The sequence below is a fragment of the Symphalangus syndactylus genome, chromosome 15, assembly GCF_028878055.3.
Source record: "Symphalangus syndactylus isolate Jambi chromosome 15, NHGRI_mSymSyn1-v2.1_pri, whole genome shotgun sequence".
NCBI classification, from domain to species: domain Eukaryota; kingdom Metazoa; phylum Chordata; class Mammalia; order Primates; family Hylobatidae; genus Symphalangus; species Symphalangus syndactylus.
Window position 1 is genome coordinate 102122489 of NC_072437.2, and position 288358 is coordinate 102410846.

Here is a 288358-nt window from a genome sequence, read left to right on the forward strand (position 1 = left end):
AGAGGAGGAGGACTACTACTGGTGTTGGGCAGGGGTGAGAGGTCTGGCTTACTACAAGGTCTTCACTGTCACTGTGATGGGTGGGGCCTCATCACCACTGGGCGACGAGAGAAACAAAACCTACTCTGACACATGACTAACTCTCTGCTTGGCCTCCTCTGACATCACCCCAATAAACTGCAGGGCAGGGGTGAAGACCAGACCTCCCTGATAGTCTCCACTGATATCATAGGAATGGAGGACTCATTACAGGCTAGCAGGGATAAAAGTCCTGCACCATACTTGTCTTCTCTGACATCACCCCAGTAGGGTGTTCAGTGACTAATTACAGCCTCATTAGGGTTTGAGTTGTCTCCCCACTCAGTCTTTGCTGGTATCAGTTGGGGGAGTGGCCACAACTTTTCTGTAGTATTTTGTTGGAGTAGAATAGTTCTTATCTAAATTTTTTTTTTTTTTTTTTTTTGTCTTGTAAGCCTGCCCCTTTCTTGGTCTTTTGGCAAGAGAGGCATTTATATGAGACAAAAAAAACAACAAGGAACTCACCTTTATGTCATTCTTTGGGTCTCAAGATCCCTAGCCAGTCTGCCTTCTTCTTTTCACCTTTCAGAGTATAATTATGTTTGTTGTATATATAATGTCCAGTGTTTTTAGTTGTACTTAGTAGGAGGAATAGGGGAAAGTACATCTACTACTCTGTCTTCCCAAAAGTGGAATTCCTTACTTTTTTTTCCTCATTGTATAATTATCCTGATTCAACTGACCCTTTCACTAAAATTCCTAAGAAAATATTTCTATAGATCTCAAAAAATACAATGTAAAATATAAATGAGTAGGATTGCTATCCTGTTTCAGAAGACTGACCAAGATCAAGCTGGGCATGGTGGCTCACGCCTGTAATCCTAGCACTTTGGGAGGCCAAGGTGAGCGGATCATCTGAGGTCAGGAGTTTGAGACCAGCCTGGCCAACAGGGTAAACCCCATCTCTAGTAAAAATACAAAAATTAGCCGGGCATGGTGGCACGTGCCTGTAGTCCCAGCTACTCAGCTACTCGGGAGGCTGAGGCAGGAGAACCGCTTGAACCCAGGAGGTTACAGTGAGCTGAGATCGCACCACTGCACTCTAGCAGGGGAGACAGAGCAAGACTCCGTCTCAAAAAAAAAAAAAAAAGGGCAAAAAACAAAAAAGAATGACAAAGATCAAAAGGAACTGACAGTATAAAAACTATCTTCCCAGATGGAGGTGATTTTACTTACATCATAGTTGTGCATTGTGCATGCGGAGTTCCATAGAGATGCAAAAATTTAGGGGAAATTTTCTTAATTTTAGACTGCAAAGATTCATCCTTCCTCAGAACATATCTGGCTTCTTGATCTCATATTGTTTGCATTGCAATTTAAATGTTTAACATATTCCTTTCTTTCTAAGTAGATCCCTTGAGAATAGACATTTTTTTAAATGTAGAACTGCTAGGCATTCAATGTGTACTCATTGAGTGGATGATGGAAGGACTTATACTTCATAGTGTATATAGTGCTATGTTAAGGACTTATATTTTCCTTACAGTTTTATTTTGAAAGACTTAAATAAATTCACACCACTGGAGAGTTGGGACATGTTTTGCAATTACTATGGCTTTGGGGCCCTAAGTTTTACTATTTCTGCGATGACAGTAGAAAAAGCTGCAGTGACATTCATCTACCCTGCACAGAGGTACATGTTGTTACTGTAATATTAATGGGTCAGAGATATAGACCTTATGACTTCGTTTTCCCCAGCAGTATTTTTTGCTCTTTTTTTTTTTTTTTTTTTTTTTAAGATGGAGTTTTGCTCTTTCACCCAGGTTGAAGTGGCGTGATCTTGGCTCACTGCAACCTTCATCCCCCGGGTTCAAGTGATTCTCCTGCATCAGCATCCCGAGTAGCTGAGATTACAGGTGCCCGCCACCAGGCCCGGCTAATTTTTGTATTTTTAGTAGAGACAGGGTTTTGCCATGTTGACCAGGCTAGTCTCAAACTCTTGACCTCAAGTGATTTACCTGCCTCTGCCTCCCAAAATGCTGGGATTACAGGCGTGAGCCACCGTGCCTGGCCCCAGCAGTATTTTTGAGGTGCATTGTGATACTGCTCAGGTAAGGACCTCTGCTGTTCCCCTTTGTCCTTTCTCAGTACTATCAGAATTTAGACAGGATCAAATCTAGGTAAAGTATTATGTTTTGTGACCATCAAAATACTAACTGAAGTTTTACTTCAAAATCAATGAATTACAAAGATATCACTTCTTAGAGTCTCTTATTGGATTAACAAAATAAATTTATCAATTTGTGGATTTGGCACTTTTGAGACTGCACAAACAAAAAACTGCACAAAAACACAAAGCATTTTTGAGACTGCACAAAAACAAAAACAAAGCAGTCCTCTAGACTTCTTCTTCAGGGGATTTAACTGTCAATAAAATGGATAACCTCATTCATAGAATTATTTTTTCGATGAGTGAATTGAAATGGTAGCATTATCTAACCATTTCCTTTATTGAACAATCACAATTTAGGATGCTGTGGAGACAAACAAATAAAATAAAGGCAAAGTTTCTGCTCTTAAGGAAATTATAACTGATATGGTTTAGTTTTGTGTCCCCACCCAAATCTCATATCAAATTGTAATCCCTAGTGTTGGAGGAGGGACCTGGTGGGAGGTAACTGGATCTTAGTGGTAGATTTTCCCTTTGCTGTTCTCATGATAGTGAGTGAATTCTCAAGAGACATGGATGTTCAAAAGTGTATGGCGCCTCTCTGTTTGCTCTTTTCCTCCTTCTGCAGACATGGTTGTAAGTTTCCTGAGGTCCTTCACCTTCTGCCATGATTGTAAGTTTCCTGAGGCCTCCCCAGTTATGCTTCCTGTACACCTGTGGAACTATGAGTCAATTAAACCTCTTTTTTCTTTTAATAAATTACTCAGTCTCAGGTTGTTTTTTATAGCAATGCGAGAAAGGACTAATAAAATAACTGAATAAAGAAGGTGGAACATAGAACTGGAGAATCAACTACGAGTAGAAGTACAGTGGACCCCTGAACAATGCAGGGGTTTGGAGTGCTAACCCCTGTGTAGTTGATAATCCATTAACTTTTGACTTCCTCAAAACTTAACTACTAATAGCTTGCTATTGACTGGAAATTTTACCGATAACATGGCTTATTAACACATATTTCGTAAATTATATGCATTATATATTGTGTTCTTACAATAAAGTATGCTAGAGAAGAAAATGTTATTAAGAAAACCATAAGTAAGAGAAAATATATTTAACATTCATTAAGTGGAAGTGAGTCATCATAAAGGCCTTCATTCTTGTCTTCACATTGAGTAGGCTGAGGAGGAGTAAGAGGAGGGGTTGGTCTTGCTGTCTCCCAGGTGACAGAGGCAGAAGAGGTGGAGGAGGTGGAAGGGGAGGCAGGAGAGGCAGGCACCCTTGGTGTAACTTCACGGAAATATTAATATATCATAATTCTGGTCTGATTTCTTTTTCATTTCTCTAAAAATGTTTCTCTACAGTACCAATCCTTCTTCTACCATTTGCTTTAGTTTCAGTGCCCATATTGTAGAAGGGTCCAAGTTGTAAAAGAAGTCACAAGCAGTCTTGAATAATTGGAGTCCTGCTTCTTGTGTCTTCTTCTGCATCATCTGGCACTGGTTCAGAAGCACTCATCTCCATCAAGTCATCTTCTGTTAACTCCACTGGTGTTGTCTCTATTACCTGTTGAATTTCTCCAACATCCATATCTCAAAACTGTTCACCTGCCTTTTTTTTTTTTTTTGCCATATCCACAATCTCTTTCATGATTTCTTAGATTGGCTCTGTCATATATCCTGTGAAGTCATGCACAACATCTGGACACAGTTTTCTGCAGGAATTATTGTTTCATGCTTGGTGACTTTCACAGCTTTTATTTTTCTATAACGATGGCTTGCATCTTCAATGGTATAATTCTTTCAGACTTTTTTTTTTTTTTTGAGAGACAGGGTCTTGCTCTGTTGCCCAGGCTGGAGTGCAGTGGTGTGATGACAGCTCACCACAGCCCCAGACTCCTGGCCTCAGGGAGTCCTCCAGCCTCAGCCTCCCACGTAGCGAGGACTACTGGCATGCACCAACCACCACGCCCAGCTAATTTTTAACTTTTTTTGTAGAGATGGGATCTTGTTATGTTGCCCAGGCTGGTATTGAACTCCTGACCTCAAGTGATCATCCCATCTTGGCCTCCCAAAGTGCTGGGATTACAGACGTGAGCCAACAGACCCCAACCCCTTCCAGACTTTCATGTTCTGTTGGACTTTTGTTCTAGCATTGACAATCCTTTCAATAGAGAACTGTGTGTAAGGAGACTTAAAGGTCCTATGACTCCCTGATGTAAAGGCTGAATTAGACACGTCGTGTTTGGGGGCAAGTAGACAACTGCTAAGCCTTCCGTGTCGAACTCATGACGTTCTGGGTGATCAGGGGCATTGTCCAATGTCGAAAGAAACTTAAAAGGCCATTTCTCACTGGCAGGGTACTTTTTGACTTCAGGGACAGAGCATCAATGGAGCCAATCCAGAAAAAGGGTTATCATTGTCCAGGCCTTCTTGTACAACCAGAAGACTGGCAGCTGATGTTTATCATTTCCTTTCAGGATTTAGCAGCTTTATAGATAAGGGCAATCCTGATCATAAACCCGACTGCATTTGTACAAAACAACAGTTAGCCTGTTTCTTCCTGCCTTAAATCCTGGTGCTTGCTTCTCTTCTTTACTAATAAATGTCCTTTGTGGCATTCCACCCCCACCCCGCCCCAGATTAGGGCACTTTCGTCTGCATTAAAAACCCGTTTAGGCAGATATCCTTTCTCCTCAATGATTTTCTTAATGGTGTTTGGGAACTCGTCTGTTGCCTCCTGGATCAGCAGAAGCTGCTTCTCCCTTGAGTTTTTTTTTTAAAAAGCCACACCTCTAAAATGAACCATTCATTTCTGGCATTAAATTCCCCAGACTTAGATCCTTCACCTTCCTTTAACTTGTCATATGATGACTCTGCCTTTCTGTGAATCATATTAGAGTCTATAGATGTCTTATAGCAATCCTGTACCCACTTAAAAGCTGCATTTTCAATATGAGAGAAAAGGTATTTTGCAAAAATTCCAAGATTTTTGTACCTGCAGATGTAGTAGTGGCAATGGATTCACAAATTTTTTTTTTTTTCCCAATAGTCCTTACACTGGATTTTTTTTTTTTTTTGAGACAGTCTCGCTCTGTCACCTAGGTTGGAGTGCAGTGGTGCAATCTCGGTTTGCTGCAACCTCCGTCTTCCGGGTTCAAGTGATTCTCGTGCCTCAGTCTCCCAAGTAGCTGGAATTACAGGCGCCTGCCACCACGCCCGGCGAATTTTTATATTTTTAGTAGAGATGGGGTTTCACAATGATGGCCAAGCTGGTCTTGAACTATCTCAGGTGATCCGCCTGCCTCGGCCTCCCAAAGTGCTGGGATTATAGGCATGAGCTGCCATGCCTGGCTTGGATTCATTTATCTTGAAATGGTGAGCAACCTCAGCTGCAGCCCTCGTCTATGATACATATCAAGCAATTCAACTTTTTCTTGTAATGTCATGACTTTTCTCTGCTTCTTGGGAGTATTTCCAGCATCACTAATGGTACTTCATATCTGTCCCATGGTGTTATTCAAGGTTTACAGTATTGCACTAAACATGAAAAATACATGAGAACTGCAAGAGCTCAATTTCTACTGTTATATGCAATTTACTGGAGAGATTAACTGCTCATATGGAGATGGTTAGCGTCACACAGCATTTAACTGGATACTCACACCTGAGCTCACTGCAATAGCAATGGGAGGTGGCTACAAAATTATTAATTTTATGCAGTTATGATTTAATACTGCCTTTTTTTTTGAGATGGAGTCTCACTCATGTCACCCAGGCTGGAGTGCGGTGGTGTGATCTTGGCTCACTGCAACCTCCACCTCCCCAAGTGATTTTCCTGCCTCAGCCTCCCAAGTAGCTGGGATTACAGGCACCTGCCACCATGCCCGGCTAATTTTTGTATTTTTAGTAGAGATGGGGGTTTCACCATGTTGGCCAGGCTGGTCTCGAACTCCTGGCCTCAGGTGATCTGCCCACCTTGGCCTCTCAAAGTGATGGGATTACAGGTGTGAGCCACCACACGCAGCCTAATACTGCATCTTTGTTTAAATTTCTCTCAACTGAATATGTATGGTCTATGTTTGTATGCATAAATTTTGATAGATCTGAATATTTGTGTGTATTTTATATAGTAAATGATAGACTAATATTGCAGTCTTTGATAGTATGAAAGGTATTAAGAAAAAGGTTATGTCATTAATGCATAAAATACATGTAGATATTAGTCTATCATTTACTACTATAATTTTATAGCAACCTCCTGTTGCTATTTCAAATTTTCACAGATCCCCAAAAACTTTTTCAATACACTTTTTGAAAACAAATCCATGAATAAGTGGATCTGTGCAGTTCAAACCTGTGTTATTCAAGGGTCAACTGTACGTACCTATATGGAGATAGAGGATTACAGATGTCAAGAGACATTATTGTCCATATGTGGCCCTCAAGTCAAATAAGTTTCTCATATATATATATGTATTTTATAAGAACAAGTGAGAAGACTTGACATAGACATGGCCAAGTTGTCTGAGGATCCTCAGGTTATACTGTTTTAATCATGCTCCATGTTCCTTTGTTTCCTATTTTTTATTTCAGTAGAAGCATGAATAATGGCTACTTGTGTAACCCAGGGCAAATTATTTGGCTACTTCGTTCTGCGAAATGTGGGTAATTATACCTGCATGATAGAGTTGTTTGATCAGATTAAACTACATAATGCATGCAAAATGTTCATTACTCTTCCTTGTACATACTATAAGGATAGTAGCTGGTGGCCGGGTGCAGTGTTTCACACCTGTAATCCCAACACTTTGGGAGGCCGAAGTGGGGGGATCATCTGAGGTCAGGAGTTTCAGACCAGCCTGGCCAACATGGTGAAACCCCATCTCTACTAAAAATACAAAAAATTAGCCGGGCGTGGTGGCAGGCACCTGTAATCCCAGCTACTCGGGAGGCTGAGGCAGGAGAATCGCTTGAACCCAGGAGGCAGAGGTTGCAGTGAGCTGAGATTATGCCATTGCACTCCAGCCTGGGGGACAAGAGCAAGACTTCATCTCAAAAAAAAAAAAAAAAAAAAAAAGATAGTCGCTGTTATTTTGCTATTTCACTCTGCTATTGCTGCATGTAGTTTTTCTTAGCAGATTCTGTAAGAACAGGTTAAACTACCTTTTCTCTCTGATTGCCTCAGAATCTGTCCCATATTCCTCTCTTAGGTAAATCTGTGCTTAGAAAGGTAAGCTGGCATCAATGATATCAGAATTTTCCCTATAGTGTTCACAAAGTACATAAAAAGTATTGTGACTTTCCTTCAATATTCCTATTGTGCTTCAAATATGCATTTCTATCTCATTTATAAAGAGCAATAACAAATTATTTCATTGCCTTTTTATAATTTCATTAAAGATCTTATTTTTGGCTCAAGGCTTATTCTTAAAAATTCTTATGAGCATGGTCTTCTCTTTGCTATTATTCTTGATTTATCCATTTAAGTGACTTTAATGCTCACAAAATCTGGTAGTAAATAAAGTTTATTCATCTCATCATTATTAAGTGTTTACTATATGCTAAGCCCTGTGCTGGAGATACTAATTGTAGTAAGACATGTCTTCTGTTTTTTGAGAGAGTTTCGCTCTTATTGCCCAGGCCAGAGTGCAATGGCGCAATCTTGGCTCACCGCAACTGCTGCCTCCCGGGTTCAGGCGATTCTCCTGCTTTGGCCTCCCAAGTAGCTGGGATTACAGGCATGCACCACCACCTCAGCTAATTTTGTATTTTTAGTAGAGACGGGGTTTCTCCATGTTGGTCAGGCTGGTCTTGAACTCCCGACCTCAGGTGATCTGCCTGCCTTGGCCTCCCAAAGTGCTGGGATTACAGGTGTGAGCCACCGTGCCCCCGGCAAGCCTTCTATTTTCAAGAAGCTTATTGTCTACTGCAGATGTGATATTATCACTGTTGTTCAAACTACTGGAGAGGGAGGAGTCATTTTTAGCTTACTTTTCTACTCAAAAATGTTTTATTCAATGTACTGCTGAAACTTTCTACTTATATGATCCCCAGTTTTCATGCCTTCAGAAACTGAAGACTATAGCAGTCATTAAAGGGTGTGGGCTTGGGATCCAGGCTATGCAGATTACAATCATGACTCCACTCTTTCCTAAATATGTGACTTTGGGCAGGTCACCCTTTTGTGCTTCAGTTTCCTCTTCTGTTCTGAGTCATTATATATAAAGTGCTTAGAACAGTGGTTGGCATACAGTAAACACTTATTAAATGTCAAACATTATTAGTTTGTTTCTCTAAGATGGCAGAAACAATCTAATTCTGATTTTGGGGGTTCATTATTTTATAATTGCTATTCTTGCAGTATCTCAAAGAGGCTTCTGATGTTACTATGTAAATATATTAATATTACAAAATTGACAGGAACTCCCTCCATCACCCAGGCTAGAGTGCAGTGGCATGATCATAGCTCACTGTAACCTTGAACTTCTGGGCTCAAGTTGGCCTCCAGTGCTAGAGATGAATAAGACTATAAGGAAATGAACACCTTTGTGACTAAGTCTGTATTCTTGCCTTTAACATATAATTTCCTAAAGTTTCATAGGCTGAAATATAGGTTTCTTTGATTTGGATAAATTTATATATATTTAAACCTATACCCTAGCTTTATTTTTAAATCTCTGAAAACTGTTACATGATTGTAGTTTATGGTTAAGTTCATGAGAGTTATGCAGGCACTTTAGGGTAAGAATCACTTCTGTCTACAAAAATTCTGTTTCTCAGAATTATAATGGTAATGAAGCTAAACAAACAAAAGAAAATCTGACTTTTTAAATAAACATCTTTTAAAAATCATTTATATCTAAAGAGATATATAATTTTTTACTTATGGAAAGTTAATTCTTTAAAATTATCAAAAGGCAGACAATGACAAGTTTATTCCAGTTTTACTTAAAATTTTAGTTTCAAATGAAATGAAATGTGACTCTGACGCATAAGAACACAACTGAAGACTGCAAGCAACCTAATTCATTTTCCGAGTTTGCTCAAGCCTCCAGGCACCAGTCAAATATCGAAGTCGTATAAAAAGTAGGTCTTTGCCCATCTGTAGCCAGCTCCAAAATGGAACTAATTTAGAACCTGTGATTTAAAAATAATTAAAAACAAATTAGCTTAAATAAACTCAACAGAAAACGTATCAGTTTAAAGTCAGTCTACATGATCGTTGTGAGCCTTTAGCACCTTAATTTTTTAAATCATGGACCAAAAAGTTAAACAATTCCAAAGCTGAAGTGAGTGGAGTGGTTTTCTCTAAAAACAAAAACAGAACATCTTGAAGTGAAATAAAACTTGAGAGGATCTAAATAGTGAAAATTTCATACAGCCCTACTATAGAAAGGAAGGACTACATATGGTGAGGGCTCTAGAAAAGTCTAATAAAAAAACTACTCACTGAGTGCTCATTACTGAAAATAATTACATACGAAACAACTAAAGATACAGCACAACAGATAAATATGATTATTTCTACATAAATCCAATCTTAATGATAAAAAATAAAGCCTATGATCAGACTTAAGATAATTTTGTCCAGACTTGTCTCGGGCTACACAAGAACACCAGCCTAATTAAATATCTGATCCACATATCACAGCAGACTCTTTTTTTGTTTTTTTGAGACAAGATCTTACTCTGTCACCCAGGCTGTAGTACAGTGACACGATTATGGCTCACTGTAACCTTGACCTCCCGGGCTCAAACGATCCAGTCCTCCTACCTCAGCCTCCCCAGTAGCTGGGAGTACAGAGGCATGCACCACACCTGCCTAATTTTACAATTTTTTTTATAGAGATGAGGTCTCACTATGTTGCCAGGCTGGTCTCAAACTCCTAGGCTCAAGAGATCCTCCCAACTTAGGCTCCCAAAGTGCTGGGATTACAGGCATGAGTGACTGTGCCCAGCCACAGCAGATTCTTATAACCATTACTTATAGTATATACCTGCAGATAAAGAAGTATCAGGAGGAAGGTTTAACATTTCATTATCATTTTAATTATACTTTCTATTTAAAGAAGACCTTTTTCACTGCTCTGAATTTATATGACAGCTTTCTTCTGAAAACATTACCACCAAAGCACTGTAGTGACATTATCGTTTATCAGAGCCAAATATTATCTTCATCCCACAAATGAGGAAGTTGAGGGACCTACAATTCATATTACAATACAACTATCTCTGTAATGCAAATAAGCAAATGACTAAACATAAAATGGACTTACTTTTCCCCACCTCATCTTTCCAAAGAGTCTGCGTTGGCCAAAGATCAACACAAATCAACAGAGTTGATCATGATACCCCTGAGTGATCCTTTGACCTGCTTCCCAATCCCCTTTGATTCTAGGCAGCTACTGTGGAGATGAGCTAAGATTTTGTAAACTCAGTTTGATTCAGCAAGACATAAAGAGGTTTGAATTCATCCTAGACTATATAGTTTGTATAATCTTGAGACTGGTTCTTAACCTTTTTCTGTCCCTAAACATCTGAGGTTACAGAGCAATAATGGTTTACTGCAACAAGGACTCTCACCAGAAGAGCTGGACTTTGAAAAAGTCTCCAGTTGATTATGTTAACTGCTCCCACACTGTGAATTAATTTAGGTTCATTCTAAGGTAAGGAGAAAACTAGAATATGTTTAAAATTCTATATAGCTAGCTGTCTAAGCCTTTTTAAATAGGAATTATTAAGATTTATGATAGATTTCAAGTTATTATAGAGTTGGGATCTTTATGTTTTTGGATATATGTACAGATACAGTTTTAAAATGGCTCTGGATTGACTGTGGACATTTGGAGTAAAAACACTTTTATTTATTTTTTCAGATGGAGTTTCACTCGTTGCCCAGGCGGGAGTGCAATGGTGCGATCTTGGCTCACTGCAACCTTTGCCTCCCAGGTTCAAGCAATTCTTCTGCCTCAGACTCCTGAGTAACTGGGATTACAGGCGCCTGCCACCATGCCCAGCCATCTTTTTGTCTTTTTTAGTAAAGACGGGGTTTCACCATGTTGGCCAGACTGGTCTCGAACTCCTGACCTTAGGTGATCCACCTGCCTTGGTCTCCCAAAGTGCTGGGATTACAGGCATGAGGCATGGTGCTTGGCCATAAAAAAAATTTTTATTTCTTATTTAGCTTTGCATAGTGGTTTGCAGGTACCTAATATCCACCTAGTGATAAAAAAATATATAGGAAATGGTGATGCAAAAAATAAATTTATCTATCTCAAAAGACTATCAACCTTCTAATTTCAGATCACCATGACTTTGTCTATTGTAGGACGTTTTATTGAAGTTTCTTCAACAAGGTAGTAGGCCTACTGAAGGCCCCATGAACAGACAAAAAATATTAAAGGCAGCAAGCCAGATGGAAGGTATTAGCAGGTACTATTCTCCTTGGAACTGGATCTTTGAGTCAAGACAGCTGAGAAGGGCTTGATGAGGGGAGCAAGGAGAACATTAAAGCCAGCTGACTTTACTAGACAACTATATTATCTGATATCTCTCCCTTTGTCTGACTCAAGACAATCATACAATAAACAATATACTCACCTTCAATTTCTGTCCAGTTGACAGCAATTTCTGCTATTGGAATTTTAAAGAACTGTGCTATGTACAGTAGTTCTACATCAAATGCCCTAAAATAGAAAATATATTGATATTTATTTTTAAAGACAAATAGAACACAACTATATCTCTACCTGGGCATGTTTTAAAGAAGCTTACATGGCAGATATAAAGCTTATACCATAAACCTGAAGATCAGATTCACAGAAGTCAAATAATTCAAAGCTGAGTAGTTCAGAAGTTTCAAGTCAAATAATAATTTAGAATATCATTGCATAACATTGTATCTCTATTACAGCTCAGAAACTCACAGTGGTAAAACTAGCCTCATGGGTTCCAAGAAAAAATTTAATCCTGGAAAATTTCAGGATTGATGGTTTTCAATCCTAACCTTAACTGGACTAGCTCAAGGTAAAGAACTGACATTTTCAACTGATTCAGAGAGCTGATAAAACAAAACTCTGAGATGCTCCAGTTGAGACTGTTTTACATTACTTTAGAGTTGGCTGCCTATTCTCCTCTACCATCAGAGGATCAAGATTACTTTTCTAAGACAGCGTCCCCAGGGCCTTCCTTGTCTTTTCTGTTCCCCTTCCCTGTGGTGTCCTGCACAGTATAATACTGGCAACTATTGAAAGTAAAAAGCTACTTTGGACTAGTCTGAAATACTCTTTGGATATAACTAATACATACATAGGAATCTGATATATTGTCTTACTTGTCCTAATATATACTGTTAAACCATTTCCAGTCTAAATCTCCAGTGTATCCTTCCTTCCACTTACGAAAGGTCTTTCTTAAAGCCTCTTTTCAGTCAGTGCCTTGGCTTAGGTCAAACCTGCTTTCCTTAAAGGTTCTGAATCCTGACTCATAAATTTTCCTGGATTCTGCTTACAAAATTTCTCTGAACTAGTTGCTTCTCTCACTGATATTAAACTCAGGAAGAAAAGCACCACTACCTGTTAAATCTTCTTCATCATCATTTAAACTGTCTAAAGTCCTTGACTGTTTTGCCTTCATCCATGAGTCAGTTCCCACTTTCTAGGCTGCACAGAGCACAGTTCAAACTTCTAGGGCTTGGTTGTAAAACATTATTCATACAGACAAGAAAATGCCTAAAGTCCACTTATATTTGATTTCTCCAATCCCAGACAACTTGAATTTGGGAGATTTTTGTTTTTTTGCCACAATACCATAATCATCCATTAGGTAAATAGTTTAAATTCCAAGTATTTGGATAATTCAATATGAAAACTATTTTTTAAAACAATGCTTTTTCTTATCCAAATAAAATACTTAGTTAAGATGATAAAACCATTTACAAAAGTGGGTTGTATTTTAAAACTTTCATCCCCTAGAATTGTGATACTCATGAAAAAAGAAATAATTTCAATATTAAGCCTGGTGCTTAACCCTTAACTTTCCTTTTAACACAAAAACAAAATATTAGCTAATGGGCTGAGTTAGTTCTAATGATACTTGATAACCTGAACAAGATTATTATATATTATTTCTAAGGATATCAGTATATAGCTAGTGACTTACCAAATACACAAAACAATTGAGTAAAAAAGAGTGGAGAGGTTAATTGAAATCACTTTATATTAAAAAAAAAATACCCTAGACCAAAAGAGTCTTTTGGTTTTGTTTTAAACAGGGTCTTACTCTGTCACCCAGGCTGGAATGCAGTGGCACAATCAGGGCTCACTGCACCCTCGACCTCCCCGGACTCAGATGATCCTCCCACCTTTGCCTCCCGAACATCTGGGAGCATAGGCCCAGATATTCCTTACTAGTCCTATAATTTTATCTTCTTTTCTAGTTTTGTTCTTTTGAGATTTCCTCAATTTTATTATCTAGCCCTCTTTTTGAATTTTCATCTCTGTGCCACCATGCCCGGTTAATTTTTGTATTTTTTGTAGCAAAGAGGTTTCATTATGTATCCCAGGTCTTGAACTCCTGGGCTCAAATGATCCTCCTGGCTTGACCTCCCAAAGTCCTGATATTACAGGCTTGAGCCACTGTGCCTGACCCAAAATTAAATTACATCTTTCTCCTCTTAAACATTTTAGAAGACATGAAGATATTACACATACAAAAAAATGCAGCTCATATCATATTATAAGTGCCCAGTCTGTTACCTAAGCAAACATTTTAACTAAAATACCAAGTACTTCTATAAAGAGCCTTATGTTATTAAAGGGAAACAGTATAAGGGTTATTCTCCAACTAAGATGCCTTCCTTTGTTTATGCAAATATGGGTTGGGATGAGCCACTGTGTTTTCTTTTCTTACTCAGTTCCTGGTACAGCTGTTAGCTCACTAACAGATTCCTAAAGGACAAAAAATATGCTGAGACCCTGTTAAACCCAGCAGATGGACATGAACCCCACTGCTGCCTCCTGCAGCCCTACCACAATTAACACAACAATATGGAATGAACAAAGATGGGAGGAGATGATAATAATAATAATAAAAAAAACCCTGTAAGTTGTAGGGAACATGGACAGGAGCAGTGGGAGAAGGGTGCCACAGAGCACCCCAGAGGCTCAGGCATTGAAGGCCTCAAATGATGTCTTCAGGTGAAGACACAGGTGGGGCTGCAAGTAGGACTCACTGAACATCTAAGATTTTCCTTCCCTTCATGCCTTTTCTCTGTTGGTTCTGTGAATGCTAACAGCCAGGCTCACAGCTCCTAGGCAGGAGATTGAAGGACTCTACTTTCATGAAAATGACCTGTCCAAAAGACAGTGCCAGTTGAGACTTTCTCACACGTAGCTCTGCTGGTTTAACCTGTAGCGAAATGTACCAATGAGAGCCTCTGCACATGGACACAGCTTCTACTGAGTGTTTTAGTGCCATACTATAGACATGTGAAGAATGAGTGTTAAAAAGAAACATACAAAATCAGAGGCAACAGAAGCAATGCAGGTAAAGGAAATGACAAAGTTTTAAAAAAGATATTCAGAGGCAGTGGAAGATACTGTAGTGATGAAACAAGAATAGGTTTTTTAAAAAGTTAATACTGAAAAACAAAAAAAGAGTTCTAGGAAATTACAATTTTGATAGCAGAGATAAAAATTCAAAAAGAAGATTGGATAATAAAATTGAGGAAATCTCAAAAGATCAAAACTAGAAAAGAAGAGAGAAGATAAAATTACAGGACTAGTAAGGAGGTTCCACATCTGTTTGTAAGAGAGCAGAGAAAATAAAGAGAGACTGTTAAAAAAAAAAAGATTAAGAAACATTTATCAGAACTAAAGGACATGACTTTTCAATAGATGGTGTTGGGAAAACTGGATATCCATATGCAGAAGGACGAAACTGGACCCTTATATCAAAAGACTAAAACAAAAACAAACCTCAACATGGATTAAAGACTTACACACTTACACATAAGACCTGAAACTGTAAAATTACTAGAAGAAAACATATGGAAAAAACTAAATGACACTGGTCTGGGCCATGTGTTTTTTATTAGATTGGATCCCAAAAGCATAGGCAATAAAAGCAAACAGACAAATGGGATTACATCAAACTAAAAAGCTTCTGCACAACAAAAGAAATACTGACAGACTGTACAGACAACCTATGGATTGGGAGAAAATATCTGTAGGCCATATATCTGATAAGCGGCTAACATCACAAATATACAAGGAACTCAACTCCATAGAAAGAAAACAATTAATTTGATTTAAAAATGGGCAAGGGACCTGAATAGACATTTCTCAAAAGATGACATACAGATGGCCAAGAGATATATGAAAAAATGCTCAGCATCACTAATCATTAAGGAAATGCAAATTAAAGCCCCTGTCAGAATGGCCATTATAAAAAAGATGACAAGCACTGGTGAGGAGGTGAAGTGGGAACCCTTGTACACTGTTGGTGAGAATGTAAATTAGTATAGTGATTATGGGAGAGTGTATGGAGGTCCCTCAAAAAACTAAAAACGGAATTACCACATGGTCCAGAAATCTCACTTTTGAGTATTTATCCAAAAGATTTGAAATCAGTATGTTGAGGAGATAACTGCACTCTCATGTTCACTGCAGCGCTGTTCACAACAGCCAAGTTATTGAATCACCCTAAGGGTCTGTCAACAGAAAAACTGGGAAGGAAAATGTGGTATATGTACACAATGAAATATTATTCAGCCTTGGGCAACCTCCTTTGGGTCCCCTCCCATTGTATGGGAGCTCTGTTTTCACTCCATTACATCTTGCAACTGCACACTCCTCTGGTCCGTGTTTGTTACGGCTCGAGCTGAGCTTTAAGAGGTGGCAGTCTTACACTGCCGGGGTCATCAGAAAGGAAAGAAAAGAGAAATAGAAGGGAACCGCCAAGCAGATATTGAAGCCAAAAAAGCCAAAAGAGCTGCAAGGCGGGACCCTCCATTAGAAATGCTTATAGAAGGACCCCTAGTATGGGGTAATCTCCTCCAGGAATCCAAGCCCCAGTACTAAGCAGAAGAAGTAGAATGAGGCACCTCATGAGGACATAGTTTCCTCCCCTCAGGATGGCTAGCCACTGAAGAAGGAAAAATACTTTTGCCTGCAGCTAACCAATGGAAATTACTTAAAACCCTTCACCAGATCTTTCACTTAGGCATTGATAGCACCCATCAGATGGCCAAATCATTATTTACTGGACCAGGCCTTTTCAAAACTATCAAGCAGATAGTCAGGGCCTGTGAAATGTGCCAAAGAAATAATCCCCTGCCTTATCACCAAGCTCCTTCAGGGGAACAAAGAACAGGCCATTACCCAGGAGAAGACTAGCAACTAGATTTTACCCACATGCCCAAATCTCAGGGATTTCAGTATCTACTAGTCTGGGTAGATACTCTCACTGGTTGGGCGGAGGCCTTCCCTTGTAGGACAGAAAAGGCCCAAGAGGTAATAAAGGCACTAATTCATGAAATAATTCCCAGATTTGAACTTCCCCAAGGCTTACAGAGTGACAATGGCCCCGCTTTCAAGGCTGCAGTAACCCAGGGAGTATCCCAGGCATTAGGCATACAGTATCACTTACACTGTGCCTGGAGGCCACAATCCTCAGGAAAAGTTGAGAAAATGAAGGAAACACTCAAACAACATCTAAAAAAGCTAACCCAGGAAACCCACCTCGCACGGCCTGCTCTGTTACCTACAGCCTTACTAAGAATCCGAAACTCCCCCCAAAAAGCGGGACTTAGCCCATAGGAAATGCTGTATGGACAGCCCTTCCTAACCAATGACCTTGTGCTTGACTGAGAGACGGCCAACTTAGTTGCAGACATCACCTCCTTAGCCAAATATCAACAAGTTCTTAAAACATTACAGGGAGCCTGTTCCCAAGGAGGGAAAGGAACTCTTCCACCCTGGAGACATGGTATTAGTCAAGTCCCTTCCCTCTAATTCTGCATCCCTAGACACATCCTGGGAAGGACTCTACCCAGTCCTTTTATCTACCCCAACCGCGTTTAAAGTGGCTGGTATGGAGTCTTGGATACATCACACTCGAGTCAAACCCTGGATACTGCCAAAGGAACCCAAAAATCCAGGAGACAACGCTAGCTATTCCTGTGAACCTCCAGAGGATCTGTGCCTGCTCTTTAAGTGACAACCGTGAGGAAAGTAACTAGAATCGTAGATCCCCAATCTCCACGGCCTTCCCTTGTCATATTTTTCTCTTTACTGTTCTCTTACCCCCTTTCACTCTCACTGCACTCCCTCCATGCCGCTGTACCACCAGCAGCTCCCCTTGCCAAGAGCTTCTATAGAGAATGTGGCTTCCCGGAAATACTGATGCCCCAATGTATAGGATTTTTTCTAAAGGAAACCCCACTTTCACTGCCCACACCCATAGGTCCCTGCACTTCAGGCCATACATTTCAATCCCTGTATCTTTAACCTCCTTGTTAAGTTTGTCTCTTCCAGAATCGAAGCTGTACAACTACAAATTGTTCTTTAAATGGAGCCCCAGATGCAGTGCATGACTAAGATCTACCGTGGACCCCTGGACTGGCCTGCTAGCCCATGCTCCGATGTTGATGGCATCGAAGGCACCCCTCCAAAGGAAATCTCAACTGCACGACCCCTACTACGCCCCAATTCAGCAGGAAGCAGTTAGAGCAGTCGTCTCCCCAGCAGCACTTGGGTTTTCCTGTTGAAAGTAGGAACTGAGACAGGACTAGCTGGATTTCCTAGGCCGACTAAGAATTCCTTAGCCTGGCTGGGAAAGGTGACCGTGCCTACCTTTAAACATGGGGCTTGTAACTCAGCTCACACCCAACCAATCAGGTCATAAAGACGGCTCACTAAAATACAAATTAGGCTAAAGCAGGAGGTAAAGAAATAGTCAAATCATATATCGCCTGAGAGCACAGGGGGAGGGACAATGATCGGGATATAAACCCACGCATTTGAGCAGGGAGCGGCAACCCCCTTTGGGTCCCCTCCCATTGTATGGGATGGGAGCTCTGTTTTCACTCTATTAAATCTTGCAACTGCAAACAAACAAACAAACAAAAACCAAAGAAATATTATTCAGCCTTAAAAAAGAAATTCTGTCATTTGTGACATGGATGGAATTGGAGAATATTATGCTAAGTTATGCTAAGTGAAATAAACGTCAGACCCAGAAAGACAAATGTTGCATATCCTCTCACTTTTATGTGGAATCTAAAACCATCAAACTCGCAGAGAGTAGAATGGTGGTTTCCTGAGGCTGGGTGGGGAGATAGGGAGATGATGGTCAAAGGGTACAAAGCCTCAGACAGGGGGAATAAGGTTTTTTTTGGAGATCTATTATACAATGTAGTGATTACAGTTAATAATAATGTGTTGCACATTTCAAAATTTCTAAGATAGTAAATTTCAAATGTTCCCACTACAAAAAAAGGATGTCCATTAATTAGCTTGATTTAATTATGCCACCTTGTATTCATAAATCATAACATCACTTTGTATCCTAAACATATCCAACTATAATTTGTCAATTTATAAAAAATTAGAAGGACCTACTGAATACTCAACAAAATGCATGAAGAAGAACTACATTAAGGCCTAGGATTATATTTCGAAACACTGTGGAAAAAAAGCTTCCAAAAGGGGGTGGAAACAACATGCGAAGAGTCAAGATTCAGAATTGGACTTCTTCACAGAAGCATGGAGTGCCAAAGACAATACAGGAATGTTTCCAGAATTCTGAGGAAGAATTTCCATTTTGAATGATTATAATCCTTTCTCTACCTAACTATAAAACAAATGTGAGGGTAGAATCAATGTTTTTTTCACATGCAAGGAATCAAAAAGTTTCTTTCTCATATTTTTAGGAAGTTAATAGAGGAATGTGCTCTACTAACATAGGGGTATAAATAAGGAAATGGAGATAGAGGATGGAGCAAGCTGTATCACAGGCCAGAGAGCAAGCAGAAAGACATGAGCTGACTGAGATTCTCCAGCAAAAATGAAGAAATGCAGAATCTGTGTTTAAACACAGTGAGGGATAATTATACTCTTGAGATCCTGAACATGAGTAAGTAACAGATCCATAGTAAAGTCAAGCAAACAAAAACCCCAAACATTTATTACCTTCAGGAAAACAAAAAGTAGTACAAGAAAGGTAATATAATCATGCTGCACTCAAAGGTGAATTATCTTCACACAGCTCTGACTATCAATACTGACAAAAAATAATTATTTTAAAACTGTATTTGGAGTTTACGTGTGGAGGGTATACAGAACTTTAAGAGAACTTTAGTTCTTAGCATCGATTTCCTATTTTGGAAATTAATATCTAAACCTGGACAACTGAGAAATAGCTATGCAGACCCATTATTTTGAACACAAATGCAAATACCACAAAGAAATAGCAAAAAACACTTGAAAGTGGCCACAGCTATGGAGTGGAAATTGGGGCAAGGAATTACTATTCTAAGCCTATCAAACTAACTATTTAATATATAAAAGTATAACACTGATTAAAAATAAAAAGTATTCATTGAAGCAAAGTTCATTTCAAAGAAAAAACATATATATATATTATTATTGAGACAGGGTCTCGTTCTATCTCCCAGGCCGGAGTGCAGTGGTGCAATCAAGTGCTCACTGCAGCCTTGACCGCAGGGCTCAAGCTATCCTCCTGCCTCAGCCTCCTGGGTAGCTGGGACTATGGGCATGTGCCACCACGCCTAGCTAATAATTTGTTTTTTTTTTTTTAGACGGAGTCTTGCCTGCAATCTCCACCTCCTGGGTTCAAGCGATTCTTCTGCCTCAGTGCCCCGAGTAGCTAGGATTACAGGTGCCCGCCACTATGCCCAGTTAATTTTTCTATTTTTTTTGTAGTGATGGGGTTCTGCCATGTTGCCCAGGCTTGTCTTGAACTCCCGGGCCCAAATGATCTGCCCAACTCAGCCTCCCAAAGTGCTAGGATTACAGGTGTGAACGACTACACCTGGCCCAAGTATTTTAACTTCCATAAGTGGAAATAATTTAGGTGAAGTACAGCTCTGAAGATGAAGCTATATACATAGTTGGTTCTCCATATCCATGGGTTCCACATTCGCAAATTCAATCAATCATGAAGATATTAAAAAATAAACAGTTAAAAACCACAATAAAAAATAATACAAATAAAATATATAAGCTGAGTGTGGTGGCTCATGCCTGTAATCTCAGCACTTTGGGAGGCTGAGGTTGGAGGATCACGTGAGCTCAGGATTTTGGGACCAGCCTGGCAATATGGCAAACTCTGTCTCTACAAAAAAATACACAAATTAGCTGGGCGTGATGGCATGCACCTGTAGTCCCAGCTACTCAGGAGGCTGAGGTGGGAGGATCGCCTAAGGCCAGAAGGCAGAGGCTGCAGTGAGCCATGTTCACTCCAGCCTGAGTGACATGAGACCCTGTCTCCAAAACATTAACAACAAAAAACAAACACACAGTACAACTATTTACATAGCACTTACCTTGTATGAGGTTTAAGTAACCTAGAGATGATTTAAAGTATATGAGAGGATGTGCGTAGGTTATACGCAAAGACTACACCATTTTATAGCAAAGACTTGAGCATCTGGACAGATTTTGGTATCTGTGGGTGATGGTCCTAGAATTCATTTACTGTGGATACCAAGGGACAACTGTATATCTATGTATCTGAATTTGAAGGCCAAATTTACATTACTTAAAACTTTTTAATCTTTCTATTTTTATTTTTAACATACCCATTTAACTCATATTAATATTTGAATATATATACTTAACATACCTATACTCAACTCTGCAGTTCTGAATCTAAAGAGATACTGAGAGTTTTTTTTGAGACAGAGTCTCACTCTGTCACCCAGACTGGAGTGCAGTGGTGTGATCTCGGCTCACTGCAACCTCTGCCTCCTGGGTTCAAGCAATTCTCCTGCCTCAGCCTCCCAAGTAGCTGGGATTACAGGCGCCTGCCACCATGCTTGGCTAATTTTTAAAAATTTATTTTTAGTAGAGTCGAGGTTTCACCATTTTGGCCAGGCTGGTCTTGAACTCCTGACCTCAAGTGATCCAACCGCCTTGGCCTCCCAAAGTGCTGGGATTACAGGCGTGAGCCACTGCGCCCAGCCGATACCAAGAGTCTTAATTTTAGGTATATTCCTTTACAGATTTCTAATACCTAGAAACTCTATTTGATTTTGATTTCTTGAAAGTTCTGAGAAAAATTTCAATGAATCCTTAAGAAAAAATAGTCAAATGTCAAAGGTGACATTTGGAAACAAGGCACAGATGTACAACTTGGTTTCTGTAACTTATATTGTTCTTTAGTCTTGATTTAAAGTGCAGGAACAGAGATGTTTAAATAAAAACCACTGATGACATATTATTGTGGTGAAGGGCATACTGCTCATTAAGCTGATACATGTATACTTGGTGGTTCTCCTTTAGAGGCACCAAATAAACATAATGTACCCTAAAGAAAAATGTGAGCAGTTAAAATTTTAAGTGAGGTGAATCTTTTTTTTCCCTAATAAAATTAAAAAAAAAAAAAAACAAACCAAAAAACAAAAAATAAACCGAGACAGGTTTCACCATTGTTGCCCATGCTGGTTTCAAATTCCTGGACTCAAGCAATCTACCTGCCTCAGCCTCCCAAAGTGCTAGGATTACCGGTGTGAGCCACCATCCCCAGCCATTAAGTGAGGTCAATCTTATGTCAATTAACAACAAAATAAATAAAAGGCTTGCATGTAACATTAACATTAAAAAAAGAAAAAAAACCCCAATAATGTTCTCTAACTTAACCTCACAAGAACTGCTGTCTAATACAACAGCCCCTCAGCACATGAGGATACTGAGCACTTGAAATGTGGCTAGTCTGAATTGAGATGTGCTGTAAATTTGAATATATAGTACAAAGAAAATAATGTAAAATATTTCAACTTTTTTCATACTGATTGCATGGTGATATGACAATATCTTGGAAATGTATTCAATAACAAGTAAATCTTATCAGCTTCTTTTTACTTTTTTTAAGAGACAGGACTTCACCCTGTTGCCCAGGCTAAAGTACAGTGGTGCAATCACACCTCACTGCAGCCTAAACTTCTGGGCTTATGAGATCCTCCTGCCTCAGTCTCCCGAGTGGCTGGGACTACAGGCGTGCACACCACCACACCCAGCTAATTAAAAACATTTTTTTTTCTAGAGACAGGGTCTTGCTATGTTTTCCAGGGTGGTCTCAAGTGATCCTCCCCACCTTGGCCTCCCAAAGAATTGGGACTACAGGCATGAGCCATCTTTTTACTTTTTAAATGTGGCTAATAGAAAATTTGAAATTACATATATGCCTTGCCTCTGTCTCATATTTCTATTAAACAATGCTGCCCTAGAACAATCCTGACAGGGAAGCTTCATGATTTTTAAGTTATCAATCCTAACCTTTCATATTTCAACAAAAATGAAAGATCTTTAACAACGAAAAATAATATTCTCAATTTCTAAATTCTTCCTTTCAAACTACAAAGAACCTGCATCTCTGACCCTAGTTCTGGAGCCAATAGCTGACTGAAAAATAGCTAATGCAGACAGAGGGCTTTACTTCTGGAGTCGTTTCTTGAATTAGATTTTCTGATTTTGGAGTCTATTAACTATCAGTTTATCTTATTTTTCAACATAATAAAAACACATATCTAAATTTGACAACTAATGTAGACTACTTAAAATGTTTTAATCTAGGAAAAAGATTTTAAAAAGTCTGAATGATAATTCTGAAAATACATTTTTTAAAGTAATATTTTTGGGGTTATATGGCATATATTTCTAGGAAGACAACAGGTCTTTGAAAACAGAAAAATTGTAGAGTATAAAAATGGACACATACTGGCGTAATCATACAGATACCCAACATGAACAGGATTCACACAGAACCCATGACTAAGTATTAGTTCTTTCAACAGTATCTACTCGGTACCTACTATGTGCCGGGCATGATATTAGATAGTGGGATATACTAATAAGTAAAATTAAATGTGACTCTTGCTCTCATGGAGAAAGATTATGCTTTAATCGAGAAAAAGAAACATTAAGTAATTACACAAATATAAGAAAAAACTACAAATGTCATAGGTGCTATGAATACAGCACATGGTACTGCAACAGGATATAATTAGGGGCACCTGAGCTAATTATATTATCTTTAGAGAGTGAAGGCAGGCTACCCTAAGGAAGATCTGAAGGAGAAGGTGAGAAGGGGCGTAGTTAGAAAAGAAAAGAGTCCACATGTGGAGACACAGGTGGGGCCAGACTAAAGACCATGGGAAGCCCATGAAGGAATATAAGCAGAAGAGGTGCATATGATTGATCACACTTAAGTTTGCAAAGACCTTGTGGGCTACAGCATGGTAGTCTGGAGAAGGATGGTGTCCTGGATGGTGGTGGTGGAGATGGAGAGAAATGGAGGAACATAAAAGCTAAAATCAACAGTTCCTGTCATGGATTGGATATACGCATGTGGAGAATGTCAGGGCTGATGTCAGGGTTTCAGCTTCCGTACGACAGTGCTAGCCACCTGTATCTCCAGTATATTTCAAAGGAGAGCTCAGGAGTATCAAATGCTGCTGATGGGTTAAGTGTGACAAGTGGTCATTTAACATGACCACTGGCTTCAATGACACAGAGGTGGCTAGATGTTAAGATGAAGTAGACTGGGTGTGGTGGCTCACGTCTGTAATCCCAGCACTTTGGGTGGATCACCTGAGGTCAGGAGTTCAAGACCAGCCTGGCCAACATGGTGAAACCCCATCTCTACTAAAAATACAAAAACTAGCTGGGTGTGGTGGTGCCCACCTGTGATCCCAGCTACTTGAGAGGCTGAGGCAGGAGAATCACTTGAACCCGGGAGGTGGAGGTTGCAGTGAGCGGAGATCATGCCATTGCACTCCAGCCTGGGCGACAAGAGCGAAACTCAAAAAAAAAAAAAAAAAAGATGAGGAATGGAAGAAAATCCACATGAAGAAGGTGGGGTGAGGAGTGAGTGGGAAGCAAGAAAACAAAGCCAGTGAATATAAAACACTTTTTCAAGAGAAGGTTGCTTGTGAAGGAGAAAGGGCTAGAGCTGGAAGGGCACAGCAGGTCAATGGAGAGGGTTCTGGGAAAGATGTGATGGAGGAGAAAAGGCTGAATACACAAGAGATGAAATACATGGACAGGATTAGGTTTTGACAAGGTGGAAGGAGATGTAGAGGTCAAAAGATCGGTCTTAGGAAAGACACCTTATCTCCCGTAGAAGGAAGAAAAGAGAAAATGGGTGCCCTATTCTGTTTTGATATTTCTGAGCTTTTTCTTTTTTCTTCAAAGGAAAAAAAAGGAAGTCTAAGGAAAAAAAATGTTTTCAGGCCACTCAATTTCTACTGTCCACAATTAAGGTGAATATACATAACTTTATACCATATTGTTGGGTTTGTGTATTTTCAAAATAAGATCCAAGTATAAAGTATAAAGGCAAGATGAAGCTTACATACATTATTGTCAATTTTGTTTAAATCTACATGTTCATTATAAATATACAGGGCTGTTTCTCATTACCTAGAATGATGGCTGGGTCACAAGACAGACTGGATAATTCCAGTCAGAAACCTACCATCGTTCAACGTGTAGAGATGAAAACGTCCGTGAAGCTGCTTCTCGAGTAAATAATTTGAACCCACACTGTGTGTCCCTGATTCCTTTGACACAAAGGAACCACACCAGAAAGTGGAACCCATACATGAGAAGAGTACGGAAGTAAGAACGCTGAAAACAAAGACAAAATATAAATGACTTTTCCATTCATCTGTAAAGGAGACACTGAAAACACCTGCCTGTAGACAACTGTATTTTAATATTTAATTGACTGGTAGATCTTACATAAGAACACCACTGTTCCATGAGCTTCACCAACAAAGTATATTAAAGAAACAGCAAGAATGCCTACTGCTTGGAGCAGAGTAGAGGCACTAGGAAGCAGTTACTCATTTCCTGGAGGTTGAGTCAGACAAGTGGCCAGGGCTTTAACCTACCAGGAGAAACAGGTTTGGGGCTGCTGCTGTGAGCAAGGAAACATCTCGTTTACTTACATATTTTATGCTGCTTTGCCCCACATACATTTCAGTTTCAAAAAAGATGTCAGTTTCCAGGATGTATTGACAAAACAAAACACAGATGTAAGCCTACAGTTGATACTTAACTAATGAGAATATTGACAGAAGACATATAGCAGAGTATCATGAAGGTTATGGACTAGAAAGGAGTTTGAAACAAACACCTGGTCTTTCTAAGTATGCCAGAGATCTAATTAAATACATTTAAAATACTGAGTTCTTTAATACTTTGGATATTAAGATTAAGTAGGTTTTAATCCCATCTGAAGTTTCACTACTGTTATTGATGATTAATTTTATTAGTAGTAACAGAATATTCCATTAGTCATGAAACATAAGAACATAAGATTATTATCACTGGATTCCAGACTTTCACATTTAAGATTTAGTAAAAGATAGGATCTTTGTAAAAAATAAAATAACAAAATTTTTTTTTTTAGAGACAGAGATGCCTTCTGCTGTCCAGGCTAGAGTCCAGTGGTGTGGTCATGGCTCACTGCAGCCTCAAATTCCTGGGCTCAAGTGATCCTTCTGCCTCAACCTACAGAGCAGCTGGGATCACAGGCGTGTGCCACTACACCCAGCTTCTTTAAGACAGATCTTTTAAAATGTTCCTTAGTTAAGGCAATAGACTCAAGTAATGATGCGTTACTTACGTACATAAGCAACCTATTAAGAGTCCATTAGAACATTTAATATCTCATACTATAGGATAAAGGTCCCTTCCTCCTTTTGGCTTTTGCTTTTCAAAATTATAATTTTTAGTATCATTCTTCCTTAGTATGGCTTTTTCCATCATCACCAAACAGAACCACAGTGGAACAGAGTAACACAGAAAAAGCACCAAATCAGGCGAGGTGCGGTGGCTCACGCCTGTAATTCCAGCACTCTGGGAGGCCGAGGCAGGTGGACTGCTTGAGGTCAAGAGTTCGAGACCAGCCTGGCCAACATGGCAAAACCCCGTCTCTACTAAAAATACAAAAATTAGCCAGGTATGGTGGCACACGCCTGTAGTCCCAGCTACTTAGGAGGCTGAGGCAGGAGAATGGCTTGAACTTGGGAGGCACAGGTTGCAATGAGCCGAGATGGTGCCACTGTACCCCAGCCTGGGTGACAGAGTGAGACTCCGACTCAAAAAAAAAAAAAAAAAAAAAGAAAAAGAAAAAGCACCAAACTAGCAGGCCTGTATTTGAATCCTGGCTCCATTACTAATCAGCAGGGTGACCTTGAACAAGTTACTTCAACCCTCTAAGTCCATTTCCTCACCGATAAAATGAGAATAATGCTTACTTCACAAAGTTATTATAAGGATTAAATGAGATTATTTTAAAGAATATAGTGTTTGGCACAGAAAATAACAGGAACTCAATAATGTTCTTCATAAAGGAAGAAAGCTTGAAAGCTTACTCTCCTGACCACAATTTTACTTATGTATTAAATAGGGCAGGAAGGAAAGGAAGAATAAAATACTTATCTATATGGTATGTAAAACAAACTTTTAAAAATGATCTAGCACTTCTCATTTATCATCTAGAATCATTAGTTATGGGTTGATGTAAATATGTCTTACCTCTCTAAGTAGATAGGGCAGAAACCTCATCTTAAAATACTTTAGGAATCTCACAACAGCTTGCTCAGTGCCTTCCATATAAAATACTTCCAATAAATACTGGTTGACTGATTAAACCTCCAAAAGAGCACTTATGCTTAGGAAAGGAACAAATAGAAATTGAAAGATAGAAAAATAAAAATTAAAGGTAGAATAACAATACCTATATTCTCCTTGAGTGATTTTTAATGTGATTTGAGTGAGCTTATTTGTTAGCAAATAAAACTACTCATGAGTGCTCTGGCTTGGATGTTAATACAGGATTTGTGTTTGTTTTAGGATAATGGCTATTTTTTAAAAAGCCATTATCCTAAAACAATGTAGAGTTCACATGAAGATCTTAAGTGATTTCTAACATATTTAAAAGCTTAACAAGGTTAGTCACAAACAAGAGAATCTTGTTTTTGTTTTTAGAACTTTGCAAAATATCTTAAAATTTAGAAGATACCTAAAATATAGGATAGACTTATTTAGTTAAGTGAAGCTACTAAAAGAGAGTAGGCTTATATGATCTTCTGAAATGGCCATTTAAAACATTAAGGAAAACAATTTTCACTGTTTCAGTGTTAATGCTAATATCTTCAATGTTTATAAAATGTAAAAAAGAAATTAATTCAGGTGAAATTTAAAGGTGACTGCTAATTTCATTATCTTAAAATAAGAAGTTCAAAGAAGTCTCCGGATTTAAGCAAAGACTCTTTAAACAAAAACTAAAAACATTAAATAACCACTAATGGATTCTATTTTTGAATCCTTTTAAAATGATAAATTCAAGAATAGCCAGACCGTATATAAACATTACCGTTATACAGACCACATGGGAATATAAGCGCTTTTAAGGATGATACAAGACTCCATCAGGGCAGTGTCATGTTTGTCTTCCAAGGGAGCAGTAAAAGAGGTGGTAGAATAATTGAGAAATGTAGAAACATATCAAGGAAAGATGTTTCTGAACATTAGGCAATAAGCTACTGAAGTTGTCATTTGCTATCTTGATTAATTCTTTTATAATTTTCTCATTTTCCATAGATTGATCACCATGCAGGGGTTTATTACTGACAGCACATGAAGGGAAATGGAAAGCCATGCTGTAGTTTTCTGGACATGAGGCGGATGCGTGTCTTGTGCCTCTTGGAGACAACCTTTTGTGAGACAGGTATGGTTCTATAAGAATAAGCTGGACTTGAACAAGCCTACTGAGCAGTAGTTGTCATAGCATCTGCAGCAGACAACCAATGATCTCTAGTGAGTATCAAAGGTTATCCTTTCTTTCTATAGAATGGCAGCCAATTCTGTGGGAGTCAAGAGCACTAAATCAAACACCAGGTTTTAGAGACGAAAGAATGGATGGATGGAGACAAGATGAATTATAAATATGTGGTTCCTGCGATTGATCCCTTGATACCTGGCTAAGAGCAGTACTAGGTAAAAGATTAGACCATAGCATAGTCTCATTTAAATACTAGTGTATTTCTAGGAAAAATTCAGAGTTTTCAACCAATGCAAGTTCTAAGTGAAAAGAATTTACACCATGAAAACCAAAACCAAAACACATGGCTCCTTTCTACAGCCACCACCAACAAATACAAGAACTATCTCTTGCCTATATTACTCACTGGCTCCTAAGTCTGTCTTTGGCTATTTTTCCAAACTATCTTTTTTCCTTCACCAAGTAATTATCCTTTTTCATCTCATTAATATATTTTTTTTAAAAAAAAAGAAAGAAAAAAAGTACTTAAAAAACCATTAAATTAGTATTGATCTATTTCCATTAGCGGTTTTAGTGTGCAAAAACAAATTTTTATTTATTTACTTTATTTATTTTTTTTTGAGGAGGAGGAGTCTTACCCTGTCACCCAGGCTGGAGTACAGTGGCCTGATCTCAGCTCACCTGCAACCTCTGCCTCCCAGGTTCAAGTGATTCTCCTGCCTCAGCCTCCCAAGTAGCTGGGATTACAGGTGTCTGCCACCACGCTTGGCTAAGTTTTACATTATTAGTTCCACCATGTTGGCTAGGCTGGTCTCAAACTCCTGACCTCATGTGATCTGCCTGCCTCAGCCTCCCAAAGTGCTGGGATTACAGGTGTGAGCCACTGTGTCCAGCCTATTTGTTATTTCAACACAGATAACTGTATTTATAATATCATACTATTTTTTACAAACAACCTAATATTTCAGGTTTTATCCCATGTTATTAAATAGTCTCCATTATCATCAGCTTTACTGGCTGCACATTTCATCTAGGGCTATAGCTGTATTTCCTATTGTGGGAATTTAGTATTTAATAGTTTCTACTACAATTTTATATATATATACACATATATATATACGATTTTATTATACATACACTATTTTATAATTATACACATATATATAAAATGTGCTGAACATCTTAGACACATACTTTTCCTTTTCTTATCCCCTGTGCGTTGTTAAACTGATGAAGTTGGATTAATTCCAAGCTCTCTTCCCATTTTAAGTATCTAGGAGTGTGCTATTCTCTATGGTTAATAGATTAACCTTTTTCAAACATCAGTGAGAATCTCTAGGATACATAGAATACTAGACTAGGTGCTAGTAAAATAATTACTTCTAAAAAAAAGGAGAAGAGGCCAGGCATGGTGGCTCACACCTGTAATCCCAGCACTTCGGGAGGCCAAGGAGGGCAGATGACGAGGTCAGGAGTTCGAGACCAAATGGCGACCGCCTCTACTAAAAATACAAAAATTAGCTGGGTGTGGTGGCACACACCTGTAATCTCAGCTACTCGGGAGGCTGAGGCAGGAGAATCGCTTGAATCCGGGAGGCAGAGGTTGCAGTAAGCTGAGATTGTGCCACTGCTCTCCAGCTTGGGTGACATTTAGACTCTGTCTCATAAAAACAAAACAAAACAAAAAAAAAAGGAAGGCCGGGCATGTTGGCTCATGCCTGTAATCCCAGCACTTTGGCAGGCCAAAGCAGGTGGATCACCTAAGGTCAGGAGTTTGAGACCAGCTTGGCCAACATGGTGAAACCCCTTCTACTAAAAATACAAAAATTAGCCAGGCATGATGGGGTGTGCCTGTAATCTCAGCTTCTTGGGAGACTGAGGCAGAAGAATTGCTTGAACCTGGGAGGCAGAGGTTGCAGTGAGCCACGATTGTGCCACTGCACTGCATCCTGGGTGACAGAGCGAGACTCTGTCTCAAAAATAAATAAACAAAAAATAAAAGAGAGTCTGGGTTTCTATACTTCAATATAATCCTTAAAAGGTTTTTGTCACTCTGTCATCAATATACCTTTTTTAAAAATTAAAATTTCTACATATCTCTTTTCCAAATCACTGGGGGAAAGGTTCAACCTTTTATTCTACTGGTTCTTAAAGCCTCGTGTGCATAAGAGTGACCTGGGAAACTGTTACTCTAGTTTTTCTAGCATAATCTACAAAATGAAGAATTGAACATCTTTAGTGACATTTTTACACCCTAAAAGGGCAGTTGCAAACTTGTGAAATTTTAAAGTATAGTGTTTTTCTAAGAGAAATGAGGTTAAAAAAAAATTTAAACTGAATAAAATTCAAAATAAAGCACTTAACTGTGCCAATGTTAGAAAAAAATAAAGGCAAGTTGATTGGTTAAAAAATGCATCATTTAGGCCGGGCACAGTGGCTCACACCTGTAATCCTAGTACTTTGGGAGGCTGAGGCAGGCAGATTACCTGAGCTCAGGAGTTCAAGACCAGGCTGGGCAACACAGTGAAACTCTGTCTCTACCAAAATACAAAATCACAGCCAGGTGTGGTGGTGTGCGCCTGTAGTCCCAGCTACTTGCGAGGCTGAGGCAGGAGAAATGCTTGAATCCAGGAAGTGGAGGTTGCACAGTGAGCCGAGATCGCACCACTGCACTCCAGCCTGGGCAACAGGGGGAGACTCCGTCTCCAAAAAAAAAAAAAGCGTAATTTAGAAGTTTGTTTTATTACTGAACAGATTCTCTTTATCTTAAAAATATATTAAAAAGACCTGCTTGCATCCTAAGGCAAAGCGAAGTCCACATCTTCTTGTATATGCTTAAAAAAAAATCAATTCTAAAATGTGCCAATCCTTCATAATCTTTCCACAATTACACATTAATTTCTTTTGAAAGGAACCTCACGTTTAAGAGATTAGACATAAAAGCCAATTTCTTGCCAAATATATATGTAAAAAAGGAAATAAAAGCCAATTAATTGGCTGTCCCATGCCAATTAATGAAGTCTCACCTGAGCAATTGATTCTTTTTCTAAATGAGCTCGAGATCCACATGCTATAGCCATTTGATTCTGAGGAAAAAAGCAGAGATAGTTTTTCAATATTTAAATATCACTAATAAAAATATTTATTTTCAATGGGAATATCTCATTTTTAGAAACTGATTTTTAAAAAAGTTGACATTAAAAATCTTTTAAAGGTTTATTGAAAAGTTCAGAATATGTACAACTTTGAGAAGCCTAATCATACTAAGAGGATGCTAAATTTTGCTTAAATAGGGCTAAATATAAGGGGAATGCATTATGTTAAAATTCATAACTTTAAATGATATTTTCTGTGTGAAAATACTATATTTGAAAGAAAAATTAGTGGTATGAGAAAGAAAAGGGTTATCTGAAGATGACATAATTATATACCTTGAAAATCAAAGAATAGCAACTGAAAAACCACATTAGAAACAAAGAATTTTAAAAGATGAGTAGTCACAAAATGAATATATATACAAAACTTTAGAAGTCACATGTACAAACAATAATCACAAGATATAATCGAAGACAGCATTTATAACACCAACAAAAATGAAAAATCTAGAAATAGAGTTTATAAGAAAGGTAGAAAGTTTAGACAAGATCTAAATAAAGGAAACACATAAATGCTAACAAGGTAAACAAAAGAATTAAACACACAGAAGATCTTGTCATGATGGATGAGAGGATATAGTAACAGCATTAAGAAGTCAATGCTTCTGGCTGGGCACAGTGGCTCATGCCTGTAATCCCAGCACTTTGGGAGGCTGAGGAGGGCAGATCACGAGGTCAGGAGATCGAGACCATCCCGGCTAACACAGCGAAACCCCGTCTCTACTAAAAATTCACAAAATTAGCCGGGCGTGGTGGCGGGCGCCTGTAGTCCCAGCTACTCGGGAGGCTGAGGCAGGAGAATGGCGTGAACCCGGGAGGCAGAGCTGGCAGTGAGCCGAGATCACGCCACTGCACTCCAGCCTGGGCGACAGAGCAAGACTCCGTCTCAAAAAAAAAAAAAAACAATACTTCCTAACTTAATACCAGTAAAAATACCAAAATGATTTTTCACTGAACGAGACAAGCTGATTTTAGAGTTTCCATTAAAAAAAAAAAGTCCTTGTTAATATAGTGGTGAGAAAATAAACAAAATTTTAAAAGAGAAGCAAGAATAATCAAGAAAAGAGCCAGGAAAATTCAAGAGTAAAGGATGACTCATCACAAAAATTTAAAAAATATATGATAAAGCTACAATAATTCAAACTAAGGTGCTGGAATGTGAACAGACAAATCCATGGACAATTCCATGGACAGAATGAAAAGGCCAGGAAACACATACACAAAGCCATATGAGTACTTAGAATATGATAAAGATGACCTTTTAAATCAGTGGGAAAAAGAAGAACTGACAAATGGTGTGGGACATCGTGGTAGCCACTTGGAAACCAAATTAAGTTGGACTTGAGCTTCTTAACTGAATAATGGGACATAGTCCAGATACATCAAATATTTAAATGTAAAATATCAGAAATCATTTTGTAAATAATCTGAAGGAAGGCACAAGTACAAAAAACCAGAAGACTGATCCATTTGTTAATAACATTTTAAAGAATTGTGTGACAAAATAACAAAAAATCCAACTACATTCAAAACTAAAAGACAAAAAAACTGGGGGAAAATATTGGCAATTTATACTAAAAGGTTAATTTCCAAAAATCATAAAGTGCATTTACTAATTATTTTTAAAAGTACCCAAAAATACAGTTGGAAAAGAAGCAGACTAGAAAGAGTACACAAAAGAGGAAGTGAAAATAGCTCTTGAACAACTGAAAAGATCCTCAATTACACTTATTCCAAGAGTAATGCAAATAAAACCTACAATTTTTTACCATAGTGTGCCTGCACACTCTCTAGCAACAGCAATTTGAAACGTTATCAAAATTGCAAATATACATATAACCTGACCCAGCAATTCCAACAATTCTTCCGATAAATACACTTGCATATGTGTAAAATGACTTTCATAGAGTTTAATCATTTCACTATTTGAAATAGCAAACCTGCATGTCCATCCGAAGGGACTGGCTATGAAGATGTGAAAGAATAAGGAAGGTCTTTATGCATAAATATAGTGCAATCTCCAAGATACATTGTTAAGTAGAAACAAGAGAACAGTGTATAGTATCACATTTTACAATTTTAAAAAGAATACATAAACAGGTATGCATCTTCCCAATAAAAGAAATGAGTAACACTAGTTATATCTGAGGGTAACTGAGAGATGAAAAGTAGCTAGTTTCACTGTATATCTTTCTTATACCATTTGAATTTTGAATGACTAACAACAATAAATTTAAAAGTGCTCATTATAAAAAATTTGCAAGTATATAAACTTACATATATAAATGATAATTAAAGAGAAAACTCATGTATTATCTTACTACCTAAAAGCAGCCACTGTTTTAAACTGTGTATATTTCTTTGTATTCTTTTTCTCTACATTACAAAAAACCATAGCTCAAATTTATTCATGTACGTCATGTTCTTTTTCAACAAAAATTTATTCATGTTAAAGTTTATTGTTTTTATACTTTTTATGATGGGTATTTTCAAACATATGCAAAACTAGAAAGAACAGGAAAATGAAGCACCATATACCTACTACTTAGCTTCAATAATTAGCAACACATTGCCAATCTTGTTCTATGTAAAGCCCCCCCACCACCATCCCACCCAACCTGGGATTATTTTGAAATAAATTCTAGACATCATATGTTACAAATTCATATAATGTCAATCATAATACCACTATGATACCTAAAACATAAATAATTCCTTAATACCATCAGATATACATATTTCAAATTTGCCCAATTATCTCTTAAATGTTTTCAGTTTGTTTGAATGAATGGCCAAATAAAATCCATAAAGGGCCAGGCGCAGTGGCTCACGCTTGTAATCCCAGCATTTTGGGTGGCTGAGGCAGGCGGATCACAAGATCAAGAGACCGAGACCATCCTGGCCAACACGGTGAAACCCTGTCTCTACTAAAAATACAAAAATTAGCTGGGCATGGTGGCATGCGCCTATAGTCCCAGCCACTTGGGAGGTTGCGGCAGGAGAATTGCTTGAACTCAGGAGACGGAGGGTGCAGTGAGCCAAGATTGCACCATTGCACCCTAACCTGGGCAACAAGAGTAAAACTCTGTCTAAAAAAACAAACAACCACCACCAAAAAAATCCACACAAATCAGTTGGTATTTCTTTTATCTGTGGGTTCTCCCTACCCCTTTAAATTTTTTTCTTGTAACTTGCTGAAGAAACCACGTTGTTTGCTCTACAGTTTCCTAGGTTTTAGATGTTGCTGACTGAACCCCCATGGTGACATTTAACATGTCCTCCTGTCCCCTGTACTTCCTCTAAACTGGTAGTTAGATTCAGAGGCTTGATAAGATTCAAGTTTGATTACCTTTCAAGAATTTGTCATAATAGTGCTGCATGGTAGTTTTTCTTTTTCGTGTCAATTGTTAAGGGCTATACAATATTTTAATGTACAGATTTACCATTACTTTGACTATTTGCCTATTTGTTGTCCTTTCTAATTTTATGTTATAGAAAGGCAACTGAAAGAACATCTTTGAATATAAAACTCAATCTGTATTTTAGATTTCCTTCTTTGGAGTCGTAGATGTAGAATACTAAGTTAAAAGTCTGAATGTTTTTGAATGCATATGGGCCAAATTTTCCTTTAAAAGGTTCTTTACCTGTAATCCAAGTATTCTGGGAGGCCGAAGTGGGCACATCACTTGAGACCAGGCGTTTGAGACCAGCCTTGGCAACATAGCAAAACCCCATCTCTATTAAAAATACAAAAATTGGCCATGCATGGTGGCGTGCCCCTGTAGTCCCAGCTACTCGAGATGCCAAGGCAGGAACCACTGCACTCCAGCCGGGGCAACAGAGCAATAACTTGTCTCAAAAAAAACAAAACAAAACAAAAAATGTTACTTACATTCCCATTAACTGGTATGATATTGACTATTAAATCAAATTCTTGTCAGTTCTAGTTATTCTAACTTTATTATTAAAAAAATAAACTTTTGGGGGATGTTTTAGCTATCCACATTTTCTTTAAAGCATTTTCTAGGCCGGGCACAGTGGCTGATGCCTGTAATCCTAGCACTTTGGGAGGCTGAGGTGGGCAGATCACCTGATGTCAGGAGTTCAAGACCCATCTGACCAACATGGTGAAACCATTTCTACTAAAAATACAAAAACTAACCAGGAGTGGTGGTGCATGCCTGTAATCCCAGCTACTCAGGAGGCTGAGGCAGGAGAACTGCTTGAATGTGGGAGGTGGAGGTTGCAGTGAGACAAGATTGCGCCATCACACTCCAGCTTCAGTGACAGAGCGAGACTCTGTCTCAAAAAAAAAAAAAAAAAAAAAAAAAAAGAATTTTCTTAGCTGGGCACTGCTGTGGTTCATGGCTATAATACCAGCACTTTGGGAGGCCAAGGCAGGCAGATCTCCTGAGGTCACGAGTTCAAGACTAGCCTGGCCAACATGGTGAAACCTCATTTCTACTAAAAATACATAAATCAGCCGGCAGTGGTGGCATGCACCTGTAGTCCCAGCTACTTGGGAGGCTGAGGCAGGAGAATTGCTTGAACCTGGGAGGCAGAGGTTGCGGTGAGCCGAGATCGCACCACTGCACTCCAGCCTGGGCAACAGAGTGAGACTCCGTCTCAGGAAAGAAAAAAAAAATTGTGTTATATGCTTTGCCTACTATTTAGTAGTAAAATAATTTCTTCTCTTGTTTTTCTGGTAGAGGTACTTTGTGCAGAAAGGGAGAGAATGATTTTCTTAGAGAGGAAGCACGTTAAAAGTTCAAATAGCATATGGCAAATCAGTTTTAACTTTAAACTTGAAAAGAGCAACAACACTGTTGAGTAATACATAAAAAAGAACATACTTCTACATTTCAAAGATTCATGAGTAGAGTTAAAATACCATGTAATTTAACTAAAAACAAATCAAAATCCAAAAAACTTTCTTTTACAAATCTCGTTTTTATCTCAGCATAAGTCCCCAAGAGCTTTTAAGAGTTTTGTGTATCTGAAGAATTCTGATGTAAGAGCTGAATCCCTGATACCAATCTCACTATCAGGTAGAATTAATCTAAACATTTTTTCAAAAAGTTAGCTGTTCTTCAGAAATGAAAGATATCTTTGTTTTAAAAACTGCCCATATTAGGGCCGGGCGCGGTGGCTCACGCTTGTAATCCCAGCACTTTGGGAGGCCGAGGCGGGCGGATCACGAGGTCAGGAGATCGAGACCACGGTGAAACCCCATCTCTACTAAAAATACAAAAAATTAGCCGGGCATGGTGGCGGGCGCCTGTAGTCCCAGCTACTCAGAGAGGCTGAGGCAGGAGAATGGCATGAACCCGGGAGGCGGAGTTTGCAGTGAGCCGAGATTGTGCCACTGCACTCCAGCCTGGGTGACAGAGCAAGACTCCGTCTCAAAAAAAAAAAAAAAAAAAAAAACTGCCCATATTAGAAAATGTCTGTAGACATGGAGTCTCTTTCTTTTAAACCTCTTTTGGAGTATAACTGAATTTCCCATGGTTTTTAAAAATGAATATTTAAGTTACTATGACAGCTGGCTTTTAATAAGTGAGGCAGGTGTGGTGGCATGTGCCTGTAGTCCTAGCTACTGGGGAGGCTGAGGTAAGAGGATTGCGGCTGAGTCATGATGGCACCACTGCACCCCAGCCTGGGCAACAGAACGAGATCCCAACTCATTTAAAAAAATTAAAAAAAAAAGGTGCAGTGGCCCATGCCTATACTTCCAGCACTTTGGGAGGCTGAGGCAGGTGGGATCGCTTGAGGCCAGGAGTTCAAGACCAGCCTGGCCAACATGGTGAAACCCCGTCTCTACTAAAAATACAAAAATCAGCCAGGCATAGTGGCACACACCTGTATTCCCAGCTATTTGGGAGGCTAAGGCCTGAGAATTGCTTGAACTTGGGAAGTGGAGGTTGCAGTGAGCCGAGATCATGCTACTGTACTCTAGCCTGGGCGACAAGAGTGAGACTGTCTCAAAAAAAAAAAAAGGGGGGGGGTAAGAAGTATATTATCTTCTAGCAAGAAATACTAAATCAATCAAAATCTTTCTCAGTACTTTTTTCTTTTTTTTAAATGGAGTCTCACTCTGTTGCCAAGGCTGGAGTACAGTGGCGAGATCTCGGCTCACTGCAACGACTACTTCCTGGGTTCAAGCGATTCTCTTGCCTCAGCCTTCCGAGTAGCTGCGATTACAGGCACGTGGCACCACGCCCAGCTAATGTTTTGTATTTTTAGTAGAGACGGGGTTTCACCATGTCAGCCAGGATGGTCTCTATCTCCTGATCTCATGATCCATCCGCCTCGGCCTCCCAAAGTGCTGGGATTATAGGCATGAGCCACTGCGCCCCGCTTTTTTTTTTTTTTTTTGAGACGGAATCTCGCTCTGTCACCCAGGCTGGAGTGCAGTGGCGCAATCTTGGCTCACTGCAACCTCCGCCTTCTGGCTTCAAGAGATTCTCCTGTCTCAGCTCCCAAGTAGCTGGGATTATGGGCACGTGCCACCACACCCAGCTAATTTTTATATTTTCAGTAGAGATGGGCTTCTGCCATGTTGGCCAGGCTGGTCTCAAACTCCTGACCTCGGGTGATCCACGTGCCTCAGTCTCCTGAAGTGCTGGGATTACAGGCGTGAGCCACTGTGCCCGGTCCTCTGTGCTTTTTAAGTTAAATATTTTCACACAATTTACTGGAGAGAAGGAATAGATAGAAATATAGCTAATTTATATTAACAATCATAAACAGTAACAGAATTGGATCTGATGAAAAAATATCAAGCACAAAGATGAATGCTGCCCAGGCGTGGTGGCTCATGCCTGTAATCCCAGCATTTTGGGAGGCCCAGGTGGGAGGATCATTTGAGGTCAGGAGTTAAAGACCAGCCTGGCCACCATGGTGAGACCTCGCCTATACTAAAAATGCAAAAAAAGTTAGCTGGGCCTGGTGGTGGATGCCTGTAATCCCAGCTCTTTGGGAGGCTGAGGCAGGAGAATCACTTGAACCCAGGAGGCAGAGGCTGCAGTGAGCTGAGATTGTGCCACTGCACTCCAGCCTGGGTGACAGTGTGAGATTTGGTCTCAATTAAAAAAAAAAAAAAAGAAAAAAAAAGAAAAAAGATGAATGTTAATAATTACAGGTACTGGTTGAGTGCTGAACACATGCTAAACACCTGACATACATTTCCTTATTTATTTATTTATTTATTTATTTATTTATTTATTTATTTATTTATTTATTATGGAGTCTTGCTCTGTAGCTTAGGCTGGAGTGCAGTGGCACGATCTTGGCTCACTGCAACCTCCACCTCTTGGGCTCAAGTTATTCTCCTGCTTCGGCCTCCTGAGTAGCTGGGACTACAGGTGTGTGCCACCATGCCCGGCTAAGTTTTTGTATTTTTAGCAGAGATGGGGTTTCACCATGTTGGCCAGGCTGGTCTCAAACGCCTGTCCTCAGGTTCCCAAAGTGCTGGTATTACAGGGATGAGTCACTGTGCCCGGCCACATTTCCTCATTTTAATCTCTACCTCAGAGTTATGGTGTCTAAAACAAATGACTTTGGAGGTTTAGTTCTCTTTTGGAAGCCTGTTTTTCTACCCATATATTGAGAGGGTGAAACAAACATACCACCTTCTTAGACTTGCTCAAATGGTCCACAAAAAAAGAAGGACTAACTGTCACGTTAAGGAACCAAACCATGCACGCCTATATGAATTATTGGTATACAAAACTAGAACTGGCCAAGGATTACTATATTAGAGATAAAAGAGCATTCAGGGTCATTAATAAGCAATCCAGCACTCCAGATTGAGTTGTGCGTGTGGTTAAGATCTGCTTCCTATGGTTCTTCTTAATGTAATTTTTCTCCGTATCTTTTTCATATCCATTAATTCTAGTCATCTGTGGGCTTAAAAAACTAAAAACTCAGCTTGTTAGAGCTATGTCTAAATCAGAATTTAAGGGCCAGGCATGGTGACTCAGCCTGTAATCCCAGCACTTTGGGGGGCCAAGGAGGGCTGACTTCTTGAGGTCAGGAGTTCAAGAGCAGCCTCGGCAACATGCAGCCTCGGCAACATGGTGAAACCTCGTCTGCTAAAAATACCAAACAATTAACCAGGCATGGTGGTTTGCACATGCAGTCTCAGCTACTCGGGAGGCTGACACATGAGATTTGCTTGAACCCTGGAAGCAGAGGTTGCAGTGAGCCAAGATCGCACCACTGCACTTCAGCCTGGGTGACAGAATGAAACCTTGTCTCAAAAAATAATAATAAAAAATAAATAAAATAATTTAAAACCTAAGTCACAGTCTGAGAAATTCCTCTATAATCATGAAATACACACTTTTTAGTATTTATTTTGCCTGTCAGGGATTTTTGATTCTATTTAGAAAAGTTAAGCAACTGAACAAGTGATCATCATGTATTTTGGGATTATTTTTTGAAAAAATTTTATTTTTATTATTTTTTGAGACAGAGTCTGTCTCTGTTGACCAAGGTGGAGTGCAGTGGCGCAATCCTGACTCACTGCAACCTCTGCCTCCCAGGTTCCAGCGATTCTCATGCCCCAGCTTCCCGAGTAGCTGGGATTACAGGTGTGTGCTACCACACCTGGCTAATTTTTTAGTAGAGACGGGATTTTACTATGTTGGTCAGGCTGGTCTCATACTCCTGGCTTCAAGGATCCTCCCACCATGGCCTCTCAAAGTGCTGGGATTACAGATGTGAGCCACTGTGCCTGGCCAGCATGCACTTTGCTTAGAAAAATTACTAAAAAAGAAGCGTATTTTTAAAAAGAGGTAGGCTAACTACCAGTTAGGAAACTGAAAATCTGAGAGGAAAGCTTTGCATATTAAAAAACAAAGATGTGGGGAAAGAAAATACAAGTAAAATACAAATGAAAGTTTTGGCTGAGCATGGTGACTCATGCCCCTAATCCCCACAATTTGGGAGGCCGAGGCAGGCAGATCACTTGAGGCCAGGGATTTGAGACCAGCCTGGCCAACACAGTGAAACCCCATCTCTACCAAAAAACACAAAAAATAGCCTGGCGTGGTGGTGCATGCCTGTAATTCCAGCTACTCGGGAGGCTGTGGCATGAGAATCGCTTAAGCCCAAGAGGCAGAGGTTGCAGTGAGCTGAGATTGAGTCACTGCACTCCAATCCGGGTGACAGAGGGAGACCCTGTCTCAAAAATAAAATAAAATAAAATTTTTAGTACGAAAATGTAAATGCCCTATTTTATTTGTATGTATTATACAAAGCTCTACTTAAATTATATACATGTAGTTTAAAACCTTACAAGAGCACTTATTATCAGAAAAGAAATTGTAGGCAACTTTTGTAAGATGACTTTGTATAAGAATCATCAGACCAGAACATGTAACCTGGTTACTCTAAGAGGAAATACAAGCAAGTAGTAACAAATTTCTTTTTGTAGTCATTAAAAAAAAAATCATTTAAGAAAGAAGACATTAGAAACCACTGTAAAACGTACTAAAGAAATGACTTAAATGGTTAAAACAATATTGTAAAAGACATTTAAGCTAATGACTGCCATCTAGTGAGACAGTCATGTAATTATAGGACTTGACTACAAAACCCATGTTCCTGTTTCATTATTTTCTGAACTATTTCAGTCACTATTTTTATTAGGGCTTAGGGAAATACATGCAAGGCATGCTTATCAAATTTGTGGCTTAAATGAATTGAGAAAACAGCTATTGCCCTAAAGATAGAACAAGAACCTACACTTTTAGACACAGAAATCTAACAAGTTGAAGTTATTAAGAAATAACTAGCCACAACTCCATTCCTGAAAACAAAGCAAAAGAACACAGAAAGAAATCCACACCAGTATAGAGATGGAGAGACAAAGTTCAAAGGCAATGAACAGGAAAAAGAGTTGGCAATACCTGTACGAAGTAACAATGTAATGTGGAAACCAAATCCACACAAACAGACACATCTTCAGTGGAAAATTATAAGAAAAAATATGCTATGTTTAAAAACTGTAAGAACTGGGCCAGGTGCAGTGGTTCATGCCTGTAATCCCAGCACTTTTGGGAGGCTGTGGCGGGCGGATCACGAAGTCAGGAGATAGAGACCAGCCTGGCTAACACGGTGAAACCCTGTCTCTCCTAAATATACAAAAAAAAATTAGCCGGGCGTGGTGGCGGGCGCCTGTAGTCCCAGCTACTCGGGAGGCTGAGGCAGGAGAATGGTGTGAACCCGGGAGGCAGAGCTTGCAGTGAGCTGAGATTGCGCCACTGCACTCCGGCGTGGGCGACAGAGCGAGACTCTGTCTCAAAAACAAACAAACAAACAAACAACAACAACAAAAAAACCGTAAGAACTGACAGCCTAAAATAGAGAACACACATGGAAAACAGCTTTGACTCTCCGAAGGGCTGTCACAAAGAAGTGGAGTAGATAATTTTGTGTAGCTATAGAAGACAGAAACAATGGAAGGGGGTGATTAAAAGGAGATGTATTTGCATTTGGTGTCTAGAGGAACTTAGCTGAGCTGAGACAGAATGAGCTGCTTAGGCATCACTAGAGCTATGCAGTAGAGGCTGAAAGATCACTAGGTAGTTGTAAAAACTTTCCAATATTGGATAAATGACTGAATTAGATTTAAAAGTCAGCAAACTATAGGCTGTAGCCCAAATCTGATCTGCTGCTTATTTGTGTAAATAAAGGATGTATTTTATCTATGTCTACTTTCATGCTACAATAGAGTTGATCAGCTGCCACAGAGGCTGACTGGCTTTAAAGCTGAAATATTTACTATATGGTCCTTTATAGAAAAAGTTCTCCAACACCTGAATTACATAAGTAAGAAGATTTCTTCTAATTTCTCTACGCATGTCAACTTCAGAATGTAAGTTTTCTGAGAGCAATGACTGGCTGTTTATAAGCTTTGTTAGAACCATATTTTTCACTGGGTGGATCCAAAAACTATGAATTTTGTAACTTTAACCACCTATCATTTATTTGTCTCCTTTCCACCTCCTCCAAAGCGTATTACATGATGCATATTAATAAAACTTACTGAATTTAATTCAAATTAATTCAACTGAGTTGGGACACTTAAATAATTAGGGATACTTTAAGGTGCTATAAAACCAAGGCTATGAATTAATAGCTTAATGATAATCACATGCTTTAATTCTTTAAAACTTAACATTTCTAGTAACAATGTAGTAAATAGGATTATGATAAGGAAAAAATATGGCATCAGAACTCCTTTTCTTTACAGAGTAGTATAAAGGAACTAGATTTATAAGAATAAAGTTCAGATTTTTTTTGTTTTATTGTTTGGTTCACTCCCTAACATCAGCAAAATCATTTAAATTCTCTTTGCCCTACTGCTGAATGACAAAATCAGCTGCTAAAAATCTGACGCCTTACGCCCTCCCTCCCACTCATGGCTCCCTCTAGAAAGATAATGCAAAGGAAATATTTATCAAGTTTCTCTTGGGGTCCTCTGGGGAAAACCAGGAAATCACACCAAGTAACTTTATGAATCAGATTTTCCTTTTAGCCTATCATGATTTACTAAGATGTTGGACATGAAATACTTTTTTAGTAAGAGTGAACTACAACATATCCAACAATAAATTCATATCATGTTATAAGCCAGAGAACTTTTTGTGATGATGGAAATGCTATACAACAAGCTGGGCATGGTGGCTCACTTCTGTAGTCCCAGCTACTCAGGAAGCTGAGGCAGGAGGATGGAGTTTGAGTCCAGCCTGGGCAACATAGTAAGACCTTATCTCCTTAAAAAAAAAGGGTAGCTTTTAGCCACAAGTAATTTAAATGTGGCCAGTGAAACTGAGGAACTAAATTTTCATTTTATTTAAATTTAAATAGACACATGCAGCTGGTGCTACTCTTCTGAAGAGCAATGGTATGAATATCTTTACAGCTAATTCTCTTAAGAATTATATTAGTTGATTCACTTAGAATCTTAAAAAAACAAAAAACAGCTAGAAATGCAAGTGATGGGGATGGATGATGGTGGGGGAGAAATATCACAAAGTGTGGAATTAAATAAATATTTATTTCTAGAAAGATATGCAGTGAGTTTTTCTGTAATTATTATTAAATTTTTTGGGGGGGCTTATACGTTTACATTTTGTGTTGTTTGGTTTGGTTTTTGCTATAATAGGAGCTTAATAAATATGTAATAATATTCAGTTCTAAACTAGGTCTATTTCATTCACAGATAGTTCCACATATTCATTTTATTTTGGTCTCAATTTGTTTCCTTAGTTCTGTAATTTTTTTTTTTTTTTTTTGAGACAGGCTCTTGCTTTGTCACTGAGGCTGGAGTGCAGTGGGGCAATCACAGCTCACTATAACCTCAAACTGCTGGGCTCAAATGACCTCCTGCCTCAGCCTCCTGAGTAGCTGGGACTAGAGGCATGCACCACCACACCCTGTTAACTTTTCTCTTATTTTTACAGAGATGGGGTCTCATTATGTTGCCCAGGCTGGGCTCAAACTCCTGGCCTCAAGTGATCTTCCTGCCCTGGCCTCCCAAAGTGCTGGAATTACAGGCATGTAAACCTGGCCTGTAATTTTTCTTTTAATACCATTTTGTTGTTTTGTCATCTTACCTTTGAAGACCTGTGTTGCTAAATTCTTATTTTCATTGTTTTATTTCTTTAGCCAGAATACTTGCATGTAATTTTCCTTGGATTACATTGTCTTAATCTTTTGTATGCAACTTTAATTCTTTTTGTGTAATTATATGTTGGTGTGATTGCCATTTCTTTATTTTGTCATGATTAACATGGGCAGCTCTCCTACAGTAAATGAACATTCTCCTTGATGTACTTATATCTCTTCCCCCTCTAAACTAGAATTTCAAGGCCTGAGTGTCATATCTGGACTTGAGGGTAGGTGGTGGGAAGGCAGGGAGGAAGGACCCTCCCCTGGAGCTCTACGTGGCTTTGTTGGTTACTTGGGTTCCCTGGTCTTATGAGATTTTGTCAAGTGTCTTGAACAAGCTACACTCCATCCAGGAAAGGATCTAGTCACATGGATCTGTGTCCCCAACTCAGCTTACAGTCCTGAAAAATGGCAGACCTCAGCAAGTTTTCTTGCTTCTGCTGAAATTCTGACATATTGTGTGATGGTAGGTATATTGTTTGATGTTGTCCAAGGGTGCTTTTTCATTCTCTTATTCATTTTTTTCCAGATTGGGAAGTATTTGGCAAACGCTCAGGATTTATCAAATCCTGAGCGTTTGTCAAATTCATCTTATTTCTCTAAATGGCTTTTAAAAGGTAGGAATGGCACTAGGATTTTATTTCTTTCCTCAACCTCCACTTTTTGAAGTTACGGCGTGAAGTTTCAAATAATCCTTTTTGAGTGATTGCTGCTTGTGATTTTGTTTGTTTCATCAAAAACTGGATTCTGTGATCCAGCTTCATTTCACATCTCTACCTGGAACTCTGGCTATACTTTTAAATAAAAGTCTTAATTGAATATGCACAATAAATATTAAAACTTGGGTAGAGGCAATCAGAAGCCGAGAGAGAAATGGTCACAATATTAAATAAGTAATTGCCAAGTGAATCTCATAAAATCAGACAATATTTGTAACAAAATGATCAGTTCCTCTATGGGGCTGTACCATTTGTATAAGGACTTCATACCAAAAACACTCAGTTTTTAAACAGATAGGTAAATTCTCGTTTACTTTAGCTCCCCTGCATTCTTGACTGAATGTTATTTAAACTACATTCTTATACTCACAGGCCAAGGCTGTAGGTCATTTAGTCCCTTTTCTAATTTCTCAACATCTGGAAACTTTGTGGCTCCATCAGCATCTGCCATAAGGATCTTTTCTCCTCGAGAACTGAATATACCCTGTATTTTAAAATTTCAAGTCAAAGAAAATTGGTTAAAATTCAGGTTAAATTCAATGACATTTCAGTCTGTTCTACTTAAAATACCTAAGAGTGAAAGATGAGTTATGAGATGGCTGAAGGAGGCCAGAGTTCACTGAAAACAAATTACCTGTATATTGAGAAGATCTTCTCAAATGTACCTATTGCCTATCTTCATTATTTTAAAAACTTTGTGAAGTCATACTGCAAATATCTTGGAAAACACCAAGACAATAAAATAGGTTTGGACAAATTAAAGATACTCTGCATCACAAAGAATAAAAAGGGACAGTACGTATCATACGTATTATATGTTTATCGTGTCATGATGCTTAAAATGAACTAGGGGTTACTTATAACCACATATAAAGAACATGTTTATAGACAGATTAAACATTCTAATATATAGATATGCTGTGAAATGTATAGGTCTTTAGTGTTATTTATTATAGGATCTAAAGTTTACTAAATTAATTAAATAAATAAAAAGTGTCAATAAAATTTAAGAATTATGCATAAATCCAAATGTTATTTTATGCCATTTGCGGTATTTGAAACAGCAAAATTTATGCCATTCAATTCTGAATTGGATGGTCTTTTGTGCAAATTATGGCCCCATGAGTGCATATTTCATACAGAAATAAACTGCACATCAACTTTTAATTTCTCTGGTGTATTTGACTGAATTCCTTATTTCTTTTTTTTTTTTTTTTGAGAAGGAGTCTCGCTCTTTCACCCAGGCTGGAGTGCAGTGGCGTGATCTCGGCTCACTGCAGGCTCCGTCCCCCGGGGTTCATGCCATTCTCCTGCCTCAGCCTCCCGCGTAGCTGGGACTACAGGTGCCCACCACCTCGCCCGGCTAATTTTTTTGTATTTTTAGTAGAGACGGGGTTTCACCGTGTTAGCCAGGATGGTCTCGATCTCCTGACCTCGTGATCCTCCCGCCTCGGCCTCCCAAAGTGCTGGGATTACAGGCGTGAGCCACTGCGCCCGGCCCATTCTGTTCTTACCATTTGTTCAGTAAAGGGAGGGAGTGTCTCCAAAATATTTTAACTTGAATACTTTTTTTTTTTTTTTGAGATGGAGTCTCGCTCTGTCACCCAGGCTGGAGTGCAGTGGCGCAATCTCAGCTCACTGCAAGCTCCGCCTCCCGGGTTCACGCCACTCTTCTGCCTCAGCCTCTCCGAGTAGCTGGGACTACAGGCGCCCGCCACCATGCCTGGCTAATTTTTTGTATTTTTTAGTAGAGACGGGGTTTCACCGTGGTCTCGATCTCCTGACCTCGTGATCCGCCCGCCTCGGCCTCCCAAAGTGCTGGGATTACAGGCGTGAGCCACCGCGCCCAGCCTGAATTCCTTATTTCTTACGTGCAAATATATTTATGGTTTGATATAGTAACATTGCTTTGATAACACAACATAGTGTGACTATAGATAAGACATATACAAATGTAGAGAGAAATCAGATCATTTATTCTATGGTAAAATAAGCTAACTAGTTAGTATCTATGATGTCTTTTTAATCACACCCATTAGAACAAATGCAAAAGGCTAGGTGAGATGACTCACACCTATAATCCTACCACTTTGGGAAGCTGAGGTGGAAGGATTGCTTGAGCTCAGGAGTTTGAGACCAGTCTGGGCAATACAGTGAGACTCCATCTCTACAAAAAAATTAAAAAATTAGCCTGATATGGTGGCACATGCCTGTAGTCCCAGCTACTTGGGAAGCTGAGGTGGTAAAAAAACTGCAGCTATTAGTTTGAAATGGGGCAAAAAACCAGTAAGTGACTAATTTCAATGATGCATGATCAAACTTGTTTAAGCCTACTTTCCTGTTCTACTGTCTATGGCCTTCACTTCACTGCAGCTCCTTGAAAAGGCAGTCCACCATAGCAACTCCCATTTGTGTTTCCTCAGTAATATTTTATGCCCATTATTTCTCATGTGCCTCACTGCCTTAAGATTTCCTGGTTCTCCTTTTCTCTGTAACCTCCTCTTTGCCAGTTTAATGGCTTCAGGTTCAACTATCATCTGACCTATGTGGATGACTCACTCACATCCTCTCTCCTAGGCTATTCTGGATACCACTGCATGTTGTCTCAAACTTAATATGGCTCAGACTCAACATAACTGCCTCTTATACCAGCTCCTCCTCCAGTGTTTCATTCCTTCTATTAATGGCATCATCATCCTCCCTGTTACCCAAGGCCAGTGGTACTCATTTGACATAGTTTAGATCTGTGTCCCCTCCAAATTTCATATTGAAATGTGATCCCCAATGTTGCGGGTGGGGCCCAGTGGGAGGTGTTTGAGTCATGGGGGTGGATCCCTCATAAACAGCTTGGTGCTGTCCTTGCAATAGTGAGCAAGTTCTCATGAGATCTGGTTGTCTAAAAGTGTGTGGCACCACTGTGCCCGCTAACTTGCTCCTGTTCTCGTCATACGATGCGCCTGCTCCCACTTCGCCTTCTATCATGAGTGGAAGCTTCCTCAGGCCCTCACTAGAGGCAAATGCTGGCACCACACTTCGTATACAGCATGCAGAACCGTGAATCAATCACATCTCTTTTCTTTAAACATTATCCAGTCTCAGGTATTTCTTTACAGCAATGTAGAATGGCTTAGCATGTCATTCTTCTCTCTGGTCCCAGACCTAATTCTACACCATTTTAATAGCTCTCACATTTATCCCCTCATTTTCTTCTCTTCTGTCACTATCATAATCCAAATAAATATTCATCACACCTTGCCCAATATTGCTACACTTGCTGCTGGCTGGTTAAAGTGTCACTCTGTCAATGGTAAAAAATGTAAAAGCCCCTTGTCTACAGTTTGTGACCTTAACCCACCCACCCCTCCAGCCTTATCTCCAGTGAAAACGTGGGTACCATGAGTGGGTCCTTTATTGTGGCATGTTCTTTCGCATTGCTGTGCCTTTGTTCGTGTTCCCAACTTGTAGGTGGTGAAGTCCTAACCCTCCCTAAAGACCCCCCTCTGGGACATCTCTGCCGCTCCCCGCAAAAGATGGTGGCACCAACATTTTGCATGGACTTCTGTTACAGCATTTACAACACTGTATGGCAATGGTCTCTCTCCTACTAAACTGTGATATTCTTAAGGACAGAATAAATGTCTTTCATCTCAGTGTCTCTAATGAAAGTACAACGTTGGCTGAATAAAGAAACAAACGGATAGATTTAAAGCCCATCATGACATTGCGTCAATCCTACTTTGTTTCATATATCCTGTGACCCAGCCAAAGCGAATCACTGTTTCTAGTACATATCCAAAGAGTTCCTACTTCTGTCTTTTCTGGCTTTACTAAATGGTGTGCTGTTTTCTCAAGTCTTTTCTCTATAGAGTTATGAGAGAGCTTAAAAGCATGGCTTTCAGAGTGAAACTAACTGCATCCAAATCTTGACTCTACCTCTTATCATCTGCTAACGTTGGGTAATTTACTTTACCTTCTTTCCTCACTTTCCTCTCTATATAATAATCAAACTAATAGCACCCAATTCATAAGACACTGTGAGGAGGGCAACATGTGATTATTTGTATCCTGACCATTTCCCTTCTCCTTCCTGTTGAATGCGGACGTGATGGCTAGTGCTCCAGGAGTCACCCTGTGTGTGCATGAGGAAGGAGGAGTGAAACGGCAGAAGCCTGGACTTCTGATCACTGTGGAGTTGAACAAGCCCTGGACTGCCCACCTCTAGACTTCTTTTTATGAGGGAAAAATAAATAAATGAACCTCAAAGTCAATTATTTAGGTTTTCTTTCACATATCTTGATTTTTAAACTTTCAGCTTGATTCATACCTGATATGCCTCAGCTGACAGTAACCTCTTTTTTTGAAATTTCTTAGCACTTTATCTGCACGTCTCTCATAATTATAATCTTCTTTTTTACTTATGCAAATGCTTACCTTTCCTGTTAGACTGCACATTTCATCAGGATAGACCCAAGTCAAATTCATCTTATTTCATGCTACCATGCATAACAGCATACCTTCATCAAGGTAAAACTTAATACAAAAAGCATTTTTTAAACTGTAAAAAACCATATAAGCTTACTATCTGCTAACTCTATCAAAGATACAGAGGTAGATGGTAACATTTTAAATTTTAAGATAAACATAAATACATAAATATATTTTTAAATCACCCACTATATTATAGATATGACACGTTAAAATTTGACTAAAAACATGAAGTTATTATTAAAAATATGTTATCACTAACTTGAAATGCTAGTATTCAGTGAGCAAACGTACAAGTCTGCAAAAGACATTAGTCAAGATACCTTCATATTTTAGATAAAAATGTTGAAAATATGTATTACCATTCTAATTGCTCCACCTTTTCCACGATTCTTCACCAGGGTTATCACACGTACTTTGTCACTTCCATATTTCTGGCAATATTTAAAAGCTATCTGTGAAATTATATAAAAATCAGAATAAAATTAATTTGGATTATAAGAGAATTATATAAGCTGTGTTTCTTGCTTTGGCTCAAACACTGCTATTGCAGTTTATCCCTTCTTGTGACTAGATTATACACACTGTACATTTTGATGACCTGGAGAAGCTGTAGAATTCTTGGTGCCATTGACCTACTAGGTTGAAATCATATTTCAATTTCCTGCAGAGGAACCACCACAGTGGGCAATGACCTTTTTTTCTTGACTCCTCTACCTAAGCTACTGAGATGCTAAAAAACAAAACAAAACAAAACAAAAACAAAAAAACCCCCCACAAAAGCCATGTGCTATCTGACTGGTACAAACTTGTGATTGGGCCCTTAACACTGGTTAATGACTTTTGTATTTGTTCTGGTCTGCAATCGATCTTATTCCCCAGAGAGGCTGTTTGTATCCTGACCATTTCTCCCGAATCTTTTCACTCAAATTCCTCTCTCTCAGCAGTAAATTCTCTTCTAAATCTTCAATCTCTTCCTCTCTGCTGGCTCCACAGCCTCAGACTTGCTCAAGCTGCCAGCATCCTAAACTTTCCTTTGACTTCACTATTTTCTCAAGCTACGGCCATTATTCTGCTTTATAATCAAAGTTGTGAGATAGTGTTCTATATTTGCCACCTGCATTTCATCACCCATTTATTTTCAGTCCACTGTAGTATGGCTCATGTCCTTTGCTCTTCCACATCCCCTTTCCTTGTAACCTTAGCCCATCAGGTACCCTCTCCTTTGACAACCATCTCTACAGGCAGCTGTAGAGTTGCTCTCATCTGGCTTTTGCCCTCTTCTACTGTTCCTGTTTTCACCACTAACTCCTTTTGCTTGGCTTGCTCCTTAAATGCTGATAATCCGCACAAGGACCGACTCTACACTGTACACACAGCTAATGGGAAACCCTGGCCATCTTCTCTTCTCAACATACAAGCTCACTGGGAGTCATTGCACGGGCATAATTACAGCTTATATTTATGAATCTCACATGTCTGTTTAGAGCCCAGACTCTTCTCTCCTGTGTCACCTAGTTATATATTGGATAAATAAAAACTCCAGAATTTCATTCATCTCCTCCTTCCAACTCTTGCTCAGTCTATATTCCTTGCTGCAGCAGATGGCATCACTATCTACTAAGTTGCTCAAATTGAAAGCCTGAGAATCATCTTCCATTTCTATCACCCATCACAATTCATTGGCTACTATAACTCACTGACTGATTTGTAAAATCCCTCTCAAATCCATGCTATCCTCACATCTTCCTGACCTAGTTCAGGGCCTTATCCCCTAAAGTCTCCACATCTCTACCCTGACTCCCCAATTAATTCCTAAAGTTATACGAGTAGCCTTTCTAATATGGAAATCAGTTCACATAAGCCCTGTTCAAACACCCTCAATGATGACCTACGGCTTCTAAGCATCACATATGAGTTCCTTATCATAGCATAGGAGATCGTTTGTGATTCAGCCTTCACCTTTTTAGCCAGCTTCTGAGGCTGCCCCATTAGTACCGTGAACATTAGCAGTATTTGAGGTTTCCAGACCATATCATGGTCTTACACTTGTATGCCTTTTCTCAGAACACTGTCTTCAGCTTCCTCACCTGTCAGGCCAGCTTAAGACTCAGCCAAACACCATTTCTCTTTTCTAGCCTCCATGCCCATCCCCACCTTCCCCCGGGAAAAAGAAAAGTATAATTCTAATAGCAATATGTACTACTAAAGCATTTTCTCATTCAACTATTACTTTACTCATCACATAATGCAACTGTAAATGTCAGCTACTTAAAGGCAAAGATTTTTATTTCTGGTATCTGACACATAGCTGAAATCTATCAGTTTCAATGAGCAAATGCAGCCACGGACCTGTGTACACACTCCTGTTGCAGCACTGTTAACTAGCTGCCAAACCAGCAAACAGTGCCTCCTTCTTTGCTGTTATGGCCCCAATAATGCATAGTGATAACTGTGAAGCCCTAGGGGATGAACCATGATTGGTCTAACTCCTCTTTGCTGAGTACTTTTGCAGCCTCCCTGCAGGCTTTGGTGGTCATGTCACTAAGTTCTAGCTTGTGAACTTTGGGTGTGGGCTTTACTAGAGGGAGGGGTGAGGACTTCTGATAAAGATTTTCATTCCTAGTTAAAAAGGAGAGATGCACGCACGCAGAGATGATTCTTTTTTTTTTTTTTTTGACACAGGGTCTTGCTCTGTTACCCAGGCTGGAGTGCAGTGGTGCAATCATAGCTCACTGCAACCTTGAACTCTTGGGCTCAAGCAATCCTCCTACCCTCCCACCTTGGCCTCCCAAAGTGTTGGGATTACAGGCATGAGCCACCATGCCCAGCCCAGAGATGATTCTTAAAGTCCTGGCTGTCCCTTACTACTCCAGGACACGTAATATTTGCAGCTGTGGCCATTTTGTGATGAAAGAATGCGTGAGACTGAAAATGATATGGATCCAGCAACCTGATCCTGTTTAAATGCTAAGCCAACTCTGGCATCAACTATTTCTAGACTTCCTGGCAGATGAGATAATTAAACGTCTTTATTATCTAAGCCACTCTATGATATAGTTCCTAATTGATAAAAATGTCTAACACATAGTGCTCTAATTATTTGATGCATATTTCCAGTATTATTAATAGATGTGAACTCCTTCAAGGCAGAAAGTGGTCTTTACATCTTTGTATTTTAGTACCAGTCAGAATTCTCGACTCCTGCTTAACAGCTGAAGAAACGTCTGTCCAAAGAACAGTTATTTGTGCTGTAGATGTTTACTCTGGAATGGCACAATACTTGAGACTCCAAAACCAAGAGGATAAAGTCATTGTATAAGTAGCTAAGTGAACTAATAAGACTTTACTATGTTAGGATGAAAAGCTCCCTCTAAAGAGTATGGTGTCTAGCTTCAAGGAATATAACATTGTTGAAGCCACACCTGTTTGGAATGGATGCACACTGAAGCTTTACAGCATGGCCTTTAGTAGACAGGGCAGCAGCTGTCACTCGGCCACCATTTGTGAACTGAGTTCCTACTGAGTGCCTACTTTTTGATATGTTGTTTGAGGACATAATAAACATCACTGTACAACTGCAGTATTCTCTTGTACTACACTTTGTGCCCCCTTAGTCTGAAACGCCTCAAGAACAAGAGCCGTATCTAAAATTTTCCTTACAGCCCTCAGACTGTAAGACATTAACAGGGAATCTACAAATACTTAACTTAGCGAAAACTGGTTTGTTTTAAATAAAAACCTCTACTAAATATAATTTCAACTTTCTACTTCCTCCCAACCTTGGGAGCAGTAGGGCCAATTGCTAACCCCTCCCTTGCTTGTCCTCCCTGGGAGGGCATCCCTGATCCTTCCAGCAGAGCAGCTGGCCACGCACAGGTCAAGGGCCACCAAAAAAGTGCTCCTCAGGAGAAGATGCACAGCCTCAGCTGGGTCTAGGCTACCTCTCTAATCTCAACAGCAAGTGTCCAATGTTGCTTTCCATGCCATTCCCTTCATGTATCACCAAACCACTGAGATGGCTTGTGTTCATAAGTTTCACATCATACTATTCAAAGTGCAGCACTTACCCTTCTCAAGCTAGATCCTGCCAATGCTCTCTGTGCATGTGAAAGGACACACCTGATTCCCAGGGGCTGGTATGAAGGCAGCTTTCTATCAGCGTGACTGCTTTAGAAATTATAAGGCAAGATGGAGCATAAAGAAACTGTGCTTAGGGAAAAAGGAAGCACTAATTGGTAGGCAACGAAGGTTCCTACCCTAAAGGCCAGGAGGAACTGTGCGTGGGCATGTTTCTTCCCTATCTGGCGATCTTCAAAGCTTCCCTGGTCTTATGGAGAAGTTCCATAAATGAAATCTGTTTTTTCTGCTATCTACACTATAACAATGGAGAGTGTTAGGCACAGCTTTAGGGTCCCCTGGTGAATGAAGTGAGATTTCACATGTGCAAAATTATTCTCTATTTTCTATCTATTGTCAATTCTAAAAGCAAGTGTATTTACCTTTGAGGTCTGATCTTTACTGCCATCATCAACTACTATCACTTCATAAGTGAACGCAGGATCTCGTTTCTGCAAGAAACAAAAATAAAATAATACAATATGGCATAACTGCCATAAAGTATTCTAATAAAATCACCAATAATTTAAAAAACAACTGCTTTAGTGTTGATACATATAAATTTGAATATAAATATTAGTGCACAAACCGCACAGAATAAAAAGGCTAAATAAAAAAAGAGAGAGAGATCCTGGGTAGAGGTGGAGAGTGAATATTGACTCAATCTCTCCATGTCACCTTGCTGTTCCCTGGTCTGCCCTGTAACTTGGTGGTGGAAGAAGCCAGGTACTTGTGGTGCTACAGCACATTTGAGAGGGTACAGGTGTGTAAGAAAAAAGCTCCTGTGGTTTGAAGTCAGAGAGGGCAGATTCCAGCTTGGCGGCAGCATTTCTTAGCCTAATGACCTTGGGCAACTTAACTTTTTGGGCCTATTTTCTGATTAAAAAAAGAGAACAGAAAAACCTACTCTATGTGGTTGGTGTGAAGATTACATGTAATTGAAGAGGTAGAAGCCTCATACATATTAAGGGCTCAATTCCTTTCTTCTTTTCTCTAAATTGAATGTTTGGAGTTGGTAATAAGGTAATACAGCCCTTTCTCTTTCAGGGAATCTTCTATTTCCCCTTTATACAAAAAATCTAAAAGCAAAGTAAATCAAAACAATTTTTTTTTTTTTTAAAAAGAACTCACTTAATTCTTAATCCCTCCAAGGGGATTCCAATGGTACCTAATGTTACAAAAGAAGGTTGTGTATTATTTCTCTTCTCCTTATGTAGGGAAAACAGGAAGAAAATGTGAGGGGAGACTCTTGACAATATTGAAGAAACACAAAAGAATTTCAATGTAAGTGTGTCTTTTAAAAATATCTTTTTTCTGTTCATTCAGACTTAGTTTTTCTGTTGATTCAAACTCAGTTAACCAAAAAATAAAAAAAGAGAGAAGAGAATAAAAGTTAACAGCAAAAACAACGATACACCTTTTCTTACAAGTCACAAAAGTAAAAACAGCATTGTGGCATCATACAAAGTCTGCAGACATACACTGTCACTCAATTTTAAATATATGATCAAGCAAGACAGGATAAAAATGGGTAGGAGGGTACAGAAACAGAAATTTTTGCTTCCTGGTTTGTCCTGGGTCACCCACCTGCCTCTGGAGGTAGCATGCTACGTGCCGGGCTTACGGGTAGCAACAAGCAAGCAGCAGGTGGCCCAGCGATCGGGGTGCTGCCAGGACTGCCTCTCACAGTGCATCTAGCTTGGGGTCCACAATTGGTGACCTGGTCTAATTTTAATTGGAGATATCATATTAAAAGAGAAAACATGATACCTGTCTCTTCTCTAGATAGCTCAGAGCTTCATCCATCATCACAGGCACTTAAAGAAAAAAATATATTAAAAATCGCTTTTGAAAATGATTTTCCAAGCCCGGCACATTCAGCTTACACACAGAAAAAAGTCCCAATAATCTAACAAGCCCCTCTGGTACTCTCCCAATGGTCATTCCCATCTGGAATCCTGCCTTCCGTCCACAATGTGTTTATTACCTCTCTAGAACATTCCAGTCCCGCTGCTTCACGACGCTGCTCCTATTCATGAGAGCAAATATTCACTTCTCTCTCTGCCGAACTACAACAATTATCAACTGTGTGCTCAACACAGCCCACATCTATTAATGTTTTGGCAAAGACAGGGAAGTCAAATACTTTAAATTTTCTTTTCTTTTCCAAACTACCCTTTACCAAAAAAATCAAAACAGGGCTTACACCGTTTTTCTTCATTGTATGAAGGCACAATGACAGAAAGTTGTTTGGTAGGTGAGTCCCATATGCTGGGTAAAGTTTCTTTCTGGCCTTTGGCATTTAAGAAGAACTTCTCTTCTTCATGTTGATGGAGTGCTGGCATTTTGGTAGCAGTTATAAATGCAACGATGGAAATCTAAAAGCAGACATACATGTCTTTTACAAAACAGAAATTATGTTTTGCTGACTTTTCTGTATTTATGTTAGAATACATCATCTACTTTTCTTTTAGCTGAACATTCACTCTCAGGTTTTAGTTCATTAACAATGGTCTAGAGGTGACTCCAAAATTAGACAATAGTGAGTCCCCTACTTATGGACGAATTACTGTCCTTTTTTCCATCAGTAAGGTGCGGCTGCCTTAGCAGGCTCTGTCTCTTCCCAGTCATCATTCCCCAGGCCTCCACCATTCCAGCTACAATAAAGGTCAGTCACTACAGGAAGACCAGTCTACTCTTAGGTGACCTAAACCCCCAATCCTTAGCGTGTCTACATGCATAGAGACAAACACACACACATAGAGAGACACACACATACAGTAAGGTCCTGTCTCTACTTGGAATCTATATGTGACAGGACAAGTCCATTTTGCAGTTGGAACATGCGGGGTGAGGGCACACTTTCCATCCAGGACCAGACAGACCCAAGATATAAAAGGAAGATTCCCCAGACTACCAAGTAGGGACCAACAATGTTTAAGAATATGTTTTTGGCCGGGCGCGGTGGCTCACGCTTGTAATCCCAGCACTTTGGGAGGCCGAGGCGGGCGGATCATGAGGTCAGGAGATCGAGACCACGGTGACACCCTGTCTCTACTAAAAATACAAAAAATGAGCCGGGCGTGGTGGCGGGCGCCTGTAGTCCCAGCTACTCGGAGAGGCTGAGGCAGGAGAATGGCGTGAACCCAGGAGGGGGAGCTTGCAGTGAGCCGAGATCGCGCCACTGCACTCCAGCCTGGGCGACAGAGTGAGACTCCATCTCAAAAAAAAAAAAAAAAAAAAGAATATGTTTTTGACACTTAACTCGAATTTGAATTCAGAATACAGCATTTACTGAAGTATCTAACTTACAGGCTCCCTTCCATATGCACTTGGGAGCTAAGCTTTGGAAATAACCATTGTTTTTACATTGTTTCCATTGGTACACTTTCTGCTTTCAAAACAGTCTATAAATTTTTGGAATGCTACTCATTTGTAATTTAATGATCAATTTGAAGACATTATCAAATTGTTATTGTCATCAGCTCCTGAGGTTTGATCTTTGAGGTCTGATCTTTACTGCCATCATCAACTACTATCACTTCATAGATTATAAGATTATAATCAAAGATTATCAAAGATTATAAGGGCTGTGCTGAAAGGACAAAGTAGTCAACCTGAAGGGGCTCTCAGTGGCCTATGATGCAAGAATCTGATCATTCTTCCACCTCCTCCCTGCCAAAAAAAAATTATTGCAATGGATCAAACCATGAAAAATACTGTAAATCATAAATTCACAATGACACTAAAAACAAAAACTGGGTAGGATGCAAGAACCATCTCATTTCAAAAATTTGCCTTTTGCATTTTATATGTATGAAAGGTATTTTAGGGTAAATGAATAGCTGAGGATGAGATTTCTTTCATTACAAAACTCTAGGTAATGAATGAAGGATACAATAAGAATATTTCACTTTGCAACCCACGATGAAATAAAGCATTTAGGTAATGATCCTCAATGACTACTAAAACCATTAGGCTGATGACAAACTTTATAAACTGGTGGGTCTGGCTGGCAACATTTGAAATCACAGATCCATCTTAACACCAGAGACAAATGGCCATTACATGACTCCTGATGAGACACGAGAGAAAGGAAGAAGCATCACTCACAATTTTTTCTTGATTAAAAAACACATCAAGTATGTATCTGATCAGGTCTCTCGATCCTAACTACCAGTTTATAGAAAATTTGAGATAGAAGATGTTAAAAGGCATTAAGGGGATGCAATCAAAGAAATCCAAATTGTGAGAAGTTCTACAGGACAAATGATCATATTAAAGACAAGGAAAAAGGCGGGGCGCAGTGGCTCATGTCTGTAATCCCAGAAGTTTGGGAGGCCGAGGAGGGCAGATCACCTGAGGTCAGGAGTTCGAGACCAGCCTGGCCAACATCGTGAAACCCCATTTCTACTAAAAGTACAAAAATTAACTGGGAGTGGTGGTAAGCGCCATAGTCCCAGCTACTCAGGAAGCTGAGGCAGGAGGAGAATTGCTTGAGATTGCTTGAGGGCGGAGGTTGCAGTGAGCCAAGATCATGCCACTGCACTCCAGCCTGGGCGACAAGAGCCAGACTCCATCTCAAAAAAAAAAAAAAGACAAGGAAAAGAAAAAAAGGGGGAGGAGAAACTGTCAACCGATTAAGAGACTCAAGATATCAACGGAGTACAATGTGTGGCACTTGTTTGGATCCTGATTGGAACAGACAGACATATATACTGAGACATATATGAGATAAATGAGGGCAAGTGAACTGAGGGGGCATTTGAAATCACAGAATAAACTTAAATCTGTGACCACTTTATTGTGGTATTTTAAAAAGAAGGACCTTATCTGTTAGAAATAAATGCTGAGGATTTAAAGATAAAATGTCTTCGAGTTGTTTTAAAATAATTCAGAAAGGAGGTGAGATTGTGAGAAAGTAAGAATGGAGAGTGGATACATATGAAGACAGGATGAGGTTTTGAAAAATTATTTTTTTAATGATTTCTTGCTCTGGCATTTAAAAAACCTAAGTTTCACTAGTTGTGTAACATTTGAGTACACGAGCTCATTTCTCCAACATGTTTCCTCACCAGTAAAATAATGCTAATGATAACATATATGTCACAGTGTTATTTTAAAGATTTAATTACTCCTATTAAACCGAGTGCAACACAACATATAGTAAGTACTACAATCAATAAATGGTAGCTCTTATCACTTCAAGCTAGCGGGAACAAATACCGTCAGTACAAGCCCATAAAATCTGTGCAAAAGACCCAAAGTAAGGCAGCTTCAATCTAAGAATGTGTGAATCCACTCCCCGCCCGCACCCCGCCAAAAATAAATAAATAAATAAATAAATCCTGGTTTACTCAAAAACTTGAAAAAACAAAAAAGCCCTAAACCCTGAAATCTCCACTAGTTAGGGCAAGAGAGGACTCTTCTCTCACCCAGATACTATCAACAAAGAAGTAAGGAAGCATTACATTTTATCTAAACTGTAAATTTATACATCCTCTGGAAAGATGGCAGAGTGGCCTTCCTGGCAGTGCTGTCTAGGTGGCTAATCTGAATGTCAAGGAAGCTGAAATCCTCTCCACTTACTAACTAGAGGGCAGGCTCATTCCAAGGTGTGCGGGAGACAGTTCGTCAATTTTCTACCACTTAACAATCAGCAAATGTTTACAATGTTTTTGTGTTTCGAAAGCAAGGGCAAAGACAATCGAGTTTGAATTCTATTGTCCTGCCTTGTTGAGGGGCAGTATATTTAGGGTGCTTAATTCTGGGACACAATGCGCCCCCGACAAGAGGCCTGAGGCCTGTCTCTCTCGCTCACCCTGCGTCCCTAGTGGGTCTCATCAATCCACGGATTTATTCCCATTTGTAACAGATGGCTGCCGTCAGGGCTCCGTCACCCCTATTTGCTTAACCCCATCAGCGAAGGGGGCAGGCTAGGGAGCACACCCCTTCTAGGGGCTCGAGATCTCCCTGGGCGGAGCAGAACTGCAGCGGCTGCAGGTCCCGGAGAGTCTGGGAGAGGTCGAGGCTGACAGAGCAGGTGGGTAGGGGGCGCGGGCGCCAGGGGCGATGGAAGCGGCGACGATGCCAGGCCGGGTGGGTGCGCTCCAGTGTGAAAAAACTTACAAGTCTCTGAGCACACAAAGAGATAAGATTCCAAGGGAAAATCAACCGAAGAAAAGGAGAGTGAAACTCCAGGAAAGGAAGCTCCGAGGTCAGGAATTTGGGGGAAGCCGGGTGAAAAAGGGACTTGTCCGAGAACGGGTAGCGCGGAGGAGGGGACGCCTAAGGAGACGCACTCTCCAGAAGAGCGGTAAGCCCCGGCCTGCGCGGGTTCCCATCCCTGTTCTTACCAGTACGAAGGCTGCGGCCGCCAGCGCCGCGCCGAGCACCGCCAGCTGCAGCAGAAGCGGAGCCATCCTCCATGCCGGGGCCGTCCGCCCAATCCCGCACCTACACACAAGCGGAAGCGCGCCCGCGCGACCCGGCCCCGCCGTCAGAGAGGTCGCACCCGATGGCCGCAGCGCCCCCGCGTGGCGAGGCGGAGAAAACGCCGCTCTCGTGCTCTCGTGCCGTCGGCGCCCAGTCGATGGAGAGGAGCGCTAGGTTCCATAGCAGGGCGCCAGGTTTGGCAAGTATGCAAGACGTCTACTTCATTTGAATTTCAGATAAAATAAACTAATCGTGTTTTTAACAGCCTTATTAAGATAGCCACATACCATACAACTCATCCAGTTAAAGGTTTCTGGTTTATTACATTAGTTTTTATAAACTGTGGTAAAATAAAAAGTTGTCATTTTAATCATTTTAAGTTTACAATAGTGAGTGGCATTAATTACATACACAATACTGTGCAACCATCACCACTATCTATCTGTAAAGCCTTCCCAGCTCCCTCCAGGTTCTGGCAACAACTAATTGCATGCTCTATTTGGGGTATACTCATGCTAAAAAAAAAACAAAACAAAAAAACCAAAAAAGAAACCACGCTGTGTTTATCAGACATTCAAATTTAACGTGGTATCCTGTATTTTATCTGGTAACCCCACCTAGGAGGGAGATGGCAGCCCTGAGTACGACACAGTCTCCAACACAAGGTGATGCTTAGGAGCCCTCAGCTCCGGGACCTGCAGAGCACAACGTGGTGAGGACAATGAGCGCATAGAAAGTTCAGGTTTCTCGGCCGAGCGCGGTGGCTCACGCCTGTAATCCCAGCACTTTGGGAGGCCGAGGCGGGCGGATCACAAGGTCAGGAGATCGAGACCATCCTGGCTAACACGGTGAAACCCCGTCTCTACCAAAAATACAACAAAATTAGCGGGGCGCGGTGGCGGGCGTCTGTAGCCCCAGCTACTCGGGAGGCTGAGGCAGGAGAATGGCGTGAACTCGGGAGGCGGAGCTTACAGTGAGCCGAGATCGCGCCACTGCACTCCAGCCTGGACGACAGAGCGAGACTCTGTCTCAAAAAAAAAAAAAAAAAAAAAAAAAAAGGTCTGGTTTCTCATGTGTTGGAGCACGGAGCCCTTGACCAGTGAAGAGGCAAGGCCAGGGCTCAGCCTAAGTCACAGGCGGAAAAAAGACGCAGAAACATTGGAATAACGCTCCACACGCACTGCTTGATTCTTCGCTAGAAACCTTGTTATCTCCGAACTGTTGGCGTTATTCTGAGTTACAGCACCAGCTCTTTTATAAAGAGGGAGACCTTCTCCTTCTTTAACAGCAGATTCGTCAAAATACGTCCAAGGCAAGGAAACCTAGAAGGGCGTCTGGGCAGGGGAAAGTCGATGCGAAGGCGGGCCAGGGACCTTTCGTCGCATCCCCACCTTGGCATTTCCTGTGGCGTGAGCGGCCAGGGCATCCGTGTCGAAAGTGCGGCGACGGAACAGGCGGAGAGGAGCGGCGCAGGCGCAGACGCGCGGGCGGGAAGATGGCGGCTGGGTTCAAGTGAGTGTTGGCGGGTGGCGGGTCGAGTTCTGTACCCTGGCGGACGGTAGCTTCCTTTAACTCTTAGCTGGGATTCTCTCACCTGGAGGCCGACCCCGTTGGGGTGCCATTTCCTTCCTTGTCGAAGCAGGCGACGGGCGGGAGGACCTGGAGGTCGTCACAGTGAAAAGAAAGGGCTTCTTCCCCCCAGTGAGACGGGAGATGAAAGGACTCTGTAGAGTTCCATACTCGTTGCGAGCGCTCGTGAGCGTGATGTGTAGTGAACGTGCAGTCCCACGTAATCTTTTAAAGATTGTGGCCAGGCGCGGTGGTTCATGCCTGTAATCCCAGCACTTTGGGAGGCCGAGGCGGGCGTATCACCTGAGGTCAGGAGTTCGAGACCAGCCTGGTCTACATGGTGAAACACTGTCCCTAATAAAAATATAAAAATTAGCCGGGCGTGGTGGCGGGCGCCTGTAGTCCCAGCTACTCAGGAGGCTGAGGCAGGAGAATCGCTTGAACCCGGGAGGCAGAGGTTGTAGTGAGCCGAGATAGCGCCACTGCACTCCAGCCTGGGCGACAGAGTGAGACTCTGAATCAATTAATCAAGATTGTTGCATCAGAGCCACATACCGCCTGCTTCTCCCTCTCCCGTAGTTTATTTCTAAAAGGATCATGCCTCGTTCGGAAGGTTTTTGTATGTGTGAAGCCAATGGACTTTCTTAAAGTTTTTAAAAAATGGATAAAATAAATAAGATTCCAAAGGAAATCCATTATGTTGAAATAGTTATCTATGAGTATAAACTCTGAAGACATGATATAGTAGTATATATACTTGCTTTAAAATTAACCTTCGTAAACAAGATCTAGTGGCAAGACTAGTAGTAACTCCTGGGATTTCAAAGTAACAGTGAGCCTGAACATACCTTACACAGCTAAAGGGTACAAACGAAAACATTTGTGGTCTCCGTGGTTGTTAAAGTTGCAGGTACTGCTAATGTTACTATGGTTTATTGCCTACAGTCAGAAGTGAAGAATATGCTAAATTTCATTTACAGTGAAAATAAAGATGTACCTTTTGTTTCCTGAGTTATCCAGTAAGAGGTAACTATTCATGATCACTAGATTATGAAAATAATCGTTTTTCATGATCACTAGATCACTTTGAATCCTTGTTTCAGAGCAAGAACGACATGATTCTTTTGACACAGATTGAGCTTTTAAAGAGCTCACTCAAAGGGCTTTTAGACGCCAATCTTCTAATCGTTTATGGCAGAGTTAAGGACAGCAATTGAATGTGATTGCTACTGCAAGAATTTTTACTTTCTAGAATTACTTTTAGTTAAAAGTTGTGGAGATTAATGCTGCATCACCACACTCTTAAGATCTTTGCCAATTTCTGGATTTATGTTACGATTCATCAGTTTATCTCAGATATATTTTTAACACGTGTTTCAGAACCGTGGAACCTCTGGAGTATTACAGGAGATTTCTGGTGAGTAAAGGTTATGTACATGTTATGCGTTTTGATAACAATGAGCCGCTTTTAAAGATAAATTTCAAGTAATTTAATCCATTTGAAGTAACATTTAATGTTTCCCCGGTGTGTGTAAAACTTGTGATAGATGTGTAAAATATGTAATAGGTATAATCTGTTTTTATATAAACATTTATTTAGAAAGAGAACTGCCGTCCTGATGGAAGAGAACTTGGTGAATTCAGAACCACAACTGTCAACATAGGTAAGGATGTATTTTCCACTTTCAACTGTATGATATTCCCAAGTTTTAGTCTCTGAACCAGCTAAACAGTTTTTCAGCCAAATTCTTTGTCTAAAGGATTTGATGATTTTTTTGTCAAGAGATTTTTATCTGTACAAAAGCCCTGTAACTGAATGAAAAATGATTAACACAAATCAAGGACAGGTGAATAATTATTTAAACACTAATTTAAAATAGTTATGTAAAAATCAATTATTCTAACTTGAAATATTCATAAGCAACTGAGGGGGTAGCAAGATAATCATACACAGCAAACTAAAACAATTATTATGTGGATAATTTTGTAGCTGTTTTCCTTTTACGAACTTTTCATTTTGCTTATCTTCTCAGGTTCAATTAGTACCGCAGATGGTTCTGCTTTAGTGAAGCTGGGAAATACTACAGTAATCTGTGGAGTTAAAGCAGTAAGTCTAAATATGTCCTATTGAGATTTGAGTTACAAAGTTAGCTTTATTTATTAGATTGTAATATACACCTGTAATTCTACTCTTAATTTGGCAGTTGGGTGTCAATTTTTAATATTTAATTTCCCAAGAGCTTTCACTATGAGTGTTAGAAAATATGACCCAAGTTTAATGACTAAGTGAACAATTGTCAAATGTAGCAAAATGAAACAACTTTTAAAATCTTAGTCACCATTTTAAAAAAGTTTGGTTATATCATTTGAGAAATTAACAGATTTTTGGTGACATCCTTTTAGCCAGTGATGACATGTAATCTGTGTAAATGTGTAGAAAATTGAAATTGTTGAAAAGAAAAATTTGAGGGAATATTGGCTACCATTGACTGAGTACCTGCTATGTTCCAGACACCTTTTTAGGCGCTTTACAGAATTATCCACTTTAATCCCTACAACAATCATTTGTTACTTCTCTCTACCTCCTGTTTTACAGATGAGGTTCAGTAACCTGTCCAGGTACATAAGACTCATAAGTAAAACTTAGACATAAATCTGACTTCAAAGCCTGTGCTTCTTTGACTACACTATACCTTGTGTTATTTAACCTCAGTTGAGACTCTTCTTTGGTAAACCTGGAGTGATACATAACAATAAGATTTGAGAACTTGCTCCTTGTCAGGTTTTATGCCTGGGATTTAACAGGTCTATCTCATTTGGCCCTTACTAACAGTCCCTAGGAGTAGACACTATTTTCTTCCCATTTGACAAGATGAGGAGTTTAAGGTAAGAGGTTAAATAACTTGCCTAAAGTCTCTCAGCCAGTAAGTGTGGCTCTGACATTTGAACTGGCTTAGTAATTGCAGAGCATTTGGTTTTTTTTTTTTTTTTTGACGGAGTCTTGCTCTGTCGCCCAGGCTGGAGTGCAGTGGCACGATCTTGGCTCACTGCAACTTCCGCCTCCTGGGTTCAAGTGATTCTCCTGCCTCAGCCTCCCAAGTAGCTGGGATTGCAGGCGCCCACCACCAAGCCTGGTTAATTTTTGTGTTTTTAGTAGAGACAGGGTTTCTCCATCTTGGCCAGCTGGTCTCAAACTCCTGACCTCAGGTGATCCGCCTGCCTCTGCGTCCCAAAGTGCTGGGATTACCGGTGTGAGCCACCATGCCCAGCCGAGCTTTTGCTCTTTACCACTAAAGCAGCAGTTCCTAAATCTGGCTCTATCATCTGGAGAATAAATTAAGATTCTTGGCTACTAGGTGGGGGCACAAACCCAGTTACTATTTTTTAAAAGATCTCCAGGTAATCTTGACGAGCAGCACTGTAGTGTAGTCCACTGTACTGTAGTGCTTTCTTATCTTGTAGAGCTATTGTGAGGGTCAGCACCAATGTCCGTCGAGGCCCTGACACAGTTCCCTAAGGTGATATTTGATAGAGCCTTCCTTAACTGATTGCTAAATTGTCTTCATAATTTTTCAGTAGCTTCTTTCAATAGGAAACATTTCTTTGCTACTATAGGAATTTGCAGCACCACCAACAGATGCCCCTGATAAAGGATACGTTGGTAAGTTAAATGGTTTTGTAATTTTAATACAAATACTTTTAACACCAACAGATGCCCCTGATAAAGGATACGTTGGTAAGTTAAATGGTTTTGTAATTTTAATACAAATACTTTTAACACATTTAATAATTTTTAGTTAAGTCCTAGTTGAGTTGATGTAAATAAAGTTATTCCTAATATTCAGAAATATTTAGGAATAAAACAAATTCCTCAAAAGTTTTCTGTTAGTAAAAGATAGCATAATAGCAGGACATAGAATTTCATAAATTTAACCTTTATCAAACTTGCTTGCTCAATTTTTGTTCATACATTCATATGTTACTAACCAAGAAAATAGAATTTTGGCTGGGTGTGGTTACTCACCCCTGTAATACCAGGATTTTGGGAGGCCAAGACAGCAGGATCGCTTCAGCCCAGGAATTCAAGACCAGCCTGGGAAACAAAGGAGACCCCGTCTCTACAAAAAAAATCAAGTTAGCTGGGTGTGCCTGTGCACACCTGTGTCCCAACTACTTGGGAGGCTGAAGCAGGAGGATTGCTTGAGCCTGGGAGGTTGAGGCTACAATGAACTATAATTGTTTCACTGCATTCAAGCCTGAGTGAAAGAGTGAAACCCTGTTTCAAAAGAAAAAAAAAATAGAATGGAATTTTTTTTAGTCAAAGAACTGTCATTGCACACCTTTTGTTTCCATAAAGATTCTTTGCTTTATACAACTGCTATTTTTTTCTTGTCTTGGAACCATCTGTTCTTTATGGTAGGAACCAACATTTTTTTAAATGAGAAAAACAGTTGGATGTTAGCAGAGGGGCTATATCTTCAGTTACAGATTGAGGTATTTTGAAAGATATCAGGAAAACTTGTAAAGGATTTAGGAGAATTGAGGTCTAAAATAGATTTTTTGAAAAAGGCATATGGGGGAAAAAAGTCAGAAAAATAGAAATTTTATGGCTGGGAGTCTTAGAGAGACCAAACATAATATAGCTATAATATTACAATGTATTCTACTCAGAAGAGTCTGTCCATGGCCACAGTTGCCTTTACTGTGGATTGATAATACCTTTAACACTTCAATAATCCATAAATTAAAAAGTTTAGGCCAGGCATGGTGGCTCACGCCTGTAATCTCAGCACTTTGGGAGGCTGAGGCGAGCAGATCACGAGGTCAGGCGATCGAGACCATCTTGGCCAATATGGTAAAACCCTGTCTACTAAAATACAAAAAATTATCCGGGCGTGGTGGCGTGTGCCTGTAATCCCAGCTACTTGAGAGGTGAAGGCAAGGAAATCTCTTGAACCTGGGAGGCGGAGGTTGCAGTAAGCTGAGATCGTACCATTGCACTCCAGCCTGGCAACAGAGCAAGACTCCATCTCAAAAAAAAAAAAAAAAAAAGGTTTAGTTCATAGCTTCAGAGTGTTTCTTTCAGTTCCTAATGTGGATCTACCACCCTTGTGTTCATCGAGATTCCGGTCTGGACCTCCTGGAGAAGAGGCCCAAGTGGCTAGCCAGTTCATTGCAGATGTCATTGAAAAGTAAGAGCACCATGATAAAATTTTATTATAATTCATTTTCAGATAGTTTTTGACTTTTCATTTACTTTGCTGTTTGTCATTAAATCAAGTTCACAGATAATTCAGAAAGAGGACTTATGCATTTCTCCAGGAAAGGTAAGAGGAATAGAGAAGCTGTAAGTTCTTATTAATTCTGAAGGGATTTTTTTGTGGGGGAAAGTGAACAAGGAAATTAAAACCACCAATCAAAGTAGCTTTAAATATGGCTGTCTTACAGATTTTAGAGATTCAGTAATTTCTTACTCTGTAATTCTCTAAATGAACCATATTCTTTATAAAAAACAAGTTTGACTAACTTACTGCCTGTCTGGGAGCTACCTTTTAAACTGAAGTAATTTTCCCCCCCCTTTAAGTTCCATCATTTTTTATTCCTTATAGCAGATTATAACATTAATCATGTTAACATATGTTTATGGTGAATCCACACAGTAGATTCCAAAGTCTATTTGAAAATGTAAAACTAGGTTGATTAGAACCTAGAGAGGCTTTCCTACTAGATCATATAAACTGATACGTTAGCACTGTAAAACTTAAACATTTCATGTATTATGGGAAAGTGCATTTTGAATTTTAGCTAGGGCTTTCAAAACCATCTCCCTTATCTGCAACCTCCCAATGAGAATGGAATCCTTTTACATCTGTAGCTCCATTAAGGGAAATGGACATGTTTGTCATTTGTCAGCTTGGCAATCAAAAGCCAGCTTTCACCAAACCTGTCCACTTTCTTCTGGTTTTCTATAGAACTTTAAAAAGGTAAAGCATTTTCTTAAGGTTTTTGAGCCTTGAAGGTTATCTTGCTTGTTTAACCAAAGGTTCTGTGGTTCTTAAGTCTAAGCGAAGAGCATGTTCTACCCATTAGAAGACTTTAATTTCCTTTTGTGTTAATTCTATTTTAGCTTGCCTGGGTTCTATACTGTGATCTCATTTGCCTCGACTACGATGGAAACATTTTGGATGCCTGCACATTTGCTTTGTTAGCAGCCTTAAAAAATGGTAAGCAGCCTTACAAAAAAGGCAATATTCCCACTAATGAGTTAGAATGTTCTGTTTTGTGAAACTTTTAATGTACATTTGCTTTCATATGCTTCCAAATTAATGAATGTAATACTGACATGACTTTCCAAATATAGTTGATAGTTGTATATTCTGTAACTGAATGCTCTTTAGAGTGCTGCTTTGACTGTACCCATCTACTTAAGTTAGGACTTCAGTCCTTTCCAAAATAGTGTTAATATTGGTGGGAGAGGGAGACAAGAGTTGTAACTTCTGGCTAGGTGATTGATGAAGATCTGCCAGTATCCTCCTACTTCTTTATGTGATATTGCCAAAAGATGTAGAATGGATTCTGTTGTTTTTACTGTGAGGCCGTAGTAATAGGGGTTTCTTAGCAAGGAGTTAGGTTGACTGATTAGTTACAGATTTCAATAACTTGTGCATATTCCCTATCATTGATGAATTGGTAGGAACAAATAATTGGAAGTGGAAAATAAAGTTAGCACAGCAATATTATAGTAGAGTGGTTAAGTGAATTGGAGGTAGAAGATGAAGTTAGCACAATATTATAATAGAGTGATTAAAGTGGAGATTCCTGGCTCTATCACTCTGTGCTGAAGTTTCCGTATCTATAGTAAAATAGGGATAATAGTACTTACTTTGTAAGAGTATTGATTAGGTGAATACAATGAAAATATGAAAATGCTTAAAACAGTACCTGGCAGATATAAATTAAAAGAAATCATTGACTTCTTAAACTTAAAAAAAATTATGCAATAAGCACTAGGTAGGAATGTCAGATGTTGTGAAAAGCAATGTATATCGTCTGTATTTACCTTAGTGGCTGTAAGGTGCTTTTTAAAAAGAAATGTTCTGGGCAAGTTAAATAGAGGGAAAGGTGAATTAAAAAAAAAAAGCTTGGAAACCATTTGTTTCTTAGAGACTTACTTTACAGATTTGCCTTTTCTTAGTACAGTTGCCTGAAGTTATAATAAATGAAGAAACTGCTTTAGCAGAAGTTAATTTAAAGAAGAAAAGTTATTTGAATATTAGAAGTCATCCAGTTGCAACTTCCTTTGCTGTGTTTGATGAGTAAGTTAATCAAACTTACTTTAAAATTTTCTATATTTAAGATTAGGGTAATTGATGTTCAGCATTCTAACTCTTTAGGAAGTGCTATGGTGACCCTACATCCTAGTTTTCCCTGGACACTTGAATTTATACTTGTCCCTGCACAATTATTTCTAGTCAACCTGTCTGCTTTCATAAGCATCCTGATTTGGATGATCAATTGTGTTCACTTTACCTGTTCCTTGGTTTACTTATACCTGTGTAATGTTAATTTCCAATTCTTTCACTAAAGATTTATCTGAAGCTATCTTCAGTATTTTCCAAGGATTTTAGCACGTTCAGAAATAGAAGAGCAGGGCTGGGCGTGGTGGCTCACGTGAGCCTGTAATCCCAGCACTTTGGGAGGCTGAGGCAGGGGATCACCTGAGGTCAGGAGTTCAAGACCAGCCTGGCCAACAGGTTGAAACCCTGTCTCTACTAAAAATACAAAAATTAGGTGGGTGTGATGGCATGTGCCTGTAATTGCAGCTACTTGGGAGGCTGATAGTATGTTTAGTATTTTAAAGTAAAATTTGTTCCATGGATTGATAACGTATATTTTTTCTTTTTATAGCACTTTGCTTATAGTTGACCCTACTGGAGAGGAGGAACATCTGGCAACGGGAACCTTAACAGTAGTAATGGATGAGGAAGGCAAGCTCTGTTCTCTTCACAAACCAGGCATGTCCCTGCCACTTCAGTCCTAAACATATGTAGATGAAAACTCAGTGTGAGCCTTAAATTAGGGAGGGACAAATGGAATATGGGATATTTTATTTACCTAATTTTAGTATAGTTTCTTAGCTACCTCAAATGTTCTTCCATCTTGATGGTATATGTCAGTGGTTCTTAAACTTAAGACATACATTAGAATCACTTGGAGGTCTTGTGAAACTAGTAGATCTTGAGACTGTACCCTGATTTACATTATCCAATTTTTTTGTTTTATAATTTGACATGACATTAGTGTTTTTAGAAAAGGAATGATAACTGAGATTAAAAATATTGGCAAAATAATTTTTCAGGTGGAAGCGGGCTAACTGGAGCTAAACTTCAGGACTGTTTGAGCCGAGCAGTTACGAGACACAAAGAAGTTAAAAAATTGATGGATGAAGTAATTAAGAGTATGAAACCCAAATAAATAGCCACATTTTCAAAACAGATTTGTAAAAATTGTATTTGTTAACACTGTGCACAAACGTTTTATACTAAATAAATATCAAACTACATTCTTCTGAAAGATGTTTCTATTATTTCTTAGGTCACTTACTTCCATATATATTATGTATAGTGAAACCATTTTTAAAAAGCAATGACTTAGGCAAACCAACCCTAGTTTGTTAAACCATTTCCCTGTTTTTATTTAAAAATGATAAGGTTGTGCTTCTGTATAAAGTTTGTACATCTAGCAATGTAAAATACTGACACATTAAAAAAAACAAAAAGTAGAAACTCAATCCTTTTGATTCAATGCTCTTGTGTTTTTTAAAAAGGAACAAAAAGTAATGCAAGACTCAGAATTTTGGAGTGGGTGGCGTGCCTCTCTTCATTTTACTTTTTGACTGGCTGCCTGTATGCCGATGACGATGTAGCTGAGCTGTTTGTGCTGCTGCTGCTGCTGCCATAGCCATTTGATGCTGCAAGAATCGCAACTGCTGCAAAAGGGAGGGAAAAAAATCAAGTTATGTTAAATGCAGGCAGGTGTGGAAAGGTGCTTTTCCTGAGAGTGACGAAACAACACAACTGAAAAAGGGAGAAAGCACCAAGATAACAAAAAGGGACTATACCACATTGAGACAATGCACAGTCAAACAGCACCAGTGGCACAGAAGCCTGCTGAGGGCTTTAAAAATGATTCTTGGCAAACTTCAAAATTATTTGTTACTTTGCCCTGCCAGTCTATATTGTAGTAACTCAGCAACTTCAGTTACCATTTTGTTGTATAATGATAGTTTATAGCAATATAAAACAACCCTGAATATCAAGATAGTCAACTATAATATGCTGACTTTCCTTCCTAAAATTATGGTATAACATTTTTCTAAATAAACAGGTATGACATTTACTAATAGGAACACTTTTCTGCAGTAAAATATTAGAAAGTTAACAATTGGCACTTAAAACTGTCTTTCAAAATATACTGCATACTAGAAAAATGTATGTTAATGTGCCACCAGCACTTCATGAAAAATTTTAAATTAGAGTATGGCTTAAATGTACAAAATATATTCAGTGCTCCAAGTTGACTGGCTAAAATGTCAGACTTTTAAATAAAATTTGCTAAATTATTTACCAATTAGTCTTAAAAGACAGTAAAATAAAACTAAAGCAAGTTATTTTGAGGTACTTTTGGAGCTGAGTATCTTTAAAAATGTAATCAGAGTGAAGTTGCTGGATTACTTGTATCTGTTGCTGCTGCTGTTGAAAGGCAGAGGAGAGCTGGAATCTCTGCTGAGGAAGGCTTTGCTCAGGTCTGTTCTCGGCAGAGCCAAGCTGAGACAACACTACAGAGAGGAGAAGGGGAAAGCAGGCCAGTCAAAAAGTTTGAAGGCTACCAGGGTTAGAAAAGGACAACATAGAAAATGAAATAATAGAAAAGTTAGCAGTATGATTATCTTAAGTATCAAATCATAGACATTTCAGAATAAATTTAGTAATATGGTCTCCTGTTAGTTGGGGGAACCACTGATTATGGAACTTTCTGGACACAAAAAGAGATGCACTCCCTTAGTGCATTATGTATCAAAGCACTGAACCTCTCTTCTCTTGCATCTGTATAAAATTTGATACCGATGCTATTTTGTTTAGAAGAGTATATTATTTTTGAAATATAACCAACAAAGTAGGAAAAGGGAGATGGAAGAAATCCAAACTATTGTAACAACAAAGCTGGTAGACAGACAATTGCTTTAAACAAAAGATGCCGCAATGAGTATCAGACTACTAACAACAAAGGTGGTGAACTGAGACTAAGCATTGTTTGTTTTTTTTTTAGCTGAATGGGACCACAGTAATCAGTTCAACACTCATTTTACATATGAGGAAGTTTGAAGGCCAACATGATTTAAGTGACTCACTCAAAGTTAAGAAGTCTGTAGCTAGGAACATTCTCATGATTTTTTCAGACTAGAGTTGTTTCCACTAAATTATACTACAGCTATTTTTGGAAATTCACAACTGGTCTGATAAAGGTATATAATTATATAAACTTCTATTTGGAAATTCACTACCTCTAAATTGGAACTTTATATGTAAGGATTACTTACTTCCAAAATAAAGATTATTACTCTAAAAGACTTCTAAAGGCATCATAGTAAGCCCACAGTGATAAGATGCTGACAACATAGTCACTCATTCAATCCTCAAACTCTTATCATAGTTTTCTTATCCATGTGGCTTACTCTTTCAATTAAGTGTGAAGTTAGAATTATCGTCTTCAACTGACAGGATAATCATTAAGAGTAATCTTTAGTTCACCATTTACTGCTGGAAGTGTTCAGAAGTAATTTAATCTTTTTTTTAAATGATAAAAGTGGCTTACAGAAGTTATGCTATTGACCATTAAGACTTAAGTCATTTATGCAACTACAAGTTACCAGAATGAGACAAAAGAGTATGCAATCTAGAAAAATTCTGTCTTAATCCAGGAAAACAAAAAAGTTATTAATTAAGATAACTATTGGCAAACACTGAAAACAGCTCTGGTAACCTAGTAAAGTGGATAATTATTTTGCCAGTAAACTGTAACATAAGGAAACACAACTGTGGTAATTATGTTAAGTCAAAGCTCTTTTAATTAATTCACTATCAAATTAATGAAAAAATCTCAGCCATTAATCAATTTAATAGTTCACACATCATAGCTTTACTTTTTCCTGTTTACTGGTTGCAAGGGAAGGAAAAGAAAATAATTTAAGTGGTGAGATGCCAAATAGATTAGATATGTTTAGTAAATTCATATAAAGTTATGAAGATACCTACCAGCTGCCTGTGACTGCATAAAACTTCCTACTCCAGTAAGGTTAATAACAGCAGCTTGCTGAGCAGATAAGGCCTGTTCTTGACTGGTTGAACCTTGTTCAGAACCCTGAATAAAAAAATAATAAATGACTTGTACAAAAAAGAAAAATTTGAGCTGGTGAAAAGAAATCAGTATTTTTTCCTATATGAAAGAAAGCAGTATTAGACTAGTCTTGTAAAAAGAATAACAAGGAAAATACTTCAAAGGTATTTAGAATAAGCAAGAATACATTTATGGTATTTGAACAAAGAAAACTTCATTTTTCGGTGCATCTGTATTTATTGTTTGATGCTACCTAGATAATGCCTAAGGCTTTTATAAAGCTTCACTGTAACAATTTTTTAAAGCTTAAAACACCCTTTGTAACATAAACACAGTAGTGGAACTTTTAGTCAGCAGACTAAGTCAAGAAAAGGAAATAAAAGGTATATACATTTTATAGGAAAAAATAAAATTGTCCTTATTTGCAAATGGCACAACTGTCTATACGGTAGAAAACCCTAAGCAATCTCCAAAACAGCTCCTAGAAGTAGTAAGTTCAGTAAGAGGGCACAAAACAAGACCAATATACAAAAATCAACACTATATATACTAGTAATGAACATGTGAAAACTGAAATAAAAAAATACCATTCACAATTACTCAAAAAAAAAAGAGAAAAGCTTAGGTATTAATCTTAAGTCTAAGAAAACATATACAGGGCTTGTATACCAAAAACTACAAAACACTGACTTTGGTCTAGATAAGGACATACTATGTTCATGTACTGGAAGACTCACATCATAAAGATGGCAGTTCTTGCCCCAAACTGATCAACAAGTTTAACTCAATTCTTTTAGAAATGCCGGCAAGGTTTTTGTAGATATAGACAAGATGACTTTAAAATGTATACGGAAAGGTAGAGAACCTACATTAGCTACAACAATTTTGAAAAATGGTATGGGAGAAAACACTGCCCAATTTTTTTTTTTTTTTTTGAGACGGAGTCTCGCTCTGTCGCCCAGGCTGGAGGGCAGTGGCGCGATCTCGGCTCACTGCAAGCTCCGCCTCCCGGGTTCACGCCATTCTCCTGCCTCAGCCTCTCCGAGTAGCTGGGACTACAGGCGCCCGCCACCATGCCCGGCTAATTTTTTTTTTTTGTATTTTTAGTAGAGACGGGGTTTCACCGTGGTCTCGATCTCCTGACCTCGTGATCCGCCCGCCTCGGCCTCCCAAAGTGCTGGGATTACAAGCGTGAGCCACCGCGCCCGGCCAACACTGCCCAATTTTAAGACACTACAATGAACAAGACAGTGTGGTACTGGCTGAAGGACAGACACATAGATTAATGAAACAGAACAGGGAACCTAGAAATAGACACACCCAAATAGACCCAACTGACTTTTTTTTTTTTTTTTTTTTTTTTTTTTTGAGATGGAGTCTTGCTCTGTCGCCTAGGCTGGAGTGCAGTGGTGCAATCTTGGCTCACTGCAAGCTCCGCCTCCCGGGTTCATGCCATTCTCCTGCCTCAGCCTCTCCGAGTAGCTGGGACTACAGGTGCCCACCACCATGCCCGGCTAATTTTTTGTATTTTTAGTAGAGACGGGGTTTCACTGTGGTCTCGATCTCCTGACCTTGTGATCCGCCCACCTCGGCCTCCCAAAGTGCTGGGATTACAAGCGTGAGCCACCGCGCCCGGCCTCCAACTGACTTTCAACAAATGTGCAGAAGTAATTCAATTCAGAAAGGATAGCTGTTTTTTTCTTTGTTGCTGTTGTTTTGTTTTTTTTTTCAACAAATGGTATTGAAACAATTGGATACTGACAGGAAAACAAAAACAAACAAAAACAAAACACGGACCTAAGTTGCACATCTTGTACAAAAATTAACTGAAAATGGATCATGGATTCAAAATAAGAAACTATGAAACTGTTAGAAAAAAAACACAGGAGAAAATCTTTGGGACCTAGAGCTAGTCTGACACATGACAACTACAGGATATTCCATAGAGAAAAGATACTGTTAACTCGGACTTCAGCAAAATTAAAAACTTTTGCTCTGCAAAAGACATCCTTTGGTACCACCTAAAATAGTGTCTGAAGTAATATTTCAGTATATAATGGCAAGCCAAACATTTCAAAAGTTACATTTATCTTGAGGGGATCTCCCTGGATATAAAAAGAGATTGGACAAAAGAGCACAGAGCTGAAAGGAGGATACATTACTGAATTTCGAACCCAGTTCATGAAATGAACAACAGAATAAGGCAGACCACATCACCACCATAACGGAGCGATGATAAAACAAACAAACAAACACTCAAAATGCAAAAAAACTACAGGTGATATCAATTTCCCCCCAAAGCACTCCACAAACCTAAAGTAGCCTATAAGCCACCACCACAAATGGAATATTCAAACAAGGAGGAATAATGATTAAACAAACGTCTTGAAAAAGAAAACAAATACTAAGAAATAAAAGGACTCAGGCTAAAACTAAAAGGATAAAAAAAGATGTACTAAGCTAACATTAATCAAAAGAAAGAAACAAGAAATATTACCAGAGATAAAGAAGGTCATTTATTAATGATAAGGGGTAAATTAATCAAGGATATAACAATCCTAAATGTATATGCACCTAACAACATGGGCTCAAAAAACAACCTTTAGCAAAAGGAAAAATAGAAATTTCCAGTTTTGGTTGAAGACTTCAACACTTCTCTCAGTAACTGATATACAGAAAGAAAAGGATATAGAAGACCTGAATGATGCCATCAAATACCTTGATCTAATATGGAACACTCCTAACAGCAGAATATACATTTTTTCAGCCATATATGGAATATTCATCAAGACAGATCACGTTCTCAAGCATTAAACAAACCTCAACAAACTTAAAAGAACCAAAAATATGTTTTCAGACCACAGTGGATTTAAACTAGAAATCAACTGCAGAAAGATATTTGGAAAATTCCCAAGTATTTGGAAATCAAACATATCTAAACTCATTTGAGAGGAATCCATAAGACAGAAAATTCTATGGAACAAAATGAAGGCACAGCATATCAAAATTTGTGGAAAGTGGCTTAAGCAGTACTGAGAAGGAAATGTATAACATTAATTGTTTATTTTAGAAAAGAATGACCTCAACACAATAATCTAAGCTTCCACTTATGAAACTACAAACTATCATCCAAGAAAACATTCCAGAAATAAAGAAGTGACCCTATACATTAAAAGGATCCACAGGAAAAACATGGAAAAATCAATCTGACACATACACCAGTGAGAATATTAGACAAACATTCAGGGCCTCTAGGCAAACTGCTTAAATAAACTTACAAGAGCAAGATAATTAGACTGGCATCAGATTTCTCAAAAACATACAAAGCAAGTCAACAGTAGGAAGCGTTTTTAATAAATTTAAAGGAGAACTAAAACTAGAGAACATTTATAAGAAAACAAGTGAAAACGCTTCAAGACATTGGATTTGGCAATGATCTTCAATATGATACCAAAAGCACAGGCAAGAAAAGTAAAAAGAGAAAATGAACTACATTAAAATAAAAAAAAAAAAACTTCTGTGCAATGGATGCAATCAAGAGTGAAAAGACAACAAATGGGAGAAAATATCTGGAAATCAAACATCTGATATATGTGTATATGAAGAATGAAGAACTCCTACAATTCAACAAAAAAAATTAATCTGATTAAAAAAAATGGGCAAGGGACCCAAACAGACTTTTCTTTTTTTTTTTTTTTTTTTGAGACAGAGTCTTGCTCTGTCGCCCAGGCTGGAGCGCAGTGGCGCGATCTCGGCTCACTGCAAGCTCCGCCTCCCAGGTTCACGCCATTCTCCTGCCTCAGCCTCCTGAGTAGCTGGGACTACAGGCGCCCGCCACTGCGCCCGGCTAATTTTTTGTATTTTTAGTAGAGACGGGGTTTCACCGTGGTCTCTATCTCCTGACCTCGTGATCCGCCCGCCTCGGCCTCCCAAAGTGCTGGGATTACAGGCTTGAGCCACCACGCCCGGCCCCAAACAGACTTTTCTCCAAAGATGATACCCAAATGGCCAACATGCATATGAAAAGATGCTCCACACCACTAATCATTAAGGAAATGCCAATCAAAACCACAATGGGATTATCGCCTAATACCCATTAGGAAGGCTGCTTAAAAAAAAAAAAACCCCAAAATCCCCAAAGACCCAACCACCACCAGAAAATAACAAGAGTTGGCGAGGATTTAGACAAATTGAGATCTCTGTATGTTGTTGATGGCAATTAGGTAAAATGGTATAGCCACTATGGAAAACAGTATGATGCTTCTTAAAAAATTAAAAATTACCACACGAACCAGCAATCCAAATTCTGGGTATATATCCAAAAGAGTTGAAGACAGGGTCTCAAAGAGATAACTGTACATTCACATTCACACTAGCATTATTTACAATAGCCAAAAGGTAGAAGGTACCCAAGCATCCATCAGTGGATGAATGGATAAACAAAATATGGTATATACAAGTATTATTCACCATGAAAAAGGAAGGTGATTCTGACACATGCTATAAAATGAATGAACCTTGAAGACTTTATGCTAAGTGACATAAGTCAAACACAAAAGGACAAGTAACTATATGACTGCACTTATATGAGGTATCTTGAATAGTCAAACTCATACTAACATAAAGTAGAATAGTGGCCAAGGCGAGGAGTTGTTATTTACCAGATATAGTTTCAGTTTTGCAAGATGAAAAAGTTCTATAATAGAAATCTGTTGCACAACAATGTGAATACACTTAACACTGCTGAATTGCACACTTAAGAAGTTAAAATGGTAAGTTTTGGCCAGGTGCAGTGGCTCATGCCTGTAATCCCAGCACTTTGGGAGGCCGAGGTGTGCAGATCACGAGGTCAGGAGATTAAGACCATCCTAACACGGTGAAACTCCGTCTCTACTAAAAATACAAAAAAAATTTAGTCGGGCGTTGTGACACACGTCTGTAGCGACAGCTACTCGGGAGGCTGAGGCAGGAGAATTGCTTCAACCCAGGAGGTGGAGGTTGCAGTGAGCCAAGATCGCACCACTGCATTCCAGCCTGGGCAACAGCACAAGACTCTGTCTCAAAAAAAAAAAAAAAAAAAAAAAAAAAAAAAAAAAGTTAAAATGGTAAATTTTATGTGTATCTTAAAATTAATGTTTTTAAAAGAAAATCAAAGATTTTATATCTAGCCAATCTTTAAAGTGTTTAGAATGAAAAAACAGTAAGTTTTTAATGTGCCATTCCTGAGGACTCTATTAGAGGATGAGCTTTATCCAACCAAGACCTGACTGGGGGAAATTGGGCAAAAGGACTAATGGTGAATATTTCATATAATTTGTGAGATAGAGAAACTGGATTTGGGACCCAGGAGTCAATATTTTTTTAATTTCCCAGATGACTCCAGTGTACCCAAAGTTTAGAAACACTTGTACTTCCTTCTTCTACTGTCATTTATTGCAATTCTTATTCAATTTCTTTCTCCTTGGCAGTGTACACGTTTGTTTTTGTCTGTGTTCCCACTGCCCTACATTTTATGATAATAGGGATATCTTTATTCCAATAGCAACAAAATCCTAAAAACAGAAAGATAATGTTGGGGTAGAAAATACATGAGCGATAGGGGCACAAAGACCTAGGTTTGAATCTCTGGCTCTGCCACTCACTGTATGGCTAAGAGCAAGCCATTTATCTGAATCTCAATCACCTATGCAAGATGCAGGTGACACCATCTGTTCAGTATGGTATGACTGTTTTATTAGGAATACACACCCAATAGCTGATTGCTACTACCGTTAATAAAAACAGTACAGGAAATGTTTACACTAACAAAGCAAATGAAGTGTGCTTGGAATATACCAAAAAATGTTATAAATTCGATGTAAAAGCATATGGAAGGCTAGAAAATCCATACCTGCTCCCCTGGCTGTTGAGGACTAGAAGTTGTGGGCTGCTGAGGTTGTTGTGGTGTAAACTGGGAGAGCTGCTGTTGCTGCTGCTGCAGAGTGTTAAAAATAAGTGAACCACCTGGAAGCTATTAAGAATTTAAACAAAAATTAACCAATTTCACATGATTTTATATGAAATATTTAAATTTATTCTACAAATATTTTTGGATCATTTGCTATGTGTCACTCTTCTAGTTATTGAAGAAACTGGTGAACAAAAAACAAGTTGGCTGCCCTTAAAAAAAAGACCTATTTAGAAACCGTTTTTAAGTCCTATTACTTTGGGCTCGCAAGTATGCTAACACTCTTAAACATAAATTTTTCTGCTTCAAGCTAGTAGTTAGCTATCCCAATTCACATGCTATTTTTTATTTCACTCTTTTTATACATCAATACAAAAGAGCATTAAATACATTAGAATGTACAAACAAGCAGCTTATGAATCAGAAATGTATACTACGAAAAGCCACCCCTCATAAATTTGTTCTAGTTTTGCCAAAAACAAAAATATTATACAAGATCTTTTATATAACACAGTGAGGAATTTCAAAGCTGAAAAGAAAGTGCATTTAGATGTCCATATTTATTTTGGAGACCACTACTTTCTCTTTCATTAAAATCTAATTTGAATTTAATTAATCCAAATTAAAAAACAATTTTTAAAGAAGCACTCAGAAAACCCCAGGTTAAAAGGGAAAACAATGCTTTTCAAATGCACCAAAAAACAGTTTTTCCATTTTAAGCTATAGGGGTTTATATACAGACCACTTTGAGGTCCTTAGGAGAATGTCCAAGAAAATACCAAATACAGAACTCTTAGGTCTGTATAGTCAAAAAATATATATATATAATAAAAAAAAAAAATCCTTGGGTCAAAATATCTATCTATATCCATCACAGCTCATCATTAGGTAAATCTGGACACAACACAGATCAAATTTTCCTTCCTCCATCAGTATATAGTAAATGTAGAAAAATATAACAAACTAAAGGATTTCCATTCCTGTTAACACTGAGACTGATCCCTAAGAAAATTTCAACAGAATATGCCAGAAGGTAGGCTAAATAAACAAATGCAATTTGTGGGCTTGTCCATATTATAAGTATATTGTTCTGCAATTAGTCTGTAAACAGACTGCATCGTATATAGGAAATAAGTTTTAAATTTTAGCTCTAATGAGAATTTCCCGATTTGTTAATCCTGAATACCAGGGTGGCTGATCTGTTATTGTTATTTCCCATCAATCCATAGCTCTACTATGTTACATATCCAGATCTTTATAGTCATGTCTATCCATTTTCCAAACTACTAGCTTAAAGCTTACTCCTTTAAATTAGAGGACCTAGCATAACACCAGGAAATGTTGTAAATTCACCCCCCTTTTTTTTCTTTTGAGACAGGATCTTACTCTGTTGCCTAGGCTGGAATGCAGTGGCGCAATGTCAGCTCACTGCAGCCTTGACTTCCTGGGCTCAAGTGATCCTCCGACCTCAGCCTCTCGAGTAGCAGGGATTACAGGTGCATGCTACCATGCTTGGCTAACTTTTTGTAGTGATGGGGTTTTACCATATTGCCCAGGCTGCTCTCCAACTCCTGAGCTCAAGCAATCCACCCACCTGGGTCTCCCAAAGTGGTGGGATTCTAGGTGTGAGCCACTGCATACGGCCCACATACCTATTTTTTAAATCTCCTTCAAGCACAAAAAAACAGTATTACATATATGTATACATAAAACATCTGTTGGGAAAGCAATTATTTTCTAAATATATCCACTATTATTATTGTAGGGAAGTATCCTCCTTGGTAGGTGCAAATTCTCCCCACTAGCACAGCTAGTTCTTAATTAGGCAGGGCTACTGGAGCCAAAGTGTGGTATATAGGATACTGATTCTTTCTCTTTATCCACTTGATCATACAAAGGTAGCAATAATAACCACACCCTTAGAAGAATCTAAACAGACCTCAGAATTTCAAGTGCTGATACATGTAGATATACATTGTTTAGAAAAAAAGTCAATGTACAAAAAATTTAATCAAAAGCAGTATTTCAGGTTTACCTGGAGTAGATTTAAGGGCCTGAGACTTGAAGTATTTTTTAAACCAAATGGAACACCTGTTAAATAAAACTCATGGTTATAACAGAATTGAAAGTTTATCACACATGAAAATAATTTATACTTTGGTATATATAAGCACAATAATTTTATGTATTCTCTGCATAGACGTGCTTATTTTCCATACTTCAAAAATATCTTAAAAACAAAAGATTGTCTTCAATATTTATCAATACTGAGATTTTATTCAAAGTTGTGAAGCACCAGATGCGCATTATATTCTATATTTCAGAAACTGGGACTTCTTTTTCATTCTTCTGACTGTTGGCTGAACAAAGAGTAATCAAGAATTATGTGAACACCATGAATATAACAAAACTATCACTGCTGTGCAAATACATTCCAGGTACTGGCATCTATTTACATTTCTCAGTGCTACACAGTATACTATAATAATCATATCTCTAAGAACTGGTGTGCTTTATGCTATTTAACTACAAATGTTAATCAGAATGCTAAAGAATGTTGCAATTTGTGTATAAAGATCAAAACTGAGAGTCAGGAAACAGTGCTCTGTTAATTTAAACTTATTCCTAAAAAATCTGTTACATAACACAGAGCATATCTTAAAGCTGGGGGTGACAAATGTTTTCAGTAAAGGGGGCTTTTTTACACGTTTTCATCATGTGGGCTTTGTGAGCACAAATGGCCTCTGCTGCATTTTCTTTTCATAATCCTTTAAAAATGTAGTAACCATTCCTAGCTTAGGCTGTGGGCTGTAGTTTGCTGATCCTGGTCTCAAGGTATGTATATATTTTGCTAACAAAATATACCAATTTGAACACTATTTAAAAATGTATCTAGTTCTCTATCATATAATTTTAAAAAAAAAGATTTAAGGGAAGAAATGCACATGTAATACTAGCGAAGCCTTGTATAAGAAACTGAAATTTGGCAAAAATATCCCTTTCTGGAAAAATTCTCATTTAAGAAAATGGCTTAACCCCTTTTAAAAGTGGATGACATCTGTATAATGCTTTCTAGCTTACCAAAGGCACTTTCATACTTCATTTATTTCTCTTGAGTAACAACTGAAGATATTTTTACTCCCACTTTAGAGCAAATTGAACTGAGGCTAAGGGGGAAAAATTTAGTGACTTCTGTAGAGTCCCAGTTTAGCAACTGAAGCCACATGTAACTGGTACAACTAGTAGTTACATGTAAATATCCTAAATTCAAGATGTGAAGTGCATTTCCAGGACTTCTCGCACTAAGGCACACTTACGCTTATTAAAATAAGAACACTAGCTAGAATTAGGAAATTACAGCGACACGTTAGCATGTTTAATTATATTCTCCGGGTTCTCTTTCTCATAACTAAGAAAGTTTTTAATAAATTTTTCTAGATTGTTTTTCCTATTAAATTTTTCCTCAAGTGAAACTGAATTATTTCAAGATATTATAATACATTCTTTTAAAGAGCATCAAAAAAATAAGCACAAGTTATTATAACTGTTTTCCTGTATAGGTAATAACTACTCCTAAATAAAAGAATGCTTATCATGTCTCGGGCACAGTTTAAGCACATAATCTGTATTATATTTCATTTAATCCTCACGACTATGAGGTAAGTTTTTATTGCTATTCTCATTTTATTTATGAGGAAAATTAGACACAAAGGTAACTTTCTCAAGATTACACAAATGGTAAGTTGTACAACTGGGATTCAAGCTGAGGTAGTCTGGCTCCAGAATCCAGGCTCTTAACTGCGATGCAGTTGCCTCTTCTGCACAATGTATATTTTCAAAATACCTTTATTTTCCCTGGAATATAACTACAATGACAATAAGGCTACCAAAATTAATTTTGTTATTTGGAAAGCAAAAGAAAGATTTGCACAGACTCACAGGCTTACCAAGTTTTCCACAGAAGTTGACTGCTAGACGACTTTTAATTCAAATGCCAGAACTTTTAAAGGCTTTTGAAGTGAAATACATGTGACACAACACTTCATGAAATAATGACATTAAATGCCTTTAGCATTACTCTTAAAATTACATTTTTACTTTAGCATATACTTTAATTTTTTTTTTTAGAGGTTATTATTTCCAACATTCTGACCTGCTTGAGAAGCTGCCTGCATTGCACTGGGCAATGCATTTGGTAGCAGACCTCCTGAGGGTAGAAGGCCGCTCAGGTTTATTCCTGCAGGAGTTATGGCACCAGTGTTACAGCCCAGCATGGGGTTTGAACCACTCATCAAAGCCTGGGCCCCACTGCAGGAGAATAAGACAAGGCATTAAACTTCACTGTAAAAGGAAAAAAATCAGCCACACAATTCCTCAGATTAAAAAACAAAACTACTAAGCAAACACAACTAGTTCTTTATCTGTCTTAAATATCAAAGAAAGTAATGCAGAAGATAAACAGGAAATTCTAAGCTGCTGTCAAGATGAAGTATCAAAAAACAAAAACAATAAGATGAGATATCATCTTAGTGCAGTTAACAGATGTATTATTTAAAATTAAAACATACATGGTCAGGCAGCTTCTGTCCATATCTAAACTATTCCCTTCCAGTCTGAGTAATATGTGGTTTGTTCTTGATTTCACAAATTAAGAATTTATTTAGATTGGTGAAACTATCTTTAAAAAAAAAATCCGAACATCAATGCAAACTTACCAAACAGAGCCCACTACATTGATGAAGTTAAGTCCAGCAGAGTTTGCCATGACCTGGGTGGCCGTGGTTCCTGGAGTTATAGATGTTACCATGGTGGAAAGAGGAATGGTTGTTACAGGCATTGCCTGGCTCAGAGACCTTTGCTGCTGAGCAAACTGAGTTAACAAAGTGGGCTGAGGGGTGAAGCCTGAATCTTGGGGAGTAGGGGTGGCTGAAGGGGTACTAGGAGTTGAGCTCTGAGCATCAGGAGGGTGTGGGGTCGATGAAGGGGTTGGTGTAGGAGTAGATGGCTTAGGAGTTCCAGATCCTGCTCATTGAGAAAAATAAAAATTGCTAGTTTGTTATAAATGGCCAGTCCTTTTAAAATAAGGTTAATGGAATCTTACTTAGCACTGACAATTTGTTCTAGTTTTTTTTTCAAGCAGTTAACTGCAAGTGTTAATTTCTACACATGATACATGAGTGTTGCTACACTCAATTACAATTAAGGATGCAGTATATCACCTAAAAATCCCATTAAAGATGCTATTGCAGTAACAGTAAAAATATACAGTTATATTCTACCACAATACCCATTTAAAAGTTAGTTTCCTACATGCTGCCTTTGGCCTAAAAAGTTCAAAATGAATTCAAATTAATTTGTTATTTACGATTTCACTAATTCAAGACTTCATTTAAAAATATCGCTTATTTAGTGTAAAAGTCTGAGATAAACTGTGAACATATTTAATAAGTTACATATGGTTAACAATCATATTTGGCACCTAAATATACATGTTTAACTCCTAACACATCAAGTTTATCCTGACAAACAAATTTACAAAAAACAGTAATAAAGCAAATATCTGATAGATAATACTGCATCTTTAACAGTAACTGTGTACTTCTGTTTAAATGTAGAATGTATAGAAAATCTGTTGTGAATGAAGTATGCACAGTTTATCAATTTTTTAAAAAACAAAAACAAAAAACAAAAACCAAAAAAGTAAAACCAAAAGCTCTTGAGGTGTTTTCTTTTTTAGCTTTCATGTCCTGCAGAAAGAAAGGAAAGAAATGTGAATGTCCAGAAGCTGTCACTCAACCCTTACTTAAAGTAACAACTGTGTGCAGTAGATTACCATAATCCATACCCACAACATAAGAAGTGTGAATAAGACTTTCAGAAAATTTATATATTTTTCTTTGTGCAAAACAAGAAGGCAGAAAAATTACACCTTTTGAGCTATCGAGATGAAGATGTTTATATCTAATGCGAAGACCACCCTATCACTGTGCAGGGTACTAAAACTTTCAGCATATATTAGCCATCTACAAAAAATCTAAAAAACTGGAATGACTTTTTTCCCCAAATTGGTACTTTCAGATATTTACTAATTTGAAGAAATTCTCCCAAACTAATGCTAGCATTCTTGTATAACTCTTCTTGATGTTAAAAAAAAGTATTCAGTAGTAAAAATTACATTTCGGTATCTTCAGAATAATGCTTTATGATAATCATCACATTTTAGTAACTAACAACAATTTATAAAAGAGTGTAGGAGTGTTTTTAAATTATTGTTTTTCAGTTTATTGTATCACCACCTTGGAACTAGTTGACTTCTTACATATACACAAAGATAGGACCTGCAGCAACAACTCTTATGACATTTTTTTCATATCAGCCACACAATTTACATAAATATGTAAAATGATCCTAGGGTACACTGGAATAAAAAATATTTTGAAATCTTATTGCCACATGTAACTACCAGGTTATTTTTTTAAGGAGATGTGTAGGTTGTAAGTCTATAAGAAAGGTATACGCAGAATGCATACATAGATACAGAAAAACAAGTACAATTACAATAGAGACATAATACATACAATCAACAAGAGCTCTGCCTGAAGCTTCTAGCAACTTATACATTTTGGGTACACAGTACATTCAGATATCACTACTTCACAAGTTGAAAAAAGCTGTCTTAAGAAACACTAATGCAAAAGCTTATGAAGATTTAATGAAGAATTTAAGTTATGACTCACTTTGTGATGAGCTGGCAGGTGATAGGGCAGCTGGAGAAAGCATGCCAACTTGATTGAGATCCACAGATGATTTCCGAGGAATACCTGATGGCTTAGAAGAAGGAGGAGGAGTTGGAGATTTGAGAAAGCTGCTTGTCTGTTGTGGTGTAAAATAGTTACCTAGAAGAACATAAAAGTTATTTCCTAAATTTATAATTCAAACTTCTGTGAACTCTAGAAATCAAAATGGGGCAAAGTTTTAAAAAGAGATTATGATTATATAATGTTTGTTATTCTAGACTGCAAAAAATTAAAAAATGTAATACCTGAGGAACTATTTCCTGAGCTTGAGGGAAGTTTGATTGGTGGGGGTCGATGTTTTACACCCTTCCCCAATACTGAAGACTGAACTGACACGGTTTCAGTTTGCTAAAAGACAATGACATTAAGCATACTTGTTAAAATTAATACTGCTATAAACCCCAGATGATATTTATATTTAACTTCATAGTTTATTAAATAAAATTAATACTGCTATAAATCCCAGATTTTTAACTCTGCAAAGTGCTCTTAGTGGTTACAGATTGAATACTATATGTATTACAGGGAAAATTTCACATGAGACTCATGAAATATATTACAGTACACATAAAGAATGAGGAAAAGATTTCTGAGTAATAGGGTGAGAAGAGAGAGTTTTAGGGAGAAAGGCAGAGGAGTAAGATGAAAGCAAAGCTTCCACCCTTCCATACCTATCTATTAAAGGAAATAACAGCTGTTGAAGCCAAATGACTAGAACACAGGAGTTCATTATAATTTTCCTTTTATCTTTGTGTACATTTAAAAATTATGTAATAAAGAGTTAAATAATAATTTTTAAAAAAAGGTAAAAGTAGAAACAAAACTAAATTGTACCCCCGCTCCTCAAAAAATGATTCTTTTTTTTTTTTTTTGAGATGGAGTCTTGCTCTGTTGCCCAGGCTGGAGTGCAGTGGCGCTACCTCGGCTCACTGCAACCTCTGCCTCCGGGGTTCAAGAGATTCTCCTGTCTCAGCCTCCCGAGTGGCTGGGATTACAGGTGTGCGCCACCATGCCCAGCTAATTTTTGTATTTTTAGTAGAGACGGGGTTTCACCATATTGGTCAGGCTGGTCTCGAACTCCTGACCTCAGGTGATCCACCCGCCTCGGCCTCCCAAAGTGTTGGGATTACAGGCGTGAGCCACTGTGCCCAGCCTCAAAAAACGATTCTTAACATTTCTCAGATTACTTGTCAAACAACTGGGCACAAAGAAGTAACATTAATGAAACACACTTCTGTTTCTTTCCCTGGAGAAACCTGACTCAGACTGGCTGAGCCACTGGAGCTGTGTGACATCTTGACCGGACATTTGGCTTCATTCTGGACTAATTCTTGGTACTGATTGACTACCCTAAAATATCAGGAGAAAACAGGTAAAGATTAGAAAACTTGTTTTAAACATAAATTTATTTTATAGGAAAGAATAATGACTATTAATGGCAAAAAGAAAGTTCTATCAAAATCAACATATTAAAAATTAGGCAATTTATCTTTGTGTTAAAAGTACATATTTTTAAACTGTTCAATGACAAATTGTCCAAAACATTGTGCTAAATAACAATCTAAAGATATACTTTCAATATCTTATTTCTAATACAGAAATTACAGGGATTACTTAAGTAGTAAGCAGCCAAAGAAAATACTCAATTCCTTTCTTAGATTCTGATTAAAGTACTATCTAGAAATCACCTTCCTTAGCTACAGTAGATATGTCTAAGTTTTCTTATTTAAAACAAAACTATATTTTAAACATTTCTTTTGTTTTCTTAATTCTATGAAAAAAAAACCTAGGTATCATAAACTTTGGAAAAATGCATTTAAGTCCCCCAAAAATCTCATCCCATGAAAAGAACCATTCTTAATAGTTTGGTGTATCACAAGCTTTCAAATATTTTTCTACAATCGATAAGATTTTAAAGTTGGAAAGGACCTTAGAGGTTTTACTGTCCAATGCCCTAATTTTAGAACAGAGGCCCATAAATATTAAACAGTGTAAATATGGTTAATAGCATAACCAAAATCGGTTTTTAACTCCTAGTATTCTCTATCCTATAAGGGTGAAAAATTTTTCATATCCATCCTGACCAAAATAGAGATGCAAATATTTTTACCTCTCAGCATCGGTCTTTGATCCAATAATGAACCTAAAATGTTTAAGGAAAAAAAAGGAGAGAAAAGTATTAGGTAAGAGTTGTCTTAAGAAGCCTTGGGATTACTTTTGAAATCTTCCATGTTTTAGTCACAGTAATATAAACTGGTGTTAAATCTACCAAGATATGAAAAAAAACCTTTTTAATGCATTTAAACGGATGAAACAATGACTAAGTTTTGCATGCATTATGAAACAATGTGAATAATTTGGTTGATTTAATTAAGTGATATTTCTTTTGGCACAAAATTTATTTATTAAAACATAATCTGGGCTGAAAGTTACCAAGTGCTATATACCCTTACAACTATTGATCCTAAAGCAAAATCACTGAACTACCATGTGCAAAGGTCTTTGGCCTTCCTCTCACTTTAATCTGCGATTTTAGAAGTTACTATTAATGTCTACATAACAGATCCTTAGAATATATTTCAAACAAGGTATACATATTTATCACCGATTCAAATAAAATATCTTTGGCAAGTCTTTTTAAAGAGTTTGATATTTATGTAATTTCTTAACAGATTAAAATAGTTTATTTTTTAATTACCAATTTGAATGATCATCTGTGGATGAGCTGAAATATAAAATGTAAAAAAAAGCTTAGTTAATGCAGCTCAATCTTTAACTTCACAGTTTATTAAATAAAGTATTTTATGAATACAGAAGAATGACTGGAAGATAATAAATCATGCAGCTACTCTGATGCAAAGGTAAAAAATTCAATTCTCTTCCTGTCAAACAAATTAGTCATTTGGCTCTACAGACCAATTTTTTCACAAAAGAACATGTATCACCCTTGTGTTCTACAAAAATAAGTTAATAAATTAAAAATGGCCAATGTATGTTGTCTTTAAGTGAAAAGATTTTTTTAAATATAAGTAATCAATATTGAGTACTATATTCACTACCTGGGTGATGGGATCAGCAGACACCCACACCTTAGCATCATAAATATACCCCTGTAACAAACCTGCACACATACCCCTATATCTAAAATAAAAATAAAGAAAAAAAAATGGCTCCCTTAGAAATGCATGCTGAGGATTCAGAAATAAACTGTTGTGATGTCTATAACTTAAACAAAAAAAAAGAAGAAAATGTATGTAATCAAAATATCTGATCCTTTTACAATAATAAAAACAGGTCACGTGAAAAAACAAGCTGAGGATTCCCTGTTATTTCCTTTCATTGACTTTTACCTAAATATTGGTGGGGTTGCTCTTTAAAATCCACCTTTCTACTGTTTCAATTAGTATTTCGTGTAAGTAAAGGCTTTACAATTAACATAGACCTGGCCCCCATCCTTTTCTGCTGAGCTTCTTTTTTCTGTTTTTCAAAACAGCACCAATTTGATTAAAAAAACCAAACAAATAGTAAAACAAAATAAAACTAAATACTGACAGTACCAAATATATGTAGTTCATACATTTTGGAAGATCATCTATATTTTTATGTATTAATATGTAGGGCCAATAACTACAATAAGCATTGAGTCTGTGTCCTTACATGCAGTGCCAAAATACCAAGCATCTTTTTACATTTATAGTAAACTTGCTTCCTATTTAAACACACTATTGCCCAAACACTTCATGTTCACAGGTTAAAGTCCGAAGTGTCATAAACATATAAAGAAGGATATCACAGGAATAGCCTTCAAAACAAGCATAAAAATAATTATACCATAGGTTTTTTTATTTTTAATAACTCTTGAGCAACATGGTAACTACGACTTAAGTTTACTTAGGTCTACTGCCAAATCTAATTGTTATATTTAACTAATAAGTGAGTTCCCAAAGAGAAATTTTTATTCATTAATGGTTCATCAGTAGTTACTAGATAAATTCTTGGTGCCTTTTTTTTTTTTTTTTTCAGTTACTTGTATTTAACAGAACTCACTGTGATGGAGACATCTGGCTGTCACTTTCTTCATCTGCTTTACATGGCTGTATTTTACCATAGTAAAGTGGATCTCCAAGCGACTGCAAGATGGTCAGCTTTGTTTTCTGATACTGAGTACCAGCTTCACATTCAAATACATAATCATCTTTTACATCCTGAAAAATGCATAGCACCTCAAGTAAATACCTTCACAAGTAGGCAGGCAATAAGAATTAGTAAAAATCAGGAATAAATGATACAGTAACATGTATCTGACGATAGGAAGACACACAGCACTTAGGCTACAAAGATATTTAAGTCTGCCTATGAGAATAAAGCACAGCATGATTCTTTTCCTAAAAACTATATGGGCACTCAGCATGCATTTGGTAAAGCATTAACACATACTATGAAGTATGAACACATATGTAACAATATTAATACATCATTAAATACATTATTAGACATATTAATATACATATTGGAAATAATAACAATGAACATTAATCAAACACTGTTCTCAGCACTCTACAGGGACTGAAAGCTCCACCGTATTTTCATGGTTGGCACTGTTATTATCTCCATATTAGAAGTCAGGGAATTAAGCACAGAGAGGTTAAATGAATTGCCTAGGGTCACACAGGGAGTTAGCAGTGTGTCCCTAAGCTTGCACCCCTGATCCTCATGCTGCCGTGCCTGTTTATGCTCAGGAGGGCAGTACAGGATTCTTTTTCACATGGTACTCTGGGAATGAGAGTTCAGATGGCATGTTTAATCAAGCTTAATATTGCAGAATTTCATACTAGATATATGAATTGCAAATATTAAATAATATTAAAAGGATAAAACTTTCAAAAGCAGATCTATCATTTGTCTGCTTTTGCTATCACACACACAAAACATCTCTCATCATTTCACTCCCAGAGTTCACCTAATTTAAATATTACACCTATTTCTCTCTTTTTAAGACGTTATTATTGCAATTAGGAAAACGTATAAAGAACACTTCTGTTAAAAGGCATCCTTAGAAGAATTTATTAATTTGAAACAAAACAAATCAGAACTACCAATACGCAAACCAAAAGTAAAAATGAAGTTCTTCATTAAAATTGCTCTTTAAGGCTGGGTGCAGTGGCTCATGCCTGTAATCCCAGCACTTTGGGAGGCCAAGGTGGGTAGATCACTTGAGATCGGGAGTTCGAGACCAGCCTGGCCAACATGGCGAAACCCTGTCTCTACTAAAAATATAAAAATTAGTCAGGTGTGGTGGCAGGTGCCTGTAATCCTAGCTACTCAGAAGGCTGAGGCAGGAGAATTGCTTTAACCTGGGAAATGGAGGAGGTTGCAGTAAGCCAAGATTGCACCTCCAGCGTAGGTGATAAGAGCCAAACTCCATCTCAAAAATTAAAATAAAATAAAAATAAAAAAATAAAAAATTGCTGTTTAAAATGCAAAGCATACTCTGATAAACAAAATAGTTGTTTCTTCTTGTAATAAACCGAACTCCCAGAAAGTAATTTAAAAAAGAAAAAAGGTCCCAAACTAACGGCAATTGCACTTTATATTTAGTAAATTCAGAGGCCAGATTAGAAACGGCATAATTAGAAACAGAGACAGGCAATGATTACTTACATGGGCTGGCCAGACTGTTGGCTGTGAGTCATCAGATTTGATAGACTTTTCCACTTTAGCATATTTCTCCACCTAAACAATCAAATCAAGAAATACCACATAAAATAGAATCCATATCAGATAAAATGGAATCAGTATTCTGATCAAAGAGAAGAAACTAAATAACTCGACAATACAATATACTGGTTAGCGCAAGAATTCTTAAATTACCGGTATCAACTACTTATGCTTAAGTAGTTTAAAAGTCTTCTGATGTGTATAAAACAACTTTAATAAAACCAAACTAAATAAATGTTAATAAACACAGCTGCTTTTCTAGACAGTGCCTCTTCATTTTTTTTGTTCATAAGCTGATATGTTTTTCCTTTAGAGCTTTTCCTTCAGGAAAATTGGAATGTCAGAGAGATAAGGATAAGGATCTTTTCCTTTTGGCAGGGCTTTTCTTGAAATAAAAGCGGTCATGTAACAGTGGGGACAAAACTAAGGGAGACTAGAGAAGGTAAAATATTAAAGCTGATCAAATTTTTTGAACCTTTTCCACTTTGTAGTCAGACTTGACCATATATTCTGTACATGTCCTAGGCATCTGTGTGAGTCAAATGTTATTATCTTACTGGCAACCACGATCTTAAGAGTAATTTAGACTTACCTGGGGCACCTATTAAAAATACAGATTTTCATGTCTGTCCCTTAGAAATCCTAAGTAAGTAGATTTTGAGTAGGGCTTGAAATCTCTATGTTTAACTGATATCCTAGGTGATTTTTCTGATTGAGCTAGACTGAGAAGCTTTGAGGGCAACTGCTACTCAATGTGTGGTCCACGGACTCCAGCATCACATAACCTAGGAGCTTGTGAGAACTGCATCTTAGCGCCTCAGACTTGCTGAGTAGCAATCTACAATTTAAAAAGCTCTCCAGTTGATTAGTAAGGACATTAAAGTTTGGGAAGTACTCCAGCCTGTCCTCCAAAGCTAAATTCCACCCTTCAGTATTTACACTGAAATTCTATTATCAGGCCACGTTCCTTGAAGAACTGCACATCAGCTACCAAAAGATAATACGGCTTACTTCCTTGAGTTGTATATACAGTCTACTGCTGCTTCTGGCTTTGTGCTTTGCATAATTTCTTTTTTTTAAATCAGAAACAGTAAGAATAATGCATGTGCTAGCATGGAAAGGGTACAACAGAAGAACAAATCTGAAAATAAAGAGTTGAGTCAATATAAAAAAGAACAGAGGAGAAAGAAAAACATAGGATCACTCATCAAAATATCCCTTTTCTGTCTTCAACCATTTATAGTTCATGTATATTATGGATCAATAAAGAATACAACCCAATGTTCCTAATCTTGGTTACTTCTCTAGTATTATTAATCTTTATTTTATTTTATTTCAAATAGTATTATTAATCTTCAAATTTAACCACTTTGAGCAAACAAGCACTATTAGGAAATTTTGATGAAATATTATGAAAAAAAGAGATTTCACGTGATTATGTAATATACACTGTATTTTTCCACATTTTCAAATTGTTTTGTTTACTATTCCTGCTCCAAACAACTATATTAAGGGGTTATGTTCTTTCAACTTAATGTGAAAAAAGAACAACACATCGCTTCTAAAAATCATTTTTCAATGTTTTTTGAAATAAATCATATTGTTTTTAAAAAATGTGTTTAGAGTATGATCTAAATCACTTTGTTTTTAAAATACGGTGTTTTTTTTTGTTTTCTCAAGGTATAAGCAACCAATGGTAAAACTCAGAAACTTTATATGAAAAAAAAGTAATTCATGAACTTACATCTACTTCAGAAGGTATGGCCAAATTACAGGGACTCCGTTTCCACATATCTACACACTGAAAAATTAAAAACAATATAAATATACTGAAAATGCTAAATAAGACAGGCTTTTGGGCATAATAAGCTTCATTTAAAATATATATACTTACATTTCCTGCCTTAGAAATTTTGAGGTCAAAATGCTGACCTGCTTTTCTTTCCTTTCTTTTTTGTAAGAAATCAAGTAACCTCAGCTGAGGAGGAGGTGGACAATGAGATAGATCTTGCTGCCGATTCAGAGAGGATCTGGAATACCTCTTGAAACACCTGAAATATTAAGAAATTTGAACTAAACGGCACTAATAAAAGAAACTCATAATATATGTGAGTTGAAACTAGTCAGTGCTGAATATGTACAAATCATGTTTATAGAACACTGCCACATGCCAAGCACAGTCCTAGGAACTAGGACTAGGTGAAATAAAAATAAGTAAGACAAACAAAATTCCCATCACCACACAGCTATCAAGTCCAGAGGGGGAGGAGACATTCACAAGTAAACAGATAAAATAATTTCAGATTTCAGATACCAAGAAGCAGTAAGAGAAACAAGTGTACTGTGGAGAGTACGGGATAAGGAGGGCAACATTACGGAAGGGAAGGGGGAGAGGGAGGGGAGGAAAAGAGTCTGAGAAAATGACATGTGAGCTGACACAGGAATGATGAGAAAGAACTAGCTATGGAAAGATGGGAGTGAAGGGGATAACTTCCAGTTTTGGGTACAGGCATCTAAGACTCTGGAAGTTGCCACCTCACCCTAACAAGTAAAAAGCTGAATAAACAGAAAAATTAACGATTCTTCTTGGATCCATCAAAGAGATGTGGTCACAAGACAAACCACTGCCCCAAACTTGGAGAAACCAATAGGCAAATGCAGACCATCATAGCTTGCTGAAGCAGAAACCCATTAGCACAAACCTCCTCAGGAACCAGTGCCAGGGTAGGGTACCTCAAGTATAACTGATGAATTGCTGGAGGCCTAGTGTGGACATGTCTGAGATTCAAAACTCCAGAGGGATCTAGTCACTGGGAGCCCCCAGACTTTTGGGGATTTTATCTCCAGCTCAAAGAGGTTCTCACAGTGACTACTGGGGAAAAATCCCCTCATGTTTCCCATGGAGGGTGGGGAAAAGAAAATATTCTGAAAGATCAGGGAATGACTATTTGAAGAGACATTTTTAAAAGATGCCGAGGGAGGAATAAGCTTGATTTGTTTCAAAAACAAAAGGTAGGTGTGCCTAGATTCAGTTTATAACTGACTTCTAAAAACTATGATCATATTTTCTCAAATCTCGAAATTACAAATTCTTTCCTTAAAAGTAGGATTAACAACAATTAAATCAGTCATTCGTTTTTAGGAAAATAATGAAAAAATTATTCTTTCTGTTTATATTTGATCTCAGCCTCTTTACCTTTTTGACAAACAGACTATAAACTTAGAAAAAGTTTATTCTTTAAAAGACTGCAGAAAATGCATCAGTTCAATCTAAAGCATAGAGCATTTAAAAAAATAATAATACTATACAAGAAAATATGAGACCATTAAGAATCCTATTTTCAAAAAGAAAAAAAAAAAAAATCAGAGGCTGGTGCAGTTGGTCATGCTTATATTCCCAGCTGTTTGGAAAGCCAAAGTGGGAGGATCACTTGAGGCCAAGAGTTCGAGACAAGCCTGGGCAACAAAAAGAGACCCCATCTCTACCCTTCCCCACCAAAATCAGAGCAACCATACCCCAGAGGGAAAAGATACTATAAATAGCAAAATTTACAGCTACTTGTGTCTTTTGGTTCACCCTTCCACAAAGGCAATTACCGTTTCATTGGGCGAGTATTCATCTTTTGCTTGTTATAGAGCAGCCTGTTTGCAGTGCAGGTGACTGCTATAGAAGGATCAAGACAGAGTGGTTCAGCTGTAGCTAGGATGAGCTGGCTCTCAAGCAAAAGTTTGTCTTCCTGAAATGTGTTAAGAGCACATGTCAATACCAGATTTAAGATTTTCAAATATGTAATCATACATTGCACTTAATCTAGAAATATTCCCTGGAATTCTGCTAAGGACTACAGTAAAATATGGTATTTCAAGTTCCAATGCTAGTGTGCATGTAAACTTTTAGAAACCAGACAGCATAAAGAAACTTCTAATGGAAATTCAATGCAGGTATACCTCGTTTTATTGTGGTTCGCAAATATTGCACTTTTTACATATTGAAGACCTGTGGCAAATTTGCACTGAGCAAGGCTATCAGCGTCATTTTCCCAACAGCACACACTTATTTTGTGTCTGTGTCACGTTTTGGTAATTCTTTCTGTATCTCAAACTTTTCCATTATTATTAAATCTATTGTGGTGATCTGTGATATTCAATGTGTACTTAATCAAGAAATGATGTATGTTCTCTGACAGCTTCACCGATCCACCACGTCCCAGTGTGGGATCTCCCCTGTCTTTCTCCTTCTTTTCAGGACTTCTTACTTCTAGAAACACTATAATATTTAAATTAGGCAAAAAATGGCCTCTTAGTGTTCAAGTGAAAGGAAGAGTCACACATCTCTCATTTTAAATCCAAAGCTAGAAATGATTAAGCTTAGTGAGAAAGGCCTATAAACAGCTACAACAGGCCGAAAGCTAGGCCTCTGGTACCAGTTAGCTAAGTTGTGAATCCTAAAGGAAAAGTGCTACTCCAGTGAACATCCATAACAGATAAAAAAGCAAAACAGCCTTATTGCTGATACAGAGGAAGTGTTAATGGTCTGGATAGAAGATCAAACTAGTTGCAACATTTCCTTAAGCCAAAGCCTAATCCAGAGCAAATCCCAACTCTCTTCAAGTCTATGATGTGAGAGACGTGAGGAAGCTGCAGAAGAAAAGTCTGAAGCAGAAAACTGGTTCATGAGGGTTAACAGTAGAAGCTGTCTCCATAACACAAAAGTGCAAGGTGAGGCAGCAAGTACTGACATACAAACTGCAACAAGTTATGCAGAAGATCTAAGATAACTGATGAAGGTGGTTACCTTAAACAACAGATTTTCAAATTAAACAAGACAGCCTTATATTAGAAGAATATGCCATCCAGAACTTTCATAGCTAGAGAGAAGTCAATGTCTGGCTTCAAAGCTTCAAAGAACAGGCTGACTCTCTTGTTGGGAGTTAATGCAGCTGATGACTTGATGCTGAAGCCAATGCTTATTTGACCATTCTGAAAATCCCATAATCCTTAAGAATTACTACTCTATCAGTGCTCTATAAATGGAACAACAAAGCCTGGATGACAGCACATCTGTTTACCGCATGTTTTACTGAATATTTTAAGGCCACTGTAGAGACCTACTGCTCAGAAAAAAAAGATTCTTTCAAAAATATTACTGCTCATTAACAATGGCCTTGTCACCCAAGAGCTCTGATGGAGATGTACAAGGGGATTAATGTTTTCATAGCTGCCAACACAATATCCACTCTGCAGCCTATGGATCAAGGAGTAATTTTGACTTTTAAGTCTTAATATTTAAAAAATATATTTTGTAAGGCTTTAGCTGCCATAGATAGTGATTCCTCTGATGGATCTGGGCAAAGTAAATTAAAAACTTTCTGGAAAGGATTTGCCATTCTAAGTAGATGTCACTAAGAACATGCATGATTCATGGGAGGAGGTCAAAATAGAAACATTAATAGGGCCGGGCGCGGTGGCTCACGCCTGTAATCCCAGCACTTTGGGAGGCCGAGGCGGGCGGATCACGAGGTCAGGAGATCGAGACCATCCTGGCTAACATGGTGAAACCCCGTCTCTACTAAAAATACAAAAAATTAGCCGGGCGAGGTGGCAGGCGCCTGTAGTCCCAGCTACAAGGGAGGCTGAGGCAGGAGAATGGCGTGAACCCCGGGGGGCGGAGCCTGCAGTGAGCTGAGATCGCGCCACTGCACTCCAGCCTGGGTGAAAGAGCGAGACTCCGTCTCAAAAAAAAATAAATAAATAAAAAAAAAATAAAAAAAAATAAAAAAAAAAGAAACATTAATATGAGTTTGGGAGAAGTTGATTCCAGCCTTCATGGATGACTCTGAGGGGTTCAAGACTTCAGGACAAGAAATCACTGCAGATGTGGTGATAGCAAGAGAACTACAATTAGAAGTAGAGAACCTGAAGATGTGACTGAATTGCTACAATATCATGATCAAACTTGAATAGATGAGTTGCTTCTTATGGATGACCATATAAAGTGTTTTTTTTTTTTTTTTTTTGAGTCAGAGTCTCCCTCTGTCACCCAGGCTAGAGTGCAATGGCGTGATCTTGGCTCACTGCAACCTCCGCCTCCTGGGTTCAAGCAATTCTTGATTTGCTACTCGGCCTAAGCCTCCCGAGTAGCTGGGATTACAGGCATCTGCCACCATGCCTAGCTAATTTTTGTATTTTTAGTATAGACAGGGTTTCACCATATTGGCCAGGCTGGTCTCGAACTCCTGACCTCGTGATCCACCTGCTTTGGCCTCCCAAAAGTGCTGGGATTACAGGCATGAGCCACGGCAGCTGGCAAAAGTGGTTTCTTGAGATAGACTCTATTCCTGGTTGTGAACATTGTTGAAATGACAACATAATATTTAGACTATTACATAAACTTAGTTGATAACGCAGCAACAGGGTTTCAGAGGACTGACTCCAATTCTGAAAGAAGTTCTACTGTAGGGTAAAACTGTATCACATGCTATAGAGAACTCTTTCATGAAAGAATCGATGGGTCAAACTTCGCTGCTGTCTTTTAAAAAACTGCCACTGCCATTTCAATCTGTCAGATCCTGATCTGTCAGGAGTCATTAATATCCAGGCAATACCTTCCAGAAGCAAAAAGATTATGACTCCCTAAAGGTTCAGATGATCATTAGCATTTTTTAGCAATAAAGTATTTTTGAATTAACGTATATAGATTTTTTTTAAACATAATGCTATGGCACCCTTAATAGACTACAGTACAGTTGACTCCTGAACAACATGGATTTGAACTATGCAGGTCCACTTACACTGGAGTTTTTTTTTTTTTTTTTTTTCTTTTTTTTTTGAGACGGAGTCTTGCTCTGTCACCAGGCTGGAGTGCAGTGATGCGATCTCAGCTCACCACAACCTCCACCTCCTAGGTTCAAGCAATTCTCCTGCCTCAGCTTCCTGAGTAGCTGGGACTACAAACGCATGCCACCATGTCCAGCTAATTTTTGTATTTTTAGAGACGGGGTTTCACCATGTTGGCCGGGATGGTCTCGATCTCCTGACCTCATGATCTGCCCTCCTCAGCCTCCCAAAGTGCTGGAATTACAGGTGTGAGCCACTGCGCCCAGCCAGGAGTTTTTTTTCAATACAAGTTACACTGAGTGTGCATGCCTCTTCTGCCTCCCCTTCCATCTTCTCTATCTCTTTGTACCCCTGAGACAGCAAGATGAACTTTTCCTCTTCCTCCTCCTTGGCCTACTCAATGTGAAGATGAGGATGAAGACCTTTAATATGATATACTTATTGAATAGTAAACATATTTTCTCTTAGGATTTTCTTAATGTTTTCTTTTCTCTAACAATTAATTGTAAGAATACAGAGCACAATACATATAACATACAAAATACATGTTAATCGCCAGGCATGGTGGCTCACATCTGTAATCCCAGTACTTTGGGAGTCCGAGGCAGGCAGATCGCTTGAGCTCAGGAGTTCGAGATCAGCCTGGGCAACACAGTGAAATCCTGTCTCTACCAAAAATAAAAAAAATTACTGGGCATGGTGGCATGCACCTATAGTCCCAGCTACTCAGGAGGCTGAGGTGGGAGGATCACTTGAGCCTAGGAGGCAGAGGTTGCAGTGAGCTGAGATTGTGCCAATGCACTGCAACCTGGGTTGCAACCTGACTCCGTCTCAAAAAAAAAAAAAAAAAAAAAAAAATCCAGTAAGGCTTCCCAGCCAACAGTAGGTATTAGTAGTTAAGTATTAGAGGAGTCAGAAGTTATACATGGTTTTTTGACTGCACAAGGGCCACTGTCCCTAACCTCTGTATTGTTCAAAGTCAACTATATAGTGTAAATGTAACCTTTTTATACACTAGGAAACCAAAAAGTTCATGTGACTTGCTTTATTGCAGTATTTGCTTTACGGCAGTGCTCTGGAATCAAACCCACAGTAACTCCGAGGTATGCCTATAATTTGTAGAGTACGGAATGGTTAGGTTATAAGAGTGGCTACTCATTAATTCAAGAAACTGAGCACCTATGATGTGTTAGGCACCTTTCCAGGAATTGGGGATAAGGTAGTGAGCAAAACAAAATCCTTTGCTCTCACAAAACCTATAGAGTCATAAAGGGTTATGGCATTTTTCAGTAACTGTGAAGTAACAGTCCCATCCTATACTCAACTACATTACAAGAATAAAAATGACTCTGCTAATATTGTGTGAACTCTATATACCCAATTCCAAAGCACATACAGGCTCTTTACTATTATCACATAACATACTTTACTGAATCCCATTATTTTGCTTAACCTCTGAAATATCTTGATAGCTAAGGCTATTTTTTTAAAAAAGTGAATCAATTAATAATATTGCTAAATAAGAATTTGTTAGAATTAACCAGTTGCTTTCTCATGTCCATTAACTAGATCTGGCTGGTTTCTTCCTCATTGTGTCACTTAAGAGTTTATTTTATTCACTGAATTCCTATAAACTGCTATTTACAACTAGTGGCTTGATGTAATATGGGCTCTTTTTTTTTTTTTTTGGACAAGAGTTCTTTATTGGTGCTATTACTACTGTTGTGTACTGTCTCTTGCATCAAACCAGGAGGTACACAATAAGTGACTGTCCCATCTTCAATCAGTGGGTTTAATCAGATTTCTACATTATAAAATTTCCCATTAACCTATCATCTAATGGTTTTCACATCCAAGAATTACTGCTGTCTAGATTCATTACTTCTTTAAGACTTTCAAACTTTTATTTTTTAAAAGTCTATCATTTCTTTTGCACCTATTAGCTGGAAATTCTCCTAAGAATTTTCCCTCAGTTACTTGGCCGCCTAAAATACAGTTCATAACAAGAAGGGCAGAATAAATATTATATTCTCTCCTTTATCAATCTTCAGAGTAAGAAACTGATGCCCTAGGAAACTCTGATGGTAACCAATGAGTTTTTCTGTTTTCTAATATTCTTTTTATAGCTTTTAATCTTTTTGTAGATGATAACATAGCCCAAACCAAAACCCAATACTTGGTAGTTACTGATGAACTGAAGCTTACTTTATAATCACATGTCACAGAAAGGATAACTACCATTACTGATATTTTCTTTTGACTTAGTAATTATTCCTCACTATAGTCACAGACAACTGAACACTTTTGTGAGTGGACATCTCATATACAAGGGGTCTTTAAAAAGTTTATGAAAAATGAGTATTAAGAAAAAACTATACATAGGTTTCAAAACTTTTTCCACCAAAATAAATATGTACTAAGCTGTTATAACATGTCTGAACAGAACCTAGTTTGAAACACTAAGAAGGATAAGACATCAGTTTGAAAACAGCCTCTACCAGAGCAACATGAATTCTGCTAAAACTGAAGCAAGAACAAACATCAAATTGATGGTGAAGCTTGAGTGGAAGAATTGTGAAATCACTGATGCTTTTTGAAAAGTTTATGAGAAGAATGCCTCAAAGAAAGCAGCAGTTTACAAATGGGTAACTTGTTTTAAGAAGGGACAAGACTATGTTGAAGACGAAGCCTGCAGCAGCAGATCATCCACATCAATTTATGAGAAAAAAAATTCATTTTGTTTGTAACCTAATTGAAGAGGACCAATGATTAACAGCAGAAACAATCGCCAACACTACAGACATCTCAACTGGTTCAGCTTGAACAATTTTGACTGAAAAATTAAAGTTGAGTAAAGTTTCCACTTGATGGGTGCCAAAACCACTGCATCCAGATCAGCTGCAAAAGCAGAGCTTTCAATGGAAATTTTCAACAAGTAGGACCAAGATACTAAAGCATTCTTTCCAGTATAATCCTGAAGATAGTAAAGCACAATTAAGGCAATGGCCACCAAGAGGCAGAAGTGATTCAGTCAAAGCAAAAGCAGACAGGTGAAGAGCAAAGATCATGGAAACAGTTTTCTGGGATGCTCAAGACATTTTGCTTGTTGACTTTCTGAAGGAACAAAGAATGATAACGTGCTTATTATGAGTGTTTTGAGAAAGTTAGCCAAAGCTTCAGGAGAAAAATGCCTGGGAAAGCTTCACTAGAGTCGTTCTGCACCACAATGCCTCTGCTCATTCCTCTCATCAAAAAAGAGAAATTTGGTAAGAGTTTTGATGGGAAACCATTAGGTATGCACCTTACAGTCCAGATTTGGCTCCTTCTGACTTTTTTGTTTCCTAATCTTAAAAAAAAATGTTTAAAAAGTACCCATTTTTCTTCAGTTAATAATGTAAAAAAGATTGCATTGATATGGTTCAGTTCCCAGGACCCTCAGTTCTTTAGGGGTGGACTAAATAAATGGTTGATATCATTTACAAGCATCTTGAACTTGATGGAGCTTATATTGAGAAGAAAAGTTTATATTTTTTATTATTATCTTTTAATTCCAGTTTTCCACAAATTTTCTGAAGTCCCCTCATGTATCACTGAGCCAGAACTGGAGGGTTAACTGGTTATTCTCAGGGGTAAGAGAGTTCCCCTCATTTCAAGGCAACCAGTATAAATGGCAAAGAAAGATAGGCTAGGCTAGGTTTAGAAACTTGAATTATTAAAAAAAAAAATCAGTATCTATTTGTAACCATGGTAAAAACAAAACATTTTTCTTCTGTTTGAGAGGAGATAAAGAACTAAGTTTTATCTCATTGAATATATTAGGTCAGCTTGACCCTAAAATGATCTTAGGCAACTTGAGGGATTACTACACATATAAAGAGACCCTTAACTTCTAGATCTCATAAAGGAATACCAGCTTTTCACATAAAGCGTCAAACTTAATTATTGAATAAAAATAAGCAGAAAATCACTTTTGCTTAATGACAAGTTTTTTTCATCCTATATTTTGCCTGTTTGAGATTAAAAAACAAAACGACTAACCTGGGTCCATTTGTGGTTATCACTTGTTATTGAATGTACATCACAAATTAAAGTCTAGAAGAAATAAAAATTTAAAAAACTCAATCTATGCACAAACATATGAAGAATTCGATAAATAAAACTCCCAACTAAAATCTAAAATAGTATTTCTTAATTAAACATCCTTACCTGCATTGTTGGACGTAAGAGAATGTGCCGACTTTGGTAACCAGGAGATTTCATGTTACTGGACTGCCTGTAGTCACGTATTTCTGCTATGACACATCCGCAATGAAAAATATTAACCTGTTTCGGTAAAAATACGTAAATGTCATTTTTTTTCCAAAAGCCTAAATAAGTGGGTTTATATCAAACATTTCGCATTCTTTACATTCATGCAACATTTCTGGCCACGCATGTATGTACTCTTCAGTAGATTTGCTTGGTAGATTTAACACTATGTAAACCTTTTCAGAGGAAGTATTTTATGTTCATCACTATGACACAAGAAGCAATTTAAAACTATTTAATAGTTTCTAATTATAGATTGACTTTGGCATCTATCAAGTCAACAGTTTGACTTTTGGCATTTACATACTATTATGTTACAGATCCTTGGAACTGCTGTTCTTCTGCAGCTCACTGGCTTACTGTTACATTTTGCTAACTTTGTCATTACTATAAAGTTTATCATTGTTATAAATTGCCAACCAACCTTGCCAGTGTTTCAGCTTCTAGATATAACTTCTGTATTTGCTCTGCTAAAATTTTCAGAAATAAAATCTTTGCCCTTAGCCTTTATTAATAAGAGGGAAGCTAAATATAAAATTCAAATGAAAAATAGTTTTTCAGGCCGGGTGCAGTAGCTCACGCCTGTAATCCCAGCTTTGGGAGGCCGAGGCGGGTGGATCACAAGGTCAGGAGATCGAGACCATCCTGGCTAACGTGGTGAAACCCCGTCTCTACTAAAAATACAAAAAAATTAGCTGGGTGTGGTGGCGAGTGCCTGTAGTCCCAGCTACTGGCATGAACCCGGGAGGTGGAGCTTGCAGTGAGCCGAGATTGGGCTACTGCATTCCAGCCTGGGCGACAGAGCAAGACTCCGTCTCAAAAAAAAAAAAAAGGAAAGAAAAATAGTTTTTCAGTCCTTTCTATGCTCAAATGTAACAACTATTATCATTGAAGTCTTGCTAGTTATGACTTGCCAGTCACTCATAGTGTGTTTTTCACCCATTCAGAACTCTTAGTGGGTACTGTGGTCTCCATGTTTTGTCATTCTTTTTAATAAATATTTACTGAGCAACTACAATGCATACTATGTGCTAGGCACTATCCAGGTACAGCTTCACACATACAGTAGTCAGACAACATTTGCTCTCAGTTGTGGGAAGACAGGCAATAAACATGTAAACAGAACAAAGTAATTTTAGATAGTGATGAATTCTATAAAGGAAATCAAATAGGGAAGGGCTAATCTGGATTGTATGTGCAGATAAAAACCTTAGGTTTTATCTAAGATCTGAAGCACAAGAAAGGGCCAGACACTTCAGGGACAGATCATTCTAGACAGAGGGAATAACACATGAGAAGTTCTTACTGTAGGAACAAGCTTGGAGTGTTTTATTGTGGAAACAAGACAAGGATGGATGGAATGTAGTGAGTGAGGATGAGATTTAGAAGATGAAGACAAACAGGAAAGCAAGGGTTTTGTTCAGAGCACTGGGCATGACCGTGTATCTTAAAGAGAGACTGGAATTTGCTGATGGACTGAATGTGGAAGGTGAGGACAGGGTCATCTGTTAGACTGAAGAGACTGGTAATAAAACTGGTTTGGGAGGTAAAATAAAGTTCTGTTTTTGTCATGTTAAATTTTTTTTTTTTTTTTTTTTTCTTGAGACAGAGTCTCGCTCTGTCGCCCAGGCTGGAGTGCAGTGGCGCAATCTCGGCTCACTGCAAGCTCCGCCTCCCGGGTTCACGCCATTCTCCTGCCTCAGCCTCTCCCCGAGTAGCTGGGACTACAGGCGCCCGCCACCACGCCCGGCTAATTTTTTGTATTTTTAGTAGAGACGGGGTTTCACCGTGGTCTCGATCTCCTGACCTCGTGATCCGCCCGCCTCGGCCTCCCAAAGTGCTGGGATTACAAGCGTGAGCCACCGCGCCCGGCCTTGTCATGTTAAATTTGAGGAACCTATTGTATATCCAAGTAAATATGTAAGTTAGGAGCTTGGTGGAATGGCCATGGTGAGGCATATAAGCAATAGACTAAGTAACATTTTAAAAACCCATGAAACTGGCTGAAATCATTCAGGGAGAATATTACTAAAGAAAAACAGAGGGCCAAGGACTGAATCTGAAAACACACACGTTTATGGATGGAACAGGGATTATAGTAAATAAGACCGAAGGATTAGAGAAGGCAGAGGAAAACCAGGAAAATGATGTCTCAGAAGTCAACAGAAAGGCATTTCAAGCAGGACACAGTTATATCCACCGATCTTTGCTAAGAGGCCAATTAAGAAGGAACAGAAAAGTGACCAATTATTCAGTATATGAAGATCACTGGTAACTCTGACAAATGCAGCCTCTGCAGAACGACATCATGATGCCATATGAGATAGGTGGTGGAAAGAATGGGATGTGCAAAAGAGGAAATGACTATAAATTCTTTGAGTAGCGTTGCTGTCAAGAGTAACAAGAGCAGTAGTTGGAGAAGGACATGAGGTCAAGGGAGGATTTTTTTTTTTTTTTAATTTGAGACATACAGGTTAAGTATCCTTTATCTGAAGTGCTTCAGACCACAAGCTTTTCCGAGTTGGAAATATTGCATTATACTTAGGTTAAGGAGCCCTAATCAAAAAACCTGAAATCTGAAATGTTCCAATTAGCATTTAAGTGTCAGTCAGTGCTCAGATTTTAGAACACTACGGATTTCAAATTTTCAGATCTGAGATGCTCAACCTGTAACACAGTATGCTTGCATTCTGCATTTAATAGAGAAAGAGAAATAGAAAAAAAGAGAGGTTATAATTTTAAGTCCTTGAGAAGGGGAGGATCCAGAAAACAAGTGGAGGGGATGGATGCCTATAAACAGTATACATCAACTATTTTAACGGGAAGGCAGGCAGATATGAAGAGAGAGGTAGGGATGCTAGTCAACTGGTGCTAGGAGGAAATGAGAGTTCTCATGTGATGTCTTCTTTTTCCTCAGTAGAGTACACAGTATGGCTGGGGTTAAGTTAAGGCAGTAAGAAGGAAGTAGAACAGGGCAAGGGAGTGCTTACCTAGGCAAGCTATGAACAGAAGTACAGACGTAAAGGCCAGTTTCTGGCCCCCAAGTGAAAAACTTCATAAATATTCAAAGTAGTTTCTTTCATAATTTCTTGATAGTAACTACAGGGAGATTTCCAATTGATGAGCTAATTGTTCTAACTATTTTAGAAGAACTACATCTCTACGTTTCAGTATACCCTAAAGGTTAAATATCCCACAATAAACCCATTTCCAGATAGCTATATATGTCTCATTTAATCTTCTATTATTATTAGTTTTAGAGACAGGGTCTTGCTCTATCACCCACGCTGGAGTGCAGTGGTGCAATCACTGCAATTCTGGTTTTCCTCTTCCTTCTCTAATCCTGCAGTGGTACAGGAGGATCACTTGAGCCCAGGGGTTTGAGAATGTAGTGAGCTCAAACTCCTGGGCTCAAGTGATCCTCCTGCCTTAGCCTCCCAAAGTGCTGGGATTACAGGCATCATGAGCCACCAAAGCCCAGCCTGATTTCATGTTCTAAAGGCTGTTGGGAACAGTGACAGAAATTAAATATCATCTGTCGCAAAACATCATATAGTCGTTTATATACATATATGTATACATACACAAAAATGTGATATATATATATATCATATACATATAACAAATATAAAGACATTTTAAAGACAAAAATTTTGTACCTGAGATTTTTCTAGGAGATCAACCAAAATAGGAGGTAATTCTTCTGCATCCAAATATTCAAGCAACTCTCCTTCTTCATAGGGCAGTCGAATGGTCTCGGAATCTTAATTTAAAACATGAAGTTTGAAAATGATCACACTCACTGAAAGCTTAGCTGTATAATTCAAATGGCTTTTCAAAAAATTGTATATAATAAAACCAAAAGGCATTTCAACCAAGCAAGGATCAAAAAAAAAAAAAACCAAAAGGCCTTCTTCATGTCCTTCTTTATTTAAGGGGGAAAAAACAAACCTAACACATTATGAAAAAACATCTGGCATAACGTCACAATCTGAATCACAGCCCAAAGCAAAATAATCAGAATATGATAAAATTCCAATGTCAAAGTAACTGAAAGTTCATTGAAGACCAATTAATCTAATCTGGAAATCAGAGGGACAATTTGGTGCCTTATCTGAAAAGTAGTCACTTTTAGAACAAAATTCTCTTGGTGTTACACTTTACAATTAATTACCAACACACACACAAAATTCTAGCTATGTGAGTTCCTTGTAGAATTCACATTATCATCATATTAAAATTTTATACCTCTTTAATGAAACTGAAGTGTTTATATTTTTAAATTATTTTCATATTCACCATTAACAGAAATGTTCATATTCAGTATGAATAGAAATATTTTAATATGTGAAAATTACTCAAAAGGCAGTGAGTCTGCTTAATTTTGAAGATTCCAGACTCATATTCAAACTGCAGGATTACCTACCTTTAAACACGGTATACTATCTTAAAATATAAATAGCAATAGAGTGACAGGAAATTCTATTTTAATCATTTGTAAGTTATGCCTCTATAATTTTCCTTTTTTTTTTTTAACCTTTCCTTTGGTTCTGAGATGCTTGTATAATTGGACTTCAAAGACATATCAATTAGAATACTTCTAAAATGCACATTCAGGGAAGATAACTGTAAGAGAGATAATTTCTAATATTCTACCAAAACATATCATAAGGAAGAAAACTGGGATCAAAACCTGTTTTTATCACTAGGTCATCACTATCTGAAGGACAAATGCTTTAACAGGTTAAAAAACTACTTTAAAAAAACAGCACATCCTGCCTAGCACAAGTATTTTGTGGCAGCTGTGCTCTGGAGGGTCTTACCTGATCCGTTTTTTCCCCTGAGCATCAGAGAATATCCCTCATTTCCTGGGTATAGATTGACCACTAAACATGACAAAGTCTCTTGCATAACAAGTTTCTCTAACAAGTTCACATTTCTTCTTAATTTCTGCTTTAAAAAGAGGCAGAGCTCATGAAAATAATCCAGTATAACCTTAACAAATAATGCTATGATTTAACAAAATCAGGCCTGAATTAACCTTTTGGTGCTCTTTCCGCATTATGATTCTGAATAAATGGAGAAGGCTCACAAAACTATAGCCACTACGTATGGGACAGCTGTGTAAACTTGATTTTTATTTACTACTATGTTTTATGCAAATTAATTCATATTTTAAAAATGGGTGACCTATAAGACAATAAAAGCACTTAAATGTAAAACAAGTACTTTTGAATACTTAAGAAATAAAAATATTTAAATAAGTAGTATATAAAACCATTAAATGCAAATATACAAAACACAGAAGCATACAGTTTCCATTAAGTAGAAGTCTAACCTAAAGAATTTGGAGCATTCTCTTTGGTTGTATCTAAGAAGTGCACATTTCTTTACTATTTTATAGGCTAAATAAGATACAAACAAGTTCAACAGCTCTAAGCTGAAATGTTGAACCTAAAAATATCTAATTGGTAAGACGAAGTAAGCAATTTGGACATTTTCTATAAATCCAGTTCAACAGCTCCTTAAAAACCACAACAAAGTCCATGATTTTAAAAATGCATATAATTTAAAATAAAACCTACTTACAGATTTAACAAATCATGTTATCAAATCTTATTTAGCAAAAATAACAGTAAATATTTTTTCAGAATCTCAAAAAACAAAATGTTTTGAATATCTTATATTTAGTAAATATATATTAAACATATATCATACACACACAGAGAAGTGATAAATTCTTAATCTGTCATCACCATAGAATCAAAACACTAAGCAATCTGAAAATTTTTTAAAAAGGCAAACAACTTTTAACCACTTTGATGTTAAACTAGTAAAGAGAGACTTAAAATGTTAGTCTTTTCAGTGTAGAGAATACCCTCATAATTTAAGACGGAATTAGATAAATTTTTACAGTATGTGTACCTCTTCAACAAAACAAATTAGCTACCACAGAGTTGATCCCATTTAGACTAGAGGTTGCAAATTTTCTTTCTTAATGGGCCAGATAGTATTTTACGCTTGTGGGCCAAATAGTTTGTGCTGCAATGCTCAATTTGTCTTTGTACCTATAAGGCAGCCCTAGATAATATACAAACCAACAGGTGTGATGGGTTCCAACAAAAATTCATTTATAAAAACATGCAGTAGGCCACATTTAGCCGGTGGAGAGTGGCTTGCCAATTCCAATTTAGAATCTTCATATATGTAGCTCTCTTATTTTAGTTCTGTCACTGAGATGATGAATATGTACATTCTATTGTTTGTAGTGATGGTTTCATGAGGTGTTTCTATCTATAATGCACATGTCAAAACTTAAAAAATATATACTTTAAACATGTACAATTTATTGTATGTCAAGTATATATCAGTAGAACTTATGAAAAACATACTGTAAGATTTATTTAAAGTTTAAAAATAATTTTTTTCCTAATGTAAAGATTTTAAAGTTAGACACTACTGGAATTCCACTGTTTTTGGCCTAAATAGTAAAACTGTATTCATTTTTAAAGACAGACAACAAAAGCTCATAGAGACGTTTAGGTCCTTCCAACCCGAGGGCTCCAAGACATCAATAAATCAACTTCTGTTACATTTCTACTACCCATATCTTTATGCCAAATAAAAATGAATTAAGTTAAATCAGCCATGAACTCGTTTTACGACCGAGCTCACTTTTTATTACTGTACTTGAATTTCATACATGCTCTGTAATAGCTCTGGCTTTCCAGTTCAAATCATCATGAGAAAACAGGTTACTGCTATAAATTTGTAAATAACTTCTCAGGAGGAAGTGCTATAAATTCATAAATCACTTCTCAGGAGGAAGAAGAAGCAAAAGATAATATATACTGTGGCTTTGCTCATGACTTCCTAGTGAGACAGTCTGATACTCAACATAACTGTTCCTTCACTCCTACCTCAGCAGGTGATCTCTGCCTGGTGCCAGATTAGCCAGAGCTCTGGGTCAGCTACAGAATTGACTAGGGTCAGGTTAAAAAAGATATTAGTTCACTCACACACACAAAAATAATACTCCAAATGTAACTCCTCCAAATTCCTCTCTTCTACATTTCAAAAGCTACAACACAATAAAAATGTACACTTACCTTAACCTCAGGTTCTTTTTCACATTCTTCAATATACAAGTCATAAAGTTTTTGAAATACAGATTTTCTAAAAAAATTTAATGAAACAAATATATAAAATGTTAACATAGTAATCATCATGACATGAATGTTATTTAATTTTTTCCTAAATTTTCACATTTTTGCCTCAATTTCCCAAAAACTGGGGTGGAGCTGAATATAGTAGCTAACATCAACTTAGAAATTCCTAATACATGCAAAGAACCTATAAAATTTCTAGCTCAGTGCCTACTAGGAATGCAATAAAAGGTAGCTATCATCATATTTCAATGAATCTAAGATGTTACCAATTAATTATTCATACCTTCCACTTGATAGGTATTTCCTTTTAGGAGGTCTCTGTCGGGCACTTTCAATGACATACTAAAAAACAAAAGTTTATGAGAACAGCTTGCCTTTTGCTTTTGACTATGAACAACTGTATTGAGTATATCTAAAACATACGTAAGGCTAAAAAGGCTACTCACTTAAGTCTCTGAATTACATCTTGCAGGAAAAACTACTTAACATCTAAAGATAAGTTTCAAACAAATGAAATTTGAACTGTACCACGATTTAGCAGAGTATTTCATTGCCATAAGCAAAATCATAGTTTCACAACCATGACTTCACAGGTCAGAAATATTATCAATATATTTTATGGTTGTTCAAAATATGCTTACTGTATGAAAAATTGTATACTGTATACCTTAGCTATTTTTTTCTTTGAGTAATTAGAAAACTTGTCAAAACAGGAAAATACAATTTTAGAAATTCTATATCCTTCTTCAAGTAAGTTTTATTCCATAACATTATTATCTTGAGGATTCCAAGTAACAGGCGATCCAAATATCACGTGGTATTTTTATATATTTACAGCAAAATGATACACATACTTGTCCTAAAATAGTAATGTGCTCCTTTAAAAATCACATACAAAAATCTCTTAAAACTGAGCTTTTTGTCAATTAAAGACAACACTATTTCAATATGTAACTTAGTCACACCTCACCTCTGCACGATCCAAAGCTAGTTCTAAAGCTTGTTGCTGTAAAAAGTAAATAGTATATTTGGTAATATTAGTTATTTCCACAAAAAAAAAATTTAATATACATTTAACATTTCTAATGTTTTCTAACACAGGTCTAATATATTTTCCTTTATTTGTCTCCTCCACTCCACGCTATGATCAATATACATAACAAAGAAAAAATATGAGTCTTGGGCACCTGATTACTAACAACAAACTAATTAAGAATGCTAACACGGTCTCTCTGGTCAGTGTTTGTGAGGTTAACATAGGGGAGGTTTGGATATGGCAGCTATCATCACTTCATAGACTTTAATTTTTAAGAGCACCATTCAAAAAAATATACTGGCCATAAAGTATACAATCAAAATGAAGCAAAGGCTAAAACTCCTCATCTGCTAAAAATCTTGAAAATTGGGAGTGGGGTTGTACTGGCACTTAACATTAACTTAGAAATTGCTAATATATTAATGCAAAAACCTACAACATCTCTAGCTCAGTGCCTAGAAGGAATAAATGATGGCTATCATTGCCATGTTTCAATGAATTTAAGATGCCATTGAAAGCATGCATCATTATTTTGCATAACATTAAGACAGAAAAAAATACGCTATCAATTCTAAGATATTCTTGAGTATCAACTCATCATCAATTCAGTAATATTAAAATATAAAAGAAAATGAACCTCAGAATTGATGAAATATATTACTGTTACTACATGTAAGGTTTGAGATCTACTAGTAGATCCCTATCCATTCATTTCTTAGAGACGAGGAAAAAATATGGTGAAGCTATTCTATGTCTTCATTTGTAAAGCCTTCATTTCTAAAGACACATATGAATAAAAGTACTAGGTTCTAAACAAAATTAAACATGGCCAGGCATGGTGGCTCATGCCTGTAATCCCAGCACTTTGAGAGGCCGAGGCGGAAGGATCACCTGAGGTAAGGAGTTCAAGATCAGCCTGGCCAACATGGTGAAACCCTATCTCTACTAAAAATACAAAATTAGCTGGGCGTGGTGGCACACGCCTGTAGTCCCAGCTACTCAGGAGGCTGAGGAAGGAGAATCACTTGAACCCGGGAGGCAGAGGTTGCAGTGAGCCCAGATCGTGCTATTGTACTAGAGCCTGGGCAAAAAGAGCAAAACTCCACCTCAAACAAAAACAAAAACAAAAAAGCAAACAAATAAAACAAAACCCAAATATACCACCGGTGGTTTTCTTTCTAGTTTTTTGTTTTATAGTCTTTTTCATTCACAATGATAGTCATTTTTAAATTTTATTAAGAGGCACAGAACTTTCAGTGTTTATTTAAAAGGACTTAAATTCTTCTGTCTTATTTTGCAGATTCCAATACCTCAACCTACCAAATTGCATGTGGGTAAAAACTCCTACCACCCACCAAAGTCCCAGGAGGGTAAGGGGGAAAAACAAATACTGCCACCCTTTGGAAATCAAGGGAACTTTTAAGTGAACACCTAGTCCTAAGGATGGAGAATTTGTATAATTCCAAAAATAGTGGGCCTTCTTGCACTGTTCAATAAAAAACCCACATTATCAAATATCTAAATATGATAAGTGAACAAAGTGTGAAATCTGCCATCTTTTCAAAACGTTCAGTTATAATAAATCTACACCAATTTGCTTTGTTAAAAAATCTTGGCCAGGCACTGTGGCACATGCCTGTAATCCCAAAGCTTTGGGAGGCCGAGGTGGGAAATCAGGAGTTCAAGACCAGCCTGGACAATATAGTGAGATTCTATCCCTACCAGAAAAAAAAAAAAAAAACAACTTATAAGAAGCAGATTCCCAATGAAACTGGTTCCCAGGATTCAAGTTAAGATTCCTGAATCCCATTTTCCCTGATCCCATTTTCCACCATGAAAACATAATTCTGTACATATACACTTCACAAATACAGAAGGTTCTTTTAAATTTTGCCCATAAAATTTTAGAGTTTGTATCAAAAAATTATAATAAACAAAATCAAATATATACAGTCTAGGACAATTTTAAACAGCCAGTCATCTCAAGTAAATATTTCGTCTTCTGAAATTAAAACTTCAAAGGGTCTTCTAGTGAGACATGCCTACATATATAAATAAAAGCATCATTCATTCATTACCTCCTTCAAAAACTTAAGAGGAAAATGATTAGGTAATATAGATGCAAAATACAAGGTGTGGTCAGAACCCCACTGTGATACTTCTACTTTTCTCTAATAGGGGAGGAGTAGACAGGCAAGAACCCAAGAGGAGAAGGAAGACAGATGTTTTCTGAAGTTTGTGATGCAGAATAGGGGCTATCTAAATAAATAACATGGTGGTCAATGTTCATTTATTCTCTGTCAAATGCTGCTGCTTCTTTAAAACATTAAAAAGTGTTTTTCTCCCTTAGTCTGTCATTTCTTAATGGCAAAAGTTAAATGCCTACTCCTAAGTATCTTTAGTGACTGTAAGTCAGTGAACAGAAATGTGTCATTAGATGATTAGCACTGATGCTGCCTGAAATACGTTATGTGCAATTAGCAGGTTACATTTGTTTTTAAATTTTAATAAAATCTAAAGAAAAGCTTTAAAATATGAGAAATCTATACTCCCCAAAACTATTTGTTATTTATACCCATCCTCCTTGCCAACGATTTGGAATATGGCAAAGTAGATATAAGTAAATATTTTTAATACTTCACAAACACAACAACAGATAGACGGATGAATGTGATCACTGTAACACTGATTAGTGAGCAATATATTTTATAGAGAAGATTTTGCCATGTGATTGCTAAGTAATTCCCCAGTTGGGATAACCTGTACAGCTTACAAGAATATTTCTATATCTACAATACAAATATCTTTATGAAGATGAAGGAAGAGAACATTCTAAAACACAAATTTGAACATACTGAGCTGAAGCTTACCATTATGGCATAAAATAAGGGTCCAAAAGAAGAGATAACTCATGTACACTGATGAAGTGGGGTGAACACCATGCCTTTAACATCAATCTTACAGTACTGAAAAGCAAAAACAATAAAACCCCAATATTAACATAAGGCTATTAAGAGAAAAAAATAAGATTACATATTTAATAATTAACAAGGAAAATTACTTATATTTTCAACACATATATATTTTTAAGACACTTTTTAATAATGAGTAACAATAAAATTCATGTACCACAACCTATCCACTCACTGCTGAAAAGTAGTTTCAACTAGGAAGGGCAAAACACACTTGCCAAGTTCAATTATTACTCCCTTTCTCAAAAATATTTAACATCCCCAGAGAGAAAAAAATACGTTTTTTTAAATCTCTTCTCTATCACCACTGTTGCTGTTCTCATTTTTTCTCTGAATTATTTTAATAGCTTGCCCACTGGGCTTGATCACTATCCAGTTCACTTTACGAATCACAGATATAATCATGTCTGCTGACAAAAAATCCTCTTATTAATAAGAGAGGACACAAACAAATATTAAAAAAATCCATGCTCATGGATAGGAAGAATCAATATTGTGAAAATGGCCATATTGCCCTAAGTACTCATAGATTCAACGCTATTACCATCAAGCTACCATTAACTTTCTTCACAAAACTAGAAAATACTACTTTAAATTTCATATGGAACCAAAAAAGAGCCTGTACAGCCAAGACAATCCTAAGCAAAAAGAATAAAGCTGGAGGCATCATGCTGTCTGACTTCAAACTATACAAGGCTACAGTAACCAAAACAGCATGCTACTGGTACTAAAACAGATATACAGACCAACAGAACAGAGGCCTCAGAAATAACACCACATCTACAACCATCTAATCTTTGACAAACCTGACAAAAACAAGCAACGGGGAGAGGATTCCCTATTTAATAAATGGCCCTGGGAAGACTGGCTAGCCATATGCAGAAAACAGAAATTGGACCCTTTTCTTACACCTTAACAAAAATTAACTCAAGATGGAATAAAGACTTAAACATAAAACCATAAAACCATAAACCATAAAAACCCTAGAAGAAAATCTAGGGAATACCATTCAGGGCATAGGCATGGGCAAAGACTTCATGACTAAAACACCAAAAGCAATTGCAACAAAAGCCAAAATTGACAAATGGGATCTAATTAAACCAAAGAGCTTCTGCTCAGCAAAAGAAACTATCATCAGAGTGAACAGGCAACCTACAGAATGGGAGAAAATTTTTGCAATTTATCCTTCTGACAAAGGTCTAATATCCAGAATCTACAAAGAACTTGGCCGGGCGTGGTGGCTCACGCCTGTAATCCCAGCATTTTGGGAGGCCGAGGCGGGCAGATCACAAGGTGAGGAGATCGAGACCATCCTGGCTCACATGGTGAAACCCCGTCTCTACTAAAAATACAAAAAAATTAGCTGGGCGAGGTGGCGGGCGCCTGTAGTCCCAGCTACTCAGGAGGCTGAGGCAGGAGAATGGCGTGAACCCTGGGGGGCAGAGCCTGCAGTGAGCCAAGATTGCGCCACTGCACTCCACCCTGGGCGACAGCGAGACTCTATCTCAAAAAAAAAAAAAAAAAAAAAGAACTAGAAGAAAAAACAACCCCATCAAAAAGTGGGTGAAGGGTATGAACAGACACTTCTCAAAAGAAGACATTTATGTGGCCAACATACAAAAAAAAGCTCATTATCACTGGTCATTAGAGAAATGCAAATCAAAACCACAATGAAATACCATCTCACGCCAGTTAGAATGGCGATCATTAAAAAGTCTGGAAACAGCAGATGTTGGTGAGGCCGCGGAGAAACAGGAATACTTTCACACTGTTGGTGGGAGTGTAAATTAGTTCAACCATTGTGGAAGACAGTATGGCGATTCCTTAAGGATCTAGAAGAAGAAATACTGTTTGACCCAGCAATCCCATTACTGGGTATATACCCAAAGGATTATAAATCATTCTACTATAAAGACACATACACACGTAACGTATGTTTATTGGAGCACTATTTACAATAACAAAGACTTGGAACCAACCCAAATGCCCACCAATGACAGACTGGATAAAGAAAGGGTGGCACATATACACCATGGAATACTATGCAGCCATAAAAAAGAATGAATTCATGTCCTTTGCAGGGACATGAATGATTCTGGAGACCATCGTCCTCAGCAAACTAACACAGGAACAGAAAACCAAACATCACATGCTCTCACTCATAAGTGGGAGTTGAACAATGAGAACACATGGACACAGGGAGGGGAACATCACACACTGGGGCCTGTTGGGGGGTTGGGGGAAAGGGGATGGAGAGCATTAGGACAAATACTTAACGCATGTGGGGCTTAAAACCTAGATGACAGGTTGATAGGTGCAGCAAACCACCATGGCACATGTATACCTATGGAACAAACCTGTACATTCACCACATGTATCCCAGAACTTAAACTAAAATTAAAAAAAAAAAAAGATACATTATCTAGCCTATTTGATACAAAAAACAAAAACAAAACCAAACCTCACTCTTTGGGTACATGTTTCTAATATTTGGTGGGAAGAAAGATTCATTCAAAAAATCAATGAATCCAGGAGCTGGTTTTTTGAAAACATCAACAAAATTGATAGACCGCTAGCAAGACTAATAGAGAGAAGAATCAAATAGACGCAATAAAAAATGATAAAGGGGATATAACCACCGATCCCACAGAAATACAAACTACCATCAGAGAATACTATAAACACCTCTACACAAATAAACTTGAAAATCTAGAAGAAATGGATAAATTCTTCGACACATACACCCTCCCAAGACTAAACCAGGAAGAAGTTGAATCTCTGAATAGACCAATAACAGGCTCTGAAATTGAGGCAATAATTAATAGCTTACCAACCAAAAAGAGTCCAGGACCTGATGGATTCACAGCCGAATTCTACCAGAGGTACAAGGAGGAGCTGGTACCATTCCTTCTGAAACTATTCCGATCAATAGAAAAAGAGAGAATCCTCCCTAACTCATTTTATGAGGCCAGCATCATCCTGATACCAAAGCCTGGCAGAGACACAACCAAAAAAGAAAATTTTAGACCAATATCCCTGAAGAACATCGATGCAAAAATCCTCGATAAAATACTGGCAAACCGAATCCAGCAGCACATCAAAAAGCTTATCCATCATGATCAAGTGGGCTTCATCCCCGGGATGCAAGGCTGGTTCAACGTATGCAAATCAATAAACGTAATCCAGCATATAAACAGAACCAAAGACAAAAACCACATGATTATCTCAATAGATGCAGTAAAGGCCCTTGACGAAATTCAACAATGCTTCATGCTAAAAACTCTCAATAAATTAGGTATTGATGGGACATATCTCAAAATAATAAGAGCTACCTATGACAAACCCACAGCCAATATCATACTGAATGGGCAAAAACTGGAAGCATTCCCTTGGAAAACGGGCACAAGACAGGGATGCCCTCTCTCAACCACTCCTATTCAACATAGTGTTGGAAGTTCTGGCCAGGGAAATCAGGCAGGAGAAGGAAATAAAGGGTATTCAATTAGGAAAAGAGGAAGTCAAATTGTCCCTGTTTGCAGATGACATGATTGTATATCTAGAAAACCCCATCATCTCAGCCCAAAATCTCCTTAAGCTGATAGGCAACTTCACCAAAGTCTCAGGATACAAAATCAATGTACAAAAATCACAAGCATTCTTATACATCAATAACAGACAAACAGAGAGCCAAATCATGAGTGAACTCCCATTCACAATTGCTTCAAAGAGAATAAAATACCTAGGAATCCAACTTACAAGGGATGTGAAGGACCTCTTCAAGGAGAACTACAAACCACTGCTCAATGAAATAAAAGAGGATACAAACAAATGGAAGAACATTCCATGCTCATGGGTTGGAAGAATCAATATCGTGAAAATGGCCATACTGCCCAAGGTAATTTATAGATTCAATGCCATCCCCATCAAGCTACCAATGACTTTCTTCACAGAATTGGAAAAAACTACTTTTAAGTTCATATGGAACCAAAAAAGAGCCCACATTGCCAAGTCAATCTTAAGCCAAAAGAACAAAGCTGGAGGCATCATGCTACCTGACTTCAAACTATACTACAAGGCTACAGTAACCAAAACAGCATGGTACTGGCACCAAAACAGAGATATAGACCAATGGAACAGAACAGAGCCCTCAGAAATAATGCCACATGTCTACAACTGTCTGATCTTTGACAAACCTGACAAAAACAAGAAATGGGGAGAGGATTCCCTATTTAATAAATGGTGCTGGGAAAACTGGCTAGCCATATGTAGAAAGCTGAAACTGGATCCCTTCCTTAGCCCTTACACAAAAATTAATTCAAGATGGATTAAAGACTTAAATGTTAGATCTAAAACCATAAAAACCCTAGAAGAAAACCTAGACAATACCATTCAGGACATAGGCATGGGCAAGGACTTCATGTCTAAAATACCAAAAGCAATGGCAACAAAAGCCAAAATTGACAAATGGGATCTAATTAAACTAAAGAGCTTCTGCACAGCAAAAGAAACTACCATCAGAGTGAACAGGCAACCTACAGAATGGGAGAAAATTTTTGCAATCTACTCATCTGACAAAGGGCTAATATCCAGAATCTACAATGTACTCAAACAAATTTACAAGAAAAAAACAAACAACTCCATCAACAAGTGGGCGAAGGATATGAACAGACACTTCTCAAGAGACATTTATGCAGCCAAAAGACACATGAAAAAATGCTCATCATCACCGGCCATCAGAGAAATGCAAATCAAAACCACAATGAGATACCATCTCACACCAGTTAGAATGGAGATCATTAAAAAGTCAGGAAACAACAGGTGTTGGAGAGGATGTGGAGAAATAGGAACACTTTTACACTGTTGGTGGGACTGTAAACTAGTTCAATCATTGTGGAAGTCAGTGTGGCGATTCCTCAGGGTTCTAGACGTAGAAACACCATTTGACCCAGCCATCCCATTACTGGGTATATACCCAAAGGACTATAAAACATGTTGCTATAAAGACACATGCACACGTATGTTTATTGCGGCACTATTCACAATAGCAAAGACTTGGAACAAACCCAAATGTCCAACAATGATAGACTGGATTAAGAAAATGTGGCACATATACACCATGGAATACTATGCAGCCATAAAAAATGATGAGCTCATGTCCTTTGTAGGGACACGGATGAAGCTGGAAACCATCATTCTCAGCAAACTATCGCAAGGACAAAAAACCAAACACCGCATGTTCTCACTCATAGGTGAGAATTGAACGATGAGAACTCATGGATACAGGAAGGGGAACATCACACACCGGGGCCTGTTGTGGGGTGGGGGGAGGGGGGAGGCATAGCATGAGGAGATATACCTAATGTTAAATGACGAGTTAATGGGTGCAGCACACCAACACGGCACACGTACACATATGTAACAAACCTGCATGTTGTGCACATGTACCCTAAAACTTAAAGTATAATAAAAAGACAAAAAAAAGAGAAAGCCTTCTTTCCTGTAACTACAGGAGTTCTCATCCTGGCTGCACAAGAGTAACTTGCAGAGCTTCAAACTGTGGGATGCGTGTGACCCACCCACTTGAGACTGATTAAGTGGTCTAGAGTGAGGCACAGCCCCCATTTTTGGAGCTCCCCAGACGAGTCAAACGTGCTGCCACGGTTGAAGCTCACTCTGCCTAGCACAGGATGGTGCATAACATTTGCTCTGAGATAAGACTGGGTATGGTGGTTCACACCTGTAACCCCAGGACTTTGGGAGGCCCAGGTGGGAGGATCATCTGAGCTGAGGAGTTTGAGACCAGCCTGGGCAACACAGTGAGACTTGTCACTACTAAGGGAAGAAAAAAAAATTAGTCCAGCATGGTGGCACAGGTCCCAGCTACTCGGGAGACTGAGGCAGGAGGATCACTTAAGCTTGGGAAATAGAGGTTGCAGTGAGCCATGATCACACCACTGTACTCCAGCCTGGGTAAAAGAGCAAGACCCTGTCTCAAAAAAAAAAAAAATTAAAAATAAAAATAAACAGAAAACATTTGCTCTGAGAGTGATGACAAATAAAAATTATTTTTAATCTATTCACCTAACTTCATGTAACCACTACTAGGTGTCTACACAGCTGAACTAAAGCACAACTTCTGATGACAGAAAATAAGATTTTCCAGGTAAAACAGTTTTGCTTTGATTTTTGGTGAACCCCAAAGCTTTGTTTTTCGCCAAGCCATTAAAAAAAAAAAAAAAAAAGGAAAGGGCCAGGTGGGGTGTGGCTCACACCAGTAATCCCAGGCACTTTGGGAGGCAGAGGCTGCCTGATGGCCTGAGCCCAGCAGCAGCAGTTCCAGACCTGTCTGAGCAACATGGGGAAAGTGTCTCTACAAAAAAATACAGAAGGCCGGGCGCAGTGGCTCACACCTATAATCCCAGCACTTTGGGAGGCCAAGGCAGGTGGACTGCTTCAGCCCTGAGTTTGAGACCAGCCTGGACAACAGGGCGAAACCCCGTCTCTACTAAAAACACAAAAATCAGCCGGGTGTGGTGGCGTACACCTGTCATCCCAGCTACTGAGGCGGCTGAGGCAAGAGAATCGCTTGAACCTGGGAGGTGGAGGCTGCAGTGAGCCAAGATCGCGCCACTGCACTGCAGCCTGGACAACAGGGAGAGACTCTGTCCCCCCCCAAAAAAAAAAAAAAAAAAAAATTGGCTGGGGCGGTGGCTCACGCCTGTAAGAGGCAGAAGCAGGTGGGTCACTTGAGGTCAGGAATTCGACACCAGCCTGACCAATGGTGAAACCCAGTCTCTACTAAAAAAATAAAAAATTAGCCGGGTGTGTTGGCACACGCCTGTAATCCCAGCTACTCGGGAGGCTGAGGCAGGAGTATCGCTTGAACTGGGAGGCAGAGGTTGCAGTGAGCCGAGATCGCCTCATTGCACTCCAGCCTGGACAAGAGTGAAACTCCGTCTGAAACTTTAAAAAATGGACTAAACTCCTAATATAACACAAACACGAGCACCATACAACTGTAAATGATTTACAATCATTTACAGTGAGTAAGATATTACTCCTACCCTTGAAGAGCTCATAGGAGGTTTAAGCTGAATTTAGGTTAAAGTGAAAATTTCCTGACCACTGAATTTGAAGATGAAGATACACTACGTACTTTTCGGACAAAATGTGATGACTTTAAGATTTCTTGTCCTAAATTGGGAATGGGGGCTTACTAACTTTAAATTATTTAAGTACTTTAGACAAAAACTAATAACTTCATATCTCTCACGAAGCAAACATTCTGACTATACACAGAATTTACTAGAACCTGTGAGGAAACTGTAATCATTATCATCTCCGTTTTACAGAATAAGGCAATCAGAACTGACTTTCCTAACATCACAGACCTAGATCAGAATTCAGAACTCTCAGTGTCCAATCTTAGGTCCCTTCCAGTATTACAACCTGCAAACTTATCAAACCGGCATCTGTTTTTACATTTCTTTAAAAAGCAAAGCATTTTAAAAAAGGACCCAATTCTGCTCAGAGACGAATATGTATTTCTTAATTTGGATCTAACTTGGATCTAACATGGTCATCAACCCAAGTACACTGTACTCAACTCCGAAAATCCTGCTCGTCACTTTATATTTTGAGTCCTACTAGAGACTTTGATGAATTGCACTCAAGAAGACGCGGCCCCCACTACGCAGTGGTTACGGGAGATGGCTTCCAGGGCAACTGTTCTCCAAGTTCATTTCTGAGCGCTGGGTAACCATGGCCAGTAATTAATCCAATTCTAAGCATTGTTATCAATTCTACTGATTTCCCTGATCGACCAGCGTCTTCCCACTGCAGGAGCTTTTGTCACAACTTAGGCTTTACCTGTAAAACCGTCATCTCCACAGAGGAGCGACCAGCCTTTATGCAATATGGACACCAAGAAAACCGCCTTCGAAGACACGCAAGGCAAAATTCTTGCCAGTGTCCGGAAATACCCGTATCTGGAACCCAAAAGTCAAACTAAAATTAAAAGTTCGGCTTAGGAACACCGCGAAAGGCGATGCAGGCGTCCACCGCGAGTTTAGCTGCCTCAACCTCCGCCCCGGCCTGCCGGGTCTCTGGGGACCCCCGTCTTCCTCCAGCGGGCTCTGGGATGCGGCCCGCTCACCTCTGACCCTGGCCGGATCTCGCGCGCCTAAGCCACAGCGTTGCCACTCGCTGGCCAGTCCCACCCACCTACCGCCACCGCCCACCTGTGCGGGTCGCCTCGCCGCTAGGCCCCAAGACGGCGCCGCCTGCTCCGCCGCAAAGCCCACCCGCCCCGTCGGCGGCTCAGTGCTGCACCCCCACCAACTGCCTGTTCCGGCGGCCGCACTTCCGACTGGCGGGCTGGGCCGAGGGGCGGGGAAGGCGGGCGGAAGGGGAGGAGCCGGGAGGGCGGGGTCGCGCCAGGAGCCTGGAGCGCTGCGTTCTGCGCAGGACGCCGGTGAGGGCTGCGGAGACTCGGGTCTGGGCGGGAGGCGGGGCCCAGGATCTCTGCTCAGGCCTGGAGTCCGAGTCCGCAAAGTGGGAGGGAGGGTGTAGATGTGAATTTGGGGAAAAAACGACCCTGTTGAATTTCTAGAGTGGAAGAAACGTAGAACTAGCTTTTCTCTTTGCTTAGCACATACAAATGGAAAAACAGCGACACCGTTACCTACGTTTACTAGTCCAATGCGTACAACCTTCTGTAGTATATCAACTGCCAATGAGTTTAATGTTTTTAAAAAAACCACCCCAGAGAAGGGTTCTAAAAATTCAGAAACCGCATTACTAATACACATTGTAAGGTCTGTTTTGTTTTGTTTGTTCGTTTGTTTTTCAGACAGAGTCTCGCTGTGTCGCCCAGGCTGGAGTGGAGTGGTGAAATCTCAGCTAACTGCAACCTTTGCCTCCTGGGTCAGAAACCGCATTACTAATGCACATTGTAAGGTCTGTTTTGTTTTGTTTGTTCGTTTGTTTTTCAGACAGAGTCTCGCTCTGTCGCCCAGGCTGGAGTGGAGTGGTGAAATCTCAGCTAACTGCAACCTTTGCCTCCTGGGTTCAAGCGATTCTCCCTGCCTCAGTCTCCGGAGTAGCTGGGATTATAGGCTTGCACCACCACACCCGGCTAATTTTTGTATTTTTAGTAGAGACTGTTTTGCTATGTTGGGTAGGCTGGTCTTGAACTCCTGATCTCAAGTGATCCACCCGCCTTGGCCTCCCAAAGTGCTAGGATTACAGGCGTGAGCCATCATGCACGGCCTGGGGTGAACATTTTTAATGAGCATTTATTATTTGCCGTTCACAATGCCAAGGGTCATGATGAATGAAAATGTCTTGGAATTAGAGTTAGTGGTTGCACACATTATCAGTGTATTAAAGTACACTCCAAATTAAAATCCGAACACATTAAGTGGTTACTCCCATTCCTCCCTCTCTCAGCCCCTGGCAAATGCCCATCAGCTTTCAAACTGTGGTACCTATTATGGATATTTCATATAAATGGAATGTGTGACCTTTTGGTCTGTCTTTGTAGCATAATCTTTTGCAGGTTCACCTTGTATACCTTGTTGCACGTATCGGTACTTCATGTCTCTTTATGGCTACTATTCCACTGTACCTAGATGCCACAGTTTTACCTGTCCATCCACTGATGGACATTTGGGTTGTTTCCACTTTCGGGCTATTGTGAATAGCGATGATATGAACATTTGTATACAAGTATTTGTTCGAGTCCCTGTTTTCAATTCTTTTGGGTATAAACAGTGGAACTTCTGGGTCTTATAGTAATTCTACGTGAAAATATTTGAGGAACCCATAAACAAATGTTTCTACAGCAGCTGAACCATTTTACATACCAAGAACATTGTCGGGGGATTCCAATTTCTCCACCTCCTCACTAACACCATAATTTTCTATTCCTTTGATAGTAACCATCCCAAAGGGTATAAGTGGTATTTTATTGTGGGTTTGATTTGCATTCCCTAATGACTAGTTATGTTGAGCATCTTTTCATGCCCTTGTTAGCCATTTGTATATCTTCTTTGGAGAACTCTCTATTCAGGTCTTTCCCCATTTTTAAATTGAGTTGTTTGTGTTTTTGTTGTTAAAGATATGTGTAGTCATATATTCTGGATATTAGACCCTTATGAGATATATCATTAGTGGATACTTTCTCCCATTCTGTAGGTTGTCTTTTCACTTTCTTTATAATATCCTTCAGTGTACAAACGTTTTTAATTTTGATGAAATCTAATTTATCTATTTTGTTACTTGTGCTTTTGGTGTCATAACCAAGAATCCATTGTGCAAGCACACTAGCTTTCATGTCTCTTCTTATGAGTAACTAATTCTATTGGATAAGGGCCCCACCTTTATGATCTTCTTAAACCTTAATTACCTCCTTGTAGATCTTATCTACAATACAGTGACATTAGTGTTTGGGGTTACACATATGAATTTTGTGGGGATATAATTTGGTCAATAGACTTCTGTACCCCTGCAATTCATGTCCTTATTGAATACAAAATACATTCATACCACCTGAACAGTCTCAAAAGCATCAACTCTAAAGTCTGAAGTCCAAAGTCTCTTCTAAATATCACCTAAAACAGATAAGGGTGAGACTTGAGATATGATTCATCCTGATGCAAATTTTCTCCCCAGCTATGAAACTGTAAAACCAGGGAAGTTATTTGCTTCCAAAATACAATGGCAGAACAGGCATAGAATAGGCATTCCAAAAAAAAAAAAAAAAAAAAAAAAAATAGCAAGAAAGAAAGGAAATAAAAGAAATAGGGAAAAAGGAAGGGATGACAGGTCCCAAGCAAGTCCAAAAATCTAGCAAGGCAAATTCTAGTAGATTTTAAGGCTCAAGAATAATCCATTTTGATTCAGTGCCCTGCCTTCCAGACCTACTAGGGTGGTGGCCCTGCCTTCTGGACCCTAGGTGGATGCTATACCTCTCCCCACACTGCCAGGCACGCTTTCCCAGGCAGAGTCTCATCCCAAAAATTTTGCTAGGTAATGGCCTTGATAACATCTGAATTGCTTTGAGGTCATTCTCCCCTTTTCTTAAAGAATAGTGCAAGTTTGTCCAGGTGCGGTGGTGGCTCACGCCTGTAATCCCAACACTTTGGGAGGCCAAGATGGACAACATAGTGAAACCCCATCTCTACTAAATGCACAAAAATTAGCCTGGTCTGGTGGTGCGTGCCTGTAATCTCAGCTACTTGGGAGGCTGAGGTGGGAGAATCACTTGAACCTGGGAGGCGAAAGTTGCAGTGAGCCGAGATCCCGCCATTGCACTCTAGCCTGGGCAATGGAGTGAGACTCTGTCTCAAAAAAAAAAAAAAAAAAAAAGAATAGTACAAAGGTAGCAGCTGGATAGCTCTATTGTCCTGTCCTGTAGAATCTGGGACATGTAAAAGCCTTCCATCATTTTTGTCTTGTCTGCATCCCCTTCAGTTGAAACAGGCAGTGTTTCTGCTCATATAATCTTATCATTTATTTATCAAATGATAGTCTAACCATACTTTTGGTGTTTTCTTTAGAATATACTTTCTCATTTTCTGCAACATGACAGGCAGAGAATTTTCCAAATATTTAAGTTTTGGTTCCTTTTTGCTTAATAATTTCTTCTTTCATTCATCTCTCTCCTCTTGCATTTTACTACAAGCATTCAGGAAGATCCAGGTCACACTTTCAGCATTTTGCTTAAAAATCTCAGTTAAATATTCAATTTTATCATTCACAAATTCTGTCTGCCAGAAAACACTAGAAAACAAGTCAGCCAAGTTATTTGCTACTTTATAACAAGGATTGCCTTTCTTCTGTCTTCCAGTGACCCATTCTTCATTTCCACCTGAGACCTCACAAGAATGGCCTTTAACAAACATATTTACCAAAATTGTGTTCATGATTATGTTTTTTCTAAGAAGATGGAGGCTTTCTCTTCAACTATATTTCTGAGTTCTTACCAGAATTGCCTTTAACATCCACATTTCTAGCATGGAAATCTAGGCTTTTTCTAGCATGCACCTCAGAATTCTTTCAGCCTCTACCCATTACCTAGTTCCGAAACCACTTTCACATTTTTAGGTTTTATTAAAGCAACATCCAACTTCTTGGTAGCAAAATCTATCTTAGTTTGCTCAAGCCGCTGTAACAAAGTACCATAAACTGAATGGCCTAAGCAACAGAAATTTATTTCTCGTAGTTCTGGAGGCTGTGCAGTCCAAGATCAAGGTGCTTGCCAATTTGGTTTCTGGTGACAGCTCTTTTACTGGCGAGTAGATGGCCACCTTCTTTCCGCATTCTCATATGACAAAGGAACGGGTAGAAGGAAAGGGAAACAGACAGAGAAATACACAGAGAAAGAGATCTGGTGGTTTTTGTTGTTTTTTTTTTTATAAAGATACTAATCTATAGCATCAGAAATCCACTCTTGTGATCAATTTAACCTCAGTTACCTTCTTATAGGTCCCATCTCCAAATACAGTGACATTGGGGGTTTGAACTTCAATATGTGAATTTTGAGGGGACATATTCAGTTCTTAGCAAATACTATTATAAATGAAATTGTTTTTAATTTTCCAGATTGGTCATTGCTGATGTATAGAAACAATTTATTTTGGGGTATTGTCTTAGTCTATTTTCTGCTGCTGTAACAGAATACTACAGACTGGGTAATATATAATAAACAGAAATTTATTGGCTCACAGTTCTGGATGCTGAAGAGTCTAAGATTGAAGGGCTGGCATCTGGTGAGAGCCTACTTGGTATGTATGTTATCCCATGGTGGAAGGACAAAGAGAGGGCTAGAGAGCAAGGGATCAAACCTGAAGCCTCAAGTTCTTTTACAATTAGCATTAATCTATTCATGAGGGTGAGACCTCATGACCTAAACAACTTTACATTAGGCCTTACCACCCAACATTGTTGCATTATGGGTTAAGTTTCTAGCACGTCCTTTGGGGTGATATATTCAAACCATAGCAAGTGTTGGCCTTGTACTCTGAACATTTACTTATTAGCTCTAATAATTTTGTATGTGTGCCTACATGTGTATATTCTTTAGGATTTCTATATATAGAATCATGTAATCTGTGAACTGAGATAGTTATACTTTTTTCTCCCAATTTGAACCCTTTCATTTCTTTTCCTTGGTTAATTGCTCTGACCAGAGCCATCCCTTCATTTTAAATATTTTGCTCACGTGATTATGGAAGCTGGCAAGTCTGAAATCTGTTGGGCAGCTGAGTAGGCTGGAATCGCAGTCAAGAGTTGATGCTGCAGTCTTGAGGCAGAATTTCTTTTTCTCTGAGTAATCTCAGATTTTGCTCTTACAGCCTTCAGCTAATTGAATAAGTTCCACGCACATTATCAAGATTAGTCTCCTTAAACTAAAGTCAACTGATTATAGATATTAAATACATCTTCAAAACACCTTCACAGCAAGCCTTAATGTTTGATTGTGTACTGTAGCCTAGCAAAATTGACATGTAAAATGAACCATCACATTCAATGTGGTAGATAGTAGTGTTAGTTCACAGGATTTTAAAACATTTTTATTTCTCACTGTCCTTCCCATGGCTTCAGTGTGGGCAGAGTATACTTCCTCATGGTGATTTTGCATGTGGCTATGTGACTCATTTTGGCCTTTGGAATATGAACAGATCCACTAGCAGATGAGGATAACTAGATGGGGTCTTAGAAGCAGAAGACATGTGTGTTCTGAATCCTCTGATTGTGTGTGTGTGTGTGTGTGTGTGTGTGTATGTATGTGTGTGTGTGTATGTATGTGTGTGTGTGTATGTATGTGTGTGTGTGTTTTTTTGTAAGCAATGACACAGAGTCCAATTTGAAAGAGCTCCTACTGGCAAAAGAAGGGACACTTGGAGCATCAAGGAGAATCAGAAAGATTTTTTTTGACTGAAATGGTTTGAAATATATCAAAAATTTCAAAATACATAAATTACAATGCTTTTATTAAACCTCTTACTGGTCACATTGAGGATTGCTAGGGCACTAACTCACTATTCTGAAATTGCTTTTAAAAAGTTTTTAAACCAAATTTTTTGCTTTCTTGCACGAACTAAAATTCAGAGTAACCAAAGAGTTGATGGGGAAAACTTTTTTTTTTTTCTTTTTTTGAGACTTAGTTTCACTCTCGTTGCCCAGGCTGGAGTGCAATGGTGCAATCTTGGCTCACTGCAAATTCTGCCTCCCGGGTTCAAGTATTCCCCTGCCTCAGCCCCCTGAGTAGCTGGGATTACAGGCGTGCGCCACTATGCCTGGCTAATTTTGTATTTTTAGTAGAGACAGGGTTTCACCATGTTGTCCAGGCTGGTCTTGAACTCCTGACCTCAGACGATTAACCCACCTCAGCCTCCCAAAGTACTGAGATTACAGGCGTGAGCCACTGCGCCCGGTCTGGGAAAATTTTTTAATAGAAAAATTCCAGTGAATAAATAAAAAAGTGATAGAATATCACCATTTTGCAACCTGTGAGAAAATAATGCTTCTAGGGAATAATTACTAATGGTTACCAAATAACCAAATGGGTGGAAGGTTGAAAGGAAACTTAATAGTGATCCACTTTACATATGTGCTATTTATGTGCTATGTACTATACTATATAAATAGTACTTTATAGTATTACTGTTTATGAAATTTTTTTTTACAAAATCATAAATCTGACTTTAATCAAGCCTCTAGATCTAACTGCCAGTTTACTTGAAAAAAAAGAGGCACAGAGTAACATGTTAAGTGATCTTTCAGTGACCAACAGTGGTAGTGGAGGAGAGCCACCCAAGTCTGGCTGTGTTGGGTACTTGTGATGCAAATAACTCATGAGGAGCCTCGCTTTCCTCCTCTGGTGCTGTCAGGGCTGTTACCTTGAGCTCCCGTGACGTTAGTGGGTCCTCGATTTTAGAGTTGAAGGCTTGGCTGCCTGGCTGTGCTCTGAAAGAAATTATTTTCTTATGAGTGTCACTCTGTTCCTCCTTCCCTAATGCTTGCCACTCTGGTACCATTGCTACTGATGTCGCAGCTTTTTTTCTGGCTCAAGTCACTCCTCCCAGGACAGGGCAGGTGCAAGTGAAGACAGAGAGAGGGTGGTTGCAGCAGTATGTGAGGAGGCCCTACCTGCTGGCTTGTGGACAGCTGTTCTGCTGGGTGTGCCAGCCACAGCCGTGACAACAGAAAGACAAAGCCTTCTCTCCTGCCTGACTCCCTCGCTTCAGCTGCTTTCCACACTTCCAATACCCAGATCATGTCATATGCCCCCTGTTACATTTTTTTGAGCCCCTAGTGTCCTTAAAATGAAGTCTGAATTCCTAATATGACATTTAGGCCCTCCATGGTCCAAGGCTATCCATGTTCCCAGACAGAGTCTTCCACGATAACTCCTTTACATCCTGCTGTCTTGCTGGCTGCATTGTCTATCTTGTTATAAACTTTTATTTCTCTATTTTTTTTAATGAATGATTTTTCTTTACCTGGCATTTTCTTTTTTAATAAATTTGCCCATTGAATCTTATACCAGCCTGCTTGACTACATGAATGTTAATACCTCTGAGCTACTTTCTGGGATTTCTTCCAGTTGGGATTAGTTTTTCTCATCTGTAATGTCCCCAAATGCTTTTTTTTTCTTTGAGATGGAGTTGTGCTCTTGTGGCCCACGCTGAAGTGTGATGGTGCATTCTTGTTTCACTGCAACCTCCGCCTCCCGGGTTCAAGCTATTCTTCTGCCTCAGCCTACCTAGTAGCTGGGATTACAGGCTCCCTCCATCAGGCCCGGCTAATTCTTTTGTATGTATGTATGTATTTATTTATTTATTTGAGACAGAGTCTCGCTCTGTCACCCAGGCTGGAGTGCAGTGGCATGATTTTGGCTCACTGCTACCTCCAACTCCTGGGTTCAAGCAATTCTCTTGTCTCAGCCTCCCGAGTAGCTGGGATTACTAGTAGTGGGTGCCACCATGCCCAGCTAATTTTTGTACTTTTAGTAGAGATGGGGTTTCATCATGTTAGCCAGGCTGGTCTTGAACTCCTGACCTTAGGTGATCCGCCCACCTCGGCCTCCCAAAGTGCTGGGATTACAGGCATGAGCCACCATGCCCAGCCTCCAAATGTTTTATTTTAACCAAGGTGGCCAAAATAAAGTCTCATTAATATTTCTCCTAGTTCTCCTAACTTTAGGTAGGATTTCTTCCCAACTCTAGGCCACTGACCTCCCTTTTCTTAGATCATTTACTATAAAAAAACTTCTAGGCTGTTTTTTTTGCTCCTTTGAGATATAATTTTTTAAAAATGCCTGTTACCAATTCTACAATCCTGGAATGTCTTTCTTAAGGACTTGAGGGCCATCTCCATGAAATGTAATAATCAAGGAAGATAGAGCCCCTGTCTCCAGTTTCTGTAGGAGGGCAGTAACCAACTTCAGAGGGTGCTTAGCTCCAAGTTATAACAGTACCTCCTATCACAAAGATACAGGAAGGTTTGCGTTTTCTTTAGGTAAGGCCAGTTAACATAGATGGCCTACAATCCCCTACTCCAGCTCTTAAAACCTCTCCTGCTAAACTTCTGTATATCAATAGAGTGAAAAGGCAACCAACAGAATAAGACAAATATATTACAAATAATATATTTGATATATGTATAAATAAAGAATATGTAAAGAACGTCTACAAGTCAACAACAAAAAAAACCAAATAACCCAATTTAAGAATGGGAAAATAATTTGAATAGACATTTCTCCAAAGAAGAGGTACAAATGGCCAATAAGCACATGAACAGGTGCTTAGCATCACTCATCATTAGGGTAGTGAAAATCAAAATTACAATGAAATACCACTTCATATTCATTAGGATAATTATTATCAGAAGAACAGAAAATAACAAGTGTTGTCAAGAATGTGGAGAAATCTGGATATTTGTACCTTGCTAGTGAGGATATAAAATTGTGTAGCTGCTGTAGTAAAACAGTATGGTTGTTCTCCAGAAAGTTCAACACAGAATTACCATGTGATCCAGCAATTCTACTTCTAGGTATATACCCAAACGAATTGAAAGCTGGGACTTGAACAGATATTTGCACACCAACATTTATACTAGCATTATTCACAATAGCCAAAAGGTGGAAACACTCCAAATGCCCACCAACAGATAAATGTATCAATAAAATATGGTTAATACATGCAATGGAGCATTAGCCTGAAAAAGGAATGGAATTCTGATACATGCTACATTATGGATGAACCTTGAAAACAGGCTAAGTAAAGTAAGCCAGAAACAAAAGCACAAATATTACATGATTCCACTTAAATGAGGTATCTAGACTAGTCAGATTCATGAGACAGAAAGACGAATGGTTTACTAGGGGATATGGGAAGGAGGAAATGGAAGTTATTATTTAATGGACATAGAGTTTCTATTTGGGGTGATGGAAAAGTTCTAGAAATGGATAGTGGTGATGTTTGTACAATACTGTGAATATACTCAGTACCACTAAATTGTACATTGAAAAATTGCTAAAACGGGAAATTTTATCTTATGTATATTTACCATAACACAAATATTAAAAAAAAAAACCCAAACCCAATTCTCTTCCCCTGTGTTTCAGTGGAGTTGAGTTCATACTATATTCTGGTCTCTCTCACCTATTGCAATAGCCTTAAAGTAAGTCTTCCTTGACTATTTAACTTTGTCCAGGCCAATTTTTGCTTAGACAGTGTGCATTTCTGGCATTGCATTGAACATACTGTGAATTGTGTTTAGCTACTTGAGCACACATCTGCTTCTTTGTAAGCTTTTAAGCCTTTTGAGGTCAGGAAGCATTTTGTGTTCATATTTTTATCATCCGGGATGGATGATCGGGTGTCCTCACAAATTAGGACCCAAAAAATTCTGAGACAAAATTATTTCTATTATACATAGTTTGCTTGTATATAAGTGACATCTTGTGGCACCAAATGGAATAGTCAGTACCGTATTAGTGTTTTCTTTGAACAAATAATGCTCTTTTTAGAGATCCAGATCCTACATATGTATTTTAAAGTGTGCCTAAAATAAGCATTGTTACAGTCAGAGGGCAACCAGTTAGTGGTATTTCTTAATTATGGTTTCCTCCACTTGGGTAGACCCTACCAGGGACAATTTGTGGCTGGATCAGGTCTGGAAACTTACTGATTGCGGCAGCAGGTGGTCCGGAGAGGCCACTGCCACTCCACCGGCTGCAGTGGGGAGGTGCGAGCGGTGGCAGCAGGGACGGCTGTGGGAGCAGCAGTGGCAGTGGTGGGTCCCCTATGCCCCACGTCCCGGAAGCAACCTCCTGTGCTGCCCCCAAACTCATGCAGCCAGGTGGGACCCGCCCCTAGGCCCGGAGCTTCCATCACTCGGGACTCTGGCCCCACGTTGCTGCTCTTACCCACGCACTGCTGCTGTGGGGAGGGCGTGGGGAGGAGGCAGAGCTGGGCCCGGGGCTGTGCCACGCTTCACGCTTCACGCTTCACGGAACCAGCGGGAGCCAAGGACAAGCGGGAGCCGCACCGCAGCCTCCTGGGGGCCGCCGGTATGAGGCCAGGCCAAGTCGCCCAGCCCAGAGGGGGAGTGATGGAGCAACGCGATTGGGCACAGAGGGGTGGGCAGACAGGCACCCAGCAAGGACCTGGAGCCCCCGCCCCAGGCTGTGAGGAGGCATGGCCCGGGCCGCCTGCACACTCTACAGAGCAGGCAGGAGCCCCACCTTCCCAGGTGCAGGACGCAGGCCGTCTCTGAGATCTGTACCTTTGGGGTCAGGAAGGCCCCCCCTGTCCCCACAGGCTCGGGGGTGCCTGCTCCTGCCTGGCCTTTCCCGGTTCCCTGCACTGCTTTGATCTTGGAGCTGGGTTGGGGCCAAGCCCAGGCGCCGTCACAGCCTGCCGGGTGTGCACGAGCTTGGGGCAGTGCTGACACGCCAGCCCCCTGCTGCCTAGACCCCCTGCAGACTTTGGGCACTGAGGAGTACAGGGGAAGCCGAGGGGTGGCTGAGAGCAGCTCAGTGCTGGCCTACAGGTGCCCCTTGACTCGAGCAGTCTGGGCGCCATGGACAGCTGCAGGAGGCAGACAGGCTGTTAAGAGGGTAGAAGGGGGCAGGTCCCTAGTGAGGCCAGGGAAGGCCTGAAGCCTTGGGGCTGGACTGCCCATCCAGCTGATAGGAGCGGGAGATTGTGGTGGCTTTTCTGGCCCCCCCGCCATGGCCTCCCATAGACCAATCAGCGGGCACTTCTGAGGCCATAAAAGCCCAGGGCTCGGCCAGAACTGAACAGATGACGGGATGACCAGCTGCAGAGAGGAGCTACTCTCTCTGCTGGTAGCTGGACCACCGAAGGAACAGCTGCAGAGAGGAGCCACTCTCCCTGCCCAGAGTGAACACTTGTTGGGACGACTTGCCTGCAGAGAGGAGCTACCAGCTCTCAGTTAGGAGCTGAACACTTGACGGGGCACCCTGGCTGAGGAAAGGAGCTGCCCCTTGTGGGAGACTGAGCTGTTCTGTCGCTCAATAAAGCTCTTCATCGTCTTGCTCACCCTTCACTTGCGTGCGTACTTCATTCTTCCTGGTCACAAGACAAGAACTTGGGACCCACTGAATGGTAAGGCTAAGAGAACTGTAATACAGACAGGGCTGAAACATGGCCCTTGCTCCCCACTTTGCAGGCAGAGAGAAAGAGAGCTGTGGCCTTTTAGGGAGTCTAGACTTGGGAGCTCCCTGAGCCAGGGCTGTGACTCCTTCTTTGGGGCCCTGTGGTTCCTTGCATCTCCAAGCTTCCAGGCACCACTGCTTTCCCTGGTGCCAGCCAGCGAAGCTCCTTGTGGTGCGCCCTGTCCAGCTGCAACCTCACTGAGAGCTGGCGCCTATACTGGCATCTGGAGCTGCCTGCCCCGTGGCAGCAGCTGCATGTCTGACTGCGCAGTGGCCAGACCCCGTGCTCACACACATAACCCTTGTTGCTCCATGCTTGACTCACTATCTCCCTTGGAGGTGTGGGATCCAGGCCAGTAGCATGAGCTGAGTACAGCCTGCTAGGCCAAGTGGGCGGAACGAGCCCAGTGGGCTGAGCAAAACTTGGGCAAAGCCTCCACCAGCCACAGGTTTCCAGCCAGAAGAAGGGCACCTCAAAGATCCCATAACATTACCAAAGTTGAAAGAGATTCCCTAATTAAAATTATTAATTTATTGATAATTGGCAGAAAGATAATAGCTGAATCCAAGGAAAAGGAGAAGGTGGGTTGGTTATAAAGGCAAGAGAGCCCTTATATAATAAAGGCAACAGAACTTACAAAGATGCCTGATAAATGTCAGGTGCATTGCTAATTGTTTTGACAAGGGAAGATCCGGGGCTTGAAAAAATACCTGGAGTTGCTGGTGTTTTAGTGAATATTCAATTTATTAAAATTATGAATTCATAAATTTAGATTTATTAAGACTTTAATCTCAAAATACTAATTTTATTATAAATTTAGAAACTTATTTCAATTAAAAAGTCTCTTTTTCTTAACACCTCAGGGGATTCTTAAGTGCCCTGGAGTGTGAGAATCATTATTCTGTAATGTATAATAATTTTCAGCCTTTTTTTTAAAAAAAAATAAGTAAAGTTTCTAAATTCCAATTAATGAATCTCTATCGACTTGTTTTCTCAGTGAGGCTGTCAAAGGGAAGCTTGATAGCTTTGGCATGAAATTCCATAGCACGTGTGGTTCTCATTGACATATGTTAAACCTGTTTCCTCCAGCCAGCAGTGGTTTCAGGGGAGTGTGTCTGACTTTTTCCTGAGGGTGACCCTGACAAAGAAAGAAAGCAAAAGAAAAGAATGATAAAGCAGGCATTGAAAGCAGAGAAACATAGTGGTCTCCACTGTAGAATTTGATTCATTTCTTGCCCCCTTCTTCCTTTATCCAGGCAAACTTATTGAACAGGCATTCTTATAACTGGGCCACTGCCTGCAGAACATCTCCAGGATTTGCTCTGATTCATGTTTGCATCTATTAAAACATAAACTTTGGCACATTAAAAACTAAGAGTTTATTTGAGCAGACAGTGACTCATGAAACAGGCAGGGAATGGTTAGGGGCTCACACAGAAATAGGGGCTCCTGGAAGAGGTTGAAGGAAAAGCTTTTGTAGGGTGAATGTGAAAGCAAAGAAATTATTTGTCTGGTTAAAGTTTGAGCAATTGCCTTATTTGGACTATTTCAGTGAAATATTCAAGACAATATAAATAATGCCCAATTGGCCATTTGTGATTTGCTGAGATAAAGTTCAAAATTTCATGAGGTTTCAGTTTGCTTATGTAGGAACCCAGGGTGTCAGAGCCACTTCAGTCTAATGGCATCCCATTTAGCTATTTTAGCACACCTCTAATGCCTACTCCAATCTTGGCGCTCAATATTCATTCATTAATAACTATTTCTTGAGAGCCTCTAATATACTAGGTATGCTTCTGACTGCTGGGAACATTAGTAGTGTCCAAAGGGATAAACATGTATGCCCTCAGACAGATACTTCCTAGAGGGAGAAATGAATAAATGAGAACACATAGTACATTATATGTGTCTGTGTCCTTCAGGCAAAGGCCACCAGGAACACACCTGCAGTTGAACAATTAGGGTTTGTTATTTTTTGCAGAGAGGTACAACAGTCACCATAGGGACTCATAGGTGGCTCAGAAAAAGAATATAATCTATTATAGGATTTGGGCTTTAGCTGGGCAACTTGGGGCAGGGTCTCATAAAGTAGAGCTTTGCTCTGGATTTAAAGTTGTCAGGAAGTAGGGGAAATTCTGATTGGGTATCTTAACAAATCTTATGTATAGAGAGGACAGACTAGATTGAGGCTAAAGTTGTACTTGGTAAAGAAGCAGCAGTCATTAATTTTAGCCAAAAGAAAAGAGGTGTTTGGTAATTTGTGGGTTGCACAGTGGCCTTGTTTTTGTTTCACTTTATCAAAATCTCAGAGTGTCCTTGTCTGTTGTTGATGGTCTATGAAATTGTTTATGTACAGCAGGAGAACAGGGCCAAGCTGTGAGCATCAGGCCAATTGCGCAGGGGCTTTCTCTTTATCAGATGATAATAAGTGCCGTGAAGAAGAAAAAGAAAGCAGGGAAAGGCATATAGGGAGGGCTGGATGGAGAGAGGCAGGAATTGATGTCGACTTAAAAACAGTTAGTGAAGGACTAATTAACCTGTAAGCAAAAAAAATCTGATGGAGGGGCCAACAAGTGAAAAGGTGGGGAGAGCAGCAGGAGGGATGGGAGAAGCCACATTCAGAAACAGTGAGGAGACCAGTGGGCTCAACGGTGAGTTAACAAAGGTGAAATAAATACTTCTAAGGACTTCACGAACCAGCTGCTGATGCCCAGATGTCTGGTTGCTCAAGGTGTTATCTGAGACTGAAGAAACATAGACTTTCCCCCTTTATTCCCTGAAACTCCCCCTCCCTTACCCTTTGGCTGCATAAAAACTCCCTGCTTCTGCTTCTTTCTTTTTTTGAGATGGAGTTTCACTCTTTCACCCAGGCTGGAGTGCCGTGCTCTGGGCTGACTGCAACCTCTGTCCCCCAGGTTCAAGCGATTCTCCTGCCTCAGCCTCCTGAGTAGCTGGGATTATAGCCACCTGCAACCACACCTGGCTAATTTTTGTATTTTTAGTAGAGACAGCGTTTCACCATGTTGGCCAGGCTGGTCTCAAACTCCTGACCTCAAGTGATCCACCTGCCTCGGCCTCCCAAAGTGCTGGGATTACAGGCGTGAGCCACTGCGCCCAGCCCCTGCTTCTTTTTGTTAAGACTGTTTTGAGAAATCTTGCTCTCCTGCCTTTTTGCTTTGGCCAAATCAAATAAATCTTCTATCTCTGAGCACCTGTGTGTCAGTATTTGGCATCAACTGCACGTCGGGTACACGAGCCTGAATTTGGGGTTTTATGACACTCTGATGATGTCTTATCTCATTAAAAGTCCTATCATCCCCTAATTATCCCACACCCCCACTGCCTTTCTGAGCTCATTTCTACTCTGTCCCTCATTCACTCCACACTGGCCTGTTTCCTGTTCCTAAAAACAGGGCACTTGCATCTGTAATTTTTAAAATTCTAATCATAAATAGTTCACTATATATATCTAAGACATAATTTTAAAAAGCAATCATGTCAGTATCATACCTTAAAAGTGAACTGTAGTTCTGTTGTATCATATAATATCCAGTCAGTTTACATTTCCCTATTTTTCACGATTTAAAAAACCTGTGTTCAAATCAGCATTAAAACAAGGTCCACACATAGCATTAGCTTAATATGATACTTTTAATCTGTAAGTATCTTAGGACACCTTAAATCTATAACAATAAAACTTTTAATTGTTTTAATCTATAATAATTTTATCTTCTAGCACATTTCTTATGTTCTTTTGTGCAGTAGAACTTTCCACATTCTAGATTAGTGACGTCTAACATGTTTACCTGCCTTTTTATTTCCTCTAAACGGCTTGTTGGACCTAGACACTAGATAAGATTCAGGACTGATTTTTGTTTTTTGCAGAAATATTTCATAGGTGGAACTGGATTTTGCCTATTGCATTATATTAGGAAGGTTATAATGTTGGGCTCTTTCTTTTTTTGTGCCATTATGATTGTTCAGTAGGTTGAGGTATTGAATTAATTCAGTTTAGCCACTAGAGGTCAGGGCTTGATTTAAAAATAAATACTGTACTGAACTTGATGAAAGATCTAGACAACTTTTCATCTGTGAAGGAGTAGAAAATTCTTTATTATTAATGAGATGTCATTACTAGGAATTTCTGCCTAAAACTTTTTTGGTTCTTAAATATACAAATGTTGGTTGCTTTAAAGGTCAAATACAGTTTTTCCAAAATGATTTTTCCATCGTTAACCATTATCAATACTCTAAATTTCTAAATTTCTGTTTCCTAGATTTAAATACTACTCTATCCCAGGCATTTAAGTCAGTTTATAAGCTGCTTTAGCTATATACAATACTCTAGTTAAAATGGTAAAATAGGAAAGCTAGGACGGTGAGAAAAATACTGGTTAAACCAAACATGGAAAAAAGGGCTGAGCAGCCAAGGAGAGGAGAAAGTCAGGTGAATTCAGAAAACTGTAGCTGCAGCAGGAGGCAACCAGTGCTTCTTATCTGGGACTGTCTTCAGGCCCATCTCCCACAGCCGTATCCAGAGCTGTGTGTGAAACATACCTTGGTCTTGGCTGGTTAGCGCTATGAGTCCAAAGATGTTCTTCAATTTAACCATATTGAGAAGTTTTAGTAGGGATGATAGTCGAGGTAGATGTATGTTGTTGGTGTTTTGCAAAAGTGGGACAAATTTAACTTAGTAATGTAACTCTTATGGTAAATTACTGGCCAAAAACCTAATGCTAAAGCAATAGATGAATACAATAATAGCAACAATACATACATTTTTAGAATCTTATCTTTTCTTCAGTTATAATCTTAGAAGTGTAGAAAAACCTGAACTAAACTCAGATAATCGGCGGTTTAGATTCTGACCCTGTCTTATTGAGGCATCTTGTAACATGACCACTTTGAGCTTCTGCTTAGATGCATGTAAAATGGGACCAACAAAACCTAGAGCTTCCAGGGAGGTTGCAAGGATTGGGTTTTCTCCTTATCTCATTGGCTGCTTCTATTTATTCTCCCTTGCTGGGTCCTGTGCATAGTCTCAAACTCATTTTGTTTTTATTGCTGAATAATATTCCATTGTACAGATATATCGTATTTTATTTACTCGTCAGTGGACAGACTTTGGTTTGTTTTCATTTTTTGGCTATTTTAATTAATGCTTTTATGAACATTCATGTACAAGTTTTTGTGTGCACAGGTTTTCACTTGTCTTGGGTATATACCTAGGAGTGAGATTGCTGGGTCACATGGTAACACTATGTTTAGCCTTTGGAAGAAACGCCAGGCTGTTTTCCAAAGAGGCTGCACCATTTTACATTCCCACTAGCAATGAATGAAGTGGTTTCAATTCCTTCATATCCTGCCAATATTTGTTGTTATGTATCTTTTTTTATTATAGCCATCCTAGTAGTTGTGAAGTGCTATCTCCTTGTGGTTTTGGTTCACATTTCCTTGATAGCTAATGATGTTGAGCATCTTTTCATGTGCTTATTGGCCACTTGTATATCTTTGCAGAATTATCTATTCAGATCTATTGCCCATTTTAAAACTGGATAGTTTGTCTTTCTAGTGTTGAGTTGTAAGAGTTTTCTGTTCTGGATACCATCCCTTATCAGATATGTGATTTGTAAATATTTTCACTCATTTTGAGGGTTGCTTTTTTATTTTCTTAATAGTCATTTGGAACATAAAAATGTTTAATTTTGATGATGTTGAGTTCATTTATTTTTTTCTTTTGTTACTTGTACTTTCAGTGTCATATCTAAGAAACTGTTGCCTAATACAAGGTCACAAAGATGTACATTTCATTTTTTCTAAGAGTTTTATAGCCGGCACCTCCAGCATTTGTCTTGGAAACCATTGATAAGATCTTTAGATTTAGGTGAACAATCACACGACTCCCACAACCTCTTGGTGTGCAGATAAATGTTTAACAACCAATTTTCTGAAAAAAAGTGTATGTGTGTCTGGGTGTACATAAGTTATTACAGATTTTACTGCTTAAAAGGAAGTGTAGCATGCAATTTACAAATAATAATAAAATGTACTCTGAATTGCAAATATCATGTCACTTATCGCAAATGCTTTCACTGATTTTTGCTAAATTCTTGCATCCGTAGCCAACCTATAGTTGCCATTCAACCATGACTTGACAAATTGAGTTACATCCCAATCCAATTAGTCTTTCTCCTAATAAACTTTTTTGTCACTAAATTCAATGTATGATCTACTGTTAAATGATTTCTCACCTTATACAAATTATATTTATTAAATTGAAATACTTTTCAATTTCCGATTTATAGTGTTTGCCAATTTCCACGGTATAAATACTCTCATCATGATTGATTTCAAGCTATTAGCATGACATTACTGAACACAGAACTGGGAAGATATGCACAGTGGCACCCCAGTATATATAGTTGCACCAGAAAGATACAATAGAAATAAATGACCTCAAAAGCAAAGATAATAGAAAATGTAATAAAGTAATATAGTAATAAAGTAAGAAAAATGTAAGAAATTATGTGACAAAGTAAACCCTTTGTATCCCTTGGTGTTTGTGGGGGATTGGTTTCAGGAACCTGAGGGGATCAAAATCTGTGGATGCTCAAGTCCCTTATATAAAATAGCATGGTATTTGCATGTAACCTACACACATCCTGTTGTGTACTTTCAATCATCTCTAGAGTACTTATAATACCTAGTATAATGTAAATGTTATGTAAATAGTTATACTATATTATTTTTATTCATATTATTTCTTATTGTTGTATTGATATTTTTAATGATTTTTTCTTTCTAATATTTTGAATCTTTGGTTGGTTGAGTCCATGGATGCAGAACTCACAGACAGAGAGAGCTTACTACATTTAGGCAGTGATGAGTTTTATTTATTTATTTATTTATTTATTGAGATGGAGTCTCACTCTGTCACCCAGGCTAGAGAGCAGTGGTGCGATCTTGGCTCACTGCAACCTCCACCTCCTGGGTTCAAGTGATTTTCCTTCCTCAGTCTCCCAAGTAGCTGGGATTACAGGCATGCACCAACACGACCGACTAACTTTTTAAAATTTTAGTAGAGACAGGGTTTTACCATGTTGGCCAGGCTGGTCTTGAACTCCTGGCCTCAAGTGATCTGCCCACCTCGGCCTCCTAAAGTGCGGGGATTACAGGCATGAGCCACGGTGCTCAGCCAGTGATGAGTTTTAAATATTTGTTGCCGGCCAGGCACAGTGGCTCAAGCCTGTAATCCCAGCACTTTGGGAGGCCGAGGTGGGCGGATCACGAGGTCAGGAGATCGAGACCACGGTGAGACCCCGTCTCTACTAAAAATACAAAAAATTAGCCGGGCGTGTTGGCGGGCGCCTGTAGTCCCAGCTACTCGGAGAGGCTGAGGCAGGAGAATGGCGGGAACCCAGGAGCCGGAGCTTGCAGTGAGCCAAGATCGCACCACTGCACTCCAGCCTGGGTGACAGAGCGAGACTCCGTCTCAAAAAAAAAAAAAAATTTGTTGCCCTTGTTTTAACATAATTTAATGAATTATAAGTTTGTATAATTTAATTTTTGATAACGGCTATGTTTAACGACTGCATTGTAAAATTTTTGAAAATTTATTTATTTATGTATTTATATATTTTTGAGACAGGGTCTCACTCTGTTGCCTAGGCTGGAGTGCAATGGCATGATCTCGGCTCACTGCATCCTCTGCCTCCTAGGTTCAGGTAATTCTCCTGCCTCAGCCTCCCAAGTAGCTGGGATTATAGGTGCCTGCCACGATGCCCAGCCAATTTTTGTATTTTAGTAGAGACGGGGTTTCACCGTGTTGGCCAGGCTGGTCTCGAACTCTTGACCTCAAGTAATCTGCCCGCTTCGGCCTCCCAAAGTGCTGGGATTAAAGGCGTGAGCCACCGAGCCCGGCCTGCAAATTTATTAATAGCAGCAAGCTCTCAAAAGCCTATAAAAGCCAATTCCGGCACACCACTAATTCGCCTCCTCCTCCTGCCCCAAATATACCATGCCCATCTTGATAACAAATGATGTAGAAAAGATTTTTGCATTTCATATTACGTGTTTTGGTGCTGTTTCATCTGTGTTTTGGGGCCTTTGTGTGGATACCTCTACTTTTGGGTCTATGTCAGCATCTAAGAATCTTAAAGAGGGTAGAGAAAATATAAGCCTTACCAGTAATTTCTGTTTCCACCTTCAATATTTATTGGCTATTCATAGGCTATGGCACTGTTCTCATACTTTATCACTACTACAAAGCATCAAAGATTTCACTAAAATGCAGATTCTTAGAGCTCATATTTCAAAACTCTCATTGTATAGACATAGATTGGGGGAAGAAATTTGTAAGAAGCCCAGAGACACAGGTGGTTTTTATGCTTTGAGAAAGCAGCATCAGATTATTAAGAGATTCTAATGTTCAATAAGTAGAAAAAAGTCAATTACAGAGTTTATAAATTAATTGGATAACTAATTCCATTCAATCCAATGAATTTATTCATTTATTGAATATAATAAAAACCATATTACATTTTAAAAAGCATGGCTCTTGGAGTCATGGAGTCACACTGAATTTAATTCAAATCCCTGCTTGTAAATATTAAATGATATTTATGTTTTTATCTTCTATCTATCTATCTATCTAGCTAGCTATCCGTCCATCTATCCAGCTAGCTATCCGTCCATCTATCCATCTATCTGTGTTGAATGAATAATATTAAAATAAAACATGGCCCATGTTTTCAAGAAGCTTCCAGTCTAGTGAGGAAGTAAAAAACAAATTAATGGTTCCAGCTCAGTATGATTATATTGTGTGTAGAAGCTATGTCAGTAGTGTAGAGGGAATCTAAATCAGACAGAGAGGTAGGGAGGGTAAGGGAGAACTCAGAGAGGCGATACTTCACTTTGATTCTTAAGGCCATATGGTGTTAACTGTAGGAAAAATGATTGAAGGTTATTTTAATGAGAAGAAATTAAATATATGTGAGTGGGAGGCTTGAAGATGCAGTATAGTTGGCCCTCTGTATCTGTGGGTTCCACATCTGCGAATTCAATCAACCATGGATTGAAAATATTCGGAAAAAAACTCACCCCAAATAACAATAAAACAATAAAAATAATACAAATAAAATAATATGTACAATATAACAAGTATTTACAAGGCATTTCCATTGTATTAGGTATTATCAGTACTCTAGCGATGGATTAAAGTATTTGAGAGGATGTACACGGGTTATATGCAAAAACTATGCTATTTTATACAAGGGACTTGAGCATCCACGGATTTTGGTATCCTTGGGGTTCCTGGAACCAGTGGACACCAAGGACGACCAAACTCTGAAAAGCCTAGTTAGCCTGAGGGGGAAGGCAGTTCTGCTAAATATTCAGACAAATAAAAACAAAATCAAACAAACACATATTTGGTTAGATCTGTATCCAAGGACAATGGAAGCCATTCTGATTCATATTTTTTTCTTCATTTTTTTAGATAGAGTCTCGCTCTGTCGCCCAGGCTGCAGTGCAGTGGTGCGATCTCGGCTCACTGCAACCTCTGCCTGCCGGGTTCAGGTGATTCTCCTGCCTCAGCCTCCCGAGTAGCTGGGATTACAGGCATGCACCACCATGCCTGGTTAATTTTTGTATTTTTAGTAGAGACAGGGTTTCACCATGTTAGTCAGGCTGTTCTCGGACTCCTAACCTCAAGTGATCTGCCTGCCTCAGCCTTCCAAAGTGCTGGGATTACAGGCGTGAGCCGATGCACCCGGCCTGTATTTTCTTAACTAAATTCGCCATTCAAATGTTTCTGGCAGGTGAACTAGGTCCCTCTTCTTCCGCAACCAAAATAGGTATGATAGAAATGATCTATCTTACTTTCAAATTAATTTTTAAATTTAAAATTTGAATATCCTTAGTAGGTAGCAAGTTATTTGAGGTCACTGATATATTTTATTTCTTTACATATTATCAGTCCAGCTCAGTGACATGCCTCATTCAAATGCTCACAAAGGAAAATATTAGTGATTCTGAATAGAGAGAATTAGAGATTTCTTATAGTATGCAAGTACATGGTTCACAAGAAGAGTGCTTTGAGAAGAAAATTATCTGAACTTTTAAAATTATGATCTGAGTTAGGATACACCAGAGTTAATAAAGAAATATGGAATAAGAACTGACAGAAACTGGAAACGCTGACCTCCTAATAGCAGGAAAGGAAAAGACAATAAATTGATACTTTGAGATAAAGTAGATTCATTTTGGCTTATGGTAAACAATATTTCCTTTACATTTTTTGAAGTAGGGAGTAAATACCGTGCTACATGAGCAGATGTCTAGGTCCCTAGAGCAACAATCTATGAACATTTACAGTGGGGTAGGAAAAAAAACGCAGAACTTCCAACCGTAAGACTTGGATCTGAATTTTATCTTCAGTATTTGCCAGCTGTTTGGCCTTGCTCATTTTCAGTCTTCTGTCACTTGTGAAAGAGAAATTGTCATCATCATTGTCGTCGTCATCATCATCAGTTTCCTCACAAGGTGATTAGAAAGAGCAAATAAGATAATGTATGGGACGATACTTTGTAAATAGTGAAATTCTCAGGAAATATGTTGTTGTTGTTGGTTGTTGGTTCTGTAAGGAATCCATCGTTCTGAGATCTTCTCTTCTCTGAGTTAAATTCACATTCTATTCCCACAGGTGAGTTTCAACCAGGGCAAGATCTAAGATGGTTCTCCCAGGTCAGGACCTGGGAAGCAGGTGTGACTGACTAATCCTAGGCAGTAATTCAGGAGGCCAGGATAGGACCAAGGCTACCCAAATGTATCTAACTCTTGGGAAAATAATGAAATGAGCCTGAGGCAGGAGGTGTGGAGACAGTACAGGAGTTGTAAAGGCTAGGAAGAAAATAACATTTCTGGAGTTGATTTCTACTGCTATAAAGGACCAGGGAGGGCACAAAGCTGCCCCAAGTTTCCTTTAACTATCATGGTTTCTGGAGCTGGAGGGATACAGGTTGCTAGATGTCCTAACTCAGGAAAGCAGCTCTGCTCCCAATATCTTCTCTGATATATCTTGATAATGGGCAGATGGCCCAATAGTAAGTAATTTTTTGGTTGAACAAACAATTTTGTTTTAAAATAAAAACAGCTGCTGGAATATTTAAGGTTGGGAGATACCAAATCAATGACACTTCAGTGTGTGCTCATTTGATAAGGTTTTTCTTTTTTTTTTTTTTCCCCATTCTGTCATATTCTTAGTTACCAGAAAGCAAAAGTCGATAGATATTTTATCTTTCAGGTAACTTTTTCACAGGAAAACTCAAAATTTTAGAGATAGTTTATATTGTTAGCGGCTATATGAAATTTACAAAACAATGGAGTTTTAAATTTTAATATTTGCATAAAGTAGTATTAAATATCATGTCTATTAATTTTATTTTTTATAATTTGTTCACCTGACAACTACTTAAACGCACTATTTTGAACAAGCAATTATGTTGTAGCCCAAGGATTAAAAGTGGGGCTTCTGTCTTGATGGATCAACTATGATATAATTCCACATTTGATAGAATGGATCTATATATAAAGGGGAATGTGAACAAAGGAGAAGACATTTACCTTGGAAAGTATGAGAAGTTCCTTTCTCTGAGCACATGAAAATCAGAAACGTGCCTTAGGAAATATGGGGACTCATTGATCTTTCATGGGTCATGCCTTAAAAATATACACAAAGTCTGTTAAGAAGAAGATTAGGGGAGATTAGCTGCTAGATAACAAGATTATCTTAAAATTGAAAGAGATTTGAGCATGTTTGTATTCTGCCAGGAGCAAAAGAGATTCCATATGCCAGAAAAGAAAATCTTTGCTCTCATTTAATAGGGTCCCTGAGTATGTTAGAGGGAAGGGATTAAAAACAGTAAACCAAAATGGGAAGTAAAATAGCCTGCAAGGAGTCCCTGGAGTGACTGATGGATAAACACCCTGGTGTGTTTGTATTTGAAATGGGGAATATATTAAGCACCTGGAATTTAGTTAATCCTGTTTCCCAAAGCAGTAACGATCTCCTTATTAGCATAGAAACCGAGAAAGCCAAACAAAGACAGACTGCCAACACTGAGCCTGAATCGAGTCTTCTTTTGCATCGGAGACACAGAGCTAAAGTTGTCTGTATTGGAATTTAAGCAACATATCTTTCCCCTTTAATCGTCTCATACATAGAGACTGTTAATATGAATATGATACACCTAAATTGGAAGTTATAGAATACTGTATGATGAATTTTGTAACAAGAGAGGAGTTAACGTGGCGAATAAAAAGAATTTTGTGGCTCATGCCTGTAATCTCAGCACTTTGAGAGGCCGAGGAGGTGCGGGGGGGATCACCTGAGGTCAGGAGTTCGAGACCAGCCTCGTCTACATGGTGAAACCCCATCTATACTAAAAATACAAAAACTAGCCAGGCATGGTGGCGGGCGCCTGTAATCCCAGCTACTCAGGAGGCTGAGGCAGGAGAATCGCTTGAACCTGGGAGGCAGAGGTTGCAGTGAGCCAAGATTGCACCATTGCACTCCAGCTTGGGCGACAAGAGCAAAACTCCATCTCAAAAAAACAAAAACCAAACCCAAACCCAAAACAACAACAACAAAAGAACTTTGTAAGAGTAAAAAGTTGTTGGATGCCAGAATGGTTTATCAAAAGGAGTTGTAGGATTTTCTTGGTTTAAGAGCTTTAAACTTACAATATAGATACACTTAAGGTAACATTTCATAACAACCTCTGGCTTTGCACATGTGATTAGTCTAATTTACTTTTTTTTTTGAGGTGGAGTCTCACTCTGTCACCAGGCTGTGGAGTGCAGTGGCACGATCTCGGCTCACTGCAACCTCTGCCTCGTTCAAGGGATTATCCTACATCAGCCTCCCAAGTAGCTGAGATTACAGGCGCCCTCCACCATGCCCAGCTAATTTTTGTGTTTTTAGTAGAGATGGGGTTTTGCCATGTTGGCTAGGCTGGTCTCGAATTTCTGACCTCACGTGATCCACCTGCCTCGGCCTCCCAAAGTGCTGGGATTACAGGCGTGAGCCACCACACTGGGCTGCCTAATTTACTTTCTATGACCCAACTCAATCATTACTTTCTCTAATAAGTCTTTCCTTACTCATCCATGAAGAAGATTTGACCATTTCTTCCTTTGTGTCTTCACTATCTCCTTTATGTCATACTATCACAGTACATACATTTTAGGACAATTCTGTATTTCTGCACCTGTTTCCCTTTACCAGATTACAGTTCTCTAAGGCCAAGAACTCTTTTTTATTTATCAGTTGCTTTTCAAGTTTCCAGTTCAGCACCTGCAAAAAGTAGACAATCAATATAAATAACCCCCCCCCCACCTCTTTGATACTAGCTAAATTGGTCACCTTTCTTCTAGGAACTCACCATAAGCCTTCCTATTTTTTGTGTTTATGTCATTTATCTTATTTTGGAGCGCACTTTTCTGTGTTTGTGTAAGTCTATTCATGTTTCCAGGTCCCATGCAAGCTCCACTTCCTTCATAGAGCCCCCAGGAGATTAACGTCTTGAGTGATCATTGTTTCCTTGGAAATTCTAAAGCATTTATTTACAGAGTCGGTATATTTTGAAAAAACATGCATATCCCATGTCTACCCAACTAGTTTGTAAGCATCTCAAAGACAGGGGCCATGTCTTATCCCTCTTTGTTGCCTGATGCGTAGCACGGTGTTCTATTCAGAGTACCTGGTCGTTAATAAATAATAGTTGGTGATAAAAGAGGTGAGAAAATGGCAAATCTGACCACTTGTGGAACTTTCTGTTCAGGAAACTAATGTTAACTCAGATTTGTAAAATCTGCACATGATGGAGAAACAGGATCAATATTTCTAATATTATAAAATAATGATATAGTCCCCATCTCTTATCCAGAACTCGGAGCCAAATTGTTTTCGAATTCAGAATTTTTCCTACTCGCTACAAGACCTGGGGTAGCACTTCCTGTTAATATTTCACAGTAAGTGGATAAATAAAGACTGTAAATAACCTAATGTCAGTTCAAATCAGGCTTTAATTGATACTGAATTTTGATAGTTTGACTTTCATAGAGTATGAAATAAAATTATTTGCCTGATGATCAATTTACATGTCATATTGTTGGCCTTGTAAATCGGCCATAGTATCAGATTTAGCCTTTGCAGTTCGATTAGTTTCTATGGAGAGATGCTGTATTAATACAATATTGCAAGAAGACTATAAATCAGAATTTCAGTATTCTGCTAAAAATCATAGTTTTTAGGCCGGGCGTGGTGGCTCAGGCCTCTAATCCCAGCACTTTGGGAGGCCGAGGTGAGTGGATCACGAGGTCAGGAGCTCGAGACAAGCCTGGCCAACATAGTGAAACCCTGTCTCTACTAAAAATACAAAAATTAGCCAGGCTTAGCGGCGTGTGCCTGTAGTCCCAGCTACTCGGGAGGATGAGGCAGGAGAATTGCTTGAACCCCGGAGGCGGAGGTTGCAGTGAGCTGAGATCGCGCCACTGCACTCCAGCCTGGGCAACAGAGGGAGACTCCATCTCAAAAAAAAAAAAAAAAAAAAAAAAGAAATCATAGTTTTTAGAGTTTGTCTGACTAACGCACATTGGGTAGTTTGTATTAATATATCTTAGATATTTTTGGTGAGAATTTTGGCAACAGTTTTTTTTTTTTTTTTTTTTTTTTGAGGCAGAGTCTTGCCCTGTCAGCCAGGCTGGAGTGGCACGATCTCCACTCACTGCAACCTCCGTCTCCCAGGCTCAAGCAATTCTCCTGCCTCAGCCTCCTGAGTAGCTGGGATTGCAGGTGTGTGCCACCACGCCCGGCTAATTTTTGTATTTTTAGTTGAGACAGGGTTTCACCATGTTGGCCAGGCTGGTCTGGAACTCCTGACCTCAGGTAATCTGCCCACCTTGGTCTCCCACAGTGCTGTGATTACAGGCATGAGCCACCTTGCCCGGCCAAGAGTTTTTAAGACTTCCTGTTCAATATGAACTACCTCTTCAGACAGAGTAGGCTTAAATGACAATAAGCTTCTAAATGTAGAAAACCTTTTTAGTCGATTGACTCTCTTAGAAGCACATTGTTGCTGTTCTTTTTAAAAAGTGTTTAAAGAGGATTTAGAAGTTGACTGTGTTTCTATGTGACCAGAACCGTATGAAGTTTTTTTTTTTTTTTATTATAACCCTTTACTCTTCTTGGCTAGAGTTTAATTATATTTTTTTCATCCAACAATCACAGATTTAGTTGAGCAATCTCTTTTGGCTTGTATTTAGGTCAGTTTATTTGTTCATAATAATGAAGTCACTGACATATGGAAACATTTAGCGTGTTACTTAACTAATAAATTGGAACAATAAAACCTAGAAAGCATTTTTATCAAGTTAAAATTTCAAACCACACAGTTTTCTCCTTTTCACTTTTATCATAAAATTGCTCCCAGGAATTGTGCTGTGAAAATCAGTTTTTTTTTTATATGATTTTTCTTTTTAACTTAAAAAAATAAACTTTGATGGAGTGAACCCCAAACAAGATAGTGACCTAGCTGGACTTTTAAAAAACAGCTTAAAAGAAGATCAACTGAGATAATTGAGAAAGAAACTGGAGGTGGTAGGTGAGGAAAAGAAAGAGGAGGGAGTACTGAGTGTTAAGGTGGCTTAGTCCGTTCCTGCTGTTATAACGAAATAGCTTAGACTTTTAAACAATAGGAATTTGTTGCCTATAGTTCTGGAGGCTGGGAAGTCCAAGATCAAGGTGGTAGCAGATTCAGTGTCTGATGAGGGCTCATTCTTTGTAGATGGCAACTTCTATGTGTCCTCACAGGGCTAAAGGGGCAAACGGGCTCTCCTAGCCCTCTTCTATAAGGGCAATAATCTCATTCATGAGTATGAAGCCTCCTGACTTAATCACCTCCTAAAGGTCTCACTTCTTAATACTCTCACATTGGGTATTAGGTTCCAATATATGAACTTTGGAGGGACACTGATATTAAGACCATAGCATAAAGTGAGAAGGTGGAGGAGCCTGGATTGAATACAGTAGACAGTGGATTTGTGAACATATTTTAACACATTATCATGAGCCACACAATGAAGAGCAACTGAGAGCTGTCTTAAATCAGATCTGAAAAAGGCCATGACTGTAGTGTTAGGGTTCTCTAGAGGGACAGAACTAATGGAATACATATATGTAAAGGGGAGTTTATTAAGTATTAACTCATAGGATCACAAGGTCCCACAATAGGCCATCTGCAGGCTGAGGAGCAAGGAGAGCCTGTCCGAGTTCCAAAACTGAAGAACTTGGAGTCCGATGTTCGAGGGCAGGAAGCATCTGGCATGGGAGAAAGATGGAGGCTGGGAGGCTAGGCCAGTCTCTCTTTTCATGTTTTTCTGCTTGCTTGTGTTCTAGCTATGCTGGCAGCTGATTAGACTGTGCCCACCCAGGTTAAGGGTGGGTCTGCATTTCCTCGTCCACTGACTCAAATGTTAATCTCCTTTGGCAACACCCTCACAGACACAGCCAGGATCAATACTTTGCATCCTTCAATCCAATCAAGTTGACACTCAGTATTAACCATCACACTATGAAAACAGAAAGACAGCATCAGATCCAAAAGGGCCAGTAAAAAAGAAGCAAGAGGTCATGAAAATGGATCAAATGTAGCAAAAGAGAAAAAGAAATTTTTTTGATAGAAAAGGGGAAATTTGCAAATAATAATTATTGGTTGAGATAGAGGACATGTTGTCTTCTTGTAATTTTCAGGCTGCTGACAATAATGCAATGATTTGGGGGCAGCATAGCCATGAAAGAGCAAGATGAGTGATGTTGACAAACACAAGGTGGCCTTAACTGTATTGCAGCCAGGCTGGTCACTCTGCCCACCTATGTGGCCACATGTGTCTCCACAAATTACTCGTAGGCAGTATAGTATTTAAAGTAACTAAAAAAAAAATAGACTCATTAAATGTTGAGAATGCTTTCACAGTTATTTAGTCAGTCAAGGTTAAGAAAAGAAAGGGAAAAAGGAGAAGCACAGTTTCTGTGCAAGTGTAAAGTATATAATGATGGCGAAATATTTTTCCTTCCCCAAAAGTGACTGAGGAGTTGCTATGTGGAAATGGAGGCAAATTCGTCAGGTCTCTTTTCTTTACAAATGACAGAAGCGTACCTTGAACCAGCTTAGGCAAAAGAAAAGAAATGATGAGTTCACATGAGTGGAAAGTCCAGAATTGACAGCATTAAGTATGGTTATCTCCAGGTGCTCAGATAATGCTGTCAAATATCTGCTTCTTTTTTTCTATTCTTGGCTCTTTTTGCTTTTTTGCTGGCTTCATGTCTCTGTCTTTTCAAATGATAGGGAAGAGGATCCCAAGTATATTCAGACCTAAATTTTTCTTCTAACTCTTAAGTATTCTCTACAATTTCTGCATCCGCATCAGTCTCTCAAAAAACAAAAATAACTCTGATTAGTCTTGCGTGAGATATGTGTTTACTCTGAACCAATCAAGCACTCATTGAAACCTGGGAAATGGGAGGTCGGACTGGCAAGGCTAAATCTTTAGCAGTGAATGTAGGGAGGTCTGATGGTTGGAATTGCCTGGAACAGAGAAAACAGGACTCCTGAAAGGAAGGATGTGAGGCTGAAATCAAGCACTGGCATACTTAAAGTTATTGGTAGTATAGAAACACGAAAAGCAAAAGTAACAAAATAACATTGATAACTGGGAGATGAGGAAGAAGAGAAACCTCATCAATGTTCATCAGGTCAAGAGGGATTTGGGAAAACACAGAATCCACAAGGACTGAGCCAAAGCTGAAGGAAAGAAAAGTCTATTTCAATCATTTCTCTAGACAATTCCCAGGAATCTCACGATAGACCAACAGTTCAGAGTGACAGTAAAGTTATTGACAGTTTTGGTCTGTAGCCAAAAGACTTCAGCCTACCTCAGAGAAACAAGAATCTGGCTAATCTTCAAGGAGGACTTTGTCTTTGTTACGTATAGGTAGCACAGGCAGGTAAAGAGACAGTTCAAATAAATAATAGTGATGCCGCAGATGTTTTAAGTCTAATAGACACACATTTAGGTTCTAGAAGGAGAGGAAAGAACTTGCAGTCACAGATACCATGGCTTTGTGGGGTCAGAGAGCAAGAATATGGGTGAATCCTGGCCCCAAGGCAGAGGCCATTTGCTTCCTCCCTCTTTGCCGGTTCTTTATTGCCACAGAGTTTCTGAACTCGCTCAACAGTTTCACAAACAGATTCCAGGTCCCTTCCCAGAACCACTTACCAAGTCAGGCTACCTGGGGAGGGACATGAGAAATCTGTATTTTTATTTTTTTTTTTGAGACCGAGTCTTGTTCTGTGGCCCAGGCTGGAGTGCAGTAGCATGATTTCGGCTCACTGCAATCTCTGCCTCCTGGTTCAAGGGATTCTCCTGCCTCAGCCTCCCGAGTAGCTGGGATTACAGATGTGCACCACCATGACTGGCTAATTTTTGTATTAATTTTTGTATAAGCTCTGCTATTACAATATATTCCCTGGTCACCTTCCAGTTTTGTCCCCTCTGTCACATGAGAACAAACATTCCATTAAATACAAAGGCAGGAGGGAAAGTTATGTAACTTATTCTCTGAGTGACATTCCTGGGTCCCAATACAGTTCCAGAATTTCCAGCATCAAGTTTAGCAGAGTGCTTCTGAAGATTACTTCCCATTTTAGTTTTATAAATTGGAGGGCTGGATTCTTACAAGAAGGCTATATACAGCTACTGGACAAAAAGTGTGTGGAGTAGAAAATGCAAGAGAAAAAATACTCTCATCTTGGGACTCAAAGCACCAAAGAGAAACCGTTTGGTAAAATTCTGGGTCAATTTGAAGCTATTCCTCCTTAAGGAGAAAATGGTGGATCTGGGCTTTCAACACAAAGGAATATTTGATATCCTATTGTGATGGTTAATTTTATAAGTCAGTTTGTATGGGCCATGGTGCCTAGACAGTTGGTCAAAATTTATTCTGGATCTTTCTGTGAAGGTGTTTTTTGGGTGAGATTAACATTTTAACTGTTGAACTTTGAGTAAAGCAAATAACCCTCCATAATGTGGGTGCGCCTCATCCAATCAGTTGAAGGCCTGAACAGAACAGAGATGCCCACCCCTCAGCAAGACAGAATTCTGCCAGCAGATGGCCTCTGGACTCAGTTTCTTCCTCAGTTTCTTTCTTCTCCAGCCTGCAAGCTTACCATCCAGATTTTGGACTTGCAAAGCTTCTGCAATTATGTGAGCCAATTCCTTAAAATTAAATCAATCTCTCTCTCTCTCTCTGTATATATATATATATATATATATATATATCTCCTCTTGGTTCTGTTTCTCTGGAAACCCTGAATAATGCACTTATTGATGTACTAATTATTTCCAATTCTGATTGAATATTAGGCTTTGCAGCAACAAGATTAAACCTCAGGTCCTTAATTCTCTGCCTGTCCCCAGCTCTACTGAAACTCCACTTAATTGAGGACCAAACCCAATGATCTGTAGTATATGTACCATATCACCCTGGCACCTGTTTGTTGGGGGAAAGGCTTACAGGGTGCCTGTATAAACTGGCCATAAAAATATGGGACAATAAGTTGTGGAAAGCCACAAGAGGCCTCTGAGGAGGAAAGCCTTCTTATCGCCATTACGTTCGCATGCTCTGAGTGAGACTTGCTCTCTTATCCATAAACACTGTGTTCAAGGAGAAAGACACTCCTTTGAAGCATTGGAATGTGGCCAGACGTGCAGGATCCTAGTTAAGCCTGTTCCCACTAGCTACTCTCCGATAAGTTAAAGATATGCCGTTTGAGCACAAAGGAGATTAATTTAAACTGCCACTGTATAGATTATGTGTATGACGCACTGCCTCCCTTTCACCGTTCCCTGAACGTCTGCTTCTTAGATCTAAGTGATTGTACTCAATAAATAGCGTGGAGACCAGAGCTTGGCACCTTCTACAGCCTCTATTTTGCAACTGGCCCCCTGGTCCCCACTCTTTATGCACTCTTAACCTGTCTCTTCTCATTCCTTCATTGCCACCAGACTTTGGGTACCCTATGGGTGGTGATGAGGCTGGTCCCCAACACCTGTTCTTCTTGATGTACTGTAGTATCCTGGTGGGCTGTGAAAGAAAAACAGGTGTGTTCCCAGACAGTGAATCCCACAGTCCTCAGGGTGGTTGAGTGGGACCTGCACTGCCAGCGCCTCTGGTGGTGACCACCAGCCAGGCAATCCTGGCCAGAGTTCTTTCAGGACCCATCTAAGCAAGGGAAGCCTGACCTATGGTCCCTGCAGATGCCAAATGGAATGAGCAGCAGCTAACAGTGGTTGCTTCATCAAAGGGCACATTACTTCCTGGACATTACTTCAGCACCCAGTTGCAAAATGCACCCCTGCCACGTCAAGGACAGGGAGCCAGTGAAGGTGCTGGTGAAGTGTTGATGTGTCAGCTCAAGGTAAGACAGGTGGAGGTGGGAAGGCGGTGGGGAGGCAGGGTTGGGGCTCTGAGAAGGAGCAGGGCCAGGCAGTCATCCCAGGTCTCTGTATTTGTGGCTGATTTGCCCTGTAGCAGCAGAACAGACGACACTGTGCTTATCATGGGAAAAAGGAAGAAGAGGGAACTTACCTTCTTTTCTCTTACATTCCACTGGTGAGAGTTGGCCCCTTGGGAGTTAACCTCTGCTCACTTCAGAGGAACATCAGCCAGCACTTTTAGGGGCTACCAGGGAAGCAAAATGCTATGCTTTGCTTTGTGGTGGTTCTTCCAAGTCTGGAAATAGTAGAAGGAGCCAGAACTTCAAGGTGAGAAGAGACAGCCAAGCAAGATTCTGGGTGGAGTAGGCAGCTTCTGTAATAATCTGAAATGGTTCACAGTGATACCCACCTCCTGGGTTTTTGTTGTTGCTGTTGAGACGGAGTCTTACTCTGTCGTCTTGGCTCACTGCAACCTCTGCCTCCCAGATTCAATGAATTCTTCTGCCTCAGTCTCCTGAGTAGCTGGGAGTGCAGGCATGTGTCACCGTGACAGGCTAATTTTCGTATTTTTAGTAGAGATGGGGTTTCACCATGTTGGCCAGGCTGGTCTGGAACTCCTGACTTCAAGTGATCTGCCTGCCCTGGCCTCCCAAAGTGCTGGGATTACAGGCATGAGCCACCAAGCCCAGCCCTCACCTCCTGTTCTTCATGTCCTTGTGTGATCCCTTCTTGAGTGTGGGCTGGTCCTAGTGATATACTACTAATGAAGACAATACTGCAGAAGTGATGGGCTGTCCCTTCTGAGATTAGGTTTAAGAGACTGTGACTTCATCTCATTGGCACACATACTCCTTTGGCTTCTCTGATGAAGCCACCTGCCACATTGTGGGATGCTCTACAGAGAAGCCCATGTTTCAGGAAGCTAAGAGAGGCCTCTGGCTAACAGCTCTGAGGAACTGAATACTGTTAACAGTGACATGCATAAGCTTTCTCTCTTCCTCAGTTTAGCCTTGGATGACGTAGTTCCAACTGACACATTAAATGCAGCCTGATGAGTGACCCAAAGCCAGAGAAAACAGCCCGGATTGCTGACCACAGATACTCTGAGATAAAAAAGCGACTATCTGTGCAGTACTAATACAAGTACTAATATTACCTGTGCTTGTACTAGTACAAGCAACTCGTCAACTGCAGGCACAGGATAATAGGGGATCCCAGTGGAGTTGGAAGGCTGTGGTGGCAGGAGTGGCTGCAGGGGAAGGGGCGAGCACCTGAGAGCCTACTGCTGGCCCTGAGAGTGTCTGACAAGGTACATAAGACCTGTGTGCTGTATCAGCCAAGTCCCACATTCTCAGAGGCATCACAGCATTGTAGAAAGATAATATACTCTGCGGTCAGAAAGAAATGGGTTTAGCTCTGTCTGAGGTGATCGGATCAAGTTGCTTAAGCTATTTGAATCATTTGAATCTCAGTTTTCTTCTCCGTGAAGTGGGAATAATACCTCCTATTTAGAGGATTGGTTGAGCTACATGTGTAGCAATACTCCTGACATATACGGGCTCATAACACGTGGTCTTTATTTTGATGATTGTAGATTGTCATCTTTGGTAAGCTTGAACAATTTATCTTGCTGAAACTCTTTCCAATAGACATTTACTTGACTTGATGCTTCTGAGACAACACCCTTTTTTCTTCTCCTATCTTTCTGGCTACCCCTTTTTCTTTTGGTGGCTTTTATTTTTCCTAACTACATTTTTGTTGTTTGTTTTCTGCAAGAAGCCATAATGGGGCTCCTTTTCTTCCTCTTCATATTCTTCCTGAGCAATCTTATCTCTAGGGGAATCATTTTTTTCCCTCTCCCAAGTCCCTGCTGGTCATAAAATGGGAACATACACCACCAACACTTTCAACCATTTAGAAGCACCCATTTGGGAGGAGTAATATTTCATTCTTCTCCACATTTCTAACCTGTTTTATATCCAGGAGTGGGTGTGACTTAACTTTTTGGTGAGATTGGAACAAATGGTTCACTATATAACCCTAGCCTATGGTTTGCTAGAGTTCTTTCTCTCTCTCTCTCAGCTGGGCGTTATCCAGCTATTTTGTCTGAATTGAGCAGGTAAGTTCAAAGTTGTTTAAAATTAAAGAACTATAGAGTCTGAATAAACATTGTTGACACAAGTGCTTTAAGAATTCAAAGTGTAAGGCTGGTATTTACTATTTCATTTCAGGTAAGGAAGATTAAATACAGTTTTATTTTTAACCTCCCAAGGTTATAACCTATAATATTAAGACTATGTTAACCTTAATCCTTATTCAAATGTTTGTCGTAGGAAATTGTGTCAGCTCACTAAAGTTATACATTTTATTTGTCATAGGAAATTGAATTTACTCACCAACCTTTTGATAATTCACCCATGACTATGACTTCATTGATCTTACTAAAATTGACCTTATCTACATTTAAACTCTGTACATTCTCTTTAGATAGGAAACTATCTCAAGCCCTTAGTTTAGATTTTTCTTCTTGCTGATTGTATAGTTAAAATAAAATGCCAAATCTCATATTTTTACACTTCCAAATGAGGTCCCAGTCTACTCTTTCCAACAATAAGGGATATATTTAGATTCTTATTTGACTTTTTTCATATTTCCTGATTGATTCTGAATCTAGAGAGGAAGGATATAACAAACTGGTCCTTTTGAACCCTAATAAAAGCCGGGTATTCACTGGGGATTTGCTTTCATTGTAGCATGCCACTTGGTGGTCGGCGTTGTGAGAAGGGAGTAGATAACGCCATTTAATTCTAGCACAGGCAGCTAACACTTCCGAAAAGACCCTGCGTTTCTCAAAAGGCTGAACTGACTTTAGCCTTATCAGTCTATGTAGACTTATTAACGCTTGTAATTTTGGTCCTATTAAACCCCTGATTACTTACTATATTGAGATTGTGAATTTGGGGATCATACTTTCTCATACACCACTTTGCTGTTACACTTGCACTTCTCTCCGTTTATAATACCCAGCTCTTAAATGCCACATAGCCCATGGCTCGGTATTTTCTGCTCAAATGCTGGCTCCTTGAGGCTTCGTTTCCTGACCCTTCCTCTCCCCTGCGTTTCAAAGCTTGATGTAGTGCTTCATCTGAGCTTGTTTCTCCTGGGATATGTATCTATGGAGCTCATGACAGTGTTGTGATTAAAACATACACAAATTCTTTCTGTTTTTGCTAAATAGATTATGAGTTTCTTGGATGCAGAGATCATGGTTTTCATTTATGTAACTTTAGTGCTTAGTATGCTGTCAATGAATGTTTACTAAAAATAAATAAAATGAATAAACAAACTCTGTTAAGTAGAGTGACCAATTGTTCTAGCTGTGGACTAGTACCAACTTATAACTTTATCCTAACATAATTATTAACAGTACCCCCTTTCACTCTCAAAAGTGTTCCAGTTTGGAGGATAAATTCTAGGTCACCTTATTCATAAGGATTCTTGGGGGAGATACAGAGCTGAATTGCTTTTGTTTTTTTTGCATCTAAGAGGATAATGTTCTCAGATTTTCTGGGAAGCAGAGACAATGATTCTTATAAATTATAATAACAAAAATCTCTCAATGATAATTTTCTTACCTACAAAATGAAACTAGCTAATGGTTTCACAGATTTCTGTGATAATATGTGTATTAGTTCACCGCGGCTGCCACAACAAAATACCACAGTCTGTGTTGTTTAAACAACAGACTTTATTTTCTCACAGTTCTGTAGGCTGGAAGTCCAAGATCAAGTTGTCTGCAGGTTTGGGTTTTCGAGGTCTCTCTGGAGGCTCACAGATGGCTGCCTTCTTGCTACGTCCTCACATGGCCTTTTCTCTGTGTGTACATCGTGGTGTCTCTTCCTCTTTTTGTGAAGACACTAGTTATACTTAATTAAAGTCCTGCTCTTATAACCTCATTGAACCATCATTACCTCCTTTAAAGTCCCTTATCTCCAAATACAGTCACATTGGGGGTTGAGAAGTCAACATACAATTTTGGGGAACACAATTCAGTCCATAATATGTATGTATAAATATATGGTGTGTGAATTTTTATATCTACACCTACCAATCCATATATAAAAAGTCATTTTGAAAATAACACGATGAGGACCTTTCTGTTTTGGACAGAATAATATAAATGGGTGGTAGAAGAGTTTTTTTTTGTGATGCAGTCTCCCTCTGTCGCCCAGGCTGGAGCACATTGGCATGATCTCAGCTCACTGCAACCTCCACTTCCTGGGTTCAAGTGATTCTCCTGCCTCAGCCTTCTAAGTACCTGGGATTACAGGCACGTGCCACCATGTCTGGTTAATTTTTGTATTTTTCATAGAGATGGGGTTTCACCATGTTGGCCAGGTTGGTCTCGAACTCCTGACTTCAAGTGATCTGCCTTCCTTGGCATCCCAAAGTTCTGGGATTGCAGGCATGAGCCACTATGCCTGACCCTTTTTATTCAATCTAATATTATCAGATTATTTTGTTTGAGCTTTAAAAACAAATTTATTACTCTGTAACAGATAATAATAATTTACTCATTTAAAATAATACATACAACTTCTAGGCTGGGCACAGTGCCTCACACCTGTAATCCCAGCACTTTGGGAGGCTGAGGTGGATGGATCATTTGAGGCCAGGACTGTGCATGGCTGTTGTTCTCCATGCTTAAGAGGCCATAGTTGTGGCAAAACCTCGTCTCTACTAAAAATACAAAAGATTAGCTGGGCGTGGTGGTGGGCCCCTGTAATCCCAGTTACTTGGGAGGCTGAGGCAGGAGAATCACTTGAACTGGGGAGGCAGAGGTTGTAGTGAGTCAAAATCGGCCACTGCACTCCAGCCTGGGTGACAGAGTGAGACTTCATCTCAAAAATAAATAAATAAATAAATAAATAAATAAATAAATAAACAAACAAACAAAACAAAACAAAACAAAAAAACAAGAAACCATACAACTTTTAGACCTTGTCAAGAGAAGTCTTTGTCAGGGTACCATGCTTCAGAGGCCTGCTAGACCCCTTTTTTCTGTGGGGTGAGGAGTCCATAGGCCAAAAGGACATGTGGGTGCCTAGATCTCTGGGATTTCTGCTCAAACATTCTCAAGCTGTATCTGGGACCTCTTTGGGCCTCCTTTGAGTCTCCATCCTCCTGAGTGTGGTCTGTACCACTGGTAGTATAGCACGGGCGATTGTTGCTTAAGAAGAAGAGTTCTGCTTCCTCCTAACTACCATATTCTGGTGTGGAACTGGAAGGGATCCTAGATAATTACGAGGCTATATAATAGATACAATAATAAATAGAACCTATTTTAGTTGATGGTTTGACTTGATTTTTTACCTTTCAAATATTTAAATCTATGCTGTATGAGTCTTCATTTGTATTCTTGCTCCAGGCTCCACACATATTAGGAGTGAACTTTTTATTTTTTTGAGATGGAGTCTCGCTCTGTAGCCCAGGCTGGAGTGCAGTGGCACCATCTCATCTTACTGCAGCCTCCACCTCTCAGGTTCAAGTAATTCTCCTGCCTCAGCCTCTCGAGTAACTGGGATTACAGGCATGCCCCACCACGCCAGGCTAATTTTTGTATTTTTAGTACAGATGGGGTTTCACCATGTTGTCCAGGCTGGATTTGAACTCCTGACCTCAAGTGATCTGTCCACCTTGGCTTCCCAAAGTGCTGGGGTTACAGGCGTGAGCCACCCTGCGTGGCCTGGGGTGAAAGTTTTTAATGAGCATTTATTATTTGCCATTCACAATGCCAAGTGTCATTTATCATTTGATCTACACAACAGATAATTGATAGGTCATATTGCTGATCTCAGTTTACAGAAATGAAACTGTGGACAAAGTCAACCCTGCTCAAAGAAGCAGAGTTGGTCCTGGAATGGAGCTCTGACCTCAGAGACTGAACTTAGCCCCTCTACCCTACTCTAGGGCCATTCAAAGAGTGATAGTAATTCTCATTCATTTTAAAGGACATAAAACATGAACTCATTGACCACAAATAGTGAGTTTGTCTGAAGATAATAATCATCTGGGAATCTGCAACAAATTGTTCAGATTCCAAAATTTGCATTTTCAGACATAAGACTTATAAAAACTGCATGCATTATTCTGTAACTGGTTCTGCCTTAAGTGGTGTAACTGCACAACGGAAAGAGTGGGTAATCTTGTTCAAATGAAAGTTTCTTCAAATAATGGAACAAATGACTTGCAGGAATCTACATGAAACTGAAAAGAAGTAGCTCCCTATCACTTATCAAGGAGTGTTGAAAGGTATGGGGGCAGGTAGTTTTTCTACTCATCTTGAAATGAAATGATAGTGGTTGAGAATTCCACCAACGCATACATATTTTTGCTCCTCTTTTTTTGAATGTACACTACTGGCAGGCAGGATTCACAGTGCGGAACATTAGAACACATCTTTACCTACACATATACTAGAACTGTTGTCTAATTTAGAACAGAGTGTTCTTCCTTTGCTCCTTATTGGGCCCTAGTAGAAACTTCACAGGTCTGTAAACAAGGTCATTTAGTGCCTTGCTTTTTTGCCCATCATGTTTATGTTTGTTCCCAATAAGACTGGTTTGTAATTTGGAGAATGACATCTTTTTTTGGTTCTTCACATGACCACGAATGTCCCAAGCTCCTGATGATTTGTAAACCACAAGATACAGCAGGTGAAATGTATTAGTTTAATAATAAACATAAACACAGGGAACAGTCTGATCTTATAAAACACTAATTATGCAAATTTCTCACATTAAATAGTGGTCTTAATAATGGCAAGGTCTCAGTCCCAGCTGCTTTTCCAATTCAAGAACTTCTTTGTATGTGATTTAAAAATTCCAACTTATTTCCAGGATACTTCAGTCCCTTTAAAAATTTTCTGCTTGCCCCTTTTACTTTAGCTTTCACAGTGTTGCTGAGTAGCTACCCAAGCAAAGCAGGGGGACATCTTGAATCAGAAGTGGAATCTGGAATGGAAGGATCTGTGTTATCTCAATCTCCCAAGCGAGGAAAGGGGAAGTATTTAGGGTAGGCTGAAGGGCTAAGGGGATCGTGAAAGGACCTGTTGGAAGTAGATAAAGTTAGGGTGGAGAAGCCAGCCAAATTCCAGCCACTGCCTATTAGGCATACCCCCAATCCCTCACTGAGGCATCTACATCTCATATGCGTCTGAAATTCAACATGAGCAAAACTGAACTCCTTATTTTGTCTTACTCAAAACAGACTCTTCCCCCATCTCAGTTTATGGTAACTTCTTCCTTCTAGTTAATCAGCCCAAACATCAAGAAGTCGTCTTTGGGTGCTTTTTTTTTTCTTATGTATATTTACAAAAACCTATTAACTCTTCCTTTCAAATATACCTAGAATTGAACAACTTCTTGTCCTTCCCCAGCTTGGTCCTAACCAGAAGCACCTGGGAACCTAGATGATTGAGGTAGAGATTCCATCACCTCTGTTTCCAACATTTCTGCTTCCGTCATCTCATTCATGTCATTTATGATAAAATCCAAGTCTCTTCTCCTTCACCTCTGACTTCGTCTCCTACTTCTCCCTCCTTTAGCCTTGCTGGTCCTCTTGCCATTTTTCAAATACTCCAGGTGTGTTCCTGTTTCAGAGCCTTTGCCCTTGCTGAAGTGCTCTCTCGACTCCATGTCTTTGCTCAAATAGCATTTTATTTTAAAGGAGATGATTTCATTCAGATTATTGCAATAGGGAGAAAGTTCATGAATAAGGAACATCTCAAAAAGAGAAAGGGGCCTACGGCTTTACAGAGGTAGAGGAATATGGGAGTCAGGACAAAGGGTAGAGGTGAGTCCTATCTACAAGCACAGGGTCATCCTTTGCAGTTAGTTATGTCCCAGAACATAAAGGGTGGGGAATTTCTCAACTTTCCAGGAGGACAATCCCATTATAAAGTTCAACATTCTTATTCCCTTCAGTTATCAGCTGTCATTAAACACTCAGAGGCAGTTGTAAACCACCTGAGTAGCTGACACAGATCTAAAAAACAATCTTGTTGGCAGTGTGCTTATACAACCAGTCGAACCCTCTGTTGGAAGGTGGTGGCAAAGAGTAGTTGTTTGTGGGTGTGGGAGGTCACCTTAAAAGACCTCTTCTCATTTGCAGCCATACCCGGGGTTAGATGACGGTGCACTGGCTGTCATACACTGGCACTTTGTTGCAGACTAGCAGATCTCGTGACTACACCTAACACAGCTTCCTATAGCCGCACGTCTCTCAAAGTGGCAGAAATGAACATGATTATTACAGACTCAAAGACAGAGGCTTGGCGGGAGTAAACAGGGATCTGAAAGTGAGGCCCAGGGCTATAGAGATATGTCAGTTTCATCTTTTCCAGCATCATTAGCTCTAGGTGGTGCAAATGTTTCCACTTAAGGAAAATTTATTCCACAATAATAATTAATTGTATGATAATAAGATTACAGAGATTATAGCAAGCATACCCAATGAGACCTTTATACTGGTTTATCGCAAAGGATACACATGAAAAGATGCATAGAGTGATGTGTGGGAGAAGGGGCATGGAGCTTCCACCCTCCAGGAGCCTCCACATGTTCAGATATACAGAAGCTCCTTCAATGGCATTTTCTAAGTGAGGGATTCTCTGACTGCCTTGTTTTTAGCTGGGCACAACACTCTTTATTCCCTCCACTGTTATTTTTCTTCATAGCAATTATCTTCTGAGTAATTTTAGTTATTTCATTTATTGGTTGCCCCCACTAGAATGTAAATTTCATGACAGTAGGGATTTTCACCTATTTTATTCAGTAATACAGCCCCAGCAACTAGAACAATATCTGGCCTATAGTAGGTGCTTAACAAATGAATAACTGAAGATGTGAACAAACTGTACTGAAACATAACTACGGCCTCTTAAGCATGGTGAATAACAACCATGCACAGATGGGTGCTTGGGTATCAGAATATGTCTGGGTTAAACATCAATATGAACAGATGAAAATCATTTTGTATAATTTGGTGACTTTTGTTTCTGTGTTTATCACTCTTCTGTTTCTGTAACAGGGATAACAAACATTGACCAGATGAGATTTTAGAGTAAAGATGAGATTTGTAGGTAAAACGGAATTTCAACTATAATTTCTGAGTCAAACCTTAGACCATTAAGATAGATTCAAATAGATGCAGTGGGAAGCCTTGGAAGTTTTTTTCAGGGTATATGTGAGCAAGTCTGTATGCATTGTGGGTGGTGGTGCTGGTATTGCTGGACTGGGGTGAAAATGCTTATTTCTAAACTTCTGTGATCATCTCTGATTGGAAAAGTAGCACCATCCTCAGCTGCTCCACCCTCCTGGTGGGTCTCGTAATGGCCCTAAGGAATCATGGATGTTAGAAGATGGAGGAAGAATAGAAATGCTGTGAAGGACCCAAAGAGGTTCCACTCAACTTACACATTAATAAAATGGCCATCCTTTCTGCTTTTCCCTTTTTGATTTGAAAAGCTATAGCTGCCATTTTTCAAGATTTTTTCCTTTTAGTTTCTTTACAACTTATTACTTGCCTGGATTTTCCATAAATATTTTACATGCTGAGGGACATAGTGTTTTTAAGTCCTATGATTGTCCTGTGCCTAAACCAAGTTTCTAAATTATGTCATATGTTGGGAACTGCAGCCAGGAGTTAAAACTTGGCAGTTAAAAACTTGGATTCAGTACAGGTTTCTACTATTCCTTGAAATCATTCAATATGACCTCTTGATAGGTGGGGGGCTCTCTTTCTCTCTCCCTCTTTTTGTAGTTCCTAGGGATTTCAAAGTTGGAGGACAGAGAAATACAGAACTGATGATGTACTTTATTTGGAAAATGTGTGATTTTACTTCTGCACATTTCAGATGTGTGCTACTTTTTAATGTGTGTGACCTATGAGAAGCTATAAATATGTTAAGGAAAAAAGTACATACACATAAATGTGTGCGTGCTGTTTCTTTTAAGCTTTTGGCTTTAAAATATAAAATATGTTATTGTCTTTTGTCTTCATGTGGCAGAATATAGTTCCTTTTGTTACTCTACAGTAGGTTCCCAATGGAAGAAGGTTAATGACAAAGAATCCAAGAAGTTTTTTTTTTTAAAATTCTTTTGATATTTTTATTATAATGGAATTAAATTTATAATTATTTCAGTGTGCTCTGCTTGAAACATTAATAAGTCTTTGCGAGTATTAGCAGAAGTAGGAAAATCTCTTAATAAAAATATTTGTTGGTGGAAAAATCATAGTAAAGGTAGACCTCTAAATATCTATTTGTAGACCATCAAAGCATAAGCACATCCATATGGTAGGAGATAACCAGTGTCTCCCTTCACGTCTACTCTCTTTTTTATTTTTTTCAGACAGTCTTGCTCTGTCACCCAGGCTGGAGTACAGTGGTGCAATCTTGGCTCACTGCAACCTCTTTCTCCTGGGTTCAAGCGATTCTCCTGCCTCAGCCTCCTGAGTAGCTGGGACTACAAGGCATCCACCACCATGCCTGGCTACTTTTTGTATTTTTTAGTAGAGATGATGTTTCACCATGTTGCCCAGGCTTGTCTCAAACTCCTGACCTCAGCTGATCCGTCTGCGTCGGCTTCCCAAAGTGCTGGGATTACAGGCATGAGCCACTGTGCCTGGACACGTATACTCTTTTTTTAAATTTTCTGATTTTACCTTCCCCAAAACAGAGACATTGAACAGTAGTTAGAATGGCCATCTCCCAACATTTAAAAAAACTGCACTCTCCAATGGGTGAACAAAGTAAAGAGCAGTAACTTAGAATTCAGCTGAGTAAGCCACTGTGAAGCCTTAAGTGGTGAGGTCTCCCAATATTACAGTGATGTGTCTTCAACTTATATCACCTTTTAGTGGAAAAACATAATTTAATTTTTGTGAAATGAGATTCATCTCTTGGCACGACTAGTAACAGCATTCACTTAATTTCACATTCTTCTTTTGTGAACTGTGAAGACAATGAAAGATATATAGAAGAAAAGTGGAATGATGATATACCAGGACAAAAACATCTAAATTATGTTTTACAAAGCTAACAGTAGTTTTAAATCTGCAACTTCATTATAGACCAACTATGCCACAACCTTTTCAAATGGCAAGAATACAAAAATATTTCAGAATAAGTGCACACTGAATAAAAGCACTGAAAAATATCTTGCTAGAGGGAGGTCAGCTTGGAAAAGTTACTACCAAAGCTAAATATTTTTCTTTTATATAAACTATACTCAAAAATAGCTTTATGAGACTGATTTCTGGAAAGGGCTTAATAGCTAATAAATGAATACCTTAACTAACAAGGGTGGATAGAAAGAAACAAAGAAGCTTCCTACCCCCAGCATTTGGACTTATTAAGATTTCTTCAGTATTATAGTACTAATATATCCCTTAATGGCAGAATGTGGTAATCATGGAATTAATTATTGCTGAAGTAGTTTTCAAATGAAAAAGAGAAAAAAATAAATGAAACCTGACACAATCTGGCCAAACATGTGGCAGTTTACAATTTCAAGGTTATTTTACAAAATGCCTACATTTACGCAATAGGCTCCTGGCAGCATTTTCAGACAAATGTTCTTTTAATTTATCCTGACATGCTATAAGTGAATAAATTACACGATTTAAAGAATTAAAAGGAAAATGAGTTTTCCTTTATCTTGCATCAGAGAAAAAGAAAAGAACATGCAAAAAGATTGAGAGGAAGAGCACACACACACAGATAATTCAGAGAAGCAGATGGGGGTTAGGGAGGGTCAGTGATCACAGAACCTCACACAGTGTGCTCTCCAAGGGTAAAAGTCAACTGCTCATAGACATTTCACAAGTATTTTAAACAACAACGTTTTGTAATCAAACCCTTCAACGCTTGCATTCTTATTTGAAATCAGCCCAGCTATTAGTCAGTGGAAGAAGTAACAATACCAAGTTTCGGCAGTTGCAGTACTAGATATTGTACCACAAGTCATTAGAAAAAGAAAAATGAGATGACCCAGCCATCCCATTACTGGGTATATACCCAAAGGACTATAAATCATGCTGCTATAAAGACACATGCACACGTATGTTTATTGCGGCACTATTCACAATAGCAAAGACTTGGAACCAACCCAAATGTCCAACAACGATAGACTGCATTAAGAAAATGTGGCACATATACACCATGGAATACTACGCAGCCATAAAAAATGATGAGTTCATGTCCTTCGTAGGGACATGGATGAAACTGGAAACCATCATTCTCAGTAAACTATCACAAGGACAAAAAACCAAATACCGCATGTTCTCACTCATAGGTGGGAATTGAACAATGAGAACACGTGGACACAGGAAGGGGAACATCACACTCCGGGGACTGTTGTGGGGTGGGGGGAGGGGGGAGGGACAGCATTAGGAGATATACCTAATGCTAAATGACGAGTTAATGGGTGCAGCAAACCAACATGGCACATGTATACATATGTAACAAACCTGCACATTGTGCACATGTACACTAAAATCTAAAGTATAATAATAAAAAAAGAAAAAGAAAAATGAAAGAATACATTTCCCCTTCATACAAAACAATTATTTTAGAATAAAAACATTGAAAAAAGTTATATCATGAAATAAAATTTACTTGCAAGGGAATATCATGTAACAAATGGCTTGAAGTTGACTATCGAAAAACTGGGGAGATTTTTATTTCCTAGTGAATCAGCAAGGCATTTTTTGGTTGTTGTTTAAAAAAGTATCATTTCCTTATAGAAACAGTTTTTAGATTTTAGTGAACTTGTAAAACATAAAAGCTCCCATTTCAAAATATGAAAAAATTCCCAGATTATATAGGTGTTTACAGTGATTACATTTATCTAAGCCATGTACATACATGTTCAGTTGTAAGATGTTAGCTAAATTTCTGTGAGAAATATGGTTGCTGTTGTTTTTAAAATACCGAGAACATGATAGAGTTAACGTGGAATTCTAAAGATAATCTAGTAGTTACTAAGATTTTCTTACGTCTTCACAGGTAAGCAGGCGGAATCTTTTCTATTCTCAAAACTGGAATTTTTGGTTACTACTAGATCAGCTGGCTTGCAGACAAGAAGCCAACAATTTTAAGAATGCTCTTTATGTGAACAATTTGCAAACCCCAGGGATGGAGAAACCCTAAAAATGCTCAATCGTAAGCATTTACAACCTTTGCAGATGTGGCTGAAGACTGTCCTTCTGAAATGATATCTCAAAGCAGTCTAGTTCAAAATAAAAGGTTTTAACAAAAAATTGGCATATGGACAATGTCTCCACCAATTCGTGTGTGTCAACCATTTAGTTAACTTTTCTACTTGAATAAATGCAATAGAAAACCAGACACCATGTTTCACTACCTCAGTTAATATTCACAATTACAGCGGCTACACCTTGGGTTACAGCATCGCCAACGCTCCCCAGAGTCAGTTTATATTGAAATAAAGTTTTTTACACCAACTAAATGGTTGTCCACAGCCACTAGCTGGTGTACATATGAACTACAATTTCTAGATGTAGGGAGAAACAAATGCTGCTCGAATCATCTGCTCCGCTTCTTCTGTTCCTCATTCGCGCTTAGTTATCTTTCACATTATTCTTGTTTTTTGCAGTTTGCTTGCCTGTCTGGGTTTGGGCCTGCTGACCCTGCCCACTGGAAGAGGCTGCCTGCTGTGCTGCTTTCTGCTTTAACATCGTCCAGTCAAACGTGTAGTCATATTGGTGGTTCAGGGTCCTGAAAAGAATGCGGAATAGCTGCTTCAGATACATGTAATCTGGGACTTCCTCAAAGCGCAGCCCACGACAGTAGTTCAAGTACATGGCGAATTCTGCAGGAAACCCCTTACATAAAACTTCAACAGGGGTGGACATCTTCTTCTCACTAATCTTTTCGTATTTTTGTTTTTTTGTCATAGCCCTTAGTCCTTGCCATGGCAGGCTGGTTCTATTAAAATACATGAAAACGTAGCCTAAGGATTCCATGTCATCTCGGCGGCTCTGCTCAATACCAAGATGTGCATTGATGCTGGCATATCGGACAGTGCCAATGAGGTGTTTGTCTTCTCTGTACGGTATATGTTGCCTGGTCCTGTTGTCTCTGTACTTTTTGGCCAAACCAAAATCAATAAGGAACAACTTATTACAGTGACGCCCAGTACCCATCAGGAAGTTATCTGGTTTAATGTCTCGGTGTAGAAAATTCTTTGTATGCAGGTATTCAATTCTGCTGATCATCTGGTCGGCTAACATAAGTACAGTTTTCATGGTGAACCTTCTTGAACAGAAATTAAAGAGGTCTTCGAGGCTGGGTCCCAGAAGGTCTATGACTAGCACATTGTTGTCTTTTTCCTGACCATACCAGTGCATGTGGGGGATGCCAACCCCACCTTGAAGAATCGTGTAGAGTTTGCTCTCATACAGCAACTGGGGGTGCTTGACCTTCTGAGATTCCAGCTTCACTGCTACTTCCTCGCCGTTGGTGGTGGTGATGCCCAGATAAACGTCCCCAAAGGAGCCAGACCCGATCTTCCGCACCAGTTTGTATTACCCTCCCACAACGAGTTCGGCCTTGGAGCCGCTGTTGTTTGCCATCCTTAGAGGCAAAGATGGAGGCTGGGCTCAGCCCTGACCCCTCTAGGGGAGGATGGAGGCCTCCGGGGCCCGCCGGCCCGCAAGGCTGAGGATGAGGGCTGCTGGAAATGGCCACCGAGGCCTTTCCCGGTGTTACAGGGCCTGGAGTCAGCCTGATCCTGTAGCACATCAGGATTTCCACCAGGCCACAGTTTGCGAGGGTTTCTCAAGGTTGCCAGGCTGGGCCACCACCTCTTTCTGGGTGGCGGTCGCTGCCTTGCTGTTGTGGCAACGTCGCGGGCTGAGAAAGGGGGCACAGCGAGTTGGGGCAGCGGTACCGCTGCCACCGCCGCCAACGGCTGTGGGCCAGAGGGTCCAGTCATGCCGCCGGTGCCGCCATCTTGTTCCTCCGCCTCAGCCAACCACAAATTGAGAATTTTTGGAGAAGCTATTATTGTCTTGAGTCCTCTGTTAGGTGTTCCACTCATCTCACCCCATTTAACACGAACTTGCTAGTCTTGTAAGGTAGCAGTTATTTTCCCTGATTTGTTGGGTAAGAAAGGCTAAGTCTCAGGTAAGCGGCCTAAGGTTGCAAGAGATTGTGGGCCGGCTGGAATTCAAAACTGCCTAGGCTTACTTAACTCGAAGCTCACCTTCTTTCAACTTAATCGTGCAGAAATGGGAGGCTTTTCTAACACAGATTTTCTTGTTTTCGGGCCCAGTCATTGTCCCACCTACTTCCCTAGCCATCATGTCTCCCTGGGTTAATGCGAGTCGGGGTGCCACCTCTTGAGCTTTTTCTCTGCGATCTCAGTGGTTGCTTCTTTATAGAGTTTAGGCAACAAGAGTTACTTACTGCTAGTTAAATTGAAATATCTTTTTTTTTTTAAGCGATTCTTTTGAAATTTTTTCATAGAGTGCTTTGAATTTAAATAGGATTCCACAGAGACGTTCTGGCACAACTGACTAAATGAAAGATTCAAGTAAAATTTAACCAAAATATGGAGAAGAAACAGACGCTGCCAGTTCTGAGCATTTTCTCAGAAGAATTGGGGCCAGCACTAGCAGAAAAAGCGGTACCATTTCAATATTTTTATGAGCGTTCACATCACAAATAACAAAACCCGTGCGATTATTTTGTTTTATGAGGAGATGGGATAGGAACTGAGTATAATCCTAACGGGGCAGTAACAACGAATTTGGGGGCCAATGGCAGAAAGGCAGGAGAGAGAGGTGTAGCTTTGAAAGCAGATATTCCCACTTTACTGTCTCGCATAAGTTAGTGCTGTTCCTAACTTTTCTGACCTGCATCAATCGATGGCGAGAGAAGGAGCTGGTTTGAGACATAGAAGGGCATAGAACATTATAAAGTGCTTTAAAACATTTTTGAAGTCCGCTTCAGACAAATATGTGAGGTGGGTAGCACAGCGTATTACTTGGCTTTGCAGCAGTAACAACTCGCAAATCTCAGTGGCTTACAATGACAAAGTTTATTTATCATTCAGGTTTTATGTAAGCTGTAGATCAGCTGCATCTCTGCTTCCTGTGTCCTCTTTGTTCTAGAATGCAGGCTGAAAGAGCAGCCTCCTTAGGAGCATGCTGTTCTCATAGTAAAAGGAGTGGCAAATGTTACATTCCACTGGGCAAAACACATCACATGGCCAGGTCCAAAGACAGTGGGGTGAAAATACATACTCCTCCCTCAGGTGAATAGTAATACAGTATACGCCGGCATATTTTATTATTATGATTGTACTTCTCATTTTATACAAGTGGAAGTCAAGGCATAGAGATGTTAGATGAATTGCCCAAGACCGCACTACAGACAAGTGTCAGAGGCCAATTTGAAACTGAAGTCTGACCCAAGGTAGTTACTTTTTATACCGTACCAACTAGAATGGCATTTCTTTCATTTACTCATCCAACTTTGTTGAAATTTGCCTGGAGAACAATTTCCTTTCTAATAACCTAGAACAAAATTTATGTTGTTAACCCAGTGCCCATTATGCTTCCTTCCCTTTCAGTCTTCCAGTCAATGGCTTCAACACAAACCTTGAAATTCAAATAATCTCTATGTGAGAGAAGTCACTATTCAAAAAAGTTACAGATAATCCGTACATGGACAAAAGCTTGAATTAAAAAATCCCCTTTCAATACTGGAACTAGAATAGTTTAATTATAGTTTATTAATTGTTTACTAAGTCCCATACTTTTTTGTACCAGTTAAATAAAGGCAGTCTCTCTAAAGAAGGTCAAGTGTAACTTACAACGGTGGTTGGGTGAACCTTCACTTACAGGGAAGTTGTGAGCATCTCCAGAATGGGGAGGATCAGTAACTGAAATGGTGATATGACCCTGAATAGCTTCCAATCCGGTCTCCCATGAATTCTCTTAGCACAAGCCAGTGGGGCTGCTGATTTTTCCCCGAACACATCCTCCCTGCATTTTTTCATCTTTGGGTCTTGGCTTATGGTGTTTCCTCAGCCTGAAATGCTTCCAGCCCGCTTTATCTTTCCCATCGCCCAGGTCTAATCCTAATAATCTCAGGGCTCTTCCTTAAATGCTGTTGGCTCCATGAAACCTTTTCCAGTCTCCGCAACCAAATGTAAATACTATTTTTAAACCCAAACAACACTTTGCTTCAACTCTTGCATCCCCTCCTACCCTTTTGTCCAGAGTTTTTCCGTAAAAGATGTGCAACAAATAGTTTTTAAAATGGAAGTAAATTGAACTATCGTATTCGATAAAGTTTTGTGGACAGTGTGTGGGGTTGATGCATTCTTTATTTATTCATTAATTCAACAAATAGTTATTGAATGCCTCCTATTTGCAGGGCATGAGTGACTCACCAAAGGTGGCATAGATAGGTAATGATGGATTCAGAATGGAAATCCAGGATAGCCTGGCTCCAAAGCCAGTACTTTTAACCCCTACATAGATATCAACAGCCAGAGGCTCCTGAACTCTGGGTGGCTTCACTGTTGGGAATATATTAGTTCTGTTTCTTTTCTTTAATTGTATAAAGTATTTTACCAAGGCATGTTAAAGCTATAATTTAGCCTTGGTTTCAAAATTGCCTCTAAAATAATTTCTATTAATATAAGATGACCCCAGTAACAGTAAAATAACGTATTCTGGGCAGGATTGTACTGGGTAGTATTGTACTGTCTAACAGCCAGTTCGGGTTTTGTCAGTCCTGAACTTTGTACAACTTTTTTTGTGGCCCTCTTTAAGAAAAACAACAACAGTAACAACAAACAGGCATGAAATATTTAACTTAGGAAAATAAATCATTACAGTTTACCTGAGTGTTAGAGGTTCAAGTCTCTTTTTTTATCCCCTAAGCTATCTTGATGCAATTGACCAGAAATTCTTACATAGAAATGCTTCCACATTGCCATCTGACTTCTCCTCCGCACGTGTAATACTTCACAACTCCTGTCCACTCCTAACGCTTAGAAGGGACCTTGCAAAGGAGGCTTTATTCACTTTCCGGTAAGTCCATATCTGCTTTTGGCAATTAAGAAATGATACTCAAATGGCATTGGTTTCAGTCTCATATGAATTTTGGGGTTAATTTCCTGGGCTTCTTGGTATCTTTTCCCAGGAAATGGAGACACTTCAGTAGAATGGTCGTTTGAGACACAAAAATTTCTTAGTAAAAAAAAAAAAAATTTTGGCTATCAAATTGGGTCGGCAGTTGTCATTACAGAAACCATTTGGCATGAGTATAATCACCTTTTGGAACTATTTAAGTAGAATACAAAATAAATGAAAATATGGTCTTAAATAAATAATGCTGTCACTAAGGGATTTACTGACGTTTATGTGGCTCAAACACTATGTTCAGAATAACATTACCCAGAATCAATCACTTCAATTTTAAAAGATCCTGGAGATGACTAACTTTATAGAAAAATTTAAGTCATTTTTTCCTCAAAGCGTTTTGGAAGTATTGGCACTGCAAAGACAATGAGACACTATTGGAAATGAGGTTATTTGGTGTAGTATCAAAAATCACAGCAGAGGGCGTCATTGTAATGTGCTGGATTTTTCTTTCTTCATGAAACAATATTTTCTCCATGGCTCTGCATCTTTCTGTTCACTCATTTTGAAACTTGCTATATGTTTATCTGAAAAAAAGAAAACACTTAAATACCAATTTTACTATATTGAGAATGTAGGGTGCAATTTCAGCCTTAAAAATCATTACTTATTTTGTTTGGTTCCCATGAAGTTATTGCAATTTTGGCACCTTTCTAGACTTCCTTCCAGAGCAGTGAGGAGTTGTATAACTTCTTTTGCTTTTTTTGCAGGTTGTCACTTTATTAAGACCATTCAAATTGTTGGCAAATCATTAGGTGAACACATTCATTAATTATGTTACTTTATTCAAAGATCAGAAAAATTACATGAAAACAGTTCATAACATCACACTTATTGCATCTTCCAGTTCCTTTCAGCGAATTGTGCTTAAGTTCTAACAGCTATCTACTCTAATACAAAGAGAAAGCTGTAAGTTGTAATTATGTCAGATGTTCAAAATGAATGAGACTGAGTACAAATGATCCATTAATTTAGGTTGTTTTACTTATTTTATGGATTCATCTTGTGATTAGTTTGACTGTGATTAGGGTGAACAGTGGATTGGAAAATAAAAGGATTGGCTGAACTACAGTTTAGTGCATCCTGAATGTGCATACACAGGCTTGCACTTAATCCCAGTGAAGTTCCTTTTTGACAATTTTGTCTAAGAGAGAGCGTCTCCAGCAGAGTACAAATATTTTTTGTAACTCTGGGTTCTGCAGTCAAATATTTATTTTTCAAGTCTCAACCTGGTTCCTTATAATTATGTTCACAGAGATATTTAATTTTATCCAATCATCATACACTCTAACAGTACATGTCTAGCATCCTGTTTTTTTAAAAACAGTAGTCCCAAAGATCTGTCAGAAAAGACATATTTTTGAGATAAAGGAGTTTCTAAATAATGAATCATTGTTTAGTATCAGCTTTTGGAATCCTTACATTTTAAGGAACTTGAATAATTTAAATATTAGGTAATGTAACTCCTCATAAAAACACTGTGTAGACAAGGGTCAATATTGCATTGAGATTGGATGAACATTTTATTTTGCATATAATTGTTGTCTACAAAACAAAATACTAATAATAATGGCTACCAGTTAGACAATTTAGAACATGTCTTACTATTTACCTTTGTGGTAAAACATTGCATGTTTTAATTTTTTTCTGATAAAATATTATACAATAACAAAACTGGACAGTATTGTGAAAAACAACCATTTCAGGGCTCTTGAAATTCACCAAAGGCATACAACAAATTGAGAAGCAATTATTCACAAAAAAGTGCTGAACGAAAGTTAGTAGGAGCAGTGGGAGTCTATGGCATTCTTATCTGGGGCTTCTCCTATCCATGTCTTCTGTACCCCATTCCCACGATGCATCTGTTGAGAAGTTTCTGAGGGCACTGCTGAATATGAAAACCAGCAGCTTCCCTGCCAAAGGGGGATCATTCGGTTTGGCGCACAGTGTGGAAAAACTTCACACCCAGTGGTGTTGTCAGTAGAAATAGCGACCTTTGTGGCAAATGCAAGGACAAGACTAGCTGCTTAGGTAGTCTGAAGTTATAGTCTTGCTTGCGGCAAACAATGGACTCGTAGACAAGCCTGGAAGTTAACAGGGAGATCTGAGAAATGATAGCCTTGGAGGGCCTTGCTAAGTTCTCCATGTATCTATGCAGGGGAGACTATGAGAGAATCCGGATAAGCCACACATCTTTGGCTAAGTGTGAGACAGGCCACAGAGGAGGTGCCACCAGAAGGCCTGGTGAGAAGTAAAAGCCAAAGTCAACTTGACAACTGATTGATTGAGTCAATGGCAAAACTTTCTTTGGATTATTTAACTGGTGTTAAAAGACTATGCTAGGATTTTACAATTTCTTTTATTTTTGTAAATTCTTCATACATTCTAAATTCTAATTTATTGGAATATATTCTAATATATTCTAATTTACTGGAATATATTCTAATATGAAGGAATACATATATTCCTTCATAATAATTAGGAATAATTTAGGAATACACTAGAATGGGGAAATGTTTTTTAATTTCTGAATTGTGACTCTCTGAACTCGTTCCCCATCTATAGATTAGAACTCTTTATTGGCTTTACTACTTTTTTTAATTTTAGAGGAATAATATCTATGGGAACCCTGCAATATTAATAGTAGCTTACATTTATTGAACACCTATTATGAGGCAGACATTGTGCTGTGACTTTACACACATTTTATGTCATTTAATTCTCCTAATGGCTTTATGGGGATGTTATTCCCTTTCTGGGTGCGGAAATTGGAGCTTAAGCAAAATAACTTTTCCAAGGTTATAACAGCTAAGAAGTGAAGTATGTGGAATGCACCTTGGCAGTCTGATTCCTGAACTCGGATCCTTAAATACTATGCTGTGTTTTCGGATGATGGTGCTATAGAATACAGAATATTTTTCTATGACTATAATAACATAATCTGATAGCAATTAAATTACCTTATGTAGAGTTATTGGTACATTAAGCAGGTTTTATAGTTCTGTTTTTTTTAAAAGAAAACCTTTATATCAAAGAGAATTTCAAACGGGTACAGAAGTAGATAATAATGTAATGATCCTTCATGTACCCTTCACACAGCTTTGAATACTTTTTATAAGTGCTAAAATTACTGCTTTCTATGCTAAACTTTGCTGCAAAAAGGAAATATTATAGACCAATTTTTGTATAGTGAGCATCAGTAACTGTTAACTTTGCAACTAAAATGTTCAATAATGGATTTTACTAACTCATTACTTTGTGAGTATTTCCTTTTAAAATAGGCACACTGAGGCCAGACCCAGTGGCTCATGCCCGTAATCCTAACACTTTGAGAGGCTGAAGCAGGAGGATCACTTGAGCTTGAGTTTGAGACTGCAGTGAGCTATGGTGGCACCAATGCACTCCAGTCTGGGCAATAGAGTGAGACGCTATCTCTACAAAAATAAATTAATAAAAAATAAGTAAATTGAATAAAATAGATACAATACGTTTTTAAAAGTAGACAACTCTGTGCAGACAACATGAAGAGTACAAGGAGGAGAGGGTTGTAAATATTCTGTGGCTATTTTGGCATAATGGAGCAAATGACTGGAACATAGCAGGGTAGAGCTGTGGAATTTGGTTTACTCATCCTCTGTTTCTTTAAGATGCTGCCTATGGACCTCTATGGGTCTCCCAGCCTCTGTCATGTGACCCTGGGCTAGTCGTCTTCTTTTAAAGACTTTTTTTTTTTTTTTCTGAGAAGTTTTAGGTTCACAGCAAAATTGAGCTGAGTTCCCATATCCTCCCTACTCCCTGCCAGCCATGCATAGCCACCCTCACCATCAACATTTGGCACCAGAGTGGCACGTTTATTACAATTGATGAACCATTCATACCTCATTATCACTCAAAGTCCATGGTTTACATTAGGGTTCACTCTTGGTGTTTGTCATACATTCTATGGGTTTGGACAAATGTACAGTGATGTGTACTTACCATTAAAATACCATAAACAGTAGTTTCACTGCCGTAATAATCTGGCTTGGTCTTTTATTCATTACATTTTCTCTTTTATAAGCATCAGTATTGTTCTTTCCTGGATTTCTAATGATCATGGCATGGTTTTCAGTGACTTGTGGAGAAACTGAGAACCAGTTCTCTGAATCTTGTCTGCAATTACTTGGCATAGTAGTATTCAACAGAGCTATGGTAGTTTGCAGGACTGGAAGGAAATAGTAATATGATCATATTTTGTTCTTTTAGGCCACCTACAGAAATATTTTGTGTTATAGAGAGGATTTAACTTCTTTATTTGAAACCTTAGATCCCTTGAATGGGATATGATGTTTTATGCCGTATGTTTCTGTAATAGTCTTTAAATTCTTGTTGTCAAACGTATTTCCAATAACTCTGGCTCTTGAGAGAAACTATTCTATTTTTCTGCTTTTCTTTGGCCTCTAGAATCCTAGAAACTGTGCATTTTGGTTATTCCTGTAATTTGTGGCCCTTTAAAATACTAATTGTCTTTTGCTTTTCAAGAAAACTCAAAATCATGTCAATGAGAGCTATTTCCTTTGACTCCTTAAATATGGAGTGGGCAAGCCCACTGGTCAGAGTAGGATTCCTGACAATATCCCCTGTCTACACTATAGCCCTTATACAGAGTAGAGTTGTAAAGATCCTATTTTTACATATACACAGTAGAGTTGCCGTATACACAGTAGAGTTGTAAAGATCCTATTTTCTGTTCAGCTAGAGTTCTTGCTGCTGAACTAGGTGGATTTTACTCAGTTTTAACAAAATCTGCAGATTGCGTAGCACGATCTACAATTTTGTGCTACATTTTGTGGAAAATTTAGATGACTAAATGTTTTTCATTTTGAAGGACTTAGAAAAGGCAGTGTGGAGCTGTTAGAGCTCAGATGCTAGAGAAAGCCAAACACTAGCTCTGCCATTTACAAGCCAAGTGATCCCAGGAAGAGTGAGCTTCACTTTTTCATTTGCATAAAGGACATATTAATAGCAAACTCAAAACTGTAGCTAGGATTCGTTGAAATAATGCATGCAAAGCCCTTGACTTGGTCTGGTGCACACTAAACCCTCGTTGTTACCTGAAAGAAGAAAGGTGGTAACAAATTACACTTGGATTTCATAACTACAAAGTCTCTTCCCTTCTAGGATCCTCCAAGGGGGTTCCCTAAAATCAAGTATGAAATAGTCTTTGATGGAAAGGCTAATATGGTCTGGTTAGAGCCCATGAAGACTTCTGGATTCTTGTTGCTCTTGTAAGGTTAATTTGGATTATACTATTGTGTTGAAGGACATAATTGGGAGCCAGGGGAAGATGCTTTTGTCTCTCTTCAGAGTATAGTTCTGTCTTCCACCCATTCTGAGAATCTAATGTAACTCTGAAGATGATAGCAGGGCACTTGTCTGGTTTTTGTTTATGTTTTTCTACCACAAAATCTCAAATTCCGGTAACCTGAAGGGCTAGTCTTTCCTTTGTCTGCTTTGGTGGTTGCTAGAATAGAGTCTACCTGCTAACGTTTTATTTCAGAAATATTTTGTACAAAGCTTCCTTCATCTGCTATTGTAATGTTCTTGTTAACATGCAACAGTTTGCTAAGGGATCTCTGGCTTTCGTCTTGGCAGTCTGGAGGCAATGAAATATGTACTGCCAGGTATATATCATAGAACATTTCCATACAACTGAGCAGAAAGGCAGACTCTCATGTAGAATCAAATGAAATAATAAAGGAATCCTGTAAATCTCAAAGATCCCATCAAAATTCTTGGATGGAATTACTTAGACCTGGCAAATAGAAATACAGCTGCATTTTCAATGATTTTAAAAAAACTCATTGAAAATACTGGTGATAGCAAAGCAAATTAAAAGTTTAATATTATATAGTATTTTTATAAAAACTCTTAGTCCTTTCACATAATTGATATGGTGAAAGAAATCTTGGTTATATGCTCAAATGTGAGAAGAGCTTGGTTCAAGCACTAGATCTGTTATTTAATAAATATGCAATCTTGGACCAAATAATGTTCTGAGCCTTGGTTTTCTTCTCTGTAAGATGGGGTTAATACTCCACCTACTTCGTTTGGTTTTGGGGAGGCTTGAGTAAGATAATATGTGTAATTTGTAAAGTACTCTGTAAATAAAATATGTTAATTATATGATTTCCAATGTTTAAAACTGAGAATGATAAAATCTTACATTTGAAAGGAACATTAGAAGACATCCAATGTATGCACCTTTCAAAAATAACATTGTTGAAATTCAAAATGTAACATTCAAAATATAACATTCAAAAATAACAACCTATCTCTGGTCATTTCCAGCAATGCATTCAGACTACTTGAGATGCAAGCATTCCAGTTGCCATTGGGCAAGTTTCTTAAATTGGGCTCTTTAGGAAGCAGACTTAGGAAAATTAAGGTGCGGGGCATTATTAGGGAGTTCCCTTGGCATCACCCCTGAGGAAGGGAGAGAAGGAGATACTATAGGGCAGAGGACAAAGGCTTTAGCTGAACCCGTGGTGAGGTTGGGCCTTCAGTGGCCCCTCAGAGTTATCATGAGTTTGGGCTGGAGGGCCGGGCCTTTATACCTCCATCATGACCAGTCATTGCAGGCTGGCTTCCCCAAAAGGAGGTGCCGTCGTGGCAAGGCAATTCTCTTCAGCTGAGGCCATCCCCAAGGAAGGCTAAAAACTGAGGCACATCTTCTGGCAGTCCTCCTGCAGCTAGTGGAATAAGTCCTTCCTTCATCAAGGAGACCCTGTGCATTATGGCATCCACCACAGCAGGCCGTGCAGATAAGACATTCTGCCTTATATTGAGTTGACGCCTTCCTCACTGTGACTGTCATGTAAGCTATTCTCTTCTGAGTCAATTCCAAGTCTTATCATTATTTTCTAGCAGATAATTCTTTACTATATTCTGGCAACACTAGTGCTATAATACTGATACACATATATGTATCTATATCACATATATAAGATATATATCTCACATAGATATCATATACTCAAACATATATTACACACACATATATAAGGCTCAAATATATATTTATACACCTTTGCATATACATATGCCCAACTACACCTGACACATAGCTGTTAGTGACCATAATTATGTCATTTATTAGAGACAATAAAATAAGTCTGCTCTTCTAAGAGAATCAGATTAGGAGATCATGGATTCTGTTTTGGACATATTGAATATGAAGCACTTTTAAGACATTCAAGTAAAAACGTTGGGTAGGTATTTGAATTTACCTGGAGCTTCAAAAAGGGTCTACTCTACAGATAAGTAATTACAAGTTGGTGTTTATATAGTAATTGAACTATGGGGCATGGGTGAGATTATGAAAAGAGAATGAAGAGTAGAGCAGAGAGATAAGAAACATTCTAGTAGGCATGTTGGATTTACTTTGATTAGCAAATTGGCTTTTACAATTATTAGAAAATCATTTATTTGCCAGTATTTAAAAATCAGGAGGTTCCACATGATCCAGATTTAAGCTACTCATGAAAAACTAAAAAATCAGGCAACATTTTTTTTTATTTCTGCATGCCAGTAATGACCCAGAGCTGGGTTTCCCCTTTAGATACTGGATTTTCCCTTCGGTGGAGGCCTTCACCCCCTGAGGTGTGTGCAATCACTAGGTTAGTGTCGGGAGAGAGAGGACCTGTGGCTAAGACACAAACAGCATCAATATTTATTTATTTTATTTTATTTTATTTTTTATTATACTTTAAGTTCTAGGGTACGTGTGCACAACGTGCAAGTTTGTTACGTATGTATACGTGCGCCATGTTGGTGTGCTGCACCCATTAACTCGTCATTTACATTAGGTATATCTCCTAATGCTATCCCTCCCTCCTCCCTCCACCCCACGACAGGCCCTGGTGTGTGATGTTCCTCATCCTGTGTCCAAGTGTTCTCATTGTTCAGTTCCCACCTATGAGTGAGAACATGCGGTGTTTGGTTTTCTGTCCTTGCGATAGTTTGAAAGAGCATCAATATTTAAAGACTGGTGGGTGAGAAGTCTGGCACTGAGATGTGGCCAGAGATGTAATAGGCTGCAGCCCTTAGGTGCAAGAGGAGAGAGAAGTGGTTGGCAGTATACAATTTTTTTTTTTTTTTTTTTTTTTTTTTTTTTTTTTTTTAGGCAGAGTTTTGCTCTTGTTGCCCAGGCTGGAATGCAGTGGCACAATCTCAGTTCACTGCAACCTCTGCCTTCTGGATTCAAGCGATTCTCCTGCCTCAGCCTCCCGAGCAGCTGGGATTACTGGTGCCCACCACCAGGCCCAGCTAATTTTTTGTATTTTTTTTTTAGAGAGACAGGGTTTCACCACGTTGGCCAGGCTGGTTTCGAACTCCTGGCCTCAGGCGATCCACCCGCTTCGGCCTCCCAAAGTTCTGGGATTATAGGTGTGAGCCACTGCTCCCGGCCAGCAGTATAAAATTCTTCAGAGAAGTAATACCTTTGGGAGATGGAGCTCATTGACTTTAGGGAGAGTGGTTTTGGTGTAGCAAAGGGGATGGAAGCCAGATTGAAGTGGGATGAGGAGTGAATGAGGGGTGGGGAAATGAGGAAAAGAATGTGCACAATGAGAAGTGTAGCTTTGAAGGTAAGGACAGAAATAGGGATTAGCTGGAGGGAAGTTAGGTTGTGTTGAAATGGGGTGGGGGAGGGGGTTGAAGGGCAATAGGAAGAAGAGAAATAGAGATATTTTTCACATAACATTGCTTTAAATATCCCCTCTCACTTTTAAGTGGTTTGAACTATTTCTGAAATGTTAAGAGAAGTGAAAATTCAAAGATGTTAGTGCCTTGTTGAAAACAACCGCGACCAAAGTACTTGGGTAGTAGAAAACTTAGATTGTACAGCTCAAATTGAAATGGGCAACTAAATAAAAGATTAAAAATTTTCTACTTGAATTATTTAGTCCAACACTTCATGACCTCATTTTGCTTTTAACAAAGAAAATCTCACATGGCATGAGAGAGAAATTTCATATTATTTGAAAAGTAGAGTCTTAAGTCTGACTTATTTTTCAGATAAATAGTGTCTTTGACAAAAACAAAATGAAGCATTTTTGTATGATTCTAGTGCAAACATAGATTATGTGACACTAATACACTATTTAAAAAATATTTTCCTATATATGGGATAGGAAAAACATTGTGGATTTTCTTCCTGGAAACATTTCACAGATTCTTTCGATGAACACCTATATCATGGATCACTCTGACTCTAGTACCCCTCAGCTCCGGGAAAGCAACAGTTTTCCTCAGTGTTCCTGTAGCCCCCAGAGAGTGCCCAGCAACATTTCACTGCTTTGTGCCATGCCACTGGGTGCTTTGTTCTATCCTTGGCATGCCATGGTAGCTTCTGGGGCTGCTGCCCAAACCCTACTGGCTTGCTGATAATGTATCTCACTCTTGGCAGGGGTGCTCTAGAGTTAAATTTTTTCCACAGTCCAGTTTCCCCAGGGTGTGATAATTTAGGGTAGAGAGGGGGAAGAGAGTGACGGCCTTTCTCTTCTTTTGTGTTAATTTCTTTTAGAGGGATCTTAATTATCTAAGTTCCCCATGTGTTCTGAGAGAAGTGGCTTTTTCTTATTGCTTATGGTTCTTTTTTCTTTAGAGTCAGCTATATCTGTTTAGGGGCTAGATCAGAGATAGAGTTTTTACTCTATCTCTGAATGCTTATATATCAGACTTCCTTTTTAAATAATAAATAAATATCATGCCAGGTAAGATTTTCTTAGTTAAAAGCAAAATGAGAACATGAAGTGTTGGATTAAATAATTCAAGTAGAAAATTTTTCATTTTCTATTTAGTATTTTTTTGTGTGTGTGTTGTGTGTGAGAGGGGGTCTCATTCTATCACCCAGGCTGGTCTTCACTTCCTGAGGTCAAGAGATCCTCCTGCCTCAGCCTCCCAAGTAGCTGGAACTATAAGCATGCACCACTGTCTCCAGTCATCCCTATATTTATCTTCAATCAGAAGGCCATCAGGATCACCTCCAGAATTATAAAATATGAATTTTCACATTCACTCACTGAATCCCTATTTTCGTAAGTTTGTTCCAAGCATCTGCATTTTTAACAAGTTCCAAAGAGGGTTGTAATATATACCCTTAGTTAAAAACATTGCTCTGTGTATTCTTAACTTTGCTTCCCCACTCTCCAGAATAAAGACAGGTATCACCCTCTCTTTAGATGGCTTTTTTTTGTTTGTGAGGAAAAAACATTCAAAATTTTTTCTCCAACAAACAGCATTGGCAGGTACAACTACAGGGGTTTCTCCATAGATCATACATTAAGGAGGCATTATTAGCTTAACATTGAGAAAGCCACTGGTATGTTCTCTGTAACAATATCCACTTCACGTTTAAACAGGTACTATTATTATGTTCACTTACAATTCCAGAAGGAAAGGCATCAATTGGAATGTTTTTTTTTTTTTTTTGGATCCTAAAGTCAGATGCAATAACCGAAACAAAACTTTGGGTAACAATCTTGATCTACATTTCAATAAGGGCCTTCCACAAAGAGGGGAAAAACTTCTCTGCCCAAAAGTTAGGGTCTTTCTCCTTCCTCATTAAATCATCGGAACAACATTTCATTGTTTGTTCAACATTATTACATGTACAAAAGAGGATTAAAAAAAGGAATCACAAAAATATCTTGAATGTCCAGCTGTTCTCACCAATACGTGAATTCTTAGGTTTAAGAGAGGGCCTGGGAATACTTCAGTGGTCATAAAATAGGAAAATAAGACACTATGGCTACAAAAATAAAAAAAAAATCCCCCTTTGGCTGGAATTCACATGCTCCAGTAATTCCAGGTAGGTTCTATACTAATTATTAAATGTGTTTCTTTGCTCAGCTCTTCTCAGTCCTTTATCTCTTCTGATCAACAGGACCTTTTTAATGTTAGGTCCCTGGGATAGATCTGAATGACAGCTATAGCCATTAACTGAGAGCTCTTAACATTTCTTATTATATGTCTATGCATCTTGCTACTTATCCATCTGTCCATTGATCTATCTTAATTTATTCATCCATTAATGACAGGTTTGTTTATATTTATTGAGTACTTGCTGTGTGCTGGGTACTGAGGATATAAGGGTGAACATGGCAAACCTGGTCCTTGACATCGAGGAGGAGGAATAATTAATGTTTGCACGAATAGGTAATTATAAACCGTGATAAAAGCCGCAAAGGTTGACGTGAGATTGTTTGACAAAAGCTTCAGATCTGGGCTGGTGAAGTCAGGGAAGATTTTGCTGAGGAAATAACCTTGTGCTAAAACCTGAAGGGTGAATAGATGTGCCAGGGTATTGGAGGTGGGCATGTATTTTGCAACATTTCCTTAAGTAGACTATCAGAAGCAAAATTTCTGGGTCAAAGTACATGACTTTTAAAAATCATTTTTATTATAATTTTTTTCTTTAAATTTTACATTTTAAATTCATTTAAAATTATTTTTATGTAATTTAAACTTACAGGGCAGTTGCAAATATGGTGTAAGGACCTTTTTTTTTTGCCTTGAACTATTTACAAGTTTCCACTATGGTGCCCCCAAACCCCCAAATACTTTATGTGAATAGCTTTCAAACAAGGACGTTCTCTTATATAAGCACAACATGATATTAAAATTCTGGGAATTAACACTGAATTATTAGTACTTTCTAATCCTTAGACCTCATTTGAGTGTGGCCAGTTTTCCCAAGTGATGTCTTTTGTAACAAAAGATCCAGTTCAGAATCAAGTGTTGCATCTTGTCAGGTCTCTTGAGTTGGCTTCAGTCTTGAACATTTCCTCAGTCTTTTGCTGACTTTGACTCTTGAAGATCACTGTCTAGTTATTTTGTAGAATGTTCTTGCAGTTGAATTTCCTGATGTTTCTTCATGATTAGGTTCAGGTGATGCAAATTTGGCAGGAATATCACAGAAGCGTGTTCTTCTCATTATATTCTATTAGGTGGCACAAGGTTTCAATTTGTCCCATTACTGATGATACTCAAGTTGCTCACCTGATTAAAATGGTATCTGCAGAATTCTCTCCTGAAAAGTTACTTTTTCCTTTTGAATTTAATAAATATTTGGAAGCTGAAAATATCCCATTCTTTATAAAACTTTCAATTTATCCTTTTTGATATTTATATCAAATTGGACTTCTTGTTTTCCTCTTTTATGCAATCGGTTATAATCCATTACTATCATTATTTAATTTGATGATCAAATTTTCTCATATTTGGCTGGCTTCTGTGTCCCATTGCTACCATCGCTGCCCCTGCCCCTCTCGGATGCTCTCCTCAGCCATCTCAGGCCACCAACACCCTGAGCTGAGCTGCTACTCAACGTGGATGCCCTCTTTCCCTCTCTGCTCAGGATCCGACATCCTTTACCAGCTGTTCACACCTCCTGTTTGTGGAGGAGCTGTGGAGGAGGTGTGGACAGCCAGCATTTATGTGGAGACATCTTCCTCAGCCTTCATGGGCTCCAACACTCAATATTGGCTGTCACATACTTCCCACCCTAATTGAGCTCTAATGCCCTGTTCCCGGTGTAGCTTGGGGATCCCTGCCATCTATGCATTTTTCCAACTTTTGCTATTTTATCACATTTCCTTCTAGTCTTTTCTCTATGCACTTAACATAATGCTGATAACTATGATTTTTAAATCCCATTTATTTTTTCTTAATAATTTCAACTTTTATTTTAGATTTGGGGGTACATGAGCAGGCTTGTGACATGGATATATTGTGTGATGGTGAGGTTTAGGATATGAACAATCCCATCACGCAGATGGTGAGCATAGTACCCAATAGTGAGTTTTTCAACCCTTTCTCCTTATCCTCTCTCCCTACTCTATTAGTCCTTGGTGTCTATTATTGCTATCTTTATGTCCACTAGTACCCAATGTTTAGCTCTCATAAGTGAGAACATGATGTCTTTGATTTTCTGTTTCTGTGTTAATTTGCTTAGATTATGGCCTCTAGCTGCATCCATGTGGCTGCAAATGATATGATTTCATTCCTTTTTATGGCTGTGTAGTAATCCATGGTATATATATGCACCATATTTTATTTATCCAGTCCACTGTTGATGGGCACCTATATTGATAGCATGTCTTTGAAATTGTGAATAGTACTTCAATGAACATAGGAGTGCATGTATCTTTCGTAGAATGATTATTTTTCTTTTGCATATATACCCAATAATGGGATTGCTGGGTTGAGTGAGTTCTGTTTCAAGTTCTTTGAGAAATCTCCAAACTGCTTTCTACATTGGCTAAACTAATTTACATTCCCACCAACAATATATAAGCATCCCTTTTCCTCCACAGCCTCACCAGCATGTTATATTTTGACTTTTTAATAATAGCCATTTTGGCTGGTGTGAGATGGTATCTCATTGTGGTTTTGATTTGCATGTCTCTGATGATTAGTGATGTGGAGCATTTTTTCGTATGTTTGTTGGTCACTCGTACGTCCTCTTTTGAGAAGTGTCTGTCTTTTGCCCACTTTTTAATGGAGTTGTTTTTGCTTGTTGAATTTTTAAGTTCCTTACAGATTCTGGATATTAGACCCTTGTTGGATGCATAGTTTGTGAATATGTTCTCTCATTTGGTAGGTTGTCTGTTTACTCTGTTGACAGTTTCTTTTTCTGTGCAGAAGCTCTTTAGTTTAATTAGGTTCCACTTGTCAATATTTTTTGTTGCAATTGCTTTTGAGGACTTAGTCATAAATTCTTTCTCAAGGTTGATGTTCAGAATGGTGTTTCTTAGGTTTTCTTCTAGGATTCTTGTAGTTTGAGGTCTTATATTTAAATCTTTAATCCATCTTGAGTTAATGTTTATATATGGTGAAAGGTAGGAGTCCAGTTTTATACTTCTGCATTTGGCTAGCCAGCTATCCCAGCACCATTTATTGAGTAGGGTGTCCTTTCCCCATTGCTTACTTTTGTCGACTTGGTTGAAGATCAGATGGCTGTGGGTGTGTGGTTTTATTTTTGGGTTCTCTATTCTGTTCCATTGGTCTGTGTATCTGTTTTTGTACCAGTTCTGTGGTGCTTTTGTTGCTGTAGCCTTACAGTATTGTTTGAAGTTGGGGAATGTGATGCCTCTGGCTTTGTTCTTTTTGCTTAGGTTTGCTAAGGCTATTTGGGCTCTTTTTTGATTCCATGTGAATTTTAGAATAGTTTTTCTGGTTCTATGAAAAATGACATTGGCAGTTTGACAGAAATAGTTTTCAATCTATAGATTGCTTAGGGCAGTAGGGCCATTTTAAAGATATTGACTCTTCCAGTCCATGAACATGGAATGTTTTTCCATTTGTTTATTTCATCTATGATTTCTTTCAGCATTGTTTTGTAGTTCTCCTTGTAAAGATCTTTCACTTCCTTGGTTAGATATATTCCTAGGTATTTTGTTTTTTTTGTGTGTGACTATTTTAAATGGGATAGCATTCTTGATTTGGCTCTCAGCTTGAACATTATTGGCGTATAGAAATTCTACTAATCTTGAAACTTTACTGAAGCTATCTGGCAGTTGCAGGAGCCTTAGTGGAGTCTTTAGGGTTTCCTAGGTATAGAATCATATTGTCAGTGAAGAGAGATCATTTGACTTCTAAGCCTATTTGGATGCTTTTTATTTCTTTCTCTTGCATGATTGCTCTGACAAGGACTTTCACTACTGTGTTGAATAGGAGTGGTGAGAGTGGGCATCCTTGTCTTGTTTACACAAGACCCATTTTCTCAAACTGTTAAGAATGTTTCGTAAGTGTGACTTTAAATGACTTGAAATGGACATAATATTTTTGTCTGTAATTGCACATTGCTGCCTTATGTGAGAGACTCCTAGAAGAGGAATTACTAGGTCAAAAGTACCAGTATTTAGGTTCTTGATACACATTTTCAAATAATCATTTCAAATAATATTACATATTCAAATATATATATATATATATATATATTTTTTTTTTTGCTGGAGTCTTGCTGTGTTGCCCACTCTGGAGTGCAGTGGCACGATCTCAGCTCACTGCAACCTCTGCCTCCCATGTTCAAGCGATTCTCCCACCTCAGCGTCCTGAGTAGCTGGGACTACAGGTCTCTGCTGCCACGCCTGGCTAATTTTTTGTATTTTAGTAGAGACAGGGTTTCACTGCGTTGCCCAGGCTGGTGTCCAACTCCTGACCTCAGGCAATCTGCCCACCTCGGCCTCCCGAAGTGTTAGCATTACAGGCATGAGCCACTGCACCTGGCCGTGTATTCAAATATTTTTAAGTTAGTTTATAAATGCAATGCTGTGCCAATAAAAATATCATTTTTTAAATGAGCTAACCAATTTGATTTTAAAGTTTGTTGAGATGAATAAACAAAGAATGGCCAGAAGAATTCTGAAAAAGAAAAGCAGCATATGGGTGTAGGGGAGCTATCCTTATCAGCTTCTCTATTGAAAAGAGTGTGATATTGGTGAGTGTATAGACAGAAGCCCAACGAAACAGAACAGAAAATCCAGAAATAGACCCAAATATATAGCAAAACTTAGTATATGTAAAAGGTGACACCTCAAATAAGTATGTTACATGGTGGTAGGATAGATAGTTACCTGGAAAAAAGATCTAATTGGATCTGTTCCTTTCTCCATATACCAGGACAAACCGCAAATGTTTCAGAGAGGTAGCTAAAAAATGAAACCATGGAACTACTAGAAGAAAACTTAAGTTTCTAATATGAACCAAAATTAGAAGCATAAAAAACGGATAAATTTAACTACGTAAAAAAATCTTCCCAGGCTCAGGCCTGTAATCCCAGTACTTTGGGAGGCTGAGGTGGGTGGATTGCTTGAACCCAGGAGCTTGAGACCAGCCTGAGCAACGTGGTGAAACCCCATCTGTACTAAAAATACAAAAATTAGCTAGGCGTGGTGGCATGTGCCTATATTCCCAGCTACTTGGGAGGCTGAGGTGGGAGAATCACCTGAGCCTGGGAAATCGAGGCTGCAGTGAGGCATGATCATGCCACTGCACTCCAGCCTGGGTGATGGGTAAAATGACAGCTGAGAAAAAAAAATGTTACCCATTTCAGGGACAAAAGACTAATAAATCTAATAATAAAAAGAAGAAAGTGATGAAAAACCTAGTAGAAAATGGGCAAAAGGTGTGAGAAGTTTACAGAAAAACATTGCAAAACATCTTTAAAATATATTAAAAGATGCATCGCTCATAATAAGGTAAATGTGTACTAATATTATACTGAGATGCCATTTTCAATTATTAGATTGGTGAAATTCCAAAAGTTTACAATATTTTGTTGGCAAGGCATGGGGAATACAAAATGGCAAACAGCTATGGAGGGGAACTTGATATTACTTAGCAAAACTACATATGTATTTCTGTCTTTCAATCAGTAATCCCACTTTAATAAATTTATCCTCAGGATATACTAATAAAAATATGACATGTCAGGGTAGTGGGAAAGAGTGGAGTCAACTCAAATGGCCTTCAACAGGGTGCTGGTAGAATAAATTATGATACATACATAGTAGATCAGTAACTATGCTAAAATTATGCTCTATAACAAACCACCCCAGAAACCTTTGCAGAAGGTAGGTTTTTAAAGAATTATAGCAGAAACACACACACACAGGATAGTACATATCTTTTATTTTACACAAATAATAGACTATACACACTTCTTTGTGCCTTGCTGTTATTTCACTTAACAATATATATTAAAGATAATTTTATATCTGTGTATAAAAAGCTTCCCTATTTTTTGTTTTGGCTATATGTTATTTCATGGTATGAATACACCATTATTTATTAAACCAATCTCTTATTGAAAGATGTTTAAATTGCTTTCGATTCTTTATTATTAAGAAGTGCTAGGCAGGTGGCCCCTGCCTGTAATTCAGCATTTTGGGAGGCCGAGATGGGTGGATCACCTGAGGTCAGGAGTTCGAGACCAGCCTGGCCAACATGGTGAAGCCCCGTCTCTACTAAAAATACAAAAATTAGCCAGGCGTGGTGGTGTGCCCTGTAATCCCAGCTACTCGGGAGCCTGAGGCAGGAAAATCCCTTGAACCCAGGAGGCGGAGGTTGTAGTGAGCCAAGATCACGCCATTGCACTTCAGTGTGGGTGACAAGAGTGAGTGAAACTCCACCTCAAAAAAAAAAAAAAGAGGTGCTGCAATGCATTACTATGTATGTATATGTACATACACACATATAATTTTGCACAGACATGAATATATTTTGGCTACCTCCTCAGAAATGGAAATTTTCAGCACATTTGAAATTTCTCTTTCATCCAGCACTTCAGTGTTGACTCTGTTTCTTGTTTAGATTTCATATATAGTGAGACATTCTTTGAAGAATACCTCCAAGGCTCTTGTGTTTAGAGGTAGAATAAAGTTGTAGTAGAGAATGAGAGCAATATGTTTCCTTTTCTGTTTACAAAATTACCTGTGACCAACAAATGGGAAAAGACATGGTCTTTAAAAGAAAAAATACGCAATTACATTTCCACTATTTATTCTTGTTAGTTCACTGACTGAAACTGAAATGTGGTTTATTACAATGGATGACAATTTGGAAAGAAACAATTAATTTGCATAATCAAGCAATCTGCATTATATCCCATAAGGGACAATAACAAAGTGAATTATGTACAAGGCTAGACTTCATGCTTTGACAAACAAAATGTAGCAGACTAGTTTCTTTAAGTGGGACTTCTGGACAAAATTTCCACACGAGATATAGGTAGCATGGATGAGATAGAGATGTTAAGACATTTTAGTTTTTTTTGGTTTTTGTCTTGATCTTTCTGAAGGATGACTTACCATAGCTTGAGAGGGATGTAAGGAAGCTGTACATTAAAAAATAGATGTTGGCTATTATTATGATGAAAGGAAAGTGGTTTATAGTATGGAAAATATCATGGAAGTTTACGCAGATTTGGGAAAGAGAGTGATCGAGACTCAGAGGATGCCCTGAACAACACAAGAAGAAAAGAAGGCAAGAGTAATGTGAGAACATCAACTCTAAAAACTGAAGTGTAGTCTGATGGCCATGAATTCTCATAAGTCCCTAGCCGTGTGAGCTTTCCCTTATTTTCCTCAATAAGTGTGTACTTGTATATATGTTTGTGTATGTTTGCTTTTTTCATTCCCTCAGACAACTGAGAAATACTTTGTACTTCATTATCCAGTATTTATATGTCTTACAGCACCTTTTCTCCTTGTATGTTAGTCTTTTCTTCAGTATACTTAATTTTAAAGCTGTACTTCTCTTTTCTACTCAGTTGTCTTTCCTATCATTTAAAGCCATGAGATTGATTGCTTTTCATTCTCAGTGCATCTGTCCCCCATACAAAGGCTCTTTTATTTTCTTATTTATGGAAACTTCTTGCCGTCACATTTTGGCATTCTTCCAGACAATAAGCAGTTATGTAGCATTGGCAAAAGTCCTGCATCTAGTTCTAAAGAGATGTACCCCCACTGTGTATCTCAAATTTCCTCTTGACCTGACCTTTCTCTTTGCCCTAGCTTAACTTATCTGAGTTTGCTGGTGGTGCCAAGTTCCTTCTGCTTGTGAGCTGAATTAATGAAAAGGCATCAACATCAACTTCCCTTCCTGTAATACACACACACACACACACACACACACACAAACACACACATACACATCATCATCATAATCATATCATTGAGGAAAGTTTTCATGTTGACTTTTTTGGGGGAGATGGTTATAAAGGTAGCATGAGGAAGGTGAGGGTAATAATAGAAATTCAGTAGATCTTGCAGGACAAATTGCCTGATTCAAATGGTGAGCTACTCTCATTATATTCAGAGTAGGCGACATAATGTATTCACTTCTTTCCTTTTCCTGTGGCAAGTTGTACTTGTGTAAACAGAGGGAGAATAGTACACATCTGTTCTATTTCCAGTCCTATGATTCAGACTATTTTAAGTTGCCAAGAACCAGGAAAGTCTGGAGCCATTGTTTGCTGACATAGTCAATGGAGTTCAGTCGGGAAATAGGAGCAGCCAAATGTTCCCCAAAACGGAGGTGGTGTGGCTTCCACCAGCCCACCAATGTCAGCCAGCCTTACTTTAAAACTTACTCAACTGCACAAAATTGCAGATGAAATGAATAACCTAAGCTCATTTCTCTCATCATTACAATCTCCAAAACACTAAGTTTCTTTTAGCAACTCAGCACTGTATTAATTTCCTGCCAGGCAGAATACTTCTCTAGCCTTCTGTGGAGGTCTTTTTTTATTAGTCACCCATGGATTCCTTTTCCCATAGTGCTGCCTGGAATATTACCAACCTAGGGTGAATTTAATTTTAACCATCATGTTACATTCTTTCCTTCCTCCCTTCCTTCCTTTTATTCAATACGTATTGAAGGTCTATTTGCTAAACACCATGGGAGGTACCAAGGATACAGTAGTGAAAATACAACACCAGGATGCTAGAGTCTAGGAGAGAAGAAATACTTTAAAAATGAGTGAATTATTATCACTCCTACAGAGGGGAAGTACAATATAATATAAGTATGTATACCAGGATGAACTAACCAACCTGTGGAAGTGACATTTAAAAGGAGACTTGGAGAGTGAGCAGGAGTTACTGAGACAAAGGGTTTGAACGTCCAAGGGCAGAGCTCACGGGATCTTTGTCAGGCAGAGGGAATGGAATGTGCAAAGGTCCTAAGACCTAAAGGAACTGGGTGAATTTAAGAAATCTCCCAAAGGTTAATGAGGCCTGGACTCAGAGTGAATGGAGTGTCTGAGATGTTATGCTGAGGCCAGATAAACCAGGACCTTGTAGTCAGGTTAACAGTTTAAAGTTTATCCTATTATAATAGGGTAAGTTTTAGGGTTTGTCATGTTGCGGTAGGTTGCCTGTGAGATGAAACTAAAGAAAACAGACACAAGGCACACAGAGTTATTTATTTATTTATTTATTTATTTATTTATTTATTTATTTATTTATTTATTACAGGGTCTCATTGTGTCACCCAGACTGGGGTGCAGTGGCACAATCATGGCTCACTGTAGCTTCGACCTCCTGGGCTCAAGTGATCTTCCCGCCCCACCCCCCTGAGTAGCTGGGACCATGGCTGCTCCTGGGCTCAAGCCATCCTCTCACTGCGGCCTCCCAAAGTGCTGGGATTACAGGAGTGAGCCACTGCACCTGGCACAGACATTTAAAAGAGACAAACTGTTATTCTAATCTTGTCAGCAATTTTATTTGTAAAGTGAAACCATTACTTTATCTTCTTTGTTTCGGGAAGATCTGTTTTTGTGTCTCAACAAGACAAATTGGAACCCACTCATCTGGGGGAAGTGTAACGGGAAGCAATTTTCGTGGAGAATCACCTCATTCTTGCTCTCTGTAGAGAGCTGTGCGGTGTCTCCTCAATAACCACAGACCTGTGAAACTTAAAGACTAGAGAATGAGTTATCCCACTTTCACAGGAGCTATGGGATCTTCTGGGAGGTAAAGAATTATAATCCCCCATGGAGTTCAAAATTATTATTCTTTTTCTGATAGATCAGGGTAGATGAGGCCATCTTGTAGGAAAAAATGAAGTGCTTTCTTCCCCCTCCTCTCCAAAAAGCCTATCAGTGATGTATAGTCAGGGTCTGGTTGTGAGAAAATGGAAGGCATCGTATGCATTCTGCGTGTGGAGGATTCAATACAGGAAAATAGAGGCTTCATAACTGCTGGAAGAACTTCAGGAACAAAGGGCAAGAAAGCTGCACTGATGGATGTTTTCCTGCAGCTTTCCTTTTCTTCTGCCTTCTAGATCTCACGCAAATGCCTCTCATTAGCTGACCTGGAACCACAGAAGGAACTGGAGTCTGGAAATGTATTTCCTGGTTACTCTTATGTAATGCATGGGAGCTCTGAAAAGGATGGCAGTGATGTCAAATTGACAATAGGACAATTCAGCACAGGTGATGACCCTGGTTTAACAGCAAAGCCTTGGCTGTTGTGAGGGGAAGAGGGTTCCCAGCGTAACAGACTGCTATTCTGATAGTGTGGATATATCTTGAGGCTTCTTGGCATTTGTCAGGTTGCTCCAGAAAAATGGAACGAATTAGATATGTAGATGCAGATATATTTACATAAACACATGCAGATTTACTTAAGGAACTGGCTCATGTGATTATAGAGGGTTGGCAAGTCCAAAATCTGCAGGGGGAGTTGGCAGGCTGGAGACCCAGGGAAAAGCTGATGTTGCAGTTCAAGTCCGAGAGCTGTGTGCTGGCAGAATTCCCTCTTGCTAAAGGAGGTCAGTCTTTTGTTTTATTCAAGCCTTCAACAGATAGAGGAGGCCCACTCACATTATGGAGGGCAATCTGCTTTACTCAAAGTCCACTGATTTAAATGCTAATCTCATCCAAAAACACCCTCACAGAAACATCCACGATAAAGTTTGACCCAATATTTGGGCACTGTGGCCTTGCCAAGTTGATTCACGTAATTAGCCATCATACTTCTCCTTCCTTATTCATACCACTGCTAGATGGTGTTTTGAATTAAATTTTATATCAATATGCCTCAAGTGAAAAATTCATGGTCTTTTTATGTATATATGGTTTAGTTCTGCCCTTTTAAACCAAAGAATGTGATGATAATTATTTCTTTCCTTTCTCTTAGATTGTGCAATGAGTAGAGACATCTCTTCAGGCCATATTTTCTTAATATTTCATCATTAATTTATTCATTTGTTCAGTCTTTCAAGAAGTATTTATTGATGATTTAGGCACTGAGGATAACACAGTGATATGAATAAAAGATCAGGCCCAGGAAAAAGACCTTAAGCTAGAGAGCAACACAAGCGTTTTGCTGTAATTGTGAAAACAAATAAGGAAAATGCCAAGTGCAAAAGACATTAGATTTACAAGCCTTTAAGAGATGAGCCAAAATTTTAAAGAGGGATGTTTTATGAGCAAATTCAATAAATGAAAATTTACAAGTTTTACAAATCACGATATCTGCAGGTATGTTCCTGGATAAAATTGAAGATGAGTGAGGACAGTTGTTTATTGAAACACTTTTTAATGTAAACTAATATGGTTTGTTTTGGAACCAAATGCTAGTAAAGAACACACACACCCTAACATATATTTAATGATTCTTTCATTGGGGCCCCAATTTCCTTTCTGATCTCAACACTATTGTCTTGCCAGCTGCTATACTTTTCAAGAAAGTAACTGCCATGGTTGATAGAGGATTACTATGTTGAGAGGTAGCTGAGATGGCAGTTACTAGCTTTATGACAGTGCACATTTCACAACATCATCACCAATGCTACGGGTGTTAATAAAATCAAACAAAACTGTGGTAGGTTGAATTCGAAGATGACTCCCAATGACCCTCACCTTCATCTAATCCTCTCCACATTGAGTGTGGATGAAACTTGTGAATATAATGAGACATCCACTGCTGTGTTTGTATTACACTCCGTATAAAAACCTCCAGAAGCGAAGTTATATTGAGTGGGCCTGACCTAATCAGTTAAACTCTGCAATAGAAGAGAGCCTTCTCTGGAGGATGCCAGAAGGGAAATCAGAATTATGAAGTAGCAGAGACATATTCTGGCTGGCCCTAAGGAACATATAAGGAACATACCATGTTAAGGGCTACTTGACGGGGAACAGCAGGAGGTCTGTAAGAACTGGTTGACAACCAGCAAGGAAACAGGGACCCCAGTCACAAAACCTCCAGGAACTAAATTCTGCCAAGAATTAGAATGAGCTTGGAAGTAGATTGTTTTTCTCAGAGCCTCCAGATGAAAACTCAGCTCACCTGACACTTTGATTTCTGCCTGTGATACCCCGAGCAGAGAATCCAGCCACATGGTGCCAGACTTGTGACCAACAGGACTGTGGGCTAACAAATGGTGTTGTTTTAAGCTGCTAAGTTAGTGGGATTTGTTGTGCAGCAAAAGAAAACTAAGAGAAAAACAAAAGCAAAACAACTTTTATCCTACTTCTCTTTCTTTGGGATGTGAAATTGTGCTGAGACTGGTCCTGGGGTACCCTCATCTTATTCAGCTTATATAGGGTAAAGGAAGGGCTCTGAGCTCAATGGCAAGGCCACATGGCTGAGAGCAGAATCCCATGATGCAAAGGCAGTTTCTTTAGGAGAGGCCCACTGCAACTCATGCAAAATCTAGGAACGGCCAAGAAGGGTATTTTCTCCATAATCTTTCTGAACGTGGTTGAGTATATTTGGGTTCCCTACTTTTTTTCATTTATATTTCTATGAACATGAGATTTAGAATATTCAGCTAACTTATTAGTCAATCCAGGACTTGATATTATAGTAGTTCCTGTTTGTCTGCTGTTTCACTTTGTGCAGATTCATTCATTACCCATGGTCAACTGCTGTCTGAAAATATTAAATGGAAAATTCCAGAAATGATCAATTCATAAGTTCTAAAATCGTGTGCCATTCTGGGTGGTGTGATGAAATTTCTTGCCATCATGTTCCATTCCTTCCAGGATAAGACTCCTGTCTTTATCCAGCACATTCATGCTATAGACACTACCTGCCAGTGAGTCACTTAGTAGCAGTCTCAGTTATCAGATCGAAAAAGCATAGTATATTTAGGATTTTGTACTATCCTTGGTTTCAGAATCCACTGCAGGGAGTAGAATGTATTCCCTGCCGATAAGGGGAGACTATATACATCCTGTTTTGACCCAAAGCAAATTCAAGTATGTGACTCAAATAATCACTTTGTAATGTTCAGTTCACAGTTGCTGAGTACTAATTCTATTTTCTTTTCTTTTTTTTTTTTTGAGACAGGGTCTCACTTTGTGGCCTAGGCTGGATTGCTCAAGTGATCCTCCCACCTCAGCCTCTCAAGTAGCTGGGACTACAAGCGTATGCTAATTTTTGATTTCTTTTGTAGAGATGGGATCTCACTGTCTTACCCAGGCTGGCCTTAAGCTCTTGAGCTCAAGCAATTCTCCCACCTGGACCTCCCAGTGATGGGATTACAGATATGAGCCACTGTGCCTGGCTAATCCTATTTTTATTTTTTGTGAAATATTTTGCTTTTTAACTGGTGAGACATAATTTTCAAAATCTTTTAATAAGTATACTATCATAGTTTGAATAACCAGAATTATATTTATTTCAAGAAAGTTAGATCAAATAAAGAATCCAAATGTGTAAAGACTTCTTGAGAAAAATATAAAATGCAAATTTAGATTTGTACCTTATTCATTAATTGTGTAATTTAAAATGAAGTTGCTCTATTTTATTTTATTTTCTTTCTTGAGACTGAGTCTTGCTCTGTTGCCAGGCTGGAGTGCAGTGGTGTGATCTTGGCTCGCTGCAACCTCCACCTCTCAGGTTCAAGTGATTCTCCTGCCCCAGCCTCTCAAGTAGCTGGGACTACAGGTGCATGCCACCACGCCCAGGTAATTTCTGTATTTTTAGTAGAGATGGGATTTCACCATGTTGGCCAGGGTGGTCCCAATCTCTTGACCTCATGATCCACCCACCTCGGCCTTCCAAAGTGTTGGGATTACAGGCGTGAGCTACTGCACCCACCCTGCTCTCCTTTATTTTATCCTCTTGGGGGGATAAGGCCTTATGTCAAGGTTCATGGCTTGTCAAGTGGTGTATGGGCTGGTTTCAACCTCCATTGATTCTCCTAGCTGGGCCCTTTTGTGCAGAAAAGAACTGTTATGTAGCAGCACCAGTGGAGAGCCATTTGAGTAAATGCAAAATAAGCAGAGGATGAAGAGGAAGGCTTATGTTATGAAAGCTAAGGGCAATTCATACTTCCATGGAAAAGCAAATCTACTCAAATTCTTTTCCAAGCCAAATAAAGTAGAATGATCATCAGGGTTTATAATAAGGTGTTGGAAATATGTACTTCAGAAGGAAATCAGAGTAAAATTGAAAGAGTAAAGATGGGTGGATGGGGTATATAGAGCAGGGGCAGGTGAACTTTTTGTTAAAGGGCCAGATAGTAAATATTTTAGGCTTTGTGGACCATACAGTCTCTGTTGAAACTATTAACCTCTGCTCGAAAGCAGACATAGAAAATATGTAAATGAATGGGTGTGGCTGTGTTCCAATAAAACTTTATTTACAAAAATGAGGTTGGGGTACAGGGGAGCATAGTTTGCAGTATAGATCACTGAGAAAAAAGGATTCTCTGAGGCATTTTGTTGGTGTGACTCTAATGCTCATGCAGAAAGAGCTCTAAATCTGAGTAACAGGTATTGGTAAATTATTCAACAGATACACTCCTTACAAGATGAAAAATAACATTTGTTAACCAGTGTTCATTTTATAGATCTACAGACATCAGGAATGGAAGTTTATTTGTCAGGCACATATTTCTCTGTTATATTCCCTGTAATGTATACTCTGGAAGAAGAAAAAAAGGGGTAAATAGCCTACATTTCACATAAAATGTTACCCTTTAATCTTATCTTGCAGTGTCAAATTTAAACAATATATATGGATGTGTGTTATGATTCCTGGAGTCAAGGTGAATTGTATTCCTATTCCTTCATAGCAACTAGCTGTTATCAGGGCTGATGTTTCTTGGGGCTGGCCTCACTAATGGAACTCAGATGATTTACTCAGATAAGAAATTCTTTGGAGAAAACTCACTGTAAGCAAAATACTTGAAGAGATATGAGAAAGGGCAATAATTAGGCCATAAAAACAGACTTTATCTTTTCAATGGAAAAAAAAAACCCTCCAGGATCCCAGCAATTTACTCATTTCCTAAGTATCTGAATGCATTATTCCATAGCATAGGTAAAAAGATATTTTGCTCTTTGAGAACAAATTGCCCTGAGTTATCAAACTTTCAAAGCTGGAAAAGAATGAGTCTTAGAAAAGATCCACGTTGTTGTGTGTGTGTTTTAGTTTGTTCTCAACATGAAGATAGACTGTTCAGCAAAGTCTTTACAAAGAATTATGTGAAATAGGTGGGCGCTGATAGTTTCTTGGGCAACTGGACATCTGAGCCTTAGCTTCTCATGCAGGGAGCAGAATTCCTTTGACCATGTCAGCCCTCCCGAATTGTTTATTGCAGTCTGTAACCTCTCCTCACAGCAAAGGGGAGATGTTTGTGAAGGAGTTAACACAGCTGTTCTGATTTCTTAAGGCAACTAAGGCCAGCTGGAATATTCACCGTAATACACTTTATTTTGTAAGATTTTTGCATTCTATTGAAAACTGGCAGTTAACGGACCTCAGAGAAAGAGTTTAGATTTTGATTGTCATCTACCACTGCTAGAAAGAAATTAAATTCTAGTGGGGCCAGACCTTAATGAAAACAAATTGATCTCCTCCATAGCACATTGATGAAAAGAAAGCTCAAAGATTTAAGAACTTTCTGAATTCTCTTGACTCTTTACTGCTAATTAGCACCATGACTGTTATTTAACAATGTATAAAGTATTTTGCTACTTGTTTTGACTTGATTTTAATTATCTCTCTAATTTCCCGTGGCACCTTTTAGTTCTACACTTGTTGCTAACAAATACACAAACTGTGGACTATAGTGAATTTTTTATTTATAAAACAAAATTTTATTTTTCTTAGGTTTGGAGTTCATTTCTGTGCAGTTAAAAATAGAAAGTAATTAGTAGCTTTCTTCTAATGCCATTTTGAAATTTTATGAAAAAAAGTATGCAATAGAAAATTGATTTGGTAATGCAGTGGGTGAAATTCTGAATCCTATTCTCTTCGTGGAGCTAGATAGATTTTCCCATATTGGTTTTGGGCATGGAGATTGTGTATTTCTATGAGGTTGGAGTCTAACAGTTACATCCATAATTTCCCTGTCTATGTGTTTTCTGGAACCAGCAACTTAGAAGACAGTGTACCATGAGAGAGCTAGTAGAGATGGAACTTATAAATATTCAATGACTTGGCTCTGCTTATCTTATTAGCTCTAATTTTGGCTTATTTTTATTTGAATATGATGAGAGAAAAGGGTGACTACAATGTGTCAGTGAGAGAGAGCTGTAGTCTGATTGCTTACTTGAAAGACTTTATTCTCAGTAGCATAGAGATTTGTTAGTGAAACAGTATGGTAGAGCATTAATTCAGGTCTGTGAGATTAATCTATTCCTTATTGAAGAATTACTCTAATGGTTGCTAAACCTAAAGCTTAGCTGCTCAACCTAAAGCTTAGCTGCTCCAAGTAAATCACTGATTAACACCAGATCTTGAGACTTAGGCCTATCTAGCATAAGATACTATAAATACAAGTTATTGTTATTTACTTCATAGTACAAATATTCAATGTATCATGAATTCATATTGGTTAAGAGTTGAGAAGTCTTTCTTTTAAGATTTCTTCAGCCTATATGCTACCACTGAATGTTTTCTTTTCTTATTTTTTTCTTTTTTCTTTTTGGTTCAGCAAAGGTGAATTCCTTTAGGCCCTGTGACTAACTTCTCTAGATCCAGAGATTATCTAATGAGTTCCTTAGAAAACTTTGGAACAAAATTAGTTGAAGACTTACTGAGTGACTAATGTAATCACATCTCTAGGGAAATAAGCTGGCTCTTAATTTACTGGTTGTTTGCAAAAAGTTCTGGCAATGAACAGAAACTAGGATAAGCAGCTATTATTAAGAAAAAAATTCATCAGGCACCTTGGATGTCCATATAAGACACAGAGAGGCCAGCTTTAAATGTTTCTTTCTTTTTTTTTTTTTCCAAAAGACAGGACATTTCATCCTTGGCCATCTGTTGATAAAGTTCACCATTCGTATGCATGAAAATTTGATTTATAAAGTTTAAGACGCAGTCTGGACCTTTGTCCTGTAAAAGCTTTTAATGGATTCTTTATGGAAGAGTAACTGAGAAAAGAAATCTCAGGAATGTTTATACCATGAGTTGTGGAAACATATATAACCATGAAGGATATTATTGGAGGAAAAGAAAACGTAACATCAGCAGATTCATCTGTTTCAAATTTTGATGCATCAGGATAAATTTAATCTTTGCTCCAGAAGCATTTTAAATAGTCTTAGGATATTTTTTCCATCAGACATTTTTATATTTGTGCTGAGATAATGCTTCAAATGTTTCAACACAACAGAGAAATGCTGTGGAAAAAATGAACTGCATCTTACTCTATTTCTAAACTCTAAATGACTTTAACTACTAGTCTTGACCAGAATTTTGTTTTCTTAAAATTATCCCTTGCACTCATGTTGATTATTTGATACAATATTTCCCAGTATCATGAATATATGTGTTCTATGTGTGTGTGTATGTGTGTGTGTGCATGTGTGACTTGAGTGTGTGAATCAGGTCTTTTGCACCTTATGAGGTTTTTTTGTTTGTTTGTTTGTTTGTTTTTGAGATAGGCTGTCTGTCACCCAGAGCTGGAATGCAGTGGCACAATCATAGCTCACTGAAGCCTCAGACTCTTGGCCTCAAGTGATCCTCCTGCTTTGACCACCCAACATAGGATTACAGGCATGGGCCACCACACCTGGCCTGTGAGTTTAATTTGGAACACAATTCCCATATCTATCTTCAAGGCCTAGAATAATGGACATTGTGAATGTACCCATAGTTTACCTCAAGTGCTGGGACAGATTTGAAGTAAGTGAAGTTTATCTTCATTGAACCTTATCTCTCTTTCCAAGTCTTTCCATCGGAAGAAGTTTTTTCACATGGAAGTTCTGCCTCTGGCTTGGGAAGGCACCTTGGGCCACACAGAAGAGGACTGTCCTGGGACATTTGTATTTTGGAGAGTGGTTTCTGAATCCACTTTTATCTTTCTGTACTTCTCTCTGCTATTCTGAATTTCTGAATCTGTCTCTCTCTTTCTCTCCCTCCCTCTTATTGTATTTATTTTTTATAGCATGTGACTTTTAATGCAAATACATACATAGAAAGAATATAAAATTCTCCCTTCATTCCTCCCCCCCTCCAATTCCCATTCCCCTCCCAGCACCACTGTTTACATTTTAGTGTGTGTCTTTTTAGTCCTTAACACATACATTAAAGAAAGTACTTTGACTTCCAATTTCCCTATTTTTTTCATTTCATAAATATTGTACTGTCTTATCTTCCCCCCCAAATTACCATTTTTAATATAAACATATTAATTTAATAACTGGAGGAGATACAGACCTTGGTATACAGAAGCATATTTTGAGTTTCAAATGTCTTTACTTGCTAGACTACTCATGTAAAGCTCTCGCTACATTTCGTGTTCTAGGGAACATGTGAAACACTTATAGTGGATTGAGTGGTGTCCCCCCAGAAGGTATATCTATGTTCTAATTTCCGGAATCTGTCAGTGGCATCTTTCTTTGGAAAAAGAATCTTTGTAGATGGAACTGAGTTAAAGGTCTGGAGATGAGGAAATCACCCTGGGCTACCTGGGTGGGCTGTAAATCCAATGACAAGTATCTCTGTAAGATAGTCACTCAGAGAAGAATGCAAGGTGAAGACAGAGGCAGAGAATGGAGTGGTGTGGCCACAAGCCAAAAAAATCAGAGAATACTGGTGGCCACTAGAGGCAAGGAAGAATTCTCGCCTGGAGCCTCCAGAGGGAGTGTAGCTCAGCTGACATTTTGATTTTGAACTTCTGGCCTCCAGAACTGTGAGAGTATAAATTTATTGCTTTAAGCCACCTAGTTCATGGTATTTTGTAACAGCAGCTACAGGAAACTAATACAAACACCAAAAAAGCCAAAATACTGTATTTCCACTATTTAGAAATAGAATAAAATGAAACAAAATTTGATTTAAAAAATTAATTCATAAAATTCACTCTTAAATAAGCAATACATAACTTTTCTTGTTATAAAATAATGTCCCAAGAATTGTAATTCTACCAAGCTTCTATTTAAATGTCATATAATTACTTGACTAAAGCACTAAAATGAAAAGATGTGTTTCTGGATTACTAAGACGGATTTATTAAATAGTAACAAGAAAATGCTGAATTAACCTTATCTAAGCCTTAAAGATAAACATTTGGAACTGAATTCCAATAAAACTCATAAAATGGGAGCAATTTATTATTGATAATTAGATTTATGTTTATGCAATGTACATTTATAAAACACCACTTTAAGAATGAGAATTCTATCAAGTTTCTATTTGAATCATTGCATATTTACTTAACTAACAGCAGTAAAACAAAAAGAACAAAATCGAAATTACTTTAGAAGAGATACAAAAGAACATCTTCCTGTGGTCCTGGATTTCAGAAGGCTGGATCAGTTTTGGAGATGACTCATTACTATTTTCAGTGTTGGGACAGAAGATGGGGGACGAAAATTACTTGGTGGAGAAGATTCTTGGGAAGGTCCATACTGGTTTCCCAGGGGAGGAAGAGGGACAGAAAGTCTTCTTCTTAGCAGTTATCCCCTGGCATCCTCTTCAGCATCTGACCTCTGAATGGAGAATGAAATGGAGGTCCCGAGTCTGGGCCAGCTGTATTTTGTTCAGGTGGGAGCATTGAATCAAGCATGTGTAAATGACCAAGATTATCTGTGATGCCATTTGTATTGGATTCCATTTCAGAAGATGAACAAACTTTGTGATATCAAAGGAAAGCATAATAAAGCTTACAAGTTCTGCTGGTCCTGAGACTGGCAGTACATGCAGCACCAGGGCAAGCTCTGTATTGCATTTGTAGAGGAATTGCTGGATCAAGATACAGTTGGCTGGATGGAGGAATTCTTTTCCTGTGATTCTGCTCCTATGAGGGTGGTGTCCTTGGATCATTGAGCCATCCCTGTTGTATTAGTTTGCTAGGACTGCCATAACAAAGTACCACAAACTAGGTGGCTTCAATAAGAGAAATTTATTTTCTTACAGCTTTGGAGGCTACAAGTCCAAGGTCAGGGTGATGGCAGGTTTGGTTTCCCCTGAGGCCTCTCTCCTCGGCTTGCAGTTGGCCACTGTCTTGCTGTGTCCTTACATGGTCTTTCTTCTGCATGCATGCATCCTGATGTCTCTTGGTTGCAATTTCCTCTTCTTGTAAAGAAGACCTTGGATTAGGGCTCGCTCTAATGGCCTACTTTTAACTTAATCCCCTCTTTAAGTTAAAGGCCCTGTCTCCAAATTTTGCCACATTCTGAAGTACTGGGCATTAGGGCTTCAACATGTGGATTTTAGGGAAATACAATTCAGGCCATAACACCAGCCTAATGCTCCATTTAATACTCCCTCTTCTTTAGCGGTTTGGTAATCCAGAGAATTCCCTAGATTTAGATTCATAGAGAGATGATTATTCATTTCTGTTCAGCACTGAGGCTCAAGATAAACAATTTTCTTCTTGCTCTCAGAGATGGCAAGTGTAGTAGATGCTGTAGTGCCCGCCCAGATTCCTTTGGCCATTTCTGGTTGACTTCAACTACCGGTATTGGATGAGGGCTCTCCACACTGAAGAAGATTTTTTTCTTTTTTTTTTAAGATGAATATTTCTTTCTTTTTTTTTTATACTTTAAGTTCTAGGGTACATGTGCACAATGTGCAGGTTTGTTGCATATGTATACATGTACCATGTTGGTGTGCTGCACCCATTAACTCGTCATTTACATTAGGTATATCTCCTAATGCTGTCCCTCCCTCCTTCCCCCACCCCATGACAGGCCCTGGTGTGTGATGTTCCTCATCCTGTGTCCAAGTGTTCTCATTGTTCAATTCTGACCTCTGAGTGAGAACATGCGGTGTTTGGTTTTTTGTCCTTGCGATAGTTTGCTGAGAATGACGGTTTCCAGCTTCATCCATGTCCCTACAGAGGACGTGAACTCATCATTTTGTATGGCTGCATAGTATTCCATGTTGTATATGTGCCACATTTTCTTAATCTAGTCTATCATTGATGGACATTTGGGTTGGTTCCAAGTCTTTGTTATTGTGAATAGTGCAGCAATAAACATACATGTGCATGTGTCTTTATAGCAGCATGATTTATAATCCTTCGGTTATATACCCAGTAATGGGATGGCTGGGTCAAATGGTATTTCTAGTTCTAGATCCTTGAGGAATCGCCACACTGTCTTCCACAATAGTTGAACTAGTTTGCAGTCCCACCAACAGTGTAAAAGTGTTCCTATTTCTCCACATCCTCTCCAGCACCTGTTGTTTCCTGACTTTTTAATGATGGCCATTCTAACTGGTGTGAGATGGTATCTCATTGTGGTTTTGATTTGCATTTCTCTGATGGCCAGTGATGATGAGCATTTTTTCATGTATCTGTTGGCTGCATAAATGTCTGAAGAAGACTTTTTTCCTCGTGAGTGTGGCAGGTTGGCCATCCCGGGGATTAATGACTCTTGGGAGTGTCTTTCAACCAATGACTGAGAGAAATTTGTGTCTAACTATCCCAGTTTCTTTGGCTTTCAGACAAGATGATTCTGAGTCATATACTTCATATCATTTCCCAGATATTCTCCAAGGGATTAAGCTCCAGTTATCCAACATGCTATTTTGTTTGATAATGTACACTTCATTGACTATCGTCCCTTTCCTGTCTCACATTCTCCCTCCTCTCCATTGTTTATTGTACCTCCCAAATAAATATTTTTCATTTGAATTATTTTCTCTGGGTCTGCTTGTTTTAGGGAGGAGGATAATCTAAACTAAGGCAATTAATATTAGAAGTTGTTATTGGAAGCAGATCTTCAAGATGGATTCTAGAATAGAAGCACTTGACATTCAGATTGCAACAAAGACCCATTGTTAGCACTAAGAGGGATGGTGATTGGCTCTGTTGTATTGTAGCATTATAATCATTAAGACTCTTATTGTGGTTAATTAGGTTGGGCTGAGGTGAAAGGGTGTGCACTATCTCATGCAATAGCTCTAGAATCTGAGAGATGGGGGTGATATGGTTAGGCTTTGTGCCCCCGCCCAAATCTCATCTCCAGTTGTAGTTCCCATAATTCCCACATATCAAGGGGAAGGACCAGGTATGAGGTAATTGAATCATGGAGGCAGTTTTCCACTGTGCTGTTCTCATGATAGTGAGTGAGTTCTCATGAAATCTGATAGTTTTATAAGGGACTTTCCCCCTCTTTGCTCTTCACTTCTCTCTCCTGTTGCCATGTGAAGAATGACATGTTTGCTTCCCCTTCCACCATGATTGTAAGTTTCCTGAGGCTTCCCCAGCCATGCGGAACTGTGAGCCAATTAAATCTCTTTCCTTTATAAATTACCCAGTCTCAGGTATTTCTTCATAGCAGTGTGAGAACAGACTAATACATGGGACATTGGTAATTACAAAGACTATAGATTTGGTCAGTTGCTATTAAATGACATTGATGTGTTGAAGAAAGAAAACCACTCAAACTAACCAGCCAAGAACACAGGAAATTATGTAAAAGTCACAAAATATTTTTGGCAATATTTAAGGAAGCTCCCATCTTCTAAAGCTGGAGAACGGATTGCACTGAAAATCAAGCCTGGCATCAGATTGTGAAAGTAGTAGAATTACCAAGGAGCCTAAGAGATAGTCCTGGCAAGTCTCTTTCTAAAATTACATACCTGATAGGAAAAGAATAAGACTCTGATATCTAGAATGAATTGATTTGAGAATCTTAAAATCTTTCCAGATCTCCATGAACTTTTGGACTTGCATAAATGGCCCACTGAATTTCCCTGATTCCCTTGAACTCTTGGGCCTGCAGAAGTTACCAATCCCTCTTACCAGAGGATAGCAGTCCCTTTCACTCCCAACCCTGCCTTGTCTGGATATAATGCAGAGGACTCACCTAAGGCAGATATTTTGCAAGATAAAGTGCTTGCAAATATACTTACTTCACGATTTGCTCCAACCTCCCCTCTTAGTATCTAGGCTTAATGTGAGCATGGCCCAACTGGGGAAGCTGATGGGTGCACGTGTGATTGGGAATGAGACACTTACATCTATTAGAGCATCTCCCTCACACAATACTCAGTAATTACATATTAGTTAACACAACATCCTGGCCCAACTAGGGAAGCACTGTCTCTGATTTGGGAGGAAAGAGACTATTCAGCAGATGAGTTGCAGGACCTGGCTAAAATACGTATCAGGAAAATGTGCTTAGAAATTGATCTTGAGAGTGACACACAAAGAGTCACAAAATAAGGCTGAATAAAGGAAAATTTATTGATATGAGTCTCTCACATGGATTTAATATCCTCACAAGGACACCAGGAGTCAGCTCTAATCTTGTGCTTGTATGATGGACATGCCAGAGCTGCTTTGACCAATTATCGAAGCAGGTGTCAAATGACTCAGAGAGTTCACTGCATTAGAATAGATTTATAGTTTTTGCTTTGGTTTTCTGATATGCATTTTCTGATATGAATTTCAGTTACTAAGTTTACTTAACTAATACCAGTGTCCCAAGAGCACTGTCTACATTTGAGTTATGAAGATATATTAACTGTGAGTAATTGCATAAAATGCAAACTTTGCTATCTCTTCAGTGAATAAAGCACTACATAAATGACAGATGTACATCCTGACCAGTGACCAATTGTGTCACTTTTTAAAAAATCTTTAGGTAATTAGCCAATGCACATCTGTTATTAAGTTCACACACAGATGGCAAATGTATAGTTGTGTCATCTCCTTGTCTCTCAGTGATAAAGCCATCTGACATTTTACAAAAATGGATACTTGAAAGAGGGAACCAACTGCCAAGGAAACAAAAAGCGTAATGTTGGAAGTGAAATTCTAATCAAATGTAAATGGGCTTATAGAATAAATAGTTGACTGTGGGAATGTTGACACCTCTGCTATTTATGAGACTCTAGACGTGCAGTCAGAGAAACTTAGCAAAGGCAACTGTATCAGTCTAAATGAGCAAAGTGGTCATGATGGAAAGGTTAAAGAGAAAAGGACGCCAGTGAGAAATTTTACATTTAAGAGAACTCTCAAGAGATAATTCAATGTATTAAAAGTAGAAAGGATAAAACGCTGGAAGCTGATTCAAACTTAGAAAGTAGTATGAAAATGTGCCAAGGCATACAAAAGATGCTCGCTCTATATTGTGTGTGATAGGAGAGGAAGAAGGCCAGCATTGTTCAAACTACTCTTGATAAGTTTTTTTCTTAACAAAGAAATAAAAAACTTCAATCATCAATGCTTTTACTAGATAGGCACTTAGTGAGAGTATTATTTTATCTGTTTAAGCAAAATGATCAAGAGCAGGTGATCCAAACATTGATGTCAGCTGCCAACAACAAACAGACAAAGTCATGATCCTTTATTCACTTTCCAGATATGAGGCAGTTCTCAGACTCAGCATTGATTGAAGAGAAAGATGGGCAGTCTTGAGGAAGAACTTTGCAGTGCCTCAGCAAGCACAGACAGTAGTAATTTCCTCATTTTTTCCCAGAGCCACTTACCAGAGTAATAATACAGTGGTGAAAGGGGAATACCACATATTTCCAGGGCTGTTGGATAAGGGTCTGAACTGCCATTGGTATGTTTTGAGAGAGGGAGTTTCTGGTGTTTGGTTCTGTTATAGGTTGAATTGTGTCTCCTATAAAAAGAAATGTTGGTGTCCTAACCCTAAATACCTTAGCGTGTGACCTTCTTTGGAGACAGGGTCTCTACAGAGGTAATCAAGTTAAAATGCAGTCATTTGTGTGGGCCTTAATCCTATATGACTTGTGTCATTATAAAAAGGGGAAATTTGGACACAGAGACAGACACTTATAGAGGAAAAATGATGTAAAGAGACCCAGAAAGAAGACGCCATCTACAAGCCAAGAAGAGAGGCCTGGAACAAATCCCTCATAGTCCTGGGAAGGAACCAACCCTGTTAATGCCTTGATTTCAGACTTCTAACTTCCAGAACCATGAGACAATGAGTTTCTAGTGTCATAGCCACCCAGTGTTTGGTACTGTGTTATGGCAGCCTTATCAAACTGATACAAAGCTGTAAATGGAGTCCTGGCCTAAGTCCATCTCACAGTGAGTTCAAAGGCTCCTGTGGTCATGTACTCATTCCCTGAGTCCCTACTCATGATGAACATATTTAGCAGAGTCAGAACATTCAGACTGGTTAACTGATCTGGAGAGTCAGAGCTGCCACTGCAGGAAAGACTGCATGGAAGCCCTTGAAATACCCTGCTTCCATTCCAACAAAAACAAAATCAGAAGCAAGACTGCATCTCAGGTGGAATGGCAGCAATAAGAGATACCCTCAAAGAAGGATTCAGGGGTGGTTGTCACTATTGTCATTACTCTTACTTCTGGAAAAAAGCCAGATGGATTGGAACAGAAGATGGAAACGTCCGAAAACTTAGCCAAGTTTCCAGCTGCTCTTTTGGATTTACCTTTACCGGAACAGATCAACACAGTCTCTTGCCCTTGGTGTACAGAAAATGATCTGGAGAAAGTGTTCTTTTCATTCTTTGCCAGAAATATTTATCAGAAGCAATCTTCATTCATTTGGAAGAGACCAAAGTATGCTGAGTTATATTAACTCTCTCTCTTACTATTCATCACTATATAGTAAAAAGGTAACTTGGGTATCTAAACATTCAACAGAAAATTCATATTGGTCCACCATTTAGATGGCATCCACATTAAATGGACCAGGAGAAGGAAGTCTCGAGTCCTCTGGATGCCTTGGGAAGACACATACGCCAAAGGGTAAGAGAGAAATGCTACAGAGATTCGGAGGCCTCCCACATTGGTGAAAGTTTTAGAAGTACTGTGGTCTTGGTCCCCACCAAGCTGGAAAAGCTATTGTACCTTCTGTTTTCTACCACCGAGGAAAATGCACAGTACTGGAAAGGCTGGTTGATTAGAGATCTGGAAGAAGTAAGATGAGGAGATCAATTACAAGAAATCTGTGAAAGAAAAATATGGGTTGACTATTAGGAATGGACACAAAGTATGTGAGTCTTTGCATCCCACATCAGTACTTACGGTGATCATCCACATCAGAGAAGAAGACAAGATGGGTAGGATGATTTGTCCAGTGGAGTTTAGCAAGCTTTTCTTCTTGGCCATCCCAGTGTTTGCACAATGGGCCCATGAGTGGAGTAGCCTTGTGCCAGGACTGCAGGTGATGCATGAGCCTGGCAGCGGAGACTCCCTCTCACCAGGGCTGATCTAGGCACTGTTACTGCAGAATGGTCAAACTGTCAGTGGTAAAAACTGATGCTGAGCCCTTGGTAGGATGCTATCCTCTGAAGACACCAACCTGGAGGTGACAGCCATTTGTCCTTACTGGATTGATACATATTTTGGTTATAAGTCTACCTTCCACTGTTGAGTGTTGTGGCTCATGCCTGTAATCCCAACACTTTTGGGAGGCCAATTTGGGAGGATCGCTTGAGGCAAGGAGTTCTAGAACAGTCTGGGAAACATAGTAAGACCCTATCTCTACAAACAAACAAACTGGGTGTGGTGGTGAGCACCTGCAGTCCCACTTGGGAGGCTGAGGTGGGAGGACTGCTTGAGCTCAGGAGTTCAAGGTTGCAGTGAGTGATGATGGAGCCATGGCACTCTAGCCTGGGTGACAGAGCAAGACTCTGTCTTAAAAAAAAAAAAAGAAACAAGAAAGCCTTTGGCCAGGCGCGGTGGCTCACGCTTGTAATCCCAGCACTTTGGGAGGCCGAGGCGGGCGGATCACGAAGTCAGGAGATCGAGACCACAGTGAAACCCCGTCTCTACTAAAAATACAAAAAATTAGCCGGGTGTGGTGGCGGGCACCTGTAGTCCCAGCTACTCGGAGAGGCTGAGGCAGGAGAATGGCGTGAACCCGGGAGGCGGAGCTTGCAGTGAGCCGAGACTGCGCCACTGCACTCCAGCCTGGGTGACAGAGCGAGACTCCGTCTCAAAAAAAAAAAAAAAAAAGAAAGTCTACTTTCCTTGCCATAGCACCTTGTTTTGTGCCATTATCTGAGGGATCAGCACGTGTCTGATTTGTGGTTGTATCTCACATAGCTTCACCTTGGATCAAGGGACCACATTTGTACCAAGGAGTAAGCACATGTCCATGAAATCCACTTGTCTTACTATATCACCCAGAAGTTGCTGGCTTGAATGTTTAAAAGGCCACTGAGAGGTCAAGCAAAGGCATCCGCCTGGAGTTGTTGGCTGCTATCTTTAAAGATGTGGTATATACCTTGAATCAACATATACTGCTATGTCTTCCTTAGGTAGAACAAATGCATGTAGGATCCAAGGCATGGTAGTGTAAGTTGCCTTTACATCATTACTCTGTAACCCACTTTGGGGGAAGGTGTGCTTTCCATTCCCACAACTTTAAGCTTTGGTCTCGAGGTCTAGGTTCCCAAGGGACAAATTAATTGTTTCTATAAATATAAGATTGTAGCAGTTGCCTGGTCATTTTGGACTTCTTACACTAATAGCCTAGAAGGTAAAGAAGGATTAGTATATTGAAAAGAATAATTGGCTTTGATGATCATAAAGAGAAAGATTGCTGCTACATAATAATGACAGGAAGAAGTATGTTTGAAACTCGGGAGATTCACTGGGTACCTCTTAATAACTTTGAGTCCAGTGATTACCATAAGTGGAAACTGCTGGAACAACATCCTGACAAAGTTAAGGTAACTGGAGGGGCAGACCTCTTAGGCACGAAGGTCTGTGCTATCTTGTTGAACAACAGACCTGCATGAGCAGAAGTGCTATCCAAGAGGGAGAAGAATCTAGAATGTATGTTAGATGCGGGACAGGGTGAATATCAGTTGTGCCCTTGGGATCAACTGCAACAGCTAATAGAAACTGTAGCTTGTACCAGTATAAACCTTGTTGTAAGTTTTTCTTTTCTTAAATAAAAATTGTGTCTGGCTACCACTTTGAAGAAACAGTAACAAGATGCAGTGAAATTAACACGGGGACAGGGAGCATCTGATTGGCACAAGTGATAGACAGTAGCAGATAGAGTCAGTTCCCCATCCACATCTCTGGAGAATTCACCTCATTTCCAATGGCAGCTATCTGCATTTGTGACTAAGGCTGTCTTTGCCTGCAGTGGTGGAGAGCTGCCTGTACTTATGACAATCTAGAAGCACCAGTGAATCAACAGTGCCTATGGGACAGCCCCCAGCCAGCAACCCTCCTATGCAGGTGTATGAAAGGAGGCGGCACAAATCTCGTTAGCGTGAACAGGCAAATCAAGCACTGCAGTTGGTCAACAGAGTGATAAATGTTGCAACCAAATTGCTATCACGTTTCATACTTGGTGATCAGTTTAATAAACGAGATGAAGAGGAAGATAAAAAAAGAGATTTCTAATACAGAAAGAGGAGCTGATAATATATATGCAATCTACAAAAAAGGAAAAAGAGTGTTAATATTGACTGCAGAATTCTCTAAAGCAAGCTTGTCCAACCTGTGGCCCATGGGCAGCATGTGGCCCAGGATAGCTTTAATGTGGTCCAACACAAATTTGTAAACTTTCTTAAAACATTGAGTTTTTTTGCGATTTTTCTTTTTTCACTCATCAGCTATTGTTAATGTTAGTGTGTTTTATATGTGGCCCAAGACAGTTCTTCCAATGTGGCCCAGGGAAGCCAAAAGACAACCTGTTCTAGAGCATTAAAAAAAAAAAAATTAAGAAACACCGCATGTTCTCACTCATAAGTGAGAGCTGAACAATGAGAACACATGGACACAGGGAGGGGAACATCCCACACCGGGGCCTGTCAGTGAGTGGGGGGCTAGGGAAGGGATAAGATTAGGAGAAATGCCTAATGTAGGTGACAGGTTGATGGGTGCAGCAAACCACGTGTATACCTATGTAACGAAACTGCATGTTCTGCACATGTACCCCAGAACTTAAAGTACGATAAAAAAAATTAAGAGTGATATAGTAGAGACGCTTTCATGCTAGTAAAATGGAACGACAAAAAAATTCCGGTAAAACTTAATGACTGTCATGCCAAACTGTCTAATATACAACAGAAAATAATTTAGAAAATCTGGTACGTTTTGACTGACACTGCTATGCCTTTAGCTTCGCTTAGATTTGTTGGTTTTAAAGGAAACTATAAACTCAGTTTCAGGGATACATGTTAAGCAACTTCAGATTTAAACTGTTTACGACTGCTAGCTTTTGTGTATGGTTTTCATTTGACATTATAAATTTCCACTTTGCATGGGAATCAGCTGGAATTCATTCCAGGTGGGCGATTCTCAAAGACATTTTCAGTTAGTTAGAAGTCTAAAACTGTCTGACTTCTAGTCTCTGCTAGAGTGTTTTCTGTTTTTTTAAGTTTTAGTAAGCATTTTCTTGAAGTAATAGTAGCCAACTCTTTATTTCTAGTGACTGGGAATTTCATTCAGAGGGGATGGGCGATTTAATTTTTAGGAATGGAAAGCTTTACTAATGAATTAAGTTAAAATATTTTCACACAGCGGTCCAATTAAAATGTACACATGATACACATAATATATAACATTCTGTTCATGTCCCTAATAGCTGACACATGCTTTAGCTGGAAATAAATGAAAACATATGGGCATGAACACGTTGTGATCATGTCAAAACAATGCATTCATTTCAAAATATTTTATGAAACTATATTTGTTTCAAACATGGTATGTGCTGTATTGCCATAACGAGAAAAGTTTTCCTGTCAAAATGCTTTTCATGGAGTTTATCTGAAGGGCAGCTATGGAGGGCAGTTTCTAGAGAAATCTGTGTCAATATCCTTAGTCCATCCTTGGAGTGTTGCATATCTCTTAGTGTTCTTTCCTTCCTTTCTCCCACTTTTCTGTTATAGACTTAAATTGTGATATAGCAAAGAAAACTGATTTCATGATTTTGTGAAAATATTACTAGAGTCCAGGGATTCTTCTTTCTTTGCATCTATGATTTTTTTTCTTTTCTTTTTAAAAATTATTTATTATTTAAACATTTTATACATATTTAGGGGGTACAAGGCAGATTTCTTACATGTGTCTGTTGTGTTGTGATGATGTAACTGCCTGAGGGGTTCCTCCTACCCCCGGCATAAAGACAGACCATGGCATTAGAGTAGAGAAAGAGTTTAATAGACACTAGCCAGCCACGCCACATGGGAGCTGGAATTTGTACTCAAATGATCTAGGTTGGAGCTCATGCGTTAGGGGTTTTTCAGACACAGTTTGAGGAAACAGGTGGGTGTGGCCAGGTAACAGGTGCTTGTTGCTGATTGGTTGGGATGGAGATGAAATCATAGGGGGTCAAAGCTGTTCTCCTGAGGGCTGAATCGCTTCTGGTTAGGGCCACAGGAGCAGCATTGGTGGTCTAGGTAGAGACATCAGGTTTAGTTGGAGCCATCGGTGTCAAACATGCAAAAAACCTGGAAAGATAACTAAAAAGGTCAATCTACAATAGTGGTGTTATTTGCAGGAGTAGTTGGGGAAGTTGCATGTCTTATAACCTCTGGAATAATGGCTGATAATCCTTTATGTCTGCACCTTAGCAGGACTCAGCTGCCTCTCCTCCCCGCAGCCTGGTGGCCTCCCATTAGCTTTTAAAAGTAGGGACATGGATGAAACTGGAAAACATCATTCTCAGTAAACTATCGCAAGGACAAAAAACCAAACACCGCATGTTCTCACTCATAGGTGGGAATTGAACAATGAGAACTCATGGACACAGGAAGGGGAACATCACACTCCGGGGACTGTTGTGGGGTGGGGGGAGGGGGGAGGGACAGCATTAGGAGATACACCTAATGCTAAATGACAAGTTAATGGGTGCAGGAAATCAACATGGCACATGGATACATATGTAACAAAACTGCACATTGTGCACATGTACCCTAAAACCCTAAAGTATAATAAAAAAAAAGAAAAAAAAAAAAAAAAAAAAAGTAGTTGAGTTTTGGGCATTTACACTGTAGCCTAAATATCTTTCAAAGTTAGCTCAGCCCAATAGCCCACAATTAATTTAGGGAAACGCAAGATGGGGGTAGGTTAGCTTAGCTTTCTGTTATAATTTTTCCCACTGATATAATTTTTGCAAAAGTGGTTTCAGTGAAGTCTGGGTGATATTGTACCCAACAGGTAATTTTTCATCCCTCACCTCCCCCTCCCCCTCTCACCTTTTGTAGTCTCAGCGTCTGTTATTTCACTCTGTATGTCCACGTGTACCCATGGTTTATCTCCCACCTATAAGCACGAACCTGTGGTATTTGACTTTCCATTTCTGCGTTATTTCACTTAGTATAATGGCCTCCAGCTCCATCCACTTTAATACATCTACGATTATTCAAACTCATAGTCCTCAATGCCTAGGTCTGGTTGGTCCATTTTATTTTTCATTCATATTCTATGCACATTTCTGCTGTGTGCCTTCATCATATCTACTACCTGCAATGCCAGCCTCCTTTCTCTTGATTTATTTACAGCTGATTAGTTGTATTCCAGGTGCCACATTTTGTTTTTTTACAAAGATCCTCAGTAAATCCAGATAGCTTTGTTTCTCTTCACTTTCTGTTTGTTCATTTATAATGTACTTTTGGCATTGTATTGTATAGAAACCTGTATGATTTTATATTTTGAATTATTTCATATATATTGTAAACCAAAAATACAATTCTAAGCTCCAACTGATTGATGGACACCCCTGCTCTTGGCCAAAGGCACTCCAAAGTAAATCTGAAAATCTAGTTCAGGCCATGATGGGAAGAGGGAGTCAGACATACTTCATTATACCCTCCTCTCTTGGGAATTCAGGCACACCTGACCAGCGTTAACATTGAAACAGAGATCTTAAGACTGATAAAGATTCTGTAGCAATAAGACACCATTTCCAACCTGACTCTAGTGTAGCATCACATGATACATAGCAGGCCTAAAAGGAATCACAATATTTTACCCCAAAATATATTTCTTTGACATATTTTGAAATGGCACTGTAAGGCTCTCCCTTGTGGGGGAAAATATACATTCTGTAGAAAATCTCTTTCTCTTTTCAGGAGAGATTTAACTAAGATCTAGGAGAGAGTTACCTAAGAGTCTAGCACCTTTTTAGGTCTGATAAGAGCTCTGAAACCTGCTGCCTGGAGGCTTCAGCTGCATAATCAAACCTTTGTCTCCACAACCGTTTATCTTGAGAGCTTGTTTGGAGGTTCTAGCAAGACAGCATAGCTACTCGTATACCCTTGACTGAAGACTGGTCCTCCTCTATCAGGGATAGTCATCCTCTTCGACCGAGTGCGCAGCTTCAGGAGGGACACACATGGAGCAGTAAGGGAGGAAGGGGCCACCCGCCTAGCCAGCCAGATCAGCCAAATCAACCCTGGCATTTAATGGGGTGACAGATGTCACAGCCAGATTGCCCTCACATCCACACAACCATTTATCTTAACCCAGACATTTCTTTCTATTGATTCTAAATCTTTACATAATAATGGATATGGTTTGGCTCTATGTCCCCACCCAAATCTCACATCGAATTGTAATCCCCACTTGTTGGTGGAGGGGCCTGGTGGAAAGTGATTGGATCATGGGGGGACCCTTCCCCCTTGTTCTTGTGATAGAGTTCTTATGAGATCTGACGGATTAAAAGTGTGGCACTTCCTCCTTCACTCTCTCTCTTCTGCCACTTTGTGAAGAAGGCACTTGCTTCTACTTCACCTTCCACCATGATTGTAAGTTTCCTGAGGCCTCCCCAGCCACGCAGAACAATGAGTCAGTTAAACCTGGCAATAACCAATTGCCAATCAGAAAATGCTTGAATCCACCTATGACCTGGAAGCCCCCACTTTGAGTTGTCCCACCTTTCCAAACTGAAGAAAGATACACCTTACATGTAGTGATTGGTGTCTCAGGTCTCCCTAAAACATATAAAACCAAGCTGTTTTTATAGGTTTTTACAGATCGTGTAGCCTGACCACCTTGTGCATAGATTCTCAGGATCTCCTGGGGCCATATCACGGATTGCGTTCCTCATAGTTGTGTCATAATAAATCTCTTCAAATATTTTACAGAGCTTAACTGTTTTTGTCAACCAGATATATCTTTTTGACTGGAAGAGTATAAATTCCTTGAGGGCAAAAATATGTTTTATAAATTTCTATTAATATGTGTTTTTCTTTTAACATTGTGAGGCACATAAGTAGTGCCACATCCATTGGCATTTTATTGGTCTATTTGAATTTTATTAGTCTAATTTCAACTCTACCACCAACTGTGTTTTCTGAATGAAACTTTAAATTTATTTCCTATATTAATAGTCATTGATTAACTTATATATTGGTTTTGATCGAATTAATCTTTCCCAATTTTTATCTCTATGAATTCTAATTGATTTTTATGGGTGATGTGGTATGAATCTTCTGTTTTTTTTTTAAGATGGACTCTCGCTTTGTCAACCAGGCTGGAATGCAATGGCTCATCTTGGCTCACTGCAGCCTCCGCCTCCTGGGTTTAAGTGATTTTCCTGCCTCAGCCTCCCGAGTAGCTGGGATTACAGGTGTGTGCCACCATGAACAGCTAATTTTTGTATTTTTAGTAGAGACAGGGTTTCACGACGTTGCCAAGGCTGGTCTTGAACTCCTGATCTCAGGTGATCCACCCGCCTCGGCCTCCCAAAGTGCTGGGATTACAGGGGTGAACCACCACGCCTGGCCTGAATCCTATCTGTTAAGATTCTCCTCAAACTTCCCCTTCCTGAATCTTATGCATTCCTAACCCACTGTTCTAAGCTCCTCTTCCGTGCTCCTTTTCCTTTGATTTACCCCCATTACTTCACTTATAGAAAATACTACATCACCTTATAGATTTTTGGTGGCTATTTCCCCTGCAAGACTGAATTCATGAGGACAACAACCAATGTTTAATTTTCTATTTTCAGTATTTATATAGTCAGTCCTTAGTATATAGTAGACATTCAATAGGAGTTCGCTGCATAAAAACTATTCTTACAACAATCCTGTAGGATAGGTACTATTTTTATAGAAACTGAGACTCAGAGAGTCTAAGTGGGTTATGAAATTCACACAGCAGCAATTGCATGCTGAAGGATTCTATTCGTAGTTGTGACTCCAAGTTCAAGGATTTCTTCTAAAGGCTGCCAGTGCTAGAAATGTGCTTCCCTCTAGACTCAGTGTTGTTTGTAGTTTCTAATTGATTTGTGACTTTGAAATTAATGGAAATATTATTTATATTTTTCCTATTTGAGGTATAATTTTTTGACAGTTTTATTGAGATGTAATTTACATACTATGCATTTCACTCATTTATTAGTTTTTAATATATTCACAGATATGTGCAACATCACCATAGTCAATTCCAGGCCATTTGTATCAACTCAAAAAGAAACTTAGTATCCATTAGCTAACCCCCACCCCCAGCTACCACTCCCCTAGGTAGATTATTAAGGCGTAAGGGTAATTCAAATATTTGTGTGCTGTAAGTTTAATTTCCCTTTCACAGCCTTTACTAGTAACTGTTTAAGTGTTGTCAGCAGGTTAATTATTTCTAGTTAAAAAAATTTAAAGGTAACTTTCTAATTAAATAATTTAGAGGGTGAAACTTCAAGACTGAGTTGAGTGTTGTCAATGTGTGTATAATGGTTACAATATTTTCATGCCACTTACTCAGGTATAAAGAAGTAATTTTTTTTATGTTTGAAATAACTCATCTGAATCTCTCAGTTCCTCATGGCAGAACACATAGTCTTAGTTCATTCTGGGTAAACACAGCAATTTTGCAATTAAACCCAGTAACATTAGTTGTAACTCTACAGGATAGCATTGGGAAGCAGTGACTGCTGGTTGTTGCCATCTCTCCAGTTTCTCATCTGTTTAGGTGCAACTTGCTCCATCTGTCAGCTGGGCATGCTTCTTCTCTACATCTGCACCCCCTGAATGGTAAGCCTTCTGATTAGGATTTGGTTTATGTTCTGCGCTGTTCCTGTCTAAAGAGAAAGCCCTTAAGGCTTCTTGTTCCTAGTTAGAGGGAGGTAGGAAAATAAGGTTGCTTTCTTAAGTCACTTCAGACCTGTGGGGAACTGGGTGAGGTGGCAGCAGACACTCTCTGCCTCTATCCCACATGCTTCCAGCCAGCTTCTCATCTGCTGTAGGAAACTTTTAGGACTTGGCTTATTCCTCCAGGCCTCCATCAAGAAGAGAGCCTCTACTTTCTACCATTACACCCCCAAACTTCTCCAGAGCTTTGCATTTACTCGCTTCCTTTTGAAGCTTACTCTTGTTTTGGATGGTGGAAAGGCGGAAGAAGTGCAGGGCGCTGAGATCATTTTCGTAAGTGTCTCTTTTGCTTTTCCTTCAATTCTTTTTGAGAACATGAATCGCAATATTATATGATGTCTAGGAAGACATACGTCACAGTCATATTATAAAAGCATGTCTGGAAAATGCAAACCCAAATTCAAATGAAAGTAACCTCCTACAAGGGTTAAGGAAAAAGAGTTTGTGAGATATTTGAATTTATTAAAATTTTAGTTCATAAAATCATTGTTACAGCTTTATTTTGTTAAGAATAATGAATCATTTCTAAATATTTGGACTCTGTGTGCTTAATCAGAGAGGATGAGACAATTAGCAGGATATGCCATTTCAGCAATACCCAAGTCAAAAACAGCCAAAACATCTTGATTAGCATTAGAAAGTCTGATGACTATAAAGACATGGCATAATGTGACAAATCCAAGAATGGTTTCAGAGCATAATGATAAAGGTTCCCTAAATTTTCTTTCAGAAATAGGGTAATTGTAATCATGTAATACATTCCAAGCTTGAGTATACATGAAATTGCTGTCAAAATCTGCCTCAGGATATTTAAACTTTCAGTAATTGTAAGTTTAATTTCTAGTGAAGTGTACATGTATTCAGTTGGAAATAATTTTGCCTCCCATAAAATGGACCAAATTAAACCAAATTAGTACACTTCAAGAGAAACCGAATGCAATAATGTGATTTTTTTCAGTAAATTCTTCTGAAGTACAATATTGTGTCACTGCTTAATTTCTTAAATGTCCAGAGTTGTCAGATAGCTTTTAACTTATATGGTACCTCCTGGGGAGCTGTGAGGAAAATGATTTTGAGGTTGGTTCCTGGCTTTAAGGAAACAGTACAGGAATTGAATGATTAATGCCCATTTTGTGTTGGGGGATGCCTTGTCTGGCCTCAGTACTAACAGTGGTGCCATATAGATTATATTGTACACACTACTTTGGATAACATATAAATTTTCATATGAATTTAATTTTTTTTGATATGGGGGTCTCACTGTGTTGTCTAGGTTGCTCTTGAAGTCCTGGGCTCAAGCAATCCTCCCATTTCAGCCTCTCCAGTAGCTGGGACTACAGGCACACACCACCATGCCTCACTATTAATTCTAATACGATCTTGTAGATGAATTGTAATGAAACAATGAGAGCTAGGAGAATGATTTGAGGAATGAACAACTTCAATATTTTGCTAAATGAAATCATAAACAAAATATTGATCATTTTCTTTATTCATTACAGGCAATATGTAAGTAATAAGCATGGATGTGTTTCAATTAAATTATTTATGGCCACTGAAATTTGAATTTTATATAATTTTCATATGTCATGAAATACTCTCCTTTTGATTTTTTTCCAACTGTTTAAAAATGTAAAAACAGTTCTTGGCTCATAGTATTACGGGGGGCGGGGGGAGGTGGTCCTTGCTCCCAGAGTTCCCAAGATGGTGGCGGGCCGCTTCCAAGATGGTGGCAAACCTGGTGTTCTCTGACCTGGGGTTCTTGGCCTCACGGATTCCAAGGAATGGAATCTTGAGCCATGCGGTGAGTGTTATAGCTCTATTAGAAGCCGTGGGTCACGGAAGAGAACTGTGGAACTCAGTGACTAGTGTTCAGCTTGATTAGGATGAACCCGGGCACTTAGCCATGCGGGAACAGTGGCAAACCTTTAGCCCGATTGGGAGCAGCAATGGGCACCTTGCTGGATCAGGAGCACAGCGGACACCCTGCCAGATCTGGAGGGATGGAAGTCAGCAGCGTGTCTGCGGCGGCAGCAAACAGCAGTGGCGGACGGTGAGCAAAGAAAGCTCAGCTTGAGTAACAAACATGGACCAGAAGAGTGTGCAGTTGCAAGATTTAATAGAGTGAAAACAGAGCTCCCATACAAAGGGAGGGGACCCAAAGAGGGTAGCCTTTGCCGGCGCCAGTGCCTGGGTTTATACCCCTATCATTGTCCCTCCTGCTGTGCTCTCAGGCGATAGATGATTGGCTATTTCTTTACCTTCTGTTTTTGCCTAATTAGCATTTTAGTGAGCTCTCTTTACTACCTGATTAGTTGGGTGTGAGTTAAGTTGCAAGCCCCGTGTATAAAGGTGGCTGCGGTCACCTTCCCAGCTAGGCTTAGGGATTCTTATTCGGCCTAGGAAATCCAGCTAGTCTTATCTCTCAATAGGATGTACAAAAACAGAGGAACCAGATTTATTTTGTCAATCCCTGGAATAGAATATGAATATCAGTTAAATTAAGCATGTATCTGAAACCTCAGCATCACACAATATACCCATGTAATAAACCTGCACATGTAACCCTGAATTTAAAATTAAAGTTGAAATTTTTTTTAAAAAATAAAACTTATTATGGTCATTTTATGAGCACTTTTTCATAATCTTATTTGAATAGACTAGAAAATTTGGTCATTCACTAATATGATATTGTGAGTATAAGAATCACAGAGGGAAAAATCAAACTTACTGTACTAGGTTAAATACAATTTTATCTTTCTTGTATTATGATATGCAGACTTTTATCAAATATTGTGAGCTTTTAATTCATTTCTGGATTCATTTAAATAGATTGAAAAAAGTTGAAAAGGAAAGTATGCATTGAGGAACAATTGATGAAGTGATAAGATGATGTAATCTGCTTCATCTTATGGAAAGTCACGAAACTTTGCAGACTTGGTCCATTGCAAATTCATGCTATCTCACCTCATTTGGGTTCTTAATGCTACTTGTCAATTCTTTTCTTATTCATTGCTTGTTAAATTCTTATTGCATTCCTCATAGCAGCTGTTTTAGATTTTCTATGCTTTCAACTTCCACTCTCATGGCCTCTTACTCTAAGCAGATGACTCTCCACCTTCTGGACTTGCTGGCCGTTGCAAGCTCTTGCAGTTTTTCTCCCTTCATACTCAGACATATCTGCTGCCACTCATTCCCCATAACCTCACATTCCTCTTGATCTTTACTTCTTTGTTTTCTTTCTTTGCAGGAGGATAACGTGTCACTTACAATTGTGCTCTTTCCACCACCAATTTTTTTTTTTTTTTTGCCCTGAGCTGGGGGTTTTGCTATGTTTCCCAGCCTGGACTTGAACTCTTGGGCTCAAGCTATCCTCCCACCTCAGCCTTTTGAGTAGCTGGGATTACAGGTGCGATTCACTGCACCCTGCATCGACCACTATTTTTAAACTTCTTCCATAAAATTATTCAGTTGATGATTTTCCGTATCTCTTCTGTTAGCATCCCTCTGCCTTTTTACTGGCTCTTTCTCTTCTTTTTATAAACATTATTAGATCTCCTAGTCTTTTAAAACAGGGCTTATTCAGCTTTTCTTCACTAATTCCCCCACAAGCCAGCCTCTGTTCTGTTTGGGCTTGCCTGCTCTTCTGTTCTCACTGGTAAGTGCCCACACACATCACCCCTTCGCCCTTGCCTTAACACAAACAATGAACAAAATCCATATCAAACTTAATCATCTCTTAGACCTTCTGCTTATGTAAGACCATTGTTCAGCCTCCTTTAGGTTAATCATTTTATGTCCCCAAAATACAGTCTATATGTGTTGTCTTTGTCTCCCATTATGACTTGTTCCTTTAGTCCTTGCAATCTGCATTCTCTTTTCACTGTTCTTTTGAATCTGTTCTCAAGAAACCAATGACTTTCCAGGGTATAAACACAACACATTATTATTAATCATGATCTTCTTTTAATTCCCTAGCACTTATCCTTTGATAACTAATGCATACTTCTTAGAAATGTTTATTCTTTGGCCTCTGGAAAGTGCTCCCTTCTTATCCCAGATTGTTTTCTCTCTGAAAATGTTGATGACTCTTTTTTGTCCCTGCCCCAAAGGTTGGTGTTCTCCAAAGTCATATCCTAATCTCTCCCTTTTCCTTTTCTCTCTATCTAAAACTACCCATTTATATTCCATTTTACCACCTTCAAGATGATGGTTCATGCACCCATTCCAGGCTTCTCCTTCCTGTGCCCCAGTTCTGCATTATTAAGAGTCTGGTGAATGTCTCCCCTGAATGTCATAGGCACCTCAAACTCATCATGCTTAAAACTGAACTAATGACTTTTCACTTAAACTGTTTCTTACTCTACTAATTTCATTCCTGGTTTTTCTAAAAGAAGCTCCATTTCCTTGGTAATGAAATCTTGGAGCCATCCTTGACTCACTGCTTTTTATTGTCTCCCTTAGACAATCAGTTCTCCAGTCCTAACAATTTACCTTTGAAATACTTTTGGCATCTTTCTCTTTCTCTATATTCCTCCTGCTGTGACCTTAGTTTAGTCTTTAATTACCACATACTTAATAAATTAGTAGTATTCTCTCTATTGGTCTCATTTCTTATAGAGTCACCCCTCTCTAATACATTTTAACACCTTCCCTAAATATTTTTTAAATACTTCACTTTGGTTTTAAATTACTTCACTTTGGTGATATTATTTCACTGCTCAATAATAACAGATAGCAATTATGGAGGGCTTACAGTGTATCAGGCGAGGTTCTAAGCAGTCCTGAGTTCTAACCGGATAGACTTAATTAATCCTCACAATAATCCTATGAGGTAGCTAGTATTACCATTTAACTGTAAAGAACACTGAGCCTGCTGGAGTTCAGCAACTCATCCGAGATCACACAGCTTATGAGCTGTAAGTTCAGGAATCCAAGGTTGCCCTCTCCCACTCCTCAATGCAGGATGTGGGGTTGACTGTGTGTGGGGAGTTGGGGGGCAGCACCTAGGCTCTTAACCGCTACACTGTAATGTCTTTTGTGAGTGACTGAGTGAAGTTCAGAGTCACTAAGTTGGCTTTCAACTCTCTGGCTTCCAAATGGCTTTTAATTTTCAGAAATACCAAACACAAAACCAGTGTAATGGCTTATGTCCTGTTCATAATTCTCATACATATGCACTGGGTCTTTGGTCTGCATAGTTCTGTTTATATTGCTCCCTTGACTCCCATCATACTTTCCTTCTTCTTCAACCATGCTTTCCTTCTTCAACCAAGCTGAAAGTCTTCCATATAAAAACCTTTCATCACCTTTCAACACTTACTTAAGCACTAGAGGGTCTATCTCACCCAAGGGTGACCCTTATCTCCTGGCTACCAATTGCATTTACCTTGTTTCATTTATATTTTACTTATTATACATTGGGTGATATTCAGAACATTGATGTTTATGTGTTATCTCTCCTACTAGGTCGTAATTTCTGCATGCATTAAAGCTGTAATAAATAGCAGTAAAATGATTGAAATGACTTCAAAATATTTTCTGTTTGTCATTTTTAAAAATGTAAAAACTCAATTGAAGAAATAGAAAGAAACAGTAACTTTCTCCCCAGACAACAGATAGTCTCAGATTATGCCACAGTTTCTGGGTTTTAATTACTATTCAAAGTTCAAGTACAGTTATCACAAGAATGGAGATTTTCCCAGTAACTCTGACTCCGAATAAACAGGAAGTATAGTATCAGAAATCTGGCATGAGAATCTGGTCTTGTGAAACTTCTCATCCTAAGTACTTGAAACTTTTCATGTCTCTTGCCAAATCTTCACAAGTGTGCCTGTAATTCTATATTACCTGACTAGTTTGAACTCTAGAATATTAGTTCCAAAACCATATACAGAACAGATGAAAGCTAGGTATTACAAGACTAAAAGCTGTTGCAACAAAATCTTCCTGACAAATAGAGCTGTCAGTTTGTGTGGTTACAGGGAGAAACAGAGTGGGACTATGAAGTGCTAAAGTATTGTAGGACTGCATTTGCCTCTTTTAGTTACTCCAAATGCAAATCGTTCTTGCCCTTGGAAAAGTGGTATAGTTGGAGGATATAGTTACAGTAAAACAAATTTGGACTCATTTTTTTCTATGAACCTCAAGTTTAACCAAACTAAACCCCCTTTATCAGAGATTCCATGAAAGGTCATATTGTTTTATTTCTTTATTATGGCCATGAACTTCCTAATTAAATGCAGAATCATAGCAAGAGCTCCCTAGCTTGTGAAAATCTAAATTTGCTGACGTCTCAATGTCTTAAGTACTCAGCCAGCTGTTAGTCTTGCATCCTATGAATGCTTTCGTGAGTTGGAGCTTCTTAGTCCTTCCCCTACTTCTGACTTTGAATCAGCACAATGGGCAACTTTTACATTTTATGATTTGTGTAGCAATCCAGGCACATTGTAGGGGTCAGTAATTCTTGCTGGCTATGCCACTTTAGAAGTATACTGTCTAAAACTAGTAGTTTTAGTAGAAGAACATATTGTCAAGGGGAATAGGTGCACTCCCTCTTCCTGTACATGGGATTCAAAGGCTCCTGTTCTGACATTAGATGATTCAGGTGTTGTGCCCCATACTAGTTGCTTTAACCTGTGATCTGAATTTTTCTCTGTGCTTGTGTTCCTGTTTTGATATTCTTCTAACCTAGAATTCTAAGTTAAAAGACATAAAGTGAAAGGAATGAAAAGGTACAAATAAAGGGCTTGGAAGTTTTCAGAGGAGGGAAAGATGAACTTGGGTGAAGATGGAAGTTAGAGAAGACTTTATAAAAGAATTAAAGTCAAGACCAAGAAAGATGTGAGCGGATAGTGTACTCTGAAGACACAAGCCAGTGTTTGATTTAACCTTAGGTATTTAGTGAACTGAAAGGATAATCAGCATAATACCTTCCAGGAAGATATTTCAGGCCAACTTTAAGCACACATAAATTCACACACCTCATAAAACTGCTTTAGGCATTAGCTATTAGCCAAGAGAACATTTTCTTTGTCATCCACCAACATAAAAATAGCACTCATCTTTGGGGTGCACTCTGAACAGCATTGAAAGTTTTTAAGCAAAAACTTCCCCCAAACAACAACAACAACAACAAAAAACTGAAAAAACCCTCTACAAATCCTCCATAATGATAACATAAGTGAACATTACACTATCTAAGAAAAATTTGCAAAGCACCTACATTTTTGCTACATCTTTCATTAACACTGATTTTTTTTCTTAGATAGTTCAAAAGATTATAAAATACAGTCTATACTTTAAATTTCTAAACTATAATTGAACTCAGCTGAAATAAATGCCTTCCAAGTGAGGTATGTGTAGAACTTCCTTTGAATACTTAAAGACTCAACAGTTTACTAGATAGAATATAATGACCAATGAAAATAAAAACTGTGTGTTTCCAATGATTTACATCATCAAATGTAAAAGGTTTTCTAGCTACAGTCACCTAGCTGTCTAAACCTCCTTCAAGGTTATTGGATGCAGATCTTTTGGGGAAAGTGTTGACCAGAGGACACTGGAGTGACCTTGAGCTCTGACTGCTAGGAATAAGAGAAGACAAAGTTTGAAGATGAATCTTGTTTGGGAGAGATGACTAAACCACCTATATTCCTGATTAAAATAAAGAGACAGAACAGAAGACTGAACAAAAGGTTGAGCGTCTAGGAGAAATGGTATAGAAGGCAGAGTCAAGTTGAGTTGTGCAATATAGGTTTGTGAACTGAGCCAACGGGTCTGAAGATATTGCTGTTGGATACCTACGACATGGCTTTTTCTGGGTTTGGACACATGGGGTAAAAAACCAGAGAAATCACTAATGATAAGAAAAGCTGAGCAACTGACCCTGTCATCTCCAGGCCTTCTCTGGTCAGACCAACTCCTTTAAAAACATCACCTTAATTAACTAATTTAAAACTCTCCATTATCTGACATTGACAGTCCTCATTGCTGTCACCTTGTGTCTTTTAATATGCATTCACTTAACTATTTATACAGTTCTTACATTTTTGAGAATTTAACCCCCCTCTTTGCCATATTCCTCCTTCTTTAACCAGAACAAGCAGCTCTTCCTTTGAACTGGCCATCCTAGGTGGGCTTTGGTAATCCTTGGTGCTACCATAAAATCTTATGTTGTGGGTCTCAAGTTTTAGTGTCCATGAGAATCAGATGGAAAGTATTGAATATAGAATCCCCAGATTCCCACCCAGTCTGCACAAATCACAATTTCTGAATGCAGAACAGAGAATTTCATTGTAGCAATTGCCTTGGTGCTTCTAATGCACATAAATGACTGAAAACGTGCCTCTGTGGTTATCATATTTATTGTAATTATCTTTGTCTCAAACACAATTTTACAGAACAGTCAGTGTTTTGGTCAAATTTTTGTGTGTCTTTGGTATCTACTCCAAAGTCTGAAACACATTACATGCTACCATGTGTTTATTTAACTAGCTTGTGAATACTTCATGTAGTAACAGTGAACCAGAGTGGGGAAAAAGAATACCCAACCGGTTTAGGATTTGAGTTGCTACTCTCTACCGAAGTAGGCGTCATTTTATTTTTGTTTTTTACAGATAGGATATTTCAAAAGGGTAGTTATTCCTGGTAATACCTCATCAATAACTAACAGGTGAATAATTTAAACATAGTATATATGGCATTAGACTACTTATTTGAAGGAAATTATTCAAAATGTATGAACTTAGGCCAAAAGGCAGAGGATTAAAGGGCAGAGAAAAGTGAGTTGCTCATCCTACCACATGACTTTTATGTTTATTTCTGCCATTCAGATCCCTTGAGAATTATGAAGACTTTGTAAATCATACTACTTCTACCTCTTATCTTTATGTACTTTCCTTCTATTTCTCCTCACAGATTATTTCATTTTCTCTTCTCCCCTATCCTCTAGCTCTTTCTTTATTCCTAATTCTCTCTTATAGAATTACAATCATAGCCACAAATTTTTTTCATAAACTTGGAGGTATAATTTGCATAAAGTTAAATGTATCCATTTAAAGTATACAGTTCAATGAGTTTTGACAATTACCTGTGCCCATGTAACCATCACTGCAACCAAGGTACAGGACATTTTCATAACCCCCATCATTCTCTCACGATCCTTTGCAACATTCTTCTCCCCGACCCCATCTGCCCCTGGCAAACACTGGTCTGCTTTCTGTTGTCATAGATTAGTTTTGTCTTTTCTAGAATTTCATATAAATGGAATCACACAGTTTATACTTTTTTATATTTGCTGCTATCATTCAGCATCATGGTTTTAAGATTCATTTATGTTGTTGTATGTATCAGTAGTCCATTTTTACTTTTAAATTCCATTGTATGAATATATCACAAATTGTTTATTCATTTGCCTATTGTTCGCATTTGGGTCGTTTCCAGTTTTTGGCTAAGACAAATAAAGCTGCTATGAACTTTTGTGTCTCAGTCTTTGTGTGGACATATGTTTTTATTTTTCTGAGGTAATCACCCAGGAGTTGATTTCCTGGGTAGATGATAAGTACTTGTTTAACTTTATAAGAAACTGGCAATTCATTTCCAAAGTAGTTGTGTCATTTGTACATTTCCATTAGTAAAGTAGGAGAGTTGTAGTTTTTCCACATTCCTGTCAACACTTGGTATTGTCAGTCTTTATAATTTTAGTCATTCTAGTGGATTTGCAGTGATATTTCATGGTGATTTTATTCTGCATTTCTCTGATGTCTAATGATATTGAGCATCTTTTCATGTGCTTATTGGACAGCTGTATAATTTTTTAAGTGGTCTGTTTCAATCTTGTCCATTTAAATTGTATTTAATTTAATAATCTTATTATGAGGTACAAGAGTTATTTATATATCAACAACATATAATTTGTTTCTAATTCAAAAGTGCTATTTTTCTGTTCAATTAAAGTGGACGAGTCCTTGATTTAATTCAACAATTCCTGTACTGTGGCTTACATCTAACTCAAGCACAGTCACTAGCCAGCTGGAAAATCCGTCATGAAGCCAGAAATTGCTATAAACTGTTACATGATAATTATCTAATACTTTTGTAAAAGACCCAAGCCTAGGGTAAATATTAGATAGTAATATGATCAAGAGAAAAACAGCAGTCAATGAGTAGCTGAGTGATTCCATAAACAATCTCCTATAGCAAATAGAAATGGAATTTGATCAACTATAAAAGCTAGATTAATTTCTGCAGTTAAATTGGCAAACCATATGATAACATTGAAACGTATGTCAAAATAAGCACATATACACCCGGGGTGAGAATGGTCTCCCTCAGTCTTCTCAGAGTGCAAAACTGAAGCCACTAAGATGTCTCAGATTCTCACCACCAATGTCGAGATACAGTAGATTCTTGATATTCGGGGTAGTTATGTTCTATAAAGCTGCTGAAAACATTGAAATAGTGCAAACAGTGAATTAACTCTCAGAGAAAATATATATAAATCAAATATCATATTTAATCTTAAAAACTCATCCTGGTGGATTCTACTCTCTTTATTTTACAAAAGAGATAAGGAGATTGAGAAGTGCCAAGTGACATGCCTGTGTTGCCAAACTAACAGGTGCCAGAGTTGGGATTCAAACCCCATCCACCTGGCCCCAGGGCTGGAGCTTCTCACATTACCCGGCACTGCCCTGACTGCCTTGTGTTTTCTGGTCATCTCTGTATGGGAGCAGAAACATGAAGGCAGCACATTGCCTTGTTCTACCTCAGCTGCAAACCAGCGCTTTGGACAACTCAAATTTTTCACTGCTCTGTGCGTGTCCACAAATTAACACAAAATCTCTGGGAATATTGATTTGGGAGTTACAAAGAAAATTTAACAAGTAGGTGAATTCATGGTTACTGAATCTGTGAACAAGAATTGATTTTACATATGAGAACATAAAAGCACGCATTCACACACATTCATTCACACAAGCACATGCAGTTTCTGCATGGGTGGAAGAGGAGCGGGCAGGATGGTAACGAGCAATGGCCTCTGATCTGTTTTCACTCTGATTCTGAATTGGAAACCAATGAGATTCTCTGATTATTTTCAGGTCTCTGATTTATGTCATGGTTGTGTCTATATGGCTAGTTGACTTTTTATGGTCAAAATGAAGTAACCTATTGGTTAACAGAGCTATAAAATCTGGGTCATGTAAATATCTAATCATTTTTACTCATTCATAATATAGCCTCACATCTCAAATTAAACAAATGTTGGTAGATTTTGTCAGTAATATTTATAAAGTCTGAATCACAAAACATAGAAGAGTTCCATCAGCTATTATATCTTTGCTTTTGCCATTTCTTCATTTGAGCTCATCAAAGGTCTGTGTAAGATGATTCCAGCTATTTCCAGGGCTCAGCTTTGAGAGATGAAGTAATGACATTTGGCAGAAACATTAAAGCTATGCTAACTTCATACAACTGTTAACAACCAGAATATTACTCTAGACAACTTAGACCTAGGAAGCAATTGACAGGAGTCAGCAAATCACAAAAAAGGAGCAGGTGGAACATTTTTAAGGTGGAAAATCATTTAGGTATAAAGTCTATCACCTTAGGTTGTTCCTCTCAGCCTTAATACTTTTGGAACAGAGAATTATTTGGAGCAAACCTTTTTTCACCAAGTTTCAATTCTTTCTAGAATATGCTGGCTAATTCGTTTTACAATGTAAATACTTTCATGTTTACACCATAACTTAATAGCAAAAAATTTTTATGATTAATTTTTCTTTATCTTATTATAGTGTTTATGTTTTGAATAAGAATTAATTTTACTAATTGTATCTGCTAATGAACACGTATCTTAAAATACATTTGTATTTGCAGTTTGGTCTGTATTAAGCTTACATATTTTTGGATTTGAAATGTATAAAATATTTAATTTCAGATTTGTTTATGAAATCTTTGGTAATTTAAAATAAGCTGTAAATATTTTAAAAACACCAGAGTTACCATTCCTACTGAAACTATTCCAAAAAATTGAAAAGGAGGGACTCCTCACCCAACTCATGCTATGAGGCCAGCATCATCCTGATACCAAAACCTGGCAGAGATATAACAAAAAAAGAAACTTCAGGCCAATATCTTTGTTAAGCATTCATGCAAAAATCCTCAACAAAATACTGGCAAACCAAATCCAGCAGCACATCAAAAAGCTTGTCCACTACGATCAAGTAGGCTTCATCCCTGGAATGCAAGGTTGGTTTAACATATGCAAATCAACAAATGTGATTCATCACATAAGCAGAACTAAAGAAAAAAACTACTTGATTATCTCATTAGATACAAAAAAAAGGCTTTTGATAACTTTCAACATCACTTCATGTTAAAAACTCTCAATAAACTAGGCATTGAAAGAACATACCTCAAAATAATAAGAGCCATATATAACAAACTCATAACCAATATACCAGATGGGCAAAAGCTGGAAGCATTCCTCTTGAAAACCAGCACAAGACAAGGTTGTACTCTCCCACTACTCCTACTTAACACAGTGTGGGAAGGTCTGGCCAGGAAAATCAGGCAAGAGAAAGAAATAAAGTGTATTCAAATAGGAAGAGAGGAAGTGAAACTATCTTTGTTTGCAGATGACATGATTTTACATCTAGAAAACCCCATTGTCTCAGCTCAAAAGTTTCTTAAGCTGATAAGTAACTTCAGCTAAGTCTCAGGATACAAAATCAATGTGCAAAAATCACTAGTATTCCTATACACCAACAACAGTCAAGCTGAGAGCCAAATCATGAATGAACTCCTATTCACAATTGCTACAAAGAAAATAAAAGACCTAGGAATACAGCTAACAAGGGAAGTGAAGGACCTCTTCTAGGAGAACTACAAACCACTGCTAAAACAAATCAGAAATGACACACACAAAAAATTGAAAAACATTCCATGCTCATGGATAGGAAGAATCAATTTTGGTAAAATGGTGATTCTGCCCAAAGCAGTTTATAGATTCAGTGCTATTCTCATTAAACTACCATTGACATTCTTCTCAGAACTAGAAAAAGACTACTTAAAAATTCATATGGAACAAAAAAAGAGCCCGAATAGCCAAGGCAATCCTAAGCAAAAAGAACAAAGCGAGAGGTGTCACCCCTACCCAACTTCAAACTATAGTACAGGGATACAGTTATCAAAACAGCATGGTACTGGTACAAGAACAGACATATAGACTAATGGAACAGAACAGAGAACCCAGAAATAAGATCACACACTACAGCTAGGGAATCATTCACCGTTTGATTGAAGGAATTGAGACTTTGCTGAAATTGCTTATCAGCTGAAGCTTTTGACCTTCCACAAGCCTGACAAAAACAAGCACTGGGGAAATTATTACCTATTTAATAAATGGTGCTGGGAGACTTGGTTAGCCATATGCAGAAAATTGAAACTGGACCACTTCCTTACACCATATGCAAAAATCAACTCAAGATGGATTGAAGACTTAAATGTAAAACCCCAAACTATAAAAACCCTAGAAGAAAACCTAGGCCATACCATTCAGGACATAGTCATGGGCAAATATTTCACGACGCAGATGCCAAAAGCATTTGCAACAAAAGCAAAAATTGACAAATGGAATCTAATTAAATTAAAGTGTTTCCACACAGCAAAAGAAACTATCAACAGAGTAAACAGACAACATACAGAATGGGAAAAATTTTGCAAACTATGGATGTGACAAAGGTCTAATATCTAGCATCTATCAGGAACTTAAACAGATTTGCAAAGGTCTAATATCCAGCATCTACAAGGAACTTAAACAGATTTACAAGAAAAAACCAAACAACCCCATTAACAAGTTGGCAAAGGACACAAACAAGCACTTCTCAAAAGGAGCTATACATGCAGCCAGAAAACATATGAAAAAAGGCTCAACATCACTGATCAGTAGATAAATGCAAATCAAAACCACAATGAGATACCACCTCACACCAGTCAGAATGGCTATTATTAAAAAGTCAAAAAATAATAGATGCTGGCAAGGTTGAGGAGAAAAAGAACACTTTCACACTGTTGGTGGGAGTGTAAATTAGTTCAACCACTGCAGAAGACAGTGTGACAATTCCTCAAAGACCTAGAGCCAGAAATGCCATTTGACACAGCAATTCCATTACTTGGTATATACCCAAAGGAATGTAAATCATTCTATTATAGAGATAACATGCATGCCTATGTTCATTGCAGCAATATTAACAGTAGCAAAGACATGGAATCAAACCAAATGCCCATCAATGATAGACTGGACAAAGAAAATGTGGTGTAGTACAAAGAAAATATGTATCACACCATGGAATACTATGAAGCTATAAAAAAGAATGAGATCATGTCCTTTGCAGGGACATGGATGGAGCTGGAAGCCATTATCCTTAACAAACTAACACAGGAACAGAAAACCAAATACCGCATGTTCTCACTTATAAGTGGAAGCTAAGTGATGGGAACACATGGACACATAGATCAGGAAAAATAACTGATGGTCACTAGGCTTAATACCTGCATGATGAAATAATCTGTACAACATACCCCATGACACACAGTTGCATATGTAACAAACCTGCACTCTTGCACATGTACCCCTGAACTTAAAAGTTAAAATAAAATAAAATATCAGATCTTTAATAATAGTGAACCCAGTCATATTTATGTTTTAGAAAGATAGTTTTGGTAATATTATGCAGAATGGATTAGAAAGAGGAAAGGTTGGGACAGGAAGACCCATTTAAAGTTTGGGGCTAAACCGCATACAGAGAGAATGTTTATAAGATACAGAGGAGAGAAACATAAAAAAAGTTCCTGCTAGATCACTTGTTGCTGTAGGTTAGTCCAGGCCACACAGAAGGAAGGTAACAGTATATGAGTGACAATCTGGAGTCCTTGGCACATGTATTTCTACTTTATTTTGTCATGGGCCACCTTGCTATTGACTCCCATTTGTTATATTCTTCTACTGGTTCCCCTACCTAGTTCTGGTCTACTTTGCTTCCTCCCCTGTGACTACTCTCCTTAAACTCTGATGAGCATCCTCTGATTATAGCTGAAAGAGAAAAAGGGAATTTATTAGGAAGGTACACGGTGCCTTGCAGAAGTTAAGGGCAGGCGGGTACTGGACCCAGTCACTAAAAATGCAGAAGGATCCTCATTTACCAGAACATGTGCATTTCTGACATTCTTCTTTCTTTGTCTTTGCAGAATGGATTCCTCTGCTTTGCTGGAGGAAGTATGGTAGGTGGAAGGTGCCAAACCACAGCACCCAAGCTTCACATGTGTCTAATAGGTCTAGTTACGTCAAAAAGACTAACTTCCCTCAGGCCTAATCTTAACTAATTGTCTCAGTCTGGATCAAGTGCCCAAGTCTGTTCCAACCAACAGCGGTCAATGGAATGGGTCCCATTGTACAAGCATGAGTCATCAGAGCTCAATATGGGGACATGTTCATGGGGCAGAGGGAGAAGCAGTGCTATGTTTTGTGCATAGATGCTGGGCTGGCAACACAATGGCTTATGGTCATCACACACTGGTATACCCCTGATCTCCTATATCTAACTGTCAATTCTCATTTAGATGGATTGCCAACCATTAAAACCTTACTAGTTATTTATCTGAGCATTTATGATATAATATATTTTTATTAGGAGAATTACATATTGTATAACATATAACAGGAGTATTATATATAACAAAGCAGAAATATTTTTAGTAATAAGAAAAAAGATACTTAGACTTTAACAACAGAGACAACATCTTAGTGTTTCCACTCCAGACTGTACAGGAAATTCCTCATCAAATTTCTGAAAACCATTCTCAGCCATTATCCATTTTTTATAGTTCTGTCATCTCTTAGTCTTCAAACAGCAGGGATGTCCTTTTCTATAAAACCATATGATTTTGTTGGAATAATGAGCTAGAAATGGAAATTAATTCCAACTGGTGATTCTATGCTTTCCTGTAACTAAAACATTGAAAATAAGACTTATCTGACCACATGATCCTAAAGTAATATAGAAATTTCTTACAGTTACTAGTGCACTATAGCTTGGCCATGCTGCAAAGTTCAGTAGAAATGACTGATGTATTGTTTTGTCACCTCAGAGTCAACAATAATTGCTGACATTTATAAAGTATCTTTTATTGCAAAATATGGCTATCTTTTCTGTTGCTCAAAATGAGTAGGCTTTTGTTCATGATTGTATCCTTTATTCTTAGAGCAGTGCCAGACATGTAATAGGCCCTCAATATTTCCGAATAAATCATTGAAAAGTATTTGGCAAGAAGGAGTCTTATTACAGGGATGTCACTTAATTCCTTGAATTCTATGGTAGGTAGTCTCCAAAGATGCCTGCCATCATTTCCTTCCTTCAGGTACATACATATTCTTTCATCCGACAAGAGGTCAAATCTATTTCTTCTACCTTTGTCTTTAGGCTGGTCTTGAAATTTTCTTTGACCAATTTAATTTGGAGAAAGTCAACACCCTTCCATGCTAAAAATTCTCAATAAACTAGGTATTGATGGAATGCAACTCAAAACAATAAGAGTTATTTATGACAAACCCACAGACAATATCATAGTGAATGGACAGAAGCTGGAAGCATTCCCTTTGAAAATCGGCACAAGACAAGGATGCCCTCTCTCACCACTCCTATTCAACATAGTATTGGAAGTTCTGGCCAGGACAATCAGGCAAGAGAAGGAAATAAAGGATATTCAGATAGGAAGAGAAAAAGTCAAATTGTCTCTATTTGCAGATGACATGACTGTATATTTAGAAAACCCCATCATCTCAGCACAAAATCTCAAGCTGATAAGCAACTTCAGCAAAGTCTCAGGGTACAAAATCAATGTGCAAAAATCACAAGCATTCTTATTCACCAACAATAGATAGTCAGAGAGCCAAATCGTGAGTGAACTCACATTCACAATTGCTACAAAGAGAATAACATACCTAGGAATACAACTTACAAGGGACGCGAAGGACCTCTTCAAGGAGAACTACAAACCACTGCTCAAGGAAATAAGAGAGGACACAAACAAATGAAAAAACATTCCATGCTTATAGATAGGAAGAATCAATATTGTGAAAATGGCCATAGTGCCCAAAGTAATGTATAGATTCAATGCTATCCCCATGAAGCTACAAATGACTTTCTTCACAGAATTAGAAAAGCTACTTTAAATTTCATTTGGAACCAAAAAAGAGCCCATATAGCCAAGACAATGCTAAGCCAAAAGAACAAAGCTGGAGGCATCACGCTACCTGACTTCAAACTATACTACAAGGCTACAGTAACCAAAACAGCAGGTACTAGTACCAAAACAGACATATAGACCAGAGGAACAGAACAGAGGCCTTAGAAATAATGCCACATGTCTACAACCATCTGATCTTTGACAAACCTGACAAAAACTAGCAATGGGAAAAGGATTCCCTATTTAATAAACGGTGTTGGGAAAACTGGCTAGCCATATTCAGAAAACTGAAACTGGAAGCCTTCCCTATACCTTATACAAAAATCAACTCAAGATGGATTAAAGACTTAAACTTAGGACCTAAAAATAAAAACCCTAGAAGAAACCTAGGCAATACCATTCATGACATAGGCATGGGCAAAGACTTTATGACTAAAACACCAAAAGCAATGGCAACAAAAGCCAAAATTGACAAATGGGATCTAATTAAACTAAAGAGCTTCTGCACAGTAAAAGAAACTATCATCAGAGTGAATAGGCAGCCTACAGAATGGGAGAAAATTTTTGCAATCTACTCATCTGACAAAAGGCTAATATCCAGAATCTACAAATAACTTAAACATATTTACAAGAAAAAGCAAACAACCCCATCAAAAAGTGGGCAAAGGATATCAATGAACACTTCTTAAAAGAGGACATTTAGGTGGCTAACAAACATGATAAAAAGCTCATCATCACTGGTCATTAGAGAAATGCAAATCAAAACCACAATGAGATACCATCTCACACCAGTTAGAATGGCGATCATTAAAAAGTCAGGAAACAACAGGCGTTGGAGAGGATGTGCAGAAATAGGAACACTTTTACATTGTCGGTGGGAGTGTAAATTAGTTCAACCAGTGTGGAAGACAGTGTGGCAATTCCTCAAGGATCTAGAATCAGAAATACCATTTGATCCAGCAATCCCATTACTTGGTATATACCCAAAGGATTATAAATCATTTTACTATAAAGACACATGCACACATATGTTTATTGCAGCACTGTTCACAATAGCAAATACCTGGAACTAACCCAAATGCTCATTAATGATGGACTAGATAAAGAAAATGTGGCACATATACACCATGGAATACTATGCAGCCATAAAAATGATGAGTTCATGTCCTTTGCAGGGACATGGATGAAGATGGAAACTATCATTTTCAGTAAACTAACACAGGAACAGAAAACCAAGTACTGCATGTTCTCACTCATAAGTGAGAGTTGAACAATGAGAACACATGGACACAGGGAGGAGAACATCACACACTGGGGCCTGCTGGGGGGTCGGGGGTTGGAGGAGGGATAGCATTAGGAGAAATACCTAATGTAAATGGTTGATGGGTGCAGCAAACCACCATGGCATGTGTATACCTATGTAACAAACCTGCACATTCTGTACATGTATCCCAGAACTTAAAGTATAATAATTAAAAATAAAAAAGAAAGTGGCACCATGACAGTTCTGGGCCTAATATTTAAGAGGCCTGGAAGCTACTATTTACTTTTCAAAGCTACTTAGAGAGGTACAACTATTGACCTCTCAAAGAACTTCTTATATTACATTCTTATAAGAAGTTCTTATAAAAGAACTTCTTATATTATGTTCTTATATTATAAGAACTTCTTATAATAAATAAAGTTCTTATAAAAGAACTATAAAAGTACCCAGTGTTTAGCTCTAACTTAAGAAGTTCTTATGATATAAGAAGTTCATATTCTATTATCTTGGGAGAAAGTCCATGTGGAGTCACATGGCGGAGTCAGAGGCACCAGACAAGTGCGAGAAACCTCCTTGGACTTTTTATCTCAGTCTACTCGCCAGCTGAAAGCAACCAAGTAAATGACCCCAGTTGGCAAGGAGCAAAAGAACTACCCAGCTAAGCTCACTTCCAAGTTCCTATCCTAAGGAATTATGAGAAATATTAAATTGTTGTTTAAGACGCTGTTTGGGGGTTGTTAGGCAGAAATAGATGCCTGAAATAAGCTCGTTCTATATGATATGCCCCAAATCGCATATTGATCTGTCATGAAAAAGAATTTTTTTCAGCTTCTATTTAGATTCAGTGGGTACACGTGAGGTTTGTTGCCTAGGTATGTTGCATGACACTGGGGTTTGGGGTATGAATGATCCTGTCAGCCAGGTTGTGAGCATAGTACCCAATAGTTTTTCAACCCTTGTTCCTTTTTCTCCCTCCCACTCTAGGAGTACCCAGTGTCTCTCATTGCCATCTTTATGCCCAAGAGTACCCAGTGTTTAGCTCTAACTTAAAAGTGAGAACATACAGTATTTGTATTTGATTTTCTGTTCCTGCATTAATTCACTTAGGAAAATAGCCTCCATCTGTATCCATGCTGCTGCAAAGAACATAATTTCATTCTTTCAAGGGTGCGTAGTATTCCATGGTGTATATATATCACATTTTCTTTATCCAGTCCACCACTGATGGGTTAACTAAGTTGATTCCATGTCTTTCATATTGTGAAGAGTGCTGCAATGAACATGCAAGAGCATGCGTTTTTTTGGTAGAAAGATTTGTGTTTGGGGGGATATATATCCAGTAATAAGATTGCTGGGCTAAATGGTAGTTCTGCTTTAAGGTATTTGAGAAATCTCCAAATTGCTTTTAACAGTGGCTGAACTAATTTACATTCCCACCAACAGTATATGTGTTCCCTTCTCTTCACAGCCTTGCAAACATTTGTTATTTTCTGATTTTTTAATAATAGCCATTCTGATGTGTGTGAGATGGTTTTTCAGTGTGGCTTTGATTTGCATTTCTCTGATGACTAGTGATGTGGAGTGTGTTTTCATATGTTCATTACCCACTTGTATGTCCTCTTTTGAGATGTGCCTGTTAATGTCTTTTGCCCACTTTTTTTTTTCAAGACAATGGCTTTCTCTATAGCCCAGGCTAGAGTGCAGTGGTGCATCCCTGGCTCACTGCAGCCTCCACCTCCCATTTTACCCACTTTTTAATAGAGTTATCTGTTTTCTGCTTGTTAATTTGTTTAAGTTGCATATAGATTCTGGATATTAGACATTTGTTGAATGCATACTTTGAAAATATTTTCTCCCATTCTTTAGGTTGTCTGTTTGCTCTGTTGATAGTTTCTTTTTCTGTGCAGAAGCTTTTTAGTTTAATTAGGTCCCACTTGTCAATTTTTGTTTTTATTGCAGTTGCTTTTGAAGAATTAGTTATAAATTCTTTTCCAAGGCAAATGTCCAGAATTGTGTTTCCTAGGTGTTCTTCTAGAAATCTCATATCTTGAAGTCTTACATTTAAATTATTAATCTTCCTTGAGTTAATTTTTGTATATGGTGAAAGGTAGGGGTCCAGTTTCATTCTTCTGTATATGGCTAGCCAGCTATCCCAGCAGCATTTATTGAACAGGGCATCTTTTCCCCATTGCTTATTTTTGTAAGTTTTGTCAAAGATAAGATGGTCATAGGTATACGGCTTTATTTTTAGATTCTATATTCTGTTTCATTGGTCTATGTGTCTGTTTTTGTACCAGTACCACGCTGTTTTGGTTACTGTAGCTTTATAGTATAATTTGAAGTCATTTAATGTGATGTCTCTGGCTTTGTTCCTTTTTTCTTAGGATTGCTTTGGACATTTGGGCTCTTTTTTGGTTCCATGTGAACTTTAGAATAGTTTTTTCTAGTTCTGTGAAAAATGATGTTTGTAGTCTGATAATCTAACATCAAACTACCACAGCATTGAATCTGTAGATTGCTTTGTGCAGTATGGCCATTTTAACAATGTTGGTTCTTCTAATCCATAAGCATGAAATGTTTTTTCACTTGTTTGTATCATCTGTGATATATTTCAGCAGTGTTTTGTAGTTCTCCTTGTAGAAATCTTTCACCTCCTTGGTTAGATGTATTCCTAGGTATTTTGTTTTTGTGTGTGGCTATTTTAAATTGCATTGTATTCTTTATTTGGCTGTCAGTTTTAATGTTATGGGTGTATGGAAATGCTACCGATCTTTGTATGTTGATTTTGTATCCTAAAACTTCATTGAAGTTGAAAAATAATTTTTAATAATTTATTAGATAACTCAATTAGACCCCTGTTTAGTTTTGATAAAAACTAAAAGATTAGCACTTGATTTGTAAATAACAAATAAACAATAAATAACTTATTTGTTAATAACTAATTTATTAATATTAATAAATAACTTATTTATTAATAAACTAATACATAAATCAATAATCAATAATTTATTTGTAAATAACAAATCAACAAATAAAGATTTCACTTGATTTGTAAAACAATTTTCAATGCAGTTTTTAAATATCATTCTCTTTCTTGGTTCTAACACCAAGATTTTGACTGTGCCTTTGTTTTGCAACTATGTTTTTTACACCCTGGGTGAATATACCGTAGTAAGATTCAGGATAGTGATAGTTGTGCCTTTCTTTTTCTAAGAGTGACAGAATATTGTGGGAATAGAGGTGGAAAAGAGAAGCAGCTTCTTGAGAATAATTTTAGGAAAAACTTCACATGTTGTTGAAGATCTGAAAATCAAGTGCCCTAAACTACCAGCTATAGCTCCAGGAGAAAAGCAAAAGACCCTTGGCCACAACCACTGCTAAGATCCCTTTTTCTGTTGCCTCCAAGTTTGAGAGAGAACATAAATGCTGAGATCACCCTAGAGCTGAGGTGTGCAGTTTGGGAGTGCCAAGCCATGAACTGCAGCCAGCACTCAAGTGGGAGAGGAGCCTATACTTTCAGAGCATTGACAGGTAAGATGATTGCAACTGTGAGGAAATATATAGGTGCCATGTAACTGAGCAAGAGCCTGCTGACTGACCATTACACTTAAGTACCACCTACTGGATTGCACCCCAAAACTTCAACACCAAAAATAGTTTGCTAACATACACCCCCGTGAAACCAAAGACAACAAATCAGCTAAAAATAAAGACAATGCACAAAGCCTTAACCTTCTGGAAATATCCAGTAAATAATTCTACTAATTGTACTCAATCTACACTGCCATTAAAAGAAAGCCCTCAGCCAAAGATGAGAAAGAACCAGTGCAGGAACTCCAGCAACTCAAATGGCCAGAGTGTCTCCTCCTCCAAACAACCACACGAATTGTCCAGCAAGGGTTCTTAACCAGGCTGAGATGGTGGAAATGACAGGAAATAGAATTTAGAATATGGATAGGAACAAGGATCACTGAGATTCAGGTGAACATCAAAACCCAGTGCAACGAACCTAAGGATTACAGGGTGACAATACACAAGCCGGTAAACAAAATGGCCATTATAAGAAAGAGCCAAACTGATCTGATACAGCTGAAAAACACACTACAAGAATTTCATAATGCAATCACATGTATTAAGAGCAGAATAGATTGCTGAGGAAAGAATGTGAGGAAAGAATCTCAGAGCTTGAAGACTGGCTTTCTGAAGTAAGACTGACAAAAATAAAGTAAAAAAGAATGCAAAGTAATGAACAAAACTTCTGGAAAATATGGCATTATGTAAAGAGACCACATCTACAAATAACGTCCCTGAAAGACATGAGGAGAAAGAAAACAATTTGAAAAACATATTTTGGGATCTCTTCCATGAACACTTTCCCAATCTCACTAGAGAGGCCATCATTCAAATTCAAAAAATGCAGAGAATTCCTTCAAGCTGCTACACAAGAAGATTATCCCCAAAACACATAAGCATCAGATTTTCTAATGTCAAAATGAAAGAAAAAAATGTTAAACGCACCTAGAGAAAGGGCAGGTCACCTACAAAGGGAACCCAATCAGGCTAACAGCAGACCTTTCAGCAGAAATCCTACAAGCCAAAAAACGGGCTCATAGTTAACACTTTTAAAGAAAAAACCTCCAACCAAGAATTTCATATCCAACCAAACTAAGCTTCATAAGTGAAGGGAAAGGAAATCCTTTTCAGACAAGCAAATGTGAAGGAATTCACTAACACCAGATCCACCTTATAAGAAGTCCTGAAAGGAGCACTAAATATGGAAAGGAAAGGTTGTTACCAGCAAATACAAACACATACTTAAGTATACAGACCAGTGACATGATAAGGCAACCACACAAACATGTCTGCATAATTACCAGCTAACAACATGATGACAGGATAAAATCCACGTGTATCAATACTAACCTTGAATGTAAACAGGCTAGCTAAATGCCCCAATTGAAAGGCACAAAGTGGCAAGCTGTATAAAGAATCAAGATTCAGTGGTATACTGTCTTCAAGAGACTTATCTCACATGCAGCGACAGCCAAAGGCTCAAAATAAATGATTGCAGAAAAATCTACCAGGCAAATGGAAGACAGAAAAAAGCAGGGGTTGCAATCTTAATTTCAGGCAAAATGGACTTTAAATCAACAAAGATTAAAAAAGATGAAGAAGGGCATTATATAATGGTAAAGGGTTCAATTCAACAAGAAGACCTAACTTTTCCAAATATATATGCACCCAACACAGGAGTGCCCAGATTCATAAAGCAAGTTCTTAGATACCTACAAAGAGACATAGACTCCCACACAATAATAGTACAAAACTTCAATACCACACTGACAGTATTAAACAGACAATTAAGGCAGAAAATTAACAAAGGTATTTAGAACTTGAACTCAAACCTTGACCAAATAGACCTAATGGACATCTACAAAACTTTCCACCCCAAAAAACAGAATATACATTCTTCTTATAGCCACACGGCAAATACAGTAATATAGACCACACAATAGGACATAAAACAACACTCAGCAAATTTAAAAATACTGAAATCATACAAACCACACTCTCAGACCATGGTGAAATAAAAATAAAAATCAATGCTAAGAAAATCACTCAAAACCACACAACCTGCTCTTGAATGACTTTTGGATAAATAATGAAATTAAGGCAATAATCAAGAAATTCTTTAAAACTAATGAAAACAAAGATGCAACATACCAGAATCTCTGGGACACAGCTATGGCAGTGTTTAGGGGGAAGTTTATAGTACTAAATGTCCACATTAAAAAGTTAGAAAGACCTAATATTGACAACCTAAAATCTCAACTAAAAGAACTACAGAAGCAAGAGCAAACCAACCCCAAAACTAGTAGAAGACAGGAAATAACCAAAATTAGAGCTCAACTGAAAGAGTTTGAGAACATAAAAACACCATACAAAAGATCAACAAATTCAGGAGTTGATTATTTGAAAAAAATTAATAAGGTAGATGGACTTCTAGCTAGAATAATGAAGAAAACAGAGAAAATCCAAATAAACACAATTAGAAATGACAAAAGGGGACATTATCGCTAACCCCACAGAAATACAAATACTCATCAGAGACTACTATGAACACCTCTATGCACACAAACTAGAACATCTAGAGGAAATTAATAAATTCTTGGACACGTACATCCTCCCAAGACTGAACCAGGAAAAAGTGAATTCCTGAACAGACCAATAACAAGCTCTGAAATTGCCTAGAAACCAAAAAGCAGCCTAGGACAAGACAAATTAACAGCTGAATTTTACTAGCTGTACAAAGAGAGCTGGTAGTATTCCTACAGATACAATTATAAAAAAATTGAGGAGAAGGGACTCCTCCCAAACTCATTCTATGAGTTCTGCATCATTCTAATACCAAACCTGGCAGAGACACCACAACAACAAAAGCAATAACAACAAAAACTTCAGGCCAATAACCTTGATGAACATAGATGCAAAAATCCTCAACAAAACACTGGCAAACTGAATCCAGCAGCACATCAAAAAGCTAACCACCATGATCAAGTAAGCTTTATCCTTTGGATGCAAGGTTTGTTCAACATATACAAATCGATACATGTGATTCATCACAAAAACAAAACTAAAGACAAAAATCTCACGAGGGCTGGGTGTAGTGGCTCATGCCTACAATCCCAGCACTTTGGGAGGCCAAGGCTGGCAGATTACCTGAAGTCGGAAGTTCAAGACCAGCCTGGCCAACATGGAGAAACCCTGTCTCTACTAAAAAATACAAAAATTAGGCAGGTGTAGTGGTGCACACCTGTAATCCCAGCTAGTTGGGAGGCTGAGGCACGAGAGTTGCTTGAACCTGGGAGGCAGAAGCTGCAGTGAGCTGAGATTGAGCTACTGCACTCCAGCCTGGGTGACAGAGTGAGACTCTGTCTCAAAATAAAACAAAATGAAATAAAATAAAATAAAATCCCACAATTATCTCAATAGATGCAGAAAAATTTTTCAATAAAATACAACATCCTTTCAGGTTAAAAACCCCCAATAAACTAAGCAGTGAAAAAACACACTTCAAAATAATAAGAGCCATCTATGACAAACCCACAGCCAACATCATACTGGATGAGCAAAAGCTAGAAGCATTCCCCTTGAAAATCTGCCCCCTCTTTCACCGCTCCTATTCAACATAGTATTGGAAGCTATGGCCAGTTCAATCAGGAAAGAGGAATAAATAAACAACATCCAAATAGAAAGAGAGGAAGTCAAACTACTCCTGTTTGCAGATGATATGATTTTATATCTAGGAAACCTCATAGTCTCTGCTCCAAAGCTCCCTGAGCTGGTAAACAACTTCAGCAAAGTTGTAGGATACAAAATAAATGTACAAAACCCACTAGCATCCCTATAGCCCAACAACATGCAAGCTGAGAGCCAAATCAGGAATTCAATCCCATCCACAATTGCCATGAAGAAATACCTAGGAATACAACTAACTGGGTGGATAAAACATCTCTTCAATGAAAATTACAAAACACTGCTGGAAGAAATCAGAGATACACAAACAAATGGAAAGACATAACTTGCTCATAGATAGGAAGAATTAATACTGTGAAAATTGCCATACAGATTCAATGCTATTCTTATCATGCTAACAATGACATTCTTCACAGAATTAGGAAAAAAAAGATTCTCAAAGGAATATAAATCATTCTACCATAAAGACACACACACACGTGAATGTTCATTGAAGCACTATTCACAATAGCAAAGACGTAGAATCAACCTAAATGCCCATCAATTACAGATTGAATAAAGCAAATGTGATACATATATACCATGGAATACTATGCAGCCATGAAAAAGAATGATATCATGTCCTTTGCAGGAACATGGATGGAGCTAGAGTCCATTACCCTTAGCAAAATAGCACAAGAACAGAAAATGAATCTCAACACGAGGGTAGAGAGATACAAAAGGTGAAATAGTTGGGAGGAAGTGTGATCTGATTCATCAGCAGAATCACAGATGCTTTAGTCTTGAAAAGCCCTTTCAACATGGCAGAAATTTCTGTGCTGTGATTCTGTCTTTGCCTTTTTGTAAAATGTCAGAATGGATGTCTAGTGGTGCAGTTGATAATGTGTTAGAACTAATTTCATGTCCTGCAGAGGCAGGCTCCCTGTTGGGAACACAAATCGTTTGGGAAGACCTCCCTTCCACCAGAAACCCTAGGGGATGACTGATTCTTAACAGGCATGGAGACATGGATCTCACTGCTCTTGCCAACTTTTTTTTCCTCAAAGCAAAACACCCAATTTCTGAGGAACTGAGTGAAGATGAGAACCAGGCAGTGGAAATCTGGTTCTGCAGCTATGTACTGTCCCCCTGCATGTTTGGAGGCGTGAGTGAAGTTTCCCTCTGGCCATTTATAGAAAGACTTGAATTTAGGAGATAAAAGCATACTTCAAATCTTACATTTGGCTCAGCTATATCTGTAACTTAAAAGCAGATGCCCTTGCATACTTTCCTTGAATTTCAAGAATACAACAACAAATCAGAACAATTAGAGCTGGAATTATGCAGCATCCATTCACTTAACTATTTATTCAACAAACATTAAAAGTTCTCTGTGTATCAAGCTGTGCTATTTCCTGGAGATATAGTAGGAGAAAATAGAATGAGGGACCCTGGCTTAGACAGAAGTGGTCAGGGAACCCAGGCATGTGGTGGCTAAGAATTATCTAAAAAACAGGTGAAGGACAGCAAAGGCAAAGAACTCCAGGCAGAGGACCTGGTGAAGAGTCCAAGATGGAAAAGGGCATGGGGGGTGGAAGAATTAAAAACCAGGATTCACTGGGGGTGGCAAAAGCAAAAGCAAAAATGGGGCCATAGAGGAAGCTTAGCACATGACACTTCTATATACCTGGTTGATCATTTCAGTAGAAGAAAGTCATCTCCTCTAATCCACCTCTTTCACATCAACTCTACCACTTGTATACACTTTTCCCCATACCCATTGACACTGCTCTGGTTTACCACTCCACTGTCTGCAGTGCAGTGAATTCTTGTTCTTTTCTTTTCTTTTTTTGGTTTTTAAAATTTTATTTATTTATTTACCAATACATAATGTTTGTATATATTGATGGGATACATGTGATATTTTGTTGTATGCATAGAATGTGTAATGATCAAGTGGGGATATTTAGGTTATCCATTGCTTTTATCATTTGTCGTTTCTATGTGTTGGGAATGTCTCCAGTCACTATTTTGAAATACACAATATATGGTTGCTAATTATAGTCACCCTACCCTGCTATTGAACATTAGAACTTATTCTTTTGATGGTTTTTAAAATTCTTTATTGAGATACAATTCACATGCCATTAAATTCACCCATTCAAAGTTGCACAATTCAGTGGGTTTCAATATATTCACATCATTGTGCAACCATCACCAAGATCTAAGTTTAGAATATTTTCATCACCTTGAGAAGAAGCTCCTTATGCATTAACAGTCAATCCTCTCTTTCTGTAGCTACATCCTCTCCCAGCTCTAGGCAACTTCTAATCTACTTTCTATTTTGTCTGTGTAGATTCGCCTCTCCTGCTCATTCCATATAAATGGAATCATATAAAGTGTGGTCTTTTGTGACTGGCTTCTTTCACTTGGCATAACATTTTCAAGGGTCATCATGTTGTAGCTTGTATCAGTAATTCACTACCTTACATAGCTAAATAATATTCCATTGTAAGAATATAACACATTCTTTTTATCTGTTAATCACTTGGACATTTGGGATTGCTTCCACTTTTGAATAATGCTGCTATGAACATTTGTGACACATTATTGTGTACACATACATTTTTATTTATCTTGGATATATACCAAGGAAGAAAATTGGTGGGTAATGTGGTAATCTTTTTATGTTTAACCTTTCTGACAAGCAGCCAAACTCTGTTCAAAAGAGTTTTCACTGGCTTTCTCTTCCCAACAACAATGAATGAGAGTTCCAATTTCTTTACCTCTTTACCGGCACTTGTTGTCTGTCTTTTTGAGTATATATCATTGAAGGGTAATGAAGATAAATCATGAAGATAAATTGTAAAACCTCTTATGGTTTGATTTGTACTTCCCTAATAACTAGTGATGTTGAACATCTTTTCATGTGCTTGTTTTATTTGCATTTGCATATCTTCTTTGGAGAAGTGTCTGTTCAAATCCTTTGCTCATTTTAAATCAGATTATTAGTCTTATTATTATTTTAATAATTTCAACTTTTATTTTAGACTCAGGGGTACATGTACAGGTTTGTTACATGGGTATATTGTGTGATGCTGAGGTTTGAGGTATGAATGGTCCTGTCACCCAGGTAGTGAGCAAAGTACCTTATAGATAGGTTTTTAGCCCTTCCTCCCTTCGCTTTCCATCTCCTCCAGGAATCCCCAGCGTCTATTGTTGCCATCTTTATGTCCACATGTACCCAGTGTTTGGATCCCACTTATAAATGAGAACATGCAGTATTTGGTTTTCTGTTCCTGCATTAATTCACTTAGGATAATGGCCTCCAGGTGCATCCATGTTATTGCAATAGACATGATTTTGTTCCTTTTTGTGGCTCTGTAGTATATCATGGTGTATATGTACCACATTTTCTTTATCCAGTCCACCATTGATGGGCACCTAGGTTGATTCCATGTCTTTGCCACTGTGTGTAGTGTTGTGGTTACCATATGAGTACATGTGTCTTTTTGGTAGAATGAATTATTTTTCTTTGGATATATACTTAGTAATGGGATTTCTAGGTTGAATAGTAGTGCTGTTTTAAGTTCTTTGAGAAATCTTCAAACTGCTTTCTACAGTGGCTGAAATAATCTATTAATATATTCCCATCAGCAATGTCTAAGCTTTCCCCTTTCTCTGTGGTCTCATCAGCGTCTGTTATTTTTCGACTTTTTAGTAATCACCATTCTGACTGGTGTGAGATGGTATGTAATTGTGGTTTTGATTTGCATTTCTCTGATGATTAATGATGTAGAGTGTTTTTCATGTGTTTGTTAGCTGCATGTATGTCTTCTTTTCTGAAGCGTCTGTTCATGTCCTTTGCCTCCTTTTTTTTTTTTTTTTGAGACAGAGTTTCGCTCTTGTTGCCCAGGCTGGGGTGCAATGGCGCGATCTTGGCTCACCGCAACCTCCGCCTCCTGGGTTCAAGCGATTCTTCTACCTTAGCTCCTGAGTAGCTGGGATTACAGGCACGCGCCACCACGCCCGGCTAATTTTTTGTATTTTTAGTAGAGACAGGGTTTCTCCATGTTGGTCAGGCTGGTCTCGAACTCCTGATCTCAGGTGATCCGCCTGCCTTGGCCTCCCAAAGTGCTAGGATTACAGGCATGAGCCATCACACCCGGCTGTCTTTTGCCTACTTTTCAATGAAGTTATTTGTTTTTTTTGCTTGTTGAATTGTTTGAATTCCCTATAGACTCTGGATATTAGACCTTTGTCAGATACATGTTTTGCAAATACATTCTCCCATTCTGTAGGTTGTCTTTTCACTCTGTGTATAGTTTCTTTTTCTGTGTAGAAGCTCTTCAGTTTATTTAGGTCCTACTTACCAATTTTTATTTTTGTTGCAATTGCTTTTGAGGACTTAGTCATAAATTCTTTTCCAAGTTTGATGTTCAGAATGGCATTTCCTAGGTTTTCTAGGATTCTTATAGATTGAGGTCTTACATTTAAATTATTAATCCACTTTGAGTTAATTTTTGTATATGGTGAAATGTAGGAGTCCAGTTTCTTTCTTTTTTTCTTTAAGAATGCTGAAAAATAGGCCCCCAGTCTCTCCTGGCTTGTAAGGTTTCTGTTGAGAAGTCTGCTGTTAGCCTGATAAGGTTCCCTTTGTACATGAGCTGACCTTTTTCTCTAGCTGCCTTTAAAAGTTTTTCTTTAGTTTTGACCTTGGAAAGTGTCATGACTATATGCCCTGATGATGTCTGTTTTGTATAGTATCTCACAGGTATTTTTTGGATTTCTTGTATCTGAATTTCTGTATCTGTAGCAAGATTAGGAAAATTTTCGTGAATTATTCCTCAAATATATTTTCCAAGTTGTTTACCTTTTCTTCTGTCTCAGGAATGCCAATAATTCATAGGTTTGACCACTCTATATAATCACATATTTCTCAAAGACTTTGTTCATTTAAAAAAATACATTTATATCCAGTTAATAACACTCCAATTTCAGAATAGTGGCTCCTTTAGGGGAGGGAAGAAGGGGAATCATGGAGGAAATATGTATGTATGTATGTATGTATTTATTTATTTATTTTTTGAGTCAGAGTCTTGTTCTGTTGCCCAGGCTGGAGTGCAGTGGCACAATCTCGGCTCACTGCGAGCTCCACCTCCCGGGTTCACGCCATTCTCCTGCCTCAGCCTCCCGAGTAGCTGGGACCACAGGCGCCCGCCACCACGCCCGGCTGATTTTTTGTATTTTTAGTAGAGATGGGGTTTCACCATGGTCTTGATCTCCTGACCTCGTGATCCGCCCACCTTTGCCTCCCAAAGTGCTGGGATTACAGGCGTGAGCCACCCCACCCAGCCGCATTTATTCTTTAAAAATAAACGGAGAGGCCGGGCGCGGTGGCTCACGCTTGTAATCCCAGCACTTTGGGAGGCCGAGGCGGGCGGATCACGAGGTCAGGAGATCGAGACCACGGTGAAACCCCGTCTCTACTAAAAAACTACAAAAAATTAGCCGGGCGTGGTGGCGGGCGCCTGTAGTCCCAGCTACTCGGAGAGGCTGAGACGGGAGAATGGCGTGAACCCGGGAGGCGGAGCTTGCAGTGAGCCGAGACTGCGCCACTGCACTCCAGCCTGGGTGACAGAGCAAGACTCCGTCTCAAAAAAAAAAAAAAAAAAAAAAAAAAAATAAACGGAGAATAAATTGAAGAAATACGAAAAATGTTCATATCTGCTTAAACTTGATTGTGGGTGCACAGATATCTGTTACAGTACTTTTCATGTTGAAAATATTTCAAAGTTGAAAATTAAGGAAAAACTGTTTTAGGTACTTTAGCTAAAATGAATCTGTGATGTTAAGCTCATTATTAACATAACTCTAAAGGCCTTATATTACTAGACAGAAACTAATTCTGATGGTTTTATTTTTATCATTATTCTCTACTTGAAAGAGTACACTTATTAAGTGTATGGTGATTAAAATATATTTAAATTTATTATGTATAAAAATAAATATATAGAGTTAACATACATATGACATACACATACATATATATTTGTTATTTCTGATGTTTGCTTGTTTTAGATAGTAGACAGAGTTGAGAATTTTTTTAAAGAAATCTGGGTTTGGATTTTGGTACTTAATCTCTTTTAGACTTAGCTTTACTTTGTTCCTCCCAAAATTCTCTCCAACCTAATTTAAGATACACTTCTTAACTCAATATGTTGCTTAAGTCACTGGAGACTCAGTGTTTTTATATATAAAATTTGAATACTATTAACAATTTATTTAGATGTTTATAAGCATTAAATAATATCATGTATGTAAAAGTTCTTTGTAAACTCCAAAAAGCTATATTTAAGATAGACATTGACATTTCTTTAATTTCTGCTTTCAATGCCCCAGACTAAAAACCAAGAGATTAATACATACTTCTGTATTATTCATTGAGTGCCTAACGCACAAAGTACAAAATTCATTGCGGTCATTTTATCAAAATGAAAGAAAAGTAGACATTACTCAATATTTTTGTCTGTGGAAAGTCATGCCTGTGATCCCAAATGGGGAACTGGCTTGTGTGATTCTTTTTGTTTTTCTGACCTCTAGAAAGAACCCATGGACTTTTTGAGAGCAAAATCAACCTCAGATCGTGCTTTGGTAACATACATCCCCAAAACGGAATGATTTCCTAGCAAACTCCAGGATCGAGAAAAAAAAAGTTCTTTGACATTTCTGAATCCCATAGTAGTATCATAACAGTATTTCTTTTAGTGTGGGTCTTTTGGTGTCAAATTCTTTTAGCTTTATTTTGCCTTCATTTTGGAAGGATCATTCTGCTAAATAATAAGTTCTAGGTTAGCATGTTTTTCTTTCAGCATTAATGATGCCATTTCGTTATCTTCGAGATTCATTAGTGGCATTGAAAAGTTAGCTGCTAGTCTTACCGTTGCTCTTCTGAAGATAGGGTGTCTCTTTTTTTCTCTGATTGCTTTAAAGATGTTTATCTGTCTTAAGTTTTCAGCAATTTGGCTATCATTGGCTTGGTTTGTTTTTCTTTGTACTTATAGTGCCAGAGGCTTGCTGAGCTTCTTGAAATTCTGTGTTGCTGTTATTTATTGGCTTTGGAAAAAGTCCTGGCTATTATCTCTTCAAATATAGCTTCTACCTCAATTTATTTCTTTCCACTCCTTCTTGTCTTTAGTTTACACGTACATTAGCTTTTGACCGTGTTTCACGTGCCTTATGCTCTCTGTTTCTTCCCCCTGCACCCTGCCATGCTTCAGGTTGCATATTTTCTATTACCCTGTCTTTGAATTTATTAATCCTTTTTCCTTGTTTAATTTTCTTTTAAGCAATTCTGCTCAGTTCTTAATTTCAGATGGTATGTTTCAAATCCAGAAAGTCCATTTGATGATATTATTCTGCCAGAGATGGTTCTTCCTTCACTTTGTTAGGCGGATAATGAGAGGAACTGATTATCTCAATCCAATCCACTATTCATCTGGGTTGGTTTTGGGTTGCAATTTTAGGAAGACTCAGCCAACTTGTGGTATGACTCTGTTCCTTGGGATGTTTCCCTCCCAGGTTTGTGACTGATAGCCTGGCAAGTCTCCATCTTTTCGGTCCTGAAAACCTGGGAGATTCAGTTTTACCTTTCATGTTTTCTGGGTGTAATTGATTTCCAGTCGCTTCAAAATCAGGCAAAGGTATTGAGGGGAAAACCAATGGAGAGTTGGAAGCAGGCTCCCTCTTTCTAGTGGACTTGTCTTCTTGGTACCACGAGACTGTGGGAAGCTTTGTTTCCAGCCTAGACCACCAGGCTCTTGTGCTACTCCAGAACTAAAAAATATCCCTTAGGGAAAATCATGTCATGAGTTCTGAGCTATTCTAGTTTCTAACACATCGTTCCAGTCCATGTGAACTTCAAAGGTTCCACTGATGTCCTTTCCTCAGTAGAATCCCTCTACCTAATTGAAACTGGATTCTCAGCCTGCTCTGATTGTCAGCAGACTCTACCTGCTGCAGTGGGACCTACTGCAGTGGGACTGGTACCACCTACTCCATTCTCCTCAGAAGTGGACATCCTATGGAATAGTTTTGGATAATGTTTCTGGAAGCTTAGACTCAAGTCTGGTTCCATAGCCTTCTTGCTTCTTCAAGCCACACACAAAATCTTGTTATAATTCTCAAACCCACCACCCCCACCTTATTTAGGCAGAATGAGCTTCTATTGCTTATAACAAAGAAACTTGACTATGCACTAGAGGTTGAGGATGGGGAAAAAAACTGCTGAGAGAATCATTGGTTCATAAGAAGACTGAGATTGGTATAAAGAGGCCACAGTGTGTGGAGGCATTTCAGAACTAGAGGCAAAGCATATTTCCATGATTATCAGCAGCACATATGAGCCTAACTCTAAACAGACCAAGTAGGAGAAGTCACATCTCTGTGGACACTACGTTAGGTTATGCAGTGACCAGGCAGATGTATCTGCTACAGCATCAGCATCTGCAGATACAGTGAGAAAAGAGGTCAATGCTCTAACCAAATGGGATGAGTCACCACAACCAGAGGAAATAATTAGGGCCAGACACTTCCTGCCCTTTGCTAATTGGAAATTTAGGTTTATCTTGTACCCAGAGCCCATGTTGGGAAAAAGGATTTGGAGAGAAACTGAAAATCTGGAAATGAGCAATTACTCTAAGTAGACTATTTCCAAATAAAGCCACTAGGATACATTTAGTTGGCGAACTTGAGAGCCAAGATGAGGTAAGTAATTTAAAACACAGAAAATCATATTTCTGCATGTCTGAGTATATAGACGGTAGATTTCAACCCCTTGACAATACGTGGTGAGACATAGTCCAATGTTAATGTAGAAGATAATTTTTTCCTTTGGCTGTGGTAGATAAAAACTACAAATTCAGTTCAAAGTTATAAAAAATATGTGTAATCTTATTATACATAAATTTTATTAACAAATTTTTTTTGGTCGAGTTGCATTTTCTTCTGGATAGTAGTGAAAACAAAATATTTGTTTACTGTGAATTAAAGGATTACAAAAGACATTCTAAAGCCAATAGTTTGAATACTTGCTGCTTTCTGTCATTAAAAAAATGAGCTTGGAATTTCTTTTTCTATCCCACCTCCAAATATAGCTGATGTAGAAGGCAGCAGATAATCTCAGTGCTTTAGACTTGAATTTGTATTTAAAAATAGAGAAGACAGATAAGAGAAAGCTATAACAAGATATTACTTACCTATTTATCTAAAAAGATATCTACATAATAGACTAAATAAAAATATCAAAGATCTTTGATTTGAACTCTTAAAGTTCCAGAGATGAGAGAAACTTAGTTTCCCTCAGTGAATGCAGGTTTATTCTAAATGTAACCTGTTTATTGAATGGCCTGGACCCAGCGTTGTACAGTAGGAAAGGACTCCCTCACCCCCCTCACCCCCCTCACCCTCAAGTGACATCAAAAATGGTCTACCACTCTCTCTTCCTTCCCCTAGGATGGCAGCTTGGGAAGATCCCAGAACCTTTTGGTATCTCTCAGTTCTGAGAATTTTATTTTCGGGTAATATACTGGAAGTCCAGCAGACTACAAGGAGTTTTTAATGTCATACCTAATTCAAAGATGCTGCTTCTCTGCACAAGGCTCCAGCTCCCACTCTTGCCCAGTCAGATCTGTGGCTCAAGAACAGGCAGTAAATGGTTTATTCATGTGCCTCTTCTTCCTCCCACTCCATCATCTGGTTTGTCCAGGGTGTAAGAAAAGAGAATGGGGATTAAGGGGAAAAGGGTAACATCTGTTATTTTGCTGGAGCTCTTTCTTCTTTGGTTTGCACTGACTGAACATCAAGCCTTCCTTTGTGGCAGTGAAATGGCGTAGCTGTCTGGCATAATACCTGAGGTTCATTGCCTCATGCCAAGGAAATCAAGGTCAGGGACACATGTGGAGTGAGGTTAAGACCGGAGGTTTAGGCAGGGCATGGTGGCTCAGGACGCCTGTAATCCCAGCTCTTTGGGAGGCCAAGGAGGATGGACCGCGAAGTCAGGAGATTGAGACCATCTTGGCCAACATGGTGAAACCCTTTCTCTACCGAAAAAAAAAAAAAAAGAAAAAAAAATTAGCCGGGTGTGGCGGCACCTGCCTGTAGTCCCAGCTACTTGTGAGGCTGAGCAGGGGAATCGCTTGAACCCGGGAGGTGGAGGTTGCAGTGAGCCGAGATCACACCACTGCACTCCAGCCTGACGACAGTGATACTCCGTCGTCTCAAACAAACAAAAAGAGAGGAGGTTTAATAGGCAAAAGAAAGAGAAAGGAGAACAGCTGTGTTTCCTGTGAGAGAGAGGGGCCTCCCAGTGGAACTTCTGGCCAGCGGTGGAGTGCACAGGGTTTTATAGACAGGCTTGAGGAGGCGGTGTCTGATTTACACAGGGCCCAAAGAAAGGTGTGACGTTTACATAGCAGGTGGGGAAGCTGACCACCCCACCCTCATCTTATTATGCAAATAGAGTCTTTGCCTGGCTGGAGGGCATGTTGTCTGCTCCCCACGGGACACGTGGTTGGCAAGAAAAAGGGAATATGAAGCTGCCATTTTGAACATGCCTAGTCCCCAGGTAGCCCCTTTTCCTCTTGCCACAGATGCTGGCATTCACCTGTGCAAGCTTCCAGCTTGCTTATCTATGTTTGCAGCTCGATTTTGCAGGCAGTTTTTTGCTAGAAAAGAAATTATTTTGGGCTGCTTTTATTAAAAGGGAAACCTTACCAAGGACTTCCTTACTCTCACTCTCTGCCTAAGTAATTTCTTTTTAACTCCTGTATCAGCAGGAGTCCAAACACTGTCTCCTTAGTGTGATACATTAGTAGGTTCTTCTTGGGCACCCGTTTCCACTCTGACCTCCACACTGTACCAAGTCCTTGGCATAGACAATGCCACTTATGACTAAAATAATGTAATGTCTTTTTAGAAACTGTCACATTTGATATTTCTTCAGTCTGTTACAGTGGAATTCTGTCTGGACAGTTCACGTTTCTTCAACAAAGTCCCTCATCAAGACACTTGGGCTACGTTGGGAGGTATCCACTTGCCCTTTAGTTTTGAGGAAGAAGGAGCTACTTAGAAATCCGGGAGGCACTTTAGCATAATAGGGTTTCTTGAAGTAGATTTAAATAAGAAGACGCCAAGATTCCACACTAATTTTTGAGGGACTGAGAAACAACCTTCCTTTAGGGCTTCCCACTTACTTTTCAGTTCTAAGATGAAATGATTTCTGTCATTTTATGCCTTTAGTTTAAAAACGTATATATTCCTAAAGGGGTACAGGAGAATAACACAAAATTTCTCTAAAATCTAAAAGTATGGCAGGTAGCCTGCATTTTTTTGGAGGTGTGGAAGGAGTAAGTTTCCTCAAATCTCAACGTAAGAAATTTTTGACATGTGTACACAAATTTAAAGTATTCCTTCTTAATAGTTTTCTTTCCTCGTTCACTTTTAGACACTGAAAAATGATAAATAATAGGTAACACACGGGTTTTAAGTAAAGTTAAATTTACCAGACAGAGGGTTTCACTCCAGTCACTTTTGTTTCCTTTGGAGAATGTTTTCTTTTTACCATTTTTTCCCTTCATTCCATATATTTTGCCACAAAGCACTTTTGCACATTGCTTCCCTGAGAAAATGATGCTGTACAGGATAAATCGGACAGAGTAGAGTCTATTATTCTCAGCTTTGAGCAAATTCCATGCATCAGACTTTCCTTTGGTAAAGCCAGATACAAGTACAGAGCAATTAAATGACAGAAACGAGAAGCACAGAACTTGACCATGTGCACGGTGTTTCTTCTTCCTTGTAGGAATTTGTTTAAGTGGTTGATAACTGGGTTTTTGGAAAGAAAATCTTCTGCAGTATAAAATGCATTTATCATTCATATCTCATGGGGCATATTTACTGGGGCGAAAAATTCTTTTGAGAAATTCTGACTTTCTAGACTGAAACAATTAAAAATGAAAATAAATCCATTGAAATCTCTCTTGACTTTAAAAACCTATGCTTAGTTTTACAGGTCTTCGAAGCGTGTGTGTGTTTGTGTGTGTGTGTGTTTACAGATATATCTATATATGCACACATAAGGCATATTTTTATGTATGCTATACTTCATCATTCAGTATTTTTGCATGTGAACATTTATGTTTGTAATAAACTCAAACTAGAAGGATATTTTGCTGTCTGTGAAAAGAAATAGTAATTTACAATATTTTATAGCCTTATTTTCTTGAAAGAAAATATTCTACAGCCTTATTTTCTTTAAATTAAATCTTTCTTTTTACTAAACCTAGTACCTCCCCAACTTTGAATACCTAATCCAATGCTATAATGAAAATATTAATTATAACTCAGATTATTGAATGCTTTCTATATGCTAGGAATTGTTCATAGCAATTTATGTATATATTTACTAATTTAATCTTGACAGTAACACTATAAAATAGATACTCATATTATCTGTTTTCTCAGATGAGGAAAATGAGGCATAGAGAAAATTTCACAGTGTCACAGAGTTAATATGTGACTGAGCCTGGATTGGAACCAGGCCACTGGTCTCCTAAATCTATGTCCTTAACTACTACAATACACTGAAGTTGTAAAATGGGAAATGGACAGCAAAAACATCTTGATCAATCAGAGTCAATAAAAATTGACAGAATCACATTAGGTTTCTACTTATTTTCACTGGAATTGGCATTTCAATTGCTTGTTATGGTGACTTTGAAAGAAGGCATGCAACATAACATGAAAAACTGAAAGATCACTGTCTAGAGCAGGGATTGACGAAGGCTTGTTCTGGGACTATTAGCACCCTAGCACCACTTATCACTTATTAGAAACACTATTTTTTTTTTTTTTTTTGAGATGGAGTCTCCCTGTGTTGCCCAGGCTGGAGTACAGTGACACGATCTCAGCTCACTGCAACCTTTGCCTCCCAGGCTCAAGCGATTCTCCTGCCTCACCCTCCCTAGTAGCTGGGATTACAGGCGTGTGGCACCGTGCCCAGCTACTTTTTATATTTTTAGTAGAGACAGGGCTTTAATATGTTGGCCAGGCTGGTCTCAAACTCCTGACCTCAAGTGATCCACCCGCCATGGCCTCCCAGAGTGCTGGGATTATAGGTTGAGCCACTGCGCCTGGCCTAAAACTTAACACTTCTTATCTGTACCCATAAAGGTTCTGTTTCAGTGGGTTTGCAATGGGATTTAGGAATCTATGTTTAAAATCTCCTTTGGAGGTCTGGGTGTGATTTAGATAAGAGGATTCCAATCCAACTCTTTTTAGAGCTGTTACGTTGTTATTGTTTTAGTTTACTGTACTCTATGTTATTACTTAAATTGTAATATAAAATCTTTAATTTTAACCCATCTATTTACATGGATTTTAAAATTTTAATTAAAGAGATTAATGCTTGAATATTTTCTATGAAGGGACCAATGTAGGGTTGCCCAGGCCAAATCGATAGTTTAATGTGAGTGTACTACTGTATTTCCTTCATTCAATGCTGCCTTTGTTTTCTTTGCATTCTTATGTTTCTGAAACTACATAGCTGAGGGAGTTGAAGGTTATACATAAATATCCCTTCGTTTTCATTATTATTAGATTGATGGTGCTTTTGACCTGAGGAAATGGAATGCTTCTACCTCCTTGAACCCTGCACTTTCTCCAGTGAAATATAGAAACTCTGCATGAGACTTGGGTTGTGGGGGAGAGTCACAGGAATTGGGGCTGGTGTGGTTACAGGGATTACAGGGACTCTTGAAGCAAGAACCATGGTCTAAGAGGCTGAATCTGCCACACATGGTGGCTCACGCCTGTAATCCCAGCATTTTGGGAGACTGAGGCGGGTGGATCACCTGAGGTCAGGAGTTTGAGACCAGCCTGACCAATATGGTGAAACCCAGTCTCTACTAAAAATACAAAAATTAGGCTGGGCATAGTGGCTCATGCCTGTAATCCCAGCACTTTGGGAGGCTGAAGCGGGTGGATCACTTGAGGTCAGGAGTTCGAGACCAGCCCGGCCAAGATGGTGAAACCCCATTTCCAATAAAAACACAAAAATTAGCTGGGTATGATGGCGGGTGCCTCTAATCCCAGCTATTCAGGAGTCTGAGGCAGGAAAATCACTCGGAAGGTGGAGGTTGCAGTGAGCTGAGATGGTGGCACTGCACTCCAGCCTGGCCCACAGAACAAGTCTCTGTCTCAAAAAAAAAAAAAAAAAAATTAATCTGGTGTGGTGGCGTGGCCTGTAGTCCCAGCTACTATGGAGGCTGAGACAGAATTGCTTGAACCCAGGAAGCAGAGGTTGCAGTGTGTTGAGATTGTGCCACTGCACTCTAGCGTGGGTGACAGAGTAAGACTCTCTCTCAAAAAAAAAAAAAAAAAAAAAAAAAAAAAGAAGCTGAATCTAGGGGGCAGAAGTGAATCTCAAGCCAGGTAGATAACCAACTAAGTCATCACTCCAAATGGAAAATCTAGGTAAGAGGGAATAGGAAGGAAACAGGGGCAGGGAGTACCAAGTGCAGAGAAGGAGCTGAGATTACAATGATTTAATAATTTGCTGAGTAGTTTACGATTGTTGAAGATGTATTTTATCTGGTACCCACAACCTTAGCTCTGGATGAAAAGAGGGTCCTGATGTACTTCAGACCTCCATCTAGAAGGTTATATTTACATAGATGGAAGACATGAATTGAGATGAACTGTACTGATAAGAATTACTCACCTCCTCTTTATTTGCTGTATAAAGAAATCACTTACTAGCTGGGCGTGGTGGCTCACGCCTGTAATCCCAGCACTTTGGGAGGCCTAGGTGGGTGGATTACGAGGTCAGGAGATCAAGACCATCCTGGCTAACGCGGTGAAATCCAGTCTCTGCTAAAAATACAAAAACAAAATTAGGGCGCCTGTAGTCCCAGCTACTCGGGAGGCTGAGGCAGGAGAATGGTGTGAACCCGGGAGGCGGAACTTGTAGTGAGCCAAGATCGCGCCACTGCACTCCAGCCTGGGCAACAGAGCAAGACTCTGTCTCAAAAGAAAAAAAAAAAAGAAATCACTTACTGTTAAAAGTGTAGTTGAACATGATAGTGCTCAGCTTCAGGCATGCATACATATTTATACATTGCTCCCGCCTCTCAGCAATAGAGGAGTCAAAAAGTAGATGATAATAAGTGAATTCTGAGCCACAGAAATGTGTTTTCTCTGTCTACTATTATTCTATTGTTGCAAGTAATTTTCAGATTGCAAGTTGCTGGGCGTGGCCCCTAGAATCCACAATATCTAGTGTTTCCAAGTTGAGAGAGGGGACAAATTCTCTCTCCATCACCTCATTTTCTATCTTTTTTTTGTAGAACTTGGCTACCCACATCAGTGCTGCCTGAACTTTTATAGAATATTTAGTAGATTACATAACATTTGAGAATTGTGCTTACTCTGAGAGAATAAAAGTGTTCTGGAACTAAGTCATTGATCTAAAATGAACACATGTGGAGGAAGACCCAGCTGACATTTATGCCTGCAGTGGTAGAAACACATGATTTTTAAAAGCCTGGATAAAGAAATTGTAGCAAGATTTTGATTTTTACAACAGGAGACTTAAGAAATAGGATAGACCTATTCTATTGAATACTATATCAGGATTAATTTTTAGTGGTCTTTGACTGTAATTGACTAGTATTTTAGGGAAAAATATGAGAATGAAAAAAAGTGATTAAAAGTCCTGAATTTCGTTAAGACTCTGTTAAAGAAAAATTAATATTTTTTGTCCAATTTTTGTATTTTGTGTGTATGTGTGCTGATTCCTTATTCAGTACAGAAGGAAACAACATATTTTTGATCAGTTATGGTTATTGAAAGACCTGACATTTCTACACACCATTTCAGTTATAATAATTGTCAGTTGATGTGACTAATGAACTTGAATATGATTTTTAAAACAACCACTTAAACCATGTGTATGTTTAGAAGTTTCCCAGACATATAAAACACGTAGGAATGCATTGCTTTTTGTATCAACTTTTCTTAAATTTTATTAACTCTATCTCTTTAGAATCTAAAGTGGCTCACTAAATGCATTTAAAATCAAATTTGTTATCACCTGGTATGAACAGAGTAGACAAAGAGAGTTGCCAAATTTATTAACTATGTTAATCAATAAGACATTTGACTTTAACATATATGGGATTACAGAATACATTCTTAGTGAAGTTATTCACATTCCAATAACTTACCTGTTTTCTATGAAGAGTATTTGAATATTGAGTAAAGGCTGTAACTGGTAGCTATAGCTCCTTAAAAACTAGGTATACTTACTTCTCTTTATTAGATTTATTGATTTTATTTTTAATGGACTTTTAAAAATGACTGTTTTTTAAAGCGTGGTTTTAGGTTCACAGCAAAACTGACAGGAAGGCACAAAGATTTTCCACGTACTCCCCCCACACATGCAGAGCCTTCCCCATCATCATCATCCCCCACCAGACTGGCGCGTTTGTTACAACTAATGAATCTCTATTGAGGCATCATCACCCACAGTGCATAGCTTACATTAGGGTTCATTCTTAGTACTGTACTTTCTATGGATTTGGATAAATGTATAATGACATGTATCCACCATTATAGTATCACATAGAGTAGTTTCATTGCCCTAAAACTCCTCTGTGCTCTGCCTAATCATCTCTCCCTCTCTCCTAATCACTGGCTACCACTGATATTTCACTGTTTTCATAGTGAGAGGTGACAGCCTGCTGGCAGTCCTGACAGCCCTCGCTCGCTCTCGGCGCCTCCTCTGCCAGGGCTCCCACTTTGGTGGCACTTGAGGAGCCCTTCAGCCACCGCTGCACTGTGGGAGCCCCTTTCTGGGCTGGCCAAGGCGGGAGCCGGCTCCCTCAGCTTGCAGGGAGGTGTGGAGGGAGAGGCGCGAGCGGGAACCGGGGCTTCGCGCGGCCCTTGCCGGCTGGCTGGAGTTCCGCGTGGGCGTGGGCTTGGCGGGCCCCCCGACTCGGAGCAGCCGGCCGGCCCTGCCAGCCCTGGGCAGTGAGGGGCTTAGCACCCAGGCCAGCGTCTGCAGAAGGTGTACTGGGTCCCCCAGCAGTGCCGACCCACCGGCGCTGCGCTTGATTTCTCACCGGGCCTTAGCTGCCTTCCCGCGGGGCAGGGCTCGGGACCTGCAGCCCGCCATGCCCGAGCCTCCCACCCCGTCCATGGGCTCCTGTGCGGCCCGAGCCTCCCCGACGAGTGCCACCCCCTGCTCCACGGCGCCCAGTCCCATCGACCACCCAAGGGCTGAGGAGTGCGAGCGCATGGCACGGGACTGGTAGGCAGCTCCACCTGCAGCCCTGGTGCGGGATCCACTGGGTGAAGCCAGCTGGGCTCCTGAGTCTGGTGGAGACGTGGAGAACTTTTATGTCTAGCTGGGGGATTGTAAATATGCCAATCAGCACCCTGTGTCTAGCTCGAGGTTTGTGGATGCACCAATCGACACTCTGTGTCTGGCTGCTCTGGTGGGGCCTTGGAGAACCTTTGTGTCCATACTCTGTATCTAACTGATCTGATGGGGACGTGGAGAACCTTTATGTCTAGCTCAGGGATGGTAAACGCACCAATCAGCGCCCTGTCAGAACAGACCACTGGGCTCTACCAATCAGCAGGACGTGGGTGGGGCCAGATAAGAGAGTAAAAGCAGGCTGCCCGAGGCAGCAGTGGCAACCCGCTCGGGCCCTCTTCCACACTGTGGAAGCTTTGTTCTTTCGCTCTTTGCAATAAATCTTGCTACTGCTCACTCTTTGGGTCCACGCTGCTTTTATGAGCTGTAACACTCACGGGGAAGGTCTGCAGCTTCACTCCTGAAGCCAGCGAGACCACGAGCCCACCGGGAGGAACGAACAACTGCAGACGCGCCGCCTTAAGAGCTGTAACACTCACCGGAAGGTTCGCAGCTTCACTCCTGAGCCAGCGAGACCACGAACCCACCCGAAGGAAGAAACTCTGAACACATCCGAACATCAGAAGGAACAAACTCCGGACGCGCCGCCTTTAGAACTGTAACACTCACCGCGAGGGTCCGCGGCTTCATTCTTGAAGTCAGTGAGACCAAGAACCCACCAATTCCGGACACAATAGTTTTGCCTTTTCCATAATGTTATATATTTGGAATCACACAGTATATAGCCTTTTCAGATTGGCTTCTTTTACTTAGTAATATGCATTTAAGATTCCTCCATGTTTTTCATGGCTTGATAGCTCATTTCTCTTTAGTGCTCAGTACTATTCCATTGTCTAGATGTACCACAGTTTGTCCGTTCACCTACTGAAAAATATCTTGGTTGCTTGTAAGTTTTGGCAGTTATGAATAGTGCTACCATAAACATCATGTTCTGGTTTTTGTGTGGGTAAAAGTGTTTAACTTTTTTGGATAAACACCAAGGGGTTCAATTGCTGTTTTGTATAATTAAGAGTATGTTTAGTTTTATAAGAAAATACTGGCCGGGCACGGTGGCTCACGCCTGTAATCCTAGCACGTTGAGAGGCTGAGGCAGGCGGATTGCCTGAGCTCAGGAGTTAGTTTGAGACCAGCCTGGGCAACACAGTGAAACCCTGTCTGTACTAAAATACAAAAAAATTAGCTGGGCATGGCGGCGTGTGCGTGTAGTCCCAGCTACTTGGGAGGCTGAGGCAGGAGAATTGCTTAAACCCGGGAGGCAGAGGTTGCAGTGAGCCGAGATCACGCTGCACTGTAGCCTGGGCAACAGAGTGAGACTCCGTCTCCAAAAAATTAAAAAGAAAGAAAGAAAGAGAAAACACCACACTAGGTTTCAAAGTGGCTGTATCATTTTGCATTCCCACCAGCAATGGATGAGATTTCCTGCTGATCCACATCCTCGTCAGCATTTGATGTTGTCAGTGTTCTGGATTTTGGTTATTCTAATAGGTGTGTATTGATATCCCATAGTTGTTTTAATTTGCATTTCCCTGATAGTATGGAGCATCTTTTTTTTATATGCTGATTTGCCATCTGTATATCTTTTTTTTTTTTTTTTTTTTTGGTGAGGTGTCAAAATCTTTGGCCAATTTTTAAATTAGGTTTGTTTTCTAATTGTTAAGCTTTAAGAGTTCTTTGCGTATTTTGGATAACAGTCCTTTATCAGATGCATCTTTTGCAAATATTTTCTCCCAGTTTGTGGCTTGTCTTCTCATTCTGTTGACATTATCTTTTGCAAAGCAGAAAATTTTAATTTTAATGAAGTCCAGTTTATCAATTCTTTCTTTCCTGACCATGCCTTTGGTGTTGTATCTAGACCCAAGGTCATATAGACTTCTGTTATTTTCTAGAAGTTTTATAGTTTTGTAATTTACAGTTAGGTCTGTAATTGATTTTGAATTAATTTTTGAAGGATGTAATATCTGTGCCTTGATTTATTTATTTATTTTTTGCATGTGGCTATTCAGCTGTTTCAGCATCATTTGTGGAAAAGACTATCTTTGTTGCATTTTATTGTCTTTGCTCCTTTGTAAAAGATCAGTTGACTGTATTTATGAGGTTCTATTTCTGGGCTATTGATTCTATTCCATTGATTTATTTGTCTATTCTTCTGCCATTACCACACCATTTTGATTACTGTCACTTTACGTGAATCTTGAAGTTGGGTAGTGTCAGACCTTCAACTTTGTTCTTCTCCTTCAATAATGTGCTAGCTATTTGGGTCTTTGCTTCTTCATATAAACTTTAGAATCATGTTGTCAATATCCACAAAATAACTTGCTGAGATTTTGAGTGGGATTACCTGACATCTTGACAATAGTGAGTCTTCCTATCCATGAGCATGGAATATCTCCCTCTTTATTTCTTTGAATTTTTTCGTCAGTTTTGTAGTTTTCCTCATCTCGATCTTATACATATTTTGTTATATTTATGCATAAATATTTCATTTTTGGGATGCTAATATAAATGATATTGTGCTTTTAATTTCAAATTCCACTTGCTCGTTGCTGGTATTTGGAAAAGCAATGGACTCTTGTATATTAATTTTGTATCCTGCAAGTTTGTTATAATATCATATTAGTTCCAGGAGATTTTCATTGATTCATTCAGATTTGCTACATAGATCATATGTCATTTGTGAACAAAGACAGTTTTTTCTTCCTTTTCCATCTGTATTCCTTTTATTTCCCTTTTATGTTTTATTGCATTAGCCAGGACTTCCAATATAATGTTGAGTAGCAGTGATGGGAAGGTCCATTTTTGCCTTGTTCCTGATCTTTTGTGGGAAAGACTTTAATTTCTCACCATTAAGCATCATATTAGCTGTAGATTTTTGTAGATGTTCTTTATCAAATTGAGAAAGTTTCCCTCTATACCTAGTTTACTGAAAATGCATATCACGAATGGATGTTGGATTTTTTTCAAATACTTCTTTTTGCATCTATTGATATAGGTATGTGATTTTTATTCTTTAGCTTGTGAAATGAGGGATTACATTAATTTATTTTTGATTGTTGAACCAGCCTTCCATACCTGGGATAAATTCCACTTGGTTATAGTATATAATTATTTGTATGCATTGTTGGATACTATTTGCTAAAATTCTGCTGAGGACTTTTGCACCTAAGTTCATGTGAGATATTGGTCTATAGTTTTCTTTTCTTGTAGTGTCTTTGGTTTTGGTATTATGATAATGCTGATCACATATGATGAGTTAGGAAGAAATTCCTCTGCTTCTATCTTCTGAAAAGAGATTATATTTTCCTTAAATGTTTGGTAGATTTTAGCAGTGAGCCCATCTAGTCCTACTAGTTTCTGTTTAGAAAAGTTATTAATTATTGTTTCAATTTCTTTAATAGATATATACTTATAGAGATTATCTATTTCTTTTTGTGTGAGTTTTGGAAGATTGTGTTTTTCAAGGAATTGCTGCATTTTATCTAAGTTATAAATTTTGTGGGCATAGAATTGTTCATAATATTTTTGTTAACTGTGAGCTAAACCTTTCTTTGTTCATTTCTTGTATCTAAAGTACTCTTCAATGTCATCCTTGGCCTGAGCTGCTTTGCCAAAGTCCTTAACTACTACAGAACTGCAACCAATCACTTTAAAAGGTTTTCTCTGTCAGTTATGCAGAGGACAACCTATATTCTTAGTTTCTTGTCATCAACTTAAATTATGTTGATTTGGTGTTTAGCAGAAAGGACATCCACCAACTTGACATACATAGGCTCACTGCAGTTGGATGCAAGCACACAAAGATGGGCTTAGTGCTTGTTTAAGGCTTTGGCAGCTCTGTGAATTCCATGTACTGGGCTCCTGTGGATGAGGACAGTCTTCAGCACTTTTTGTAAAGCAGTATTAATGTCCATTATACCTTTAGCAGCAATGCCTTCCTCGACCATGGTGGTGGGTTATGGATGAAGCCAAATATTGAATGCACCTGAGCTTCCACCTCTGCACAATTTAGCTGTGGCAGGTAAAGGTCTATAGTATTTCTTGATCATCCTTTTAATGTCCACGGAATATGTAGTGATGTTCCTTCGTTCATTTAGGATATTAGTAATCTATCCTTTCTTTTTTCTTAGTTATAGTGGCTAGAACTTTATTGATTTTATTGATAATTTTAAAGAATCAGCTTTAGATTTTATTTTTTCTATTGATTTCTTGTTCTAAATTTCATTGATTTCTACTCCAATTTTTATTTCTTTTCTTGTGCATGATGTTTTAATTTAAATTTTCTAGTTTCCTAGGGTGGAAGCTTAGATGACTGCTTTTAGATTTTTCTTCTTTTCTGATATATGGATTCAGTGATACACATTTCTCTCTAAGCTCTGCTTTTGTAGCATCTCACAAATTTTGATAAGTTGTTTTTTCATCAAGTGCCAAATATTTTAAAATTTGTTTTGAGATTTCTTTTTTGACTTATGTGTTATTTAGAAGTGTGTTGTTTAATCTACACATATTCTGGGACTTTTCAGCTATCTTACTGTTATTGATTTCTAGTTTAATTCCATTGTGGTCTGAGAGCAGACATTGTATTATTTATATTCTTTTAAATTTGCTAAAGCTTGTTTTGTGGACCAAAATTTGGTCTATCTTTGTGAATGTTTTATGTGAGCTTTAGAAGAATATATATTCTGCTGTTGCTTGAAGTAGTCTCTAAAAGTCCATTTTTATCCAGTTGATTGATGGTAGTGTTGAGTTCAACTATGCCCTTACTAACATTCTGCCTGCTGGATCTGTCCATTTCTAAAATAAGGGTATTGAAGTCTCAACTCTAATAGATTTATTAATTTTTCTTTTCAGCTCTATCAGTTTTTGACTCATTTATTTTGACACTTTATTGTTAGATGAACACATATTGAAGATTGTTGTCTTCTTGGATAATTGACACCGTTACATTGTGCAATGCCCCCTCTTTAACCCCGATAACTTTCCTTGCTCTGCAGTTCTGTCTAAAATTAACAGAGGTACTCCTGTTTTCTTTTGATTAGTGTTTGCATGGTATACCTTTCCCCATCCATTTACTTTCAATCTATATTTGTCTTTATATTGAAGGCAGTTTCTTGTAGACAACATATATTTTGGGCTTGTTTTTTGATCCACTCTGACAATCTCCATCTTTTAATATGTACATTTAGAGCAATGACATTCAAAGTGATTACTGATATAATTAGATTAATATCTATTATATCCGTTACTGTTTTCTATTTATTGCTCTTATTCTTTGTTCCTATTTTTGTCTTCCATTCTTTTTCTGCATCTTCAAGTTTTAATTGAGTATGTCATATGATCCTTTTCCTCTCCTTTTTTTAGTATATGAGTTTTACTACTTAAAAAAATATTTTTGGCCAGGTGCAGTGGCTCACACCTGTAATCCCAGCAGTTTAGGATGCCGAGGTGGACAGATCACCTGAGGTCAGGAGTTTGAGACCAGCCTGACCAACATGGAGAAACCCTGTCTCTACTAAAAATACAAAATTCTCCGGGCATGGTGGCACATGTCTGTAATCTCAGCTACTCGAGAGGCTGAGGCAGGAGAATTACTTGAACCTGGGAGGCAGAGGTTGTGGTGAGCCAAGATCATGCCATTGCACTCCAGCCTGGGCAACAGGATTGAAACTCCATCTCGAAAAAAAAAAAAAAAAAAAAAAAAAAAAATATATATATATATATATATATATATATATATATATATATATATTATTGGTTCCCCTAGATTTTGCAATATAAATTTACAACTAATCCAAGTCTACTTTCAAATAACACTATACTATGAGCATATGGGTATTTACTTTATAATAGTGGTACTCACATTCTCACAGGTAGTTACACAAGTACCTAATAATAACAAAATAATTCTAATTCCTCTCTGTTTTTTTTCATATTATTGTTGTTATTTGCTTTGCTTATATGTAAGCATATTAAAGCATATGTTGCACATAAGGGTTCTAGGAGTCAGGAGAGAGCTTTTCCCCTTAGCCCTCTGAAAAATATACTCACAAAAGGCAGATAAATTGGAGAAAAGGCATATAAATTTATTTAACATGTATGCATGGGGAGAATGACAGAGTGATTGCTTACCCCTCAACAAGATGAAAGAAGCATATATATCACCCTGGCAAAACAGGAGGGAGAACCGTCTGTTGAGGGACAATATTGTCTGTTGAAGGAAAACAAAGGAATGCTAGAGAGAATGAATGGATCCAGGAACAGAAATTAACTTGTAAAGGGTCTATTCAGATGTGGCTACGTTTTTGGTATTACAGGGAGAGGAAGAAGAAACAATTTTTTTGAGGTGGATCTGGATCTTAGGCAGATAAAGGTTTTGGGAGAGACAGTACTAGGGAGAAGGTTAGAGAGACCTCGAGGCGTTTTCAGTTTAGCATGTCAATGTGCCATATTTAGGGGTATCAGCTTCTGAGCCCCAACAACATATATAACTGAATACATTGTGGCTATTGTTGTTTTGAACAAATTGTTATCTGTTAGACCAAGTGAGTAAGAAAAAAGAGGAATTTTAATTTTACCTTTATTTATTTATTTTTTCTCCAATGCCCTTCTTTTCTTTACATAGGTTCAAGTTTCTGACCTACGTTATTTTCCTTCTCTCTGAAAGACTTCTTTTAGCATTTCTTGCAAGGCAAGTCTACTGCTGGTGACAAATTTCCTCAATTTTTTGTTTGAGAAAGTTTTTATTTCTCTTCCACTTTTGAAGGATATTTTTACAGGGTACAGAATTCTAGTTTGGTGTTCTATTTCTCTCAACACTGTAAACATGTCACTCCACTCTCTTCTTGCATGAGTACTAAGGGAGAAGTCAGATATAATTTTTTGTTCTTTGCTAGGAAAGATACATATTTTTTCTTCTGGATTCTTTCAAGGTTTTTTTCTTTATCTTTGATTTTCTGTAGTTTAAAAATAATATTCCTTGGTGTATATTTTTTGAGGGGGTGGAGGTCATTTATTCTGCTTGGTGTTCTCTCAGTTTCCTGGATCTGTGTTTTGATGTCTGACATTAATTTGGCAGAAATTCCCAGTCATTATTACTTCAAATATTTCTTGGGTCTCTTTCTTTATTTATTCTCCCTCTGATATCCCCATTACACATATGTTATACCTTTTTTAGTTGTCCCATCATTCTTGTATAGTCTGTTGCTTTTTCTGTGTATTTAAAAAGATTTATTTCCTTTTCAGTTTTAAGATTTCTATTGATTTATCCTCAAGCTCAGAGATTCTCAACAATCACAAGTTTACTAATAAGCCCACCAAAAGCACTCATTTCTTTACAGTATTTTTTATTTCTAGCACTTTTGTTCATTATTAGCATTTCTATCTCTCTGCATACATTGCCCATCTTTTCCTGCATGCTGTCTACTTTATCCATTAGAGCTCTTAGCATATTAATAATAGTTGTTTCAAATTCTCCATTTGATAATTTCCACCATATCTGAGTTCTGATGCTTTTTCTGTTTCTTCATGCTGTGGTTTTTGCCTTTTAGTATGTCCCGTAATTTTTTTCTTCATAGCAGGACCTGGTATACTGGGTAAAAGTAACTGCTGTGAACATGTCTTTAGTAATGTGGCAGGGAGGTGTTTGGGGGGTGGTGGGCGGGAAGCATTCTATGGCTCTATGATTACGTCTCTTTCAGAGGGCATGAGCCTTTGGACTATGAAGTTCACATGTGCCTTTCAGTTACCCCTTCCCCCTTAAGTGGGACAGGATGGCTAAAATGAGCTGGAGTTGGCTATTTCCCTATCCCCAGGTGAGTCAGGCTCTGATAAAGCCCCAGGAGGTTAGACTCTGGTTAAATAGTTTCAACTGAGGGTATACCTTGTTAAGAATAGCAGAATGCTCTGGCGTATTTCAAAATGGTTTCTTTCCCTTCCTCTGGCTAGAAGCATGAGGGAACTTTTCTCCAATACTCACTGCGAGAACCAAGTGAAGCTCCTGGAGGTAAAAAGTCACAAAAATATGGGGCCTCCCTCTCATTGGATCTCCTGGGGCTTTTTAACTCTCAGACTTGTCCGTACTGTGCCTTTAGCAATTTATCAGTAACAGTTCAGATATTCCTACCCTGGGATCATTTCCCATGAAGGTTTCATCTTGTGGGTTTCTGTTCTGGCAAGTTGTGATTCGCTGAATTAAGTCTGTTGGTTTCTCCAATTCAAGGGAAGTAGTTTGTTCTGTGACCTCAGTTGTCTTGTGGATCTAAGAAGAGTTGTTTTTCAGTTTATTCATCTTTTTACTTGTTGAAAGAATGGAGTGGTGACATTCAAGCTTCTTACAAGCCTGACCAGAAACTGGAAGTGCATTTAGTTTCAAAATTTAGCCTTCTTGCTAAAGTTTTCATTCTAATGTTTGGCATTTCAAATAATACTCTCTTAGTTTCTGTAAATGTGGAGAGATAGTAGCCCTATGACTCAGAGGTCTGTGAGAATTTGGAAGGAAAAAGCTAGTAAAGTGTTTTTTGGAATGGATTAACTGTGTCCACAGAAGTAGTGGCAGCTCTCTTAGCAGGCTAATTTTGTAATGTGATTCTTGGAGTTATTTCTAAGATGCAGGGCTGTAATGATTCTGCTTCTTGTATCATGGAAGAAGAGATCAAAAAGGCATTAGGATGTTGACTGTAGTAATTTAACCTGATTATCGGTATGATATAGGAATGCTGCTTCTTAATGTGGATTGCTAGGGATGTGCCTAAAACCCAGAAGATCTGTAGAGTTACTAGTGTGTACTGCTATGTCCAGTTATAAAAGCAAATGAGTAATTATTAGGCAGGATTACCAAAAATTAATAGCCCTCAGAAAAAAAAGTTTGCATCACTTCATAAGTAAGGAATACTGGCTGACTACAGTGTCCTCAGGTTTTAGAGTTTTTTTATAATTAATTTTTAAAAATACCATGTGAGAGGGTATTCATATTAATAAATGGATCTAGTACTTCAAATATTAATTATATTACATGACATATTTGGTTTTGCTTTTTCGACCTTATTTCATTTTATAATCAATAACCTTGTTTCATTTTCTTGTTCATATTGTATTTTCCTTTCATTTTCTCCTTTCCTGACATCTGTTTGCTTCATTAAGTTTTCTTTATTTTCCCTATGTATTTACTAAGTTTTGAAATTGCTAATTCCGTTTCTTTTTTAAAGTGGTTGCCTAGAACATTTTAGTGTATGTAGTTGACTTTACATATTTTTATGATTTTACCTAATAGGACAAGGACTTTAGCATGCCCTAAGTTTTTCCAGACTTCACATTTTGTGGTATTTTTGTATAGTATTTTAGTTCCAAAACGTTAAAAGAAATATCAGTTTTCTTGGGTTTTAATTTTAAAATCCAGTTTGCGATTTTTTTTGTTTTTTTTGAGACAGTCTTGCTCTGTTGCCCAGGCTGGATTGCAGTGGCTTGATCTCAGTTCACTGCAACCTCCGCCTCCCAGGTTCAAGCAATTCTCCTGCCTCAGCCTCCTGAGTAGCTGGGATTACAGGTGTGTGCCACCATGCCCTGCTAATTTTTTGTATTTTTAGTAGAGACAGGGTTTACCATGTTGGCCAGGCTGGTCTTGAACTTCTGACCTCAGGTGATCCACCCACCTTGGCCTCCCAAAGTGCTGAGATTACACGCCTGAGCCACCGCGCCCAGCCCAGTTTGTGATTCTTTACATTCCTCTTCTCTCTGTCATGGTGATCAAAGAACTATCTATTGAGATGAATTGTGCATCAGCCTGGATTCCTATAAGATTATCATGAGCAGTTTCCCTTACTGACTCATACTGAAAGGATAATGTTGGTAAGAGACAAATTTTTATTTGGTTACCTCTTGAGATTTGGGGGCTGTTTGTTATTGCATATAACCTTGTCTATCCATCTGATATTGAAATTAATTATAGAGAGTGTGCTGTTACTGAATCAAAAACTTAAATAAGGCGACATTGTCACAGTAGTTATTGGGTGGCAAAGAAACTGTTACTGGAGGCTGGAAAGATAGTAATCCATATTTTGATGATGTGGAACGTTTGACAAAACTGTACTTTGGTAATTGTAGCTCTAGGAAAAGAGGGAGAAAAATGGAGTGTTGGTTCTTTGTGTTGATTGATATTGGCTGCTTTTTCAAGAAATGAGATGTGTAAAAAATGAATCAGCTAATATATGAGCAGAAGTGAAGGGGGATTCAGAGAGTACATAAATTCATGGATTGTTTTTGAATTTTATATAAATGAAATTATACAATATGTATTTTGTGTCTTGCTTCCTTTGTTCAACATTATGTTTGAGATTCATTCATCTTGTTCTGTGTAACTACATTTATTTAGTTTTACTAAAATATATTATTTAATTATATGAATTTATCTCAATGTTTTATCCACTCTACTGTCAATGGACATTTATATTTTTTTTTGTTTTGACTACTGTAAATAATATCATTAAGAACCTTTTTGTACATGTCTCGTAGTGCATATATGCACATATTTCTATGGGACAGTTATCTAGGAATAGAATTATTGGGTCATAGAATGCGTGCATTTTTAATGCCAATCTATTTTCCAAAATGTTTGTATCAGTTCATACTTCCATTAGCATTGTATGTAAGTTCTTCTTACTTCACATCTTTGTCAACATTTACTCTTATCAGCCTTTTAAATATTTTTCCATTTAGTGGATGTGTGATGGCTTAGTTTGAATTTTCTTGATTAATAAAGTTGAATACCTCTTCCCATGTTTATTGGCCTTGAATTATGTCTTTTGTGAAGTGCCTGCTCAAGACTTTCGTTTTATAGAGTCTTCTTGCATTCCTTGGCTTGTGGTCTCACATTATTTTGGCCTCTGCTTCTGTTGTCGTATCTCTGAAACTGACCTTCCTGTCTCCCTCTTATAAAGACCCTTGTGATAACAGCATTGGCCCACCTGGATAATTCAGGATACTCTACCCATCTCAAGATGTTTAACTTAATTACATTGGTGAAGTTTCTTTTGCTATAGAAGGTAGAATAGTCACAGATTCTGGGGATTTGAACGTCTTTCGGGGGCACTATTCAGCTATATCCTTTGTGGCTTATTCACCTTGCTATGTGCTCAAGAAAGGTAGACTCCTGCCAATGATAGTGAATGAAATTAAAAGTCCATTGTCAATAATTAAAAAATATATTTTTTTCTGTATTATTGTTAAAACTAACATTTGCTTAAATCGTACTGCCAAAATATTTTTAGTATCTCTGAACAATGATCAGTGAATGATCTTAATTTCTGGACCATCTAGGTCAATAATATTTAAATGGTAATATAAATTTTAGTCTGTTTGGAATAATCTGTACTTTTATAGGCTTCTGTTCATTGTTCAAAATGTTCTGGGCGTGGTGCCATTATAATAGTCATTATAATTATTTCCTGGGACCTTTAGTACTTTTGTGTCTAAATGTAAAAGAAAGTGATTGATTGCAAATAAATGAGGCTCCACAGTATTATCAATCAATTTTGTCCTTTCATTTGAGCTTCAAAACACTACTGTATTTCACATGCTTCCTAATGGCAAAAAAGAGAACTCTTACCTTTTTGGATTAGGAGTATGTCTTAATTCATTCGGGCTGCTGTAATAAAATACCTTAGATTGGGTAAATAAAAATGGAAATTTACTTCTCACAGTTCTTAAGGCTGTAAAGTCCAAGATGAAGATGCCAGCAGATTTGGTGTCTGGTGAAGACTTGCTCCTTGCTTCAGAATGGCACCTTGTTGCTATGTCTTGACATGGCAGAAGGGAGGAACAGTCTCCCTCAAGCCTTTTTATTAGGGTATTAATGGGAACTCATGAATGTGGAACTTTCAGGATCTGATCACTTCCTAGAGGCCTCAGCTCTTAATACCATCCCTTTAGGGGTTAGATTTTAACATGAATTTTGAAGGAACACAAACATTCAGACCATAGTAGGGGACAATGATATTATACAGAACTATTTATAATTTACATTAGTAACTTATGACCTTTTGCTTAGATATTTGAATATAATTGAAGCTCTAGGAGTATAAACTGCACTTAAATTATCTTTTTGTACCACTTGACATGCCACTGAGCCCCTCAGTGTCCTTTTACTTGAGATTTGAAGAGGAGAAGTGGAAAAAGCATGGGATTTGAATTCAGAAGACCTGAATGCTACTAAATACCAGCTGTATAATCTTGGGCAAGCCATTTAACCTCATCTGTTAAATGGGAATGTAGTAACACTTACTTCACAGAGTTCTTGACAATGGATATGAAGAAGCTACTCTGTAACTGCAGTGGCTCTAGGTTTTGTTTATTCAACTTTGTTCCTGAGAGTGGAGTCTGATTATTAAGAACCTTTCTAGAATCAATAGATAGATTGGCTTAATGTAAAAGGGGAGTTTATTTGCTCATATGACGTCACTAAAAATTTCAGAAGAGCATCTGCTTCAGGAATAGTTTGATCAAGGAGCTGACATGTTATCAGCAGCCGTCTATCTCTTCAGTCTATTTTTCTGCACAGTGTTTTCATTCTACCTTCATATGGTGTCAGTATGACTTTCAGCAGCTTTAGACCTGTAGTCACCTATGTTTACTCCAAAGAAAAAGAGTGTATCTCTTTCAGGTAGTTTCTGTACAAACCCTAGGATTTACTCTAAATTGGACCAATTTGGATGACATGTCCATGGCTATCTTTGACATGTCCTGACCTGATCATGAAGCTAAAGGGACTGCCCCAACTTGAATCACATGATTCATCCCCAGAGCCTGGGTGAGACCCTTGAACCACAAGTACCAGAAGTGGCAAAGGATTTGGGATATTATAAGCTAAAGAAGTGGGCTGGGTTCTGGATGATACAAAGTGTCCATTCTAGGGTCACTTATGTTTTTGAGAAGGTGTCATTTTATCCTTAGTTTCCCCTACTCAATAGAGATAGCTTTTATGGAAGAAACTTTGCCCTTTTGTTTTAAAATATTCTTCTCCCTCCCTTTGTTTATCTGAAGCTCATAATTATAACATGATGTATGTCTTTCCTTTCTTTCTGGCAAATTTTTTTTCTCCATCTGTTTTTTATTGAATGATGTATGGGAAAGCCACATTTTCCTAGCTAGGAAAGCTTGGTAAGCTATTCTTAATGTCTCTGTGCATTCTGTTTAACACATTCTTATTTTTAGCTTTCTGGGAAGATTTATACATGTGATTGTAGCCAGTATTAGCTATTTAAACTCTTTCTTAGAAAATTTAAAGCTGCATTTATCCCTGAACACTTTTCCATGGCTACTTAGGATATCGTTCTAAATATGTAAAATTTTAGCTCATGTAGATGTGGTTTTAAACATTTTATGGGCATTAACATGGGTGCATATGCATTTTTCTCTAGCTAAGTTCATTTATATTTACTTATTTTGATACTAATATTAAATGCAGATAAAGAAAGCTTAAATAACATGTTTTCTTTTCTGAATAAGGCTGAAAACCTATCACAGATAACCTCCTAGGTTTTGAAGTATCAGTACTACCAGAGAAAAAGAAAAAAATTCACTTTTAAAGCTTGTACTTTAAAAGTATTATATGGCATACCATTATATCCTACAGTTTCAAGTGATAAAACTGAAAAATTCAATTTTAGAAGGAAGCACTGGAATCTTTAATCTTTATCACAGTTCATTGTTACTCTTTGTAAACTTCACTGGAAGAGAATAAGATAATTAGATTGTCACTGGTGTACAGTTTTTCTGTTACATTTTAAAATCCTTATAGAAGAAAGTTTTGGCATTTTGTTTTAGATACCTTTGCATTTTGATTTGGTAGTCTCAGCTTTTGTGATTACATTAAATATTTGGGAATAAATGCATGAATACCTCAATTGACCAAAATCATTTCCTTTTTAATAAAAACGTAATCTTTTTTTTCTTTTTTACTTCATTGAATTGCTTTCACTCAGTTGTCTTTTGAAGATCCAAAGTTAATAAAGAAGGTCCTTTGGTTCACTTTGCTTTTGCTACCCTATGCTTGAAAACAGTAATAACTGGGTGGCATCTTCCTGGATAATTTATGATGTGGATAGGAGATAACACCCCAGATAAAAACCCTCCTCGGTCCCTGCTTCCACTACTCTGTGAGATCCTTTGGCAGTTTGGTAGGAGAAAACAATTGGAAAATTTCTCATGAATCCTCCTTACCTAAACCCACTATGTACAAAAATCAGGTGCTGAAAGCTACTTCTGTACTACTAGATTTTATATATTTTCTTTAAAGCCCAGATCCACCAATTACTATCATGTAGCCTTGTAGAATTATGTAATTTTTCTGTCCTAATTTTTCTTATCTCCAAAATTGAGATTAAAATAAAACTTTTAGGGCTATGGTTGGGATTAAAGGAGTTATACATGTATGATATTTAGAAGAGTGCTTGGTAGATAGTAAGCACTCTGTAAATGTTAATCATTATTATGGAATGGACTATACCTTGGAAGTTAAGAGCTAAGGCTCTGGAGTCAAACTTGCTTTATTTCATACTATTTCTGCCTTTAAGCAAGCTACTTAATCTCCCTGAGCCATAATTCTCTCAATTGTAAAATTGGTATAATAATGGTATCAAAGGTGTAAGGTTGTTGTGAATTTAAGTAAGATAATATACACAAGGCTCTTAGAATAATACCTGGCACATGCAATCACTGCACAAATATAACCTATTATTATCATCAACAGCATCTGTGTTGTATTATAAACTCCAGAAGAGCACATAGAAGACATTTACTTAATTCCATTAGTGTAGATTCTAAAAGAGACACTCCTGTGAATACATACCTCCAAATAATTAGATTTAAAATTTGGATTAGCCATGCTTTTCTTTTTTGCTTCACCACCCAGTATTATGGTAAGTGGTTGAATACCACTAACAAATATAAGTAAACACACATATACTAAATATGAAACAGTTAAATAACAAAGCCCTGTGTTAGACAGAAGGCTCAACTCCTAGAGAAAATGGATCCAGAGACAGTAAATATTTGTTTCAAGTGATAGGAAATAACCATAAAAGAATGGAGGAAGGTGTTAGAGGATTCCCTCAGCACAGACAAGAGTTTATTCACTTAAGAATCACTCCCTCTGCAGTAGCATACCCCAGAAGATGTTCACAAACATTCAGAGAGTTTCTATTGGGCAGCCCCAACTACTATAGTTTCTGGGTTGTGAGTATTGGTGCAAAATATCTAGAAAGAGAAAAATAAATGTTACATTAAAAGTGGTAGAAATACATTGATAAACCATGTATAGATGAGGCACTAAACCCTTACTCTGTTCATTAAACTTTGAGCAACTGCAGACAATAATATTTATTATTTATTACTATTTTTCTTGCAATTGTTTTATCAGCATTGGCATCAGGAAAATGACCTGCATGGTGGGAATTAGCTTAAAGAAAACAAAAGCCCCCAACACCAAAAAGTTAATGCAGGCTGGAACCTGCTGGAATTACCTAAGGAGAACAAGATCAGGACCAGGGGAGTAATATGACTCAAGTCATTCATGACCAAAAGCGTCATAATCTCTAGTGGGTACTTACTACATCCCAGGTACTGTGCCAAGTGCTTTAGATATATTATTTCATTTAATCTTCCCTGCAACCTTTTAGGCACTATTGCTGGCAGTCCCGTTTTGTAGTTGAATAATTTTTTCAAGGCTAGGAATGGTAGAGCTGGGGTGGAAATCCAGGCATTCTGAATCCGGGGCCCATTTTTTAACAGTTGCTACATATTCCATATCATTCCATTATAGAAGAGAACTTTACATTATTTTTAAAAAAAAACATTCTGTAGTTACAGTCTTGTGCTATGGATATTTGTCCCCTCCAAAACACATGCTGAAACTTAATCCCCAATGTGGCAGTGTGGAAAAGCAGGGTCTTTAAGAGACTCTGAGTTCATGAATAAATTAATCGATTCATTAATTTATGTATTAATGGATTAATGAACTAATGGATTAATGAGTTATTATGGGAGTGGGACTGGTGGCTTTATAAGAAGAGAAAGAGAGACCTGAGACAGCACACTCAGCCTCCTCACCATGTGATACCTTGCACCACCTTGGGACTGCAGAGTCTCCACTATCAAGAAGGCCCTACAAGAAGTGACCTCTCAACCTTTCACTTCTCAGCCTCCATAACTGTAAGAAGTAAGTTCCTTTCTTTATAAATTACACAGTTTCAAGTATTACATAATAAGCAACAGGCAACAAACTGAGACATTTTGCTTAAGTTGTTAATGAACTACTTCGAATTAACTTTACAATGTAGGTTAAGTTCTCAAATAAATTCTTCTGTGGTTGTTATAAAGTCCTGAGTTAAAAACATTGATACCCAAGTGAAGAGGGAGGAGCAGCAGCACTGTCAGCTTGAGGCTGTGGTCCTGTTTAGGGTAAACAATGGACTGATGAACTAGCTGGGGATTTAACAGGGATTTGCCAGGAGTGAAACAGTCATAGGGTATGATAAGCTCTCCATATATCCCAGATTGACTAAAGGCTCTGTGCATGTGCAGCAGAGACAGAAATGGGCTCAAGCCCCCCACACATTCCTGGATGACAGGCCTTAAGCATGTACATAGAGAGGACTCAAAAGATTTTGGTGGGAAGTAAAAACTGAGGAAGGCTTGAAAATGGCATGCCCTTTGAATCTGTTCTTCAGGTGACACACAGATCCATCAGCAGAGTGGAAGCCTTGCTGGCCTGAGGTTTCTGAGCACAACCTGTGAAAAATCTTTGCATGAACACTAAGCTATGTAAATATATCAGTGATTTCTGGAAAACCAGGCTTGGCCATAAAAGCAAGAAAAAAAAAAAAAAGAATCAGCAGAGACGTTATGACTGAGACACATTTTACAGATTTAGTCTAGACTAGTTGTTAAACAATCAACAACACAACAATAATCCTCAAAGAGTAAATGAAAATCCAGAGTTTCTGCAGTATATTATCTAAAATGTCCATTATTCAACAAAAAATTATGAGATATGCAAGAAAACAAGTGTGACCTATGCCCGGGAAAAAAATAGTTAATTGAAAATCTCTGGGTTTCTCCAGATTTTGCATTTAGCTGAGAAAGACTTTAAAGCAAGTATGATGACAATATTCAACTATGTAAGCAAAATCGTGCTTATAGAATGAAATTAATGTATGATGATAATGACTCAATAAACAAAAAATACGAGGATATAGAAATTATGTTAAAAAACAGAAATCCTGGAGATGAAAAGTACAAGTGAAATGAAAATTTTACTAAAGGCATTTAATAGGAGACTTAACAAGTCAGAAGAGAGGTTAATTAAAGTTATCCAATCTGAAAAACAGAGACAGAAGTAATTGAAGAAAGTGAACAGAGCCTAAGGAAACAATGGGACAATATAGAGTATACATATAATGAGACTCCCAGAAAGAGAGGTGATAAAGAGACAGAAATAACATTTCAAAAACAATAGCTGAAAAAGAAAATGAAAAATAAAAAAGGTGGAGAGAATTGTCCACAGGAATGTCTTATAAAAAATACTAAAAATTTTTTTTATTTTTATTTTACTTTTCAGCTCCACAATTTCCTTTATATAATTAAAGAAAATCTTTTAGTCTGAAAGAAAGTGGCACCAGAGAGTGACCACCAGAGAAATCCACTAGGGAAAAGAGAAGTGAATGGTAATTATACGGATGAATATAAAATCTTCTAATAATATTGTATTAATATTTTTACTCATTTCTTTTTTGAACTCCTTCAAAATACGTGAGGTTGCACAAAACACTAATTATAACACTGTATTGTGGAGATTACAACATACATAGAGATAATATATATAATAGTATTAGCACAAAGGAGTGGAGAGGAAAAGGAGATATATTGGAGCAAAGATTCTATATTTTACCAGAATTAAGTCAGTATTATTTTGAAGGAAATTATGATAAGTTAAAATGCATTTTGTAATTGCTGGAGTGGCCACTAAGAAAATAGCTAAAAATATAGTAAAAAAAAAAAACAGAGGAATTAAAATGGTTATACATACACAAGCACACACATATACATGTATATACACGTGTATATACATCTAGTGCCTAATTTTGTGAAAGTGTGTGTGTGTTTATATATATATGTATAGTGCCTATAAGTTAGGCACTAAATGAATAATGTTGAAAAAAGACACAAGACATATAGAAATCAAATCGAAAAATGCAGGCACAAATCCAAACACAGTAATAACTATATTAAATGTGAATGGACCAAACACATTACTTAAGAAACAAAGATGGTCAGATTGGATAAAAATACAAGAAACATGCTGTATGTAAGAGACACATCTTGGATTCAAGGACATGAATATGTTGGAAGTTAAAGGATGGAAAAAGATATAGCATGCATAAAGTAACCATAAGAGAGATGGAGTGATTATATTAATGTCAGATAAAACAGAAATTACAATAAGAAATTTTACTAAACGCAAGGAAGGACATTGTGTAGTTATGAAAGGCAAAATACAGTCATGAAGGTATAATAATTATAGATGTATATGTAACTAATAACACAGCCATACTTGAAACAAAATGTGAGAAAATTAAGATGAGAAAAAGGTAATTTAAGAACAATAATTGGAGATTTAATTACTGTATTCTCAAAAACTAATGGACCAACTAGACAGAAAATCAGCAAGGTTAAAAAAAGCTTGAATAACATTATCAAACAGCTCAATCCAACTGATGTACATACTGAGTAACTACAGAATACACATTCTTTTCAGGTGCACATGTAAAATTCTTCAGGATAGGCCGTATTCTGGGCCACAAAACAAGGCTCAATTTAAAAGGTATTGAAATCATAAGTAGGTTCTCTGACCACTGCGGAATTTGATTACACCTCCGCAACAACAAAAATCAGAGAAACTTGTACACATATTTCAAAATTAAACTTCTATTTAACCTGTGGGTGAAAGAAGAAATAAAAATGGAAATTTAAAAGTATTTTGAACTGAATGGAAATGAAAATACAACATATCAAAATTTAGTTAAAGCAATGTTTAGACCAAGAGGGCTTAGCAAGGTTTATAAAATCTGCAGTTAAAATCTGAAAGCTTTCAGCTTGTTCGTGAAGCGTGTGTGGTTTAAACATCAACGGCAGGATTTTCTGTTTAAGTCATGACTTTATAATGCTATGAGTGGGTCCCTGCATTGGGTGTCGTAACATTTAAATAGATTGCCTATGCTAATATCGTCCTTTAAAGATAAAAATTTAAGAAACATTTGTGATTTCCCCAAAATATCTTTAAACTTCAGTGTTTAATCACAAGCTTCAACGGGCAAAGATTTTAAAAACTATGAGATATTGAAATAAAACCAGAAATTCTGCAGTATTGATGAGTTATGATGAATGTAAGTTTGGCTGGTATATAAGAATTCATAAAATTTTATGTTTTGACAGTTCAACCTGAAGGTAACACACTTTTGCAGATGTTGTTTTCAGAAAAAAATAAATAGAAGAGACTCCTGAATGTTTATTTGACATATCTATTTGGAATCTTTCATAATTCAAATGTTAAGTGCTTAGAAAAAAAATTTATAAATTAGGAAGTTATCTACAAATTAGACATTGGTCTTGGCCAAATGCCTAGTTTCTGCTTAAATATATTTCTTTTCAGTCAATTTCTTCTTCTATGCATAATTTCTTCTTTAAATAATTGTAATCATGTTACATAAGTGTTAAATAGCTTTCTTCAATTATTTTTTTTATGTTATTACGTAGACTTCTTAAGCCATTGTGTGGAATAGTGGGATAATTATTGAGAGCAGGTTCCATAGTTTACTTAGCTATTCCTGTACTGCTGATCATTTAGACAATTTTCAGACTTCTACAGATATATACATTAGCCTTTGCTGGTATTAACATTATTTCATCAAGTTAAACTTTAGCTAGTGGATACTTTATCATTTTGATACATATTGCCAAACTGTCCACAAGATACTATTTTACATCAGCTTATTTTGTTGTTTGTTGTTTGTTTATGTCCTGCGACTGTTGAATGTTTCTTGTCTTTGCATTTCTTTCATTAATTTGTAGGTCACTTACATGAATAAACTGTTAAACACTTGGTACAAAAGTGTTTAACAGCCACTGTGTGCAATAGTGGGATAATTATTATCCCACTGTTTCATAATCTGTTCTTTAACAGATAACTTTATTTTGCCAGATAAATTTTCACTTTTTTATCTAGTCAAATCTTTAAATTATTTTTGTTTTTCTAGGTGTTTTTTTTTTTTTTTTGAGATGGAGTGTCACTCTGTCACCCAGGCTGGAGTGCAGTGGCCTAATCTCAGCTCACTGCAACCTTCGCCTCCTGAGTTTAAGTGATTCTCCTGCTTCAGTCTCCCGAGTATCTGGGACTACAGGCGCCTGCCACCATGCCTGGCTAATTTTTGTATTTTTAGTAGAGATGGGTTTCACCATATTGGCCAGGCTGGTCTCGAACTCCTGACCTTGTGATCTGCCCACCTCGGCCTCCCAAAGTGCTAGGATTACAGGCATGAGCCCCACGCCCGGCCTTCTAGGTTTTTTTTTTTTTAATATATTTTTTTAATCAACTTTGTGAAAACTCCTTATAAAGGGTTGATAACTATTGTATCCTCTTTTAAGTTTTCCATGTTTAGTTTTGGAATTTACTCTATCTTACTGCATGGTGTTGAGTTGAAGAAATAACATTTTTTTAATAAAATTACTCAGAAATTATTCCAAGGCCATTTGCTTCATAATTTTTTCGTCTCTGTGAATTTCTGAAAACACTCTTATCATTTGCAAAATTTGTACATGTAACAAAATTTGTTTCTGAGCTATTTATAATTTTTTATTAACATGTCTGTCTATTCTTGCACTAGTACAAAAATATTTCTGAAGTCCATTTGAGAAAACAAATAGGTAAAAACAGCAGGGGGACAAAAACCCCTAGGAATTGTGTTTACTTGACTTTCTACTCATTTTCAGTCCATGCCTAGAACAGTGCTCTGCACCTGATAGACGCTGAGTAAAGATTCGTTGCTAATTGAATGAATAAAAAATAAGTTCAGTAGTTGAGACCAACTTAGCATGCTTTTGAAACTTTTAGACTGAATATTATTCTTCAGTGATATTTTCTCAATATTTCTCTCAGTTGATTTCTCAATAACCTGTAACTAGAGATTGCATTTTGATGAGGACATGGATGATGGCTGTATAAGTCCATATTCATGCTGCTATAAAGAACTACCTGAGACTGGATAATTTATGAAGAAAAGAGGTTTAATTGACTCACAGTTCTGCAGGTCTAACAGGAAGCATGACTGGGAGGCCTCAGGAAACTTACAATTGTGGTAGAAGGCGAAGAGGAAGCAAGCATGTCTTACCATGGTGGAGGAGAAGAGAGAGAAAGAGAAGGGGGAGGTGCCACACAGTTTTAAATGGTGAGATCTTGTGAGAACTCACTCACTATTATGAGACCAGCAAGGGGAAAATCCATTACCATGATCCAATCACCTTCTACCACGCCCCTCCTCCCATTCTACAGGAGATTTGTGTGGGGACACAAATCCAAACCATATCAATAGCAATGGGATTACTGGCTGACAGTGGATTTCTGGTGGACAGGGGTAAATTTGTCACCTTGTTGCATGACTTGAATTTAACCTGGATTCTCACCTAATGGAAGGCCTTTTGGTGAAAGGCCATTTTAGCTTTACAAAGAGGTATGGGTGGTAGGAATAGCAGAAATTGTGGTAAATTCATCTGCAAAAGTTTTATGAATTTTCCCAAATAGTGTTTTATAGAACACAGTAAGTGGTATATATTCCATTTTCCAGTAGCATTTGGGATATCTAAACATGGGACAAATGGATAGTTATATTAAGAAATTTAAGCAGCAGGAAATATAGGTCAAGGCCAGGCATGGTGGCTCACACCTGTAATCCCAGCACTTTGGGAGGCTCAGGAGGATGGATCACCTGAGGTCAAGAGTTCAAGACCAGCCTGGCTAACATGGGAAACCCTGTCTCTACTAAAAACATACAAAAACTAACCGGGCCTGGTGGCACGTGCCTGTAATCCCAGCTACTTGGGAGGGTGAGGCATGAAAATCACTTGAATCTGGGAGGCGGAGGTTGTAGGAAGCCGAGATTGCACCACTGCACTCCAGTCTGGGCAACAGAGCAAGACTCTGTCTCAAAAAAAAAAAAAAAAAAAAAAGAAAGAAAAAGAAAATATGGGTCAAATATAAATCTACGCTAAGAAACTTAGTTAAACGAAAATCACATATTACATAATTACCTCATATTAAGTATATAGGCAAATTTATGGATAGCCGTTGGCAGCCATAAATAAATAATAGCAATTCCTTTTAGCAATATATAAAATTCGTAATTGTTTTTGGTTGTCACCATGATCTCACGTTTTTCATTTTTGGGAATTTCTTTGTCTTTGTCTCTGTTGCTATAAAAGAATACTAGAGGCTGGGTAATTTATATAGAAAAGAAGTTTATTTGGATCATGGTTCTGCAGATTGTACAAGAAGCATGGTGCTGGCATCTGTATCTCATGGGGGCCCAGGAAGCTTCCACTCATGGCAGAAGCTGAAGGGGAGCCCGTGTATGCAGATCACATGGAGGGAGGGGAGGCATGAGAGAGAGAGGAGGAAGCACCAGGCTCTTTTCAGCAATCAGTTCTCAGGGGAGCTAAGAGTGAGAACTCACTCACTCCCTGGAGAATGACACCAAGCCATTTATCAGGGATTTACTCCCATGATCCAAACACCTCTCACCAGGCCCCACCTCTAATGCTAGGGATCAAATTATAACATGTGACTTGGTAGGATCAAGCAAACCTTATCTAAACCACAGCAGTACTCATTATGTTACTCCTCATAAAATTGGTAATTGTTTGCTTCTGCTGGTCTCTCTAGAGCTTACACTGAAATCTACATTTCCTATTTTCAAGAGAAACTTCATATTATAGTAAGGTCATGAGATACCCATCTGGTGAAGTGTTATGTCTTTAGGATCTGCTGCCAGCTGTACATACATTTGAAATGGGTAAAAGAACACCAGTGAGAAATAATACCATTCTGGACATAGGAACTGGCAAAGATTTTATGACAAAGACATCAAAAGCAATTGCAACAAAAGCAAAAATTGACAAATGGTATCTAATTAGACTTAAGAGCTTCTGCACAGCAAAGAAACTATTAACAGAGCAAACAGACAACGTATGGAAGGGGAGGAAATATTTACAAACTATGCATCTGACAAAGGTCTAATATCCAGCATTTATAAGGAACTTAAACAAATTTACAAGAAAAGAACCAAACAATCCCATTAAAAAGTGGGCAAAAGACATGAACAGACACTTCTCAAAAGAAGACATACATGCAGCCAACAAGCACATGAAAAAATGTTCAACACGACTGATCATTAGAGAAACGCAAATGAAAACTGCAGTAAGATACCATCTCATACCAGTCAGAAAGGCTATTATTAGAAAGCCAAAAATAATAGTAATAATAACATGCTAGTGAGGTTGTGGAGAAAAGGGAACACTGTTGGTGGGAGTGTAAATTAATTTAACCATTGTGAAAAGCTGTGTGACTATTTCTAAAAGAGCTAAAAACAGACTACCATTTGACCCAGCAATCCCATTACTGGCTGTATACCCAAAAGAATATAAATCATTCTACCATAAGGACACATGCAGGCATATGTTCACTGCAGCACTATTTACAATAGCCAAGACATTTAATCAACCTAAATGTCCATCAGCGGTAGACTGGATAAAGAAAATGTGGTACATATACACCATGGCATACTATTCAGCCATAAAAAAGAATGAGATTATGTTCTTTGCAGGAATGGAACTGGAGGCCATTAACCTTAGCAAACTAACGCAGGAACAGAAAACCAAATACTACATGTTTTCACTTGTAAGTGGGAGCTAAAAGATGAGAACATACGGACACAAAGGGGAACAACAGACACTGGGGTCTGCCTGTGGGTGGAAGGTGGGGTGAAGGAGACTGTCAGAAAAAATAACTAATTAGTACTAGGCTTAATACCTGGATGATGTAATAATCTGTACAACAACCCCCTGTGGCACAATTTACCTTATAACAAACCTACAGATGTACCCGAACCTAAAATAAAAGTTTATAAAGAAAAGAAGGCCAATGAGTTTGAAGTTAAAGGTGTTGACTTTAGTAACTATAAAGAAGTCTCTAACAGGAAACTTATTTTAGTTTTAGAAGGTAATCATTTAGAAGGTAATTATTGTTCCTGTTATCTAATATCTATATTAGGAGATGAAGCAGTGAGGTCCCAACTTGAAATGAACACAGAGGGGTAAATTAGAATAAATTGAGGAGGTTTTATTTATCAAGAGACTATTTCCTAACGTTTGGGCAGAGCGTAGGGAAACCACATAGATAATAACCACATAAAGTCTAGGGAAACCACATAGATGATGAATAATTAGTCACATCCAGTAAAGACTCCTGATTTCCAGGAGTAGAAATGGTAAAGGAATTTTATCACTTTTCATGTGGGAGGAATTACGGGAGGAATCCAGCAGGAGACTTATGTAGAGACGGCAGTCTTGAGCCATATTGTAACCTTGAGGGGCTACATCCAGGGCAATAAATAACCAGACTTACCATCTTCCCTCCTCCCCATTGGCTGAATTCAACAAGAGGCCAGAGGACATGGAAACCTGTTGACCTTGTCCATACCAATCAGCCTCTTGGAGCCAGAGAGCTGTATGGAGAAGGATTTAAAGGAGGAAATGGAAGATATTCAGCACAATGGAGGGGTGTGGTGGGAGTAAGGAGTAGAATTACCTGATTTTCATCATGTTATGCTGCCTGTTCCACTAAAAGGAACCTCAATTGTGATAATATTATAGCCTGAGAGATTCTTATAAGCTATGACCACCATTCTGTAAATAATTCCCATTATACATATGAATATAATAAATTACTTCATTTGAGAAATTTGTCATGAGCATCATGTTTCAGAAGGATCTGGACCAGTTTTTACATGGGTTTGGTTTTCCATTGATGGAAAAAAGAAGATACAAGGAGATACAAAGAAAAATGAGACAACACTGCTCATATTTTGCCTTTACGCTTCAGAAAAAAAAGCATGAAAAGAAAATAAGGCCACAAATATGCGTAGTGTGATAAAACAACTTTTCCTTGATTTTTTTATAATTAAAAATCTATATTTTCTATAAAAGGAGGCAATTCACTAAAGAAGAGAAGCAAATTGATGATAGCTATTTTAAAAAGTTAACCTCACTAATAAACAAATGCAAATTACAGACATGGTGAAATGTACTTTTTGAACATTGGATAAAAATCAGTTTTCCCAGTGTTGATGAGTTTGTAGTGGAACAGGCCTTTACAGGGTCTGATGGGAATTTATGTTGATACCATCTTTTTGGAAATAATTTTGGCAATGCAAATTAGTAACATTGAAGCAGTTCATACACATTGACTCATTGCATTTCGTTTCACCAGAGAGAACCTAAATGTTTAACATTATAGATATGCTTGAGGGTATCATATATTAACCATAGGATGGACTATTATGAAACATTTATTATGGCTTTTGAAAGTTCTTAATGCATGAAAATGTTTATAATACAATGGTAGTTTTAAAAAGGATATAAATAGATAAAAATGTCAGCGGTGACCATCTAATAGTAATGAAAGAACGGGTGACTTCTATTATGTCTCTTACTTTTATGTTTTATATATATATATATTTTTCAGTGAGCGTGTTTAACCTTTAAAACACAAAACTAATAATAAACACATTTTTAAAAAGTTGTTTCTGTTGCTGGTTCTCTGAGCAACTATAAAATGTTTGACAATCAGCTGGAGACATTGGTTTGCTTAATTCTCTGTAAAGAATAAAAAGAGTAGAGTAAGTTTAAACTTCTTTGGGAGTCATGTGGAATTTGAAAGCTTCAGAAATATTTATATTTATGCTCTGTTTATATACATATGGTTTGAAAAAAGTGATTTTAATATTTTGTTTTTTGTGCTTTAATGTGTTTTCCAAAATGACTATAATGACATAGTTACTTAAAAAAACTTGTTTAAAGAGTAGTTTTAGGTTCACGGCATATTACTTTTTACAATAAAAAAACTACTTTTATATACAAATTGGTCATGGTGGGAATTAAGCAATTAGGTACATGAAAGTTTATTTCTTTTGTGTACTTTGAAAGTAATTTAAAAATATAATTATACTTATTGTGCTTGGTTGTTTTAATAATAAAGCATTTTATGGAAGCAAACCCATGATTAGGTAACCTCAAGTTGGTGTATCACTCAGGCGAACACCACAGGATTGAGATTTTCTTTTGCTTCCTGAAGGCCTAACGCAGGGAAGAGAGATGGAAAGTGACAGAAAAAGGCTTTTTTCCCTTGGCTCTTACTATCTTAACACAGAGCTCATATCATTATGTAGAGTAAATAGTCAACGTGTGCTTCAGAGAATTAAAATGGAGCAGAAGACCTTAGATGCATTAATAAAGTTTGTTAAGAAAACAGGTATTACCCATTTCTACTGAGAGGCATGAGAAGAGAAAAAGGGGCGAGGACAGCTGTTACTCCTTGTTTCCTCTGCTGATTCCTTCAAAGAGCTTGTGATAATGCCTAATGAACTCCTGATCCTCATTCCTTTTTCTTCCCTCTTCCCAATTCATTTCCATCTTCTTTGTTCTTTATCTAACACTGTGTCTCAACATCTCTCTCATTCTCATCTATTTACCTCCAGCTCTATCTTCCCTGTTTCTGGAACTTTTTTTTAATATAGGAGCTTTAGTTTGCTAGTGCTGTTGTAACAGATTACTACAAACTGGGTGGTTATAAAACAATAGAAATACATTCTCCCACAGTTCTGGAGGTCAGAAGTTCGAAATTAAGGTGTCTGCAGGGTTGGTTCCCTCTGGAGGCTCTGAAGGAGAATCCGTTCCGTGTTTCTCTCTTGGCTTCCGGTGGCTGCCAGCAATCCTT

General features: G+C 38.5%; 4 protein-coding genes, 2 long non-coding RNA genes and 1 pseudogene across 59 annotated transcripts; 2 read left to right on the forward strand and 5 right to left on the reverse strand.

Annotated features, from left to right (window-relative positions):
• Positions 1-9114: 9114 nt before the first annotated feature.
• ALG5 (ALG5 dolichyl-phosphate beta-glucosyltransferase) lies at positions 9115-61813 on the reverse strand. 4 transcript variants are annotated; one of them, XM_055244998.2, is made up of 10 exons: positions 61413-61813; positions 55590-55761; positions 55154-55200; positions 53767-53835; positions 49627-49719; positions 45150-45263; positions 31251-31310; positions 24907-25058; positions 11788-11873; positions 9115-9324 (listed from the first exon to the last, which is right to left on the reverse strand). In XM_055244998.2, the coding sequence occupies exons 2-10, from the start codon at positions 55726-55728 to the stop codon at positions 9209-9211; spliced, it is 876 nt and encodes a 291-aa protein (XP_055100973.1). In that variant the 5' UTR covers positions 55729-55761; positions 61413-61813; the 3' UTR covers positions 9115-9208. The 4 variants fall into 4 exon arrangements, with proteins under 4 accessions (XP_055100973.1, XP_055100971.2, XP_055100972.2 ...); XM_055244996.2 differs by lacking the exon at positions 61413-61813 and adding an exon at positions 59740-59977; XM_055244997.2 differs by lacking the exons at positions 53767-53835; positions 61413-61813 and adding an exon at positions 59740-59977 and having other exon boundaries at positions 49627-49698.
• On the reverse strand, positions 28848-31243 carry LOC134732627 (uncharacterized). Its single transcript, XR_010115967.1, has 2 exons — positions 30711-31243; positions 28848-29064 (listed from the first exon to the last, which is right to left on the reverse strand). It is a non-coding gene; the product is annotated as an uncharacterized lncRNA (long non-coding RNA).
• Positions 60494-69961, forward strand: EXOSC8 (exosome component 8). Of its 2 annotated transcripts, none has more exons than XM_063618934.1 (11): positions 60494-61330; positions 62768-62804; positions 62988-63051; positions 63421-63494; positions 65003-65048; positions 66474-66579; positions 66669-66714; positions 67515-67611; positions 68583-68703; positions 69296-69402; positions 69747-69961. In XM_063618934.1, exons 1-11 carry the CDS (start codon positions 61314-61316, stop codon positions 69860-69862), a joined length of 831 nt encoding a protein of 276 aa, XP_063475004.1. In that variant the 5' UTR covers positions 60494-61313; the 3' UTR covers positions 69863-69961. The 2 variants fall into 2 exon arrangements, with proteins under 2 accessions (XP_063475004.1, XP_055100975.2); XM_055245000.2 differs by having other exon boundaries at positions 61271-61330; positions 65003-65123.
• Positions 69872-122007, reverse strand: SUPT20H (SPT20 homolog, SAGA complex component). 50 transcript variants are annotated; one of them, XM_063618911.1, is made up of 26 exons: positions 121809-121978; positions 113467-113562; positions 110531-110566; positions 109844-109902; positions 109501-109567; positions 107215-107341; positions 106051-106154; positions 102290-102406; positions 102122-102175; positions 94844-94983; positions 93141-93297; positions 92991-93047; positions 91190-91261; positions 89576-89733; positions 88227-88253; positions 87639-87671; positions 86761-86878; positions 85774-85876; positions 85469-85627; positions 83447-83516; positions 82885-83039; positions 80767-80822; positions 78675-78758; positions 72703-72808; positions 71122-71225; positions 69872-70376 (listed from the first exon to the last, which is right to left on the reverse strand). In XM_063618911.1, exons 2-26 carry the CDS (start codon positions 113467-113469, stop codon positions 70236-70238), a joined length of 2307 nt encoding a protein of 768 aa, XP_063474981.1. In that variant the 5' UTR covers positions 113470-113562; positions 121809-121978; the 3' UTR covers positions 69872-70235. The 50 variants fall into 50 exon arrangements, with proteins under 50 accessions (XP_063474981.1, XP_055100956.1, XP_055100947.1 ...); XM_055244981.2 differs by having other exon boundaries at positions 78675-78794; positions 121809-121971; XM_055244972.2 differs by having other exon boundaries at positions 78675-78794; positions 83447-83753; positions 121809-121971.
• Positions 122008-167236: 45229 nt separating this feature from the next.
• On the reverse strand, positions 167237-168736 carry CSNK1A1L (casein kinase 1 alpha 1 like). The gene is given in 1 exon segment (XM_055244995.2): positions 167237-168736. A coding segment is annotated over 1 exon segment (1014 nt). The 5' UTR covers positions 168477-168736; the 3' UTR covers positions 167237-167462.
• Positions 168737-169038: 302 nt separating this feature from the next.
• On the forward strand, positions 169039-234762 carry LOC134732626 (uncharacterized). Its single transcript, XR_010115966.1, has 4 exons — positions 169039-169531; positions 171801-171950; positions 217786-217909; positions 233279-234762. It is a non-coding gene; the product is annotated as an uncharacterized lncRNA (long non-coding RNA).
• Positions 234763-264817: 30055 nt separating this feature from the next.
• On the reverse strand, positions 264818-265303 carry LOC129464075 (small ribosomal subunit protein eS12-like; annotated as a pseudogene).
• Positions 265304-288358: the final 23055 nt, after the last annotated feature.

Excerpts from the sequence above, each read along its gene's own strand:
- ALG5 (XM_055244996.2), bottom strand. The coding sequence starts at position 59,805 with ATGGCTCCGCTTCTGCTGCAGCTGGCGGTGCTCGGCGCGGCGCTGGCG. Across the intron at positions 55,762-59,739 it reads CGGCCGCAGCCTTCGTACTG|ATTTCCATCGTTGCATTTAT; the intron begins GTAAGAACAGGG and ends GTCTGCTTTTAG. Across the intron at positions 49,720-53,766 it reads GTAAAGATCAGACCTCAAAG|ATAGCTTTTAAATATTGCCA; the intron begins GTAAATACACTT and ends ATAATTTCACAG.
- EXOSC8 (XM_055245000.2), top strand. Across the intron at positions 65,124-66,473 it reads CCCTGATAAAGGATACGTTG|TTCCTAATGTGGATCTACCA; the intron begins GTAAGTTAAATG and ends TGTTTCTTTCAG. Across the intron at positions 66,580-66,668 it reads ATTGCAGATGTCATTGAAAA|TTCACAGATAATTCAGAAAG; the intron begins GTAAGAGCACCA and ends CATTAAATCAAG.
- SUPT20H (XM_055244970.2), bottom strand. Across the intron at positions 85,877-86,760 it reads CTCCAGGGAAAGAAACAGAA|CAAACTGAAACCGTGTCAGT; the intron begins GTGTGTTTCATT and ends ATTGTCTTTTAG. Across the intron at positions 85,628-85,773 it reads CTCAGGAAATAGTTCCTCAG|GTAACTATTTTACACCACAA; the intron begins GTATTACATTTT and ends ATGTTCTTCTAG.